This window comes from Mya arenaria, chromosome 5 (assembly GCF_026914265.1).
Source record: "Mya arenaria isolate MELC-2E11 chromosome 5, ASM2691426v1".
Classification (NCBI taxonomy): domain Eukaryota; kingdom Metazoa; phylum Mollusca; class Bivalvia; order Myida; family Myidae; genus Mya; species Mya arenaria.
Window position 1 is genome coordinate 31,201,926 of NC_069126.1, and position 284,428 is coordinate 31,486,353.

The 284,428-nt window shown below is 34.6% G+C and overlaps 14 protein-coding genes and 2 long non-coding RNA genes across 22 annotated transcripts; 9 read left to right on the forward strand and 7 right to left on the reverse strand.

The window, feature by feature from the left end:
- Nucleotides 1-17,478: 17,478 nt before the first annotated feature.
- Nucleotides 17,479-61,917, reverse strand: LOC128234840 (homeobox protein Hox-D4-like). The gene is made up of 5 exons (XM_052949379.1): nt 61,738-61,917; nt 50,888-50,946; nt 49,618-50,389; nt 30,946-30,996; nt 17,479-21,719 (listed from the first exon to the last, which is right to left on the reverse strand). The coding sequence occupies exons 3-5, from the start codon at nt 50,186-50,188 to the stop codon at nt 21,394-21,396; spliced, it is 948 nt and encodes a 315-aa protein (XP_052805339.1). The 5' UTR covers nt 50,189-50,389; nt 50,888-50,946; nt 61,738-61,917; the 3' UTR covers nt 17,479-21,393.
- Nucleotides 61,918-98,981: 37,064 nt separating this feature from the next.
- Nucleotides 98,982-115,205, forward strand: LOC128233797 (dual oxidase 2-like). 3 transcript variants are annotated; one of them, XM_052947652.1, is made up of 13 exons: nt 98,982-99,027; nt 103,397-103,522; nt 104,195-104,340; nt 105,415-105,645; nt 106,288-106,378; nt 106,963-107,012; nt 107,292-107,395; nt 108,762-108,939; nt 109,841-110,070; nt 110,518-110,682; nt 111,182-111,337; nt 112,168-112,299; nt 113,571-115,205. In XM_052947652.1, the coding sequence occupies exons 1-13, from the start codon at nt 99,020-99,022 to the stop codon at nt 113,691-113,693; spliced, it is 1,740 nt and encodes a 579-aa protein (XP_052803612.1). In that variant the 5' UTR covers nt 98,982-99,019; the 3' UTR covers nt 113,694-115,205. The 3 variants fall into 3 exon arrangements, with proteins under 3 accessions (XP_052803612.1, XP_052803610.1, XP_052803611.1); XM_052947650.1 differs by lacking the exon at nt 98,982-99,027 and adding an exon at nt 100,985-101,367; XM_052947651.1 differs by lacking the exon at nt 98,982-99,027 and having other exon boundaries at nt 103,304-103,522.
- A 98-nt stretch (nt 115,206-115,303) lies between these two features.
- Nucleotides 115,304-125,230, reverse strand: LOC128234889 (beta-1,3-galactosyltransferase 1-like). The gene is made up of 3 exons (XM_052949497.1): nt 125,018-125,230; nt 117,354-117,474; nt 115,304-117,177 (listed from the first exon to the last, which is right to left on the reverse strand). Exons 1-3 carry the CDS (start codon nt 125,048-125,050, stop codon nt 116,183-116,185), a joined length of 1,149 nt encoding a protein of 382 aa, XP_052805457.1. The 5' UTR covers nt 125,051-125,230; the 3' UTR covers nt 115,304-116,182.
- Nucleotides 125,231-127,174: 1,944 nt separating this feature from the next.
- Nucleotides 127,175-157,931, reverse strand: LOC128234778 (coatomer subunit alpha-like). Of its 2 annotated transcripts, XM_052949293.1 has the most exons (31): nt 157,773-157,931; nt 155,093-155,206; nt 154,872-154,945; nt 154,207-154,287; nt 153,398-153,474; nt 152,467-152,603; nt 151,200-151,214; nt 148,246-148,434; nt 147,697-147,832; nt 147,103-147,336; nt 146,516-146,582; nt 146,165-146,240; nt 145,129-145,211; nt 144,420-144,559; nt 143,658-143,743; nt 142,690-142,828; nt 141,736-141,898; nt 140,549-140,695; nt 139,673-139,862; nt 139,313-139,408; nt 137,157-137,348; nt 136,521-136,631; nt 135,138-135,316; nt 134,504-134,572; nt 133,962-134,098; nt 133,045-133,231; nt 131,889-131,999; nt 131,116-131,277; nt 130,065-130,177; nt 129,330-129,411; nt 127,175-127,706 (listed from the first exon to the last, which is right to left on the reverse strand). In XM_052949293.1, exons 1-31 carry the CDS (start codon nt 157,810-157,812, stop codon nt 127,647-127,649), a joined length of 3,687 nt encoding a protein of 1,228 aa, XP_052805253.1. In that variant the 5' UTR covers nt 157,813-157,931; the 3' UTR covers nt 127,175-127,646. The 2 variants fall into 2 exon arrangements, with proteins under 2 accessions (XP_052805253.1, XP_052805254.1); XM_052949294.1 differs by lacking the exon at nt 151,200-151,214 and having other exon boundaries at nt 127,176-127,706.
- A 2,228-nt stretch (nt 157,932-160,159) lies between these two features.
- On the forward strand, nt 160,160-171,934 carry LOC128234675 (uncharacterized). 2 transcript variants are annotated; one of them, XM_052949077.1, is made up of 2 exons: nt 160,160-160,223; nt 167,993-171,934. In XM_052949077.1, the coding sequence occupies exon 2, from the start codon at nt 168,020-168,022 to the stop codon at nt 170,561-170,563; it is 2,544 nt and encodes an 847-aa protein (XP_052805037.1). In that variant the 5' UTR covers nt 160,160-160,223; nt 167,993-168,019; the 3' UTR covers nt 170,564-171,934. The 2 variants fall into 2 exon arrangements, with proteins under 2 accessions (XP_052805037.1, XP_052805038.1); XM_052949078.1 differs by having other exon boundaries at nt 160,161-160,211.
- LOC128234680 (uncharacterized) lies at nt 164,111-187,396 on the reverse strand. The gene is made up of 3 exons (XR_008260999.1): nt 187,256-187,396; nt 186,717-186,797; nt 164,111-164,606 (listed from the first exon to the last, which is right to left on the reverse strand). It is a non-coding gene; the product is annotated as an uncharacterized LOC128234680 (long non-coding RNA).
- Nucleotides 174,127-183,334, forward strand: LOC128234676 (uncharacterized). 2 transcript variants are annotated; one of them, XR_008260998.1, is made up of 7 exons: nt 174,127-174,403; nt 177,284-177,843; nt 178,285-178,422; nt 178,593-178,891; nt 179,180-179,600; nt 179,760-181,105; nt 182,894-183,334. XR_008260998.1 is itself a non-coding variant. In XM_052949079.1 (6 exons), the coding sequence occupies exons 1-6, from the start codon at nt 174,334-174,336 to the stop codon at nt 180,479-180,481; spliced, it is 2,193 nt and encodes a 730-aa protein (XP_052805039.1). In that variant the 5' UTR covers nt 174,214-174,333; the 3' UTR covers nt 180,482-183,333. The 2 variants fall into 2 exon arrangements, 1 of the variants encoding a protein (XP_052805039.1); XM_052949079.1 differs by having other exon boundaries at nt 174,214-174,403; nt 177,301-177,843; nt 179,760-183,333.
- LOC128234679 (uncharacterized) lies at nt 184,010-193,224 on the forward strand. The gene is made up of 7 exons (XM_052949082.1): nt 184,010-184,153; nt 187,258-187,770; nt 188,432-188,566; nt 189,550-189,784; nt 191,324-191,433; nt 191,934-192,070; nt 192,317-193,224. The coding sequence occupies exons 1-5, from the start codon at nt 184,066-184,068 to the stop codon at nt 191,367-191,369; spliced, it is 1,017 nt and encodes a 338-aa protein (XP_052805042.1). The 5' UTR covers nt 184,010-184,065; the 3' UTR covers nt 191,370-191,433; nt 191,934-192,070; nt 192,317-193,224.
- A 2,111-nt stretch (nt 193,225-195,335) lies between these two features.
- Nucleotides 195,336-204,750, reverse strand: LOC128234682 (uncharacterized). Its single transcript, XR_008261000.1, has 2 exons — nt 203,798-204,750; nt 195,336-200,558 (listed from the first exon to the last, which is right to left on the reverse strand). It is a non-coding gene; the product is annotated as an uncharacterized LOC128234682 (long non-coding RNA).
- LOC128234678 (uncharacterized) lies at nt 203,496-219,450 on the forward strand. Its single transcript, XM_052949081.1, has 7 exons — nt 203,496-203,623; nt 207,592-208,128; nt 209,498-209,632; nt 210,169-210,401; nt 210,644-210,714; nt 211,973-212,148; nt 212,417-219,450. The coding sequence occupies exons 2-7, from the start codon at nt 207,618-207,620 to the stop codon at nt 212,500-212,502; spliced, it is 1,212 nt and encodes a 403-aa protein (XP_052805041.1). The 5' UTR covers nt 203,496-203,623; nt 207,592-207,617; the 3' UTR covers nt 212,503-219,450.
- Nucleotides 219,451-222,532: 3,082 nt separating this feature from the next.
- Nucleotides 222,533-231,853, reverse strand: LOC128235614 (uncharacterized). Its single transcript, XM_052950421.1, has 4 exons — nt 231,844-231,853; nt 229,572-230,753; nt 223,953-224,801; nt 222,533-223,815 (listed from the first exon to the last, which is right to left on the reverse strand). The coding sequence occupies exons 1-4, from the start codon at nt 231,851-231,853 to the stop codon at nt 222,533-222,535; spliced, it is 3,324 nt and encodes a 1,107-aa protein (XP_052806381.1).
- Nucleotides 231,854-232,073: 220 nt separating this feature from the next.
- On the forward strand, nt 232,074-242,438 carry LOC128234677 (uncharacterized). Its single transcript, XM_052949080.1, has 7 exons — nt 232,074-232,191; nt 236,035-236,550; nt 237,166-237,288; nt 237,631-237,839; nt 238,306-238,385; nt 238,678-238,979; nt 240,397-242,438. Exons 1-7 carry the CDS (start codon nt 232,131-232,133, stop codon nt 240,468-240,470), a joined length of 1,365 nt encoding a protein of 454 aa, XP_052805040.1. The 5' UTR covers nt 232,074-232,130; the 3' UTR covers nt 240,471-242,438.
- Nucleotides 242,439-253,535: 11,097 nt separating this feature from the next.
- LOC128235615 (uncharacterized) lies at nt 253,536-254,810 on the forward strand. Its single transcript, XM_052950422.1, has one exon. The coding sequence runs from the start codon at nt 253,536-253,538 to the stop codon at nt 254,808-254,810; it is 1,275 nt and encodes a 424-aa protein (XP_052806382.1).
- Nucleotides 254,811-257,153: 2,343 nt separating this feature from the next.
- On the reverse strand, nt 257,154-260,179 carry LOC128235616 (agrin-like). Its single transcript, XM_052950423.1, has 4 exons — nt 260,137-260,179; nt 259,474-259,645; nt 258,452-258,826; nt 257,154-257,238 (listed from the first exon to the last, which is right to left on the reverse strand). Exons 1-4 carry the CDS (start codon nt 260,177-260,179, stop codon nt 257,154-257,156), a joined length of 675 nt encoding a protein of 224 aa, XP_052806383.1.
- Nucleotides 260,180-270,279: 10,100 nt separating this feature from the next.
- LOC128235150 (uncharacterized) lies at nt 270,280-275,637 on the forward strand. Of its 2 annotated transcripts, none has more exons than XM_052949890.1 (4): nt 270,280-270,475; nt 272,296-272,922; nt 273,256-273,413; nt 273,656-275,637. In XM_052949890.1, exons 2-4 carry the CDS (start codon nt 272,307-272,309, stop codon nt 274,556-274,558), a joined length of 1,677 nt encoding a protein of 558 aa, XP_052805850.1. In that variant the 5' UTR covers nt 270,280-270,475; nt 272,296-272,306; the 3' UTR covers nt 274,559-275,637. The 2 variants fall into 2 exon arrangements, with proteins under 2 accessions (XP_052805850.1, XP_052805852.1); XM_052949892.1 differs by having other exon boundaries at nt 270,280-270,471.
- A 4,869-nt stretch (nt 275,638-280,506) lies between these two features.
- LOC128236311 (uncharacterized) lies at nt 280,507-283,307 on the forward strand. The gene is made up of 3 exons (XM_052951214.1): nt 280,507-281,283; nt 281,482-281,660; nt 281,922-283,307. Exons 1-3 carry the CDS (start codon nt 280,779-280,781, stop codon nt 282,822-282,824), a joined length of 1,587 nt encoding a protein of 528 aa, XP_052807174.1. The 5' UTR covers nt 280,507-280,778; the 3' UTR covers nt 282,825-283,307.
- The last annotated feature ends 1,121 nt before the right edge of the window (nt 283,308-284,428 follow it).

The window sequence follows — 284,428 nt, forward strand, 5'->3', positions numbered from 1 at the left end:
AGTTACAAAGTCTCATTAGCTAAGTTGAAGAAAGTGATCTCCTTAAGTCAAGCATGATTTAGAAAAATAGTACTCTTGATAATATATTTGTACTTGATGTTAGCAGAGTATTGTAAAAGCCAAAAAAGCAAAACTGTTTTGTGCTTTCATAGATTTTAAGAAGGCATTTGACTGGGTCTGGGTTACAAGTCTCTGGTCAAAATGAGTTCAATATTATGTAAATTAAACGATATTTTAACTCTCTTTTTTGAGAATATGTATCAAGGTATTTAATCTAAGATTCTAATGGTAAATAATAATAATTCTGAATGTGTTAACTGCGGACGAGGCTTAAGTCAAGGTGAACATATATCACCAGTTTTCGTTTTCGTTTTTATTAACCTAAAAGAGCTTTACGAGCAGAAACACTCCCAGTGTGTACATTGATGATGATTACATAGATAAGTATTTATATGTTGTTTGTTTGTGTAATATGTTGATAAAACAGTTCTCTTTGCGAACAATGAAATGGAGTTCACGCCATCCACGGAAAAGTTGTTAACTACAGAAACTTATGGAATCTGGATAATAATGTAGATAGAACGAAGAAGTATTAGATGATGGATCCAGACGAGTTAGAGAAAGTGTAGTGTTTTGTCAAATATTAAAAAAAATATTTGTATATTTGTTTTAAATATCTAGCCGGCGTGCATGTTTGTTGCAAATAAAACAATATTTATAGATGCCAGAAAGCATTTGCTTAATTGCGATATATTTTCACTGAGCATTGCTATTAAAAAACGGATCATATGATTTTGATAAAACTATACTAAACAATATTATATAAGGTACTTTGTAATGAATCGATTAAGAGATTAACCCAAATGTATAGCTAGAACACTGTAATCATAAATTTGATTAATGTGGACTAAGATGCATATGACAAAACAAGGCAAACGGATACAGCTGTAGACGAATCCGTTAAGCTTGAGCAGTAGTGAATTACTCCAAAGAGGTATGATGCGGTCATTCAAAGAAAGCCGTTAAGCTTGAGCAGTAGTGAATTACTCCAAAGAGGTATGATGCGGTCATTCAAAGAAAGCCATCTAATATAGCTCGCCTGCAAGTTGAAGTTTTTATACTATGTCTTCTTATAGACTCATAATGCAAACCATTATTGTACATACCAAAACAAAAACAACAAATATATTATGTCGAATATTCTTCGAGATATCAAAACGATATGAATCGAAAACCTTACGAACAATCCCTTATATATGAGGCATCGACTGACATCGGTTATTGTACTGAAATGAGTCTTACGGACAAGACTCTCATAAATTTTAGACCCTTTTGTTATCGAATCTTGTTGAAAAGGGTCGCTGTCATGGTATTAAAAGAAATGACCGAAACTGTAAATTATGTAACCAAAATGTTTTTGGTGTTGTTAAGCTTCCAAAGAACTAATGTCAAAAGTTAATTAACATAAGTTATCCCCGAAACACATGGGCCATATTTATAAAGCATTTTAGTGAGAAAAGTTTAGATCAAATAAGTGAAAATGGTCTAATTTTTGACAACGTTTATCTTAATATTTCTTCCATTTTTCACCAGATTTATTTTTATAAAATCATAATTTAGACTGTTTTCTTGCATATTATCATACTTGTGTTGTAAAAACATTGATATTTTCCTCTAAATTCAGCTTAGAAAAAGGCAATCTTTTACTAAGGTGAAAATTTAACTGAAGATGATTTATGAATGGTAGTGTCTTCGTTTCGTTATATTATAATAGTCCATATTATTATGTGTTATAGTGGTCTCGTTTCATACGTATGCATGTTGAGCATATAGAAAACTTGAAATATTGAACTGTTTATTGCTAAGCATGTTTCGCCATATCTTTTCCATGGTTCTACCAACTATCGCTCGCAGAGTTAGGCAATAACTTTGGAAACAGCCACTCGAAGTTAGGTAGTTAAACAACTCTTACATCATTTTGGATTACCTGCTGCTGCTAAATGCGCGCAGATATTATAGATAGACGCTGATAGTAAATGTTTTATAACTCGGTATTAAAAACACATGCATGGAAATTTTGATAATATTATTAAAAATATCTGAAAATTACTTGAAAAATATCAAATAAAATTGCAAAGGTTTGAAACATATTTGCAATTTCAAATCGCCTAAATGGTCGGTTGCACATTTATGGTTTAAAATTATAATAATAATTTTTATTTTTATTTACTTATTATCCTTTATATATTATTATCTTTATTATTTTATCATTATCATTATTATTATTATTATTATTATTATTATTATTATTATTATTATTATTATTTTTATTATTATTATTATTATTATTATTATTATTATTATTATTATTATTATTAAATTATTATTATTATTATTATTATTATTATTATTATTATTATTATTATTATTAATATTATTATCACCATCATCATTATTATTATAATTATTATTATTATTATTATTATTATTATTATTATTATTATTATTATTATTATTATTGGTATGACATTATTATTTTTTTTATTTTTATTTTTATTTTTTATTATTATTGTTATTATTATTATTACCTTTTAAACTAGGACAGTTGTTCCTTTGAATTGCGAACGTGCACCAAATATCAAATTTACATTTCGTTAAAGTAAACATACGTAATGCACTTAATTGCAATTGATGTATGGGGCTATAAAAGCATTCACATGGTCATTAAAATGCGCATTTAGAACGAGACAAAATCACAATATTTTTTACACCGTTTCTCAATGAAAGTATCTTAAAGTTACTCGCTCATGTTTTTTGTAAAATGCACTTATTGTGTGACGAAATTAAGTGTGGCAAATCATTAGGAGTGTTAAAACTTACATTAAAAAGCTGCAACTCTTCAGCAAATTTTGTTATTTGCTCAAGTATCGTAGTTTAAAACCACAGTTTTCATTATCATTTAAAACCAAAATACTTTTTTATACTATAATTGTATTTTGTTTCTGCAATTTCGATATAATATATTACAATAATGATAAAACAATCGTTTTCAGACCTTTAAAATACCTTATTAAAAATGCAACAACGACTGTATACGAGCCATCTACACCGGGAAGTATCTTTATTTCGGACATCAACATCAATGTTATTACATTCACACATGTATCATGTGAAAAACATGACCACTAAATGTGTCAAATTGTGTCCATGCACATATAAATACTACCACGTTAAACATTCACTGATAGATGTTAATGAGACAGCCTCAGTCATATTGCGTACAGCATTTTCATTCAATCAAATTTCAATTGAAACTTCAGAATAAAAAACTATCGTTTATTTCAAAAGATTAAAAAATATATACTGATTATATAATATTGTTTTACTCATTTTAAAGGGTGGATGGGTTGGCGACCATTTTTTGTGTCACACTGCCCAATGTGACCTCGAATGATAAAAACATGTGATCAAGCAGCTCTCATTTAGCCGTCTAAGTATGTGTGATCATTGATCATTGAAATATATGTTGATGGACGGAAAAAACACGTCCTATGCCAAAATGAATGAATATACCATTAACTATGCTTGTTCTACGGAAACATGAAATCAATCCCACTTTGTACTAGGTAAATAGAGGAGTTTTAAAGACTAATCAGGGCTCGATACGGTGGTACGCAATGCGAAGAAACGCACCATTCGGCATATTTATGTACGTAGACCGGCAATAAGGATAAACTTTAATTTAAAGGTATGTTTGGTTTACATAACTCTCTTAAAGCGATAGCCAGAATATTCAGCACCTTGTCCAACACCTCGAACACGTGTTCTTTATACTTACATGCATGATGCATTATCAACAATTGTTTTGCTTTTCACGGCAATAATTAATTTGCTTAAACCAACTCGTTACATTTGATATGAATCATTATTGTATCTTATCTATCAAAGGCCAACCCTAAATCAAGAAATGATCATACTTTTCAAAGGAAATTTGATTCATTTTATTAATTTATTATGAATTAACCATATATAATACTACACATACATATACGGAAACTGCCATAAATATTAATGATAAAAATCCTGATCATTTATTTTGCGCATCAACCGTCAACCAACTGTATTTCATTTAATTTCATTGTACTTTGTTACTTCAATGTCGCTCTTTAGATTTCGTGTTTAGGAATTTTCTGAATGTCAACTATTTAATACAGACGACTCTTCCGTGCTTTTAATAACATACATTATAACACCAGTCAGGATTGTGTATTGAGGAAATTGGAAAGTACATGTATGTTTTCGGGGGTAATTGGCACTTATTGGGTGTCAGGCGTACTTCTAAATTGCTTCGCCAATGCCGTTTTTGACACTTAAAACTAAATTTATGACTTCCATCAGTCAGCCTTCGTTCCTTTACACAATATCCATCCGTTTCCGCAACGGTTACAGAGCTTTACCGGTCTTTATTGAACAATAACGGTATTTAACCATCGCCTGATTTAGTGTCTTAATTTGACGTTTGGTACTGTACTGTTTAATTCACGAACAACTGTAGACGCAATCTACCCGTCAATAATCGGTAATTTATGTGTTGTTAGGCATCCGCCATGAAAAAACGGCATCTTCTCTATCTCACTCGTCTAAGATTAAAATTATTTCAGTATCAAGTAAACCACCAGTTACTTGAGAATGCAGCAAAATACAAATGTTTCTGATTTAATCACTGTCGTGTCACTAATAAAACGTCTTCGTCGTTATCGATTGAGATCGCCATTAGCTTCGTCATCTTTGCCTTCCTTTAACTTCTTTTATAACAAATGCATCCGTCTAAGCGAACAAAAATGAAAACCTGGAATAGAATATGGTAACATAGGCATATATTTTAGGTTTGGGTTTCAAGACTGTATTCAGAGAAGTGGGTGGGGCATGAGGACTTAACTTCGATGTTTGTTATTATTTTTAAACAGAAATACATCAATTAAAATTGGAACACTTTAATGATAATAATTTCAAATTATATTGTAAGCATTCGTCTAATATAACATTGGGATAACCGTCTAGATATGGTCAAATAAAATATCATTAGGAATAGATTATCTACATTCGGCCGTCTGTCAATGCCACTAATGTTACGCTTTCTTAAAAAATAATGACCTTTGTATGAATGTAAAAGAAAGTGTTAGTTGTACGAAAGCGTTGATCTGATCATAACCCAACTGCACATCTTTGAAATCTGACGATGACATTACTATAACCAAATGGCCATTTATTTTCCCATTTAAAGAAAATATATCATATACTATGATGTTTCCCATTAAGGAAGATAAGGTCTACTATTTTGTACCACCTGACCTCGAATGATTGTCAATGTGCAAGATATAGTGTGCATCCTTCAGAGATCGTATACCACTAAATTGAACAAAAACAAAACGAGGTTACGTGACACTAGATTTTAGCGAAGTGTGACGTGTCATAAGTCATACCTGATAAGGAATCACGTGACAAGTGATAGAACGCATTAGGTAACTAGTTGTGCCACGCAAAGATAATTCATTTTGGAAATAAGTGTCAAAAGGTGCAATATGCTGTAATGATACCATCTCGACGAGTTTTCCGCTACAGAAATTTAACCCGCCTCAAAATAGATAATTTTTCTATAATAAGGTGTCATCCTTTACAAATGATCTATCTCATGCATTTACAGCAAATTAAGATGGTCACACTAATGCTAATATAACAATATAGTATTGTATGCAGTGTTTTACCATTTATGTCAATATTAACTACAGCGATTATAAAATTAAAGCGACTTTTAAATAGCGAAAAATAGCGTATTATTTAGACGTTCATCAATGTTTCCCAAAATAACAATATATTCATATTTTTCATTTATTGTGTAGCACCAAAAAATAACAAATTGAACGCTATAATCGTCTTAAAACGTTTTAAGACATATCGTCAATTTTATAAATTATGTATCTATAGGTAGATGATAGGTTGACATGATCTTCGAAGATTTTAGTAACTCATTATAATGTTTACGGCATGTCTGTTATATGAAGATATCCATCATGCTCGTCATTAGAAACTCACTTTATTGAAGTATGAACTAAGTAAGAGCAATTACAGGTAATTTATTAACGTTCACATAACTTTTGAGTAATGCGTAAATAACGACTGCGAGTATCAAAAACATATGTTAAGGATGAATATTTACTACATCACATTAATTAATGGGCAGCGGGAGATATAATTTCGCTGATTTAACTTCAAGAAACAGAAATATTTGTAATGCCACATGAGCCAAGAGTGTTGCTAATAGGTAATCAGGCCGTGTTTTCGAAAATTGGGCTAAAATGTGATTTATCTATTACACTCAGTCGCTTCTTGACAGTTTTCATTTTGAAATGCAAATGTTTAAAAGTTTTATGTGACGTACATGACAATCGCTTTTCGAGATTGTATAATTCTATTAGTTAACGGTTTAAATGATGAAACTTGCAATTGCACCATTTTTGGAATCATATTATCATTGCTTGTTGATATCATTGTGTAAGAAAGGTTTTGCCCCCCAACCGTTCTTTGTTTCTACTAACATCTCAAAAAAAATGGTAGGTAGGCGTAACATTGTTGTTCTATTTCTTCTTTGGAGTAGCGGGATACTGTACCAAACCGAACTATGCTCAGGGTATGTCACTAGTGAAGAAAAATTCAAATATAAAGTGGTCAAATTTTAAATTCGTCAATCAAATAATTCACATCTTTAGAAAATTACAAAGAAAATCCACACTACGGCAAAACAAAAAGTGCAGGGTCGGGAGAAAACAAATATGGTCGTTCGGGTATGTGGAATCAAACATTATTTACGCCTTGTCCACATCCCCAAAACACCTCTATGAAGCTCCTTTCTTTTCGGACGCAAAATTCGCAATAATTTGCTCATGTTCATTCGACATTCATATCACTCTCTTAAGGTGCCATGCGCATAGCCGATATAATGTTACGCGATTAGGATAAAGTTGCACAAAAGGTGCTCGACCTTTGACCCGAAACACTGATGACAAGGACAGATATATTGTACGTCTGCGTGCGAAAGACACATCTTTGGGAATTTCTGTGATTTCAAGTTATGTCACTCAAGATGAAGTTTATTCATTCATGCTTCTTAATGGGATAATATGACTCAATTTTCTTTATGTTTATTTGTTAGGATTACGTTACATCTCTGTGTCGCAGAGTGCATGTACTATTTACATTTCTGCTCCAATTTCGACTCTATACGTTACTGTGTTGAGATAGTACTTCTTACCTCCAATTGCATTTGATATTGCTTACCAGTAATTTGTGCAATAAATCTCAGCTTACCATTCTCACCTTTGTCCTCTCCGTGAATTTGACCCCATGGACAAAGCTTTGCATTACATAAATATTGTTGGAATACATTTGGTATTTCAGCTTTACACTAAACTGTAGTATAAGAACCAATAGTTTTATTTAATATGAATTTTTAGACTCCACTAGACGCTAAATGGCGTCATGTCGAGCCCGAAGAAAGAGCCTTTGGCACAGACATAATGCTCTTGCATGCAATTTCAGTACATAATTACATGGAGTAAAGCAATATGTGGAATCTGCGACACTACGCCACATCCTGCAGAACCTTTGCCAGTTTTTTTTTTTTTTTGAAAATCTTATAATTCATGTTAAATATACTATCAGGAATTAAATCCAGACCTTGCCCATCAACAGTACTTATTTTGACATTTAACCTATACTTGTGAATCTGATCTTTGAAATCCTGACATCCTGATCCCGAAATGCTTAGTTTAGAGGCGGCCCGGACAATGTACAGTCCTATCAAAAGTACTCATTTCAACATTGATATCTAAGCGTGACCTTGACTTTTAAGATAAAGACCTGGGACTTTTTGCACGACATGTATTCACATCATAGTGAACCTCCATGGCAAGTGTTTTGAAAATCCAACACTGTACTCATTTTGACATTTGACTTCTAAGCGTGTGCTTTTGACTTTTGATGTACAGATCTGGGTCTTGTGCACGACACGCCACCTTATATTGAACATTCATTGTGTGTTGTCTTGTTGCAAATGTGTCTTTTGTTTGTTGTGTGTTGTCTTGAAGCGCTGTGTCTCTCTTTAGATGTTTCTCGTCTTGTAGAGATGTGTTTGACTTTCGTTCTACTTTGATCGCGATACCATACAGCAGGATCCTGATTACATTTTAAGCTACTGGGCTTGCCCCTGTAGTTCCCTTGTTCTATTAAGTGGTAACAGTCGTGTGTATGCGTGTTGTTGTTTTGTTTGTCCCTGTTGTTTTGTTGTTTTTCACAAACAGGATTTCTTTGGAAATTAAGATACAAAATGCAACGACAAAAAGGCCTGTGAAATCCTTGATAAGTTAATAATACAATGCGGTTAATTTTAAATATAAATGTAAAAATAATAAAGACAGACAAAAAATGAACAAAAACATAAAATTGATTTAGGACTGCATAATAAAAGCAGTCAAAGTATGCTATTTTCTTTCTATCGGTCGATAGAAAACAATTTTAAAATTACCTAATATAGTAAATGTTGTTTAGCTGATACCTAAAAAGTTTCAATTAAACACTTAACATATAATATTTGTAACCGAAGATGACAGATACAAAACTATGTGTTAAATTAACTGAAAGAAGCGATCAGCTAATTTGCAAATAAACGGAAATAATTGTACAAGTCAAATGAAGTTGAACAAAGACCTCGCGAGCTTCGAGTCACCTGACCTTACGGTAGATTGCAATGATTACAGTATTGTATTGTAAAACCTGTCCTGTGAAGAAACAATTTTGATTTATTTCAGTATGTCAGGCTTCTGTGTTTCCTTTTCAACAAATGTATGAATGCTGCAAAAGCAGACACGTTTAATTAGCCGGACGTTTGTGCAGTTTTAACGGACACCACCTGTGGTTAAAATCCTGCCAGCAAACGTGTTGAAACGAGCTTCCGTATTTACGTCATGTGTCTACAATTGCAAAGAGGCAACTGTCACGACACCATCTAAGACGCTTTCAAAAATATAATATTATCCATGAACTTAAGGTAACAGTTTCTCTAAGAAAGTAATCCACGGGCATTTGGAAACTTCTCTAGCGATAGATAAATAGAATACTATACACTAATTTATATAACATTTGTAATATTATGTTGCTACTGTTGGCTTAAGATATCGAATTGATATTTTAAACAATTGACATTGTTTGAAACAGTGAAATATCATCTTAATTTCACTGATATGTTTGTTTATAAATCACCGAAAATCATATAATAAATAATAATTATGGTCATTTATCAGTCTATTTTACATAGTTTATTAAAGCATACAATTGTTGTAAAAATAATTTAATCATACGGAACATAGAACGGATACAAAATCGCAAAACATGCTGCGGTCAAGGTATCTTCAGTGAACTATGATACTTGTGGTCAGAATTTAAAACTGACATGGCCATACCATGCTGTCACATTATGTTTACCCATTTTCACCTATACAAATAAATATCGATACCGAAGGTTTTTATTAATTTTCAATTTTGAGCCCGGCAAATTAAATCAAATAAATTTCATAATTATGAAATAAATCATTCAATGTTGAATTAATCTAAAGCCTTTTGACGATCTACAAAAATGACCTATGTGTCAGATAGCAGTTTGCGTGACCAAACCGGCGTGAGAGAAGACAATTTTGAGGTTAATACATGTCAATTTGAGCTACCGTTAAATTTCGTTAGCCCTATATTTTTCAATTTGTAAAGTGAAGCTGTTTTACAGGGAAATGCCATGAGTGTCATGGTATATTGTATTCCGTGATCAGCAGCAACAAAAAGAACCGAAAATAGCGACACTGTCCACGGCTAGAAATGAATGGTAAAAAGTCACGTTATGTCAAAATGGCATGTAGCGGTTTAGAGCATTTACTTTCATAGTTTCTCCTTTCAAATTCTCTCTTTAATTCAGCTGAATTAATTTTAATATTTAACATTAGTTTCTTTTGCTCACGACTAAAATTATAGCTCGCTTGATCGTTGAAACAATGTACCGCTTGGGTTTAAAAGATTAATCGAATTAAACGTTTAAAATGTACAAAAAATATAGTTTCCATGTAAATGATATTATTCCAATGAGATATTTGAAAAACAGTCTTTCATACCAAATATCTTCTCTGAAATTCCATGTTTCCTAATTGCTTGCGAAATTTCACCGTTAACGTTTCATAAATAAAGTTATTTTACACACAAATGGCTAGAAAGTCATTAATGTGGATCACTATCTTTTATTGCATCCCTACCCAAATCGATGAATTGACAGCTTATCCTAATTTCCGAGAGAGCTGCATGTCTCTCATGGCACGCCAATTCTCGGCAGGTCATAAAATTATAAATATAATTCAATTTTCAACGTACGAGAATTTTTTCCCAATAGATATAATCTTTGACAAGAATTCGCAAATGGTCCGGCGAAAACAGCTGCTTCTGGTAATGATAATGTATTTCCCCGTCTAATGTCTTGTTGCTACGGCTGCAGAGTATTGCAAAGGTTTGTCGGACCAAATTATACAAATGAAAGAACCGCGGCCAGCGGTGTGTATTTTTCCAGCATAACTCCATTTATATTCGGATCTGTATTTGTCATGGTATGAGTTAGTTAGAATTCATAGAAAGAAATATCGTTTGCGATATTTACAACAGTGATTTGTTATACTCATCTTTACTTGGAAAAAGAATGGAAATAATGTTATCGTTTTCGGCAATCGCCATGAATCTTAGTACATATAGCTGCCGTCCATAGTTTCATATTCAAGACGAAGACAATGTGTTGCCAAAGTCATTTTGTTTTTTCAGCTTTTTTCAAGGCATGTACAAGAATTGCTTTTAGCGGAGGGCGTGTTATGAAAACCAAATTCACATTAATACATTTTGCGCTTGCTTTGTAGCAAGATTTGTCCTGAATCTGCAATGTAGTAATTGGATGAGTTGTATCAGCGCCATAGCGACACATTGATGTCCCTGCATTTCATATACTGCTTACAGGCAATATTGCATCATTTTGTAAAAAAATCTAATTAAACTTCATAGAATTATTGAGTAGTTTGCAGTCATAACTCCTCGTCCGTATTCCATCTAAGACAACCTCGGATGTATATAGACGGTTAACAATGTCAGAATTCTTTACATTTTACTACGCTCAAGAAAATCGTGAAGTCATTCAAATTTAGCAGTAAAAACGTAAGGAATTAGTTCTTAGGAATATCAATTATTTATACAATAATAAACTTCACTTTCACGTAAAAACATTACAATTAATTAGCTTTAGTATTACTAATGTTTGAAACTACTGCTGACATACATCCGAGGTTGTTTTGTTTAGAAAATGGCCAAGTGTTCCGATTGCAGTAATTTATTGTGGAAAAAAGCTTAATATAATGAGTCATTTATTTCGATCTATACTATTTCACTAAATGAAAGATGTCAACGAACTTGTTTGACATACGTCGCACATATTTTGCCCACAATCCGTCACTTCTAACATTTATCGAACAAATTATTGCACTGATTTTGATTCATATATTATGTACACTCTACTACTACTCTATTGATAATCTGATAGACATTGTCCCGTTTCACCATCAACTCATTTTGCTACGTTGCATTGTACTTGTCATCAGTTATTTTAATTTTCATAAAAATTCTCGGTTATTCCTGTCCTATGTCGTTATTGTTCATTAATGAATTACGATCGAAGGCCCCATTTTTTGCAAAACATGATATTCCAGACACAGCGGGCGTAAAGACCTGAATGAGCATACATTACAGATATTTTTTGTGTAAACAGATCTTTATAGCACAGACGTCCATTCGAATTTTGATGAAAATAAATACGACAGTCAGTCATATCATACAATAGCTCAAGTCACCGCTGGATGCAAAATATGGGACAACAGAATTAAGAGGTAAGATACTTAGATCAAATGTCATTCTAGCCACATACTTTCCTAATTAATCATGTCCTCCCTTCATTAGTACTCATTTGATGATGCATCTGAAAGAAGTGAACAATTTAAATCATTGAATTACAAAATTACATATATGCAGACTGTGTTAACGCCCTTTACACAGGGTATTTTGTTTTCAGATCAAAACAATTGTAACAAGGTGTGAGAAAGGGATACCTTACTATACCACTTCTTTTTGTGGTTTTCATTTCGTCGCAGGTGTAAAAGGTGTAATGTCAAAATGCAAATGTTCTGTATTCAGGATTCACTAACATAGACACCACAATGAAAAATTAGTTTATATAAAGGATGTGCTGTTTAATAAATGTGATAAGATACTTATACAAATCCTTGTCTAGGTTTTGTTCAACTTGTTAAGAAAGCTTTTCACATTGATACAAAGGACATAGTTTTGGTAAATTTAATACTACAACTATGAGAAGATTATACAACTTTCCATAAAAGCTTTCCTTTCAATTATAGAAAGTTACAAGTGAGATATAATTCATGTATAACAGTTTGAAAATAGTGTTATAACATTTTGGTATCAATCGTAGTTTTGAATTTACGACCGTTTTTTTTAATCAAACGCCAATGTGCATATAGCTTGGACAAAATGTCACTTACTTCAATTTCGAAAAGACGTATCATTAAAAACGATTTTTTGGCGCGCTTCGTTGTAAAAGAGATTTAAGCATAAACTAAAACAGTATTGTTTGTGCCAGTGATATATCGATTTGATTACGCCATTGTGAACATGTGACTTCTGATTTCGATGTAATATAATCTAGTTTCCATTGAATAAACAATTATCCTCCATATGTAGTTTGCTTAATCAATCATCATTTCTTGGAGCGCTTTTTTTCTTGTAATATTCTATATTTGCTAAGTGCTTGGGACCTGTTCAGAGTTCTGTGAATACAAAATCGTTCGCGAATATTCGATGATTAACCGTTTAATACTTGAAGAATACATTAGCGTAGAAAGACGTACTAAGTTGTCTTGGATAACATTAACGAGCTTGCAAATTACAAATGTCAAAAAAGAATCTTATAATTTCGACTTTATGACTCAATAAACAAGTGATTTGCACCCAATCTAGCTATTATTTCCAGACAGTTTAAAAATGTGTCAACATTTAAGTCGGCCATCAAGGTCCATACTTTTTGTTATATCCTGTCTTAAATTTCAGTTCATTGCATGGGGAATGTAATAATGTCATTTGTGATGCATAAGGTGTATTAAGCATTTTGTAATATCTATAAGGGTGTAAACAGATTCCATACTAATCCTTGATTTTTTGTAGTATTGTGTTTCAAGATCACGCCTATATAACATTGTGCGTTTAAATGTTTGATGGTTTTATTTTTCTCCTGTTAAGGAAACATTCAAATGATTTATAACGTACAAGTATTAATCCGCTGGAGGAACGTAGGTCAAACATGATACTTGTCACGTGACATACGCCATTAAAGAACAGTAAATGCGTATGAGAGACACACTTTTTAAATATTATTGTGTATTATCGACATATATCAATCTGACAAATGGACCTCTTTCTCAGTCTGAAATATCCGCCTCCGTTGCGTGCGCACACGGAGCGGGAGGTCGGCGGTTCGAGCCCGATACGTGATTGCTCTGATATAATCGCTTGTTGGCCCAGCAGCTAGTGAAATGAATAAATACAGATTACCTTCGTTCCAGGCACCCGTCATCTTTGATGGAAATCCGGATTGAAGTTCATCAACTAATAGTTAGACAACATGAAGTAACATTATAGTGATAAATAACTGGAAAAGTTAGCGTAGCGAACGAGCCTTTCTTAATCAGTTAAATTTTACTTCAGGTCATCTTACTGTCTTAGAATTCTTCCTTATTGGCTGACACATTGTCAACGCAAAATCTGACGCAGGGAGTATGTATCGTATGAGTGGAAGTAGGCGGACATTTAACCCCCCGCGAAATTTGAAATTCTTGATGATTAAGCCTAGTACTTGATGATAGTCTCTCTGCAATTTCATTGGCTGAAATGTAGGTTGTATTCGTGGCATTGTCATACAGACACAAACACTTCTCTTCTCCATCTAAAACAAATGAACCACATTTATTGTTTAAACTAATTTGCATACGAAGTGCTAAAAGTAGAAAATAGATCAGATAAACTGTGAGAATTTAATGCCCACCACAACAAAAATTGAGTTTGGCTAAAAGATATTCAGACAAAGAATGCACACATGTTTAATTTTATAGTTATTGTTCTTGGACAACGTCCTTTATTTTATCAGTGTATGGAATTTGCAGTAACGGAGTGAAAAAATGTGCAGCCAGACCGTGGATCGACCCCAAAACCTCCTACTAACCGTGAGGTCTCTTCCGATTGGGCCACCAGGCCGCTTACACACTTTATTAGCACCTGTATAACAGGGTGAGAAATCACGTGACTTCAAAGAAGTGACTTCGAGGCGTTGCATCGTTCTACAAAGTTCCGTTACGCTGAAACTTTGGTCAAGGATTACATCATTAAAATGGAATCATATCTAATAATTCACACGTGTAGATGCTGAATATTGCACAGTCTTTTATAAGCTGTTTTATTTTCTGTCAACAAATTAATGTTGAAATAAACGTCACTTACTTTATTGTTTAAATCGGTTGTGACCCGTGGGAACCCATGTGAAAATCCCTTCGAAGTCACGTGATTCCTTACCCCGTCTAAGTAAGCGTACCGTGACAGTGGTCGAGTTATCGTATTTTCTCTGTCGTTTTCCTGTATCAGCATCATTTTCTTTAAATGCCTGCTGTGGACCTGCTTGGCAATTGCTCTGAATGTATCCCAATGAAAAAATGGAAGGAAACAAGGCGTACATACTTTGTATTTAGTATAACAAGGTGAGGAATCAAGTAACTTTAACGGGGTTCTCACATGGGTCACCACGGGTCAAAACCAATGTAAACAAACAAGTAAGTGACGTAATTTTGGAATAACCTTTTTGAGAAAAATATATGAAAATAGTTTAAGCCTATAAATGACTATGCTTTTTTTTGCTTCTACACGTGTGAATGAGATATTTGCTTCTATTTTAACGATGCAGTCCATGGTCAAAATTTCAATTTGACGGAATTTTGCAACACTGTGCTGGCAATGAAAGGGCATGATTGGCAATGGCGCACATATGATTGTATAAACATACAAAGCAAATAAAAATGTATTCTTGTCTTCTTGTTTTGTCTGTGGCCTCAACTAAAATTACATAGATAAAACAATTTCGGTTATACGCCCTCTACCAAGTTTATGCAAATCGTCCTCTTAAGGGTAGAAACTCTTACATATTATTGTAAATAAACTCATTGTGTGAAAAGAGAAGACACAGAGCTAAGGAAGTTGGTATGTACTCCAATGAAATCCCCCCCACAGTGAACTTCCGTTTCGCTGCCCCTCCCCCCCCCCCCAATAGTGAACTTCCATTTCGCTGGCCGTTTAAGGCGGTGACGCCAACATTGATTTATAATTCCTTAAGGCGTAAGTGGTATGTGTTTATTATAAGTTTGGCTACAAGAATCGTTCTTGTAGTTTCCATTGTGTCATGTAGCAGCAACTCCTCATACATCCAACTGATCTATCATTTTGTTACTGCAGTGCCTCCCTATTCCCCCTCACCTGTCCCCTCCATCCAACTCGAGGACATTTCTGCACATCCCATGCTCATCTTCTTCCTTTTATATATCCCTTCCCCATTTAACTTTTATATCCTATCCATAATCCCATTATACACCATCAAAAGAGGCCATGTAATCGACATTTTTACTTGTAACCTTGACCTTTTAGCCTCATATCATCACTCAGAAAAAGAAGGCACTGGTTACAACATCGTATTCTCTGTACTTTCCCTGCCTCGACGCACAGAGTTTCTTCTGAATATACTTATGCCGTAAATAACTTAAATAATAGTATTGTCTTTAACCCGATTGCACAATGCTGACATTTTTGGTACCCAGTGTCAGCTATAGTTTATGTACAAAGTTCGTTGAAATTGTTTCCCTGATGTCAGAATCTTGATATCGTCCCGATGCTGAGGGATACCATATGAAAGTTTATCTTAATTATCTTATTAAAACAAAAAATATGTCGTAGACATGAGATGCATGGTATGTCGATTTAATTTCGAGTATTCTACTAAATGTTATATATGTCATATATACCGATAAATCAAAGTAAATCATCTTGTCTAAACTGCATATATTTTTATATGAATGAGGTAAAGTTCCTTTTTTCTAGATTTTGACCGGTAAATTTCGCCTTTTGTTTGCAATTAAGGGACTCAATTGGTTTTCTTATTTGTACTGAATGACCCGAGGACCGTGGTAAATGTTTAACTGATAAGCTATTTCTTGAAGTTTATTAATTATTATTAATTGAAGTATATTAAATCATTGGCTGATCAGCCTTCCCCTGTAGTTGTCATTGTGCATGATTTTTTTTTCTGAATACTCTTAGGCTCCTTGCTCATAGTAAATGCTTTTACTGATAAGCCTTTTCTGGCAGTTTCTTTGTCCATGGTTCCCTTATATATGTTTTTCATGATTTACTCATTTATACGGAACAATCCGAGGATCATTGCTCATATTAAATCATTGGCTGATCAGCCTTCCCCTGTAGTTGTCATTGTGCAAGATTTATTATTTTTTTCTGAATAATCTTAGGCACCTTGCTCATAGTAAATGCTTTCACTCATAAGCCTTTTCTGGCAGTTTCTTTGTCCATGGTTCCCTTATATACACTGAATAATCCTAGGATCATTGCTCATAGAAAATGTTTGGCTGATAAGCCTACCCCTGTAGTTTCCATTGCATTACAGTCGAAATTCGCTATGCCGGACTCTGTTATCTCGATGTTCTGGTTATGTCGAACATTTTTTATTTCTTTTTCGGTTAAGTTTTACTTTTCTTTTGTATTTCGGTTATATCGAATTGTTTCCCGAACCCCAAACAACTTCGACATAACGAGTTTTGTCTGTGTACTTATTTTTGCAAGCTCATCTATCAAGAAAGCGTTTCGTTTACTAATAGAATCATGTTTGACTCCCTTTTCAGGGTAGAAACTAGCACTGATGTAGATTTTGAAAGGCCATGAGAAGGTACCCCTGGTGGTGAAAAACCTTCATAGGTGAGAGGCGAACAGCTATACCACTAGTCTCCTCTCATCCTTCTATTTTGTCAATTTTAAGCTAGTTAGCAAGGGACTATAATTCATGTGAAATTATGATCCTTAATTATTTTTAGACGAGAGACCGAATGAGCCGCTCCCCGCGAAACACCCTCTGCTTCGTATCACGTGACGTAAGGCTGGGCTTATCAGTTATTGTGTGTAGAGCTAGCCAATACATAAACATGCAACAAAAAACAGAAGTTCATTTTTTATGTTTTATTTACTATTGATTGTTTACCCATATTCGAAACAATAAAATAAAAAATGATGATCATAAAAACAACAAATAATAAAAATACGTTCCACAAAATGCTCGCACGATCAGAATACACATATTATTACTACACATGACGTGAGAACATCAGTTTTTCAAAACAAAACACGTATGTAGTCATAAGCAATGCTTCTCGCTACTATTTGGCAGTTAACATTGCGCCGATTGTTCAGAACGTTGTTAAAGTTAACATCGTTGTTAACGTGAACGTTGTTACCTTTCAAATTGTTAATGCTCTGAAAGTTCCATGGTCAGACTTGTTATCCGCAGTACCGCTTACAAATTTGGAGTTGTGTTAGCTGCAATGGTTTTATTGAATTGTACAATCGTATTATGCAATATATCACCTTTGAAGGTTAACAACTATTTTAATAACAACGTTGTTAACTACAACAAAGTTCTGAACGTCGGCCCAGTGATTTACAGGTGGTTATCAAAATATATATCATAACATTTTACAAAAACATGAATGTATTATTAGGATTTAAGGGGAAGCCATTGGCTCACAAATTTAAATATATGTATAAGGAGTTTCATTCGCAAACACACATTCTAGTTTTAATTTCTAGCAGAATAATTACTCCCTGATACAATGATTATTTCTGCATGTTGCTTGGGATGAACTAAAATGTATACTTGTACCGTATTTGAGCAAACATATTTTAAACTATTTTGGAAAATTTCGTCAGATAAAGATAGTAAAAAACGGTATGAAATGTTATTATTTAAGTCATTGTTTTACAGACATATTTGTAAAATTAAATTTATAATATTTCACCAAAATGACATAATTATTATTTATTATATGTTATCCTTAAAAAAATCATTTATACGTTCATAAGTTTCAATGATGTGATAAGAAAGAATGTTGGAATTAAAAATAAAATTTAATGTCAGTTAAAAGCGATCGATTTTTTTATTTGTGAATTTGAGTATGTTTCCTTTTTTTAAATGATATAAACAATAACAATAAGCAACGAAAATCTAATTTCATACTCATACGAAAAACTATGTAACTATATTTAATTCTTAAGTTTAAGTAGAAAATATGTTTTTAAGTAGCGAGAAATAAAAATGATAATACAAACAATACTTAACAATTATAAAACAAAATTTACCCTGGTACGTAAAACCGATCGAGCTGTAAAATATTGGCGCATATAACCTGGTTTTAACAAACTACAAACATTTGTAGAATAAACAGCACTTTCTGCTATAGTAAAATACAAGCTTTTACTCAAAACCCTCATTTCATGTTCCATAAAAACACATATGTTGTACCATAATAACCTAAATGGATTTTACATATGAACACATTTTCAGTACTAAATTGAACATAAGCACCACATTTGGTTTGAACAATAAAACAATTATATTTCAAAAAGTCTTAAGGCCTAAGAAAAAATGTTTGTTTCATGTTATGTTTTAAAAAATCTGGGTCGGTCGTTTTTTGCCATAAAAAGAAATTGCATGACAAACGGTACCTTCGACTTATACTAGATCCTCTAATTACAAGAAAAAATAACTTTATTATTTGGTTTATAAACTGCAAAACCCATACGACTCTTGTAGATGACCACTTATTTAATAAAAGGATCACTTGACAAAATAAATCGGTCGGCAGTAAAATATATATGGTCGGTCGGGTAACCAAAAGCACAACTATTTTTTAGGCCTTATGTAATCTTTTATATAACAAATACAATCACGAAAATGCACTTCTTTTTCTAAAAACAGATAACATATTTATGTTTTGGTTTTATTTGTTAAATAATTGTATGAGAATGGACGTTAAACACAACATGTATGGGTACGCGTATGTGTGAGCTACATTTTGTACACCACGTCATCCAGATTTGTGCACATGTGGGCTAATTTTTGTGCCTAACGTCATTAGGTAATTTGCACATGTGTCTATTCAAACTCCGCGCAGTGTTACTTCCCTTGCAGTACAGTAATCACTGCCACCACAAGATTTTCATCCAAAATTGGATGAAAACTTTTAATGGCATTTTTTTTAATCATATATATTTATTCTTATATCCTTTCTTAAATAATTACTTTACGCCAGTTGATAGGCATAATATGTTTTATAAAAAAATAACAATTAAAAAAAAACATTCGGAAATGTTCGGTCTTTTTTCAAATTGAAAGTAGGATTTACAAATTACAATATCAACATGGATGTGTTGTTAGCTATTCAGACATGTATCGAACGTTTTGCATTTTTTCCTTTTATGGAATAAAATCGTTTATTTTCTAAACAAATGAAACATGTTGCTGGAATTTCTTTTAAAGGTGTTCCGTCCATTTTGTAAATTGTAATCACGTGCCGTTTCTATCATCACGTGATATTTGTGGTGGCAGTGATTACTGTACTGCAAGGGAAGTAACACTGCGCGGAGTTTGGTGTCTATTTTTGTGCATGACGTCATCCTGGGCACTTGTGGTCTATTTAATGTGTTTTGGGTACAACGTCATCCAGGTATGTGCACATGTGGATACTTTTTTGTGCACTACGTCATCCAGGTTAGTTGACATTGTACAAGTTTAAAATAACAAGGCAAGTGATTTCATGCAAGTATGAAAGAGCCTATAAAAACAAAGTAACAGTGAAACTTCAAAAACGAAACACAACTATAATTTTTACACGTACGTGTAGCTACACATACAAGTACACGTACACGTTGTGTTTTGCAACATCTCCTGTATACTTTCCAATTCAGTTAACTCAACGCAGCAGTGGTAATCCTGGCTACATTTCATTCACAAATGTCCTCAGAGAAAGCTCAGAATAAGGCCAGAAAGTCGATATTTTTAAAACATGTATCAAAATATTTTATTTATATTTTACGATGTTTCAAAATATTATAAGTTTCAGAATGACAATGGCGGTGTGTGCTTATACAGTCGATTGCAATAGGAAGTGCGCATATTCTGTTGTTGTTGTTTGGACAAAACGCGTATATAAATATCCTAAATTTAAACCAAAAACGAGTCATGAAAAATGTTTATTGCCTTAAATAATGATACCAATTATTTAATTTTCAAAGACAACAATATAATATGTTTGTAAGAAGACATTTCGACGGAAACTTTTGAGAGCTCACTTTCGATCGCAACAAAGTATTTAAAGGAAAATTACAATCAAAGCTTACTTTACAATCAAGATGTTTAAGTTTGAGCCTTGCTTGTACTATTTGATCTCAAGAATTTGGTGAATATGGGCTTGTCTAAGTATTTGTATTCATAAAATATAGTTAATGCCTTTACCAGTGTGTGTTTACCACGTGATATATTGTTGCTTAATAAATGCTTCGTCGAAAGTCAATATTTTGCTTGGAATGAAGACTTTAAACAAAGGTAACTTTACCATTTCTTCACCATTCTATATGAAACCTAGCACAGTCTACGCCACTCGCAGAGCCTCGCATTTGTTTTAAGTATTCATTCGATGCAAAATGTTTCCTTCCGACGTAACATTTATGACGTAATTTATCACGTGGTATATAAACACACTGTTTACACCCAAGGTAACATTTGTTGCTGATCAATTTAACGAATTTACTCTTCCCGTTGTTTTATGTAACATTTCAAGCTATAAAATCACTTAATATTTCAAGTATATTTTATATTCATGATACCTACAGACACAAGAATCCCAATTGTTTACACGTAGGTTGACCTTTGCTTTGATACAAACTGGCCTTTCTATCTTGGTATTCATTTCCGGTCCACATCAATCCGCCCACACGACCACAGAACACAGTACTCCATTCGACCAATGACCAACGACCACTTTCACAGAAATATCAATTACAGTTCACAATAATATCAATTACATTAGGATTGCACTTCCATCACATATGTTGTTGCGCATGCGCAGCGGCCGCTGTTGCATGAGCCACTGCGGCCTCTTTTGCACGTTCCTGCGCGGCTTTTTCTAACGCATTACAGATGTTCATGTTTTTGGCTATGTGAGGAAGTTTGTGTTCTTTCTTCCATTTCATTCGGCGATTTTGAAACCAGATTTTTATCTGTCGCTCAGTCAAGTTCAGCGCATGCGCAATTTCTATTCTCCGCCGACGTGTTAAATATTTATTAAAATGAAACTCCTTTTCTAGTTCAAGTGTCTGATGTCTTGTGTATGACGTTCTCGAACGTTTTGATTCTCCATCATTGCTCTCTGAAATAAACAAAAGAAGATATACATTATTACAATAACGCGAAGGAAACTTGCGAACAGAAATCTGATTCCCTTTTTCTGAAAAAGTAACGCTAGCGCGATCGAAGGAGAGGAATATGCACTTTAAAATTAGAGACAAAGATATGTATTTTCTAACCCTAGAGAATAATCAAAATGAATCGATACATTAAACATTCCAAAATAATATCGAGTTACGATGGTAATTTCTGATGTCTTGTAACACCTTATTCATTTAGTATTTTTGAAAGAGTTTTATGCATAGATACAGCGTGTACAAGCCTTATAGGGAATCAAATATTTTACACCAGCTATGTTTGACCTTAAAGCTGTACTTCCACAGTGTGAACGTTTTGACAACTTTTTATTTTTTTTTGTCTTGGAACGATCCAATTTTAACATAAATGCATGGAAACCATGACAAAAAGTCAGAAAGCAGGTTATGACATAAACGATTAAAAACTGATGTTTTATGCATTTTCCTTAAGTCGTAGGTAAGGCATTTAGCCATAAAACATTATTTTTTTCGAACGGAAATATGAAAATCTGCGACCTGATTTTTTGTCAGCAGTCTTATATCACTGATTTGCAGATATTTACGCAAATTTTGCTCATTCCAAAACAAAAAAAAAATGTTGTCAAAACTGTAAATCTTTGAGAGTGCATCTTTAAATGGTTAAATAGTATTAGTTTTTTAAGTCCGATATCAGTTCTAACAAAACGTACAAACTGCTGTTTCTGTATAGATGTATTATATATTTAAATCATTAATTTCACATATTAGTATTCAGTAAGCAATACCACTTCAAATGATACCAATATTAAATGACGTCGCTAGACACCTAAAATTAACATTATGAGCCATTGGCCATATAGATTGATACTATTTTTTAAACATCGGATAAGGTCCAAGTTAAAAATAGTTCCTTTTGACATGGGAAGGCAGGTGTATATTTAAAACATTAAACTCTGTTATCAAAAGGCGTGTGTATATGTAAAACATTGAACTCTGTCATCGGAAGGCGTGTGTGCATATGTAAAACATTGAACTCTGTCATCGAAAGGCGTGTGCATATGTTAAACATTGAACTCTGTCATCGGAAGGCGTGTGTATATGTTAAACACTGAACTCTGTCATCGGAAGGCGTGTGTATATGTAAAACATTGAACTCTGTCATCGGAAGGCGTGTGATTATGTGAAACATTGAACTCTGTTATCGGAAGGCGTGTGTTTATGTAAAACATTGAACTCTGTCATTGGAAGGCGTGTGTATATCTGAAACATTTAACTCTTTCATTGGAAGGCGTGTGTATGTGTGAAACATTGAACTCTGTCATTGGAAGGCGTGTGTATATGTAAAACATTGAACTCTGTCATTGGAAGGCGTGTGTATATGTAAAACATTGAACTCTGTCATTTGAAGGCGTGTGTATATGTGAAACATTGAACTCTGTCATTGGAAGGCGTGTGTATATGTAAAACATTTGACTCTGTCATTGGAAGGCGTGTGTATATGTAAAACATCAAACTCTGTCATTGGAAGGCGTGTGTATATGTGAAACATTGAACTCTGTCATTGGAAGGCGTGTGTATATGTGAAACATCAAACTCTGTCATTGGAGGGCGTGTGTATGAGTAAAACATCAAACTCTGTCATTGGAAAGCAAGTGTATGTGTGAAACATTTAACTCTGTCATTGGAAGGCGTGTGTATATGTGAACCATTTAACTATGTCATTGGAAGGCGTGTGTATATGTGAACCATTGAACTCTGTCATTGGAAGGCGTGTGTATATGTGAAACATTGAACTCTGTCATTGGAAGGCGTGTGTATATGTGAAATATTGAACTCTGTCATTGGAAGGCGTGTGTATATGTAAAACATTTAGCTCTGTCATTGGAAGGCGTGTGTATATGTAAAACATCAAACTCTGTCATTGGAAGGCGTGTGTATATGTAAAACATTGAACTCTGTCATTGGAAGGCGTGTGTATATGTGAAACATCAAACTCTGTCATTGGAAGGCGTGTGTATGTGTGAAACATTGAACTCTGTCATTGGAAGGCGTGTGTATATGTGAACCATTTAACTCTGTCATTGGAAGGCGTGTGTATATGTGAAACATTGAACTCTGTCATTGGAAGGCGTGTGTATATGTGAAATATTGAACTCTGTCATTGGAAGGCGTGTGTATATGTAAAACATTTAGCTCTGTCATTGGAAGGCGTGTGTATATGTAAAACATCAAACTCTGTCATTGGAAGGCGTGTGTATATGTAAGACATTGAACTCTGTCATCGGAAGGCGTGTGTATATGTGAAACATTTAACTCTGTCATCGAAAGGCGTGTGTATATGTAATACATTGAACTGGTCACTCTGTCATTGGAAGGCATGTGTATATGCAAAACATTGAACTCGGAATGCATGAGTATAAAGACAAAACATTGACTTCTGTCATCGGAAGGTATGCGAATATGCCATACAAATTAGTACTGTAATTTTATTATTATTATTGAAATGAGACAGAAAGTGCTCCATTTAGACTGAAAAGCGTTAGTATCGATTTAAAAAAATCAATGACTGTATCCTTGGATTTACAAAAATTATTTACCAGCTGCTGTGTTTTGGTAGTTTTATTCATATACAAGTAAGAGAACCAAACTAATTAAGAGCTTTTTCAAAAAAGCTGAAATCATAAAATTTGTGATCGAGTCTATTTTAAACCTCTCGAAAAAAAAACCCACAGCAAAATATCTAAAATAGCTGAGACATTATGGCATCATCGCTGTGTAATGCAGTTGTTGCGTGATTACGTTTCTTCATGGCAGCTACACTTAACCAGGCTTATCAACTTATTAGCTAAAGACAGGCTACATAGTATTGATGTCAAAGAAGTTAGTATAATTGTGCCGTCTGATGATTCTAAGCAAACCACTATTCTGGATTTATGCGCCACGAAAAACAGCATGGCACTCCCTGAACCCCGCCTGTTCAGAAGTCGTTACGGTCAGCTGAACGGAAGACGCGTATGTTCATCATAATTTTACTTTTACAAAAACACTTTTCTATTTTAATACTGAGGAAATTTTTATCTTTAAATAGAATATACAGGTATTGTTTCCCTGGTATTGAATCATCATGTACGGTTGAAGCCAGGTTTTTAAAAAGGCAGGGTGTTGTAGAAAAGGGAAACAGCGAGGAGAAAAAGGTAGACAAAGGGAAGAAAGGAACGGTATTGGACCGTGAAGAACTTAAATAGTATAAATTAGACAAAAAGTGTTAAAAGGGTTTTAAATTGAAGTAGTTTTTAGTTGTAACGCCCAGATATGGAAAGTATGTATGCATTTATAATCGTATAATAAGCGTTTAAACAAAGGAAAGATTTGGTTATCTAAAGAATTTAATTCTAAAAAGTCAAAATGATACACATGCTGGTCAGGATCCTGCAGCACCCTTCTATCTTGAGCTCAAGCCACATATAATGTTAAAAACATCCACTAGAGAGAGAGTTCTCCTTAATTGATGGTGGTATTGAATGAAAAAAGTGGAAAAAAATAAAAAAAATAAAAAGTTCAACAGCAACCTATGTTTTAATAAAAATGTCGGAAAATAACTCATTGAGCTATTGTTTCTTATTAACATATACCCGACTTTAAATAAAGATTCTTGTATCTTGGATTGTATCTTGTAAAAAACGACAGTTCCTATATTAACAAAAACAAAGGCACATTTATGTTTCATTTTATATGACAATTCAAATAAAAATTTGCACAGACTCGAGTTTGCTTACAATAAAATCTTGGAAACATATCCTGATGGTTATTTCACCTTAAATAATATAATACTACGTATTCATAACAATTTTCATATTATAGAGTACACTCATCCATGATAAATAACATGTCCGTGAATAAAGTATACCATTAGAATACTTTCTTTGTTAAGGTGTTATTGTAAATGAAGACATCTCACTAAATAATTACGGTATAAGCCCTCTGCCACATTACACGTGTATTTGCATTATTTACAATGAAGTGTCAACATGAACATCTTGGCTGCTGGCAACGACATTGGGTATGATGAATTTGTTTTGTCTGTTTACCATTATTTATATTACATTATGTGTCATTACGCAGCAAAAACTTCACGCGGGTAAAACAAAATAATCGCTGACAGTGTGATAGCACTATTTATATTTTGTATATTTTTTTATATAAATTATCTGAATTTTCATGTCATGTTTTGGTAATAATAAATGTAAAATTATCCGTAGAATGAGTTTTTACACTAACACCAACGGCCTATAAACACTGTTTTCTCAATGAAATATTTATATGAAAAGGAAGCGCTTACCATGGTATGTTTTTATCTCGTACATGCTTTTAGAACAATTATAGTTTGAGATTATCATTTTTTAAAGACGAAACCGTACGAAACTAAATGATGATGTTCTTTCCATAATAATCGATAATATTTATTGCAATAAATAATTATACATACGCGCACGAATCATTCGTCTTAAGGTGAAACGGTTTGATACAAGTTTACACCAGTCTAATTAACTACTATCTTAAGAATAATTTGACATTCACAGTGACTTGAATTGTCGCCTTGACGCCCGCTAACTATTAAAACGCAGTAAATGACACAATTGTCTAATGTTGTTTAAGGGGTTATGAGTAATGGTTCAAGCACAGATTATGTGACACAAATGACAAAGCGGGTGCCAGACGGTTAGCTAGTGGCTAGCCCACTGAAATTCCACGTCGATCAAAATAGTGGTCGCGAAAATGTATGACGTCTTTAAGGAATGTAAGTCAATGAAATACATATTTATAATTACATGTATATGCGTTTAGTCATTTAAGATTAATCAAATAATTATACAGAAAATAACCTTCTTTTACCTTTATTGTTATTTTGTAACAAAAACTGTCCTTTTGAGTTCTTCCTTTTTCGAAAAAAATGTAGTATGGTTATAAACGTTCGTTGTGTATCAACTTTAGCCATGACCATAACACCAGAACTGTTCAATAAATTAAAATAAAACTTGGTTCTCGTGTTGCAAAAGACAATGCGCATATGGACAACAAGACCCATACCTCTGGCCTAAATATATTTCGTTATTACCATTTTCGATTAAAACATAGGACGAATGTAAGTATTTACTCTGTGGCACTCTTGTCGATATACTTTCTTTATTTGATAAAAGGTTACTGTGAATATTCAAATATTGCTATTTCATAATTGTCTGAAGGATTTTTTTTTCATTTTAGACTATAGGGAACAAACTGAAAATGATCGGGATCAAGGCTCAATGTAAACTCTTTATTATTGCGACGCCCAAGATAGAAGATACATTACAAGGTAAGTGAGATGTCAATATGATTTCGATGTGACATTCATCTTATAACAAGAGCGATGATGCAATGGCATAACACAAAACTATCAAAGTCAGAGTGTTAATCTTGCTGTGTAAGCGTTATTGCCTCTGGCAACATCAGTACCAAGTTTCTTTTGAATATCATAAAGGTTTTTTGAGTATTGGTCAAGGTAAAAGAGTTTGCACAACATCGCCGTACAATGATTTAGCTCCATGAAAGGTGACTGTACGTTTGTCAAGCCAACGGGCATTATTTAGAACGTAAAAGTATGACCTATGGATGATAACAAATCTTTACTTTCGTTGTAATTCAAACGCTTTCGTGCAATCCTAAGTTGCGTATTAAAAACAATATATATATAAACAGAAAATGAACTAAATGTCTATCGCATGTTCCTACCTCATACTTTTTATAACATTTAACAGGCAACGTTTTGTCCTCGCTTTATTTAAAGATGCTTCACACGCGATTTGTTAAAATGTTTACGATGTTTTCCGATCACATTTCTTGTAACAAGAATGTCAATAAGATAATATTGATTTCCTAGGTAAATACTTTTTTCGGAATCAGAGCTGTATTATTTAAACAAATAATAATAATAATAATAATAAGAAGAAGAAGAAGAAGAATAAGAATAAAAATAAAAATAAAAATAATAATAATAATAATAATAATAATAATAATAATAATAATAATAACAAAATGAATAATAAATAAATAAATAAATAAATAAATAAATAAATAAATAAATAAATAAATAAAAAAAAAAATTCAATAATTAAATCAATAAATAAATCAATAAATAAATCCACCAAGAAAGAAATCAAGAAAGAAACCAAGAAATCAAGAAAAACAAGAAATAATTATTATTTTCTATACTCATTATAACTATTATTTAATATACTATGATGATTATAATAAACTAGCAATAGTATAAACATTTACAATAAAACTGAATAATAAACTAACAGTATTAATTTTATCACTATCAAAATCAATATTAGTATCAACTATTTATGACATGGAAATTCATTAAACGTTTTAAATTGATTACCTTAATAATATCATTATTATCAATATTAATAATATTAAAAATAAAATGATTGTTATTGTTATTATTAGTTTTAGTATCATTACTATTAAAACATAGTACAGCTTGTAGTAGGAATATCAGCAACAGCAGCAACAATAGAGGTAGTAGAAGTAGTAATAGTGGTTTTGGTATTAGTAGTAGTAGTAGTAGTAGTAGAAGTTGTAGTAGTAGTAGTGGTAGTGGTAGTGGTAGTGATAGTGGTGGTGGTGGTGGTGGTGGTGGTGTTGGTGATAGTTGTTGTTGTTGTAGTAGAAGTGGTAGTAATGGTGGTGGTGGTGGTGGTGGTAGTAATAGTGGTAGTGGTGGTGGTGGTGGTGGTGCTGGTAGTAGTAGTAGTAGTGGTGATAGTTGTTGTTGTTGTAGTAGAAGTGGTAGTAATGGTGGTGGTGGTGGTGGTGGTGGTGGTGGTGGTAGTAGTAGCAGCAGTAGTAGTAGTAGTAGTAGTAGTAGTAATAGTAGTAGTAGTAGTAGTAGTAGTATTGATAGTGGTAGTGGTGGTGGTGGTGGTGATAGTTGTTGTTGTTGTAGTAGAAGTGGTAGTAATGGTGGTGGTGGTGGTGGTGGTGGTGGTGGTAGTAGTAGCAGCAGTAGTAGTAGTAGTAGTAGTAGTAGTAATAGTAGTAGTAGTAGTAGTAGTAGTATTGATAGTGGTAGTGGTGGTGGTGGTGGTGGTGGTGGTGGTAGTAGTAGTAGTAGAAGAAGTAGTTTTTTGTTGTTATTTTTGTAGTAATGAAAATGATTTTCAACAATACAGATGTAAGATAAAAGAAGAACATGCAATAACACAGGTTAGAAAAAACAAACTGTTTGCCGTTTTAGCATTAAAATACGGACAAAAATCCAAAGATAAATCCTACTAATGTCACATGCAAAAATATGGCAGCTATTAGTCATGCTGTGTAATGTACATGTCCACTTGTAATTAAATATTCAAACTGTTTTTCATACATATAATGAATAAATAATTGGTTTCCGGTATCACTGTTTTTACGAATAAGTATTTTCATTGTGTTTCTTTCGTGTTTAAGTTTTTATTTCAAATCATTGTTTGTTCCAAATTGGACAAGCTATATATTATATTTCGTTCCCTGCATGGTAGAAGTTAAACAATATAAATGAGTCATTAGAATTTATTTCATCCATTTATCAGTTATCATAAATATTATCAAATTTGTTAATATGTTTATGTATGTGATGCCGGAAGAAGACACCGGAAGTAAGCAAACATAGTCTGTGACAAGCGTAGGAATCTGTTGAAAAACAACAACATTTTTTTTTGTGTGTAACAACGTTTATAATTATTGTGTATATATTTTTAAGCACTTAATAAAATAACTTGAAAGAATTACCTAATATCAATCCATTCTTGAAAATACTTATATATGTTTTAATGATTTAATTTCCTTTATTCTAATGATGTTGTTTTTTGTCACAGACTAGCCATGCCCTGTGCATACATGCAAACATCAAAGAATAAAAGTAGTGGATTGATGCATCTTGCAATATAATTTGTTCTTGTACACTGCTTAACTGGTCTCAAGGGTCAGGCGTCAGGGGAGTCTATTTCGGAATTAGATAGTATATAAATATTGCATGGCTTTCAGTGTGACAGTACATAGTATCAACATGAGGGAAATACAGCAACTAGAGGCGAAGCCGAGGGTAACAGTTTTTACCCGAATGTTGACAATATGTACTGTCACACTGGCAGACATGTAATAATTGTTCCATTATACTGACCACAATTGCATATATAGTCCTTTCGAAATTACACAACTTTCAAGTTTAATCAATTTATTCTGTAACTATTTCTTTAACAATTGATAGAAGTCTAAAAATGTAACAAAGACACTTTTGGTGAAAAATAAATGGTATTGAAAAAGTTAGCGAAAGTTGCAAACACCGGACGTTACGGACTTAAATCACATTTTAATAAAGACTTGGGAAACCAAACTTGTATATTTTAAGACGTGGGTGCTTTGTGACAGTATCGTGTCAACTGGTCAGAACCGTACTGTCAGTGTTTGGCAGTAAGAAATTGCCGATGATAGTTACATGAGAATTTGACATGGGCAGGTCACTTGAAATATAATAAACAAATATGTCAATTTGGATTACTGGTGGCCCCATATTATTTTGGCATCATTCGAAAGGCTTTTATTCATAAGTAAGTAGAAAGCAAAAAATATTTCAAATCATATCACAAAATGATATGAGGTCACAAGGCATCGAAAATTAACAGTTTTAATTAATGGAAAATTCGGAGAACTAACGTAATAATGGGTCGGATTCCTTAAAGCCTCTTTTATCGCAGCCAGCTTTGGAAGCAAGGGAAATAACTTCCGCTATCTCTCACAGAATTGACAATCAATCGCAGCACCGCGGCCATTTTCCTTCGGTTTTACATTTGACTACTCTGCAAGTACTTCGCGTTGTAAATTCAATTTAGCAGTTTAGTCTAAGGACATCTAAGTATCTTAATTATTTATGCAACACTTCACTGGAAATTTAAGGTTAGAAATAAAACTTACACGTTAGAACACTACATTCTATTAATATTATTATGATAAATTTTACGAACTACTTTTACTAATTCACCGGCATACATCAAATGTTCTTCGTATGGTGGAGATTGCCGATGTGCTCCGATTGAATGGACAATATGATCAATGGAAAGTGGATATAGCGGTGTACAACAACTTATTCCAACAAAAAATAAAATTATTTACCCTCGTCATTGTCCATTCCTCGTGTTGTAGTGAACTGTTCAGCTTTTTTGCCTGCATAAAAACAACATAACATAAATTTCTACAGTAACAGAACATGCAAACAGGGGACGCTACCCAGCATACTATATAAAAATAAACTTTACATAAAATTGCTAATATGGCTATCTGGCTGTGAGCAACTGAGTCGAGCTTTCCTTAATGGTGATCGTGTTGGACGAGTAAATTCTCGAAATATACACCAGAGTCGCTATGGCTACAATTGAAACACAAAATAATTGTTCAGCATTCTCTACCCAGCTTTGTTTTACAGTCAGTATAGTTGGCCTACATTATGAGCAAAAAATGTCATGAATTTTATTTTATTCTTTATTTCCAATTGAACATGGTTATTTTGAGACGAACGAAACTGTTTTTACGCTAGGTTATGTTGTATTGTTTTTCAAATAATCGATAATATTTAATACCATTGAGTATCACAAACACGCAATGGCATCATTAGTCTTAATGGACATGGTCTTGGATTTATGAACCCAATATGTTTTTAACAATGTGTTAGAAGTATGATTACGTTGAACTGTGCCCTGAATCTACTTATATATACAGCATTCGGGTTTAAGGGATCATAAAATATACACAAGCAGTTCGAACACTAAGTTCGCGCCCACAGTACAAAAGGGATTTGGTTTCGATATAATTTATATATAAATTATGTGCATTTAGGAAATCCTATGATAAGATGTCTATAAAAAAATACCGAATTTGTTATTCTAAACTATTAAAACAATGAAGGCCTATTTTGAAAGAAATATTTTGAACAATAACTAAACTTTCAAATTGTTTGATATATACTTTATACAGGAGTATCATGGTGAAATGATTTTTTTAAAATTAAATAGAATATGAAAAAAAACATTGTTAAAGTTATAAATAACGTTCTCATGATATGTTTAAGACAAAAATGTCGTTTACAAATCTACAGAAACTTGTGGTTATCTGCGTGATAGGAGCTCGTTTTTTAAAGGTTATTTACAAGTGTTATCTTTTTAACATGGAGTGGATATCATTTATTTTACCACGCCTCACAATACACTCGTTTTGACAAGCCATTTGATAAAATCACACGAGGAACTATTGATCCGCTCTTAATATGATAGGAATATAAATGGACCCGTTTGATGTCCTTAAACTTACGTTAGAAACATATTAATCAGCCAAAACGTTCAAAACAGCTACTCTCTTTGATTGGACTTGAGCATCTGCAGGAGTGTGATTCATCCTACTTCTTTTATACAGAAATAACAGGCCTGTTCTGGACGCGTTTTATTGGAGGTTTGCAATGCACTTTATTCAGTTTTGTTTATGTTCATGCTACCCCTGACCTACAAAATTACCTTTGACCTCATAACTAGAAATATATCTAGTAGCTTTTTAAAGGTTTCAAATATGTTTCTAAGCATGTATCGGAACGAACAAGTGTGAACACAAAACGACAATTAGTATTATTATTATTATTATCATTATTATGATCATCATCATTATTATCATTATTATGATTATCATTATTATTATCATTATTATGATCATTATCATTATTATTATCATTATTATGATCATCATCATTATTATCATTATTATTATTATTATTATTATTATTATTATTATTATTATTATTATTATTATTATATAGACAATAATTGTTTGTTTCAGTGTAGGATAACAATGTATTTCAACGGGTCAGCACCAAATGTTTTAGTTCACGTGCGGCGTATCCACGAGTGAAATATTTACGTTTGGTCTTCACCACGTTAAATGTATTTCAAACAAATATTTTTACGGTACTATAAGTATAAGGTTTCAAAAAAAAAAACACGCCATATTTGTATGCGGATGTGACGTCATTTCGAAAATGAAGCCGTTAACATTGTGCCCCAGTTCTGTGAGCGCTAACGATTGAATATGGAATTTATATAAACAGTGAAAACAACCAATATTTATAAAATGGAATACAATTTTGTTTCACTGATCTTAATCAATTATCTAAAAAAAACATCCGAAAGCATATAATACATATCTATTCATTTTATTTTTACTCATGCCTGTGCTATTCCCAACATATTTTATTGAGTTAAAGTTGTTCTTTTATATTATTAATGCATTTTTAGCGCCAAACTAGACAATGAAAAATATGTATTGAAGCTTTTACATTTAACAATCATAAGTTAAATAATTGCTGAACTAACCTATGCTAACGCTATTATTGCACGGAGGGGTTAATCGATAGAGGTTGCCGTTAGCGTATTAAGTTCAAAAGTCGGCAATATGATGAAACAAAATGATACGAAATCATCAAAAGTACTATAACATATAATACTTTCTTTGCATCAACTTTTTCTGATTTTACTAGTATCCTTTTTCCAACTTTCTGACCTTTTTCGAACCATCTCACGTTAAAGTATCAGCACAAACAAAAGAATCCATTTGAACGTAAACCCATTGTATTCCCTTTCACTGCGAAATCATTACTTTATCTTTAATTGTATAAGTTACATAACGACCTTTGATGTGATATTTGAATCTTCATCTCAAGTTGCATTAAAATCAATACGCATATGTAATTAGAAAAATGCACATACATCATTATTAATGCATCCATTTCCCCATAAAATAATTCAATATCTACAGAACGGTTAAGAAACCATTAAGTTGCATTTACTGCGCATGCGTGCTGATACAAATGCGAACATTAATGATTGTAATGTGTTTGAAGTTTTCTTTAACAATCTATGAGAAATTCATTTCCATAATGTCTGATTATTTATCAGTCTGACTTTTTATTCAAATTTAATACTACATATTTAATATTAACTAATTTCGGAAAGAAAGAGAATCAAGATTTTTATATCGTTCCTGACAGTATATATAGTGCTTAAGGTAATAAAAATGTCAAACTTCACATATACCGGTATATTTCGTATAGCGATATGCGCCATAAAAATGATTTATAGCTGAAATGGCGCCGGAATAGCAAAAAACTATGTTCTCGGATTCTGCCTTACAAAGCTCATTTTTCTTTGCTTTACTTTTTGAGTTCGGTTTATTTGATACGTTATTTATAATCTTCAGCGAAATTAGTTTCAACATGTAGCTATAAATTCAAGAGCTTAGGTGAATAATACTTGATTTAATGAATTTTTTACTCCTACTGCTACGATATAATGTGCTTTTAATTTGGGAAATTACTCATTATGTTTAAAAAATGTTTTTATCAAGTAATTTGTGGATGGTTTTCTCGTAAAACGCTGGAATTTTTCACTAGGGTTCGAGTTGGTTGTGCGAGTATATTATTGTCGGATTTTTCCTACTTTTATCTGCCATACAGAATTCCTATATGGATCTTTAAGAACAAATTAAAGTGAGATATCTTTTGTATTAAAATAGATCCGTTTAAAAAATATACTCGAAAAATAATAATGTAGAAAACCCTTATGTTACCTTGGCTGGTATTGTATTTGTCTTAAATGAATCTAAGAACGATGTAGCTAATCAGATTACTTGTTATTAATAACTGACCAATAGAGTGAATGAAGTCCGTGATGTATGACTCTAAGATTAACTCAAGTTGCAAACTGAATACCACTCCTTGTTGAACATACAAAGGATCATTTGCAGCAAAACAGGAAAACAAATATTTCTCGAAATTACAACAACGTAAAATAATGAAGTAAGATAATTAATAATTAAGATGACATGTGAAATATAAATACAATAATAACAACATACGTGCATACATTTGCACTCGACCGATGGGTCTATAAGTCACCATAATTTATGCGTTTTAAATACAAACAACTATATGATATAGCTCGATAGACTATAAACATAACAAAGATAATACAAGTAATTTCAATTTAAGAGCAATTGAAATAATAAAAAAATATTTCAACAACGAATGTATAGTGCCAATGATAAGCTATCAAACTTGTCGAATTATACGTCCCTTTCAACGCAGTTACACCAGTATGTGTTGATAAACGGTTTATAGCAGCTGTACTTGTCGAACACCTTTGAGTGTTGGTGACCGTTTAAAGTGGTAACCTCAGTGTACGTGGTAAACCGTTTATAGCTGTACTTGTCTAATACCTTTGGGTGTTGGTGACCGTTTCAAAGTGGTAACCCCAGTGCATGTTGATAAACGGTTTATAGCTGTACTAGTCGAACACCTTTGAGTGTTGGTGACCGTTTCAAAGTGGTAACCCCAGTGTACAACGGTTTATTTCATGTACTTGTGGAAAACCTTTGCGTGTTGGTGACCGTTTCAAAGTGGTAACCCCAGTGTACAACGGTTTATTTCATGCACTTGTTGAAAACCTTTGAGTGTTGGTGACGGTTTCACAGTGGTAACCCCAGTGTATGTCGATAAACGGTTTATAGCTGTACTAGTCGAACACCTTTGAGTGTTTGTGACCGTTTCAAAGTGGTAACCCCAGTGTACAACGGTTTATTTCATGTACTTGTTGAAAACCTTTGAGTGTTGGTGACGGTTTCACAGTGGTAACCCCAGAGTACGTTGATAACGGTTTTTAATTGTGCTAGTCGAAAACCTTTAAGTGTTGGTGACCGTTTGAAAGCGGTAACCTCAGTCTCAGTATCTGTTGATAAACGGTTTAGCTTTCTGTGTGAACTGTTAAGTGTTGTTTAGAGTGACATTCGTAGGTATAATTGAAACCAAACTCTGTTTTAATTATAATAAATATGTTGAATGAAACTTTGTATTTTATAGCAATAATCAATTAGGAGCTACACTGTTTTGAACCAACAAGAAATGAAAACAACATATGTGTATTGTTTTTCATACTTGACTTGTCGATAGCATAATGTAATGGAAATCAGTATCCAGACATTGGGACTATTTATAATGGCAAGAGTTCGTTGACACAACAAAGTATATTTATTATAGTCACAGTATCATAGTATATGTTATGTCTTGGATTGAACAAAGTTATCTATTCAGAAAGGTTTAAAATGGTTCTGATTTATTGTGCTAAATTGTAACGTTTCAGAATCGTTGAGATGAGTTTGGTTACTATCGATTCTCGTGGTTTCGAATGATTTAAGTACCGCTTACATGGATCCTTACTCTCTTCAATCAATCAATATATTTCCAATCGATTGTGAAGACATCTTAAAGATTATATCAATCATTCTCGAGCCTGTTTTTAAGGCAGGAACCATAACTTGTGTCCACTTTAAGTATTTTTTAGACAATGAACATGGAGCAGATGAAACCACGACGCCCCAACCTTCTTAACCATCATGATTTCTTACTTAAAGATCATGAACAGATCAAATAGTTCTATCAAACTACAACACTTCTGACAAATCGTTTAGATATAGAAAACAAGTGAATTAACTATACATTTAAGGGATTTGTGCACATATTTTATGTTGGCATAGATCACTTCAACCTTTTTTGGAATTCGATAATTTTACTTTCATAAACAAACAACAGCATACACTCATTTGAACATAATAGTGTAAACCCAAACCTAAAATAAATCAATTTCTGATAGTTTGCCTTCATTTATCAGCAAAATAATCTCAATGTGTCTAATGATTATCAACAAAAGAACTCTAGAAATATTTTTGGTTCGATTTCTGTTCATAACAATTGTGAACGACTTCCTTTAAGACTGAATGCTGCACCAAATTCATTTCAGCAACCCATAGTTTTCTGATGATAATAATGCTGATGATATTCATCATATTTTGGATGTCAGTTGAAAGAGTATAATGTCTAGATATTATTTGTATAAATGACTTAAAAGCATACAAATGATAGTTTTGAAAAGGTTCTTTTTTTAATTCAAATTGGCCCTTTTCAATGAAAACTTTAAGTTTCAGGAAAGGTGTATTTGAAGTTGACAGAGATGGTACACCATATGACTGTACTTCTGACCAATGGAAACGTCTTCCGGTTCACAAAATATACGACAGTCCACCGATGATAGATGAAAGCGTTATACCATTATGCTAAAATGGTATTGAAATATGAAACATATTCGTACAAAGGTATGTAATTGCATTTTTTAACTTTGATGATTCTTTCTCGTAGTCGTGGTGCTCTGTTATTATTGTTGTGTTTTCATCATTGACCAATTATTTGGTTTAATTAATTTTGCACTGGATTGCATGTTAAACATCGCATAGTGAATTGAAAAGGTTTCGATAATTCAATATCTGCAAGTATGTTTAAGTGTCCTTTACAAACAGTTGTATTTATCCCTCGATGTCAATTTACAAACAACAGCCTATTATGATGTCAAATTCTTAATAATCATAATAATAAACGAGAAAGGTTGCCTTCATTATATTTTTATAAATGCATCATTACTAAAGAATGTTCGAGTTACAAATGAGCTCTTATTATTGTTTCGTTTACCTCGGAAAGTCTTTTTCTAAATTCAGAAACAAGATAACTTTGTTAAGTAAAATAGATGATTCCAAAACAGAAAATCGGTGTACGAATGAATTAAGGAAACACGTGGAGGTGAACAATCTGCGCAAGAAAGTTGCCTTGCCATAAACTATCACATCAAACCTTTGGATAAACTGTTTAAGTATATGTGGAATCGGTTACGACCCGTTTTTCCTGTTTGGTAGATGTTCCTAAATGTTTTGGAATAATGTTAAAACGAAAACATAAGCTCTGATTTTTTAAGATAATTATATATTGATTGGAAAAAGGCATATGATACAATAAACGGCTCTATTCTCCATTAATATAGGTTAGATATAAACCATGAATAGGCGGTAAACATCAATGGACATCAACAATTGAAAAATAATCTGTCTTCAAAAATCATTTGAAGATTTCCGTCACCTTATAGATCAAAATTGTCACTTCGTAATGTACTATATGACAGTAGATGATTAAATGCTTTATTTAATGTAATTGATTTTCTCAACCATTTTATTCCCTGGGCGTAAGTCTACATTATTGTCTGGCGTCAACCGATCTTACTTTCGTTCGACATTGTCTTTATTTAAATTTCTTTAATGACATTGTAATTACTTGCAAGCAATAGTTATTTACTCAGATTTAATTTACGGTAGCCTGATTAATATCTTGATTTAACAAAGTAAAAAATTATAGTTGATTGTGATAATCGTGTTAAAAGATTTCTAAACCTTGAACATGAAAACGTTACACAAAATGGACCCAGACAGAAATAGCGTACTGAGCTTGATCCTGTTGTGATTCTAAAACTGGGGACCGAGGCTATATTCAATATAATTATCATCTTTGTCCTTAGACACGGCTCCCTGATTCCAATTAGACTATTGGCCAGTTATTTTTACAATCCAATCAAAACACTCTGATTCTACTGTTAAATTTAAATTAGATCTTAGTTGGTTTTTGACTTCGGCTCCTTTAGTTTGTGTATGCATATTTTGAAACCATATCAAATGCTTTCCACAGTTCAAAGAACACACATATTATTGCTTTACTAGATTTATTAACAGATGTTTCCACCAGAACCATAACTCTTATTAAAAGTATATATAACACAATATTTATGATAGCCATGCTTTCTGAAGAAGAAGCGAAACAAAATAGTCACAAACTAATTTGGAGTCGGTAGTTCATGAAAAGGGCGGGTTTTCAGTCTTTGTGTACATGTTCATTTATATGTAAATTTGTTAACACATGTAGTGCCAATTAAGATTACCAATAACTTTTTTATCATTTTACATTTCTTCAGATTTTGCATCGTTTGGAGTATTTATTTCTTCTTCATGTTGTTGTGTTTTTTTCCTTTTTCTTTGGAAGTCATCGTTACGGAGTATTATGTAAATAAATAATACCAAGGCGCTATAACTCTTTTCAAAAGACAAATTGGTTCATGTAAATCTGTAAATTTTGCTTTTACTTTAGTGAAAACGTTCATCTAGGGTGAGCTAAGTTATATTTACATTTTGAATTCGGAATTAACATTACATTCGCATACACCTTATGTAGTTTGTGTGTTGTCCTTAATCTAGAAATTAGGGCATAGTGTCAAAATATGACACACGAATGCCTGAAAGTGATTTATGCCATCTTAGCGGTTTTGGTTTAACCTACATTTATTACACATATATCACCACTTCAGCAATCACTATAAATGGCTTACATTGAAATAATAAACTTTTAAATGAACGGTTTTTGCAGATGTTGCTTAGAACAGGGTTACCATGGTGACCGGTGAGTTTTTGATGTTTTAATATAGAATTAAGTTTATTAATTTCGTTTCGACAGGCAATCAAGCAGCGCATCTAAGTGTCAGGGTTACATGACCTGTCCCTCGGGGATTCTGCAAGTTTTGGCTCCGTGTGTTAGAAGCAGTGCGCGCTTCTTTATTGGAATAGCTGGACGTTTCTCATAGATATTTTATCAATATTTTCACCATGTTTTTGCTAAAGGACTTTCTTTTCTTTCGGTTAATTTTGACTGTGCTTAGATTTTTCTTTTCGTTATTTACAATATTTAAATGATGCGTTATTAATTATTGAGTTAGACATTCAACCCGGTTGAACCTTATTAGTTTCGCTGACCGGCATTAAGACAGATTTAACCCAGTTGCTGGAGTTGCTGGTACTTTATCGTAATGTGTTTGTGGCATATATGTACTATCCCTTTATTTTGCGCAGCGACCTCAATTGAGTATCTTATTCTTATGATTACGAATGATATAAAATATAACCTGTATACTATGCGATCACACCCATGCCAGTTTATCGTGGTTTAAATATTTTGTTTCTCTTCAATTTTGGTCACTGAGACTTGCAGGCTCCATAATGTTATTATTAGAAATACTAGACATGTGTATAGTTCTATGTTTGTTTAACTGTATGGCTATCTTAATTTGATTGTTATTCTTTTTGTGCCTCTAAAAGGAACGGTTTTATGTTTATTTCAGAACCAGGGTTCCGTACCAAACATACCTGTACTAGGGTATGTTGATATTGTATCAATTTTTTTAAAACAAATAGTCAGATTTTAACATATTCACTTATAAATGACCTTTTTGGGTAAAACTACAGAAGAATCCACACTACGACCAAAAAGTGTAGGGCCGGGGGGAGTTGGTCGGATTAATGGAAACTAAGAAATTATTTGTTAACGCCTAATTGTGTAAACTGAACTTAACCCAGGATTTATTCGATGTATTGTCAATTGTAACTTTAAAATTTAGGAGGGTTCAACTTAAAATCATGTATTAAAAAATGTATATTGTGGTCAGGTTAGTCGTTCGTATAATAATCTTTTTTTGTATCAAAATAATTTTAATACGTCAACATTTTGTTTATTTTTATATACTGGGTTCAGTTCACTGAAATATGTAGTGAAAAAAATGAAAGTATTACGCTTAGATGATTTTAATTTTAGACTTAAATGGAGTTTTTTTTATTGAAACGCCCCCCCCCCCTCCTTCTCCAGTGATTGTTCCAATCATTTTCATCGCATTAACAAAGAAAAAATAGTTTTGTTTGTACAAATACTAGTTTGTTTTACAGCGATTTACTCTCGGATCTGTTTTCTGGGCAGAAACCAGCAATATGTATTTTTAAGAGTCCACGAAGGAGAAGGTTTAGAAGCAGACACATGACCACTGGATCACTCTCACCCTTGCTTTTTTATGTAAAGTAACTTTGTTTCACACAAAAACACACCATTCTTTAATATTTCATACAAATGTAATTACAACACGTATTACTTTTTTTTCAAACAAAATATTGGATTTAAAAAAAAGTGTCTTAAATTGTTTTATAAAGCTTGGCCCTCTTAGAATGCACATTAATTGTTATTACACAAGATATTAAACATTGCTCATATCGGAACATTGCTCATATTCATAACAATAAAAACAGCGCAAAATGTTTTTATAATTATGAATCGCACCTATATCTTCAAATCATTGCTCATATCGAAACATTGCTCATATCCATAACAATTAAAACAACGCAAAATGTGTTTATAATTATGAATTGCACCTGTATCTTCAAAGCAATTGTTAAATCAATGAGCTTAATATATACCTTTATAAGCATCAGACATATCCATTAGGCGTGGATAGAGCACTGCATTATAATAAAGATAAAACGGTTAATACATTCGAAAGTTTAACAGTGCAAACTCACGTGACGTCAATTATGAACATAAAGCTTATATGGCCTATCTGAATGACAAGTTACATCATATGACCCAAAATGCTTTTGAATATTATGTACAGTCGAACCCCGTTGGCTCGAACTCCCAGGGACCGGCTTAAATATGTCGAGTTTAGGAAATTTCGAGCCAAGTGGGAAAGCTTACCTTCAGTTTATAGAAATCGGTCCTTTACATCTATTTCGAGCCAATGAGTAATTCGAGCCAAGCGAGTTCGGGCCAACGGGGTTCGACTGTATAACTTGCATGATTAAGTATATTTTGGTTCCAATAACACGTCATTTCCCTCTCGTTTATTACCATGATTACGGGCAATCCATGTGTGTTAGGAGAATTACTCAATGCGTTCATCGATTTTAGAACAGCTATAATAATCACTCTTGTTCATTGAAAACATCATATTACATTGGATCTTATTTGGTTTTGACTCACAGAACACTTTCACGCAGTGGTAAATATAGCTGTGTAAACAAGAATGCTTTCATTAATACTCGGCGATTAAATATTCTGAAAATGTGTCCGTAAACTAGCGCCCGTTCGGTAACGGATGGATGTTGATATGTATCTAAAAATAGTGTGTTTAAAAGTGTTCAATGTTTTAATTTCTTGCCTCGTCCATGTGCATAATTATAATTTAATGTATTTACTTGTTATTCTCTGCATAACATTTATAATTTTAACGTATAACATATCTATTATACCAACTGTACCCGATTACCTATTTGACATACTGTAACCGATTTCCTATTGTAACCGATAACCTATTGTTTCCGGTTTCCTTTTATTACATACTGTTCGTAATTACCTGTTATACCAACTGTACCCTATTACCTAGTATTACATACTGTAACCGACTACCTTTTATTACATACTGCAACCGATAGCCCGATTACCTATAATTACATATCGATAACCTATTATTACATACTGTACCCAATTACCTATAATTACATATCGATAACCTATAATTACATACTGTACCCAATTACCTATAATTACATATCGATAACCTATTATTACATACTGTACCCAATTACCTATAATTACATATCGATAACCTATTATTACATACTGTATCCAATTACCTATAATTACATATCGATAACCTATTATTACATACTGTACCCAATTACCTATAATTACATATCGATAACCTATTATTACATACTGTACCCAATGACCTATAATTACATATCGATAACCTATTATTACATTCTTGTACCCAATTACCTATTATTACATATCGATTACCTATTATAACATACTGTACCAAATTGCCTATTATTACATATCGATTACCTATTATAACATATACTGAACTCGATTACCCAATTACCTATTAGTACATTCTGTAACTGATTACTCGATTACCTTTTATAACATAATGTATCCGATTACCTTTAATATCATTCTGTACCCGATAACCAATAACTGAACCCGAATACCTATTATTAACATGGTCTCTCTATGTATGTGTTTTTCAATGTGTTTTTACCTGAATATTTAAAAAAAAGAGCTTTGAGTTGAGTTGAGTTGACAGGAATGACTTGCCATTGAAAAACTACATCTCAAGTCCAAATTCTACTTAGAATACAGGAAATCGTCAAAATCGTAATTGTGAATTTTACGTCCATAAATAAAGACCAAATCAGACACAACATATAGGTCACATTACTTACTTTCATTAGCATAATATCAGCATTTCTAAATCGAAGTTAGAACAGATTTCTTTCCGCCAATTTACGATGACAAACACACTCGATTTGACTTTCATTGTTGAAAAAAATGGTTTCGAGTTCTAAACACCTCTCATTTTACAAAGGCCCAGTAAATATCAGTATATCCAATATTCATTTCTGGTAGAAGCATATGAATAACTTAAAAGATAACAATCAAACATAATATTGCATATCTATGATATCATAATTATAATAACATTTAAAATGCACATTAAATATGAAATTTGAATTTATCGACCGTACAATCGGAAGACACTGTATTTTATCCACACGGGGTCTCAAAAAACTCGCTAGCATGTGGCTTTAATAGCGCGAATTGCAAACAGCATGGCGTCATTCGTGCGAGCTCATTACACCTCGGGAAAGCGCCATTAGTGTAAACCCGCATGTCATTAAAACCGTATTTTCTTGTCAATATTATTCCATCTTATGAATGAAAATTTTAAATGTTTTTGTTATGTTTTGTTGTACGCAATGTGTGGATGTTTTCTCTCATTGATTTTTGTCAATGTCTGTCAATTGTATTCAATGCCCAACCATGTAATAAGCTGTACATTTAGAGATAATCTGCAGATGTGTTGACCCTCTTTATTATGTTTTTCTGTTTTGCTTATGAGAATTAAAAATGGGTTTGTTATAGTTTGGTTGTAAAATACAAGTTGATTATTTTTTTCTCATTGATGTTGTTCATGTATCTATCCCCCAATGTAATTGTTGCAAACGCCAGCTTGTGAAGAAAAATACTCAACCGTGAACTATTAAGAGATATTACACATCGGGAGAGCGCTCGAATGCATTAAAATCTTATTTTCCTGTCAATATGAATGAAGATGAAATGTTCTTAATGTGTCTTGCTGTAGAATATTTGTTGATGCTCTTTCTCATTTGTCAATTTATGTCAATTGTTACAAAGTCAGCTTGTGTAGATAAATACACAACCATATACTAAGCTGAATATTAAGAGATATTCTGTAGATTTTTACACCTTGGAAATGCATCCATTAAAATCTTATTTATATTGTCAATAACATTTAAACAAAATATTGAATGAAATTTTAAATGAGGGTGTTTTATTTTGTTAAAAAATATATGTTAATGTTTTTTTTATTCATTTTTGTCATGTTATGTCATAATTTTTAAAGCACCTCAAATGTTTAAATTATACATATGCTGATTACCTTAACCGAGAGAGACATGACAATTGCACACAACATTCAAGTTGTTGCCTGCCTAACTGTGCCGAATATATGCTTATGTTTTTATGTCACCACATGCTTTGTTTCACTTTATGCGTCAACGTTGTTTTAGATGATTTATGTGTGTGATTTGGCACAAATGATGCTTGACATAATGTTCTGCTTTGTGTGAGAAGGTCATGAGTATCCCTTAACACAACACATATGCAAGAAAACAGACAACAACTAGGCCTACATTCACAAACGTATATCAAGTCTGTGTGTGAGACTCTGGCTCGGAAAAAATGTATTCTAAAGTTTCAAAATATCATTGGTATAAATTACTTACAAAAGATGTATGCTTGATTGAGGAGAAAGTTACTTGTAATATACACAGGAATTTAGCATTACTGCTCTTGTAAGATATGTTTAACAGCAAAAATAAAATATACAGCTTTGAGTCTCAAACTCAGACAGCGTTTTTGTGACGTACTGTAAACAATTTTCCTATAATTATCATATAAGTAAATGATCTTTTACATTCATTGATATGCATTTATTGCAGTTTGTTCGGAATAATGTAGTATGGTTTCATGTTTGTGCTTATATTAAGGTTTAAAAGTGATGTTTATACATGTGGCAACTCATACAAATACATGTGGCAAACCCTACAAATACATATGGCCATCCCTACAAATACATATGGCAACCCCTACAAAATACTAGCGGCAACCCTTCAAATACATGTGGCATGTTCTACAAATACATGTGACAACCCAAACAAATGTACAAGTGGAAACCCCTACAATTACATGTTGCAACCCCTATAAATACATGTGGCAACCCCTACAAATACATGTTGCAACCCCTACAAATACTTGTGACAAACCCTACAAATACATGTGGCAACACCTACAAATACATGTGGCAACCCCTACAAATACATGTGGCAACCCCTATAAATACATGTGGCAACCCCTATAAATACATTTGGCAACCCCTACAATTGCCTGTTGCAACCCCTACAAATACTTGTGGCAACCCCTACAAATACATGTGGCAACCCCTACAAATACATGTGGCAACCCCTACAAATAAATGTGGCAACCCCTACAAATACTTGTGGCAACCCATACAAATACATGTTGCAACACCTATATATATACATGTGGCAACCCCTATATACATGTGGCAACCCCTACAAATACATGTGGCAACCCCTACAAATACTTGTGGCAACCCATACAAATACATGTGGCAACCCCTACAAATACATGTGGCAACCCCTACAAATACATGTGGCAACCCCTACAAATACTTGTGGCAACCCATACAAATACATGTGGCAACCCCTACAAATACATGTGGCAACCCCTACAAATACATGTTGCAACCCCTACAAATACTTGTGACAAACCCTACAAATACATGTGGCAACCCCTATATATACATGTGGCAAACCCTACAAATACATGTGGCAACCCCTACAAATACATGTGGCAACCCCTACAAATACATGTGGCAACCCCTATAAATACATTTGGCAACCCCTACAATTGCCTGTTGCAACCCCTACAAATACTTGTGGCAACCCCTACAAATACATGTGGCAACCCCTACAAATACATGTGGCAACCCATACAAATACATGTGGCAACCCCTACAAATACTTGTGGCAACCCATACAAATACATGTTGCAACACCTATATATATACATGTGGCAACCCCTATATACATGTGGCAACCCCTACAAATACATGTGGCAACCCCTACAAATACTTGTGGCAACCCATACAAATACATGTGGCAACCCCTACAAATACATGTGGCAACCCCTACAAATACATGTGGCAACCCATACAAATACATGTGGCAACCCCTACAAATACATGTGGCAACCCCTACAAATACTTGTGGCAACCCATGCAAATACTTGTGGCAACCCATACAAATACATGTTGCAACACCTATATATATACATGTGGCAACCCCTATATATACATGTGGCAACCCCTACAAATACATGTGGCAACCCTTACAAATACATGTGGCAACCCCTACAAATACATTTGGCAACCCCTACAATTGCCTGTTGCAACCCCTACAAATACTTGTGGCAACCCATACAAATACATGTTGCAACACCTATATATATACATGTGGCAACCCCTACAAATACATGTGGCAACCCCTACAAATACATGTGGCAACCCTTACAAATACATGTGGCAACCCCTACAAATACATGTGGCAACCCCTACAAATACTTGTGGCAACCCATACAAATACATGTTGCAACACCTATATATATACATGTGGCAACCCCTATATATACATGTGGCAACCCCTACAAATACATGTGGCAACCCTTACAAATACATGTGGCAACCCCTACAAATACATTTGGCAACCCCTACAATTGCCTGTTGCAACCCCTACAAATACTTGTGGCAACCCATACAAATACATGTTGCAACACCTATATATATACATGTGGCAACCCCTACAAATACATGTGGCAACCCCTACAAATACATGTGGCAACCCTTACAAATACATGTGGCAACCCCTACAAATACATGTGGCAACCCCTACAAATACTTGTGGCAACCCATACAAATACATGTTGCAACACCTATATATACAAGAAGCAACCCCTACAAATACATGTGGCAATCCCTACAAGTACATGTGGCAACTCAAACAAATATACATGTGGCAACCCCTACAAGTAAATGTGGCAACCCCTACAAAAATATATGGCAACCCAAACAAACATAGAAGTGGCAACCCTAACAAATAAATTTGGCATGTCTTTCAAATACATGTGGCAACCCAAACAAATGTACAAGTGGCAACCCCTACTATGACATGTTGCATTCCCTATAAATACATGTGGCAACCCCTAAAAATACATGTGGCAACGCCTACAAATACTTGTGACAACCCCTACAAATACATGTGAAAACCCCTACAAATACATGTGGCAACCCCTACAAATACATGTGGCAACCCCTACAAATACATATGGCAACCCCTACAAATACATGTAGCAACCCCTACAAATACATGTGACAGCCCCTACAAATACATGTTGCAACCCTACAAATACTTGTGGCAACCCATGAAAATTCATGTGGCAACCCTTACAAATACATGTGGCAAACCAAACAAACACATGTGATAATCCCTACAGGTACATGTGGTAAACCCTACAAATACATGTGGCAACCCAAATAAATATACATGTGGCAACCCCTACAAATACATGTGGCAACCAAAACAAATATACAAGTGGCAATTCCTACAATAACATGTGGCAACTCCATCTAATACAAGTGAAAACCCCTACAAGTACATGTTGCAATCCCTACAAATACATGTGGCAACCCTTATAAATACATGTGGCAACCCCTTTGCATACATGTTGCAGCCAAAAACTCTACAAAAACAAGTGGCAAAACTACGAATACATGTGGCAACCTCTTCACATATATGTGGCAACCAAAACCTCTACAAATACATGTGACACCCCTACTAATGCATGTGGCAACCCCTACAAATACATGTAGGAACCCTTTCAATTTTAGGAGGCAACCCAAATTTCTACAAACATACGTGGCAACCGATTCAAAAATACATGTCGCAACCCCTAAAAATACGTGTGGTAACCTCTACAAATACATGTAGCAACCCCTTTACATACATGTGACATGCCAAACCTCTACAAATACCTTTGGTAACCCGTACAAATTAATGAGGCAACCAAAACCTCTACAAATACATGTGGCAACTCATACAAATACATGTGGCAACTCATACAAATACATGTGGCAACTCATACAAATACATGTGGCAACTCATACAAATACATGTGGCAACTCATACAAATACATGTGGCAACTCATACAAATACATGTGGCAACTCATACAAATACATGTGGCAACTCATAAAAATACATGTGGCAACACCTACAAATACATGTGGCCACCCCAACAGATAATTATACTCCTTAGGATATATCACAAAGTAGTGTTATTTAAGCAAAGCATTATTCTTAAAAATATTTGAATATAATAATGAAAATGAAAACTGATTATTCACAATATTTCATGGATACACTAAAATGAAACCAATCCGATATTATATCTATGTTATATGTGTTGTTCAATGTATTTCCATAAAATATATAATGTTTTAACTAAAAGCTTACAAGCGTTTTTATAAAAAATATATTTGGGTATAAATAACTCTGCCAATACAATAATTCACAATCCCTAATAAAAACACTTTCGACACCATTTAAGATGTGCAGATATTCATATTTCAATTCACCTATTGTGGTAATTATCTTTACTATTATTAATATTAATAATAATATTTATCATAATATTAACCATATTATTATTATTATTATTATTATTATTATTATTATTATTATTATTTTTATCATTGATGCCGGCTACCTGTTCTTACAAATTGCAATGAACTGATTGTTTCTACATAAAACTATGTTATCCAAACTTTTAAACCATTGTTTTAAATATATCTGAGATTGAATCATTACTATGAGTATAAATACTGCTATCAAAAATCAGATTAATTTAACTTTTGCTATAAATTCATTTTATTGTTTAAATGGCTCCTGATTGTCATTGATAAAGGAATTCAATTTTTATACTGACATTTAAGGACTTTTTGACATAATAATGTATGGCAGCAGCTCATGTTTTTTGTTGTTGTTTTTTTAAAAATATATTTACGTTAACAGAAATAAATGTTGATATTTTTAAACAGTTTTAAATATTGCATCAATAAATATAGAAAAAACAGAAAAGAAAATATTACAATATTTAATATTTTCTTGGACTTGCATTAAAATGTATGATTAATAATTATTAATTTATTATTTTATTATAACATCACACATTTGTTGTTCTTAGTATAACCATTTAGTTGTTTATGCCGTGAAATAAACCTTGTTTTCTATTTTAAATGAAAGAAAGAATTTAATATAGGTAAATGTTGAAATTTAAAACTGAAATCTAGAGGAATGTTTCTCTGGTATTCCGTTTCCTGACTACATGCAATACATCTAAGGCTTAGCGGATTATTACTTGAAACCATATAATTAAATAGAAATTTGAACCTAAACGAAATTAAAAACAAGCGGCCGTTTAACTGCCCCCGTTGTGCGTATAACATTAATTAACGTGGCAAAGTAATGTTTATATCATGCAAAATTACTATTTTACAGTAATATCGTTTCAACTACACTGACTGTAAACAATCACTGACGTGTAAGACTAAAACTTAAACGAATAAAACGATACTATACACCACGTATTGTTGAAAATGTACATAATTTAACATTTTGCCAAAGGTTACAATATGGCGGACGCCTAATGATCCGTTTATACGCCACTAAAACTAGAGCCAGCCATTCAAATAATTATATTCAGTCTATCATATCAAAGTACAGAAGACGGCGGGGATGCGAGCTAACATTATTTTCACAAAAACTAAAAAATATTTCGCCAACTCACCTTGACTGTATTGCATTCTCCTCATCCACGGATAAATATGAGGTGGAGCATAACTTTGCGAGTCCCCGGGGGAATTTTGTTGCTGTCCATGTGTCTGTGTGTGAGTCGGGGTGGGTGGAGTGTGCTGCTGTGGCGGTGTCCGGCTCTCCTCTAGCCCACTTCCGCTCCCACCACCGCCGCCAGTCGTCCCTCCACCCCGCAATTGGCCGTTGGGATAGAATCCATTTCCGGTGTTTGAATTTGTCCGTACACTGCAGCTAGAACGGTCTGTTGTATGAAGAGGATGCACATTTTGGGAACTATGGGATCCTATGTGTAAATTCTGAGGCGAAGAACACGGACTATTTGGCGGCAAATGGCTCAATCGCGGAGTTCCATAGAAGTCGCCATTTTGTTCATCGAGCCGCTCTTGTTTTGAAACATACGGGTACCTGGCGCCGGCAAAAGCCGGATATACGGCACCGGACGGTGGGTAGTTCACATTCCGGTAGAAATTCCCGTCCGAACAGTTATCCAAGCCAGCAGTTTGACCGTAGCACGTTGAAAGAGAATTCACAAAATAAGAACTCATCTGTTCATTGAGTAATTGCCACTATAAAACTGTCTCGCTGTCAAGGTCTTACAAACTAGAATGAATTATGTTGATGGTTTCGAGTCGCTCGCTTTCATACAGGCAAATATTCCCCTCCACTCACAGAGCGAGAATAGTACCACGTGACTCAACCAGCCAATAGCGCTTTGTTCCGATCTCGTTCCGCCGTAAATTTAGATCCTGAAAATTTAAATATGAAAAAGGTTTACAAAACAAACCAGTCTGATTTTGTCGAATAATTCGTTAGCGGAATTTGCATTTTACATCAGATGAGTATGCTTTCGTTTATGTTTAACTTTACAACGCGTTAAGATAAATGATATTGATATTACAATTTATATTACCCATAACGCTATAGGATAGGGTACTCTGATGATTTTTGTGAACAGTTTATTTTACATTCAGCACTTCATTCTAGATTTGATTTATAAATGTGATAGGTATATTTATGTGTTTTATTGTATGTTTGAATTTTAATATCTATATTTTTAATAAACTCATTATGTTAGGCTAAAACCTGTTATTATTCATACGTATGATTCAAAAGGCTACTATCGTATAGTGATGTAAGTACAGCTATGTTGTACATTACTGATATTTATATTTCAGAATTTGTTGAAAAAGGGAAAGAAAATATGAATTCGGGTAAATCTGCGGCGATAGACTGATGAAACGTACCAAAAACTGTCCTGCTTGACCACTCGAGAGCTTGCTTTTTTTCTTACTGTGACATCTATCTGCAAAGAAATAAAGAAATTCATCATTTTATAAAAAATATGCGATATTTGTGTGATTTTTTAAAGAATAAATTGTTAACATTCGTTTTTAGTGATGTGTTAACCGTTTTCAATATATTTGTTTTGCTATCAGATGTTTTGGATAATGCGTGTTTGTACATTGTAAAAATTATAATATTTTCAAAAACAACAAACGAACAATTTTGATTCACTTTGCAAAATCTTCATGTGCTTTAGATGTATAAATGCTAAAAAAGTATAATAGAATTGTGTTTAGAAGCAGTCATGATATGTTTTATAGTTTATGTTTGTTTTATCCAATTGATTTAAATAGCCTTTTAGATACATTTTCTTTGCATAAAATAGTCTCTAAATTATATAACACAAACGAAACTTCATTTATCGTAGCATAAACATTGAAACAAAATTTACAAACAAAATATAATAGTTTCTTAAAATTCAAATTCAACCAATGACCGCAAAGTACTCCAATATGTTAACGCAAATGTATCACTGTAAAGAAACTAACATATATCAAGGCACAAGCTAAAGGTGACAATCCGTAAATACAATTATTCAAGCTTTCATAATTTACTACTTCAAGCATTAATTATATAGTAGCCTCAAATGACATCGCAAAGCCGAGTCAACGTACTTTCGCCCTGTTTGAAACCGCTTTGGTTTAGCCGCTTAAATAGCAAACCGACCTTAATGTGTTTAAGGTTTATTTTCTATTTAAGACTCCTTTCAGTTTTGTGAAATTCAAACTATGATACGGTAAAATACACTCGTTTTCAATGTTTTATTGTTTTGTTAAGATTATTCTTGTCAAGAGTATTTAATTGTTTAAAAATAATTTAATAAACATTTTCTCCCGACCATTTTACACGAGTTTTATTTTTAAATGGCCGTTCTTCACCCTCATTATTAAAGTGAAACATATATTTCCCGATTATTCTCCACTTTATTTTATTGAACACAAATATTATTCATAATTTATGTACATCATTGGACTACACAGTATTGTAAACAACTTTAAAAAGCAGTAGGATTTTGTTGTTCAAAGCTTGCTATAAAACCCGAAGAATAAAGAATACGAAAATAAATCGAAACAGAGGAGGAGAAAACACTACTTGAAGGCTCATTGAAGCGTACAAGCTTGCGGCAGGAAGAAAGATGCTGACACATATAAACTAAGACGGGGCAAGAGGCGCCTATAAGTCATGTCAGAGCCAACGCAAAGATAAAGCAATGTCAATTAGTGGTTGAAAATTCCACGGATGCTGAAATATTTTTCTGTTTAGCTGTTTGCAACTCTTCCTGTATTTTTGCATCAAATCAGTGAATAAAAGAAGTTATTTTGAGTTTCGAAATAAAGCAATGTCAATTAGTTTTTAAAAACCACGGATGCTGCAATAGTTTTTTTCGGTAGATCTTATTCAAAGGAGAGGGTGTAGGAGGGTGGGGGCTTCGAATCAGAGATTTAAGGACGCTACTTGTGTCTGATGTTCAGACAAGAATGTGTTTAGCTGTTTACATCAAACGCATTGTCATTTTAATTTTTAGGACGTTTGTTCTTTTTCTTACGAAATTTAACATTTGTTTATAAAACAAAGTAATATGCTATGCGCTCACTATGGCTAAAGTATGGGAAATATACTTTGAAGATTATCTTGTGATATAAATTTAATTATACGGAATCTTAAAAAATATTCGTTTACAGACTGTTTCGAATTATTCATTTTATTTCACGAGTTGATATATTTTGTTATGTGTCCTTCAAGCATATTTATGCTCAAATTACTGGACTGTGTTATGACTAAAAACCTGCAAACCAGCTGCAAAACATAAACCGTATGTATTGTGCAGATCCTTTTTGGCAATTAATGATTTATTCAAAACAAAATATGCCCTTCGCATTGCACTTTATTTTAGTATTCAAAGTATCTTTTGCCATACTCATATTTGTTTTGAGAAAAGTTAATAGATTCGCTGTTTTTACAGGGTCTTTTGGATTTGTTATTTAACATGCATTTGTTTCATTAAGTTTTAATCGAGAAAAACACGTAATATGATATGAAGTGCAGTACTTTCACACTTTCACTCAATTTATTGAATTACAATTAAAAATGTTTTATATTAATATTTACTTATTTAAATGCATGATCAATTGTTTATTTATTTATAAATTGTAAATAAAATAAAAAAATATCTCAAGCAATATCTTTTGTACGCTATGTGCAGAACTGCAATTATATATCATTTATTCAAGCAGAAGAGAATAATACAGGGTTGTCCGGTTAGCCCACTTGTTAGCACACAGCTTCTCAGCAAGGCGTACTGGGTAAGATCCCTGGCCTCACTGTATGTTAGTTTGTGATCACCAATTTGGACAAAAGGGTTTTCTCCGGGTACACCAGTTTCACCCACAACGCATCCCACACTCTCGCGAAACATCGTGCAAACAGGAATGACATAGCATAGTTAATATGACTTCCTTCGCAATTTTTGTAAAATATATAAAGTTTGACCTAACTCTAAAACCGTTCAAGATACCACAAACATTGCTTTGAACAAAAATTAAAAATGATAAATGGGTCTTATGCTCGAGTTCACGAGGAATGTCTCAAAATGTAGCAGAAAAAAAAAACCTTTTCAAATATCTTGACGTCAAATTAACGTTTAAATCACTCGCAGATTATGGCCATTGAATACGATATGTGTAGACACCCCTCGAATCACATCATCTCATTTCTTTCATAATTGACATTACATCAGATTTTCATATAATAAACAAAAATCATTTAAGTTTTATGTCAATATCTGCCATTGTTTAATTCCATTTTTGATTCAAGAGAGAATGTATGCAAAAAAGTCAAAGTGCTCAGTTCAAACGAGGTTGAATATTATATGACAACTGATCCGTTCGTCGATTTCCATGTTGACCCTTCTAGCCTCATTAGCTTTCAAGAAAAGGTCAAGATATACGCGAGAGATAAGTTATACCTTAGATATATGTAGAATAGAAATAATTAAGCCCGATCAGCAGGCCTATTGAATGTTTTCGCCAATATTATTTCTTCAATAAGTAAGGAGATAGTGTTGAACCTTGGCTAGATCATAGACATTCTGACAGGCAGATAAGGCGGTTGTTTTTGGGCACGCGAGTAAGTTGGCTCATTAGAAATGAAAATAATCTTTCTGTGTTAATCGCTTTACCACACGTCAAAACGAAATTATATTCGTAGAAAAAATGGAGTAGACCAAGAACATTTCGCTTTCATTTTTTGTGTGTTTTTGTACGCGTAAGATTTACGGGATTTGGTTCAAGAACAGATTATTTCTTTTGTTACCGAACAACAAAATGAAGTCAAACCGAGGATGTTTCGGCTAAATATAGTTTTAACAATTATAAGACGGTTATCTGCTACTGATTTGCAATAATCGATTATCTAGCCCTATGGAGGTAAAACAACGCTTAACATAACATGGCGATAATTTTTCAAGAATATGACCATAAACAAGGGGTTCACCGAAGGACACCACACAACACAATCGAAACATCTCGGCCATTTTCCATCGAAAACAACCTCGGATGTATTTGGACGGCTTACTATGTCAGAATTCTTTACAATAAACTACGCTGAAATTAGATCGCGTAGTAATTTCAATTAAGTAGTTAAACCTAAGGAATTAACTGTAAGGAATCTTAATTATTTATGCAATAATACACTTCAGTGGGAACGAATTTGAACTCAGTTAGATAAATTACACGTTAAAACACTACACTTAATTAATAGTATTATCATTGTTTTTACGAACTACTTCTTCTGATATACCGGCATACATCCGATGTTATTTTCGATGAAAAATGGCCGAGGTCGTCCGATTGCACACAGCAAAATGTACTTACTAGTCCATATTAGCATCTTCACTGTTAACTTCTGGATAATTGGGATAAAGAATATGAAAATTAAAACATTATTCGATTTGAGTTAGGATTGTTTCGAGTTTTGAATATATCTTCTTTAAAATTAAGATACTGCTTTTGCTTACTTCGACCCTGAATGAAGAAGAAGAAGTAAATTGAATATTTATTCACTTACCTTATACACACTGTAATAAATTGTCCATGGTTAACAAAAAAAAAGGATTTCTCAGACACAAAAAATATCCATTATTTAACCATTAGATGTTTACAAAATAATATTATTATATTTATGGTGATATGATAATTGAATAATATGAGTATCCACAAATGAGCCATATGCTTTATAAATAAAAATAAGAATGGCTGAATATAATCACAAATATGTAGTTTACAATCAAGAACAGTATACACAATTGGCGGTTTACACAAAGAATGACAAAAATATTGAAATAAATATAATAAATCGGTTTCTAAATCACAACTGAAAAGCTTTTCCAACTGTTTAATACGGAAAGTTGTCGGCTGTTTTGAACTTTGATCTTCAAATTCTGTAAAACCTTTCTCGACTATATGGCGACATCAAACCATAAAAATATCAAAGTAATAATAGTTATATACCTAGGACCAAAACCAGGCTGACGAATCTTTCGCCAATAAAGAAGAATGTTATGCAAATTGCGTATGTCAATTTGCATTAATACGCCATATATCTTAAGCATCGTATCTGTTTGCAATTACAACTATTTCTCGATGTTTCTGAATTATGGAATTTGAAATGACGAATACTTATTATAATTATTTTTGGTAAATATTGTTATGTAGCTTGCAAAATATTACTGTTATGCTTAATAATAATTGTGTAAGTTTTCTGAAACTTCTTTTAACCTTCGTTTACTAATTCAATGTCAATTTACTTTCAAGTAAAAATTGACTTGTTTTGCTTACTTCAAACGCATGAAACAGCGAGAGTAATAATCTACATACCATACATACACGATATCGAAATAAATCTATATGACTTGTATTTGTAATTAGTATTATAATGCAAATGATTCTGTAAAAAAATTGCTATTACATTGTCCTTATGTTCCTTGGCTTTCTGAATTAATCTTGAATCATATTCATCATAACAAATGTAAATAAGAACTTTACTTTATTTTTGGGAAGTTCTGAATCTGCTTCCTTTGCCAGCATTTACTTTCTGCTTTGCATATCATTGTATTGCAAAGCAATAAATCATATTGTTTATACGTGCAAATATTATTTTGTTGTTATTGAATTATATTTTAATATTAATCACCTGAAATCAAATCAACGACATAAACAGCACTTGTCTTTATTTACGAACGTAGAAGGGAGGGAGTTTACACGTTCCCATTGTTATAAAACAGTCCTATAGAATTTTCCGTGTAACCCTTCGATTAAACGAACGTAACGAGTGAGCCAGAAAATGTCCAGACATACATTTATTTATTGTCTAGATACATTAAATATTTACACACAGAATCAAGTAGACTTATTTCAATGCCGAGAAACAGGGCAGCGACAATGACGAATTGCCAGGCGCCCCATGTGTTTGGCTTACCAGGACCCATAATTGAAAAACTGCCCAAGATCTTATTTGCCCGGTCGCCCTGGTATTTGATCAGGAAAAGTTCACATTTGTCCAAGTGTCTAATTGTTATACTGTAGAATTGCAATTCATTTGTACAGGAAAAGAAAGGGATATTTGTTCCGTCCGGTAATTTATGATGTGTCCACTGTGGTCAAACACCAATATAACAACCATGTCTGCTCCGTGCTCAATGGCTTAATGCCGACCAAACGTTTGTGTCTGATCGCTTACCAGATACGGGCTCGTCTTTTTGTGGCTTCCAATTAACACAGACACGCCTGGACCGCGAGGTCAAGCGAAAATCAAAATGGCTGAGAAGTTCAGAGCAATCTATGGAAGACAGGTACATATATCCGAATTGTGGAATCCGCTTGTCTCCATCAAGTCTTTGGAAGAAAACAATCATAAAAGAGGCTCATGTCTGAAATTTTACCATCATGATCAAATGGCAATTTAACTATTTTGACCACCAAATGTCCAAAATGATGACATTCATTTCGATTCAAAGGTTGTAATATTTCTATGGTTTGATATTAGGTATATACAATCTAGTTTTAAATGAAACAAAAGGGGCTAAGGACGCGTTGGAGACAGTAATTTAATTCTACTTAAAGGCACCGAAACCAAATTGTGGCCAAAGCCAAAGACAAAACAAAATAAGACATTGATCATACAGAAGGCGAATACAAGTTTGCATTTAAAGGGCACATAAATCTATGTCCTTTTTGACGATAGACATTATGTGCAAACATATCGAAGTCCGTTATATAGCTCACTGGTTAACTTTGAATACTGTAAACAAAATGAAATATAGTTTCCAGATTAACATATTTTCCATTCAGTGGGGATACAGATATGGACAATATTTGATACTGTATCGATCCAGCATAGTCCATGAACAAGGAACTGCATAAAAATCCCATTATTTGAAGACCTCCCTTCAATTAGTGGAAACGCAAACTTCAAAACCTTTTTGTATCACACCATTGTCCATTTCAACTACCATCACATAAAATATTAGTTTTAAATTCAACGATTTCATTTGCTAGTCGCCGAATGGAAGCTTGGCTCAGAACTTTAAATGGTCGATCCACTTGGGGCTTTTTACACAGGCTCGAAAAATCTCCTGCAAGTAATAAAGTTTGACAATGACGGAGTGATATTTCGACTAGTTTTGAACGATTTGATTCAATTCTCTATTTTGCTTATGGAGCTGACGAATTGATCGGAACGGCTTCCACTTTGTCTGATGGAAAACAACATAATTTAGGCCACACAAATCCACATAATTCCGACTGTTATTGATCTTCGGAATTTCCATTACAATTTATTTTCGCGTTAAAGGGATTTATCCACGTTTTATATGACCATAGACAAATTTCGTGTAAAATGTGAACGACCTGCTTCTTACAATGATTTAAGGTTACCAAAAATACAAATTATCGCTTTATTGTTAATACTTATTTAAAAAAGTTACAGAAAATGGTTCATATTGCCGATGAGCTTCAATAACGCTCAAATAAATTGAATGACTTTAGACTTGGATTAACAAAATTCTTTTTAAAAGGATATCTGCCCAAGTTAAACAAACTTAATAATCTTAGCCGATTGTCATGTTTTAAGGCTTACATATTTTAGTGACGCAAAACGGAATCAGGTATTGTTGGATCAACTTTTTGACATGACACATTAAAAAAATTAATGCGCCGGGATTACAAAATTGGATGCATGGTAATATGCAGTTTAAAGTAGTCCGAATTCAAAGACCACTTTGTTTAAATACGTCCATAAGATTGCAATGTGAATCTAGTTCTAAGAGCAGGCCAAATAATCTTAAATTGACTTTGGTGAAGAACGGAGGGGAATAGATAGTTATAGATAACTGCACAGAAAATGGAAATGTGCTGACCAAAAAACCCTGCCTTACTTTACATACAGCAAAAAGTCCAAACGTCCTCAGTCATTATCGGGTTACATTTATTTAACTTTACACTAGCGTAAAACTTGTGAGATGGAAATAATATACCCTTGTACATATAGGTGTATCAGTAACTGTTATGAAACTAGCTAATTGTATTAAACTTCATCCATTTAAATTATCTATTGTTATTCGAGGTACATTTATATCGGTTACACTCTGGGGCCACTCAAAATATTATATGGATTCTTTTTTTACTGCCTGTGAACAGAATAGTAAAGAAAACAAAGTCACGCCTGTCGCCCTTACAGCCTTTCAACGTTTTCAGCGCATTATTTAATCCCAGAAGACAGTCTGCCAGTTTTTTGGTTGACTACGAGTGTATCATTCTAACACCTTGGCAAAATATTCCTTTGCTTTTAACGAATTGTCCCCTAGTGCAAGGCAAAGTCACGTGTATGTCTAGTCATTTCAATTATCATACGTTTGACTTAATCGGCATGGTATATACTGACAAAACAGCATTCTTCGAAAGAATACGATAAGTAACGAATTTGCCGGACATTGTCTATTTTTTACAATATATGTATTTTTGAGCATTTACTTTGCGTGCAGTCCGTATAACACAATAAGATTGAGGCCCTGATTTCTTGAAACTTCTTTATTCTAAAAGATTAAAGTAGTTTATTTTGTATAGCATTTTTTTTTACTTTAAACCCATTTCGATTTTTAGTCAGATAACATCAATAAACAGTAAAAAAAAACTTCCACAAAAGTGAATTTTTCACAAATTAAAGAAGAACAAAATCTGAATCGTCTTATAACAGACTTAAGTGATTTCGAGAAATCGGCCAACTGAAATTTACCCGATCTACACTGTATTATAGACATTTTTTACATCATTATTTATGCAAAAGACTGCAGAAACAAGCTCAGTAGCAACAAGTTAAAACATAAACCTGGTTTAATGGCACTGGGTAAACGCCAAAGACATAGAACATAAAATCACAAACAAGAAACATAGAAGAACGGCACACAACTCCACAAACAGCACAGTGCAAACATACTATATTTAAAAAACTAGGTAGGTTTATCAAGAATTGTTATGTACTGCCTTGGAACGGTCAAACCAAAAGCAGCATATCCATATAAGCTTCGAAGCTTTCTTTTCAATAATGAGAATGTTGTGATTATATCATTTTGGAATATATCATGTATCTGCTTTTCACGTATTATTGTCACAGTGAATCCTTTGATTATGCCTAAACTTCGTGTATCTAAAATGTTTTATTACATTAATTATTGTTTTAAACAACACATCAGTAAGGTGATGGCTTTTTGAATGGATAATTACAGAACATCATACCCTTTGTATTGCGATATGTTTGCAGTGTATACGTGTTTCAATAAAAACCTGAGGGAAAACAGACTGAAAAAAAACATGTAACTATAAGTTTGTTTATAGAATGTTTAAAGAAGTATACTTTGTTTTGCGATATATTTGCAGTGTTTACGTTTTTCAATAAAAACCAGAGGGAAAAACAGACTGAAAAAACATGTAACTATAAGTTTGTTTATAGAATGTTTAAAGAACTATACGAAAACATCACGAACGGTTTTGATCGGGAAAAATCAAGAACATTTAAACATTGATTTATGCGTTTGCATTGTTCCACAATCTAAGTCTGTGTCTGAATCCTGAATAAAGCCATCCATGCACTTTACCCTTTCTTTTCAGTTATTTTAAATGGAATAGAATATATTTATTGTGAATCTAGAACTTGTACTTTATACAAATTAAATACCATATTCACCTAAACTTTCAATGGGTCAGAAGGTCCAAACATCTTCTATAATTTAATGCTTCTTGGTACTTGTTGTCATTAAACGAACAATATTACAATAAGGCGATAGCATCCGGAATCGAACTCGGGACTCCGTTGTGAGAAACACCCGTGTGGTACGACTCTCATAGACGTACAAACTAAGGCATGAAAGAATTATCTTCCTCAAAAACCTTTTTGAAAGTAACCAGAATATGCGGTATCTGGTCTGATTGAATGACTTTTTGTTATTGAAATACACGTATGCTCGAGATTATGGACAATCCAACAAAACAAGAGATGCTTGGTACAAAAGTCTCAGCAGTTTCAAATTAATTTCATTTAAGGTAAACTCAAATAAAATATCAATATTTACGTACTACCGTTATATCAATTATTGTATATCAATAGAAAACTATTACAAAAAAATAGTTTGTATTAAGAAAATGGCACAATATGAAATGTTAATTATCTATGGTCATAGAATATTGCATTCTTCCAAAACTGGGCATGCGCAACACCAACAAACGTTTCAACATTAGCACATGAATCTGCCGTTTGTTTAATATCTGCATAAATAAAACAATTCATTTTAATTTATTCGTGTTGAATTGAGCAAAACAATGACAAGATGCTTCTTTATATATTTTATTGTCCAAAGAAAATCTAAATGAACATCTACTGATGTTTCGTTTCGTTTAAAATTGATATTTTACAATAAACGTTGTCTGAAAATTATCTTTATTTCTGTTGACCGGCCACCTTAAGATCTTCAGTACCTGTTTCTGTGTACTCGTCATTCTTTATTTTAAAATTCCTTATTATTGACAATAAGCCATTGGACCAATTATTAAAATAATTGTGTATTTTAATGGCACACTATTTTAAATTTATAAAAAAATACTGCCACGGGGTTTAACTTTTAAAATATGGCATCCTAAAGCTACCCCTGCATCATATTTTTTTATAAATGCTGGTATTCTTTCTTGCATGCTTCTATTACTTATACCTGCATCAATAATGCTAGTTTCAAGCGTTTATATTTTGGATTTTAGGCCACGGAGATTAATGTTATTTTCTGTTCTTGTTATATTTTTAACTGCCTGTGGCATAATAATAAGTAATAAATAACCAAGACCTTGACTTAATATACAACCTTCTGACATTAATCTATGAAACCAGGTTACCTGCCAAAAGAGCACGTTAAAATAATGTTGTGATTTTCAAATCAATTTACTTATACACGAAAAGGATAACCTCATTTAGGAGTTTCATATAACTATTCTTAAAATCACACATAAAAGAACAATGCAGTTTTAAGCTTAATTTGAAGAATACATTCTGATTAAAAAGGAGACCTGAATTAAATAAAAACAATGTCATAAGTAAGATATTCAATCTAAACACTAGCCAAGTATTATGCATAACCTCCTGTCTTACAAACCGACAATATATGAAATCATTTAGAGTATAACACGCAGAGAGTATCGAAGTTCATACTCACGGGAAAGGAATTTTGGAAATAGTGCCGATGTGTCCCCTATAACAATGCCAAATACGTAGATGGGAAGAGGGCCATACGCCGCATATTTGTCATTAATGTCCCGGTCGCGTCATGATCACTTTCCAAAAGAACTTCGCTTTATCCTATTACGCAGACGACATAAATGGTCGTCATATTCAAGTTATGTTCAATTTTATCCCTCTTAAAATACTTCATCCGTTTGGTAATCCCCAGATTTATGCGGTGATGTTTTCTGTTTGAACAATTTCAAAGAAAGACGTCGCTCCATTGCTTAGTCCAAACGGCAATGATGGCTCTAACAAACAGAACGCAAACAAATGTAATTACGGAACATAAATTTCGCTAAGACATAAAACTGTCAGGGAGTGAAGATCATTTTTGTAAATGGGCTTTCAACGCCTTGCAAGATTTATAGAAGAATATAAATAGTTATAGCATGTGAATGTGACCTAGCCCTTTTATTTCGCATGCATAATAGGGCGGCAGGGGTGTATGGACGGAATCTCTCGAAATAAAGTGGAAAGTGGCCGCAAAAATTATTTTTGATAGTTTTGAAAAAATACGTGATTTTAATTATACTAATGAATTTGATAAGCAGTTTGCACAGGAATGAAAAAAAATTATTAGAAATATTTTTCTCAATTCCCCTGTATGCTTTATGAAATAGACTTATAACTTTGGACATACGCCCTCTTTCTCCTGAATATACTCTAAAAGCTGTGTTTGGGGCTTAGTTCAAAAAGTCAAATGTGTTTCGATACATTGCAAATTGCCCATCGAGCACAAAAATCACCAACGGTTCTGAAAAAATCATGATTTGTGAATGTAATGGTGAAACAAAGCTGACAGGCACCTAACGTAAAATTCACATCATAAAATATCTGATCTAGTACCCCTGGTTTCAATAAAACTTTACGTCAACGATGTACAGGCGGACGGTCAGAAGCTAAACAAAGGCTGATTTTGTCCCGTATTTGAGACTGTGAAAAAAACGAGCTAAAACTTGGATGTTTTAAATATCGAATTAACGGTGACCCGTACATACTTTTAGCTACAGAAGCAGTCCTTATCTCTACATATGAACCGAAACACAATGAGTAAACCAGAATACGAAACTGGCCCACATAACCTCAGTCCAAATTAGTTTTCCTCAAAGTATGTTTGTGGAAAAGATAGCTGCATACTTATGTCTATTATGATGATTACGTGGATATTAAACATTTACGTATTTATCAGCACCATAAGTTTCTACTAATTTACGACGGCGGAGCCTGGATAGTCTTAACTCATCGAGTCTTGGCAGGCTACTCAACATGAACGTAGAACGCTATCGCGGAATCACATTTGGATAGAATTTATACCATACGGCTAAATGTGCAATAACGTCGCGGGGATCGAATTATTTGGTCATAAAAACGGAAGCATTCTATATTTTAGGACTAATGTTTACGACACTAATTACACAGTCATAAAGTCAAAAGTGATATGTGAAGATTAAAAGAAGGAGCAAGTTAAGCACTTGCTATTCCACACCTCAACTTAAGATTATTGCCAGAATTGATATTAGTTTCAAAAAATTCCGGTATAACGGCGCGTCTAACACCGTTTAAATGTCTCGCGCTCATAATGAAAACGGTGAGTAGTAGTGGTAAAATTATGAGCAAAACTATTACTTTGTAATGAGATATTTGCAATTTGCGTCATAATTTATGTAGGGATGTTCTTACTCATCTGTAGGGAATAAAGTATGCAAATACCATAATGAAAATGATACATTAACAAATAATAAACATGAATTGCAAAATTAGTTTTATATATGATATGCTTGTCAAGTTCTTTACGATTAAGGAATGTGATGCTGGTAACACCAACTGTTTATATTGAATACTTATTTAATGGTATTTTTATTGACTTTAGTTCAATGGTACTTTTATGGACTTCTTTTTATATTGAATTATTGTTGACTATTGTCCAATGGTATTTGTACTGACTGCTCATTCAACAACGGTATTTCATTTATTACCTATTCAATGATGTAAACTTGATTTCTTATGCAAAGTCATTTTTTACTATTATTTCAATGGTATTTTATTTGTACTTATTAAATGGTGTTTGTATTTAATACTTATTCAATGGTATTTGTATAAACTAATAACTCAGTGTTATTTTTGTTGACTTTTTGTCAAAGGCATTCTAATTGTACTGTATTGTTTTGTATACGGAATGCCTTATTTGGCTTGCTGCCCTACGGTCTTTGTGTATCTACACTAGGATAAAGTTTGTGTTGGTCTTGTCCCTGTTGTCGCAAATGATTTAATTTGGGTTTCTTTCTTCTGTATCTGACCTGTGGCCTTCTTTGCACGGTTCATAGGATCAATATTTAGTAGGCTTGTTCCGCTATTGTCTTGTTTCAGGTATGTCAAACCAGAACTAAAATTGTGAGTTTAGGAATCAGGAATATAAACAAAAACTGTTTACGAAAATATTAAATAAATGAAGAAAAATGTATTAATTTTGTGTCTTTGAATTGCGTCCTCGTAGTCATTTGGTGTATCTCACAGTTATCGGGATTATTTGTTTTGCTACTGGGGTTATCGTTAAAGTCTTATTTATCAATACATTGCTCTTCCTTAAATCACATGGTGACTTCTCATTGTACGGAATTCTTAAGAATGTAAAAAAAGCAACTAAAATGTTGTATTTTTAACCTATTAAGTTTACATTAGCGCAGATCGCATCTATAAATAAGTATTTCCCAACTATAAATCGTACACTTCAGTCAATAAGACTGTCATGGCATGTAGATAGTTGAATAATTAATTTGGGAGACCTATACAGATCCGTAAATATCTGCTATCATGCTGTGTACGACTGGTGAAACTTGAAAAGAAACATACTATGATGCTTAGTAAATCAAACCAGAAAATGATATCGAAACGTAATCATGCAGGTGAAGGTATATCATATTGCAAAGACAAGACAGTTGAGCCATCACATTTATCACATTATGTTGCATTTATTTCAACTACATGTAGTGGTGTTTTCGAGTAGAATAACCAAGACTGTTCCAGATTAAACTCAAATATCATTTGATCAATCAATCAATCAATCAATCAATCGATCAATATAATTCTTTATTTCCATCAGATAGAAGATATGCATGTACAAATCTTAGGATGAGCCACTTTATATAATAAAGGTTCGATATTAGGAAATTCCTTTCATTTCTATTTCTCTCAATATTTTACCGAAACAAATTATTAATATAAATGAAAAATCACATACACTGATATATACTAAGTGACCTTTCCATTGGATGGGGGAAGAGATCGCTAATAGTCCACCGCAATCTATTCAAATACAAAGTTAAAAAAACATATCACGTTTTGTGATGAAAAAAACACAACACAATTAGGTCTTAAATATAACAACCATAAGTGATTCGAGAAGGATGACAACACTTTCTGAAATGCTTCAATGTTGCATGAATAATTGCTGAACAATTTACACACTTCAGAATTAGTGAAAGGGCTATGCGCTAACTCGCGCTCGCAAACAATCAATGTTATTCTTGAGACATGAAAAACTGCATTATTTCGTGAGTAAGAATATTTAAAGTAGTCCAGACGTTTTCTTGCGTACAGGGTGTGTGGATTAGCTTTTGGCGCAAGCCACTCTCTAACTTATGTTTTGACATTGCGCCCATTAAAGCCAGTTATTTATTTATATTTACTTACGAGTGGTTGCTGACGTCTGTAATTTATGTCCTTGCGACACGCGGCGTTATTGTTTAGTGGGACATACTGTTTGTACATTTGCGCTTTCACGAATAATTCACTGGGCTGATTTATGTATTCAGTCTCGTATTCAGATGATGTTAAGAATGAACGGTCTTGTATACGTCCAGGAACTAGTTGGATTTTTTTTGAAAACCAGTTTAATAAAGAATTAATACTATGGAATATATATTTAACCTTTCAATGTTTTAACCAATATTAACCTGTGCAGCATTAATTCATATAACTGAGTTTTAATTGTATTGCATCGAATAATGAAATACTTCAGCAGTTGTAAAACTGCTCTTAAGGTGGCGAGCTTTAGAACAATTGTGGTCTCAAAAGCTAAATGATCATAGCTTTATTTTTATTTGAAAGTAAACGGATTGTGTATATTTTTCTGTTTAGATTGTATATAGTAATTATATATAACAAGACAAAGACTATCAAAGATATTTACGAATGATAACAACAAGATATAACTAGTTAGCCAGTATCTAGACAACTATGTGTTATTGTTGTTGTTGTTTTCTTTTATTATTCAGAGAATATAAATCAATTTTGCAAGCACATTATAATTCAGAGCCTAGAATAATGTAATTCTACTTAGAACACAGTCCACTTTGCCCGTTTTTGGTATAATGTCAAATATAAAGGTACCCCAAGAAACCTAGCTGAACTTAAAAATGTGGTGTCCGTATCATATTAACGAAAATGCCTATCTTTGAAATGACCGTTGTGGCCTTTTCTTCAACTAACCCGATATGTTATGAAGGCAAAACCTTTTCTCTAATTGTGTTGATATTATATCATTTAACTTTTTATGATACAAAACCAAACAGCAACTGGAAAATGTGCATTTGAAAAGAATTGTGTTATCCAAGCATAAACTAATTCTATTTCAAAAGCGTTACTAGCGCATTTAAGCAAAACATAGCATTTTCTGTCACCGTGTGTTAATCAATATAAATAATAGTTATAATTTAAGCTTTTGATACTGTTTTATCATGTAACTAGCATTTCCGAAAATATTTTTTTCGATGTCTTACTTAAAGGATGGGATGATTCAGCATTAATTAAAAACAGTTTCCTACATTGAATGATACGAGGTAACTCCAACTACACTGAAACTATATATCAACTTTGAGTTCAGAGCTTATATAAGCATAAAAATAAAAAGACTGAAATATGCAAACAACTATTACTTGACATACATTATTGTTTATTTTGTATTTGCAGAAAGTGTTATTCCTACATAGTAATGTGTAACTACACACGATATTTGTCTATTTCCATTGGATAATGTTTATTTGCCACGTTTTCTTTGTTTCTATCTCGAGGATGGTTCGCAGAAGTCGATTCTAGGTAAAACTAACTAATTGGTTTCTGCACAAAACTGGAAATTTTGAAGATACAGACAACTGGAACCAACTGTTCGCACATACAACCAACCAGCTAGTCACGTATGTGTTCGATCATTCTTTATCATTGAACGAAGAGAGACATTTCTACCGTTGATAAAGTCAAGTGAAGTATCAAACAGTTTTACTTATTATGCGTATCTCAATGTTTATATTACATTTCGTGTCATTAGGGCTCGCAACACTCACTTTCTATAACGAAATTTATATATAGACCTAGAACCTCTTAACTATATGTTACCTTTTACTTCTGACACTAGTCTAATAAGTAAGCCTTGGTGCAAAACACAGACTGACTGAAATATACTGACTGAAACGTTTTTGAGACATTCGTCGGAATCGATATACGCAAATTTAATGAGCAGAAAATTTAAAACATCATCGATTGTGATTGGCTTTAACCAAACTGGGTTTATATTTGATCGTTGTCTACTAAGCTTATCGCTGTAGTATTCATTGCATTAATGAAATAAAAACGTGTTTTCTTCATTTCTAAGTTCTGCGACATAAAGCATCATCTCAATAAAAACATAGATTAACAAGAAATAAAAACCGTTGTTTAATGTATGATCATATACCTACTTAATAAAACCTGCATGAGTAAAGAGAACGATTAATTTAAGTAATATTATTAAATGCCTATATATTCATTGGCATTTTTAATACATATCTATTTTTCCTGAACATTGTTCTAATGTTTTATATATAAACCAAAGCGGACATGCAAGTCACTTATATGTTTAATTGTTGCTTTACACATTCAAATCATCATACAAATGCATTTACATCATTTTAGGTCAAACAAAGGTATAGACAAAGTGCATTATATCAATATTGACACAGTGATGACGGCATATTAATTTTGTATCAATAAACCTAGCCATAAACTTTGGAATGGATGGTATCTTGCAACGCAAAAACTCAAATTGAAATATGTACCACGGATACTGTTCAAATTATGTTATCGGTCAAAAATAACATCAGTACGCGAAAGTAGGTCAATCCAATAAGGCCAAATCAAACGTGTTTGTTATATACTTATATCAAATACATTCTAACAGGGAATGTATATCAAATACATTCTTACAGGGAATGCCACGAACAAATGTCGCGATCAAAACGTCATTGGAATAAATATACATTAAAATCAACTTGTTGAAAAATACAGATGTTAAATATTTGGGCCAAACCTCATTCGTTGTCGCTGCTGTAAAGCTGTTCCGGCATCAGCCAAAACGTTCTCTTTCCTGCATGATTTGTTTATAAACAATCTTATCATATACCCCATAAACTAATTCAAATGACTTATCCCCACATTAATACCGATGAGCAACATGATTTTATTTCAGTCTCATTTGATAAATGGCGTTTCCATGTTATGCGGGCGAAAGAATAATGCTTCTTACTTCCGGTTTACATTTAATATGCGATTTCTATTGATTTTCATTTGCGCACGACTAGTTATATTGTTTCTAAGGCTGTCGCATTGTTTCCAATTACTTGTTCTTTTGTCAAAGGGTTTGGTGCTAATTACAGATTATACCGCATTCAATGTGTGCATTTTTTACGCAATTTTGTTTTTAATTCCCTTTCCTCAATATTGAACTACTCATTGTCGGCGCTTCTTTGAAATCGCCAATATCCTGAGTCATGACTTACTTTTTGGTTTAAAACACATTTTCGAGAGCATTTGACATATCATTGGCGTTATTCAAGGTTGCGTTTTTTTAAAGCCACCAATATCCTGGGTCATGACTTACTTTTTTGTTTTTTAGCATGTTACCAGGCCTTTTGACACATCATAAGCGTAGGTACCAATTACTAGCTTTGGTTTTAATCATATTTTCAGGGCGCTTGCCTATAGGTAACACTAATGTAATTCGCGTTCGCGCTTTTATTAAATCGCCAATATTCTGAGTCATGACTTTTTTGGTTTTAAGCATGTTATCAGGCCTTTTGACACATCATAAGGGTAGGTACTAATAACTAGCGGTATTTAAGGTCGCGCTTCTTTCAAACCGCCAATAACCTGAATTATGATTTACTTTTTGGTTTAAGCATATTTTCAGGGCGTTCGACAGATCATTAGGGTAGGTATTTATAACTAACGTTATTTAAGGTGTCCGGTCTACAATAATGTGAAGTGCTGATGCCTGTTGACCTATTGTTTTAGTATCATTTGAATGAAGCATATGTTAACGTCATACCGATAAAATAGTGCAAACACTCTGTTTAGACCTTAACAAATTTAAAAAAAATCGGTTATTTCACTTTCGTGGAAATGAAGAATAAAAATATAAACTGCCTTAACTTTATCTGTGATGTATTTTTGGTCATTTAGTTTACATATTGGTATTCAGTAAGCGATACCATTTCAACAGACATTAAAATTACATGTGGTCACCAAACATCAAAACAGAAAGATGCACTCTTACCCCTAAATAAGAATTGCCAGAATTGATACAATTGTTTAAATATACCAAAAACGATGAACAAATGTCAAACACAATGGTTTTTATGAATGATGCCGAGTTTAATCTGAAATAAAGGTGCATTAAACGCGGTATTTCTACCTTATTAGACGATAGTTGATCACACTAAATTATTTAGAACTCACCAATCATTTAATATTTTTTGCGTTTTCAGCTATTAAATACACGGTTACGATCTATTGTCAGTAATCGATATTTTCCATAAATGCATTATTTAGTATGTTGTAAAAGGTTCATCACTCAAAAGTTATGTTTGTTATACATGTGTATGTAATGATTTTGAATAAGAGTGTCAGTTTAACATTAATTTATAAAACGAAAATCTATATCCGTCGAAGTCTTTGACGAGCCGTACCATACGTTTATATCAGAGAAGCACCGTTGTTGCCGGCCATCTTGTCTTTATGGACAGAACAATTTCTTACATCCATCCAAAAATGAATCAGGTCCTCACTAAGATGTGCATATCCTAATAAGCAGCGGTCCTTCAAAGAAGTAACACATATTTTCTGTTTTATTTATTTCCAATAGTCTTTAATTAAATGTACATTTTCAATGTACTCCCCCTCGTGTTAACATTCTGTTCACCACTTTGGTATCTTTTTCAAATGCAAAATAGCTTGCTACAAACACGTGACGATGAAAGAGGACCGAAATTGGTTTTGACTAAAATATACATTTATCATACTTTCACAAATAATTGTAATTGTTCGTTGGACCCGTTGTCTGTAGCGAACTGTACAAGAACAGGACTCGAAAAGAAACCAGGCTGAATAAAAGGCAGAATGAAATATTTCTTTCTTGGAGAAGAAATCAAACTTTAGTTCATCCTACAATTTTGGACAAAGGCAGAACCTTTAATTGACAGAAAAATAGATGGAAACGGCGACAGAATGTATACATCAAGTTCTCTCGTCTGAATTGCTCCCCATGGTAGCCAAAACTTAATCCCCGCTCTCCGACGAAAAACAACCATAATTGTATAACATGATCGTTCGTAAGGTTCCTGGGGCTGTAATTTTCCTTCTGGAGTCTAGGGCATCAGATGAAAGACAGTGTTGGGAAATGAATATTCTGTTGTTTTAATTTCTTTTCTTTGCGAGGATCGTGTTGTATTGATCATCGAAGCTTGGTGGTCTTATAGATGGTCAGAAGACAAAATGAAGTTTTAGTTGAGAACCAAACACAGAAATGAATTAAGCGGGATTTGTTCTTGTTATATTGAATTATATTCGTCGATTTGGAGTGTCATAGATGGTCAGCAGACAAAATGGAACTTTATTGTAAAACCAAACACTCAAATGAACAAATTGCGTTCATACTAAATATTATATTTTAAATTATATTCGCACTTTAAATGCCAAAAGTTTATCTTTATAAACAGACATTTCGAAGAAAAGAAATCATATACACTAACATTACGTCATTTCATTGCAAAAAACAACAAGATTCGAATGAACGTATGCCGATCTGGTATTCATTATACAAACGACCATGAACTAGTTATTTTAGTCAGTCTAGTTGTCACCATTTAAACAACGACGCGGTCAAGCGGAACTATCTTCTAAGTTACTTATCAAACTTCTTTTATGAAATGTAGCTTTCGCACTTTCATTAACTTTCATTGCTGGAACTCTTAACTTTATGAACAGTGGGCCAGGAACTTACAGGAGCTTTCTAACATATACCGTTTTGTACCAAAATGCTTTCTCACACACATATATTCAAACAAAGCAGTTTAGCTTTTGCATTAACATTTAGTACATTTTTGTAAAAAATGTATTTATCTTTCTCAGTCACATATACTTATGAACAGCAGCTTATCCTACTCACTCTCATATGTTTGTACACATGAACCAGCCCTACTCCCTCTAATATGTTTGTATACAGGAACCCACCCTACTCTCTCTCATATGTTTGTATACAGGAACCCACCCTACTTCCTCTCATATGTTTGTATACAGAGGACCTAGCATTGTTTCAATGGTTCATTGGACAAAGGGTTTAGCTTACTCCCTCTCATATGTTTGTTCACAAGAGCCTACCCTTCTTTCTCTCATAATTTGTACACAGGGTCCTAGCATTATAACAATAGTACATTGTACAAAAGGGTTTAGCTTTATCCCTCTCATAAGTTTTTTCATCCAAGCCTAGCCTACTCCATCTCATATATTTGTTCACAAGAGCAAACCCTACTCCCTGTCATATATTTATTCACAAGAGCCTACCATAATACCTCTCCTATGTTTGTTCACAAGAGCAAACCCTACTCCTTGTCATATATTTATTCACAAGAGCCTACCCTGCCACCTCTCATATGTTTGTACACAATAGCCTACACTACTCCCTCACATATGTTTGTTCACAAAAGCCTACCTTACTCCCTCAAATATGTTTGATCACAAGAGCCTTACCTACACCCTCAAGTATGTTTGTTAAAAGAGGCTACCCTAATACCCCTCATATGTTTGTTCGCAAATGCCTACCCTACTCCTTCTCATGTGTTTGCTCACAAGAGCCTACTCTACTCCTTTTTAAACTTGTTTGTTCACAAGAGCCTACCCTTCTCCCTCCTAGTGTGTGTTCACAAATGCTTACCCTACTCCCACTCATGAATATTTGTACACAAGAGCCTTACTTACTCCCTGTCATATGTTTGTTCACATTGTCCTATTATACCCCTTTATATATTTGTTCACAAGAGCCTACCCTACTCCCTCTCCTATGTTTGTTCACAAGAGCCTAACCTACTCCCTCTCATATGTTTGTTCACAAGAGCCTACCCTACTCCCTCTCATATGTTTGTTTTCAATAGCCTACACTGCTCCCTAAAATATGTTTGTTCACAAAAGCCTACACTTCCCCTTCTCAAGTGTTTGTTCACAAGAGCCTACCCTACTTCCTCTCATATCTTTGTTTACAAGAGCCTACTCTACTCCCTAAAATATGTATGTTCACAAGAGCCTACCCTACTCCCTCTCATATGTTTGTTCACAATAGCCTACTCTGCTCCCTAAAATAAGTTTGTTCACAAAAGCCTAAACTAGTCCCTCTCATATGTGTGTTCACAAGAGCCTACCCTACTCCCTAAAATATGTTTGTTCACATAAGCCTACACTACTCCCTAAAATATGTGTGTTCATAAAAGCCTACACTACTCCCTACATATGATTTAAAGCCTACACTTCTCCCTCTCATATGTTTGTTCACAAAAGCCTACACTACTCCCTCTCATATGTATGTTCACAAGAGCATACCCCACTCCCTCTCATATGTATGTTAACAAGAGCCTGCCCTGCTCCCTAAAATATGTTTGTTCACAAAAGCCTACACCACTCCCTCTCATATGTTTCTTCACAAGAGCCTACCCTACTTCCTCTCATATCTTTGTTTACAAGAACCTACCCTACTCCCTCTCATATATATGTTCAAAAGAGCCAACCCTTCTCCCTAAAATATGAATGTTCACAAAAGCTTACACTACTCCCTCTCATGTGTTTGTTCACAAGAGCCTACCCAACTCCCTCTCATATGTTTGTTCACAATAGCCTACTCTGCTCCCTAAAATATGTTTGTTCACAAAAGCCTAAACTACTCCCTCTCATATGTTTGTTCACATGAGCCTACCCTACTCCCTTTCATATGTGTGTTCACAAGAGCCTACCCTGCTCCCTAAAATATGTTTGTTCAAATAAGCCTAAACTACTCCCTCTCATATGTTTGTTCACATGAGCCTACCCTACTCCCTCTCATATGTGTGTTCACAAGAGCCTACCCTGCTCCTTAAAATATGTTTGTTCACATAAGCCTACACTACTCCCTAAAATATGTGTGTTCATAAAAGCCTACAATACTCCCTAAAATATGTTTTAAAGCCTACACTTCTCCCTCTGATATGTTTGTTCACAAAAGCCTACACTACTCCCTCTCATATGTTTGTTCACAAGAGCCTACCCTACTCGCTCTCATATGTATGTTAACAGGAGCCTGTCCTGCTCCCTAAAATATGTTTGTTCACAAAAGCCTACACCACTCCCTCTCATAAGTTTGTTCACAAAAGCCTACCCTACTCCCTCTCATATGTTTGTTCACAAGAGCCTACCCTACTCCATCTCATATGTTTCTTCACAAGTGCCTACCCTACTCCCTCTCATATGTTTGTTTACAAGAGCCAACCCTACTCCCTCTCATTTGTTTGTTCACAAGAGCCTACCCTACTCCCTCTCATATGTTTGTTAACAAGAGCCTATCCTACTCCCTAAAATATGGTTGTTTACAAAAGCTTACACTACTCCCTCTCATATGTTTGTACACAAAAGCCTAAACTACTCCCTCTCATATGTTTCTTCACAAGAGCCTACCCTACTCCTTCTCATATGTCTGTTCACAAAAGCCTACCCTACTCCCTCTCATATGTTTTTTACAAGAGCCTACCCTACTCCCTCTCATATGTTTTTACAAGAGCCTACCCTACTCCCTCTTATATGTTTGTTCACAAGAGCCTACCCTACTCCCTCTTATATGTTTGTTCACAAGAGCCTACCATACTCCCTGTCATATGTTTTTCACAAAAGCCTAATCTACTCCCTCTCATATGTTTGTTCACAAAAGCCTACCCTACTCCCTCTCATTTGTTTGTTCACAAGAGCCTTCCCTACTCCCTCTCATATGTTTGTACACAAGAGCCTACCCTACTCCCTCTCATATGTTTGTTCACAAGAGCCTACCATACTCCCTCTCATATGTTTTTCACAAAAGCCTAATCTACTCCCTCTCATATGTTTGTTCACAAAAGCCTACCCTACTCCCTCTCATTTGTTTGTTCACAAGAGCCTTCCCTACTCCCTCTCATATGTTTGTACACAAGAGCCTAACTTACTCCCTCTCATACATCCTTCCTAAATGTGTGTTCACAAGAACCTTCCCTACTCCATCACATAAGTTCACTGGACACAGGGTATTATAGATCTATTATTTTTAGTATTAGTATTTTGTACAAAGTGGCTTAGCTTTCTCATCCAAACTCGTTTGTACAAAGGGGCTTAACTTTTTTACTAACATAATTGTTGCTGTACAATGTTCTTTTTTACTCACATATTTTTGTACTTATTAGTTTATCTTTTTTACTCATATACTTTAGTGCAAATTAGCTTACCTTTTGTACTCACATACTTTTCTACGAATTAACCTAGCTTTTTACTCACATACTTTTGTACAATTTAGCTTAGCTTTTTTACTCACATACTTTTGTACAATTTAGCTTAGCTTTTTTACTCACATACTTTTGTACACATTAGCTTACCTTTTGTACTCACATACTTTTCTACGAATTAACCTAGCTTTTTACTCACATACTTTTGTACAATTTAGCTTAGCTTTTTTACTCACATACTTTTGTACAATTTAGCTTAGCTTTTTTACTCACATACTTTTGTACGCATTAGCTTACCTTTTGTACTCACATACTTTTCTACGAATTAACCTAGCTTTTTACTCACATACTTTTGTACAATTTAGTTTAGCTTTTTTACTCACATACTTTTGTACAAATTAGCTTAGTTTTTTTACTCACATACTTTTGTACAAATTAGCTTAGCTTTTTTACTCACATATCTTTTACTCAGTGGTTTAGCAATTTACATTATCTTGCTTAAAGGGGATTGTTTTTTTACTCACATACTTCTGTAAAAATTGGCTTAGCTGTTTTACTCCCATATTTTTTTATAAAATGCTTTTTTGTACAAAAGGGCTTAGCTTTTTCAGTCACATATATTTGTGATATGCTTTAGGTTTTTTACTCACATGTTTTTGCTCAAAGGAGTTTAGATGTTTTACTGACATATTTTTTATACAAAAGGGCGCCTTATTTACTCATATATATGTACATATGGTTTGAGCGTTTCCACTGATATACTCTGGGGTTTACCATTTCTACTCACAGTTTTGTACATAGGTGTAGTCACTCACATAGTTTTGTGAGTGTGCCAGGGTGTGTGTGTGTGGGGGGGGGGGGGTGACGTTCTACATAGATTTTAAGATTTATTTACAGAATATCCAGAAGGCCATAGCCCATGTGGACAAATACATATACAATATAGTGTTTTAAGGTCTTTCAGGTACATATAAAGGTACGCTTAAAAACATATTTTCTGAAATCGTTGAATAGCAAAGTGGTTTTTATTACTCGGGCTCATGACGTTTTATAAAAGCTGTTTTTGTTGCGAATGCGTCCCATTAAAATATAACTCATTATATGGCATTTTTGCTTTTTGTCACTGCGGTTATTCCTTTTGTTATCGAATAATATAAAAAGTCCACCTGTACAAAGAATCGAAAAGCAATAAAACGAGGAATAATAACATTATAACATGATGCTGTTTTTTCATGTGGTTGAAATGCAAATCAGCTTTGACACGACGGTTTATGGTAAATTAATATGGATTAATATGCAGAAAAAAATATAACTGGCTATAATTTTAAGAATATTTTATATAAATCAAGAATAAATAATAGTTTCCGCAGACATAACCATAGTCATCAAAATTATGCACGAGCGATTAAGGTTGACGTAACTGTTTTGTAACATGCTGTCACAGACAACGTTCAGTAACAAGCGTGCGTTATAAGGGAATTGAGCTGCCAATCATCCGCATGATAGTTATTGAACGGTAAGGCCCATTCTACATACCACCGTTTCGGTATTGGAGTTATCTATATACGAAAACATTAAAAACACACTCAAACATGGTACAGTATGGTATAAATAATCAATCGGTATGTCATTCATATACACAAAAAGAGAACACTCAAATGATATTAGACGTCATTCAAGTTTCCTCTGATCATTTCAGGGACTGTTTTTGCAAATCTATTCATTTAATGTCGAAGACGCAAAGCAAACGAAAAAGAAACCACTTTCATTATTTAAAAGCTTACTTTCATTAGTGCCATAAATTGTATTCAAAATCAACACATAAACATATATAACAAGTATGAATTTTGAGTGATAAACCTTTAACCACTTACTAAATAATGCATTTATGGATAATATTCATAACTGATAACAAGATTGTAACCGTGTATTTAACAGCTGAAAACCCACACATATTAAATGATTGGTGAATGCTAAATGATTTTCTTTTCTGTGATCAACTTTCGTCTCATAAGATAGAAAAAAATGTTTTTTCTGCACCTTTTTTTTCAAATTAAACTTATTTATCCTTTTTGGAATTGTGGTAAATCTTTTTCTTTTTTTTTTTGGGGGGGGGGGGTAAAGTGCATCTTTAAACGTGCATCAGATACAGCATAGTTGTTTTAATATTTTCTCCCAAAGATTCAGCAAGATTAACCACATTCCCACATAAACAATGGAAGTGACAGTTGTCGCATTGTTTCTTTGGAATTTGCAAATAATTTACTAATTTTCAACATCCGGCATTTACTTGCTCAGACTCTGCACACACCAATTTCAGGCTGAGCTATGAACCAGCGGGTCAAGGGTCGAAAGGGACACTCGTCGAATGAGCCATTCAGCCATTATAATCATTGACCTTTGTAACGTCGGACTTTCTGTGGTTTTTCTATTCCTCCCGATATACACAATATGACCCGTGTCGGTTGTGGGGTGAAATATATCACTTTGGGTCAAATCTCCGACCTTAAGTATTATCTAAATAGCCATTTGGCATAGGCAGGGTCTTGTTTTAGAATGCTTTATGGTATCTTGATGTTTTTGCGCTGACCTCCGTGGTATGGGCGTCCGGCCAAGTAAAGAAGGGGAGAAACGTGTTAAGAATGGGGGTCTTGTTTTCATAATTTATGGCCGAGCCTGGCAATGGAAAGAAAATGTATGTTGCAGTGACAGGCTTCAGTAATTTATGGCCATATACAGCGTCAAAAATTCACAATGAATTATACATATCTTCTTAACACTTAATGCACTCCAAGGACTCTAGATATGAATAATTATTCTTCCGCCAAGTACATTCATGGCCATTTGGAAAAAAAGTCTTACTAATGAAACAATCACCTAATTTGTTCATATCTGTATTCTTGTGTAAAATCAAATTAAAATAACTGTTTTCTGATAAGTTTTTCGATATTGCATGGAGATAATACTGGTCGGACGCGACATTCGCTACATTTACAAATAACCACAAACGGGACAGAACAGAAGATTAATTTTATTTAGGATTACAAATTTATCGTCGTACAAAAAAAATAAACAAACAAAAAACACAAATAACCACGAATTAAAATAAATGTTAGCAAACACGTACAAGAGTAACAGAGAAAATATCTTCTGAAGTTTATAGGTAAAAGTTTAACAATTGAAAAAAAAAGAAAAAAAAAATGTTTTATTCAAGAAATGTTATTTCAAAAATATATTTTGTTAGAAGATATGATTTCAGAAAAAAAAATGCTTTTGTTCACATTCCATATGTCTGTTGAGTATACTGGAACGTTTCTTCAATTAGACTGCCAACGGACAACGCTAACGTTGTGTTGGACGTATATAACACGTGACAGTTTCTTAATCATACCCTGCCGGTCTGTGATTTATTCACGTGTCAAAACGTATATCATGATTCAGACAGCGGTTGCGATGATGTGTAAAGCCCAGATTCACCACAAACTTTAGCAGGTATAAGAGCCTACATAGGTTTTGCAAAACGTAGACCACATTTTGAGTTGAATTAACTCAGTGTGACTATATATAAACTTTCAAGGGCGTTTTTGTTGTCAATAAACTAGTTTTTGGTTTTATATTGGTTTCATGAACTGTATGTTTGTTGTGACAGTTTAAAATAAAATGAAATCAAGTTTTATCGTTTGTTTTAAGAAAACCAAAACTGTTTTTTACAACTATTGAAACCTCCTCCGGAGGCGGTTTCGTCGGTTCGTTCCATCCGAAAACTAGTTCACTTTGAAAAGACAACATGACGGACATTGATCCTACACGTGTGATGAAACATAATTTAGTTAAAACAGGCAAACGAACCATATGAGGTATCATTGTTTTAAAAGAAATTCAGAAATAATAACTACATGCAGAAGCTCCATCATGTTGTTGAAGCTGAACAAAACACCATGCATTTGTGACTCCAAGCAAAACGTTCGAAACATATTTTAAAACCGCCGAAACCATTGAAACCAAAACTGAAACTAGTTTGGTACCAACAAAAACGCCCCCCTGAGGGTAGTCTCAGTTTTACTGATAATTGCAGCCACTTGAAATGTAAATACATTTGATTGGACACACGGTGGGGTCAAGCCATAATGCAGCCATAGGGCGCGGGTGGTTCTTTTTAATCTCTAAAACAACATTTAGTAATACATTTCTATTTCCCATTTGTTGAAAGAGATTTACAGGTTGACATAGATTGTAGTTTTGTACTTGTTGCTGTGTTAAATTGATGCATTTGGCGTTGTTCTGACTTTTCACGTTTGCTCTGCTCGGCAACAAAATGCCAAGCAGGTTTATTTCTAATGCAATTTAAATATTTAATTAAGAATTCTTTCCAATATTTGACTGTGTAATAGCTATAAAATGCGGTTAAACGCAATAAGCTGAAAAATAGCATAACAACCAATGTATCAGTTACCGACTTTGAACGGTCAAGTTTATTGTATTATGTTATGTCTTGGTGTTCCGGATTTGCTAAAGACTTATGGGAGATGTCTGTGATATCTAACAACATGCTTTTGGGTTGTAAAGTACAATATGGCTTCACAAGAAAGCGTTATTTGTCACGTTTTCTAATTTTGATGAAAAATAAGAGCGGTCGCTTATTTTTTTATTATTTTTTTTATTTTCTGAGAAAAAAAAAACGTGCGATAAATCAAGAACAAGACATTAATTTGTAGAGACCTAAATAAGTTGTCTGGAATTTTGGTTAAATTGTTGTTTACAGTTTAGCAAATATAAACCTTGTTTTGTGTTGGTTCAATATGAAAATACTCCCTGACATCATTTTGTGTATAAAACAAGAACAAATAAAGTAATCTCAAGGTTTATTTAACACTATTTTTTTTTTAAATATATGTCAGGCACAATCCATCATCACAAGCATTCTTACAAGTAAACAATAAAGAACACTTGTTAACCTACTTGGTTTAGATATGTCGCAGTTACAAACTTAACTAAAATGTTAACATACTTGGTTTATATATGTCGCAGTTACAAACTTAACTAAAATGTTAAGAAATTTATCTCAAACTATGTTATGATAATTCATCTGAAATATGAGGAACAATGTGTAGTTGTTGTTGTTGTTGATGATGGTGGTGGTGGTGGTGGTACTTTAGCTGCTTCTGTTGATAGTGTTGCTGTCGTTGTGTCTATCCTTTTGTTTGCCACACGACAGAACTCGTACATCATTTTAAAGACGCAATCAAACAAGAGTTATTCTTAGAACAGATATGCAACAAAACTGGGTTCAAAAAATGCACCGCATTACACGAAATACACATCCCTTGGAGATTATCAGACTTTGAGAAATTGTTTTGTAAATTTAGAAGGAAATTTAACTCCCCTTGCTCTAACATAAGAAAGAATCCTGACACTTCCGAAGATAACTTTAATTTATCAAATTACTTTCAGGAAATTTGGCATTCATTTTAAACTTGCTTAGCATGTGGATTGTTCTTCTTGTAGATTTAAATTGTATTTAAAATGACACTTTTCTTTTCATAAAGCACCACAGCGACTAAAACTGTTTATATTTTATGGACAGAAGTGTAGTCTATTATATCATAATAACATACTTAATTAACTTTAATGTACAACCATATATCATCTAAATACTCTTAATATGCACATCTTTTTGAATAGTTTGTTCCAATCAAAAGGCTTTCCACCTTATTTATTTTTGTTAAAACAGTTCCTTTGTCAGTTTAAACAATTCCCCCATTATTTTTACCAAAATAAACGGGCGATATCAATATTAGACGTTATCTTCTAGAGGGAGCGCTGAAATTTTGGACGCGTCTGAGAATGAGCCCCGTCGCCACGAAAACCGAAAATATATACAATAATTGTTATAGTCCCCCATAACATTTTGTGTAAAACATCAGTCCAAATAGCAATTTTTAGTATATCTGTATTTGATGCATATTTATTCTGCAATATTGATAAATAAGTTTCTAATGGCAATGTAAGGGGCGGGGGAGGGAGAGGTAACTGGTTTATGAGTTAGCAAGTCAGCATAATTATTGCGACATGTCATGCTATGACTCGCAAATCGACACAAAACAAGGCGACATAACTCGTCTATCTGGCTTTCTGTCTGTCTGTCCAGCTACAATATGCTCTGCTATACTAATGCATTTATAGCGATATTTTTTTTTAATTGTTCTACTTTTTACAAAAATCATTTACATCCGTGTCCAGTGTATTCTTGATAAACAAAATGGAATATTTACATATTATATTCATATAAAAAGATTCATGAAGTTGAAACATTAAATTCATAGTCCGGATTTACAAAGCGTCCTTCATGAATTGATAAATTGGGAAACAACGCTAAATCTAGAGTCTGAATTATTTCTTGAATGGCGGACAAATTTAATTTCTGTAAAAGCTATATATAATTAAACTTATCCTTTTGTATTGCTTCCTATATTTTGAATACGGAGGCGAGTGAATAAAACAAGGCTTTTGCTTAATATCCACAATGATTCTAGGTACTGTGACTTTTCCGCGACTTCCAAAGAGCATATGATTGATTGGAAAGGGATTTTAGGCGGAGGTTTTGCACAGGGGTGTGATCTTCATCCATTTTTTTTTCTTTTGTTCAAAACATATATTCTTTTTTTTTATTTGCATGCAAAATATTTTTGCACAACAAATCAAGCGACTATTGTTCTCTAATTTTATCTCCAAAAGTAAGGGTTATAATAAAAGTGAGATAGGTTTTAAAGTAAATAGACCTTAACCCTTTATCGAACGTATCAGATTCAACTCTGGTGAATCAAATCAACGTTTGTTCATCATCTTTATTTCAATTTGGCACTTGTAAATGTACATTATGGCAGCGTAATAAAACAGTCCATTGACTTTTCCGTATTATTTGACCCGTAGCTACAAAAAAGTACTTGTAAAATCTGTAAATAAAGTGAGGGCCCTAAATTCCTAGACGGCTTAAAAGATTGCCCAATTGTCACTGTATGACAATTCGCCTTTTTGTTACTTTGGATTTCAGACATCAATTACAATAAATTATCCTTTCAATTTGTGGATGCATTACATAAGAATCTCGTTCCCAAACAACAGGTCATTGCTGTTACGTTTAGTGTGAACAAGAGAATTCAATGGCATTTATTCTTTATTTTAAGCGTAAAATTAAATGGGTTTAAGCATGGAAATCGGAATCAATTCATGACTGTTAAAAGAGATTAATTTTATTCGATGTAAAACAGTATCGTGCATTATATGAAGGATTCGGTTACGCGCGTTCTTGTCCATAAAATGTTCAACACTTCTCTGTTAGAATGAATGAGTTAATTTATAAATAGGTTGTGCTTTTGGAAAGAGATAGAAAATATGCTCGTATATTATTCCGGAAACAAAAAACACACTAGGAAAGTTGATCCTAAAAGTACACAATTTCGAAAAAGATATCTTTGCGGATTTTGTTTTATAGCAAAAAGTTCCAAATTAGAATTGATATACGAGTATTTTTGTGTATAGAGCTTTTTGTTTATTTATTCATTTATTGTCTTCGAATCAAAGAACTTAATGCATAGATTAAAAACAAAAATACGAAGCAACTATAATTAGAAATTTACTTCAATTTGATACATCAAACGGTTTTTGTGAAAACGCCTAATAATTTAATTCCATTTTTCAAAAATTGTTGAGTCCCGATTTTAATAAGCTTAAACGCATTAAATAATATATATTATATTAAACGTATCCATGCATCATCTCTAACGCTTCTTCTGATGAAAACCAAATTGCTCGTATTATAATAGTGTGCCTTTTTGTGTGAGTTGAATCAGGATAATGATATCACAATGTGTAATCAAAACCCAGTGTATGTTATTATACCATATAATCCATACCCTCGTTTGTTAAATCTGATATTAAATTTTATAATGTTTACGTACAACACTTATATACAATATATTATAATATATATACAAGTAATAAATTATGTTAGATGTATGCCTTGTTTAATAATAGTGAAAAAATGCCGTCTGAAGTGTACTATATACCGTATAAGGATTACAAAGGTATAATATATATTATATATACATATTTATATCGACGGCACGCTTTCAGTCAAATGCCGTCTTGTATTTTGTAAATTCATTGCTCATGAGCCATAGTGACGTACGATGTTCGTATAAATATGTGTAAGATAGAATTGACGTATATAATTTAGTTTATACTCATTTAGTTTGGCTCGATTTTCAAGACAGCATAAGCTAATATGAATTACTCCGGATGGCGTTTCCTGGGTAGGCACAAGTACTGTGTCCTTTTTTGAGAGCCCAAGCGAAGGTTCCTGGTGGGATTCGAACCAACCACCAACCACCAAGGGGGGGGGGGGGTCACCTATACCACTAGACCAGAATAACCCCTTATATATAGCATGTGTAATAAAACTATTCGTTTAAGTATCCCGATAGTTTAAGTAAATATTTTACCGAAAATGTTTGCAATATTCGGCGTAATGTTTGCAGCCAGTCAACCGTCGCTTCCTAGGAATAAATTCGTTTGATTTATAATACATAAAATATGACCTATACGTTTTCATGTCCATTTTTTAGTAGTTGGTTGCCTTAAGAAATAAGATTCCTTTTTTAATGTTTTACTTGACTTTATAATTCTTAATAAAATAAAATCAAGACAACTTTTAAATTTCGGACCAACGCCGATTTTAGCATTTCTTCCATTTAATAACAACAATATTCCACAAGCGTGACGCATTTACATGCTTGAGATATTGATTAAGGAATCGGAAACTTTGTAGCAAGATATTTTAAAGACACACGACAATCGGAACGTCATAATGCTTGCGTTAACGGATCGATATTCCTTTCTGAATTTAATAAATGAGGCCAACGATTTGGATGTAAAAGGTTACACTCCATCAGAGAAAAATTGGGAAGGACGTGATAATGAAACTAGCCTGTGAAGGTTTCAAAAATTGTGTAATATAATGGATGCATATGAAATGTGAAACAGAAATAGCAAGATGTTTAGAGACCGAGACATGATTGTGTTTATTATTTGTATAAATTGGTGAATAACTCCATGATATTTAGTTGTAGTTTAGATACATTTATATGTAAATTAACAACAAAAACTGTAAAGTTTACGTGTAATAAAATATGTGTTTTTTCTGTTCTGTTCAGTTCTGTTCTGTTCTGTATAAAAAGGGCATTTTGAGTGCGATGTGTGATGTGCAGGCTTATACATTTTATGCTGCGTAGCTAGGTTACAATCGTTTGAACAAACGTTTTCTTTCAAAAAAAAAAAGCTATACGATTTAAAATTATAAAATTTATTTCTCGTTAACTTACACCAACTACAATACATTTATAAGTATCTTGAATGAAACCTTACGCAAGATATAGGATAATGTTTAAGACCTTTCATCTCGTTCATTCTTTTTGAAATATTAATTTACAATAAGTCTCATGTATGCATCTCCTTAGCATAAATTTTCAACTTCGAATGACAATGCCCTATGTTTGTATGATTTTTTTTCTTCATTTTAACCATTTATTTAAGGAAATACTAATAACAATTACCATCACATCAGCATCACCACCATAATCACATTAACGTTTGGTGACTGAACATTTTTTTGAATGGATTTGGCAACGATTTTGTATTTTAATGTTCTTATGAAAATTGTTCGTTGTTTGATTATTATTACCTGAATTGATAGATAGGTCGCCTAACACTCTTTTCAGTCTAAGTGGTTTCTGCGAATAGTTTTTTTGTCTAATTTGTGTACGTTTAAAAAAAATCCAATCCCTTAAGTCTATATTATGTTTCTCCGTTCATCTTTCCTAAAATAAATTTTGAAAGGGTAATTGTTTTCATATCTTGTTTTGTGTGCGTGCATGCGTGTGTGTGTGCGATTTGATATAAAAAATGCAATAAACGCATTAAATACTTCACAAGATATATTTCGAAAGCACAAAATATTACTAAAACGTATAAGAAATGCCGCTGTCCTTGATTGAAACTGCTCATTGACGTCACTCAGATGGTCGAACGGTCAACAACGTTAACGCCAACATAGCACAGCTTCACGCGATATCTTATTTTTAAGAACCGCTAAATAATTTGAAAATAAATGTGTCGTGGATAATTGATTTTCAGTCGAAAGATGAAATAAAACGGCTACTTACAGGCTACATCCTATCTGTATATTATGAGATGTGAGCGGAAAAAATATTAAAAAATAAATCGGCTGATGTTCAATCGATGAGTTTTATCATCACCAAGTTTAAAGTCTTATCAATAAAATATTTTTTGCGCATATTACATATATTCGTTAAAACTAGACAAAAAGATGAAAATGAATTCAAATAAGCTCTGAAGTTAAAATTAACACAGTCTTTTTTTTACACCCAGTCATTATTTTGGAATTGCATTTATGCCAATATTATAAATTACACAATCGAACGATATATGCGACGCTTTTAGACGGGCACAGTTATTTTAAGTTGCAAATAAAAACTATTGTAAATTCAGTCTTTTGGCCCAAATAACAAAAACTGATTATTATTAAATTATTTTACCTTTTGACACATATGTATAGAAAATGAAATGCATTTTAGGCAAGCATTTTACAACCACAATATATTGGAGATTTTTATTTGTTTTATTTAATAAAAACAGCTTTTGATCAAGTGATTGCATTTCACAAGACTGTGTAATTTACTTAAGATATTTAGTACTGGTGTTCGCAAAGACGTATGTTTGTGAATTGAGAGTATATATGAAATCGAATCTAGAAACACAGTGCATTAAATTATAGCAGATTATAATTTTATTGAGATTGCACTTTTTTAACTTATTATTCAAGATGCGTAAAAATTGTTAAGATGTACTTAATTCAATGTGTGCAAATTTGGCATATATCCCTAGCACAATAGACGAAAATGTTTATATACATGTTTTAAAACATAACAAATTGGAACAATATTTCATGTGTAGTGGGTACTTTAAATGCGATGATTTTCCTGCCACCAGATATCAAAACATACAATATTTCAATATAATGTCAAATGTCCGCTCCAAAAACAAAACGTCTCACGCTTCGCTGATTAATCATCAACTCTTCATTATTGATATTCGCGCGCTCTCATATTTCAGCAAATCGTTTAATCCTTTTTGAAGTTTTCAGTTTTTTATGACCCACTATTATATTCATAACAAACAGGAATTCGGAAAAAGCGATAGAAAAACTATTATCTTACCTTATGTTTGCCGTAAATCTTCGCAGCTATTTGGATCTAGAAAGAAAATCACATGGCAACGGGTTAAAGCTGAAATCCACTTTTCATACGCGGCAAACTGAATCGTCCAATAGCGGCGCTGTAACGGGCAGTAAAAGCCAATACACCGAACGTAAACAGACACGCCTACTGAACTCACTGCACTGACGTCATCGCTGTAGGCGGGGCTTATTTATCTACTTGAGATACGCCTTCCCGAAGTATGTTTCAGCAAAATAGACAGAAATTAGAAAGTTTTAGTTCGTTGTTTTTGTATATTTTAGGTAAATATCTTCAGTTTATACTCAAAATTAATATAAATGCAAAACTATCACTACCGTAAGTTAACAGCTCAATAAAAGTCAGATTTAGTAAACTTTACTTGTATTTTAAACAAAAGTTCATTTATTTATTATATAGTTTCGAATAGTCTATTTGAAATAGTACCAGTTCATTGTTAATTAATTAAGTATAATTGCTATATGGGACTTGAAATGTACAGATTTTGAGTATTTTACGATCCTGCAGTCATTGTATATCCTTTGTGGGTTTTTTTGCTGTTTTATTTGCTATGGAAAGAATACAATATTTATTAGCATAATGAAAACTCAAATAATCAAACAGTGGTGTTTGTTTGATATATTAAACGTTGTGCTTATGGTAAAAAGCTTGCCGTAATGACTTTTTCTTAAAATTAAAATATCCAATAAGGTATGAATATAAGATTGAACTACGAATAGTGACAATGCAAATACAATATTACACATACCTTGTACTGTTGTAATGGCTTTTAGATTGTCAATGTCATTTCCTAAATGTAAGTGTGTAGTACAGTATGAGAGTGCATGATTTTATTTGATGTTTGTTTATTTTCTTAGAAACTGGGGCGTAGCTAGTTCATGTGGTTTCATAATTGTGATTTGGGGGTCTGTGGGCATGCCCCCAAGGAAAATTTTGAAAACCATGGTCAATCTGGTGCATTCTGGGCGTTCTTATGTGCTTGATTTTGTACTGGAAAATGGACAGTTTTAGGATCATGTAGTCAACTACGCATACTGCAACTTTGGCTGATTATTTTATGTTATTTTTGGTCAGAAACATGTGGATTCAGCCGCGTACTCGCGTATAGAAAGCTACGCGCCTGTTTTATTGTTGTGCTTAATTGGATTTGCTAGATTCAGTGAAAGATCACAATATATTTCATCACCAAAAGCTTTAGTTTTTTTTGTTGCTTACGTGGTGAAATACATAACGATCTTAAACTGAAACTAACTATTTTTCTTTCTTATATATATATGCCTCAAAAGAATATAAAATGGAAAACAATGTAGTTATTTGGAAAAGCGCGACAAATTGTACGCGAACGGAACGTCTTTTTAGAAATGACGTCAGTAAAAAAAAGATTTGTGACGTGAGAGCGGGCTAGACTTTTCAAAAGTAAGACGTATTTTATTGATATTTTTACAATTTCAAACACAGTGATATCATTTTTAATTTCACTGATAAATCTCTAAAAATCAGCGGATATCCGCATATAATAAAACTCTTAGATAGAAACGGACACCAAATTCCTTCATCATTTTGAATAATGATTTGGAATACAGTTAAACTATATTTGTGTTAATTTTTTGTTAACATACTTGTTAACAGTACAAACATACGAAATCCTGCAAAACTACAAATCAAGCTATACTTTTAAAGAGTTCTGATTTATATAACCTTTCTTTAAATATGTTACATAAATTTGCCGCATATTCCAATAGACGTAATCTGCGTCAATTGTACTTGTAAGCTATAAAAATGTATGGCAATACAGTGTGTATAATGTTAACACTTCACAGATCAATGACAATTATGTGTGTTTAATGTTAAAACTACACACATGTAAGGCAATGCAGTGTGTTTAATGTTAACAATACACACATGTAAGGCAATGCAGTGTGTTTAATGTTAACAATACACAATTGTATGGCAATGTAGTGTGTTTAATGTTAACAATACACAGATCAATGACAATTATGTGTGTTTAATGTTAACACTACACACATGTAAGGCAATGCAGAGTGTTTAATATTAAAACTACACAAATATATGGCAATACAGTGTGTTTCATGTTAACAATACACACATGTAAGACAATACAGTGTGTTTAATGTTAACAATACACACATGTAAGGCAATGCAGTGTGTTTAATGTTAAAACTACACACATGTAAGGCAATGCAGTGTGTTACATGTTAAAACTACACACATGTAAGGCAATGCAGTGTGTTTTATGTTAACACTTCACAGATCAATGACAATTATGTGTGTTTAATGTTAACACTACACACATGTAAGGCAATGCAATGTGTTTAATGTTAAAACTACACATATGTAAGGCAATGCAGTGTGTTTAATGTTAACAATACACAACTGTATGGCAATGCAGTGTGTTTAATGTTAACAATACACAACTGTATGGCAATGCAGTGTGTTTAATGTTAACAATACACAAATGTATGGCAATGCAGTGTGTGTAATGTTCACTCTACGCATATGTATGGAAATGTAATGTATAGTATCATTATTATGCTTACACAACTGTAGTGTGTATTTTGTAAACACTACACAACTGTATGACAATGAAGTGTGCATTATGCTAACACTACACAGCTGTATGGCAATGCAATGTGTATTTTGTAAACACTACACAACTGTATGACAATAAAGTGTGCATTATGCTAACACTACACAGCTGTTTGGCAATGCAATGTGTATTTTGTAAACACTACACAACTGTATGACAATGAAGTGTGCATTATGCTAACACTACACAGCTGTATGGCAATGCAATGTGTATTTTGTAAACACTACACAACTGTATGACAATGAAGTGTGCATTATGCTAACAATACACAGCTGTATGGCAATGCAATGTGTATTTTGTTAACACTACACAACTGTATGACAATGAAGTGTGCATTATGCTAACACTTCACAGCTGTATGGCAATGCAATGTGCACTATGCTAACACTACACAGCTGTATGGCAATACAATGTGTATTATGTTTACACTACGCACATGTATGACAATGAAGTGTGCATTATGCTAACACTACACAGCTGTATGGCAATGCAATGTGCACGTAGCTAACACTACACAGCTGTATGGCAATGCAGTGTGCACTATGCTAACACTACACACCAGTATGACAATGCAATGTGTATTATGTTAACACTACACGCACGTAGCTAACACTACACAGCTGTATGACAATGCAATGTGTATTATGTTAACACTACACGCACGTAGCTAACACTACACAGCTGTATGACACTGCAATGTGTATCATGTTAGCACTACACGCACGTAGCTAACACTACACAGTTTTATGACAATGCAATGTTTATTATGTTAACACTACACGCACGTAGCTAACACTACAAAGCTGTATGAAAAATGTAATGTTTATTATGTTAGCACTACACGCACGTAGCTAACACTACACAGTTGTATGACAATGCAATGTTTATCATGTTAACACTACACGCACATAGCTAACACTACACAGCTGTATGACAATGCAATGTGTATCATGTTAGCACTACACGCACGTAGCTAACACTACACAGTTTTATGACAATGCAATGTTTATTATGTTAACACTACACGCACGTAGCTAACACTACAAAGCTGTATGAAAAATGTAATGTTTATTATGTTAGCACTACGCGCACGTAGCTAACACTACACAGTTGTATGACAATGCAATGTTTATCATGTTAACACTACACGCACGTAGCTAACACTACACAGCTGTATGACAATGCAATGTGTATTATGGTAACACTGCTCGGCTGTACGGCAATGCAATGTGTACACTACAAAAAATATAGTTATTTAATGTGTATTATGTTTACACTCCACATATGGTTGTCAATGCAATGTATATTATGTTAACACTACAACAAATTATAGCAATTCAATGTGTATAATGTAAACACTTTACAAATGTGTAACTATGCAGTGTGTTATGTTTTAACACTTCACACATATATTGTTACGCAATGTTTTATTTATGTGTACACGACACAAATGTACGACAATGCAATGTTTATTCTGTTATCACTACACAAATGTTTAGAAATACAATTTGTATTACGTTTAAACTGCATAAAATGTGCATTATGTTAACACTTTTATATGTGTAGCAAAGCAGTGTGTATTATGTTAACACTTTTATACGTGTAGCAATGCAGTGTGTATGGTGTTAACACTTTTATATGAGTAGCAATGCAGTGTGTATTATGTTAAAACTTTTGTATGTGTAGCAATGCAGTGTGTGTTATGTTAACACTTTTATATGTGTAGCAATGCAGTGTGTATTATGTTAACACTTTTATATGTGTAACAATGCAGTGTGTGTTATGTTAACACTTTTATATGTGTAGCAATGCAGTGTGTATTATGTTAACACTTTTATATGTGTAACAATGCAGTGTGTGTTATGTTAACACTTTTATATGTGTAGCAATGCAGTGTGTATTATGTTAACACTTTTATATGTGTAGCAATGCAGTGTGTGTTATGTTAACACTTTTATATGTGTAGCAATGCAGTGTGTATTATGTTAACACTTTTATATGTGTAACAATGCAGTGTGTGTTATGTTAACACTTTTATATGTGTAGCAATGCAGTGTGTATTATGTTAACACTTTTATATGTGTAACAATGCATTGTGTATTATGTTAACACTTTTATATGTGTAGCAATGCAGTGTGTATTATGTTAACATTTTTATATGTGTAACAATGCAGTGTGTGTTATGTTAACACTTTTATATGTGAAGCAATGCGATGCGTATTATGTTAACACTTTTATATGTGAAGCAATGCGGTGCGTATTACGTTAACACTTTTATATGTGTAACAATGCAGTGTGTGTTATGTTAACACTTTTATATGTGAAGCAATGCGATGCGTATTATGTTAACACTTTTATATCTGTAGAAATGCAGTGTGTATTATTTTTACACTTTATATGTGTAGCACTGCGGTGTATGTTATGTTTACACTATTATATGTGTAGCAATGCAGTTTGTATTATATAAACACCTTTTGTAGTAATGCAGTGTATACCATTTTACCACTTCATAAATGCATGGCGATACAGTGTGTATTATGTTCACACTACTACAAGCATGTATAGTAATACATTGTGTGAATTTCTCATACCACACAAGTGCAAGATATTTACTATGTAATCTATTACTGGGATCCAGGGATACCAAAAATGACCTTCCATAATATGTTCTGTCCAAAGAAAATTCATAGTTTATATTTTTGCCAAATAACCGTTTAAACAAAATGTCCACAGGACATCAAACAACTCACTATGGGAATTTCGAGAAAAAAAGATACATTATCAATTCCCGATGGTTTCAATAAATCATACTCTCCTGTATGTTATTGGATCATTTTAACCTTTCGAATCATAAGTATCCTCAAAAGTCCAATTCATAATTGTGTATAAAACTGTTAAAATATTTACGTTATTCCCAGAACGAAAAACAGTCCCTGTAAACACGACTAGACACCAACTTTGCAATATTTCATAGCATCAACAAAATTTATGGAATCAAATTATTTCATATTAGGAAAGGGTAACCCCTCTCCACCTGCCCACTGGGGAAGGAGACAATTCTGGGTAATTTTATAGAAATAATATGTTTACTGACCCATCTTCTTATCAGCAGAACGTCACCGTAACTGCGGAACTAATGTCTTTTCTTCTCGCTCACTGAGACCACCGAAGGCCCGTCCGTTCGTCAAGATGGAAGCGTCTCTGACAAATTAATTCAACAAATTGATAATAAACGTGTTTTGGATTTGGATAGCAGAAAATTGAACAGGGGAGGCGAGGTCCTGCAAATTGGTTTCACGTTGTCCTTTTGACATTGGTCATTTATTTCACGTGGAATGATTATGTTAGTGATGTCAGGAGAGATCTCTATGCCATGCCCTGGAGAATATGGTCAATGCCTGCTTCCACTGGACGTAAATTGTTTTAGGGATAAAGGAAGGCTTTGTTCGACAAATAACGAGTCAAACGAACTCCATGAGCAGAAGAGGGAAATGAAAAATGTCTATATACGAATGTAGGTCAAGGGAATATCAAGATGAATGAGTTAATGAGATTGATATCTGCCACATGTGGGCTTATCGTGTAAGGTTCTGACTGTACTGTTGCATGGGTTGTAATTTTATTAAGATCCATATACTTATACTGAGTCAAAGAGAATGCATGACATCAGTGGAATTTTAGGTTAAAATTATACCTTTTTCCCAAATTCAACAATTTCAGTCGCTGTTTTATTTCAATGGCAGAAGGTATTATGTTTAGTGTACTTTCTGCAATTAACATTCGGAAACTTAAGGTTGTTTTTTTAAATGAAAAGACCATTTTAGTCTTCCAAAATGAACACTTAAGTTAAATATAATGTTCTTAAAATTGTTCTTTAAAAAGGACCCAAAAACACGTACTGCTATCACACAGAATATGATAGGTAAAAAGGAAACCAACGACGAAGGCTAATAATCCTGCTTTTCTGTCACCTTGACCATCATCTTTTTTATCTGTTTGGTTACCACTGTATTGTTTCATATCTTTTTCTTCGTCGTTCTCGAGCTCAAAATAAGATTACACTCACTAGCGGTTACAGTGGGGTGGGGCGCACACGACGCGCGCTCAATATCATTTTTTTTTTTGGTAAGTGTACGTTTTATGTTAATATGATACGAACCTGAATATGCATATGTCATATGTTTGATCCCCCCTTACATTTACTGAGTATGGCATATGTTTGATCCCCCCTTACATTTACTGAGTATGGCATATGTTTGATCCCCCCTTACATTTACTGAGTATGTCATATGTTTGATCCCCCCTTACATTTACTGAGTATTATTAGTTTGTAGTAGGTATTAGCTTTCTTCTAATAATCAAAATGTTTTAGATAGCAGTTACTTGCGATGCAGATAGGTGTATGATATTCATGCATTGTGTTCAACTGCATGGTTGAACGAAGGGCTTCGACATCTCCCATTATGAAAAGTTTAAAAGACTGTAGCGTTTTTTTACGAATACCATTCTTATATACAAGCTGTTCAAACTTCTTCGCCCCTGAAACAAACTGACCAAAGCAAATCAAATAAATGTTAGCTTCATAATAAGAAAGTTTACAAACTGAGCGTCAAGATGGTTATACAATTATAAGATTTATACAAACCAATAAAACACTCAAAAAGTATATCTACACGAGAACTCAACAGCAATCCACGGAAAACTTTGTGTAACATTTTCAAATACATGTAGTACAACTTAACTTACTATAGTTTGTCCAAAATGACAATGTTCCGTGTGAACTTTCCCGTATTATATTAATGCCACAGAAAATGCAATGATTATGCTCAAACTTGTATATATGGACAAAAATATTCCACAGCGCGGACAGCCTTTTCAATAGCTGTAGTCTCGTTACAATTATACTCGTCGGCGGCACACATGGTGCTCGAAAGGGACAAGAAAGGTCATCCTGAACATGCTTATATATGTTGTCTCAACACAATAGTTTTCGACCGTGACACACATTTGTTCATCGGAGAACAGGAACAGTCCTCTTGAATATGACAATAGCTGTGGTCACGTCACAAGAATATTCGACGGCGGCACTCATGGTGTTCGACCAGAGTCAGGAACAGTCCTCTTGAATACTTTAATAGCTGTGGTCACGTCACAAGTAAATTCTACGGCGTCACACATGGTGCTCGAGACAGGGTTATCCTTCTTGAAATACGAATTAGGAAATTCCTACAGCGGTTCTGCATCACACCATCAGCTTTAGGCACCTAAACAGGACGCTCTCGTGAGCTCTGCTCCAATAGCATTTCAAGGCACGTCCGTTTTTCAAACATTACCAGATATGCACTGGAATTAATAATAGAAATGCTGTAATTATCAATACTACAATAAACGTTTTATCAGATGGGTTGTACTAATTTTAGGGTAAGCTCCCCGCCTAATATTCTGACGAAGTGGCCTCCCTTTCCCATTAAAGCTGTTTCCTTTGCTATGTCATTGATCTTTAAAATATTATGTAACGGTGGTTAAATTTTACACATTCGGCAGGAAAACTGTTTCATAAAACCATTTACTTGTGTAAGTAAACACTAACCACCTTTTAACCATAAGTAAATGCAAATTATACACTTATACATTAAAATCAAAGCACTCACAGCGTTACAGAGCTTTCGGCCTGCTACAATTTGTGAGTATAGTAATGTGATGCCAAATGGAACAGAACGTGTGTGAAGATTTCTCAGTTTGTCTCAGTAATGTCATCCCAGGGTCATGAGCTTGTTGCATATGCATATTTATAAACCAATGATTTAAATATGTTTATTTTGTCCACCAGTCGCATACATCAACATTCAGAAATAATGGCTACATGCAGAAAGTCCATCATGTTGTAAAAACAACTTGTTGAAACTGTTCACAAAACCATGTATTTGTTACTTCAAATAAAACTTTCGAAACGGGTTTGCAAACCGTCAAAACCCTTGAAACCAAAACTGACACTAATCTGATGCAAACAAAAACGCCCTTATGTACATGTTTTGTATATATTTGACTTATATTGAGTGCGCTAATAAAGCGACAAGTTTCCCCCTAATTTGTATTGGTTGTTTGTTTTAAACATAATAAAAAAACTGTCGGAAAGGAAAGATAGAATACCGATCATAATGCAAATCTTTAGGACAGACATATATTTATAGTTGTAAACATGTTCTTGACAAAACATAATATGCATCAGGAAATAATTATAATGGTCACTATGATACAAGGCATATTACTAGGTATTACATATAAATCAAATATAGACACACAAACAAAGCGAAGAAAATTGTTTCAAAAATACATTAAAAAACAAAATCAAAACGTAAATAGTACTTATCTTTCTTGCTAAGACGATGTTTTGCGATCTTATTAATTCAATAAACTTATACATACTTGTACAAAGGAATCTAATATAACATGGCTCGATCAACTCCTTTCTGATACTGTTATACGCATGACATATTCTCAGTGGCACAAGATTTGTTATTTTAACCAGGCCTTGCATTTATACACTGAAAAGGTCCAGTGGTCCTAGTATTTCATACACGGGAGCCCAGTTAAGAGATACACGCCTTCAGGGTTTACCGACACTTAATTAGAATCGCATAATGCACCAGTCAATTGTAACCACGCCCCCCCCCCCAGGTCCGGGGGTATACCAGGGATAGCCGGGGAAAATGGGCCGTGTTTTTACCTTCCAGGTGGCCCCGCAGTGCCGGGTGAATGCGGTGGTTTTGTGTTCGCAAAAATATAGCGGGAAATGGGCCTTACCTAGGGTCCCTGGGGTGCGGGGGCATTTTGCGGGGATTTTACTATCTGGTCGTCCCCGCCATCTGGTCGGCGTGGATTTTACCCGGGGTTAGCTGGACCGTAAGTCAAAGTCCCCGCTATTCCACGGACCTGGGGGGGGGGGGGGGCGTGGTGCATAACGTTCCAATACAACACACATAAACACACATAAGCATTGAAATTAATTTACAGTCAAAACTCGATACTAGTATTTTGAAGTCGCAGGGACCATGGAAAATACTACGTAAAAACCAACATTCCATATACTATAACAAAAATTCAAAACATGTCTTACTCAACGCAACACATTCGAAAAAAGCTCGACATAACAATAATTTCGAGATAACAGTGTTCGGCATAGCGAATTGTGACTGTATATAAACATGTTGGGGGTTATACCGCCTTAAAACGGTCAGTAAAAAAACACAGGGAGTTCACTGGGAACCACCTTTCTCGTCCATAATGCGCAATGAGATTTGTTATGCTCATGACAGAAACTTACAGAAAAACACATATAGACAGTCATAGCCTCTAGTTTGACACACTCTTGATTGTCATATTCTAGTATCATACTCAATATGATTAGTTTAAATTTATTTATTTTACAACGACCGTGAAACAAGTTATTACAACATTATATTAATCACTCTCGCTGGCACGATGTTACGCGAAAGTGTGTTGTGTTGTGGGGAAAACAGGAGTACCCGGAGAAAACCCGCTTGTCCGGCTTGGTGACCATAAAACCAAACTCACATGCGCCTCGCCCGGGAATATAACCCGGGTCGCCTAGGTGAAAAGCGAGTGATTAATAGCTCGAACATATTCAAGATTGGAAGGGAAAAGGTATTGAATGGAAATGAATATATCAAGATATTAAAAATACCATAAAAAAACCCACACGCATCAAACATATACTCATTATATTATTTCCGAAATATTTAATTAATACACATTTTAAAAGTGACATACATATAGCTTATGATTTTGTTTCTTTATTTGGATTATCGCGTAATACGTGATATAAACTCGATCTGTCGAAGTCGTTGGGACCACGGAAAATGCTTCGATAAAACGAAATTCGATATAACCGATATACATCTATTTCTTTACCGAACACATTCGGAAAAAGTTTGACATAATCAGAATATTGAGATAACAGAGTTCGGCATAGCGAATGTTGACTATATACATACATGTTGGGGATATACCGACTTGTAATGGCCAGTGAAACAGGGATATCACTGGGGTCCGCTTTACCGTTCTTCCATAGAAAGCTCATGACAGAAACATACAGAAAAACACACAAAGACAGACATGGCCTCTAGATTAAAAGTTTCAATTTGAAACACTGTTATATTCGAGTATTCTAAATATGATTAATGGCTCCAACATATTCAAGGTTGGAGGGGGAAATTTATTGAATGGAATTAAATATCATATCAGCGAATAATACACTCGACACACATATACTATTATATAATTTCCGAAATAAATAACCAGCACGTATTTAAAAGTACTCGCTCAAGTTTTTGTAAGATACTTTTTTGTATGACGAAATATAGAGTGACAAATCATTAAGAGTATTAAAACTAAGATACCAAAATGTTGGAACCCTTCAGCAAATGTTGGTATTTCCTCAAATATCGTCTTTGAAGACCACAATTTTCATTTGCGTTTACAATGCCAATAGAAACTTGAGTACAGCTTTGTTGTTAAGTGATTGGTTGATTGACATTATCACGTGATGTTATCAATGAAGTGTTAAGAGGTCAAAATATCTACTACTTAAAACTAAAAAATGTCTCGGTGACCTTGTCGCTTTAGGTGTTAGTTTTTTTAAAAAGATATTGACTTTACCTGCGTGGACTGGCATCCCACTTAGGCCAACATACTTTTTTATACTATTATTGTATTTTTCTGCAATTTATTTATCATAGAGTAAAATAATGATAGGATAATTGTTTTCTGGTGCATGACCGGGAAAACTAATTTTTGGTCCAAAACCATGAGCGAGTACCTTTGAATAAGGCTTAAATATAGCTTATGATTTGGTTCCCTTTTTGGATTATCGTTATAAACGTGATTTTATGGCTCATTCGGAACTCCTCGGCCATGTTTTTCAAAAACAACCTCGGATGTATTTGGACGGTTTACATACTCAAAAAGTGGTACGTTTAAGTCCGCTGCAAGTAGATCGCGTAGTAATTTTATTTAGCAGTTAAACCTTGTGACATTACTCTTGGGATTCTTAATTATGTTTGATATAATACAATTCAATGGCAATCAAAAATTCAATGGCAATCAATTTAAACTTAGATCAATAAATACAACTCTTAAACACTACATTTAATTAATGATATTATTCAAAAGTTACGAACTACTTCAACTGATGTACCTGCATACATCCGAGGTTGTTTTCGATAAAATGGCCGAGGAGCTCCGAATGTTTGTGGCTTTATCAAATCAGCAAAAGCTTCAATTTGTTTTATTAACTGCCTCGTGTGAGATGATACTGATGAGAATGTTCAAAACATGTACAGGTATTTTAGCTCATTTAAAATTCTATAAGATAAATGGCCAGGCATTAGGAAATATATTTGTCAGAATATTTCTCTCCGTCATTACTTAGTTAACCTTTTCCAGCTTCCAATTTACAAGGCTCATTATTGCACGATTGTTTCCTGAACTTTCGTGTGTTATGTTGTTTGCTTAGTGGCTTTTCCACTAGAAACTTCACATGATATATGTATTACCGAATTTCCATTATTTTCACATTCTGCCATTAGGTGCTTGTAACAATGAGCTTGATAACGACAGAACAAAAGAGAATGTGTACTTAAGTTAAGCAGTATCTATTAAGCGAGAAAGGAATGCTACTCTATTCAATTCAGTCTTATTGTCTAGCGATTCGCGGAAGCCTAAGAAGTTTCTTGGTCGACTTTCGTGCCCATTGCATTTTATTCACTAGCCTCATCGAGCTTTCGTCTACACCGCGACTCTCGGTTTACATTACTTGCGCTAAGACGTTTTCAATTAAGATGTCAGACAAGTCGGGAGAGATGTTAATAAATTGGTTAAGACACGATATCAGGTCGACGAAAGAAAGAATGAAAACTTTTTATATCAGAATTTGACTATTCTTTCTTCTTCTTCTTCTTCTTCTTCTTCTTCTTCTTCTTCTTCTTCTTCTTCTTCTTCTTCTTCTTCTTCTTCATACGTAATCATGTGTTCAGTATTATAATAATTCTTGTATATTGACTGTTGAATATGAAACTGATACTGTGAAACCGTGTGTCCAACATATATGCTTTTTGTCAGGAGTAGTTTATGGTATAAGTAACTCTTTGTTTCTCTAAGAAGGCACTATTTAAAATGCATAGAATTATCCAACCAGTCTTTTGCAATGAAATTAATTTCAGCTCTTTATTACACACTATTGATATGCTTCATTGTTTTAAGTTCTGGCAATTTGCGCCGAACCAGACTTTTGTAGTGAAATTATCTTCAACTGTAAATCACATACCGATATGCTTTACTGTTATAAGTTCTCGCAATTCGTGCCGAACTGAAATTATTTTCAAATGTTAATCACACTATTGGTTTGCTTCCATTTAAAGTTCTGGCAATCTGCGGCGATTGTCCGCCGTTATTACAAATATGTTCAAGTAAGTAACACTGGGCTAACATGGACACTGTAATACACACGGATGGTCAGGGGTATTGAAAAAAACATATGATATAGTATGGTTAAAGTATGCAGCATATCTTGGCGGTTCGGTCGACATGGTAGAAGGTGTTTATGTTTTTTGTTGCCACGGTTAATTTTAAGAACATGGGATTAAAAGTAATTGGATGATGGTATATAGTATAATATGTAATGGTACTTGTGGCAAAATGGAACATATCTGGGTAGTTTGGTCTTTGGGTAATGGGTAGAACGGTTATATGTTTATATGTGTGCCACGGTTATTTTTTAGTACATGGAATTAAAGGGAATTGGATGATGATGAATGTTTCATGATACTTGTGGCGAAATTATGTAACATTTCTGGGTATTTTGGTCAAATAAAAAGCCTATATTTGTTGTGATTTTGTTTAAGTACATGGTTTAAAAGGGATGCTGCTGAATGTTTAATGGTACTTATGGCGAAATTATGGAACATATCTGGGTGTTTTGGTGTACTGGGTAAAAAGCTAATATGCTTATATTTGTTGTGAAGGTTATTTTAAGTACATGGAATTAAAGGGAATTGGATGGTGATGAATGTTTAATAATACTTGTCGCGAAATTTCTGGGTATTTTGGTCTTATGGGTAGAAAGCTTATATTTGTTGTGAAGTTTTTTTTTAAATACATGGGTTAAAAGGGACTTAGATGATGATGAATGTTTGATGGTACTTGTGGCGATTTTATGGAAAATGTCTTGGTATTTTGGTCTAAAGGGCAGAAAACGTATATGCTTATATGTGTTGTGAAGGTTATTTTTAAGAACTTGGGATTTAAGGGCATTGAAAGATGGTGCATATTAAATGGGACTTATGACGTAATTATTGAGCATATATCTGGGCAATTTGGTTCTTAATGGTAGAATGCTAAAATATATGCTTATATGTGTTTTTAAATACATGGATTCAAGGAGATTAATATTTTCTGGGTATTTTGGTCGAACGGGTTGAAAGCTTACATGCTTGCATGTGTTGTGAAGGTTATTTGTAAGTACGTGGGTTCAAGGGAATAAGGTAATGGTGAATATGGTGGAATTATTGATCATGATATTAATGTTTATAAATACAAGCAATTGGATGCGGTGTTGGCTTAAATTATTTGATTTTTTTTCAGCCGTTTAGGATTAAAAAAAATGTATGAAATGATACACACAATTTGTACGGGTACTCTTTTAATTGTGCACAGTATTATTCATTGGAAAACGGGCTCTTATGTTTCACACTAAACATCCACAATACAATATTTTCAAGGTTACTAATATATCAAGGCTAATCAATCTATATTGTTTCTCAATATTTCGTCACATCAATTATCATTAAAAAGCATATCGTGGTGATCGTGTGTTAACGTTACGCAGCGTAAAGATGCAAAGCGATTTTTTCTGGTTTATAGCCCATATTAACATTATCTTGATTTGAAATTCTTGAGTGTTATGAAATATGTTTGTTTAAGCCATTTTCACAAAAGGAATGTTAATTATTTTAAAACAAGTTATTTGAAACGTAAACAACATTTTACTTTACCAATGCGGTTCTTTCATAGCCATTTTACAATACGATGAAGATTAGTATTGCTGGGCCTTACAGTACGTTATTGAACATGTGAGCCAAAACCATTTAAGGTCAATACCAGTTTCAGAGTTTAGCAAACTTTGCAGACGGGCAAATCGATTGTAGACATACAATTTGGTGCCGAGTGTTTTTATATTCACTCTCAACACAGCAATAACATTAAAGTGCAAATTTAAAGCTGCACTCTCACAGATTAACCGTTTTTCCAATTATTTTTTTTAATTTTTTGTCTTGGAATTAGCAAATTTTTGCGTAAATATGTGCAAACCAGTGATGAAAGACTGTTGACAAAAGATCAGTTCGCAGATTTCAGATTTTCATATTTCCATTTCAAATTAAATTATTTTTTTAACTAACGGTTTAAGAAAAATGCATAAAACATCAATTTTGAAGAGGGAATATGAAAATCTGCGATCTGATTTTTTGTCATCAATTTTTTATCACTGGTTTTCAATTATTTACGCAAAAAAAACCCCGCTCGTTCCAAGATTTTTTTTTAAAAAGTTGTCAAAACGTTCACACTGTGAGGGTGCAGCTTTTAGAAGCAGATACTAATAATAACGTTCTCGTTGAAACAAGCATCAAATAAGATATGAAACCGAAACAAAATGTTTCAACATTTAAAGTCACTTATGGAGTGCCTGTGTATATAAATTTATATTTCTATAGTGAAAACGAGACACCCCAAGACCCTGAATGTAGCCACAGGTAGAGGATGGTATATAAAAAAACCCTTAGATGAAGATTCCTAACATTTATCATTGACGGTGACCAAATTTTGAACGTATATTGAACAGCTTGAAGTTAAACGTTTACTGAAGAATAAAAACGTAATCTAATATTAAGTGACGTCATCTGCAAATATGTTTCCTTTGGATGCATTGACATTTTCATGAACAAGCGATTGATTAATAAATTAAGCTCTTAACACTGTGTTAAATTTGAATAAGAGACATTTTGGATTTTTTTAAACCAATTAGTCCTGGGGCTGTATTCAAAAACTTCTTAAGTCATTTTATCACTTAAGACAGTTTCTTAATTTTGTCATAGTCAAATTAAAAGAAATGTATAAATGTTAATAACATTAACGTATGTTTTTTTTCAATAAGGTCAATGAAAACAGACGACATCACTTAGGTGTAAAATAGGAAGTGGTTTCAATCATTTATGCACCAGTCGATTGCAACCACGCCCCCCCCCCCCCAGGTCCAGGGGTATACCGTAGCCTGGGAAATGGGCCGTGTTTTAACCTTCCAGGTGGCCCCGCAGTACCGGGTGAATGCGGTGGTTTTGTCTTTGCATCTAAAATAGCGGGGATGGGCATTACCTAAGGTCCCTGGGGTGCGGGGGGAATTTGGCGGGGATTTTACCAGCAGTTCGTCCCTGCAGACTGGAGAATTTACCCGGGCTTGGCTGGACCGAAAGTCAAAATTTCCGCTATTTCCCGGACCTGGGGGGACCGTGGTTACAATTGACTGGTGAATTATACCAATACGTTTGTGTTGATACCTTGCATTTCTGTTTTGTTTTAAAACCTTTCAAACGTTGAAAAAAAAGACTTTAATTACATGGTAATAAAACTATTCAATATATGATACGATAATTTGGTCACCAAATATATCCTTTGTTATTAACCATTTTCTCACTTGACTGACTGTGTTTAGTATTTACCATACACTAAATATTGTTTATAGATGTTATAGATCTGATTCAGAGTAGGACATATCCATTCAGATCAATATTATATATTTACGTTGGCTCGGCAACTCTTTCTAACTGTATAGTCCAGTTTATACTCACATGAGCCAGTCATATGCCTTTTTAGCATTAACTTCTTGAATATCCCTTTCCGTCAACTTAACTTATTAAACGACCCTTTAATAGATTGTTAAGTATTTATGGAACACTAACGTCGTACGCTCTTTGATAATATACCCCCTTTCGTCGTACGCTCTTTGATTATATGACCCATTTTGCCGTACGCTCTTTGATAACATGCCATTTTCGTCGAACGCTCTTTGATATATGCACCCTTTCGTCGCACACTCTGTGATAATATGTACCCTTTCGCAGTCATATTGTTGATAATATGTCCCCTTTCGTAGTCAGCTCGTTTATTATATGTCACCTTTCGTAGTCAGCTCGTTGATATTATGCCCCTTTCGTCGTACGCTCTTTGATTACATGCCCTCTTTTGTAGTAAGCTCTTTGATAATATGCCCTCTTTTGTAGTAAGCTCTTTGATAATATGCCCTCTTTTGCAGTAAGCTCTTTGATAATATAACCAATTTGTTGTTCGCTCTCTTTTAAGGTAAATACTAAGTTTTAAGGCATACCTTTTGTTACTGATAATACGTAGTGTCGACTTGAGAATTCTATTTATGTAAGCCTTTCTGATTTACGTCATATTCTTCGGTATGGTATATATTGGTAATGGGTTAAAAAGGTTACACGTTACATACAGAAAATCGAATATAACAAGATAATGATTTTTATTATGAAGTAAAAAATTGTTTTTTTATCTGATCATGGTCAATTTTCTATTCGTTATAACAGTTTAATAATTTCAAAGAAACTAATATATTGTTATTATATAAACAAACTATACATATATAAAATTATTTTGTTGAATAAAGTAGCTTTCAAGATTGACGTATACACAAATTACAGTATGCTGTATTACTGAACTTTCTTAAGAAACTTTCAATAATAAGTATCACAACATGTATCTTTTTAGCGCTGAGGCCCGTAAAAGGGTAAATCAAACCAGCGACACGACACACATGGTGAAAAGCGAGTCCAGCGCCTCGATTAGTAGCACGGACAGCGCATTGGCTGAAAACCTTACTCAAAAACGACAGACGTAAGTAGCATTGTCATTAAGTTCAGGCGCGTAGTTGCCTTTACGCGAGTACGCGGCTGAATCCACATGATTCAGACAAAAAAATCAAAACAAAAAACAGCCAAAGTTGCAGTATGTGTACTTGATTACATGAAGTGTCCATTTTCCAGAAGGCACCAGATTGCACCATTGTTTTCAAACTTGTCCGAGGGGGGCACACCCCCGAACCTCCCTAGCACAATAATGAATCCACACGAAAAGAGCTACGCCCCTGATATTGATATTCTGAACTGTTGTTTTACTTATTTAATCCGTTTTTAAATTAGTTGTTTTATCTACAGTCAATATAATATATATCAGCGTATGTGCCATGTTTGCAACCTCATGCCGACCAAATATTGACCATCATTTGATAGTTATACATTATGTATTTGAGTTTTGCTTTACTAAATTTACTAAAGCATTAACTCGATAAAGCAACACTAAACAATAATACGTTTGTGTCCCTAAATGACTCAATATAAGTCGGTGCGCAAGCGCAAACCGGTTAAATAACCAGCTTAATAAAACCACTAAATAATACTTAAGCGACCATTTTAGTCCGAAGCTTTCTAAATGATTAAATCAATTTCATCCATTGGCGGAGACATGCGCGTAAACATTAAGTTTCGTATGTTATTGTTTTTCTTCCAGATTTATAGCCATTCGGGAAACCTACACGCCTTTAAAAGCAAAGATGAAGCGCCTCAAACACTTTGTTGAAAACAATAGGCAACACATTTTCTACCTTGTAATATTCTTTGGCATCTGTATCGGACTGTTTGCCGAGCGTTTTTACTGTAAGTACGAAAAGTATACAGTCAAAACTCGTTATGTCGAAGTCGTTTGGACCTCTAGAATGACTTTGAGTGAACGAACATTCGACATAACCGAAATACGAAAGTGTATAACAACCGAAACAAGTTCGATATAACCAGATCATCGAGATAACAGAGTTCGACATAGCGAGTTTTGGCTGTATAACCTTATTTTTATAGTTACTTATCATGAATATTATGATTTTTTTATTATGTCCGAGCTGAACACATGGGTTGGTCTATATTTGAGTAGCTCATGTATTTACAACTGAGCAAAAACCCGCATATTCCATTTGTGAGTCAAGTCTATGTCATTTACATGTGCTTTTGAACAAGCATGTAAATGCGCGATATATTTATGAAGGTGATAAACGGAAGAAAAAGGAAAAAAGAAACAAGTTCGCCTCCAGACTCTCCGGTAGAGACGGAACACTGTTGTTAACGTGCGCATATGAGTGTCGCAAATAATTGGTCAACGTGCGCAAATGAGTGGTCAGTGTGCGCAAATGAGTGGTCAATGTGCAAATAATTGGTCAACGTGCGCAAATGAGTGGTCAGTGTGCGCAAATGAGTGGTCAAGGCGCAAATAATTGTCAACGTGCGCAAATGAGTGGCCAGTGTGCGCAAATGAGTGGTCAAGGTGCAAATAATTGGTCAACGTGCGCAGATGAGTGGTCAGTTTGCGCAAATGAGTGGTCAAGGCGCAAATAATTGGTCAACGTGCGCAAATGAGTGGTCAGTGTGCGCAAATGAGTGGTCAGTGTGCGCAAATAATTGGTCAACGTGCGCAAATGAGTGGTCAGTGTGCGCAAATGAGTGGTCAGGGTGCAAATAATTGGCCAACGTGCGCAAATGAGTGGTCAGTGTGCGCAAATGAGTGGTCAGTGTGCGCAAATGAGTGGTCAACGTGCGCAAATGAGTGATCAACGTGCGCAAATGAGTAACTTCGTCAGCACGAGAAAGAAAGCAAACAAACATGAAATACATACATTAATAAATACTTAAAAAAATTAAAAAAAGTAAACACACATAGATACCTTATCATTTCTCTCGTAGATTACACGGTAGAAAGGGAACACAGTGGACTCCGTGCCCTAATGAGTTACGGCATCAGTACCACCAGAGGGGCCGCTGCAGTCATGTCCTTCTGTTTCTCCTTGCTCCTGTTGACCATGCTGAGAAACACCATCACCTTTCTGAGAGAGACCTTCCTGAACCTCTACGCACCATTTGATTCAGTTGTTTCCTTCCATAAGGTTATTGCATGGACGGCATTGTTTTTCACAGGTTGGTGTTGTGTTTTTCTTTCTGTTTAATTTCTGCGTGTGCCGTTTGTCGTTTACATGTTATTGCCATTTGGACTTGGCGTGTAAAGCTATTTATTTGTTCCCTGTCATAAAAGGGGGCACATTATAGGTTAATGCCATTTTATTTTATTCTTAATGTTAATGCATTATTTATTATTATGTTGAACACATTTTACTTTCATAATCAAAATAGAATAAAAACCTACGATTTGTGTACAAATAAAATATTTTTGACCTTTATATATGGTGTGTTTCATTTATAAACTACTAAGCCACAATTTCCCCAGTTAAAAAAGCGCCAGAATATCACAAATACGTTTTAATCTGTACATAAATCATATGCTTTTGTTTAGTTTTGATCATTAAAGTAAAGTTGATCGGACAAAATGCAAGTTTATATATATACAATCGAATCCCGTTGGCTCGAACTCCCAGGAAGCGGCGAAAATACCTCGAGCCTGGGAAAATTCGAGCCAAGCGGTAATGCTTACATTCAGTTTTAATAAATTGGTCCTTTTCATCAAGTTCGAGCCATCGAGGAATTCGAGTCAAGCGAGTTCGAGCCAACGGGGTTTGACTGTAGTAGCAGATATGTAGATAAATGTGTTTTCTTTCATTTTAGCCATGCATGTAATCGGTTACGGATTCAACTTCTACCATTTGGCGACACAACCTACTAAGTACCTGTGCATATTCGATACCGTTGTGTTTAGGTAGGTAAACATTTTTTAAAGTGACACTATTAATCAAAATCAATACAAACACATAATTTACAACAAACATATAGTTTTGTTATGAACCTTTAACTACTTACTAAATAATGCATTTATGGAAAATATTCATTACTGATAACAAGATTGTAACCGTGTATTTAATAACTGAAACGCAAACATATTAAATGATTGGTGAGTGCTATAAGATTTACTTTGATTTACTATCGTCCCATAAGGTAGAAATACCGTGTTTTCTGCACCTTCCTTTCAAATTAAACTCGGTATTCTTCAAAAGAACCATTGTTCTTGGCATGTATTCATCCTTTTGGTATATTTAAACAATTGTATAAATTGTAATAAAAAAAAGTTTTGGAAGTAAGAGTGCATCTTTAAGTATTTGTTCAATTGTGTAAAATGGTAGCCCGACTAATTAGCCAAATGAGAGCGCATGACAAATTGTTTCTTATGCATATTCATTTAGTTTTGTTTTTATCAAACATATATTAACACACATTTCATGGCCCTCTCAGTTTTGAACAAAATATCCTTAAAAGTTTATTGATTGTTTTATTTTTTTATTTCAGAGCGGACATCCAACCAACATTTAACTTCTGGTTCTTTGGAAATCTAACTGGTATTATGATAAAAAAACAACAACTAGCAGGCATAATTCAGATATAAGTGTTTAAATTCGAATATTGAACATTGAGTTTACTCCAACAAGTTTGATGTATGTCATTCTATGTAATCATATACAGTCGAAACTTATTATTGAGTATTGAGTTAAGTTATACATTTTTTGGTATGTCGGTTATAACGAATTATCGTTATCTCGAAGTATTTCCCGAGGTCCAAACGACTTCGACATAGCGAGTTTTGAATGTACATATTTCTATATATATTTCCATTGTAGGGTTTACCGGACTTCTACTGGTGATTATAATATGCATTGTATACGTGTACGCTACCCAGTTGGTTAGACGTCTAATTTTCAACGCATTTTGGCTTTCGCATAAGGTTTGTTTTATGATTCATAGTCATTTTTTTCATAGTCAAAGTAACTAATTAGTACAATATTCCTTAAAATAATTATACTAATAAATCATTATTGAGTGTTAATGTGTTAATGAAAGTCTTTGCTAGATCAGATATTAAGGCTGACAAAATATTTTGACTTGATTCTTATCCTTAGGCAGCCGTTTGCATTTCGGGCCATCTGATACTAAACTAAAGAGTATATAAGCTAATAGATTAACAACATTAATGGGACAAACTACACAGTAGTCAAAGGCTTAAACATAATCCCAGTTCAATGACAAAGGACCAAAGCCAGAAACATAGAACAACAACACACGCATCCTCAAAAAGCACACAACATAAAAATGTATACAACTACGGTTGTTTATCAAGGATTAGTTGGGTAGCGCCTTGGAACTGGGTGTGTAAGCTTATTTATACTCGCACTCGGGCCTTACCCATTCGGCGAGTGCTCCGTTAAGATTGTTAGTCATTTTAGGTTTTTGGAGCAATGTGCACAGACAGAATGTAACCCTGGTTAGAGCTACCCTGGTTCTTTAACGTGCACCAGTGTATAGCACTGTCACACGGGACCCCCATTTAACGTCCCTCCCGGAAGGCGATTAGTTTTTTTTAGTGATGCGACGGGGGATCGAACCTGCGATCCCTGGATTGATAGTCAAGACCACGGATCCGCCACAACGATCGGCAACATGTAATTTAAGGAGGGCTTAAACTAGTGTGTGTGCACACCCTCATGTACTTATCCCAACATTAACCCCTTTAGGTCACGTGATTCCTCACCCCGAATACCGAATAAAGTTTTAAAAAAACACAACGTAAATGGTAAATCTTATCTTAAAATATGCATTAACTTACAGATGCACTCTTACTCCCAAATATATTTTACCACCATTAATAATATTGTTTTAATAATCCAAAAAGGATGAATAAATGTCGAAAACAATGGTTCTAATGAAGGATACCAAGTTTTGTTTGAAAGAAATGAGAATAGACCGCCGTATTTCTACCTTATGAGTCGATAGTAGACCAAACTTATTCTTTTAGCACTCACCAATCATTTAATATTATTGCGCTTTCTGCTATTCAATACACGGTTACAATATTGTATCAGTAATTAATATTTTCCATAAATGCATTATTTAGTAAGTAGGTTTATCAGTCAAAAATTATATTTTTATACATGTGTATGTAATGATTTTGAATAGCACTGTCACACTTTAAGGAAACTTAAGAATGAAAAAAAGGTAAATTCCCATGTACTTCTATGATTAGGGATCCCAACTCCATAGGCAGAGAATTAACCTAATGATATACATACATGTTTGCATATTCACCCTTGCAGCTGATCGGTGTAATGTATGTGTTGACCATCCTGCACGGCGCGTCCATGATTGTCCAGAAGCCCATGTTCTACGTGTACTTCGTCATCCCCGCCATCTTGTTCACCATTGACAAAATGATTAGTCTGAGCAGGAAGAGGATGGAGATATCCATCGTAAGAGCTGAAAACCTCGCATCGGGTATGTTACTTAGTATTATGGCTTAAGGTAAGCCAACCATCACTCATGTGTTTTTTGCAATTTAGATTTTAAAGCTGCACTCTCACAGAATGAACGTTTATACAACTTGTTTTATTTTGTGTCTTGGAATCAGCCTATTTATGCGAAAATGCATTTAAACCAGTCATGTAAGACTGCTGACAAAAATAGATCGCAGATTTTATTTTAAGTTTTAAAAAAACCCATTAATTTTCGATCGGAAATAGGAAAATCTTCGATCTGATTTTTAGTCAGCAAATTATCATTGGTTTGCAGATATTGATGCAAATATTTGCTCTTTCCAAGACAAAAAATAAAAAAGTTGTAAAAATGGTATATCGGTGAGAGTGCAGCTTTAATATCGAGATTATGTCTTTGTTTCACTAATTTTGATTTACCATTATATTATTAAGTATAATTGCTAGGCGTGTCGGCATTAGTTTAGTATAGATTAAACAAAAACATTATTAAAAAATATGTTTAGAGAAATTTGGAGCAAATGTAGATAAATATTTTTTTAATACTAAGTCTTAAGTATTGGCGTTTAAAACGTTCATTTCGCTTATAGAATTATGTGTATGCAACTGCAATTACTTTTATACGAAAAGTTTTGATAAAGTGATTACATGATATTGAAATATTTACATCTCAGTTTCTTCATACAGGCAAACCCCGTTGGCTCGAACTACCAGGGACCGGTGAAAATGCATCGAGCCTAGAATGATTCGAGCCAAGCGGGAACGCTTATCATCAATAAAAAGAAATTGGCTCTTTGCATTCAGTTCGAGCCAACGAGGTATTCGAGCCAAGCGAGTTCGGGCCAACGGGGTTCGAATGTATATGTTTCTCCCTAATCATTTCTGTATTTTTTTTGTCCCTTCAGACGTCACGTTCATAGAGTTTAAACGCCCCCCAAGGTTTGAGTATAAATCTGGCCAGTGGGTTCGTATTGCCTGTCTGGCTCAGGGCCCGAACGAGTACCATCCATTTACGTTAACGTCAGCCCCGCATGAAGATACGTTATCCCTTTACATCCGAGCGGTTGGACCTTGGACTCACGCTTTTCGGAATATTTTTGATCAAGAGAACTTAAAACAGCAGCCTTTTCCAAAGGTAAAATATTTTATACTTATATCGTATATATTATAAAATGCTATTATTCAATATATTGACGTAATAAATTATTGTTCACAAACATTCAGAGCGCAATGTGTAATGTGTGACAATAATGTGTCAACATCCAAATGTCGTATATATAGGAATTGCATGTGGCTATATGGACCATACATATGTTACGTAGACTATTGACGAAATAAATTACTGTTCACCAAAAAATCAGAGCGTAAAATATTATGTGTAGCAATAATGTGTAAACATTTCATAGTCGTTTATAATGTTGTTTATGTATTGCATATGCCTATATAAACCATTAAGTCTGCGCATGCGTCGAGAGCCAATGCTTCTACAAGTTTGTCTTGTTTCAAATGTGATTTTCGGTCAAACAAAATAACTTGACAAATTGTCATTAAATATATCATAATCTGTTCTTCTTTAATTTAGCTCTATTTGGACGGTCCATACGGTGCTGGGCAGCAAGATTGGTACACGTATGACGTGTCTGTGTTAGTAGGGGCAGGAATTGGCGTCACACCATATGCTTCCATCCTCAAGGACTTTGTGCATATGACGTCGATCAAGAGCACGTACAAAATACGTTGTCAGAAGGTACAGTTGTCAAACCTTTTCTATACTTTATGTTTTATATGCACGTGTCCTTTCCCATTTAAATTATATTTACTAAATTTCACATATAATATACAAGAGTGTGTTAAAATAATGAGTAAAGTGTATCAATTGGAGCAATTTGTCTTTTAAGTTTTTTTTTAACAAATTGCAATTTTAATTTTCCTTGATTAACGCTATTCTGATTTGTTTCTATTGATATACAGTCGAACCTCGTTGGCTCGAGCTCGAAGTGACCGATAGAAATTGAGCCTCGGAAAATTCGAGCCAAGCGGGAATGCTTAATACCTTCAGAATACAGAAATCGGTCCTTTTCGTTTAGTTCGAGCCAACAAGAAAATCGAGCCAAATGAGTTCGAGCCAACGGGATTCGACTGTAATTGCTTTAAAGGCATCCATATATGTAGTCGTTCAGTTATTTGGTTGGAATTCTTTGGAATACGATTAATGATAAAACGGAACGGTCCTTCTCATTTTCCAGCTGTACTTTATATGGGTGACGGGCAGTCAGCGTCACTTTGAATGGCTTCTGGACATCCTGCAGGAGGTTGAATCTATTGACACAAAGGGCATGGTCTCCATTGATATATTTATTACCCAGTTCTTCCAGAACTTCGACCTTAGGACTGCAATGCTGGTAAGACTATTTTATAAATTGAACTAATAACGACCATGGATTGTCTTGTTTTAAGTTCTTAGCCGTTCGTGCTATAATAAGAATAGAATCTTTTGAAAAGCGTATCTCTGTATTTTTATATAAATGAATTACAATCAAATGAAAGCAAATACAGTTATTACTCATAAATACAAAACTCACAAAGAAAAGTGTGCGATTATATGTATAAGTTCGTCTTAGTATCTGAGACAAATCTGAGAGTTATTGTATAAATCTTTGTGGCGGTTGACCATGGAGTAGGCATCGTCTACGTGTTAAAACTTTAACCTTGGCCAAAACTCATGTAACTAAAACCATTGAAGCTATTCACACGAAACTTTGTACGCATGTTATAATTTAGTGAAAATAGTGTGTATGTGTTACAAGGTCAATAACTCTGGCTTAATTAACTGTCAAGGTATGCCCAAGGTCATGCAAACTCTTAAGGCTTGATCATAAAAATAATTCAATGTTTTCACATGAATCTTTTATACATGTTACTATTAGCAATATAAAAACTCACTGTCAAGTTAAATTCGAAATTTGCATAGTCAAAATAAACTTTAAATTAAGCATAGTTGAAAAGCAGCTGTTCAAGATAAGCAATTGAAGCTTTGTCTACATATTACCAATGGCAATATATTGATGTGTACAGGGCCCGTTATTCTGGATTTAATAATTGTTGAGTTATGCCCTTGGTTCGACTAAAAAAAAACTTGTGTACGGGCGTTGAAGTGCGCTCCACGGCTATCCTGTTTCTGAATAAAAGATTACAGACAATGCTATGTCCTATACCCACTGTCGTCTTTCAGTACATTTGTGAGGAACATTTCCAAAAGTTGTCCGGTGGTAAGAGCGTGTTTACCAGCCTTAAAGCCAACACCCACTTCGGCCGACCACACCTTTCCAGCATGTTTAAAACCCTACACAGGGCACACCCGATGGTTCGTATTTTAATTAATATTTTAACGGCACGTTTTGGTAGTTGTTCTGCAGAATTGAGTATAGTCGAACCCCGTTGGCTCGGACTACCAGGGACCGGCAAAAATACCTCGAGACTCGAGGAATTCAAGCCCAGCCGGAATGTCTACCTGTAGTTGAAAGAAATCGGTCCTTTACATCTAGCTCGAGCCAACGAGGAAATCGAGCCAAGCGAGTTCGAGCAAACGGGGTTTGACTGTATATCCTTATGTTTATAGTTAGTTATCATAAATACTATGATATGTGTGTTTATACCCAGCTGAACACATGGGTTGGTCTAAATTTGAGTAGCTCATGTATTTACAAATGAGCAAAAACCGCATCATCCAGCTCGAGTCAAAGAGGAAATCGAGCCAAGCGAGTTCGAGCAAACGCGGTTCAACCTTAATTGCGACGGAGCTGTTTTTGTAGCAATTTTGTCGACCTTTATCATGTAAAAGTAGTAACTTATAATATCATTGTATCTCTCTCGTTTTAAACTGAATTCCAAAGGAGCATGTGTGCCAACATGAATTATGAACACTATATATCTAGTGTAAAAACCAGTAATTGATGTTACTGAACTATTCAGCCTTGCGCACAGTGGCCAGAAATTGGCTCAGTGAGAGTCATATTTGATAAGCATATAGAGAGATGTTTTTTCTACCTTCTGTACCCTGTACGTAGGAGTATATTGTAAATTGTTGAAATCAACCCCCATATAAATGAATTGAGTTTGAGTAGAGACGCCCGACGCAAAAGCGTAAATCTTTGTTTCATTTTATAATTGCTATGACAAGAGCATTGATGACGAATAGCATCTCTTATTTTTTTTTCAAAATAGCCGTATGAAGAACATTTATTTTCTTTACATTTGAGAGTTTATTCGCAAACTTAGACTTACGATGTTAGCGAATATGGGGCCAGGGGTGGTATTCAATATGTAACTTAAGTCAATCTTACAGTCATACACAATTGACTTCATTTACTGTATACGCCCATTGTTTATATCATGCAATCCGATTAGCTTCATCGGTCTTAGATCCAATTAAGACCAATATTATATACCACCCCAGGACTTTCGATATTAAGAATGTACGAAGTATTACAATGTTGCTATTGTATAAGTACATATTATTTTTATTTGTCACCATTGTGCGCTTTATGCCTATTGTGTCTACGACCTCCTGGTTTATTATAAATAAAACTTGAAACTTGAAACTTATAAGTCATTTTTTTGGTATTTTCTTTCCAGGTGCGTAAGATCGGTGTGTTTTCCTGTGGTCCCCCCGGTGTTACCAAGAGCGTGGAGAGGGCATGTGTCGATAGTAGCAGAACCACCAAGGCGCTGTTTGAACACCATTTTGAGAACTTCTAAACATTCAAGAAAATGCATAATAAATAGCATTACAGCAAGGCGCTGTTTGAACACCACTTTGAGAACTTCTGAACATTTCAAGAAAATGCATAATAAATAGCAGGTCCACCAAGGCGCTGTTTGACACCACTTTGACAACTTTTAAACATTCCAGGAAAATGCACTATAAATAGCAGATACAGCAAGGCGCTGTTTGAACACCACTTTCAGAAGTTATCATCATTTAAAAAAATATACCATTAGTAGCAGTCCACTAAGACGCTGTTTGAAATCCGCTATGGGAACTAGCATTCCAAGAAAATGAACTATATGTACCAGGTCGTCCAAGGCTTTTTTTGAACACCACTTCTAAACATTACAAGAAAATGAACTGAACATTATGAACAAACTTTACGATGGAAGTTTGTTGCTGTATTCCTTAATTAATTGTATCTTTCATGTTGGCTCTCCCGTTCGAAGAAATAGTGCCAGTTTCGGACGTTGGTAGGTCCGAGCGAATGGTGATAACAATCAAAGTGTTTTGTAAACCAATTTAAGTGTGCTGTGATTAACTCTCCACAAACAACGTGCTTAAGAGAACTACTTTCATACGATTGCAATACATAGAAGTAGCTGATAGTTTGGCTTGCTTGCCAGTTTAATGTTCTTGGAGAATACTGCTTATGCCTCTTCTTCCGTATTTGTTTTCATATATTACTTATGTAATACATGTAAGTGCTAAACAATCGGACTGGCTCGGCCATTTTCCTTCGAAATAACCACGGATGTATATGGACGGTGTACAATGTCAGAATTCATTACATTTATTTACGCTGTAAAAAAGTGCGTAGTGATTTCAAATCAAAGCCAAGTTTTCAATTACAGAATACACAGGACTCTGTGCTGCTTTGTAAGTTTTCATGTTTTGCGCCTATCTGACACCAAACATAAAGTAAGGCAGACTCAAACTTTGTAGGCGTCGCCGCCATTTTAGCTTTACGAACTACTTTTTCTAATGCACATGCATACATCCGAGGCTCGTCGTATGCAGGAGATTGCCGAGGTGTTCCGATTTAGTGCTAAAATTATCAAATGTAGATATTTTAAGATATCTCGATGACTGCTGTGTGATCTTAGTACTAGGATATATTCCAATTCGCAATAATGACTTAGAATATTGTTTTGTGGTTTTCCTTTTAGCTATGCCTGTATCAGCTATTTCAGTTTGGGCTATTTCATTTTGGTAGTATACAGTTCCCAATGTTATTCAGAATTTAATTTAATTATGTGGCTTGTGCCATACATGTATATAATATCAATCATTTCACTTTGGTATTCGCTAGAACTGAAATACATGTACGTAGATTATCGCCATTTTCACAATAGTTTAAGCAGCTGCGTGCACTGAGTAAAATATAAAACTAAGTCTAATGCACTGGCACCGGATTTTCAAACTCAATCATTTTTTTAAAAAATCAAAAAAAAATCTTAAAATTATAATACCGAAAATGTGAAAAAATATTGAAAAATATTATTTTTATAAATATATGCACTTTGTACTGTATAATATACTATTATTATGTACTAGTATATTATACAGTACAAAGTGCATATTTATAAAAAAAATATTTTTCAATATTTTTTTCACATTTTCGGTATTATAATTTTTAGTTCGGAATTATAAGATTGTTTTTGATTTTAAAAAAAATGATTGAGTTTGAAAATCCGGTGCCAGTGGTCTAATGGTATGAACTTAACAGAAAATAGTTTTGATAATTGCAATTCACAATTTAAGTAATATTAATGTCCTACATAGAAATGTCCATATAACTTGTCTATGATTTTTTGATAGACATGTATGGTGTATAAAAGAAATCTCCTTTTTTTCAAGCGCAGAAGAATATTGAAACGTTAAAAGTAGCCTTCTTTTAGTCTTATGAGGTACTATCCATGCAGATGGAAACAAAATTAATGATATTGGACAGCAACATACCATTTGATCAGTTAAAACATCACCTGGGCCAATGATTAGAATCAATTTTAACAACAAACTCAGAGAAACTTGTTATATACTCATGTATAACATGGACAACAATAAACGGCTCAAAATACAGTGAAAATGGCGAATGTTTTTGCATAGTTAACAATTTGTCTTTGTTATACGAGCTTAATTAGGTTAGGTATATAAGCAATGTGTTTAAATTTGCATTTGTTTAACTTGTTGATTTCCAAAATATATATATATATATATATATATATTTTACAAATAGTGTGAAATAAGTTATAAAAGCATTATATTATTCACTCTCGTTGGCATGCTGTTACGCGAGAGTGTGGTCTTGTATTGTTATTTGCATTGGTTATGAGGAGAAATACATTGATTTCGTTATTTTCTAGGAACAAATTAGCGTTATTTTATGTTTTATTTATGTGTTGGTTTGTTTTATTTACACAATTTACATTAAATGGCAATTCACACGTTTCTAGTTTTATTTGTCATTTTACAGTCTTCAACTATCCGCAAATTTAGTCAAATAATTGTTAGTATTTGTATCACAGTCCACTTCTTTGCTCTGCAGCTGGGAGAATATCACAAACATGTCTGCTTCCGTCATTTGATGAGCTGCAAGGGTCTTTTGAAAAACACAACCTGTCGGTTCTCTTCTGTTAAAATCCATTCGTCCATCGTGTTGATGGAACAGGTTCAACGGTTTTGCAGAAAGACCCGTTATAAACACATCTTCCATGCTAAGGAATGGTGAATTCAAAGTAGATCGGTAAAGGTCCTTGATCACAGATGCGTCAAAAATATACGCAGGTCCTGCGCAATACGTTGGGAAAACATTTCCACTGTACTCCGTTTTAGACACATACCATTTGGAATTAATGTCTCGAATTGCTGGTGCGTTTTTGAAAACATGACAATAGAAACCTTTTCGTCTCTGTTTCGTTGCGTCTAAAGCCCCGACAATGTTTTCAATATTTGCATAAACATCATCGTCAGTTTTCATATAAAATTTCACATTCGGACAATAATCGATCATCCACTGTAACATAGCGATCGATTTGTAGGTCAAATCCTTGTATTGGTCAAGTAATTCGACTTGTATAATATCGCCATATAATTTCGCCTCGTTTGTTACCGCTGAATAAGATCGTGATTCCACATCTAGACCAACAAGAAAAAGCAATTTAGAGTTCGTATCCTTTTCTGTAGATCCCCAAGTGTTTCTTATTGCATTTCGTCTTTTAAAATTATTCACGTTGCTTATGACGATTGTTAGCAAACCCCAAAGTTCACCACCGGGTGTTGTTTCATTCCGTGCGCATGCGCGGTGTGGATTTACTGAAAATGAATAAATTCGTTCATCGCTTGCTGTGGGGTTTGAAGAATTTATACTTTGTGTGTCATGGAGTTTTCGTTGCGTAATTCTTTGAAGTACATTCTCGTTTAACGCACCAATCGTCTTTGAAGATGAAGGACCATTTGCAAAGTGTCGACTCCCTGAAAAATAAATGCCCCTGCATTATAGTATTGTTAAATGTCTTATATTTATATAAGAAATATATTTGAAAACAGCTTTAAGTTGTTGTTTTTCCACATCTATAATTTAAGTGATCTTATCCGGTACGATTACCATGGTACTGATTAATAATTTTCAACAAGTTTTAATAGCGTACCGTATGCGTATCCGGAATACAGCCTTTGACGCGTGACGTCATCCGCAACGGAGAAAAACAGAACGTTGACGCCAGCACACGCACAGAGGACAAAAATAGCAAATCCAACGATTTTCCGCATCTGAAAAAAAAATAAATATATATAATACCATGTATAATAATGAATTAAAAGCATGTAAATAAAATAAATTTGACGTCATCAAGGTCTGTGATAATATGAAATAGAAATCCATTTGTACAGAAAGTAATGTGTTGCCTTTCAGACTAATCACGAATTGCAATTTCTCCCACCCAGAAAATTAGATCCAAATATTCGGACGTGCTGGAAATCCTTTTCTTCCACCTCAAATAAGTAGATCCATTAATTCAACCATGCTAGAAATTCTTATCTTGCCCTAGGGCGAAGATAAAATGCCCGCATGGAACTTCTTTTTATAGTCACCACATTGTAATTACCTCCCTTGTTGAAGACTGTCGTCTGTAGCGCATCATGGAAACCTTGTCTTGTGGCAATATTTAGAACGCTAGTTAATTATTTCTCGCTTCAAATGTCACCAGAAAACAGTTTTCACGCACCATTCAAGAAATAATGCTTTACTCTTCTTGGAACTATTTAGAGACCGATCAGAACATTTACATTCTCTGAATCACTGCGCGAATATCCATGACAACCACGAATTATCGCATATCCGTACGCAATTATTTTCACTAAGCACAAAAGAGTTCCAGCAAAAAATACAATTTTACTTAATTTTGTTTAACTGAGGTGGGAGAAAAAGCATCTACCATAGCCGCTCGTGTAAGATAGGTTCATCCCGACCCTCGCGCAGGGTGTTTTGCGGAAACTAGGTAAACCTCGTTTCCCCAAAACACCCTACGCTCGGGTCGGAATAAACCTATCTTACACTCTCGGCCATGGAAGATACTTATAATCTTGCCTACGGGCAACGATAAAGAGTACCGGTATGTGGAAATAGAGAAAAAATAGTTTTGCTATATTTTGTTTAACTGAGGTGGGAGAAAAAGCATCTATAATGGCCGCTAGTGTAAGATTCTAAGTATCTTCCATGGCCGAGAGTATAAGATAGGCTCATCCCAACCGGAGCGTATGATGTTTTGCGGAAACGAGGTTTACCGAGAAACTTGTGAAATACTGCATTCTCATGGGACAAAATATAATGCTGATCACCAACGGTGTTTCATGGTTATCAGTTTAATTTTAATCCTCTTTAATTTATTCAAAAAATCCAAAAATAAATAAAATATATTTAACACAAATAGCACAAACTAATACTCGGTTCTGCAGCCAGACTAAATGGCAACGGATGAATAAAATTGATATCGTTTCCGTGGAAACATTAGATAACACAGATAAGACATGTTGTGGAAACATTGATCATTATCAGTAGCTAAACTGCATTCGATGATTGATTCGGCATAACCTGTACGTTTGAAATTAGCGTCTGAGTTTTGGGAAGATTTTATTGCAAGCATTTTATTTCATATTTCAAATAAGCATGATTCTGCAAAACAATTATCTTCTAAAAAAATCCCTTTTATAAGTTGCATGGCACTTATTTTCGATTGTCTGATTATTTTATAGTCTAAGAAAATAAAAAAAAATTTGAAGTGTGTATATAGTCTTTTTTTAATTGTTCAATATTTAAACATTCCCCGCAATTGTCTTTGATTTTATGTAACGATATGATTCGAATCAGAAATGTTTTAATTTTAATCACGTCTTATCTGTTGAAAGGTCCTTTCTGTCGAAAAGAGTTGGGGAATTACGGGATAATGGTTTGATCAGTGTAAGATCGTTACATATTTCACCCAGTGAGCACCAAAATATATAGTTCGCGAGTGGCTTATCCACGAGTGATATATCAACTTAAGGTGTTCATGAGGTGAAATATATTGCTATCTAACACTGAAACAAACTATTTTTTTTAAATTGAAGTTAAAGTCATTTAATCACACTTTTTTAGAAAAACGCGCCAATTGGTATTTGCATGTAACGTTATTTCGAAAATGACGTCCTTAAAATTGTGTCCAAGCCATTAGCACGCTGACGTTTCATTTGGAAATGAGAGCGGGCTAAAATGATAAAACAGGGAATAGACTCAATTTGATAATTTCACTGTTTCAAACAATCTGTATAAACTACCGTAAAGCATATAATAAATATTTTTAACATCCACTCATTTTATGACAGGAATTAAAATAAGATTATTTCTCGCGGATTTGTGGAATGAAGTTATGCATCATAATAAAAAAAGTCAACGATTGGCAACGACAGAGATATGTGACAATATATTTTCCTATATTTACCAGCTAATTTCATACGAAAATAAAACTAATTTATTTCGGAATGCATTATTTTGACAAATGGAATTGTTTTGGCATGAAAGGCGCTTTCTTGGCGTTTATTTTTCGATGGAATTACCGATACGCCATGTTTTCTTACAAGCTTCGGTGTTGAAAGCGTTCTTGCGTGCAAATGAATGTCTGCGAGAGTGATTATAATCCGCGTTCGGGATTAAATCGTTTTCTGGAAGGGCGGTTTTTCCTGATGAAGTTTGAAGATTTTAGTGTTCTACCGGGAGTCGACTGTATCATTAGCTCATAAGTATCTTTGTAAATGTAAATGGGTTTTTTTAAACCAGTTAAATTAAGTGTATGTTTTTAGTCAAATTGGTTGTTGTTTTAGAGTTTATAAAGGTGTGCCCGCGCCTATTGGCTTATAGAATGGTTCGTCCCCGCCTAGTGCCCCATCAGGGATTCGCTCATTATATAGCATCAACTTTTCCCCCGGTAATGCATCTGAAAACTCTTTTATTATAACTTATTTTCTCTTTGATACCGAACTTGCATAAAAAATAAGTAGAAAAATATATTCTGGTTAAAGTGGGGTGCGAACCCAACACGGTACATTCAATGATAACTGAAAACAAAACCTCACAATCAAAAGGGATCATGTAAAAAACATCAAGTATAAACTTAACCTTTAAGCCTTTTGATGAATCGCGTTACTTTCGCTATTCAAAATCGTGGACTTCAAAGAGAATATTTGAGCATATTTAAACATTTGTTGAAGGGCTCCAGCCGTCAAGGTCATAGTTTTAACACCCCTTATGATTTGCAACGCTTTATTTCGTTATACAAAAAGTGCTTGTTATAAAAACATTTTAAGAGTATGCACATGAGCTATGAATAACTAACATTTAGACTAGTCCTACTAAAACTAATTTAGCCAAAAAGCAGCCTAAGCCTAGATAAAAAGGCATGTCTTTGTGCGATTTCGGTATTGGCAGACTGGTTAAAGTGAAGATAGAATGACAAGAATGGCTTCTGTTCCAAAAAAAAAGGAACGTAAATAAACATATAATCAAAGACTCAAAACGTTTCTCTGAATAATAAATTGTGGTTCAGATCATTCATAAAACAGCTTCACATATTTTGTTCATAATCAATTTAAAGTTTTATTTTGAATTGAAGGGTTGTTCTCTACGGTTGAAATTATCCATATAAACAACAAACATATGAACAAGTATTTTGTTGAACAAACTCACAGTATTCGCTTTCATCAACAGTTACTGTTGTTTATGCTCCATGAACTGACCCGAACATTGCTTACAAAGAGAGGCTATAAGCCAGCACATAAATAACACAAATATTCCGAGAAACGCTACATAAATACCCAATAACCTCGCAAAACAAGACCAGGCTCATTGTTGATTAATGTATATTTTATTTCTGTCTATCAAAATACCGGGGATTAGCCGCAGGTTTTATGGCTCTGAGATTCAAGAAAAGTTTGGAAAAATTGAAGTATCTCAAGATTAATTTGGAAATTCTTGAACTTGAAACTTCTTTTTCAAAAAAAATATGCAAAGTCTTACATGCAATGCAGGATACATAAGCAGCTCAAATAAATAACAATGGAAAACGGCTTACTATAGAATTTATAATGTTTAGTATAGTTTAAAACCATTTAGTACCATTATTTGAAAAAAGATTCGGTGAACGTTTTAAGTCAGATGTATTTTGAAATCTCATAATTCTAACACTTATGAAAAACATATAAAAATACTTCAAATGGTATAAATATGACTGTAACCAACATCACATGATAAGCAGGAACTCGTAGTGGCTATCAGAGACCAAATATACATTATCCAGGGCTCCAGCCAGGTTTTGAAAAGGGCAGGGTGCTAGGTCAGGAAGGGAAATTTTGATGCGCATTGAATGAGCCTTAATGGGGTACTTGCAAGGACCAATGTTCAATTCATATTGTTTATGTGTTTTAACTACTTTTAATACTATTAGTTTGTTATGAAAACCTTACCTGTTATCTTTACTGAAGTGTCAAAATTATGTGTATTTATTATTATTATTATACTTATTTTTTGCAAACTGACTTGACAACATGTCCAATAAATATCCAATTTAGTTCGTAATCATTAAAGAAGGCTCTGTCAAACAAAGGGGCAAAGCAGGGGGGGGGGGGGGCATAGTGAAAGGTAGCAGGGTGCCGGAAGAGAGCAGCAGCCCCCCCCCCTCCGCTATTTATGCAAAGCTGGAGAACTGATTATCTATCGATGCGTTACTTTGTTACATACAATATTATATTTCGTGGCTTATGTGTAAAACACTTATACAAAAAAAACATCAGTACAACGTAAGTTTTCACTTTACTTGCAAACATTACATATGTGGCTGCAGATTTCTACCTTCACATAACCACTTAGCTTTCATGGAAATACTTGCGAAATTAATGGAGGATATGTCACAAAAAAATTACCAAATGAAAACCAGATACGCGAAATTAATCCCGTTAGTGTTCCTTTACTGCCAAAACATGTCGAGTTAATTAAGTGATTGCATGAAATCTTTCGCTAAAAATACCCACAGCATGATGAAGTTATCAACAAATAAATGATATATTTATTTATTTATGATAAATCCATTAAAGTGCTACTCTTATTCAAAATCAATACATACACATGTATAACAAACATAAATTTTGACTGATAAACCTTTAGCTACTTACTAAATGGTACATTTATAGAAAATATTTATTACTGATAACAAGATTTAATAGCTGAAAACGCAAAAATGATAAATGATTGGTGAGAGCTAAAAGATTTACTGTGATCTACTATGGTCGCATGAGGTAGAAATTCTGTGCTTTGTGCACCTTTCTTTCAAATTAAAATAGGTATCCTTCATTAGAACCACTGTTTTCGACATTTGTTCATCCTTTTGGGAATAATAAAACAATAGCATTAATTATGGTAAGTCTTATGTGGGAGTAAGAGTGCATCTTTAAGCTGTTCAATTAAAATTGAGAAAAATCTCTTGTTATCTTCTTACTAATTGCATAGTGGCAGTTAATAGCAAGCAAGATTTCGTCTTAAGATATTTGTTTAGTTTTCATGAAATATTCGAGTTTCCACTTGCTAGATAGTTATGTGACATATCCGCAATTATTAACACGAACTATTTCATGAAAGCTAAGTGGATATAGTTTATGCCAAATTTCTGCCACCAAAGCAACATCACCAAGTTAGTTCATACCAATGCTTCAAATAACTCAAGTTTATATGCATGAAGTTAAAATTGCCATTTTGAATTAAAGCTGCACTCTCACAGATTTATCGTTTTTACAACTTTATTTTTGTCTTGGAATGAGGAAGTTTCTGCGTAAATATCTGCAAACCAATGATAAAAGACTGCTGACAAATGATCAGATCGCAGATTTCATATAGTCGTTCCAAAATTAATGTTTTATGGCTTAAAACGTTAGGAAAAATGCATAAAACGTTATTTTTTAAACTTCAATATAAAAATCTGCGATCTAATTCTTTGTCAGCAATCTTATATCACTGGTTTACATGCATTTTCACATAAATTGGCTCGTTCCAAGACAAAAAAATAAAAAAAAGTTGTCAAAACGTTCACACGCAGCTTCAAATAAATAATCATAGTTCCTATATTTCGTCTTTCTTGTACATCAGCGTGATGATGCTATAGGTAACATAGATTTATTATCATCAAACCTCTGAATGATGAATGAGAATGATATTTCGTGTATAATGAAAGTATTATTCCGTCTGTACTTGCTTTCTTTCGGCAGATCAGCCCGCCTGGATTTCGTCAGAGATAACGAAAGGTTAACGATTATTTACGGTGGCTAATTAGGGCCAATTATCCTGGAGATACTCAATTAGGAATACCGGATCTTGATAAACTATCAGAGTGCTTGAAGTATCTACATAATGGAAGGGGCGGCAGAAAGTTGGAAGCACTATTTTATACTGAGTGGGCTCTTAAAATATAATGAAAAGAAATGTATTCTTTTAAAGCTGCACTCTCACAGATTGACAGTTTTGACTTTGATTTTATTATTTTTTCTTAGAATCGGATGATTTTAGCCTTCAACTTAGTCATATAAGATAACCGGCGATAGAATATTTTTTTTATTTTTTTTGTCTTGGATCTAGCCAATCTATGCGAAAATGTATGGAAACCAGCCATATAAGACTACTGACAAAAATAGATCGCAGATTTTTATATTTAAGTTCAAATATTGATGTTTTATGCATTTTTCTTAAACCGTTAGTAACGCTTTTAGCCAGAAGTTATTAATTTTCGAACGGATATGAAAATTTGCGATCTGATATTTTGTCAGCTGTCTTATAACACTGGTTTCTAGATATTTACGCAAAAATTGGCTCATTCCAAGATACAAAAATAGTTGTCAAAACGTTCAATCTGTGAGGGTGCAGCTTTAACATCCATATTGTTGGTCCGTGATATAATGTTATCAACAAGGCCGAATGTTTTATTTGTTTTGATTCTGTATGAATTAATAACAGATGTCAAGTAGGAGACCCGGATCCTGATAATGCATCGAGTGCTTTTTGTGTTTACATAATAATAGGGGCGAAAGAACTTTGAAAGATTAATTTTTATACCTGGTTTGTATTTGTTAATAAATGAAAAAAAATCATGATATTTCGCTTTAACATCCGTAAGTTTGGTCCGTAAGATTGTTATCTTTTTCAATTTACTAGTCCTAAGTATAAAGTTCGATCTATTGGGTTATAACATAACCAATTGTCAATAAGATATTCCGGATGTTGATTTTTTATCAAGGTGCTTGAAAGTATCGTTATAAAGAACAGAGTGAAAACACTTTTTATTTATTGAGTACGTTTTTTGGTGAATATAATGCGAAAAAACGAGTTCTTTGTTCGAACATCCGCAAAGTTGGTCCGTACTATCATATCATTATCAATTTATGACTCATTCGATTCATTCGGTATTTTAAATAAATAGAAAACGTTTTTAGCTCGGTATCTTTTTATAAATTTATTGTAAAAAATATGTGTGTACTTTTGTTGGACCTTCCTTAAACTGTACGTCCATAATGTACTTCAATCTCGTTTTCTATTCCTTAAGAGCAAATACAATTGCTGTGGTCATGTTCACGAATCGTTATTCATGTACCTGTAAACATAATCACTTAAAAAAACTAATACGTATTCTTAGTATCTAATAAGTTTATTCCATAGTGAAAGAATTTAACAAGAAAAAGAACTAGAACGGATGAAAATGTTTCAAAAATAACGAAACAAAGAAATAAAACAACCACTACCTACCATATTAAAATCCAAACGCTTAGTAATTTGCATAGCAGAAACATTCTAGGCAAAAAGAAAAAACATCCGAGATAGTTAACCATCAAGCTACACAAGTCTTAAAATATCTTCAACAGCTCGTAAAAACGTGGAATTTAAATCTCACATCGTATAATCAGGCAGTTTTTCGTGCTTCATACAACAGTGGGAGAAGCAAGAAACATCTGTTTGATATTTGGGCTGCAGACAGGTCGGAAATTGATACTGTACTGAAGGCGAAAACGATAAAATAATGATTCAGTAGCCTTTGTATAGATAGAATATAGATAGTCTGGACTCCGTACACAAAAACAAGTGGAATAATAGTTTATATCATACAATAAATAAACAAAAATATTGAATTTTTTTTGGAGGGGGATGATTTTTTTTACCTTTTTTTACGTTGATCGGGTGTGTGTGATTTTTTTGACGATAAAAAACGATTCAGTAGCCTTTGTACAGCTAGTCTGGACTCCGCACACACAAACAAGCGGAATGAGAGTTAATATCATTCAATAAATCGATTTTTTTTTTATTTTTTAAATTGGGGGGGGGGGGGGGGGGTGACGATAAAATAATGATTCAGTAGCCTTTTCTTCAGTCTGGACTTCGCACACAAAAACAAGCGGAATAATAGTTGTCTTAAATCTGGAATTTCAAAATATAGATTTATAAAACGAAAAGTAAATCGAGTTGTTTGTGTGTGTAGTGGGGGGAGGATGTACTTTAAACGATACTATAATAATTCAGAAGTATGAACTCTGTAAACACGAACAAAAACGAAATAAATATGTTTTGATATCTGAAATATTAATTGTTAGTAGCCAGGATGTCTTGATTATGCACACAAAAACCAGAAGTATGTTTATAATCTAAAATGCTGCTTGCCATTTTCTTTTAGAAAGTCTTGGGGTGTTACAGTAGAACGGAAGTGTTCTCCTTAGGCTTTGTCCAGTTATTTTTTCAATCTGGCTTTTTAAAGGCTGAACAAAAAATTAAAGGTCATTTTTGGAAACGGTTAATTATTATGCTTAGTACATTTCAAAACGCAACTATTTATAATGCAATCAGCATAATGAAAGAAGCCATACAAAAATTATAAATAGTCAATGTTAAATATTTTATAGACATATATATTCTTGCTTCATATTAAGTTTTAGCATAAATTGAACCAGAGTTCGATTAAGTTTATAAGTCAAGTATTTCAGGGGTCATTAAATAAAATAACTTGATTATACGTCCATTGATTTTATTGAATATAAACATAATTTTATTAAAAAAATATTCTCTTCTTTTGATTTGACTATGGAAACTTGAGAAAGTTAAGCAAAGACATAAAATGTTTTATGAATACCAAACCGGTTTTTGAATTTTGCTCCAAGAATGGTTCAAACTATTAAAGTTCCATAACCACAAAATCAAGGTTACGTACAGTTTCTTTTTATGATAGAAGTTTTGATAATCCCATAAAATAAGCAAAATCGCATGGATTCAAGGTTGCCATATGTGTGTGCATTGAATTAATCCAGAAACAAAGTTGAAAACTAAGTCGAGGAAGTGAAAATATCTTTTAGCCAACCTGGACCTACAGATTTAAATTACATTTATGGCCCAAATCCTTCAATAAAACAGGTCCCTCCTTATGCATGCTTGAAGTCTCCATTTGGTAAACACGAGTTGCACCAATTTAAAAATCCTTTGATCAGTCGAGTTATGGAGCCGGTCAGGAACAAATGCCTTATTTGACCTTTAAATGCCTTATCTGTCCTTCAAATGCCTTACCTGACCTTCAAATGCCTTACCTGACCTTTAAATGCCTGATCTGTCCTTCAAATGCCTTACCTGACCTTCAAATGCCTTATCTGACCTTCAAATGCCTTACCTGACCTTTAAATGCCTGATATGTCCTTCAAATGCCTTACCTGACCTTTAAATGCCTGATATGTCCTTCAAATGCCTTACCTGACCTTCAAATGCCTTATCTGACCTTCAGTCACTCCATGTGACCTTGACCTTTAAGATATGGAACAGGAGATTGGTTATTAACAACCATTTATCTTCATTGGTAAAAACTGCTTTACGAAGAAACTAATTCAAAAGTCCCAATACTTTAGGTGAACTGTAAGTCACCAAGATATATAAACGCATTTATTGAGTTTTTATATTTATTTTCAATAAATAATATGAATTAATGTTATAAATAATTCTGTTTTCAATCTGGAAATATTTACTGAATTTTGCTTAATTTCTGTTTTAACCCTCTCAATCATAAATAATCAGTATGTATTTGTTCTAAAAAAGTAATACATGCTACAGTTTCCATATGAAATGTACACTAAACAAAGAGCTATGTATTGCCTATATCTAGCTTAACTGAAAACATTATGGAGATATTTTTCACATAAATTTCTTATAAGTTCAATCAAATGATTTACAAATAACAATAAGCGCTAGGCTGATAAGCACTAGGCTTTACGGCATAAAACATATCACACTCACAAATATGCACAAATAGTTTGTAAATATTAATTGTCCAAAACATCCATCAACATTTATAATTATTATCCCACTGTTGAAGAGTTAGTTATTCTAGAAATCCATTGCACACTGTTTATCGGAACTGAATCTGGCTTATTCTCAATCCAATACAATCCTTTCCGATTTCTGTCACCTGGAATGAGAAAATAAAATAATGATCAGTTATGAAATTATCAATCATAATGAATGGATACAGTATTAAAAATATGCTTTCTGGTGGTTTATAGAGATATTTCAGTGAAAATAAAATAGCTTATTCGAACAGTGAGATATTTTCACAGTTTTTGAAGGTAAGCCTGTTCTCACATTTAACAAACAGGGCTGGGAGACAAAATCAATTAAGTCCATTCAGAATGATACAATGTTCTCATACAATTTGACAGGCTTTTCTGAAACAAGAGCTGGCGGGCAACATGCACGAATAATGTTTTGTCTTAGAAAAGAATAAAATAATGATGTAAAATGTTCCTGTGAAAGGCAATGAAAAAAAATCAAATAAAAAAACAACACGAAATCCGGCAAAACAATGAAACCACGTTTTTTTAAATGATGGACAGAAGAACTTAGTCATCATTGTGACATTCAGTTTGAACGATTTTACCAATTTTTAGTAACAGTGACCTGGACCTAAACTCTTCTTGCATACCAATTTTGGTCACAATATGTCTACCCTAACTCAAGTTATTCAGAACCAAATCATTATCTGTTCTTAGTAACAGTGACCTTAACCCTAGGGGCCCCAAACTAAATCCTATAAAAGCTCTCTTAAAACTCTTCCTGTATATCAAGTTTTGTTGCAATATGTCAACCCCAACTAAAAATACTCAGTACCAATCATTTTTCTAATTTTAGTAAAAGTGACCTTGACCTTGACCCTAGGGGTCCCAAACACAATCCCATGAAAGGTCTCCATAAACTCTTTTTATATATTTAGTCTGGTCACTATACGTAAAACCTAACTAATTTTTATGATGACATAGGTGAATTTGATGCCGCCTTCCCACAGGCCCACCTGAATAACGACATATGTCATTCTTAAAACCAGGTTTCTCTCTGATTTACCTGACACAATGTGCCCTAAAACTTTAACCTACCCTAAGTTCCTTTTAAAGACAATCAGGGACAATAATTTAATGGAGTTATGTAACCTCATTGTATGATGGTCCTGAACAAGTGTGTGAAGTATTAAGTGAATTGAATGAAGGGTATTGGAGTTACAAGTGAAAATGCCAACTTGCCTTTAAAACTTTAACCCGATGCCGACACAGGGGTGATTAGTATAGTTTTCTTATTTTTAGATTAGTGGAGCTAACAAGAGGCCTATTAGGGCCTATGCGCTTCTGGTCCAGAACATGTTTACAAAGACAAGGGAGTGAAAAAGAAGAAAAAAATCTACAGTGACTAAATAGAGGTTGTCTCCCTTAGACTGTAATATTTTACTTGGCAACAAGCAATTGAGGCACATATATGGGTGCTGGTTTAAAAAATGAACAGAGAAAAATGGCAAATCCTGCCAAATGAATGAAATTATATGAATGTTTTACTGCATTTATATATATATATATATATATATAATATACAGCATAAGAGCTGGTCTTGTTGTTATTCAAGAAATATATTATTTTTGTATATTCCTTTATTTAAAAGATGACTAATATTTTGCCTAAAAAATTGCTTTTAAAGCGGGAAAATGGACACTTTAACTCTTATAACAAAGGACAGCCTCCAAAGGCCCGTAAAATCACTGACTACATACCTTGGTAACTCTGCAGGTCTCGCCCTTGAACTCCGGCAGGTAACAGGCTCCGCTGAGAGGACACTTCACCACTGGCTTGCCCCTGAAAAACCGAACATGATAATTTCTTGATATATTTACTTATAAGCCCATGGGTGTATTGGACTGGGTTTTTTATATGATAATAAGAAGAATTCTAGGAGCGATTTAGTACCAAAAAGAAGTTTTCAACAAGAAGTACTACATTTATTAAATACTCTTCATGTACATTTGGCATAGTCAGTGTGTGTATACCACATTATAAATGCTACGTTGAAAGGCAATATTTTGCTTCGAATGATGACTTGAAACAAAGATAACTTCACTATTTCTTCACTATTTTAACTGAAAAAAAGCGCAGTCTAAGTGGATTTCAGAGCCCTGCCTTCAGTATTTTACCCCAGTTTGAGAGTTTAGTTTCTTAAAACACTTCAACAAACTTTTTCACAATACGGCCGTCTGACGGAGCACTGTCAAAACATTGATTTGGAAACAGGTTTGTTGAAGTGTTTGATGAAGAAACTTATCACCTTATCAAACTTCGGTAATAAAACGAAGGCGGGTTTTTTTAACGCGGCATAGACTGCCCTTTGTTTTATTTAAAATGGTGTGGTAAAAGAAAAGTTATCTTTCATTTAAGTCTTTATTTTAAGCAAAATATTGCTTTCAGACGTATCGTGGTTTACACACACTGATAATCCTTACACCAAAACTTACTTGTATATAGGTGTATATGAAGCTGCACAGATGTCAAAGGGATTATGCTGGTCATATTTTATTTCATGCTCATCCGTTGGGTTCTTCTCACATGCAGCTAGAATCTTCCTGGCCTGCGAGGAGAGACAAATTTCATTTTAAAATTAGTGAACTTTACACAAGTTAAAACGATTGACTGTTTTTGTTCCTTTTTTTAAAAAAAACATAGCAAATATAGTCAAAACATGTGTTTATGATTGAGCATGGTTAACTGCACATAGTCTAAAATAAACAAATATGGCAAGAAAACACAAACAATTGTCTGTGGGTTTTTTTTGCAGTTTATTTAGGCCAGATTTACGAGACTTGCTACACATGTATGTATTGTTAGTCATAAGACTAGTACAAAGTTTCATGCAAATTGTTTGAATTTATGACTAAGGTTAAGGTTTTGGCCACTGGTGACAATGACAAGATGGTATCACAATAACTTTATTTTTTCTATGAAAAACGAGATGCCCTTAAAACAATCACTGATCCAACATACTCAATAGAAATCTCATTTCTGAATACACATTTCAACATCTGGCGTACACATTTTTTTTATCTGGTGTTGAGGCTCGGTTCCAGTTTGACCATTGATAATCGGTTCCACTCATGTAATTATTGATAGTACATCCGGTTTATGACAATACCTTAATTGTATTTTTATTCTTGTACAATTACTCGTAATCCTTAACTATGCTTTTGGTATGCGTATGTTTTAATTTATTTAGTGTTGCTGTTGCTTTCAGCCATATTGTTAACAATAACAACTGACAACTTCAGAACGGGCCTGGTTCCGAATGTATATATGAACTCAGAGGAGAAAATTGGCGGACATTAACTGAATGCAAATAATGAGAGGAAAGAAGAAAAACAACTCGCAGGTTGAATCGATGATTGGTTATGACCAAATACAAACGATTCTGACCGATTTCAGGCCCAACCAATCGATTTGCGATCATTAAAACATCCCTATTTTCAGCAATATTTTTTTTATGAAAATTCTCGTTAAAAAGAATGTTCTTACTGTAGTGGCAATTTCTGGTTTAGGTCCCAGCTCCAGTAATCGTCTAGCGAATGATGCAGCCGTCTTGCAATTTTTAAGCTTGAAGAACAGCGTCATGGCTGTCCTCAGTGTGAGAATCAAGTGAACTGGCTGCAACTTGCAGTGGGTGAAATATGCTGCCATCTGAAAAACAGGTGTACACACGTTTAATGTTTGTGAAAGATCTACTTGTATTAATATCATACACAGGGTTCTCAAAAAGTTTGTCCCAAATAGTAAAGTAACCAACCAGGTACTATTTATTCTACTTGAAGTTCACTTAATTACTTAATTTTCCAAATTTGATGCATACAGATGTTGTCATCAACAACATGCAAGTTGCATTAATAGAAATAAGCAAAAGCCTGCAAACCCTGTACTGGAAAAATGCTTCCTGGGCTTGCCTTGATTTTGGATTTTATTTCATAGTAGGGTTTGTTATTTTGTTTTATCACATGCACCAGAGTTAAAATTCAGGCTGGTTCATCACATCCTTACTTTGATGACGGATGTTTAATCCTCAGAGAATTACAAAGCTCAGCAAGTTTTGAAATATGGAAAATATTCAGTTAATACAATTGCATATAATATACCGGAATATCCTTTTTTCAATATTTGTTTAATCAGGTAGATATTAAGTGAGTTGATTTGCTATGCTGAAATGAGGTAATATTAAAATCGTCAAAAAGAGTGAAAGTGGTGTCACACATATTATCTGGGTTACTGTGTCAGTGTCCACAATACGCTAATCCTACCTCACATAGCCTTTTTTGTTCCTGCAGTGAGGCCTTGGGCAGCTCTTTTCTGCTCATTTCCATAGACAGACCCACAATGTATTCTCGGCATATCTCAACTAGCTGCTGCGCCTGAATGATTTATTAAAGTTAAAAACCTTACTAAAGTAGATCTTCAATAAGGCATTTTTGTTAACTATATTCATTGCTTAGCAAAATAGACAAACTTTACAACAGATCATTAATATACATGTAGGTGATTTTAACTACAGGCAATGAACATTATAAAGGGTAAGTGGAAGGCAGTTATAAATACTTCCATTCATCTTTACAGGTAACTATCAAATTAACAAACTTAAAGGCCTAGTTTAATCCTTCTATAAGAGACCCCCCCCCCCCCCAAAAAAAAAAAAAAATGTGTATTGTACACAACCTCTGTGTATTGATCTTAATCTAATTGCCTAATTGTCTTATCAGATCTCTGATCTGAATATCCTGCTGTGCAGTTTTGGAGGTTTTATTATAGAATGGACCCTAAATGGCCTTGAGCCAATAAACAAATACACAGCAAATTGGCCCCTACTGTGACATCAGTGCAATTACCAGGAGATGCACAGCAGTGGATTGTCATGCAAAACATTCCATAAACTAGGCCTTTAAATACGATTCGAGCTTAAAATTGAAGAGATGGTGCAATACATAAACATGTATAACAAACAATAATTTTGACTGATAAACATTTAACTCCTTGCTAAATAATGCGTTTATGGAAAATATTAATTACTGATAACAAGATTGTAACTGGTTATTTAATAGAGAGCGCAAAAATATTAAATGATTGGTGAATGCTAAAATAATTACTGCGGTCTACTATAGTCTCATAAGGTAGAAATACCGTGTTTTTGCACCTTTCTTTCAAATTAAACTCGGTATCCTTCATAAGTCTCATTATTTTTAACATTTTATCAATTCATTTTGATATTTTAAAACAATTGCATTAATTGTGGAAATTCTTATTTGGGAGTAAGAGTGCATCTTTAAGATAATCAAAAATTTATAATTTAATTACATTTATACAACTGGTCCTTCTTGCAGTACTCGGCCTGTTTTTAAAGCTGTTTTAAACCCTATCAAAACTCATTCCTTCACACAATTCAAACATAAACTGAAATTGTACCTCTGCAATCTCCTGTTTTGTATCTACCACAAGCAAGGGAACACTGAGAAGGATGTATCTGAACTTGTCCGCAGCATCGCCAAACTTTCCCGCAGTGGTGAGGTTATATGCTACTTGTAACTGTTGGACTAAGGTGTTTAACTTCAGGCCGACTGCTGGCACACCACTGCGACCACCTGCCTCTTTCCTGTGAACAGAATGACGCCAATTGAAATAATTATGAGTATATATCACAGACTTTTCAGCATTGGTGAGGCTATATGCTTCATGTAACTGATGGACTTGAGACCAACTCTTGGTACACTACAGTGACCTCCTGCATCTTTTAAAGACCAGAATGTGATATTTCAGAACAATTAGGAAAATGCATATGAATATGAATCATCAAACTTCAGCAATAGTATAGCTATAAATATGCAGCTGGTGTTCAGTTTGAGGCCAAACAATGAAATATCTATGAGTATATATAATAAGACTTTTCAAAATTGGTGCGGTTTTAAAATACTTGTAACTGTTTAACTAAGGTTTTCAACATCAGGCCTACTGCTGGAACACAGCCAAAACCACCTACTTATTTTGTAGGAACAGAAATATTGAATAAAACACTATACTTCAGAAAGACTTAGCCCGTCCCTTGCAGCAGATATGTAAGGCAATGATACATACATTTACATGTCAAAAATACCTAAAACTGCAGGTAATAAGATTTGTTTACAATTTTTTTCATTTGCTTAGGGAACATGTAGTCAGATCAAGTTCCATTTTTATTTTGTGTCTGTGAAACCAGAGTACTAGGCAGGTCTAACTGAGACTACATCTAAAACTCCCATCTCTTGACTACATTTGCAATATAAGGGTGGCTACATTTGCCACATATCCTTTAAATATCATACAATATATCAGCCTCATCAACTTACCAGTTTCTGTGGGGGTAGCCGAACAGTGGCGGTAGTGAGGGCATACCCTGATAGCAAGTCCTACTACGGCTAAATGTCTGCAGGAACAGTTGCTTGTATTCTTCAAAGTTGACAACACCAACTTGGTCATGTAGCAGCTGAAAACAAGATGGGAATGTGCTACATTTCAAACAAAACCAAACCTAACATACAAACATGTGCATATTTTTTCATGAATTATTCCATTTTCCTGTGTTCCTATCGTAATCAACATTAAAAGCCCAAAGCTCCATAAATTAACTGATAATAATACAACACCTTTAACATGATAGAATTAAGCCATAAATCATGTACCTGCTTAGAGTGATTTCTATCAGCTACATTGTAATAAAAGTTTATAGCTTATAGAATTATGCTCGATTTCATTTCCTGGGTGAAATGCCCCTAGAAAGTTTCTCATGTCGGGCTCGAATCAAAGACCCCAGGTAATTTATTAATTGAGTGTAAAAAAGTCCATTAACACGGATAATCTCTGTATGTTAGTGTCTTCATACAGTACCTACCCTCATAGCCGTCTCGAATGATCCAGCCAGCACATGGTCCACTGGTAATTGGGAATTGTTACACCACACCTTCAACACAAATTATCATCAATATGAAATTTAACCCTTGCCTTCGTGTAAACATTCATTCCAGATAGCACTATTTAGTTTATATTATATAGCTCAGGATGATCACAATTAATATAAGTTTGACAACAAAATATCTGTTTAAGTACATTTGACATTAACACAAATTCCTGATCTTCACTGAATAAATCAATGAGAACAATGCATAGTTAATTATCGAAATGTATACATGTATTCTTAAAGCGGGAAAAACTTGAAAGACAGGATATTGGAGTTTTTCTATAGACAAATATACAAGCGCCTCAGGATATAATTTCAGAGACATTGTAACAGATGTGTTCTGTTCATAGAACACATTATGATGGAAACTCATTGACTTGTCATATTTACTTGTGACAAAGAGATTTTTAAATGGCGCTATAAAACACCCTCATATCCCCTCCTACATAAAAGGTTTTCCCTGGATTAATAATTATTGGTCTCCAAAACGTCAGAGACAAAATCCCGAAAACCCACGGAAGATTCCCACCACTGATCAATTGCCAAATTCAAATGCTATATTGCATACCTGTGCTTGACTGGTGCCTTTAGTGGGCGGTACAAAGAATCCCTCCCCTCCGCCAGTGGGCGTGGCTGGAAGGTCAAGGTCGGCGGGCAGTTCAAGATCTTCATCATCGACATCCCAGCCCCCTCCCTCCGTACCATCCTCCCCACCAACGCCTGCTTCCTCTCCACCAAACTCGTCATCTGTAAATAAGCAAATATAGCATTATTTAGGGGGGTGTCAAAAGTAAGGGGGGGGGGGGGGGGTCAAACAAATGGCAGAAGCCAACCAATTTATGATCTGTGAGTGGGATAAGGGTTTAAAATACAGGTTCTAGTTAATCCTTTATGATCATTCATTTCAACAAAAGTATAAACAAGTATAATGAATATTAATTCCAAGGACATAAAATTCAATGTTGCGCAAATCTTATCTGAATAATGAATACAGCATTTTTCAAAGTTGGTCAATTTCATACCTACACTTATATAACAATTATAACTCAAATATTATTCAATAATACACATGTTACTATAAATAGTAACATTTTACTATAGAAATTCGTTCCCGCAATAATGATTATCGTCTCTGCCCGTGAGATTATCAAGGCACGTCAGGGCGATTATGGCATAATTGCCTGACGAAGACGAGAATGTGCACACTGACGTCATTTTCACGAAACTAAAAATGGATGCCGTATACTTGGTAGGCAAACAATCAAACATAAGTAAAAGCTTTAAAGGGATTAAAATGGAACTATCGGTGCAATAATAGTGAAATTAGTTTTACCAATAATGACACCTTCTGTGTTTCAGTAACGAGTACTACCCGAAACCGTACCGGATGTTGACATCGGTAAAGGTCATGAAGCAGTGAGACAAGGAAATGTTTTGTTGAAACGGTTTGTTTTACTTTATTTGCTGAGAAATGTTAAATATCCAGCGAAATGATGGTCATTCAAGCCAAGATTCTTATGAAACTGCTCTTAGGCTTGATCGACCCTAGCTGTGCATCACAATCAGCTGATGTAAAATAGGAAATTTTTGAAGAATGGAAAAATTGCAGGTACACATATGAAAAGGTTTGCTATTTTGATTTCCAATCACTCATTATTTTTTATGCAGCTAATGCCATTCAAAACTATTTTGTTTTATCTCATTTTTAAGACATTCAGACTACATGCTAATTATATGACATATCCTTCATTATTCCACAAAATCATGTTTTTAAAACCATTTGAAATCATTGACAGATGACAAAACATATGTATTATACAGGATAATACATGGTTGACCACGGCTTTTTGTTGATAATTGCCCCAGTGAAAATATATTCCTTCCACTGGGCAATTATCAACCAAAAGCCATGGTCAACCATGTATTATTCTATAAATAATCAGCCACCTACCATCGTCCAATTTGATATCATCGTCTCCCCAGCCCTCTCCAGCTCCCTCAATCTCGATATCGTCTGCGGCAGCCATCTTGTTTTGTTGGCCTCCACGTGCAGCCATTGCTCCTGAAGAACAGAACAATTTATCTTTTCATATTAGAAGAGAATGGAGAGAAGCATACATTTTTCTTAGAATACATAGCTGTCCTTAACATTAGGCCAATATAAATTAATTGTTAGATTTTCATCCATTTGTTTTCTAAATGGGTGCAGGGTTGACATTTTTTTTTAGATGACTGTTTCAGCTTTGAATATGTCTTCATGCTCTTTTTTATTGCATAAGGGAACATATACTTGTCTTTCCAGACGACCCACAATTGTAACTTTTCTCCTTTTTTACATGTAGGTATGAATAAACGCCGTTCCCGGACAGTACCAGACTGATATGCAAATACAGACCCTAGATCAACTTTTTTATTTGAGTCAAGAAAATTTAAGGGGCGGCTGAAAAAAAAGGGGGCAGGTGGGGATAAAAATCTAGCAATTAATTAAAAGTCGCTCAGAACTACTGACTACAAAAAGAGCAGAGGCTTTAAAAACCTTTTAAAGAGTTTTGTATTTTAAGGACACTTTTTATGTCAAACAACAAACCTTCAAAGAATCCCTTGGACATTGTAAGCAATGGCCAGTTGGCTTCTTGCTGTGTTATAGGGGGTGGGGGATTCAGCAGGGTAGCACCGGGATACAGGTCAGGCACCCTTTCCTCCTCTCCAAACGACTCTTTCAAAGTGGATGCCTCCTCCTCTAGTCCATTAGTGGCCGCAGTCAGGTAGGCTAGTGATTCTGAAGAGTGGCACAATGTAATAATTTGATTATATGGAGGATAATTGTTTGGTTTGGTAATATATTTTACCGAGTGACCAAAATATATATTTCACAAGAGGCATAACCACGAGTAAAAAAAAACTAGAGCTGTCACAGGAGTGACAAATACCCCCAAATGCCGCCTGGACACAGGGATGGCAAACCATTCCTTTGAAAAGAGGCCATAACTCCAAGGTTACTGCAAACTGCATCTTCCTTTATCATGCGTATATTGTTTTATTTAAATCTGTTGAGTAATTTAGAAGTTACACTGCTGACAAGAAAAACTAGCTGATGCTCTAGCTGATCTCTTCTGGAATAAGACATCTAGAGCATTCACAAGCTTTTCTTCCAACACGATCATCATCAAATTTTACAAGTACATATTTGGGCTTGAATGCATCCTTATCCACCTGGGAATAAATCCCGGGACTGTTCCTGTAGCCGAATTAACAAGTCCATCTGACAGGTCAATATTTGTAGTAAGCACTACTGTGGCAAATATGCCATACTTAAGTTCTGCTGGTATTCCACTGGCATCTGGTTCAAATGAAGCATGCTGGATTTGTTTTGTTTGTTCATCTTTCCAAGTGTCAATTACTTTTAAGGTAAATATTTGCTCATTTAGTTTTTGAAGGATCTATCGAACTTGACCTGTATCTTCTGATGTTACACCTATGTACCAAAAAATGTTCAAATCTGTCAAGTCTTTCATGAGTTATCGTCCGGAAACCATTTTTCTATTTTTAGTAACTGTGACCTTGACCCCACCAGCCCCAATATCGAACTTGATCTGTATCTTCTGATGTTGCACCTGTGTACCAAAAATTGTTCAAATCCGTTTAGCCTTTCATGAGTTATCGTCCGGAAACCGTTTTTCTTTTTTTAGTAACAGCGACCTTGACCCTGGCCCCACCAGCCCCAATATCAAACTTGACCTGTATTTTCTGATATTACACCTGTGTACCAAAAATTTTTCAAATCTGTCAAGCCTTTCATGAGTTATCGTCCGGAAACAGTTTTTCTATTTTTAGTAACAGTGACCTTGACCTTGGCCCCACCAGCCCCAATATCGAACTTGACCTGTATCTTCTGATGTTACACCTGTGTACCAAAAATTTTTCAAATCTGTCTAGCCTTTCATGAGTTATCATCCGGAAACCATGAAAACCGACAGACCGACCGACCGACAGACAGACCGACCGACAAGCTCACTCCTATATACCCCCTCAAACTTCGTTTGTGGGGGTATAATAACTTTTGGTGTTCTAAGGTGAAATATATTGCTATCTTACAGTGAAACAAACAATTTTCTTTTTATTACATGCCTAAACTTGGAGTTAAGTCATTTAATTACACTTTTTAAGGAAAATCCGCCAATTTGTATAAAGTAACGTCATTTCAGAAATGACATCATTGAAATTGTGTCTCAGCCCTGTGCGCGCAAATGCTTGATATGGAACCGGCTAAAATTTCAAAACAGTGAAAAATATCAATGTGATATTTTGACTGTTTCAAACAGTGAAATAATACTTTTATTTCACTGAAAAATTTCTAAAATTCACCAGAAAGCATATTTTAAACAAATTTATTAAAGTTTGATTGTACAACCAGCTGAAAGCTGATATATATCACTCTCAAGACTGATTCATGGGTTGAAACAAGAACGGGTGTCATTTCAAGCCTATGAGGAAAGAACCCACAACTTCATTGATGAGAGGCAAAATCTATAACATTAGACCTCCCCTACCTTCAGCATGATGGTTACAACATGAAATCGAAGTGTCTACAGCATTTAGATTTTTTATGCCAACAAGCAGTACAAATAATGGTAGATCTGGTTAATTAATCTGATAGATGAACGGGTATGTGTTCAATGCTTACTTTACTAATCAATGAATTTTTTGTCAAATAAAAGAAAGCTGATCTTCAGCTCATCTTACTTTGTCCACAGTTGGATAGGATTTTCACTCGCTCCTGAACATCACCCAAGAATAGAGCATTCTGGAAATGTCCGCTTGTATCCTTACGGATCTCAGCTGAAAAATAAAGAACCATTCTATTATTATAGCATAACAGATAGGATAACATTTGGGAAGGCTTTTTCTCTCCCCTATATGTCACAGACTGCATAAATTGCAATGTGAGCAGTCGGGCATCGAATCAAAGGCACTACCATGTCCCTAGAAACAAAAGCGATACAATTACATGATATAACCAAAATCATACATGTAGGATGGCCATCAAAAAGATTTTAAGACCATCTTAATAACTTTCATATAAATGCTGATAACATCACGTACCAATCTTTGTCATCTTCCTCAGCTTCTCCAGATTTCCAGTGATCAGGTAGAGGAAGGACAGCTTGTCAAAGTTCTTGGTCCTCTGGTACGCCATTTCCACTATCTGATGGTTTCCCTGGAGCAGGGCTGCTTCTCCTAGCTTCTCCCAACATGCTGGGTCATCCAGGGCCCTAGCTGCTTCCAGGGCAATCTGAAACATTTGATAAACCATTATATCTCTGCAGGACCTCTCCAGGAAACATGGTAATAACAGAGTGTCTTTGTCACATTATTGTTGTCTGGTATGCCATTTCAACAATCTTGTGGCATCCCTAGAGCAGCAGCATCACCTAGCTCCTCCCAACTAACTGGGACATCTAGGATCCTAGCCAGTTTTAGGGAAATCTGGTTCGAAAATGGATACATCAAATGTGGTAATAAATTAATTATGCTGGAATTCATTCTATTATGCTTTAAGGTAAATTTGCCATATTTTTTCTCTAATTACTGTTTTGATACAATTCACACACTTCAGGCTTGTTACTGTTCGCTTCAAAACAAACAAATATACATTGTAACTCGGTCAAAACCCCTTTGAATAACATTGCTCATCAAAGGTTAGTCACTATGGATTTTTTGTTTACCTCTGGCCACAATTTGTAGTTTGTTTTCTGACCAACCCACAAAAATATTCCCAATCCAGAAGTTTTCCGTGTAACGGTGATAAAAAAGGTTTATTTTTTTACAGAATGAAGGGTAGGGATGAAAATAATATACATAGTATAATATGGTAAGTGAAAATCTTATCTCCCTACCTTCACCAAAAAATGTGGAAAGCAAAAAGCCTAAATATTTACAGATAGTGGCATCAATAATCATTTTCATTTATATCCTTACCTCAAGATTTCCACACTCCAGAGCAAGACCAAATCTTGTTTTCTCATCCTTGACAAAGTGCAGAGCCACCTCAGGGTAGCCCTTCTTCTGTAGATAGGAGATGATGGACTGGCCCACCAGCTTGGCATGTCGCACCATGTGTAGAACCTGCAGAAAGGGAGGAAACATTAGAGATTTGTCTAAAAAAATCCGGAACTGGGGCCATATTTATAAAGCATCTTAAGTTATTTCCTAACTTGATTTCTTAAAATTGTCAGTGATATTCAAAGAAATGTGCCAGCATTTTCAACATAAAAGAATGTGTTTTTCAATAAGGTTAATGAAAACAATGTATTTAAGAAATTCTTACATTTTTATATCATATGACCAAAGAGGCAATTAAATTAGGAAAGTGACTTAGGAAAGAAAATGACTTTAGAAGTTTTATAAATACCGCCCCAGGATCAGAAGATCAGGTTCCATATTCATTATTATCCTTATCCATAGACTGGTATCAGTCATTGGAAACCATAAATGTTTTTTTAAAAATATTATATTAATTTATATCTACAAAAGAATAACAATTCAAGACTTCTTGTCAAAAGGGCCGGTCAGTCTTATTAATATGGTCCAATTCAGATTTCATTCCTTTGCTAAATATCAATACTATTAAATTCAATTCAATTGTTTTCTTCCAATAATCGACATGTTCATTATATAATGACAAGATTCAAGCTAAATAGATAATCATTTCAGTCACAAGATGTTTTATTTAAAAAGACTGCATCAACTTCTTAGTCAGCCCCCAATACGTAACTGTGATATGCTTTTGTGAAATTTGGCTAGGAAAATTTCGTAATCATGAATAATTAATCATTTAATGTGGAGTTTCACAAATAATTCAGGAATTTGCACAGACAATCATACAAATATTTTCCGTGGCAAAAGTTATCTGGCAAATAAATTTTTGTCCGCACTACTTATTTCAGCATAGCCTCTTAGACCACTCGCCTGCAAAGACAACTGACAATACTGAGTACTTGAAGAGTATTTAAATGTAACATGCAATTTCATTGGAAGAAGAGTTTTTCCCCTACCTTATGCATATTCATATAAACAAGTTTTTGTCAGTTAATTTTCCCACGGTATGTATAAAGTGTAATGGAAGAAAGAACCATGGTTGCCGTCGATACATTATTCATCCATACCTCATCATATTTCCTGTTGACCAGGGCCAGTTTGAACTTGAATTCTGTTGGGTCAATGGCCATCACTCTGGGTCGTCCTTCTCGGTCCAAACAGAACACACTGTTGCCCTTGATACGGGTGATGTAGATGGGCAGGTCCAGGGTACGGATAATACCATGGTCACTGCAAATAAACATTTTAACCTCAAAAGTCATCAATTATCTACAAATTAGCGCATAAATCTAGAGGGTCAAGGGCCATAACCCTCAAGTGTCCCTCTCTGTCCAAACAAAACACAGTATTTCCTTTACAACAGGTCATGTAGAGCTTAAGATCTAGGGTATGGATCATAATTTGATCACTGTAAAAATGGGTAAAAAATGAGACTTAAATACATGAAGGCAACTAAAGAAATACACTTAATGAATAAATGGATGTGAACTAATAAATAGTAAATTTCTCCCTGCATATAGCAACTATCAATTTGACTGCTGATTCCATTTAAAATTTAGTTTTGAAAAGATTCCAGGAGTACCAGTACATTTGCACTGAGAATCTGCTACAAGTAAAAAAAATGCAAGTCTAAAGATAGAAAATATAGCCAGCAGGTGCCAATTTTGAAAACCTCTTAAGTCCCTCATGACAGGATAAAGCTAAGCTTTTTTGTTTTGGTATAATTTGTGTAATATTTTAATTCTGAAGAGTTTTGGGACCTTAAAAAGGAGAGTATTTTTATGACAATTACGATAAAAACTCAAAATAGTGTAAATACTTTAGTAAAATCATGAATAAGAATTTTTTTGGCTTAATTAAAAGAAGCTACTTCAAAGTGTAACACATAAGAACTTTTGAAAAATTGGGGCCAAATTCTGAACCTCATTCTAAGTTTTTGTCAGTGAGCTGTAATTTGAAATCTTTTAAGAAAACTTTATGCATTCATCTCTATGTACTTTACACTATTATAAGAAACTCACCCATTAGTGAGGGCGTATTTGATGTGGTTGCTGGTGGTGTATACAAACACCCCGCTTTCCTCCCACGCGCCGCTCTTCACCTTGATGTTCTCGTGTATGGTGCACAGGCTTTCCAGCTTACGGTTGCAGATTGTGATCACTGGAATATAGAATATCAGAGTGATTACTGGTGGCACATATAAACTCCTCACTCCCTTCACACAAACCACCCTTGAACAAAAAGCCATCATGTATGGTAAGTTTTAAAGCTTACGGTTGCAAATTGAGATGACAGGAATATAAAATCTTTCATATAAGAATATATAATTGGTTACTGGACTTTTTGACATGGTAACTGAAATATTAGACATGGTGACTGAAAATTTCCATGTTGCTACTAAAATATTTGATGTGGTTTATTAGTAATTATGTAACTAATGCTGGTACAAAATACTGAACGGAGTAAAAGCTGAGGAACTGGTTATTTTCTCATTCCTTCAAATCTGGATGGGATGTGAAAGGGACTAGACACGAGATAGTCCAAAGATCAGTAAATACAGTAATTCCTCAATTCATGTCTAGACTATTTAATACGAACTAGTATGTGTCTGATACTAATAGTTTCCCCTCTCATGATGAGTACAGCTACACATACTGACATAATTTTTATATTTACTGGAATTCACGGAGTAGACAAACTCAGTTAATTTCAAATTAGAAAAATAAGCAAAATTGCCAGTCCTTGTACCCAATGATATCAAATTTATGCAAGTTCTTGACAATTTTCTCTTTTTTGCTTGCAATGGTATCACCTGGTGTCTAGTTCCTTAAAAAGCAAAATCATCATTAGTTTATACTAATTTATTTGAGATCGATTTTCGAGAGGCCTTGCCTGGTGCGACTCGAACCCACAACCGGTGGACTTTGAACCAGTAAACCACCTTTATCTTCAAAATTAACTTGGAGAAAAGTTTAAACGCCAAACCTACCATGTTTACTGATGAGGGCTACATGTGACATATCAGCTGACCAGATGACGAACTTCACCTTTGACATCTTCACAGAGGCAAGCGACCTGGAAAATGAACATTTTGTTTCATGTAATTGACATGAAGTTACATATATCTGGAATATGTCCACCCTTGGTATTAACATGTTTGTTTGACTAAAGAATGCGCTTTTAAACAGTAAAGTATTAATCAAATGTGTGAATTTTGATGGGTGGTAAGCCAATATTATTTTCTTATCAATTGAAATGAATAAGTAGAATGCAGATAAAGAAAATGTAAAATATTTACCAATACAAATATAACTCAAGTGTTTTTGGCCTTCAAAGAGTGCAAAATAGGTATATTTTATGTATGTCTGATTTTAAATGAATTAAAGAGCAAATATAAAAACCTAAATAACTGTACGTATGTTTTTTTTCGTAATTTTATTTGTCATATTAGTAACCTACAAGAAAATACATTTAAATGATAACCAAAATTGAACAGTAATCGAAATTAGTTGTTTGGATGAACAAGCTGAAATTTATATACTACTGCTTGGCATTACATTTTTAAACAAGCCCTGCTTTATAAAACCCAGGATTTGAGCAAACCCAGAAAGCATTTTGCCAGAGCAGAGCTTGCGGGCTTGTGCTAATTTTGACCACTGTTTAATGGGGTCACCTTACATCAAAATCTAACACTAAGGTTAATGGAGCTATCAGAGAACTACTTTATTCATGTGTCAGATTCCGTATGTACCTTTTCTGTTGAACATCAAACAGTGTAACACTGTCACTGTCCTTCAGTAGAAGACACCCTGTGCCGGCGTAGAAGATGTCCTCGCAGTTTGGCGTCTGAACCTTCTTGGTTATCTCATTCTTCAAATTCTTGATTACAATCTGAAATGGAATGATTTAAAATAAATATTCATTATACATATTTTCTGGTTACTTAAAATTTACTTTTTATTACAATAAATAGAAATTCTTTTTTTTTTTTACGGTCATAACAGTCACTGTCAATAACATCATTTGAATTTTTACAAAAAATGTGATTGAATTGGATAAGTTTAACCAAAAGAGTGACGATTGTTATTTATAAAATACTGCAATCATAGCTGACACTGTTTTGTCCATTTCATGAGCCAAAAAGATAAAATTTTAGACCTAACAAGCACAAATTCTTTAAATTTCTATTAATTCTTAAGCCTGGCAATGTCGGAAAATAGTGCATTTATCTTAAATCCTATTTTAAATAAAGATTCTCGTATTTTTTATCTTCTTGATTCTTATATAATGCAAAAGTCACATTTTTAACAAGGCCAACACATATTTAACCAGTTTGATCAAGAATAGCAGGCTTTGGCAAATTTTCATCATTGAAAATGTTGCTGATAAATATTTAAAAGTGATATTTCAGAAGACATTATTTATGTTATACAGCATTTGAAACTAAACTTATATCTTACCGAGTGAGTTCTGTCCAGCACAGCAAACCTGTTCCTGGCAACCCAAACAGCTGATAAGCCCGAGGACCTTTTACTGTCTGGGGCTGAAAAAAAAACATGATTTCACCAACTCAAGTTGCTTGAAATTTTGCATGTCATTTACGCATGATTTCAGGATATATTTCATTTCCAAAAGTTTTGTATACATGTCTTAAAGACGCTATGCATTCATGTCCTACTAGTGCATGAATTTACTGTAGCTTTTATCCTCACTAATATACTAGCTAATAATATTAGCCGCAAGTAGAACAATATTGTAGAATTCCTATAATTGCTTTCTATCCCAACACTTCTGCCATAGTCACATGCCACAAGTCTCATAACAGGTGATCAAAATAAACCAATCAACATAAAATCAGCCTACATCCGTTCTCAGTAATTATTTAATTGTCTAGGGCTTTTACTACACTTTATTTGGTTCCACGGTTATCAAAATTCAAAGCAAGGAAACCAGAAATTATGTTAATTGAAGGCCAATACACATTAAGAACAAAAGGGCTAAAGAATGAAAGCCAATGCTGGTCTGGGATTTTTTGTCAATCAAAAAAGGGCCATAACTCATCATTTATTTAAGCCACAGTAAACGGCCTTGCTACACATGTGAGTATTGTCTCAAGCATAAGTTTCAAGTTTCTTTTGAATACCTTGAATGTTTCTGAGTAAATGCCAAGGTAAAAGTTTTTGTAGTATGACAACGCCACGGCAATGACGACACCTAGGTAATGACAATACCTAAACTTTTTTAAATACACAAACAGTCATAGTCAAGTAACTGTGAATAGGACAGTGGACTGAACAATTCACTGTTATCTTACTTTACCATTTAGCTATTGCCAAGGTCAAAGTTCTTACACTACGACAACACTGTCAACCACTAACACGACACCAAGGCAATGACAATAACTCAAAGTTATTTTCTTTAATAAATAGACTTAAATAGGTTATGAAAATATAAATCAGACGGTGGCCTGAACAATGCACTATAATCTTAACTTACCATCAGGGTTTTTGGCATCACTGTCCTTTGGGATGGAATACAGGTCATAGGTACTGTTCTCAACATTGCTGGCTCTCTAGAAAATGAACAGAAAATGCTTTAGATATGCAATTTAAAAACAAGCTTATCTTCTCTACTGACTGTGACAAAAGTCTTCTTGAGTAACTGTGCCAATGCCTATTGTAAACATTTGAATATTTATACTATAAACAGTTGTAACTGTTTAAACAGACCAAAGGTTTCTATGTTCTGAGGATTTTTGTATTACTTAATAAGTGTTAAGTTGAACTTGTTTACAAAGTTACTTTATGAATTTTTGCACCTGGTGATATTCTGGTATTAATTACTTACAATAACCATGAGGACAGCATTCTCTGCTGGGTTGTATGACATGCAAAATACAGGTGACCTGGAGCCACTGAAAAACATGATCAGTTCCAATTAGATAGTCAACAATCGTAAACTTTTCCATTTGTAACTCATTATTTCGAATATCTCGCACTTACATAAGTAATTCTCAATATTAAACTGAGAGTGAACAGAATGCATGGTTGTGATTATTTCCTACTTACTATCATCTAAACTAAACTAATGAGTTTTAATCAGGCAAGCAGGATTGAGCTAGATTTCTTTCTTTCTGTATAGCAGGAGCTTTTAATAAATTATCTCTCCCTCTATTTAATAGCCAAATTACTTGTAACTTTTTTTATAAACCAAAACAGAGTTTATTATGATAATTTGAAAACTAGTGTCTCAAAAAGTCTCAAAACTCTTTCAAAGGAGAAAATTACACTATTTATACTAAAACAAAAATAATGATGTAAACTTTATCCTGCTATAAGTGTTCATCAATGTTTGAAAAGTTGGGGCCAGGGATGTCAATAATCGGTAATTGAAATTGACTTCAATTTAACTCATACAAAGACAAGAGGCCTTACCCTCTCAGCTGCATACAAGGCACGTCCTTGTTGGTCGTGAAATCCAACTTCCGCAGGAGTTTCTCCTTAACATAATACAGGATGTTTCCTTGCACAGCATAAGCAGGGCGTTCTCGTTCCAGCTTGAATATGATCATGCCGCTGTCATGCCCTGCAGCAAACACATTCAGAGTCGGGTGGGCATTCATCACCCAGAAACGGTCATGTTCACGTCTGAATGTCTGAACTCCAGTCCTATAAGATACACATTGATGTTTTGAACAAAGAGCAACAGTTCATACTATCATAACTGAATTCCAGTGTATGCAATTCCTGTGTAACCAAGGATAGCATTGAATGAATGAAGTAAAAAAAAAATTGTATTTAGTACAGAGCAAAACATTCATCAATGTTATATTTTTATCCTTTTTTGTCTTTAAATTCATTTTTAAACAAAACGGTGTAAAATCTCATGTTTAGAAAACAATATGACAAGAACCTCGTAAAAAATGTAAGTGGTTATAAATTTTGTGAAACAATAGATGTTTTGTTGCCTGCTTAACAAGGCTTGGAGATTTAATGCAAAGAATAAATTAAGTAACAAGATAAACCCACCTTTTGCTCATGTCCCAGACTCTGATACTCTTGTCCTCAGAGTTACTCAAGATCAGCTCCTGTCTTGGGTGGAACAGACAACAGGAAACGTTGTTGTAATGGCCTCGACAGGTGTCCACCTCCCAGGCCTTGGATTCTACAGAGAGAATGATGGTGTTGAAATGTGCAGCGCATAATTATAACACTGGTTACACAATATCAGCTCCTGTATTGAATGGAACAGGCAACAAGCCTTTGATTCTGGTAAAAAATGATAGGAACAACTGAATATACATGACAATGATAATATTCAGTATGATTGCAAAACACTTACAGTAACAGTTTTTAAATGGGAAGATTTGTTTGCATATACAGTCGAAAACAAAATCGGTCCATCACATCCGGTTTGAAACAACGAGGAAATCGAGCCAAGAGATATCGAGCCTACAGGTTTTGACCGTAGCACTTAAAAATGCCTAGATAATCTGTCTGACACAAATGTCAGAATACAACAGGTAACAGACTCACCAGAATGTATAATTATTTAATTTACAAGAATTGCCAACCTACCATTCATTCTCCACAGCTTGACCTGTCTATCATCTGCCCCCGACACAATCAAGGGCAGCGATGGGTGGAAAGCGCACCAATTAACTCCCCTATCATGGCCTTCAAGGACGTGTTTTACGACTGCATCCGACATGCCGAACAGATCGGGCTGGCCGGAGTTACGAAGACGGTCCTCCAAAGAATTCGATCCTGAAAATAGGTTTATTTTCATTTATTTCTAGCCCTATCAAATGTACCATGAGTACAGTATATCAAGACATATGCTTCAAAGCCACATGTTGTTATAAACATGTTTTAATATTGCAGGCCAGTAAGGCATCCATCCGATTGACATCTGGAAAAAAATTCATTGAAGACACACAATACGTTCTGATAAAATTACAATGAAGTCAGATTTTTAAGATGAAAAATGAGTTAAACTTAACCTTTAAATCAAAAGCCACAGCCAAAAGTCTTTAAAATGTGAGGAGTAAATTTAATGGTGAAGTAAGAGTAATTATGATAGAAATGGAACAAGTCTTAGAGAACCATGCAATGAAATTTTAGTTACATGCAAAAAAAAGCATGATAACACTGACCAACACAACCATGTGTTTAGTGTAAGTAAGTTATACTGGAACAGAACAATGGGCTGATTGTTAAGAACTTCGTTAAAGTTAACAACATGCTTAAGGATATTGTTGTTAACCTTTAAAGCTTCACTCTCTCAGATTGAACGTTTTGACAACTTTTTTTTTTTTGTCTTGGAACGAGCCAGTTTTTGTGAAAATGTATGGAAACCAGTTAAGTAACACTGCTGACAAAAAATTAGATCGCAGATTTGTATGTGTAAGTTCAATAATTGATAATTTATGCATTTTTCTTAAACCTTTATTACTGGTTTAAGCCATAAAACCTTAATTTTCAAACAGAAATATGAAAATCTGCGATCCGATCTTTTGTCAGCAATCTTTTATCATTGGTTTGCAGATATTTACGCAAAAATTTGTTCTTTCAAAGACAAAAAATAAAAAAAGTTGTAGAAACGGTATATCTGTGAGAGTGCAGCTTTAAAAGTGAAATATTTGATGATATGCTCATGATATTTAAATATAAACAAGTACAGTTGAAACAGTTGTCTCAAATATTGTACAAAATACTGCAAATCGTGAGTGAATTCATTAAACTTCCAGAGCAGTAACGATTATAAAGTTAACAACGATGATATAAACGATGTTGTTAACTTCAACAAAGTTCAGAACAATTGTCCCATTTTCTAATAGTGATTAAGACTTCACAATTTGGTTGAATAAAATACATTTTCTCCGAAGCAACAGGCATACAACCTTCCCTGCAGCTTAACTCCTTTTCCATTTGATATAACTTTAATACATAAAACCGATTTTTGATGCAACAGAAAAACGTATCACGTGCATTACATAATTGGTTATCCATTCTTTTAAAAAGAACACACACGTTTTTTTTTCTAAAGAAAGTGATTATTCAGATCTAATCTAACATGCCAGGAAAATTTACTTCAATAGAAAAATAATCACAATATGTTTTTGTATTTAATACACATGTACGTACTCATGACATCAAAATGTTGACAAGAATGGTTCCAAGTTTGATAATAGTTTACTATTTTTTGTATTTTTGGTGAGGAATACACCGAGTCATGAGACGATTGGTCTTTGATAATAAATGTATGGAAGCAATATTTTTCTGTTGCTAAATCCAAGAATGTTTTCAGGATATTTACAATGTGAAAGTGAAAGTGCTTATATTATCATATGTATGCAGCAGTGTTGTCTACAGATCTAGCAAATACTTAATTGTACATGTATACATCTCAACTTAAAAAGAAGCGCCTATCAAAGCAAATGAATAACACATTACGTTTCATAGATACATGTAGGCCACAATTATTAAACAGTTTGTTTGGTGTTTCCTGACTGACTTACAAAAATACTGCTATAAGATTTGTATATATAGCCATAAAAAAAATTAAGGGGTTAAGAACTGAAATAGCCGTCACAGACTGCCATATCCCCCGCTGAACAAAGAGCTGTATCAACTTTGCATGACGATATTAAAGAATAACAATGAACATTAACAAAGGGCAATATCTAAATTAAACTGCAGCCAGAGTTATGGTTCCTGTGCTCTGCACTTCTCATCAATGAGATCTATCTGTATATGAAGTTTGAAGTCAGTACCTCAAAGACTTATCAAGTTGTGCTCCGGACTAGATTGCCCAGATGCACACATCCACCATTACTGTATCCCCTTCCCCTTTTGGTGGGCTGATAAAAAATAAACAAACCTACCCCTGGGCTATGACGCCTATAAATGTTGGTAGTGAAACACAAACAAACTATTTATTAATTGGAATAAGATTGGATGCAAACTGAACAGTAGGCTCAAGAAGATGTGAGTGAAAATGGAGAAGACATATAATAAATGCACTTGCAAAGAATCAAGACTTCATTTAATACTGTAACTCTCAACTTTGACTACGGTACCAACAGAATATAAATCAAAACCTGTCTAGTAAAGAAGTTCTTATCATTCACCATTCATCACAATTCGCACAAACCTGGGGCGGCCACGGGCTAATCTTTGTTTTCTGATATGTTTATAAATTTTGACTTGTGGGTTATAATTCAGTGTTTCTTCTAGGATAACAAAGGGCATGGCATTTTTTTTAAAAAGTAACACTATTGCATAATCATTCAGTATATATATATATCCAATACTGGTTTGGAAAAAAAGTCGTAACTGTAATGTTAAAAACCACTTCCAAAACTAGCTCCTAACCCAACCCATAACCAAGAACTTTTCCTTCTGTACAGGTTAACAAATTTACTAAGAACCATACATATACATGGATGTACAGCTCTATATTAATATCTGGCAACATCCATCACAGACCAAACTCAATCATGCGTATACACGGGGACTTGATTACTCACTCTGCTGTTGTTGTTCTGAAAGTGGACAACACCAATAAATTTCTTTTCGCCACACAAGGTTAACAGCTTAGACAAAATGTTTTTCATCATTTTTCCTAATAAAGTCACTCAAATGGTATAGGCTTAAAGGACATGCAAGACATGTTTTAAAATTGAATAAATCTTTTTTCATACTAGACAGATTTCTCTTGATATAATGTAAAAAGCATACCATTGAGGGCACAAAAACATTATTTATTTTTTATTACAAATACAGTGCATAGCTTGAAAGTTATTAAGCCAGAGGCATGAACTTTGTAGTACATGTGTGGACTGTCCTTTGCAACATGTGTACCAAGTTTCAGGTGCATATCTTAAACAGCTTTTGAATAATGGCCAAGGTTAAAGCTATTTGCATGATGCTGTCAACACCAAGGCCATCACAATAGCCCAACTATTTTCTTTGAAAGACCGACAAGCTAAAAATAAATTATGTAATAATTACAGAGAGTCAAGACAGATATATATGAAGTTACATGTACATGCATCTTGATATTGGTTTATAGCAAATTGTAGACAGCCACAGGGCACCCATAATAGTTACAGAGCAGGGCCAGTATTCATAAGACATTATAAGTCATTCCTGCCAGTATTTATAAGACAATATAAGTCATTTCTGAACTTAAGTTGATTAACATTTGATTATGTTGATGTCATTAATCACGTTGTTAGCTTCAAAAATATATTCTGAACACTCGGGCCAAATGTCTTACTCCATGTATACATAGATTAGTGCTACTCTCACTGATGACAGAAAATTAGCAATCAACCAAAAAGTTCAACAAAATAAAAATCATTTAAGATAAGATACAGGGGTTCTTACAGCTGATAATTGTCAATCCGTAAAAATTAGTCAGGTCAGTTCAAGTATGAGGCGTTCATGCCCAAAGCATAGTGAAGGGGCTATGACCCAGTTTAAAATTGTTCCAAAGTCATTAATATTCATTTTAAAGTACTTCCTACTGTTTTTGATGCAAATTTCTGAGCAAAAAAACAACAATCTTAACAACTGTGCAATAGTCTGAAGATAAAAGTTTACAATCCTGACGTAGAACCCCTGGAGTAAGCGAAATAGAAGTTTGTTGTAAGAGAGCAAGAAACGGTGATATTACAAGAGACATTGAAACAGAGCTATAAGTAATCTGAAAAGTAAGGCAATTGCAACAAGAAATGTTCAAAGTTGGAAGGTTAAGATTAATGCCAAATTAACTCATTCCCAAATGCCCACCTGGGGAGACATTTTTCTTGCGAAGTCCCGAGATGTCCCAAACTCGTACCGTCTGATCGAGGGAGGCGGAGACAATCAGATCCTCGGACAGGTGAAACTGAGCACACATTACAAAGTGGCTGTGGCCAGCTAACACACTGAAACACACAAGACATTTATGTAACACAATCTTATAGCCAAAAACAAAATATGAGGGTGTTTTTAGTCCCTTGATTTTGTTTCATGAGTTTACATTGGAGTTCTCTCCCTTTGGGCAGTGATGGTTCAATGCTTTGAAATGAATAAAGTGTTTCACTAAGAGTTTTGTTTGCATTTAACGAAAAAGCATGATTTACAAACAAATAAGGCTATTAAACTAGCAGGTGAAACTCTGAAGTGAGGATAATGCAAAGTCGGCAATTTTTAGAACATGTTGGTAAACTTATACTCTAAAATCAATTTTCTTTAAATAGATCTAAGGTACAAAATATACATATAATTTCACTATTGATGATGTTTGAAGTCATTGTGTTCTTGTTAATTTTTAATAAAGAAGAGGCATTTTGCCTTTCATGACAAAATGTTTAAAATGCTATGGAATTAGGTACACAACATAGTTGAGCTTTTCCCTTTAAAAGTGAGAATATGTTGTTTTTTTGTTCTGGTTCAAATGTGTTTTTTTTTCATTCAAAACTTTTAAAGTCAATATATGTGTTTTTTTCATGCAGCACTCAGAATGTGTGTGTGCTTTTTGTTTCCAATGTCAAAGAGTGTGTGTTTTTGTGGCTTAAAAGCAAACAAATGTGTCTTTCAAAATGTGTGCATCTTATGCCTTCAAAAATTCAAAGTGTCAAATGGTTTGAGCGTGATTTTGTTCAAGATTCAAAACTTGTTTTCTTCTTCAAAAGTCAAAATGTGTCCACTTTTTAGTTTTCAAAAATCAAAATCATACCAGATGCAATTACGCGACTGCCAGTTCCAGATTCGAATGGTCTGGTCATCAGAGGCACTCAAGATCCATGGATACTCCTATAAATTAATTAAATTATTAGTACAAGGGGCATACATTTCTAGAAAAACAACAACAACATGTGACAGAAACTATTTTTTATCTGCACTCTCAAAGATTGAATGTTTTGACAACTTTTTTTTTGTTGTCTTGGAACGAGCCAATTTTTGCGAAAATCCATGGAAACCGGTTATATAAGACTGCTGGCAAAAAATAAGATCGCAGATTTTTATATTTTAGTTCAAAATTCATGTTTTATGAATTTTTCTAAACCGTTGGCCATAAAACATTAATTTTCGAACGGAAATATGAAAATCTATGATCGGATTTTTTGTCAGCAACCTTATATCATTGGTTTACAGACAGTTACGCAAAAATTTGCTCTTTCCAAGACAAAAAATAAAAAAGTTGTAAAAACTGTAAATCTGTGAGAGTGCAGCTTTAAAGCATCAAAATCAATATTTATCTCAACAAGTAATAGTCACATAAAACAGTAATACTTTAATATGAAAGTTAACATTCAGGTTTAATTTATAATTTTAGAACTACAATGGGGTGTTTCATGTTAATTCATGGAAAAGGGAAAAATAAATTCCAAACATGTAGCTATTCAGAACAAGATCACAACTTGTAAAAATGTGCATCTGACAAAATAAACAAGACAACAGACTTCCAATGGTCAATGGTAGGTCACAAAATAACGACTTTCAATCTGCACCTTACTTTACTTGCAATGTAAAATCTTGACCTACATGATGAAAAGTGGTTGTTCGGATGTAATCTTGATGCCCTAGCAGGGTGAACAGACATCGCCGCTGTTTGTAGTTCCACACCTGGGGGGACAAATAAATGTATAGATTTACATTTATAATATAGTATTGGTACACAATAACCAAAAATTTCAAAGACATATTGCATTGTTCTGAATGTAGATGCCAAACATTCAAACCATTGTTGAAAACATGACTGACCAATCAGTCAATTCAGTTAATCTTTATTACATGTTGTCATTTGTAAAATCTACAAGATATTAAACACATATCAAAAATACTATTTGTTACAAAAAATATATATATTCCTTTAACTTCATTTCTTTAAATTTGATTTATTTTACAACGAATTTTTTTTATATATACACAGGCTCAAGTCAATATAGAAACACAATGTTGAGCGAGAGTGTGTTCTTGTGATATTGGGTCGACTGGAGAACCCAGAGAAAACATACTTGTCTAGCTTGGTGACCACAAAACAAACTCACATGTGCCCTGGGCCGAAATCAAATCCGGGTTGCTTTAGTGAAAAGTAAGTGCACTTACTGTGCTAACTGGACAACTTTCTGCTGCATTCAGTGTGTACAACAATGAATAGAGCAATGTACTGAAAATAAGCTCTTTTTCAACTATTTAACTAATAGTACCTTAATCTTGTAGTCATCACCTCCAGATACAAACAACGGCTGCTGAGAATGGAAGCAAATCCCTCTGACTGGTCCTGAAACAAACAAATCACGCAGACTTCAATAGTAAATCTTTACCTGTTTACTTATGAACATGTACAGGTTTGATACTTCGTCTGTAAAGATCATATAATATGGGGTTTTATTCAGAGATAGCTATCAAAAGCTGAAATCAAACTTACCATCATGTTCATCAAACTTGTCGATTAGTGTACACATGCGATAGTCCCAGAGCTGAATGACACCGTTGAACAAGCTGGTTAACACCCATGGTCGCTTTGGGTGGAAAGACAACCCTGAAAATTAAAATAATAAATATCAGTATTACCTACCATAATATCCGGGTTTTCCCAGTTATACCTGCCATCCCAGGTTTTTTCCAACCCTGGTTTAGAGTCAGATTTATCTGACCTCTTTTTTTGTATCTTGTTGGCTGTAACGTCAGATATCTTTCAAGTTAGCGCGCCTTCAGATCCCAAGCAAACCTTGTACCCTTCGGGCTGTGCATGAAAAGTTTCATATTTATTCTAAGGCTATTCAGATACATTATACAGACTTTTGTGTTTGGCAAAAAACAATTTAAATTTCATTGGAACTACCTATGTTAATAAGTTTGAAATAATGTGATTATTGTTTTCATAGATTGATGTTAAGATGTAAGTTAATAATATTTTGTTTATTTTCAGACTTTCTTATACTGATAATTTTGTTTTATGTTTCATTTCACAGTGTTCTACAATTACCTGATAACTATGGAGTTTTAAAGCCAACAAAATACAATATCAATAAATGTAAGTTATCAATCTCAACAATGTTAAGATTCAAAAACTTCAGCAACACCTTAAAAAAAAAAAACACCCAAAAAACAACCTGTTATTTCATCCCTGCAAATTTGGTCATAATCAATTTGTAGGGCAGCCGTATAGATACCCACTGTAAAGTCATCAATTTTATGACACAAGAGACAAGTGACATAAGCAGACAGGGTCACACGATCCCACCCAGATCTTGAATCAGAATGCTCTATGCTATATAGCAATGACCTGAATCATATTGAATTGATGCTGCCTAGTCTAAAATAATAGACGTGTTATAAGGGATTCTTCCAATCAGGGGTGTTTTAGAAATATTGAAATTGTTTTAAGTGAAGTATATTATGGTTGAAATTGATCATAAAGAATTATATTCATATTTTACCATGTAAGTGAAATGTTATTTTGCACTAAACAAGCATTTAATGCATTAAAACAAGTTGTTTACCTTTCCAATAAAACGAAAGTTGACTGACACAGACAACAATTATGCGAAGGGGAACAACTCGATACAATCGTAATAACTCGGCCTCCTCCGACAAAGCTTCGAGATAGACCTCGTTATACAATCGTAACAACTCGGCCATGGCCGAAATGTTCCGAGCGATTTAAAACTGTGCCCTAAAGCCTTGCAGGTGCCCTTCATGTATATATCGTTATGTTTTGACAGAATGAAATGAGGAAAAGCCGTCAAACTCATTATTATAAGTTGGATATTTAATTGTTGTGTACGGAACTATTATAAAATAACATTATCTGGTAATTTTTCTTTTTTTTATGATATTTTATAGACGCTATATGCTTTAACCCGGAATCCTGATTGGAACAACTACCCACTTTTGATACTAAACAATTTGTACGTGAAGGATTTGCCATATCAAAAATCTAAAAAAAAATCAGTCAACGTACAATTATTAAATTTGGACTAGATGCTGCCTAGTCCACCTAAATGGCCGTCAACCAGTCTTTTGACAATTTTTAGACTATGGCAGACTGGTGACGTCCACCATCCCAGCAAAAAGTAGCAAACGGGCCTTGCGCAGAGGATCCTCGCGGCCACAATTTTTAAATTATCTTTGTTATAAATTCAAATTTCTACGAAAATATAATTGCCTACTATCAAACACACATTTATTTATGTCATAATGCCAAAAAAAAACATGTTCAGATACCATAATGCACTTACATGCATCGATTGTATCCATTAATCTGTAAATCTAGGACAAATCTGACAGGTTGTGTACATGTATGAAACGGGGTAGAGGATTTCGAATATTTTGGTCGTTAATAGGCTCGGTTAAATAACACTATTAAAATGTAACCATTTCAATGCGCTGAACGCTAACGTGTTTGATGGGTCAAGTTGGGAGAAGTTGATGATGATGATGTTCGTGATGATGATGATGATGATGATGATTAGGTATCACCATTTTTGAACACTGTTGCGTTGCTCTGCACAATACATAGAAAAGGGAGGATAACTGTGACTGCGCACAGGGTTAACCATCATTGAAGGATGGGTACAAATTTATTCGATAAAAATCAACATGTATAAAAATGGTGGACTGCTACGCCCATTTCGTGACCCAGAGTATATTTATGTGAAAATAACGACTCTAACGACAAATCCAACCCAGTTAAAATCACTGTTAGGTACATTTGTAACAATTATATCATTATTAATCAACATCGATGCATAATATTACTATATATTGTTTCGTCCAGTGTTAAATAGTAGAGAGTTGTAGCGTTACAGGGATACACATGAAATGTTAAAATAATAAAAAAGTATCCCTGATCACTCATTATTGTAGCTAAGATGCTGCCTTGCTCTTAGAGTTAGACAACGTTTTATTAAACTTCTTTTTATGCACTCAAGGATGATTTGCAAGGCGACACAGACACAATAAGGTGTTAATGTTTTTCGATCAGTCGCACTCATCACCTGGAAATTTCTTCTTAACTGAAAACTTAACAAGACTAAATTTGACAGCAACTAAGAGTCCAAAACAAACAGTGAATTGAGCACATTCAAGGGTTCATCACTTACCTTTAACTCGGGCTGACTTAGTTTCAAACTTTGTCAGCATTGCTGCATCAGTCTTGCAACAAATAAAACGTTAAATTATCTGTATTTGATAGAAAACTGTCAACTTCCAACGTGTCAGAGTCGCCGGAGTTTTGATGTGATGGCACTTCCGGTTATGGATTTTTTTTAACCCAAAGAAATATTTTTCGTGCGGTTACAGTCTAGGAGCAGGCAACATTTTTGGATTTAGTACCACCGCGTCGTTTTATTACGTTCTGTATAATATTGATCGATGACACTAGTTAGCATAGAAAGGTTTGAGTTATCGCATTAAAGTAACATCGTAAGAATTATCTAGCAAAACGAAATGTTTGAAACACATTGGAATGCATATTAGTCAATATCAACGGGTAAATGTCAACTGTCAGAGATCAAGATTTGTGAATCACCATAACAACTGTTTCGATCGAAGAAGTTTATCCTACTTGAAGTCCAACTTGTAGACCACACTTTTTGAATGTAGAACCATCGTTGAAACAGGAGTTCGGCGACCTCCCTATTATCTCACCCATCTGGCCAAGAGCCTTTGATAGAGCTGGGCCGGTATTCATAAAACACCGTCGCATGAAGCAAGGACGAGAGGTCACAGCAAGAAGCTGATGAAGCGACAAAGTCGGCTAAATGCGCGAAAATACTCATTCAGCTTGAGGGTGGTGGATGACTGGAACAGTCTTCCTGAGTGTGTAGTTAGCTCAAATAACATCAATGACTTTAAGAACAAGTTAGATAGGTACTGGCATTGTAGACAGTACGAGACAAGACCCACGCATGCAGTGAATTTGAAAAGAATAGAGCGGGAGTTACAGGCGGCATAGCCTTTTTCCTGTAGAAGAGGTATCAAGGTATCTTAAGTCGAAAAATTTCATTGTCAGTTTAAAGAAAAGTGCATGCCTTTTTACAAAAAAGTTTTTATACTACCTAATCAAGGAGAATAGAGCGTTTTAGATGATTTTAATTTTTTTATATCATATAACCAGTGAAATTATTAACATAGGAAAATGACTCAAGTAAGGAAATATAATTAACTTATTTAAAATGTTTTAAGATTACCGAACTAGAAATCTTTTCGATTGTTGGCCTTTTTAAGCCCTTTTTATGTGTATAATACCTACATGTAATAATAAGATCATTATGCTAGAGCTCAATTTAGGCGTTAGAACTACAGGAGGTTGAGTGACCTCATCCATAAACGTGAATTCGTTAAAATATACAAAAGATAACGAGCATTGTGAGAATCTATCTAAAGCGCACATGCGAATTTTCTTGAAGAAACTGCTCAAGATACTTTAGCAATTGAACAATTTCATCATGAGAATTGAGAAATATATTGTCAGGCATAAATCAACATCATCTTAAGATATTCAAAGCATTTAAGAGAGTACATGTATATACAACCTGGGACAATAACAAATCCTACTCCATGATACAAAGTTCAAATTTGACACGTTTGTGTAATGAATGAATTTTAGTTAGCATCAACTGCATACCACTTCCATTTTAAAAAGGGTTTGACTAAAAACAGAGCATGCACCATTTTTACGTTGAAAACCAATGTAGCCGGATATAAAAAGCTAATGCGGCGGTGCCTGAGGAACTAAACACGTTTTTTTGCCGTTTTTTTGAATGCTCGTACTAAAATGGTCTAACGTTGAACAATAACTTACCATATCGGCGAGTTGAAAACATATTGTGACATATAATGTTTCCAAAACAGATATCAAACACTCATCATTATTCAAAAAATATTCATGGACATTTTGGCACCTTAAAATGACCTAAGTGGACTGGTGCTTAAACTACAGTCCTTCTTAATAAATTCCTAAAATATGAATAGCTTTGCTTTTACATATTTCCCTTTATCACCTATATCACCAAGCCCTTTGTTTCCATCTCACTATACCCCAACCCCGTCTTATCTTATACTAGCTCTCCCCTCTTTCCTTACCTTTATCTTAGCTGCCACCACTGTATCCTCCTCGAGTTCCTTTATCTTCATCTTACCATATATTATATTACATTGTTAACACCGTGAGCAACTTTACGTACAAGTAATTAAGTGTCGTATTATTAGTTCCGTTAATAAGCACTCTGTGTAATGCGGGCTTTTATGGGCATAATAAATTAGCTTTGAATGTGATAAACCTCAACCAAAGCGTTTTATGCCTCTTTTCAATATTGTCAGAGAAGATACAAGAGTATTTCTGACCGTGCATATGTTAATATTAAATCTGCTTTATTATTGACACAATGATAAATATTATAACGGAGAGCTAATTAGTACTTTAAATTGTGACATGTAGGATAAAAAATAAATTTGTCTGCTTAATTTCCTACAAAACTGTTGTCTGCTGCGTTTACCTTCCTGCTCACGTGTTGACGTAAAGAACAAACACTAATTTGGTACGTTTTAAGGTAATACTGATTTAAATCAATTTTATTTACAAAAGACAATGTAATCATTTTCAACCGTTTCGTTTAATTTCCAATACATACATGGACTTGTCAGAATATGAGTTGTGTAGTAATGTAAATAATTCGGACGTGCATTCCATTCGGATATATGCACATGTAGACTAGTAATGTTGGGATCTGCATCATACTTTCAAGTCTGTTGGTAAAATAACTTTCATAAAGTCATTTTAATCTCTTCACTTATTTAGGAATAAAAAAGTATCTATCCATGAACATTATTGGTCTCATGTAACAGATTAATCATATTTAAGTATTCATAAATATATCATACCTGTAATACCTGTAATACCTGTAATCTTCAGGCCGTAAATTTAGCTTTCGCTATCGTGGCCCCTCTGGTAAATGTCTTCTTTAGTGGTTTCTCGACTGAGTGTGGTTATGTTAACATAAAAACTTTTTTCTATTCCAATGTTCAATGTTAAGCATTGATTTAAACTGGTATATGGACTTGGCAGAAACAGTCTCTTCACTAAGGGACTCATGAATCATGTCAAAATGGCCATACTAGTAGTCAGGGCTCTCGCGAGGGGGCGACTTGGGCGAAGTGGTCGCCTAAAATTCCCAGACTTCGCCCATTTGTATCATCAAAGCGACATTGACTTCGCCGAAAAAAATAGCACATTGTAAATCTGTCAATCAGCAGTCTTTGGCCACTGTCACATTAGTCAAAACACCGCAATTAGCCATTCATAAAATTAGGTAATCTCCTAATCCGATAATTGGGCCGTGTCATCCAATTACCCAAACATCGCCAGTAGGCGGAGCTATTGATGGTCAACCAATCAGAATGTACATTGAGAAGTCCCTGATCAAATGAAATAAGTTTGTTTTAATCAGATTGAAAAGGCGACATAATTATGAAAAATCTTGTTAAGCATTAAAGAAGTTAAAAAGTAATTGATATATGTATTGAACAAACAATGCCAGACATTTTAAACATTGTTGCTTTTGAAGCAGACGGTCATAACCATCTCGGGCCATCGGCAAGGTGGCGCTAAGAAAATCAATAACATGACGTATCAACAAATATTTGATTGGTTTTAGTGAAATGTTCATGATGAAATGAAATGATAAAAAATGATTTGTAAACACAAAAATATCTTCTTTTTTTGCTTTATGTGGTGTTTACTTACAGTATTTTTCTCCTGTTGATGACTTTAAAATCGGCGAGATCGCCATTTTGTCAGAACATTTTTCCGAGTTATATTTTTCAACCTCCCATTACGTATTGGTTAAAATTTCATCAAGAACAGTGATTTAAATGTCATTTGGTTCTTAAATGTCAGCATATTGAAAATTATTTAGCCAGAGACAAGCATATAACAGCATAGCTGAATGTGACATTCGTACCCATCCCGAACGTACCAAAATAAGATTCGTCCCCTACTATATTGACAGTTTATTTATAAGGTCATTTTGATTGTTTCAAATCCTTAGCTGTCTTGGTGTTTGATTCATTTTAGATGCTGTTTGGAGATAAACTATGTGACATTGACAAATACACTTTTGCTGAGCCAAAAATGATACATTATTTGTAAACATTTTATATAGTTATAGCAATTAATTTGAATGTGAATGTAAACTTAGGTGTGTGGTATGGCATAGTTTTTGTATCAGGTGTTACAAAGAGTATCACTTCTCCCTAAAGTCTCCCCACTTCTCCCTAAATTGACTGAAGGGAGAAGTCACTTCTCCCAAAAATTTCAGCCTAGTGAGAGCCCTGGTAGTATGGCCATTTTGACATGATACATGAACATTATTGGTCTCATGTTAATCTGTTACTTTATGAAAGTTATTTTACCAACAGACTTGAAAGTATGATGCATATCCCAACAGCTACACCTGGCTTACTTTAACCCTTAAGCACATGTACATGAGTTTGGCCTACATTGCCCATTTGCGCATGTATATGCATTTGGCCACCTCTAACAACTACTGGCCAACTTTTTGTAAACAATATCCCGGATGTTTATAAAAGTAAAGCTAAGCATTTTGGGTATTGAATTTCCCTTGGAAATATCGTCTCATAAAATTAGAAGGTCATTATATATGCTGCCAATCACAGGTTTGATATTCCATTGTGACGTAAGACCACGAGGGCGATAATGGAAAATCCCACAAATTCATTCATGCGTTAATCATTAAATATATAACGTAAGATCACTTTAGAATTAAAAAAAATATAGATAATAATTATTTTAAGATTAAATTTTTATTTAAACAATTGAAATACCGTAAATGACTGGGTATTAGACGCACTTTTTTCCCTCAGATTTTGATGCAAAAAAATGCCTGCGTATAATACCCAGTAACAATTTTTTGAACTTTTTTTCTGAGGTCAATTTCTAGCCGAGAGTTTGTTTAGATTTATGGAGAAAGGGATGTTACTCGCGTCATATTGATCAAGTATATACGGGTTAAAACGGCACTTGAAGATCGGGATACGGTATATCGTAAGACGTTTATAATTTCAACAAAAATATTTTTCGATTAAAGTTAAGATAATTCACCTAAGAGTTCGTACACTCTAAATATTTGGACACCCATAATTATTTCCCAAATACATCAATCATAACTTTCATAGTTACCAAGTTTCACAGATGAAGATCATTGATTTTTATCTTTACAATGCCTGGCTAGATTACCTAACCGTATACACCACTGTGACAATTTAATTAGTTACTACCCATCCTAAACGATTTATTGCCTGTTGAAAAGGAAGTGTGATATATTTATTTGAGGATTAAACAAACAACAAGGGCAATCAAGGGATTAAGAAAACATCGACATGGCATGTTTGTAAAACGATCTGCCAATAAGCTTTCAAACTTGTACCACACTTATAGACTATATAGAGCAATAATCGTACATTAATCCTGCATAGCAATGTCCATGCTCTCCACGAGATCCTCGTGGGTATAACTGTAAGTTATGTGACGTCACACAGTGTGACTCTTTGATCTGAAGCCGATAGAATGTGTTTATTCAGTTCAGTGCATGTATAAAATGGTGTTTTAATTAACTTCATGAAGGATTTACACTTATAGTCGTAATAAATAAGTTTATGACCATTGATTACTACGGATAAATTAATAAGTGGTAAAAACCAAACATGAAGAAAAAAGGCAGGTTAAACATACATGTAAATAAAATGTAAAAATGATAATTTTCTATGTATTCGGAGAGCGAAAAAAATAATTAATTTATGGTGTCCGAACTCTTGTGAATTACGGTATTCAATATTATTTTGAATAATAAATTGAATTAAACAATAATCAAACTTACATATAAAAAACAAAGTTGGGCACTGTCAAAATATTTTTTGAATAACATAACTTTTCATTCTCGACAGTATGGTTGTTTGGTTTTAAAGATAACCATCGCCATTTTCACGAATTTTTTTTTTTTTGTCACTGTCAACAAACATGGTGGCTGAAAATGCCGGACGATTTTGACATTTTTTCTATGCGTCTTTTAACCAAAAACATAGATTAAAAGTTTTTTTCTCGGATTTTTCACAGTTTTTTTTCCCTGCGTCTAATGCCACCTATCGTCTTATACCCAGTCATTTACGGTAATACGTAGCTGAGAAAACAATGAGTAAATTCACTGTGAAGCTGATACATGTCCTGCATGGTTTTGGCCATAAAATAGGTCCCGGGTAAACAAATTGTCTTCTGCAAATATGCAAGCGTCTGGATGATCAGGCTGCATTATTCATAACGGAAATATCAGTCATGGCTTTCTTTTTGTAAACAATTTTATGAGGGAGTCATAAAGTAAAACAAACACACGGGACTCAATCAATCTGCTGGATGACACAGGATATTCCTGCTGTATTTCTGTGTATTTTACACAAGAACATCAATGGTCTGCTTTTTAATCTGGATGGGTCTTTTTTATGAAAGGGGTAATAAAATGTAGATCGATGCAAGCATTTTTTATCCTTTGAATAAAATTGATTGAATGAAATTTTGTCATTTCAAAGTAATGGTACAAGTCCATCATGGAAATGCCTTGACAAATGATATAAAATAATTTAATATTTCATCATTGACACCATTTATTGGATAATTTAATTATCTGTAAAAATATATTCACATAAAAATGATTTAGCCACAATTATTGGGAGTAATATTGATATAGAGGTCATACTGCTGTGTAAATTTGCACTTTTCCAATACCCCTAAAATGCCTATACAGATAAGGACTGCTTATCAGTAAGTTGGCTATTGACTGGGAGATGTAAACAGGCCTCTTGTCTATGTGCTGTAGGGTTAAGTAGTTGCCTGTGGCCTCAGTTGGGTAAAATCAGTCTTGACCCTGAAAATAAACAAAAATACAATATTTTATGGGCTAGTTATCACATACTGGGGCACAATACAACTACATTAATGAGCCGCATCGCGCGATTTTGGGCCTTCGGACATAATTGTTACAAATGAAATAATCATTAATAAAAAATGCCAAAAATAATGATTTTTTTCTATGTAAATCAATTTCTTCCTGACTTCTTTCTATTTAAGGTTTGTCATTGGTGCATCGTTTTCTCGATAATTTATGACCATTGGTTTACTCATGTTTCCATAGCAACCATGGATTTCGTCCCGACATATTTTGACTGGATTGATAGTCTGTGTTTAAAACAGCAAAATGTATTAAAACTACAAAAATGATTCATTATTTTTATTTTAATTTATGTTCCTTAAAGATTCTGTGATAAGAAAATAATTTAAATTATAAGATAGTTGTAATATTGATACAATAATTGCACGTCATTTGAATAATGCACTTTCATTACAACGTCATTTGAATGACGTCAAATTTAGTATTTAAAATGCGCAATACATGATCTCACATGTATACACACAACTTACGCAATTTAAGTGATATCATCATGAAAATTTCAGAATATCTTTCTGAAATTACATGGCATTCAAATACCTTAAAACATTGTTATATGTCCGAAGGCCCAAAATCGCGCGACGCGGCTCATTTGTATTAATTATGATTTGTTGACGATATTTCAACATATTATAAAAGATAAAATTCCACTAAGGTTATATAATTGACAACAGAAGAGACTTTCCAAAACACAAATTGTCATGAAAAGATCAACATCCAATTCAGACATGAATTTACTAGCTGATATATTAATCCTAAGCATATTAATCCATTCTGTACAAAGAATTATCTCTGTCGGCTAAATTTCGCCAAGTTGCCATTACACACAATATTTGGATTAATTCTGCTGCCATGAGCATCTGAAATGAACCCGATGATACGCGGACGAAACGGTCTCAAAGAAAATGGTTAATTTACTATCACTTTCGGTTTTATTTTTAAATCACTAAATTGAAATATCGAAGCATCCGGCTCTTTTTTTACACTATTAAGTTCTGTATAACACGATATTGTAAGCCCGCATGTCTGGCCATGATCTTTTTGGGGAAATCTTTTGTTTACTTGATCAAAACAACATAATTTCACTAAAATGTACAGTAAGTTTTGGAACCTGCATTGCAGGACCTTAATTTTTTTTTTTTTCTATTTCCCAAATAGTAATATTAGATTTGCCTTTGATCATTAATTTATTACAAATAAATATATCATTACTTTTAGAAATTGATAGTCATGTTTCCTTTTTGCATTTATCAAAAAATAAATTATTCATTGAAATTCATGTGAAGTCATTTTCTCCATTGTGGAGATGTTTCTTTACGTTCAGTTTCATTCGCGTGGTTTCAATTGCCATTAGTGCCTGTTGTAAAATGTCTCTAAAAAAATCTTATTTTTATTTATTTACTCTGGGTTTTTTTACCCCCCCTCGGGAGACCAGGGGACGGATCAAAATTTTGGATTTATTCACCCGCCGGGGGATATTGCATGTATGTATACAGTTAAACTGAGGTGGTTCGAAGAGGCGGTCATTCGAGAACTGGCGGTCATTTGAGGTCAAAGCATTAACCTGACTATTATTCCTTCAATTTTCATATAAAATATACTGACGCTGGATCGATGCCTAAATTGCTTGAGGAGTTGAGCCATATTTTTGGTCCCAATAACACAAGTCATGCGCAAAACCTTATGATGACCTGTAATAATTTCACTCATTTTCCTGAAAGCATGTTCCAAAATAAACAATTGCCAATTTTGCCATTTATCACCATTTACATGGGTGAAAGTTTTCAGTATTGATACTGAATTCAGTATTTTGGAAAATATTTATCCTATATAATGTATTGTAAAAATGGCATTTCCCTATGTAAACACCCTATTTTCAGTATTTTGAAAAATTCAAACTTTCACCCATGCATTTAAGCATGACCACTATTACTTGATAAGAGCATTTGAGAAGATAATTGTGAGAAGTTAATGAAAATAAACATAATTATGAATAAGGCTCTTCCATTAGGATCCAACATAGGAATCTCTAAAAAGAATTCCTTCTTATGATCCAACAGTTCCGCGAGAAGACAAAATGCGCCAATTATGCATCCTTGATTTTGCGAAACTTTAATCTGACAAATGTCATAATATGCACTGTCATATTCCAATGTTGTTTGTTTAGAAAATGGCTGTTTTGTAAAAAATTAACTTTGCTGTTTATTCATTTTTAGCTCGACTATTCAAAGAATACGGAGATATGTATTCCCAGCTATCTAACCTACTAAATTAATAAAGTTAGATAACACTTATTTGAAATTAATGCAAATAATAGGCCTTTATTATTTGACTTAGAAATTCTAGTTAAGGTTTTGCGTGCAAGCACACATAGGTTAATATCTCAGCAACTACTTGAGGTATTGCATTGAGACTTGATACAAATGAATGGTACTCAACCATCCAACCTACTTAGTTAACCAAGTTCGATAACTCTAGTTTGCATTTAATGCAAATAATTGCCCTTTATTATTCAACTTAGAAATTCTGGTGAAGGTCTTGCATGTTAGCACACATAGGATAATATCTCAGCAACTACTTGATGTATTGCATTGAGACTTTATACAATGGTATTCAACCACCAAACCTAATTGAATAACCAAGTTAGATAACTGTATTTTGCAAATGATGGCCCTTTATTATTAGACTTAGAAATTCTGGTAAAAATTTTGCATGTAACCACATTTATGTTAATATCTCATCATGTATTGCATTGAAATCTGATCTAACAGTGATCCATGCATGTTTCGCCAAAACTTTTCAATCCTTACACTGAAAAGCCGCGGAATAGTCGAGCAGCTGTCTCTGTGACAGCTCTTGTTTGGTTTTTCTTTTACATGTTCTCTCTTTTGTAAAAATCAACTCTGCTATTTATTCATTTTTTTGGTTTTTCTTTTACATGTTCTCATTAAGTAAAAGACAGCCTTTGAACATTTAAGTGATTTCCACAATGCAATACAGGTATATGGGTATGATGACTTTAAACTTCCAATATATTGTAAGACATTTCATAACAGACTAAAATGAAAACTTGGGTTCTTCAAAACATCAGATGATCACTCAGTGTCCTCGAGCAATTGCAGTTTTACTGTATATATCTAAACATGGCCCTGCATCTCATATATTTATTTAACATACTAATATATAGCTAAGTATAAGCAAGTAAGGGAGTTTTGTCATTGATTGGCGTTTCAGGGAAATTCCAATTTTGTATTTCATATGTTGGAAGTTATAACAATTAAACATGTATCATTATATCATTTCAGAACCAGGTCCAACATACAACAGCCATCATGGGGAAACCAAGAGTTATAAAGAAAAAGAAGATCCAGGATAGGGTCAACAAGGCCGGGCACAGTATGAACCCGGACAGGAAAAGTGATGGAAATACAAACATGAGGGACAAGGCGACTATAAATCGCATTAAGATGTACAAGAACTTCAAAGCCAAGCGGGACAAAGTTGGGAAAATATTAACGCCAGCGCCTTTCCAGTCATGGTTACCCACTGGAACCGTTGCAAGGGTCGAGCCAAACAGAAAATGGTTCGGGAATACTAGGGTTATTACCCAGAACGCTTTGCAGACTTTCCAGGAAGAAATGACAAAGGTGAAGAAAGATCCCTACAAGTTTGTCATGCGACAGACAAAGCTTCCAATATCACTGCTGAATGAGAAAGGTAAACAAGCGAGAGTCCATGTGTTAGATACTGAATCGTTTGAATCGACCTTCGGCAAAAAGAAGACCAGGAAAAGGCCAAATTTGAAAGTTGCTGATATGGATGCACTGGTTGAAAAGGCAAAAGAAGCTGGTGATACTTATAAAGCAGAGACTGATAGGGATCTTGATAGAGGGGTACCAGATTTCAAGGATGAAACACTAGAATTTGTGTTTAAAGCTGGGCAGTCGAAGAGAATCTGGAATGAACTTCATAAAGTGATAGATTCTTCAGATATTCTGATCAATGTCCTTGATGCTAGAGATCCTAATGGCACAAGATGTTACCAGGTGGAAGAGTTTCTGAAAAAGGAAAAGCCACATAAGCACATAATCTTTGTTCTGAATAAAGTCGATCTTGTACCAGTTTGGGTAACCCAAAAGTGGGTGGCTATTCTGTCTGCAATACACCCAACTCTGGCTTTCCATGCAAGCATCATGAACCCATTCGGTAAAGGTTCTTTGATTAATCTGTTGAGACAGTTCTCAAAACTGCACTCAGACAAGCGTCAGATCAGCGTTGGTTTTGTTGGTTATCCAAATGTTGGAAAGAGCTCAGTTATTAACACACTGAGAGCTAAGAAGGTCTGCAAAGTTGCCCCCCTTGCTGGGGAAACCAAGGTATGGCAGTATGTCACACTGATGAAAAGAATCTACCTTGTGGATTGTCCAGGTGTTGTTTATCCAACTGGTTCCACACCTACTGACTGTGTCCTAAAAGGCGTGGTAAGGGTTGAAAACATCAGAACCCCTGAGGACTACATTGAAGCAATGTTGAACAGAGCAAAGAAAGAGTATATCCAAAGAACATACAGCATCTATGAATGGACAGACCATGAGGATTTCCTGACACAGTTTGCTAAACGGTCTGGCAGGTTGCTTAAAGGAGGGGAAGCTGATATAAGCACAGCAGCGAAAATGATTCTGAATGACTGGCAGAGGGGCACCATTCCATATTTTGTAAGACCACCAGGATCAGAAAACACAGAAGAGGGAAACAAGGAAAAGACTGACAATGAGAAGGCTAATACTGTGGCTGAGAGTACTAAAAGTGCTGAAACAACTGCTGAAAACGAGGCTGTGAAAACTGATTTGAAAAAGAAAACTAAAACTGTTCCTGTGGTTATTCAAGATTTCCAAAGAATCAGAGTTGAACCCAACTTTACTGGAGATGATGTTAGACGATTTGAATTTAAAGATTCTCAGCCTGATGAATCTGAAGAAGAACTTGAATCAGATGATGATAATGAGGATGAGGAAGAGGATGATGAAGATGAGCAAGGAGAGGGTAATCCTGATTCAGATGAGAATAATGATGATAATGAAGAGGTTGATGAAGATGTTGATGAGAGTAGTAAAGTTGGACGAAGTAAGAAAGATGTGGCTAAATCTAAAGTTGGTCAACTCAAGGGCAAAAAGAGCAAGAAAGTGACAGGGTCAAAGTTAGAAAAGAAGAGTAAGAATGTGAAAGCCAGTAAAGAGAAGGAAAGAGATGAAAATGAAGTTGTATTGAAAATGAAACTAAAGGAGATGAAAGGAAAATTTGAAAAGATGGGAAAACAAGGACAGACAAAGAGAAATACAAAAACGAAACAAGAGAAAGGTACTGCTAAGGCAAAACAAGATGGTAAAGTTCCAGAAGTTAACTCAGACATTGTTGCATCTACATCAGTTGCAAATGATGTTGAAATAGTTGATGCACCAGTAAATAAAATTGATGCAAACAAATTCAAGGCTGAAGCCTCATCTCTGATTAAAAGATTTCCTCAGACAAACTTTCTGAAGAATATGCAGGCAAAGACAAAAGACATGGACAAATACAAAAAGCATAGTAAGCAAGGAATGACAGTATTTTCTGTGCAAGAGAATGAAAATGTTGCTTGTGTTGAATTGAATGCAGAAAACACCAACAGAAAGAGAGACATGGAAAAAGAGGTCCAAAGAGGTGGAACAGGCAGAGGAGACAGAAAACGTAGATTGAATGATGATAGAGGAGCTACTGCTGAGCCAAAGTTGTCCAGCAAGAAGAGGAGACAGATGGAGAGAGATATGAAGAAGAAAAAGATTGGGGATCATTTCTACGCCTCTGCTAATGTCAAGAACAGAAGCAATAGAAGATGAAAAAAATGATTGTGAATGTGACTTTATTAATGAATTGTTATAACTTCAGTGTGTACATGTAGGTACTGAACATGTCGATGTATTTGAAGGGCATTTTGGTAGAAATATGTATACAAGTTTAAAAGGATTTTTCTTCGCTGTGATGTTTTACAATTTAATTGAAGGTGTCTCCTCTACATGCCCATTGTTAGCAAACAACAATAACATATTGTATTTTCTCTTTTATAAATCATATCTTTCTGGTTGTAATGAGATATGTTTTGAAACAAATATTTATAATGAAAATGTAAGACTAGGCTAATTTGAATTTACAGATTAAAATCTTAATTTAATTCTGCAAGTTTTAAAGTATTTAGGTGAATTAGCTGATTTTATGATGTATTGTATGAAATCACCTTGATGAGAGGTGGTTCTATTGTGTAATAGCTATATTTTTATGCCCCCACAAAGTGGCGGCATATAGGGTTGCCCTTTATCGTACGTACGTACGTCTGTCCGTACGTACGTACGTACGTACGTACGTACGTACGTCCCGAAGATTGTTTCCGATCTAATTCTTGAAAACCGTTTGTCCAATCCTCACCAAACTTTAAACACATGTTTGTGACCATAATATCTTGATCAAGTTCGATAGTCATGGAAATCGCTTTAGTCATTTAGGAGTTACGGCCCTTTTTTGCCAAAAATACTTCAAAAATATATGTTTCCAATCTAATTCTTGAAAAGTATGTGTCCAATCCTCACCAAACTTTACATACATGATTGTGACCATAGTATCTTGATCAAGTTCGATAGCCATGGAAATCGCTTTTGTCATTTAGGAGTTACGGCCCTTTATTTGCAAAAAAAGACTTGAAAAATACGTCCCGAAGATTGTTTCCGATCTAATTCTTGAAAACTGTTTGTCCAATCCTCACCAAACTTTTAACACATGTTTGTGACCATAATATCTTGATCAAGTTCGATAGCCATGGAAATCGCTTTAATCATTTAGGAGTTAGGGCCCTCAGATTATCCTGAATAATCATTATGGCTTATTTTCTGTGACAAAAAATCGAAGTGGGGGCATCCGTGTCCTATGGACACATTTCTAGTTCAATTAACACTGATTGACATATTATTATGGATTTTTCATCGATTGCTATTGGCCATAAAGTTATGTATGTTTCAACCTCAAACTTGTTTTAATGTAATAGGCTTTTAAAATGTGTTCAAAGAATTCTAATTATTCTTAGACACTGAAATCTTCTCAAAAAGTATACTTGAAAGAATATGAAACTATTAAATGAAATGTAACTGTTTGATTACATAGTGCTCATTTATTGTTGAATGTTATTGAATGTAAATATATAATTAAAGTGGTATAAGTCATGTTTGTTTTCATATGTATGGTTATAATTATAAATGTATACATAAACAACAATCATTAGGGCAGTCATCTTAAAGGGACTGTTCACCAGATTGGTACCAAAAAAAGTTTTTTTCTCTAACGATTCTCAGGACAATTATATCAAAAATGTGTTATGCTTTGATATCATAATTGTAAAAAAAGTACTAACATGTTTTAAAAAAATGGTTCGAACTTGTGTCGCCAAAATTGCAGTCCATCGTCGTATCCACTGAGCTACGACGGCTTACATAATTAAGCTATACACCTAACTCGGTAATATCACGTGATAACACCGACTAGCCAATCACGCATAAGGAATGAATTCTACTAGGTAGACATACCCAGTAATCTTTTTTAATGGAAAAATACGAAATTACTGCTATACTAAAATAAATTGTAAACTATGTGGTACTTCAGTAAGTAAGTTTCAATGCATTGTACACATTAATACCAAGTTTATGACAGTTTTCAACAATTTTTTTTTTTTCTTGCAAATTGATCATCTGGTGCACAGTTGCTTAGATTAGGCTTCATATTTTATGCAATATTACTAACGTAATAGAAACAGGGGCAATTTTCACTAGCGGATTCGGGGGGGGTGGGGGCAAAAAGGCCCACGTTTACAAAAGAAATAAAAATATGCCCAAATTTCACCATTTCGGACTAGAAATTGTTAAAAAAATTCTTGGGAGACCCCTCAACCCCCTTGCCAAACAAACCTGTAAACCAAATGAATTTACCCTAAGTTACGCACCCTCGAACGTCGAATCCTTGAGCCGCCCCTGAATTTTATAAAACTTCTCCGCAGGTTATTTTTCGGATAAGTTTGCACATGCAAGTAATTTAATTAGTCAATTTTCATTGACCAATCAGGGAACATTTTCACGAATTTGAACCTTACCCAAAAATAATTATATAATTGGCTTCTGATAAACGTAGTACATGTATGTCGTCAATCTTTTGCTTGATACATGTAACTCGAGAGACAATATTCTTTACAAAATCTCCATACAACTTGGTTAGAACGTGCGCCGCTATGAAATATACCGGTAGGTCAAGTTTGAGTATGTTATCACATCAGGTCAAAAAGCAGGTCGGTTTGTCAAACAGCTCGCCGTATCTCTTAAATCAATTGAGTGCTTTTCAAATTAATGAAACTGTCGATGTGTATAGAGACCATTTTGATCCAAAGCGCCATAATGTCAATATTGTCACAATACTTTTGAAGCGTTGCCGCCGTTGAGTTAAGGTTTTGTGTATGCTCCATCGATACGTCCAACACCTTAACTTTGGAATGATATTTGGCAACTATTGCTAACAGACACATGGTGAACGTCACAAGGACTATTTTATATACAAGTGGCTTAGCAAAATACAGGTCAATACAGATCCAGTTAAAAGGCTTAATGCTTAAGACTTAATGCACCATTCAATTGTAACCACGGCCCCCAGGTCCGGGGAATAGCGGAGACTTTGACTTTCGGTACAGCCAAGCACGGTTAAAATCACCGCCCTGCGGGGACGAACTGATGGTAAAATGCCCCATAACAGGCACTGAGCGAGAGACGCATAACATATTCTCAACACAGACCACACATGCATCAACATACCTTGATCAATAAACGTTTGGATCACAGCCTTGACATATTTAGGGGTGACAGCCCACTGGCACCGGATTTTCAAACTCAAAACATTTTTTTTAAATAAAAAAAATTCTTATAATTCCTCACTAAAAATTATAATACCGAATATGTGAATATATATATATATATATATATATATAAATATATATATATTTTTTTAAATATGCACTTTGTACTGTATATTATTCTAACATGTTAGTATATTATACAGTACAAAGTGCATATTTAAAAAACAAAACAATATTTTTTCACATATTCGGTATTATAATTTTTAGTGAGGAATTATAAGATTTTTTTTATTTTTAAAAAAAATGTTTGAGTTTGAAAATCCGGTTTCTCCGGTTAGTGGTTAGTATTCAGTGGTTGGCGCACTTCTAACCTTGTGGTCGCCAAGCCGCCCAAGTGGGATTCCTCCAGGTACTCCGGTTTCCCACACATTACCTGGCCACAATCACGCGTAAACATCGTTCCAATGAGAGTGATTAATATGACATTGTATTAGCTTGTATCACAATCGTTGTAAAACTACGTTTTTATCTAGTTGGAATGCCGAATTGTCATTACCTATACATGTTTTTATCCCGCCATAACAAAGAGTTCAAATATATTTCGTGTATCTATAAGTGCTGTACCTATAAGCACTCAAAGAATGCCACGTGTCGATCTTTTCAATGCCGGCCTTCAAAGAGCCTGGACTCAGACCTGGTTTTGGATAATTTTTACGTATTTAAAACGTGATGGAGAAGAAAGTGCATTTAGCCATTTGCATTTGGATTATTTTGACGTCGGGTGTGTTAAAAATTCAAGGTAGGATTAAATTTTATAAACCATTTTACTAATTTCTAAGTAATTAATAAAAAAATGGCGATTTATTTTGGGATTCCAATTTTTATGAGTTGTTCTGGTGTAACATTTCGTTTTCGTCGCCGTTAAATATTGACCATTGGCGTCATTTTTCAATGGATGACAAATCAATTTTAACGTTGAAAACTTAACTCAGGGGCGGATCCAGGATTTGACTTGCGCCCCTACCTCATAACCGAGAATTATTTGGGTAAGAGTGTTCCCCCCCCCCACCCTCCCCCGCCCATGAAGAAAATACTAACAATTTCTAGTCCGGAATGGTGCATTGCTGGTGTATTTTTGGCCGGCGGCCTCGCTCCCTTTCTTAAAGATCGCCAAAATGAACTCTCACATATATGTAGAAGTGAAGTGCAATTCAGTCCTCACTGGTTCCTTTCCCTGCTTATATAAATGGTCTTAAACCGATATCTTCACATTGGTATTACACTTACAAAATAGCAAGTGGTGTCTCTGAAACCGGGATGCGGTCTGAAAATCCCAGGTCCTTAAGATTATCATGCATCTAAAAATCCGGAACTCCTCGACCATTTTTATAGAAAACTATCTCGATGTATCCCGGTACATCTGTTAAAGTAGTCCGTAAACTTTTGAATTTAATCATGAGGTTTTCATCAACTTTTTTTATCAAGATTTAACGTTTAAATGTCGTTAGGGTCAACTTTCAACGTGAAAAATGACCAATGAGGGTTTAATTTTAAGGGGTCACACTGGCATATATTAATAGATTGTAATGGTAACCCAAACATAGGCACATATAACTAAGCTTATTCGATGGGAAACCATGTGAAATTTTATACTCTGACAATATAATTGCTTGTATTTTTAGCTCACCAGAGCACGAAGTGCTCAAGGTGAGCTATTGTGATCGGTCTTTGTCCGTCGTCCGTCCGTCCGTCTGTCAACAATTGCTTCAAAAACATCTCTTCTGAAACTACCTGGGCAAATTCAATGAAACTTTACAGGAAGCTTCCTTGGGTGTCCCTCTATAAAAATACAACAAGGGGTCACGATTGATTTATAACAACAACAACAACAACAAAATGGCCGACGTCCTGTTTTGCTTTGAAAAGCATCTCCTCTGAAACTACCAGTCAAAATTCAATGAAACTTTACAGGAAGCTTTCTTGTGTGACCCTCTACAAAATACAACAAGGGTTCACAATTTATCGAGAACAACAACAACAACAACAACAAAATGGCTGACTTTCTGTTTTGCTTTAAAAAGCATCTCCTCTAAAACTACCACTCCAAATTCAATGAAACTTTACAGAAAGCTTCCTTGGGTAACCCTCTACAAAAATACAACAACGGTCACGATTGATCAACAACAATAACAACAGCAATAACAACAAAATGGCTGACTTCCTGTTTTGCTTTAAAAAGCATCTCTTCTGAAACTACCACTCCAAATTCAATGAAACTTTACAGGAAGCTTCCTTGGGTGACCCTCTACAAAAATACAACAAGGGGTCACGATTGATCAACAACAACCACAACAACAGCAACAAAATGGCTGACTTCCTGTTTTGCTTTAAAAAGCATCTCCTCTGAAACTACCAGTCAAAATTCAATGAAACTTTACAAATAGCTTCCTTGGGTGACCCTCTACAAAAATACAACAAGGGGTCACGATTGATCAACAACAACAACAACAGCAACAAAATGGCCAACTTCCTGTTTTGCTTTAAAAAGCATCTCCTCTGAAACTACCAGTCGAAATTCAATGAAACTTTACAAGCAGCTTCCTTGGGTGACCCTCTGCAAAAATACAACAAGGGTCACGATTGATCAACAATAATAACAACAGCAACAACAACAAAATGGCTGACTTCCTGTTTTGCTTTAAAAAAACATCTCCTCTGAAACTACCAGGCCAAATTCAATGGATATTTACAGGAAGCTTCATTGCATGGCCCTCTACAAAAATACAACAAGGCATTGAGATTGATAAACAACAACAACAACAACAACAACAACAACAACAAAATGGCCGACTTACTGTTTTGCTTTAAAAAACTCTCTGAAACTACCAGGCCAAATTCAATGAAACTTTACACTTCATTGCATGGTCATTTACAAATAGAAAACATGGCATCGTCGTCAGTAAAAATGTTTAAATTGCAACATTTTTATTAATGCTTTATAGTTGTAGCCCTTTGCTTAGGTGAGCGTTTTAGGGCCATCATGGCCCTCTTGTTATCGGACAAGTTTCTTCCGAGCAGAGTCCCTTAAAGCGAAATTCTAGATAAAATACATGTGAAACAGCGGGTAAACGGGCTGGATAAAAACTACTATTAACGTTGTGCAATTAATGTATTAAAGGGACTCGCTCATGGTTTGCAAAATACATTTTTTAATAAAACAAAATATAGTGCGGCAACTCATTATATTATCATTAGGATGGTTAACATTAGGATATTGACAGCTGGAACACATCAGAAAATGTTGATACTTGCTCAAATATCGTCTTTGATGACCACGATTTTTAATAGCGTTACTTACGGCTTTCAGCGATCCGTTGTTGCGTGATTGGTTGATTGACATGAGTTCGTGATGTTATCAATGTAGTGTTAAAATGTCAAAATATCCATATCTGCTGTGTAAGACTTTGTGGCCTAGTGGTTTAGGCGTCTGCTATCTTTTTTTCTTGACTTTACCGGCGTGGGTTCGCACCCCACTAAAACCAAATTAGTGTTGTAGATTACAATAATGATAAATTAAGTGTTTTTAGAAACATTACCGAGAAAACTACTCTGTTCCAAAAACATGAGCGAGTCCCTATAACTCAAGTAAATTGTTTAATTAAAATAATAAATTCAGTAGGTTACTTCTTTTGACAGCAAGGAGCATTTCCAACAGAAATAGGGCAACCGACCTTGAACCCGCCAACTATGTCGTTCTGTGGTTCAACACAAAGTTGTCTACAGAATACTTATCGACACAGAGGGACTGGATTATTTCCTTCATTGATGATATTGCGGATGGAAGCCACGTCGACATCTTCTTTTTCAACGTTTTAACTACTCAGCTCGTTCTGAGCTACACTAAACAAGCTTGGATCGACTCACATAAAGATGACTTACTGCAACTGAATTTAGATACAATAAATGCAAGGAAGTTGGTATCCTCTCCGGCTATTGAAAAAACCATAGATCAATGGTACTCAAAAGTGTACGATAATGGTCTTCCAAAGATTGCCATTTTTCTTGTTTCGTCTGAGGCTTTACTTCAAGTCGAGCTGGATAATCTCTTGGTCAAGACTTTTGTAGTAACGACTAAAGATGAAAAGCTAATTGATGATGGATGGACGTCCCTTGCTACCGACATGGACCACTTTCTGGACATGGACAATAAGAAAGAGTTGTACCAGTTGTTAACAATAGGTAAATACATGTTTCTTTGCATTTGTTTAAAGATGCACGCTTACTACCAAATAAGATTCACAACAATTAGTACAAAAGTTTCAATATATCAAAACTTTAGAAGAATTAATGTCGAAAACAATGGTTCTTGTGAAGGATACTTTTTTAATCTGAAAGGAAGGTGCAGAAAACACGGTATATCTACCTTATGAGACGATAGTAGATCACAGTAAATCTATAAACACTCAACAATCATTACATATCTTTCGTTTTCAGCTATTAAATACACGGCTACAATCTTGTTATCAGTAATTAATATTTTCTATAAATGCATTATTTATTAAGTACTCAATGGTTCAACACTAAAATTGTATGCTATACATGTGTACATGTATTGGTTTTGATTAAGATTGTCACTTTAATAATCACGATTTAGAAAGTTACACAATACTTACTTTATAGATACACACATGCGATGCGAAACCGACCAGTATTATAACGACAATATGTGCAAATATTGCTCTGATCTGAACTGTAAACGCACGGAAGATGGCAGGATTTTGTGCGAAACCAATAGTGATGCCACAAGAGATTGCATTTGTAAGTAATTCAATTCAACATACTAACCATTTCTTATTATAATGAAATTTACGCGATAAAAGCAAGCAATACGTACCAATCCATATACTTCCATGTTTATCTTTGATTGTGCATGAAAGCTCTAGTTTGAGAAAATGACTTGAATTGATTCGTGTTTTTGATTAAAATAGATTGGAGACCAGACGTTGGAAGTAAAGAAGATTCATCTAAAACAACAATTGAATCATATAGTACTGGAGACTTAACTATGCTCGGAACCACTGTTGGAGTGGAAGTAATTACAAAACCACACGTTCTTAAAAACATTATTATGGCTGGAACAATTGTTCAAACGACGACTCAAATTTATACGCGGGATCTACACTTTGCTTTTATCGTCTTGTTATCCATAGGAACCGCTGTTGTATTTGCCTTATTTATGGCAACAATATATAACAGACTTTTGCAGAGCAGGACTATTCCACCTGTGGTATGTTTCTTCTTACGTTATAATAACTATAAACAATATAATGCTAAAATTGAATATTTCCAACCTGTTTTGCTTTTAAATGAAGAATATTTATTATAGTTTTAAGAACTGGTTTTGGTTTTAAAATGCTTTCAATATACATGTAATGATATACTGATTCAATTAAGCTTGATTATGATCATAATAATTACACTGATGGTCGTTTCCTGGTTGAGAGGCAGAACACATAATCCACGCTCAATCTCTAATCTTTATTAAACAATCTACTTATCCAATGTTTTATGACAGGCACATGTTGCGAGGTCCTTGTGGAGTTCAATAGGGACTCTAGGAAGTAAGAATTCAGCTATCAACCAGCCAACACCAGCCACAAGAATGCGCCCTCAACCTTCTGCTCCTCCGGAAGACCAATTATCAATTGACCGAAGAAGCATTACTTCCTCACTAGTCACCAGACAATATTCGCCATCTGAATATTCTGATGGTGGGAATAATTGTGCTCTTCCTCATAGACCAGGTTCAGGTGTTGCCCACAACGATAAGGAGGGGCGCAAAAACTCGGATCAAGAAAATGAAGACAATGAAGACACTGACAGTGAGAATGGAACTTCTGAGGATGAGCAGGAAAGACGTCGTTTATTAGAAAACGAGAGGTCTGACGAAATAGGTGAAGACGAAGATTCTTCACTCGATGATTTAAAGCATAAAGGTAAGTTAAACATAGTATCATTATCCAAAACCTTAACACGTTAAATACAAAGTAATTATATACCCAACTCAGTACCCTTTATTACTTGTAGTCAAGTGCGATGTCACCCTTGTAAGACATGTATTTAAATAGATAATTGAATTACTGTATTTTATTCAGAAAACGACGTATGGACTGACAAGCCGTTCCGTGACATTCACAACAGTCTATGTGTGCAACATAAAGGTTTAGAAACAGAAACGGGAGACAATGGACAAAACACAGAAGAATCGACGGAGGATACTTCTGTTAAACGTGTTCACATGCAAAAAAGAGTGAATGAAGAAAAACCAAAAGAATCGACGGAGGGGACCTCTGTGAAACGTGTACACATGCGAAAAAGAGTGAATGAAGAAAAACCAGAAAAATCGACGGAGGGGACTTCTGTTAAACGTGTACACATGCGAAAAAGAGTAAATGAAGAAAAACCAAAAGAATCGACGGAGGAGACTTCTGTTAAACGTGTACACATGCCAAAAAGAGTGAATGAAGAAAACACAGAAGAATCGACAGAGGAGCCTTCTGTTAAACGTGTACACATGCATAAAGGAGTACATGAACAAAATACAGAAGAATCGACGGAGGAGAATGATGTTGAAAGATTGGCCATGCTGAAAGAAGTCCATGAACAAAACACAGAAGAATCGTCAGAGGAGACTGATGTTAAAAGTTTGGATATGCTGAATGAAGTCAATGAACAAAACACAGAAGAATCGTCAGAGGAGACAGCTGTTAAAAGTTTAGACATGCATGAAGAAGTCAATGAACGAAACACAGAAGACTCGCCAGAGGAGACTGTGGTTAAATGTTTAGATAAGCTTCCAGTACAAGCAACTTGTTAGTTGGTTACGTATTTTGAAAGTGTCTTTACTACCATGAGGGTATGTTTTAACTTTTAAGTGATTTAGAAAATTTAGAACACATTGTAGTTAATATAGTAATGTAGAATATTTTGGTTCACAGTAGTTATTAATGTCAGATGTTTTGGCACCAGTGAGCCTGACTAACATATGTAATAGACAGGCACATATTCACTAATGTCTGGAGTCTGAGTTTGTGACACACACTTAGAAAAGCAAATTTTAATTTTTTAACTAGAAAATGAAGTCTTTTGAAACATTTTAAAACCTAGTTTTCTGAGCCTGGGTTCCAACCTCAGACGTAAGATGTAAGTGAATATAGGCCAATTGATTAGTCGCCGAAGCAATTGTTAGCCTCAACTGATCAGTCGCCGAAGCAATTGTTGTCGAGATCATTTTGTGCAAGTTTGTATATCAACTATTTAATTTAACTATGTGCTTTCATTTATTTAAAACAATCCGTGATCCTGCGTTTGGTCAACTGGGTGCTTGAATGAGACTTGGCGAGGTCAACTGATTGCTTGAATGACAACTGGCGAGGTCAACTGATTGCTTGAATGACAACTGGCGAGGTCAACTGATTGCTTGAATGACAACTGGCTACTGGTCAGTTCAAGATTAATATTTTGATACTACGAATCTCTCATCCATAACCTGTTAAGAATCTCTTGAAATTGTTTTGCCGCCTTATTTTAAATATTGTATTTTGTACCACATTGGATATATTGCATATAATCTTTGTTTTCGTTACTTCTTAAATTTGCATATATACACGGAAACAGGTCATGAGGGATCATACTGTTCAACAACAACAGCAGCAATAATAACATTCTTAACGATAATAAGTTTTATTGCGTTGAGGCAAACCTGCATATCATACATTAAACACTAGTCATAGAGCATACAGAACTTGTTAAAAAAACAAGAAAAGGAAAGCATACCAAATACACATATACTATTAGTGATGAAAATAATAGTGAATGTAAACAAAAATGTGAATTAAATATTAACGATGCACTCTTACTACCAAATGAGATTTACCACAATTAATACTATTGTTTAAATATTCAATATAAATGTCGTAAACAATGGTTCTTATGAAGGATACTTAGTTTAATTTGGAAGAACGGTGCATAAAACACGGTATTTCCACCTAATGAGACTATTATAGTAGACCACAGTAAATCTTTTAGCATTCACCTATCATTTAATATTTTTGCGCTTTCTACAAGCACAGTTACAATCTTGCTATCAGTAGTTAATATTTTCCATAAATGCATTATGCATTATTTAGTAAGTTGTTAATGGTTTATCAGTCAAAATTGATTTTTGTTATACATGTGTATGTATTGATTTTGAGTAAGAGTGTCACTTTAATGAATAGTGTGATTTGATAACACAAGAGGTCATTCGGAACTCCTCGGCCATTTTATCGAAAACAACGTCGGATGTATTTGGACGGTTTACATACTTAAAAAGTGGTACGTTTAAGTCCGCTGCAAATATATCGCGTAGTAATTTTATTTAGAAGTTAAACTTTATGACTTAACTCTTGGGAATCTTAATTATGTTTGGAATAAAACACTTCACTTGCAATCCATTTAAACCAAGATCAATGCATACAACTCTTAAACACTACATTTAATTAATGATATTATTCAAAAAATTACGAACTACTTCAACTGATGTACCGGCATACGTCCGAGGTTGTTTTCGATAAAATGGCCGAGGAGTTCCGAATGACAAGTGGTGTTCAAGCAATAGGGTACTTTGAAGTTTGAGTGTATCCACACCCTACAATAAACAGCTAGCGTGCAGATAATTGACAATGATAATTCAATATAGGCATACCTGCACACATTCAACGACTTTCTTGACAACATGGTACAAAACAGTTACTGCACATACTTCCTTAGAAATTGAGTTCATACACTATCTCCGTTTTACACTTGACTATAAGTACAATACTTTTGTTTTGGTAACAGTAACTACTACCTTTAAAGCTGCACTCTCACAGATATACCATTTTTTACAACTTTTTTATTTTTGGTCTTGAAAATAGCAAATTTTTGCGTAAATACTTGCAAACCAATGATATAAGATTGCTGACAAAAAATCAGATCGAAGATTTTCATATTTCAGTTCGAAAATTAATGTTTAATGGCTTAAACCGTTACTAACGGTTTAGGAAAATGCATAAAACATCAATTTTTGAACTTAAATATAAAAATCTGCGATCTAATTTTTTGTCAGCAGTCTTATATAACTGGTTTCCATTGGTTTTCGCAAAAAATGGCTCGTTCCAAGACAAAAAATAAAAAGGTTGTCAAAACGTTCAATCTGTGAGAGTGCAGCTTTAACATGAAACATAAACTACATTATTGTTGTCTTCAGGATTGCTTTTGCACTTATTCAAGAGACACACCAGAGTTGCCAAAAACAAAGAATTATTTTGTGAACAATGTTTTACAATGTGCAGGTTTTTGCTAGCATCATATAACGTGTGATTTTTACAATGAAATTGTGTGTGTATATAACAGGTATTCCAAAATCTTTTTTTCTTCATCCGCTTTTTAATTCAGATGTTGGATAATGTTCTTTCTTTTACCCTTTCTTGATTTATTTAGAACTGTTATAAAATAAAATGTATTTTATTAAGTTGTTGTTGTTTTATTTTCAATGCATAGTGCGTACAATATTCATTATCTGTAAAATGTAATGAAACATATTTTCACTTTTCTAAAGCAAGGATAGTAGTAAAATTGAACCGGATGTCTGATCGTCAATGACACGCATTTCACTTCGCAGAATAAACACGTCATATAATAGTAACCATGTCGTCTGAAACAAAACAAGTACAGTTTGGAAGTGTGTTTTTTTTATATCGTTTCGTCATATGAAGCGACGAAATGCCGTCTATGTACATGGGAGCTCAGTCACAAAGATTGGATACGTTATTTGTGAAAAGGGACATGGTGAGGAAACACTTTCCTTATTCACTTCCACAAGCACCAGGCTTACGAACGGACTACACATTATATGATATAATTTTATTGGTGAGGTATCAGGTATTAAATTTGTTCCCGCAAAAATGTATCCGACCTGCATGTCCCTGGACCCCGTCCATGCCAAACTTCCAAGAGTGATAACCACCTAACTAGCATTGTTTTATTGTTGAAACTAATTGACGTGAAGTGAGGAAGTTACGTTCATCGTTGATTTTGTGGAATTCGCTAATTGATCTGTATTTGCAATTTGCTTGTCGGACATATTTTATTATTCCTTAGTTTCGTTTTATCTTGACACGGTTAGTGACTGAAGACATGCACTATCCTACATTAATTTAATACGTTAATTAAGTTAATTCAGGGTACTCACCTCTGATTGCCATGCATATGGTAGTGATAAGAGATGCAGTAATCTACTTAAACAGACGTGTCTGCTTCAAAATATCGTGCACAAATTTAAACCAATCAAAAACAGACTAGATGAAACTGCGCAATTAGTCGTACCAGTATATAAACGGGTAGCTTACGCTATACCTTCCTTTTTTGGAATACTTAAGAATGCATCAGTCACACACCATAGGATCTGCCCTATGGTTTATTCTTGTGCATTCGTGTGTGCTTTTTAGTAAAACATGTTTGGCTTCAAGTAAGTTTTCACTTTTGTTTAGTTGGCTTAATATTCATATAGTTTTGTTTTATTGTTGGAGTTGAGTTTAATTTTATTTTTTTATTAAAAACACACCTTTCTGTTGAATGCATTGCTTACATTTCTGAACACTAAAGCACAGCTTTTTAGTCATTGGTTACAAGCACTATTTCGTTGTTCTTAAATGATCTTGTATAGGTCTGGGTTTCTTTCGATTGTCTTGTCTGTACGGTTTTTATCTTTACACACTTTTCAATTACATGTAGGTTTTTACGGTAATATATATATATATATGAGTTAATTGGAGCTCTTAGTTGCGTGAAAACTATAAACTTAAATAATTAACTTCCATTAAAGTTATTTGTTCATACTGTTCAGATTTTTAAATCTAACTATTGCAGAATATGTTTGGTATGTGACAATGCACAAATGTTTATTAAAAAAACTACCCAGTAAACACGTAAGTCATCATGGGAAACCACTACTTGGTAGCTTGGTAAAACCTAAATCTATTTTAAATATAAATCGTGCAGTACATATGCTATAATAAAAAAGTACAAACATGTATATGTGCCAAATGTTGAATAAGCAAGTAATTAAATTCTATTTAAGATATTTTGATACTGTTCATTTTTTTTTAAATCTAACTATTACTGAATATGTTGGTATGTGACCATGAACAATTGTTTATTCCAAACTAACCAGTGAGCATACACGGACCAAACACGTACGCCAATAGGGGGAAACCACTACTAGCTATATTTATCGATTCATAATGCGCGTTTACAACTTTAAAATAGGTTATGCTCTTTGTTTATATCGTTATATAAATGATAACTTAATTTTCACAATAATAATTTTCAATGAAAGACTGGTATCAATTTTAAATATTCCATTAATTAATGTTGGATTTGTAAACTATCAAGCTTGCATGATCATATTGTAAAGAACAGTAGCTTGCGTTTCAATAGGAGACAGAACACAGTGATACACGTACAAAACGACTGCGACTTTCTCATTGACTACCTTTGCAAAACCGATTGCCGGGCCATCTGGATAATAAATGTTCTGTTTTGATCTGTTCTGTTCTATGTTCATGTGATTTTCTAAAACCTTTAACATGGAATTAGTACGGTGCGAAGGCGGTTACCCAAAACATTTATCAATTAAAATATTTAATTTTGATATGCTGTGGTCGAATACCGTTGTGCATCTTTCGTTCGATCAGTGTTTTTTTTGGCTTTGAACTCTAAATGTATCTAAATAGGATTTTGACAATTACATTTCAGACTACTGGGCTATGATAATAGAGTAGTACAAACACTGCATGCATACATGTATGCATTTTCTAAAGGAAAAGAAACGCAATATTGATAATTGGTATCTCAGTTGAAACGATTTCTTCGTACGTTGTAGAAAGTGTTTATATTAGGTGGCGAAGATGTTTTCCCGGGTGATGTTCAGTTCATTTTTTTTGTGTGTATTAGTATATTTGGCATTTAATATTTACCCATTTAATTACAGCGGTTATATAAAGACATAATGCATTTTTTATTATTGACAACTACTCATTGCTTTATAACAACTATATGCCACATAGTAACATATACTGAATACAATGCTCATTACTCATGCTCATTACTCGATAGCTGATAGCATGTATACATTCGTATATAAATAGCTGATATGGATATTCCATTGGTTTTCCAGATTTCGTTATTTTTATAAACAGATAATTCATGAGTAATTATAGGTCATTCATATCGTTGAATACTTGAATGGTTTAAACCTGATATGATTAATTGTCATGTTTTTGGAAATGATTTTCTGAATTTAAAAAAATGACAAGGAAAATATTTTGTTCGAGTATTTATGCGTTTGATCTAAACGCACCAATTTGTAGATGCGTGCACGAAAAAAATGAAACATATCGATATACATGTATCGGAAGGGAAAACACGAAATGGATCTCATTCCATGTACTACAAACCCATATCGTCTCAGTTTTAGATCACACATTCTTGAGAAATGATTAATTTGCATACATTTGGAAAGTTTATTTTAGAGATCTTTCTTTGTATGATTTTTATAATTGTGTATGGCTTCATCTTTAGCTGTGCTTTTTGTTCTCTTTCTAATATTTCAATTGTATTGGGTGCTTAAGTGTTTTATCTCTATCAGCCAATCAGCGATTCTTTTTTGTGTGGGTTTACCAATGATGTGACATGTAAACAAACAATTATTTCTATAAGTTAATGCGCTTATTTAGTCGCCTTTCAACTTACAATTGAAAACATTCACAACAACCCCTTACTGACGTTTACAAGATGCATTGACTGGAATCTAGAATGAAAATATGGATAATAAGGTATATTTATCATACAAAATTAAATTCACCATCACAAACATAGCAAATAGGTCAAGAATTGCATAAAAACAACAACAAGCAAATCTAAAATATTAAACTCGTGTAGAATCAGAAAATAACATAGACCTTAAAAGGCTAAGAAATATTTTCATATCTTTTCTGTAAAGAAATGGTTTAGAAATTAACGTCACTCACTTGTTTGTTTACATCGGTTGTGATCCGTGATGAACCATGTGAGAACCCCTTTATGTCACGTGATTCCTCGAACTGGGTATTCTTTATGCAATTAAATTAAATTCAATATTCATGTATTACATCATTCATTGTATATGTCCGTCTTTTATTACACAACATCTGATTGGATGTATCCTTCTTAGACCAAAGTCAACATTAAATACCAGCCCTGATCAATAAGCTCGAATCTATTCGGATTAATAATAACCAAGACGTTGCATTATTCATTACCTTCATCCTTTTGAAACACTTTTCACAAATTTGCAAAAAATCGTTACAATAATGATTGATAAATTAAAACAACCATTTCTTCGTTTATTAACACATTTGGAATCACTTTTGTTATATTTTTGTATATTTCTTTAATTTTATGCAAACATCCCTGTATATATTTTTTTAAATGTACCAGCTTACAGGACTACTAATCATTGATATTTCTAGATATTTTGCATATACGAGTATTAACGTTTTTACACATGTTATAAAGGTATTTAACTTACAGATGCAGAAAGCGCACATCAGGCACACTACTGTATCCAGTGGCCGGCCATAGCAGAGAGTCAATTTGCCCACGAACGTGATTGGCTCATTCGTTTTGCCGAGTGGTTACCAGATGGAAGCAAAATATATATCTTTAGGGTTAATTCGTTGAACCTGGAGAAATTGTTTATAGAAAAGAGATCTGATAACATGGATGATATCAGAGATATCCTGCTGTCTTTAAAACCTGCTGGGATTGGTCGCGAGGTTTCTGCGGAACAGCTGAATGCAAATCTTTTAGAATGCTTTCCAAAAGCTAATTCTAGACGCTATACACCAGACATGGCCGAAATATTTATGATAATTGGACAAACAAATTTGGATATAACGAATGGTTTTCGGGACACGGAGATTAAAATGTATGCAATTATATTTGGGGAAGTCGTAAATAAAGATTGGCTACCGTTTGTTACAGATGTCAATCATGTCATATCTGCATCAAATGAGGCACTTCTTTATGATAGCCTTATCAAAGGTACGTATGATGTAATCATGTCAGTTTACCTTGGATGTGACGGTTCAATTTCATGTACAATTAGATACATAACCTGAGTGTTTAACTCGTTTATAACGCATTTGCATGGTGGTATCATCGTTATGTTGTCATTTTGCATAGATACGTTTGTACAATTAAATTTGTTTACAATACTTAACTCAACTCAACTCAAATGAATATTCTTCTATTATATCACAGTTTGCATTTAAGTAATACATGAAATCTCGCGATATTTAAACTAATGTACTTAAGTTTTCACCTCATGCACGCAATTATCATAATTCATATTACCATCACTCAATATCTATCTGAACTCATTTTGTCATAGAACAGCATGGCTTGATTCAAAATTATAAATGCTCTATTCTTTTGTAAAAGAGCATTATCATATGTATAATGTTGATACACATATTTACTCTTTATTTGTTTTCATTTTATATATTGTGTTAAATGCGTTTAGATTGAGAACTGACTTAAGTGATCCTGAATACTCTCATGCTCATGGCCTTTTAAACTGTACTGAATACTACCACTGAAACGGACTGGTGCGTTATTTATAAAAGGTTATATAGTTCTCTTCCCATTCGCGCTAAAAAAATTAGCATTACCTGGAAATTAAAAAGAGTACCATTTCTTGCAGATACAAACAAAAGATGTCGCAAATATGAATACTACCAAACCTCAATTCCAAAGGGGTGCACGTCTTGCACCAATGTTTGTAATGACGGGCCGCGATACTACTGCACCTACAAAGGCTTTGAAGAGGAGTGCGAATGTAAGTACAACCGATACTACTCATTAGACATATATTATTTAGATATGTATACAAACATTTGTGTGTAATTCAATAACCTATAATCAACAATACGTGTTATACTAACAACTCCTCATCACGGACTTATTTTACGAAAATATATGTGCTCATTTTATATCAATTTTATTAATGTTATATGTTAGAAGAACAGAAATACAGTGATCCTAACATCATACTAGTAGAGAAATTATCCTATCAACCCCTTATTAGAGAAAGGCAAGGGTTTTAAATAATATAGTAAGACAATGGTAAAACTCCTAACGTACTCTTGTTAGCGAAATACTAAGATCCTGCCAACATCTTCTCCTACAGAGGCAAATATACTAACATCATCTTGTCAGAAAAAGACAAAGATCCTTCCATCATCATGTTAGAGAATGACAACTATTCTAACATCATCTTGTCAAAGAATTGCTAAGATCCTTCCATGATCTTGTTAGAGACAGACAAATATTCTAACATCATCTTGTCAGAGAAAGGCAAAGATCCTTCCATGATCTTGTTAGTGACAGACAAATATTCTAACATCATCTTGTCAGAGAAAGGCAAAGATCCTTCCATGATCTTGTTAGAGACAGACAAATATTCTAACATCATCTTGTTAGAGAAAGGCAAAGATCCTTCCATGATCTTGTTAGAGACAGACAAATATTCTAACATCATCTTGTCAGAGAAAGGCAAAGATCATTTCATCATCATGTTAGAGAATGACAACTATTCTAACATCATCTTGTCAAAGAATTGCTAAGATCCTTCCATTATCTTGTCAGAGAAAGACAAAACTCCTGCCGTCATCTTGTTGGAGAAAGGCAAAGATCCTTCCATCATCTTGTCAGAGAAAGACAAATATCCCAATATGATCTTGTCAAAGAAAGGCAAACATTCTAACACCATCAAATGTCAAACAGACACACATAATCATAATAATCATATTCCCTCTTTAGATCTCCTTGACCTCTGGCGAAGACAGGCAATCACGACAAGTACAACATCAACTACGCAGTCTTCAAACATTAATCAAGAAAATGGCAGTTCCGGGGGTTCTGATTCCAAGTCAAAAACTGTCATTATAATGATAATAGTCATTATAATTTCGGCGATAGCGGCGATTGCATCGATTGCGGCTTTTATTGCAGCTTCCGTGAAGAACGGCAGTACTATACGCCAATGGATAAAAAAGTATGTGCAAATGAAGAGTAATGTACTTTCAATTTATTACATTTAAGTTTATCATTCAATAGTTTTCCTCTTTTTAGCCCACCTTTAAGCTTTAAGAATCGGTGATTGTCCGTCGTCCGTCGTCCATCCACACTTAGTTTGTTAACACTCTAGGGGTCACATTTTTGCTACAATCATCACGTCCCAGAAACAACTCGGACGTGTTCGAAGATGGGTCAACGACTAGGTTCCAGCACCCAAATATGGAAAAAAAAACCTTGTTAACACTCTAAAGGTGACACTTTCAGCACAAATATCCTGATGGGGGGGGGGGGTCAAAAACTAAGTCACAAAGCTCATATATGAAAAAAAACCTTGTTAATACTCAAGAGGTAACATTTTCAGCCAATTATCCTGCAAATTTGTCAGAAAGGTTGTTTTGATGATTTCTAGCTCAAGTTCGAATATTGGTCATCTGGGGTCAAAAACTAGGTCACAGAGCCCAATTATGGAAATACCTTGTTAACACTCTAGGTGTAACATTTTCAGCCCAAATACCCCGGAAATTTGTCAGAAAAATTGTTTTCATGATTTCTATCTCAAGTTTGAATATGGGTCGTCTGGGGTTCAAAACTAGGTCACAGAGCCCAAATATTTAAATACCTTGTTAACACTCTAGATGTAACATTTTCAGCCCAAATATCCTGGAAATTTGTCAGAAAAATTGTTTTTATGATTTCTAGCTCAAGTTTGAATATGGGTCGTCTGGCGTTAAAAACTAGGTCACAGAGCCCAAATATTTAAATACCTTGTTAACACTCTCGATGTAACATTTTTAACCCAAATATCCTGGAAATTTGTCAAAAAGGTTGATTTCATGATTTTTAACTCAAGTTCGTTTATGGGTCATCTGGGGTCAAAAACTAGGTCACAGAGCCCAAATATGAAAAAAAAACTTGTTAACACTCTCGATGTAACATTTTTAACCCAAATATCCAGGAAATTTGTCAGAAAGGTTGTTTTGATAATTTCTAGCTCAAGTTCGAATATGAGTCATCTAGGGTTAACTAGGTAACAAAGCACAAATATGGAAATACCTTCTCAGCACTCTCGATGTAACCTTTTTCGGCCCAAAAATTCTGGAAATTTGTCAGAAAGGTTATTTTGATGATTACTAGCTCAAGTTCGATTATGGGTCAATTTCTAGCTTCAGTTCGAATATGGGTCATCTAGGGTTAAAAACTAGGTCACAGAGCCCAATTATGAAAATGCCTTGTTAACACTCTAGAGGTAACATTTTCATACATCAGAGAAGCCAAATCCCTGTTATTGCCCTTTAATTATCAACAAGTCTATAGCACAAAGTTTTACTGAGGTGAGCGACATAGGGCCTTCCTGGCCCTCTTGTTTATATATTACCAGTACACAGACAAGGGCTATTTATTCCTAAATTTGGTTAAACTCAGTGTCCCATCTACTACAAAGGACCTGAGCAATAACTGACGTTTCTTTTCACACTAATTATGTGACTCAAACTCTTCTTTATGTGACTTTTTTCAGTTACATAACCGTGGACAAAATGGATCCGCTGCATCAATGGAATTAGGCGAAGAAACGGTACCTTTAAATGAAACAGACGAAGGGAATACTTTATCGAACAACAACACTAAGTATGAGGATATAAAATAGAGTTATACAATGTTAATTGTTACCTTATACTGATCGTTTTGTTTAAATGTTTGTGTTAAGCCCTATACTCGCTGTTTAGATTTATTATATAAAATACTCTAAAAGTCCTACCATCCTTCCGCATTTAAGGCGTTCCGCTCTATCAACAGGCTCATTGAACCAAGTACGATTAGTCTGTTCCTATTACATATGAGTCTCAAGATATGACAGAATGGATTTCTGCAATGAAAAATACCTTTCTGATTAGGCCGTACCAAATTGAGTCCTTGTTTAACGTCATGATCCAATTTGAAAATCTACCTACCGGGCAGGAAAGACAACACATAATAATAGTTAGTACAAGATTAATGAAGAAATTTTGCGTAATTAAATAAGCCACTTGAGCTTGAAACGCTTAAGAACTTTGGGCGAGATAACGCTAAACATAGAATTAAATTGACGAGACCTAATTAATTTACTGTGATATTTTTCTTTATTTAAGAAATGGAACAGAAGCACCAGTGTCTCAGAATTCAGCTTATCCATCAGTTTCGACTTGCATCAACGTCACTGCCGATGATGGTTTATTGAGGGACAAAGATGGAAACATCGCCGTACTTTTAGATAACATTCATAAAGGTAATATTTATTACTGGCTTAAGATATAATTATTTTTTTTTATCGTTTTGATACTAATGTAATAAACAGTCTTGATTTTAATATGTTTATTTCATGGAACATATTCTCCCGACTTTATTTTACTTTATTCTCCACAGGATCTTTTGCCCCCAAAAAAAGGAACCAGTAACCCCATTTCACTTCAATTCCTGTGTTTGTGTAGTTTTTATATGGTTTAATACGAGTACGATACAATGTATTTTATAGTGGCAGCAATGGAGGCCTCCGAACGAGTCGAGAATGTCAATCCTGTTGACAGCAGGGAGCCAGCAGGAACCCAAGCTTCAGATTGATAATTGTGTGGAGAATTGTTAGTTTCAAGATTTCTTACAAACATATTAAGAATTTCAGTTCAATATTATGTCAGTGTAACAAATTAAAATGAATTGAAAGACAAGTTTAAAATGATATATACAACTTATCATTGTAATTAGTTAAATTATTGCACAGACGTATCATTTCAAAAAAGCAATAGTACGATACAACCGTTGATAACATGGGGCAAACAATTTCTTGTTTTGTCATACACATCAAAATGAATACCATTTATTTGTTCAATCATCATTTGTTTTGTCTTCCAATTAAGTTAAAGATATTGTTCCGATACGATACACCACCAACATTTAAACGAGTTTATTAGCAGATTAAAAACCAACTCACAATGTCATGCAGTTTACACGTGAAATATATATTTCAATATTCACTGAGCCATACGATTACTCTTAAAAGTCTTACAATGTCACTAATATTGTTATAAAAATGTAGCAAATACAATGTCTTTTGTTATAAAAAAGTAACAAATACAATGTCATTTGTTATAAAAGCATGTAAATACAATATAATTTGTAATACATAACATGCAAATACAATGCCACTAATATTGCTATTAAAATGTAGCAAATACAATGGCATTTGTTATAAAAAAAGTAACAAATACAATGTCATTTGTTATAAAAAGCATGTAAATACAATGTAATTTGTAATACATAACATGCAAATACAATGTCACTAATATTGCTATTAAAATGTAGCAAATACAATGTCATTTGTTATAAAAAAGTAACAAATACAATGTCATTTTTTATAAAAAGCATGTAAATACAATGTAATTTGTAATACATAACATGCAAATACAATGTCACTAATATTGCTATTAAAATGTAGCAAATACAATGTCATTTGTTATAAAAAAAGTAACAACTACAATGTCATTTGTTATAAAAAAGCATGTAAATACAATGTAATTTGTAATACATAACATGCAAATACAATGTCACTAATATTGTTATAAAAATGTAGCAAATACAATGTCATTTGTTATAAAAAAAGTAACAAATACAATGTCATTTGTTATAAAAAGCATGTAAATACAATGTAATTTGTAATACATAACATGCAAATACAATGTCACTAATATTGCTATTAAAATGTAGCAAATACAATGTCATTTGTTATAAAAAAGTAACAAATACAATGTCATTGTTATAAAAAAGCATGTAAATACATGTCATTTTTAATAACAAAAACAGGCAAATACAATGCCATTTGTTAAAAAAAGCATGCAAATACAATGTCATTTGTAATACATAACATGCGAATACAATGTCATTTGTTATGAAAAGAGTGCCAATACAATGTCATTTGTAATACTTAACATGTAAATGCAATGTCATTTGTTATAAAAAGTAGCATATACAATGTCATTTGTTATAAAAAGTAGCAAATACAATGTCATTTGTTATAAAAAAGCATGTTAATACAATGTCATTTGTCACAAAAAATCATTTAAATGCAATGGTCCTATGTTTATAAAATGTAGCAAATACAATGTCATTTGTTTAAAAAGTAGCAAATACAATGTCATGTGTTATAAAAAGCATGCAAATACAATGTCATTTGTTATATAAAGCATGCAAAAATAATGTCATTTGTTATAAAAAGTAGCAAATACAATGTCATTTGTAATTTAAAAGTTGCAAATACAATGTCATTTGTTATGAAGTTGCAAATACAATGTCATTTGTTATAAAAATGCATGAAAATACAATGTAATTTGTAATACATAACATGCAAATACAATGTCACTAATATTGTTATAAAAATGTAGCAAATACAATGTCATTTGTTATAAAAAAAAAGTAACAAATACAATGTCATTTGTTATAAAAAGCATGTAAATACAATGTAATTTGTAATACATAACATGCAAATACAATGTCACTAATATTGCTATTAAAATGTAGCAAATACAATGTCATTTGTTATAAAAAAGTAACAAATACAATGTCATTGTTATAAAAAAGCATGTAAATACAATGTCATTTTTAATAACAAAAACATGCAAATACAATGCCATTTGTTAAAAAAAGCATGCAAATACAATGTCATTTGTAATACATAACATGCGAATACAATGTCATTTGTTATGAAAAGAGTGCCAATGCAATGTCATTTGTAATACTTAACATGTAAATGCAATGTCATTTGTTATAAAAAGTAGCAAATACAATGTCATTTGTTATAAAAAAGCATGTTAATACAATGTCATTTGTCACAAAAAATCATTTAAATGCAATGGTCCTATGTTTATAAAATGTAGCAAATACAATGCCATTTGTTTAAAAGGTAGCAAATACAATGTCATGTGTTATAAAAAGCATGCAAATACAATGTCATTTGTTATATAAAGCATGCAAAAATAATGTCATTTGTTATAAAAAGTAGCAAATACAATGTCATTTGTAATTTAAAAGTTGCAAATACAATGCCATTTGTTATGAAGTTGCAAATACAATGTCATTTGTTATAAAAATGCATGAAAATACAATTGCATTTATTACATTTGTTACAAAAAGTAGCAAATACAATGTCATTTGTGATAAAAAGCTGCAAATACAATGCCATATGTTATAAAAAAAAGCATTAAAATACAATGGCAATTGTAACTGAAAAGTAGCAAATACAGTGTCATTTGTTATCAAAAGCATGTTTAACATAATGCCATGTGTTACAAAAAAGTAGCAAATACAATGTCATTTGTTATAAAAAAAGCGTGTAAATACAATGTCATTTGTAATAAATAACATGCAAATACAATGTCATTTGTTAACAAAAGCATGCAAATACAATGTCATTTGTAATACATAACATGCGAATACAATGTCATTTGTTATGAAAAGTGTGCAAATACAATGTCATTTGAAATACATAACATGCGAATACAATGTCATTTGGTATGAAGAAATGGAGAAAATATTATGTCAAGCATGCAAATGCAATGTCATTTGGTATGAAGAAATGGAGAAAATATTATGTCAAGCATGCAAATGCAATGTCATTTGGTATGAAGAAATGGAGAAAATATTATGTCAAGGATGCAAATGCAATGTCATTTGTAGCAAAAAGCTTTACAAAAAACAAAACTGATAAAAATATCTTATAAAATAGTTTTTGCCCAAAAAAGTTTATGTGACACTTCGAATTGCTCTGCATGTATGGACTAAAATGTGTGTTTATGTCATTTACTCGAGGTTCATTTTTTAATAGATATTGCTGCATACATTTAAATCAGTGATTTTTGTCTTAAACATCAGTAGGTATTTCCTATGCATCTTTTAGGTTGACATCTCTTTCTTTTTTGAAAATGTAATGATTCGTCCATGTGGTATTGTGTATAATATGTACGAGCGACTTTCGAGATTTGTTTACATGCGTTGAATAATTTTGAACTTTACTTAAACATATTGTAACACTTTGACAATCAATCTCATACGCATCTCCCCCCCACCCCGCCTGACAAGCAGAATTTGTCAGAGCGCGAGTATAGCTGGAATTCAGTTATATAAACTGTTTTTAAATGTTTTTTCTTCTCTTTGTTTTTGTTGTTGTTATTTTCTTCTCTTTTTTTTGGATATTTTTTTATCGAATTGTTATTATTTTAGGTACATTAAGGTTCGAATACAAAAAAAAAACATTTAAAATTGCAGATACTTAAGTCTTTTAATTGCGATATAATTACTGTTCTGTAAGGGAAGTAACACTCCGTGGAGTTTTATGCGTGGCAGTGATTACTGTAATGCAAGGGAAGTAACACTTTGTGGAGTTTGTTTGACAATATGCAACATAATGTTTTTTCAAACTTTTAAATACAACGATTGTTTTTTGTTTCTCTACAAAACCATCACTAATGCTCTCGTTGTTTTGGTTGTGGTTTCACGATCTGATTGTGGATATTGATTTTACTCATATGTGTATGTACATATAACCATTATACATTTGTTTTTTGCATATGCAGCAATTTAATTTATGGCAACATTTTATTTTCCATTCCCTCGTCTGTTTTTTTTCCTATCTAAAACTGGTCTAAGATCAAGTCATGCAAATACATAGAAAAATAACGAAATATGGCATAAAAAAAATCTCTGTAAGGTTCATTTACCTAAATGTAAATCGATGATTACATTGGGAGCATCTCGGCCATTTTCAATCGAAAACAACCTCGGATGTATGCCGGTAAAGCAGTAGAAGTATTTCGTAAATAATAGTATTTATTAATTGCAGTGTTCAAACGTACTTTGTATTACTAACTTCAAATGGATTGCCAGTGAAGTGTATTGTTGCATAAATATTTAGATTTCCATGAGTAAAGTCATTGGGTTCTTCTGCCAAATTGAAATTACTACGCGATTTACTTGCAGCGTAGTTAAATGTAAAGACTTTTGCCATTTTTAACAGTCACTATACATCCGAGGTTGTTTTCGATGGTAAATGGCCGAGGAGTACCGATTGTGTTGATGCCTGATGACCTGATGACCCCATATATTTATGGTATCATTTGAAAGGTAGTTTGTTTACTGATTACTTATATGTTAAATAAATGACCGAACATACATTATACATAAAGTTATTACAGTTTGTATATGTGCTCTTTATTTCAACTAAGATTGGACCCCAACTTCACATTTTGCAATTTTGGAAGGCTAAAACAACTTGTTTGTTAAATTATTTTCGGTAAAATAATACATAAATACATTTCCTTTTTTCTGCGCACAAAACACTTTCAAATTATACCAAAATAATGTGAGGTCACATATTTTTGGTCGGATATATTAAAGAAAAAATTAAACATTATTTATTGAGACGGACTCCACTCAAAGAATTAGTTATTAAGCAAATAGTGTTTGGCATTTTACGCAAGGTGTCCGAGTTCAAGTACTAGTACTAGAACATTGAAAGTCGTATTGTAAATTGTTTGTAAATGTATGTTAATATCCACAGTTTGTGATATATTTATGTGTCTGGTTGAAATAAATTGTGTGGTTATTGTGTCAGTCTTTTAAGTAAACCCTTCAGCATAATGAATGTTTATAGTATGCTCCAAGAAAATTGACTTTTATTTACTGGTTTATAACGATTTATCAGTGAAAAACAAAGGACATTTGATATAGTTCACTGCTATGAATTTTTAGCTCGCCCATACGTTCAAATCAAAAGTGAGGGTGCACAATTACAAAGATGACGCTATGTGAGCAACATTTGTGCGCGCTTGTGGGGCTAGACACCAAATGATACACTTGCAGAAAAAATGGCAAAAACTTACATAAAATCAACATTGTTGTGTACAAGGCATCGGATATTACTTACTGATGCATCACACCCCAGCATCTTTGGCAGTTTTTGTGGATGTTTTCAATTCGAAATTTACTCGGGTTTCTTCCACGTAAATCCCTATAAGTATAACATGTATGATTAAGCTGGAAAACCATTATGCGCTATTTTTGAACAGGTGAAGCTACAAACTCGACACTCACAATATCAAATTCCTATTAATAGTAACAAATGTCGCCTGCCGATTGACCACCAAAAATATGGTTTGAGAGGCGGAACACATAATCCATGCTCAAACTCTAAAATGATTATTCAACAATCTACTTATCTATTTTTCGGACAATGAAGACCCTGACTGTGAGAATGGAACTTCTGAATATGAGCCTTTATTAGAAGGCCAGAGGTTAATCGACATGAGTGTAGACGGAGATTCTTCAATTGATGACTTAAAGCATAAAAGAGATAAGTTAAACATGATATCATTGTCCAAAATCCATTGAATACAGAGTGATTATTCAAATATAACAGACTCGATACTTTTTATTACTTGAAGTCATGTACGAAGTCACCCTTGTGCAAGACATGTGTTTAATAGATAATTGGAATTACTGTTTTATATTCAGAAAAAGACGTATGGACTGACAAGCCTTTCCGTGACATTCACAACAGTCTGTGTGTGCAGAAAAAAGGCGAAGGAACGGAAACAGGAGTTCATGAGCAAATCACAGAAGGATCGTCGGATGAGACTGATGTTAAACGTTTAGGCATGCAACAAGGAGTAAATGAAGAAATCAAAGATGGATCGTCGGATGAGACTGATGTTAAACGTTTAGACATGCAACAAGGAGTAAATGAACAAAAAAACTGAAGAATCGTCGATGGAGACTGTCGTTGAATGTTTAGATAAGCTTCCAGTAGAAGCAACTAGTTAGTTGGTTATGTATTTTAAAAGTGTCTTAACCAAGGGAATGTTTTAAGTGATGAAGAAATGTTAGGACACATTGTAGTTATTAATGCCTGATATTTTGGTTCACTGTAGTAATTTATGTCCAATATTTGGGCACCAGTGAGCCTGACTTACATATGTTATAAAAAGGCACATATTGACTATTGTCTGGAGTCTGAGTTTTAATTTTGTTAATTACAGGAGAAAATGAAAAAATGCTGTGTCTCTTAAAAATAATCTGTTCTATCAGACACACGTCTTTTGTCAAAATTGAAAGTTACATCATAAGAATTTTAAAACAAATAAAAAAATTAGTTTTCTGAGCCTGGGTTTCAAAGTCAGACGTAAGATGTAAGTGAATATGGGCCAAGCCTAAATTGATCAGTCACCGAAGCAATTGTTAGCCTCAACTGGTCAGTCGCCGAAGCAATTGTTGTCGAGATCATTTTGTGCAAGTTCGTATATCAAATTATTTTATGTAACCATGTGCTTTCATTTATTTAAAACAATCCGTGATCCTGCGTTTGGTCAACTGGTTGCTTGAATGACAACTGGCGAGGTCAACGGATTGCTTGAATGACAACTGGCTACTGGTCAGTTATATCAAGACTTATAGTTTGATACTACGAATCTCTCATCCATAATCTGTTTAGAATATCTTGAAATTGTTTTTGCCATCTTATCTTAAATATTGTACTTTGTACAACAATGGATATATATATAAACTTTTTTGTTACTTCATTAATTTTCATATATATAAGGAAACAGGGCGTGAGAGATCATATTGTTCAACAACAACAGCAGCAATAAAAACATCCCTAACGATAACAACTTTTATTTTGTTGAGGCAAACCTGCATATCACACATTAACCACTGGTCATAGAGCATACAGAACTTGTGAAAAAAAACAGGAAAAGGAAAGCATATCAATTATACATATACTACTAGTGATGAAAATAATAGTGAATGTAAACAAACATGGGAATTAAATATTAAAGATGCACTCTTACTACCAAATGAGATTTACCACAATTAATACTATTGTTTAAATATTCAAAAGAAGGATGAATAAATGTCGTGAACAATGGTTCTTATGAAGGATACCTAGTTTAATTTGAAAAAAACGGTGCATAAAACATGGTGTTTCCACCTTATGAGACTATTATAGTAGACCACAGTAAATCTTTTAGCATTCACTAATCATTTATTATTTTTGCGCTTTCTACAAACACGGTTACAATCTTGCTATCAGTAGTTAATATTTTCCATAAATGCATTATTTAGTAAGTTGTTAAAGGTTTATCAGTCAAAATTGATCTTTGTTATACATGTGTATGTATTGATTTTTAGTAAGAGTGTCACTTTAATGAATAGTGTGATTTGATTACACAAGAGGTCATTTAGAACTCCTCGGCCATTTTATCGAAAACAACGTCGGATGTATTTGGACGGTTTACATACTCAAAAAGTGGTACGTTTAAGTCCGCTGCAAATAGATCGCGTAGTAATTTTATTTATAAGTTAAACTTTATGACTTAACTCTTGGGAATCTTAATTATGTGTGCAATAAAACACTTCACTTACAATCAATTTAAACCGAGATCAATGAATACAACTTTTAAACACAACATTTAATTAATGATACTATTAAAAAAAATACGAACTACTTCAACTGATGTACCGGCATACGTCCGAGGTTGTTTTCGATAAAATGGCCGATGAGTTCCAAATGACAAGTGGTGTTCAAGCAATAGGGTACTTTGAAGTTTGAGTGTATCCACACCCTAGAATAATTAGCTAGCGTGCAGATACTTGATAAAGATCAATATACGCATACCTGCACACATTGAATGGCTTTCTTGACATGGTACAAAACAGTTACTGGACATACTACCCTAGAAAATGAGGTCATATACTATCTCCGTTTTACACTTGACTATAAGTACAATACTTTTGTTTTGGTAACAGTAATTATTACCTTTAAAGCTGCACTCTCACAGATATACCATTTTTACAACTTTTTTTTTTTGGTCTTGAAAATAGCAAATTTTTGCGTAAATACTTGCAAACCAGTGATATAAGATTGCTGACAAAAAATCAGATCGTAGATTTTCATATTTCCGTTCGAAAATTAATGTTTTTTGGCTTAAACCGTTACTAACGGTTTAAGAAAATGCATAAAACATCAATTTTTGAACTTAGATATAAAAATCTGCGATCTAATATTTTGTCAGCAGTCTTATATAACTGGTTTATCACATGCTACACCTTGTTTCCGGTTTAATATAACCATCACGTATTTTTTTATATTACACATGTGTAATATAACATTGCTCTTCATCTATTGGTCAGAAAATATATCGCTCCGCATTTATATAACTGGTTTCCATGGATTTTCGCAAAAAAATGGCTCGTTCCAAGACAAAAAATTAAAAGGTTGTCAAAACGTTCAATCTGAGAGAGTGCAGCTTTAACATGAAACATAAACTACATTATTGTTGTCTTCAGGATTGCTTTTGCACTTATTCAAGAGACACACCAGAGTTGCCAAAAACAAAGAAATATTTTGTGAACAATGTTTTACAATGTGCAGTTTTTTGCTAGCATCATATAACGTGTGATTTTTACAATGAAATTGTGTGTGTATATAACAGGTATTCCAAAATGTTTTTTCTTCATTTAAGGAATGAATTGCGGGGTTGATGTCATTATCGGGGTATGAACGCAATTGGGTTGGTCAATGTGTGTGGAGTCCGAAGGACTCCACGCGTACTTTGACCAACCCAATTGCGTTCATATCCCCGATAAGGACATCAACCCCGCAATTCATTCCTTATATTTACACCACTAGTTCATTATTTCATTTAACAATTGTTAAAAAAATCTTCATTTCATTTAAGAAAACCTTTAAGTAATCCGTTCTTACCCATTCTGTAAATAGAACGACCCGACTATAACCGGAAACATTTTTTTCAAATGACGTCACAATAACGCGGGAAAAGATCAACCTCTTGAAATCACTTTAAAACGTAAAATTGAAACACTTCTGGTACCATTATATTTAAAATATAATAAGATAACACTTTTAAAAATGTTGATCTATATTTTACGGGACCTGCAGACACAATACAACCAATAACAGGATCAATAGCTTTCATGTATATTGTTATGCAATGAATTACGATCCGAACATACCCGAAGATGTTGCGTTCATCGATTGATGAACGCAATTGCCGAAAGGCAGTTCATTTAAGGAATGGAAGTTGAGGTGTAAATATTCGTTGTTTAGTTCTGATGTTGAATATGTTCTATTTTTTACTTTTATCTATCAATTTACATCTGTTGTTAAATAAACTCTCTATTTCTAGGCTGTTGTTCTATCAAAGTTGTTTTTATTTCGTATTATGTTTATGATATTCATTATCTTTACAATGTCAAATACTAGTAGATTTAAAAGGAAAATTTACAATGAAAATGCCATAAATCATAAGAGGTGTTCCAAATATAATGATTATTGGTGTTTAGCAAAAAAGAGACCGGTCAGCTACTTTTTAACGCATTATTATGTACTGCAATCTACTAGGAAATTGCTTTTGCAAATTTTCGAATACCATGGTGCAATCTGGTACATTATGGGCGTTCTGGGGTGCTTTATTTAGTACTGGAAAATGGACAATTTCAAGATCATGTCGTCAGGTACGCATATTGCACAGCAACTTTGGCTGAATGTACTGGGTATTTTTGTAAGAATCGTGCGGATTCAGCCGCGTACTCGCGCACAGGCAGCTGCGCGCCTGACTATGTAGTCTAAAACACAACTAAGAACATTTTGGAAGTTTCTTTTATTGTTCGTCAATGAAATGAAGAAATGCCGCCCCTGTTCATGTGAGCTCAGATTTTGATTAAAGTCATATATGATTGAATACATAGAGAAGGCATTCGGAACACCTCGACCATTTTTCATAAAAATCCCATCTCGGATGTATATGGACGGTTGATAATGTCAGAATTATTTACATGTAACTACGCTGCAAGTAGGTCGCGTAGTAATCTCAATTTAGCAGTTAAACTTAATGACTTTACTCTCGGGAATCTTAATTAATTATGCAATAATACACTTCATTGGCAATCAGTTTAAAACTAATTCTACTGTTATACCGGCAAACATCTGAGGTTGTTTTGAATTGAAAATGGCCTAGGAGTTGAGATTGATAGGGAAGAAACACCTTATGCATTCAGTTCAACAATCAGCAAGCAACTAGTCTGACGTAAAGCAAACAACGGACCACACGTTGGGTGGTATTGCTCTGAGCTGCTGCATTGATACGGTGCCAGGTATTAAAGCTTTCAAGAGTGATAACGGCACCAAACTAGGGTTTTCCATAGTTGAAACTTAATAGCGTGAAGTGAGGAATGCAATGATCATCGTTGATTCTATGGAAGATGCTAATACATGTATCAGTAATTTGCCTGTCGAACATATTCTATTATTTTAGTTTTTTATCTTTGCACGGTCAGTGAAGACACAAAATGTCCTACATGAATTTAATACATAAATAAAAAGCATTTTGAGGGAATCCTTATATTCACCTTTAAAAAATGTCATGGTAGTTATTTAGGATGCAGAGATCTTTTTAATCCGACAGGTTTTTTGCACGCATCTCTTTAATTAATGGTTCTTGTTAATCATGGGCGAGTAATTCATTATCAACTACATACATGTACGTTTCAGTTTCATTGCATGTTGGCAAAATTTCGAATTCTTTATCGTGCAAAACTTTAAACCAATCAGAAATATACCATGACGCACTTATATCGTACTATAAAGAGACGGGTAACTTCCGCCTTGCCTTCCTTTTTTCGAACAATTTAGAATACAGCTGTCACGAAAAATGAGCTCTGTACTGCGTGTTGGACTGGTGCTAACTAGTGTATACATTTATTGTTGGACATTATCCAGGTACTCTGATAAAAATAATTTCAAATGGTAGCTTAACGATTAAAGACTGCTGATCTTGTATAGGTTTGGTTCCCCCCATTTTCTTGATTTGTCTGAAAATACGTAATGTTTTTCTTAAGGCATACTCGATAGTGGGTTTAAGTAATTTAGAAGTTATAAATGATCAATATTTACCTGAAAATAATATATCCAAATAATTTATTTCAATAACGGTATAACTTTTTGTTCAAATTGTAATCTACCTGATGATAGTTTAGTATGTGAGAGAGAAAACAATACTTAACATTCCCCTTGGCACTTACCAAATAACCCTATATATAAACGTTTTTAATGGGAAACCACTTTAGAAACCGGTAAAACCCAATTAATATTTATGTATTTATCGCTACGTACATGTAATGCGGATGGTTTCCCAGTCATTGCTATTTTCATAAACAGATAATATGACCCCATTTGGGTAATTATAGGGTAGTTGAACGTTTCCTCCCAGGTTTACGTCAGTTTTTATGTATCGTTGTACATTTAAATTGTTTTTACCTTCTAATTCAAATTTTATTGGAAATATATTTCTTAATTCCGAAAGAGGAATACTTCATTTGCGTATTTATGCATTTAAACTACACGCATTAAAATCCATTGTGTCACGAAGTTTAATGTAAACATTTCGAATTACGTGTATTGGGAAACCATGAGATGTCAAAATAGAATTGATCTCATTTCAAGAAAAACGTTTCATGTACGTTTAAAGCATATCGTTTATTAGCCTGGGTTACCTGCCCTTACCATTTCATTATCGGTACTCTTGTTGTGCAGAGTACGCTGGGAACCAGACAAATTGTTTATATGCTTACCGTTGTCTAGACAAGTCTGTTCGAGATAATTCTATTTCTGTTATTAGTATTTGGCTTCATTTTTAGTAATATGCAGGGCGCTTTTGTTCTATCTTTTAAACTTAAATCGTATTTGGTGATTAAATCTCTATCAGCCAATCAGCGAGCGTCTGCCAATGATGTGTCAGCATATGCGGTCAAGTGATGTAGAAAAAAACAATTATCTCTCTAAGTAAACACGCTTATTTAGTCGTTTATAATACAAAACTAAACTTAGCAAAAATATGACCTTTTACTGTTGACCCCCCCCCCCGGAATTTTATAGCTTAGAGATTGTGTTAGGCAACCATTCAATATAAAACACAGAAAGGATAGTTATAGAGTAAGATATAATAAAACTTATATCAACAAAATATCAATTCATTGTTAAAATCTTTTAATATATATATAGTGGCAAAATGTCCATTTAGTCCATAGGGCGTTTTAAAATGTCGTAGATTTTAACAATTATCTGCACCCCTCATATTTTTTAGCTTACCTTCGCCATAGGCTGAGGGTGAGCTTTAATGATTGATGAATGTCTGCCGTCCGTCGTCTGTCGTCTGTCCATACTTAGTTTGTTAACACTCTAGTGGTCACATTATTGCCTCAATTATCACGAAACTTGGTCAGGATGTTTGTTCCAGTAATACTCGGACGACTTCGAATATAGGTAATCTGGGTTGAAGAACTAGGTCACATGACCCAAAAATAGATAAATATTGTTAACACTCTAGAGGCAACTTTTTCAGTCCAAATAACTGAATATTTGTCAGAAAGGTTGTTTCGATGATATCTAGCCCACGTTCGAATATGGGTCATCTGGGGTCAAAAACTAGGTCACAGAGCCCAAATATGGAAAAACCTTGTTAACACTCTAGAGGTAACATTTTCAGCCCAAATATCGTGAAAATTTGTCAGAAAGGTTGTTTCAATGATTTCTAGCTCCAGTTTGAATATGGACGTCTGGGGTCAAAAACTAGTTCACAGAGCCCAACTATGGAAAATTCTTGTAAACACTTTTGAGGTATCATTTTCAGCCCAAATATCATAGAAATTTGTCAGAAATATTGTTTTGTTGATTTCTAGCTCAAGTTCGAATATGGGTCACAGAGCCCAAATCTAGAAAATCCTTGTTAACAATCTAGAGGTAACATTTTCAGCCCAAATATCCTGGAAATTTGTCAGAAAAGGAAGGTTGTTTCAATGAAGTCCGAATATGGGTCATCTGGGGTCAAAAACTAGGTCACAGAGCCCTTTGTTTTTTTTTAAACAAATACATATTTGCTACGTTTTACACGCCTGTTTTAAAAAAACTGGACATATAATTGGTCAGAATGTGTATGAACGTGTTTGATAACTAGCAAAATTGCTGTAGTTTCCCGAGAGTTATTGCGCTTTACGCATATTTATTACACTTTAGTTATATAAATTACCTTAAATTTCTCTTGTCCTATCAATAACCTTTTAAGCATTTGTCCAATCATCACAAAATTTGGTGGGATGTCAATGAACATAATTCATCAGAGAAGCCAAATCCCTGTTATTGCCCTTTAATTATCCACTAGTCTATAGCACAAAGTTTTATACAGGTGAGCGATATAGGGTCATCTTGGCCCTCTTGTTATTATTTACGAAAATATCTTTTTACGAAGTCTTTTTTAGACACAACTCTATTTTTCTGAAAATGAAAGAAAACAAGGAGTAAGAAAACTATAGCACTAATGCGACGATATGTATCGGTATCAGTACTTATATGTAAGATCTAAAAAAACTTATTTGCCCTTAGACCACTGGAGTAGCATTCAATATTCAACTTAAGTCAATTTTAGGATCAGACCTCAATGGGTTCATTCACTAGGTCCGCTATTTATTACACGAGATTGGCTATACCATTCTTAAATACATATAAGACCAATATTGAATACCAGTGATGCTGGATTGGCACTTTTGCTTCAGGTAAGACAGGAAGACTGCAAAATGTATAATCTATATATTGTAAATTATGCTTATCAACGAATAATGGCATAATACACAATAATGCTATTCTGTCAACGGCGATGCAAATCATATAAAGTAATACGACATAAACGGTTCAATATTTTTTTTAAAATGGCCTGCAACATAAAAACTATAATTGCAAACAATTCTTATAGCGAATAATGGCAGTGTACCTCTTGCTACGCTTTACCAACCGCAAACAATGAAGGTGAATAGGAAGTGTTAGATAATTATGAGATGATATTTTATATGTACAAACTACCGTAAAATAATAAACTATCTACGCTGTGGCTATCCTAATCTAATGCACCAGTCAATTGTAACCACGCCCCCACAGGTCCGGGGAATAGCGGGGACTTTGACTTCCGGGCCAGCGAAGCCCGGGTAAAATCCCCGTCCTGCGGGGACGAACTGCCGGTAAAATCACCGCGAAATGTCCCCGCACCCCAGGAACCCTAAGTAAGGCCCATTCCCCGCTATTTTTTGCGCGACGACAAAACCACCGCATTCACTCGGCACCGCCTGGAAGGTAAAAACACGGCCCATTTCCCCGGCCATCTCCGGTATACCCCCGGACCTGGGGGGGGGGGGGGGGGGGGCGTGTTTACAATTGACTTGTGCAGAATGCATCGTTGAATGCCTTACAAGCTTAATTTAAGATGGAACAAATGTTAATATAAGACTCAGTAATGTATTAAATGTTTATTTCGATAATTACAATAAACGTTATTTCATTAAATGACACATGACACAAGCATTGCTTAACCTGCTTGTTTCTGCTTGGATTAAACAACATTTACAACGAATACGTTGTGTTGTTCCTTTTTATTCTTTTGTAGTATTCCTTAAAATATTTGGAAATAATTGTAACAGTTATGTTGGACAAAATGTTGAAATCATTTCTACGTTTAATAACACATTTCGAATAGCTTTTGTTCAATTGTAGTACAAAATAAACACGTTAGTTTTAAGCAAAATCCCTGTATTAAAAAAGGACCAAGTTATAGGACAAATATCTCGCCAGTGATTTTTGCTTGATATATACTATATATTAACTTTCTTACGCATGTTATAAGGGTATAAAACTTACTTTTATAGTTGCAGAAGGCGCACCTGTAGAAGGAATGATACAAAAGCGAGCACATTACTGCATCCAGTGGCCGGCTTTAGCAGAGAGTCCATTTGCCCATCAGCGTGATTGGCTCATTCGTTTTGCCGAATGGTTATCAGATGGAAGCATTATAGCTATTTTCAGGGTTAACTCTTTTAACCAAGAGAAATTGGTTATAGAAAAGACATCTAATAATATGGATAATATCAGAGAAATCCTGCTTTCTATAAAACCTGTTGGGATTGGTCGTGAGATTTCAGCGGAGCAACTGAATGCAAATCTCTTAGAATGTTTTCCAAAAGCTAATGCTCATCGCCATACACCAGACATGGCCGAAATATTTATGATGATTGGACAAACTAATTTGGATATAACGTATGGTTTTCGAAACATGGAGATTAAGGGGTATGTAATTACGTTTGGGGAAGCAGAAGATATAGTGGATTGGCTTCCCTTTGTTACAGATGGCAACCATATCATATCGGCATCAAATTTAACATTGCTACATGGCATTCTTGTCAAAGGTTCGTATGATGTAATCGTGTTAAATTCAAATTATCTATGTTTCCAGTGATATTACTGGTCAATAATCTAAATTAATTGCAATAGCATACTCATCATGAGTATTAAACGTGTTCATAACGCATTTGAATGGTGTTACCATCGTATTATAGACATTTTGAATACATATGATGTTATACAATTTCATTTAAAAGTTTCCAATATATGTTAGGGTTATTTATTTTGCTCGCGATGTATAGTTAACGTACTTCACAATTAAAATAGTGCCTGCAATTATCATAGTCAATATACTAATTATTAAATGTTCATACCTGTGACATATTTGCTTGTTATTATATATATGATATGTCTTGACCATACAATACACTTTTTGGCCGAATCCGTAAATGAGAGTATGACAACTGGAGTCGTACCAGGCCCTAATATTTCAGTCTCTATCTCAACACATAGTCCCATAGAACAACATAGCATAATTCATAATGTTAGAAAAGTTTAATCCTTGCAAAATGTACATAAATCTCATGTCTTATGTTGATAAACACATTTTTTCAATATGTTTTTATAAAGTAACGCGAAAGCAAAAAAAGAAACAATTGAGTAAAAACTCAAAAATAAAAATTTGTTCTAAACTACAATTTTGGCTCTAGAGTTATTTTTCTTTGGAATTATGATCCATTTATTATCAACCTTATTAATCTATAAGGTAGTGCACTGAACCTTTTCGTTTCATCCCTCGACTTGTAAAAATGTAAAACTATATACGATTTTAAATCAGTTTATCTTGTTATGTGGTAAAATGCGTTGATATTGAGATTGTGGAATGACTAATATGATCCTGGATACGTGCAGCCTCATGGCCTCTGAAAAAGTACTACCATGGTAACGGACTTGATTGTGTCGAGCTGTCTTCACAATCGAGTTATAATAGGGTTATTATTACTGCGTTTTGCTCAGGGAGGTTGTAGTCGAGTCGAGTGGATTTCTGCAGATTCGGATTTCACGAGGCGCAAGCCGAGTGAAATCACAATCTGCAAAAATCCACGAGAGTCGAATACGACATTCCGGATCAAAACGCAGTAATAATAATTCTTTTATTATATACATTACAGGTTTGATCACTTAAAAACCAGATGTTTTCATAATAAATGTCATTTTAACGACGCACTATTTTGTTTTATGACGTCATTTTAACATCGCGCAACGATACTTGTTATGACGTGACGGCACATGAGTGTAATACAGCCGTATTGCACTGGAATGGAATACGGACTACCGTATTTTGCGATATGCATTGCGTGTGGATTTTTGATGGGTATATAATAAAATAAATTATTATCACCTATATTTAAAAAGATTGTCATTTCATTGCAGATTCAAATAAAATATGCAGAATATATGAATATTTTCAAACCGGCATACCACAGGGATGTAGGGTTTGTACGGATGTGTGTAATGATAGGCCATCTATCTACTGCATCCGGAAAGCCATTGCAGAAGAGTGCAAATGTAAGTAATGGGGAATAATGGTTTGTTTCAGTGTTGGCTTGTAGAGAGTACAAAAAAGTGGCACAGAACGAGCAAAATGTTTACATTTTGTGTTTATGATCTCAACTTTAAACAAAAAAGTTATGTATTGTATTTTTTACAAGGATACATATAAAATGAAAATTAATTATACAATATTATACAATATCGTTGAGTTTGTGTCCAAGCCCATTGCGCTGACGTTTGATTTGGAACTGAAAGCAGGCTGAACCTTTACAACAGTAAAACAGAATCAAAGAGATCCTTTCACTATTTGAAACACCATGTTTACTGGTATATCTCTCTTATACCACCGGAAAGCATAGAATAACCCCCGATACTACTCACTGGACGTATATTATTCTGATGTTTATAAAAAACACACGTATGCATTTAAACAACCTGTTATTCACAAATTTATGTTATATAAAAATAATATTATCATTTACTCATTTAACAACAGCATTTTAACTTGTTTACGGTAAATACAACTCTTCACGAATATTTACGTATTTCAGACCTTACGGACCTTTGGCAAATAATTGTAAGTACGACTACATTGCCAAGTCCAATATCAACTGGAACTACGCCGAATACGTCAACAAACACACATCATGAAATTGACAGTTCGAGGGGCTCTGATTCCGGGTTACGACCTTCAGCAACAGCTGGCATAAGTGTCGGCATTACGGTTATCATTATTGCAGCTATCGTAATCGCCGTCACGATGGTACGCCGAAGGAACACACGAGTATGTGCGAATGGAGAGCAATGTTCCTTCCATTTATTTCATTTTCAGTTCATCTGTTCAGTTTTCCTCGTTAATCCACTTGTTTCTTCGATTTATATAAGAAGTCCACAGATAAAGGTCGTAGTTGAATATTTTTCTTGATTTATTTTTTCATATACATTTACTTTAAAAGCGTTATACGAAAAATATGGTATCGTAGAAAGGACTATTCTTTAAATACTTAACTGATTTTTTTTCTTCAGTTACAAAGCGAAGAAACGGAATCTTTAAATCAAACAGACAAAGAGGAATCTTTATCGAACAACAACGTTGGGTATGGGGATATACAATACTATTGTAAAATTAATACCAACGTTAAGTGCAACTTAATACTGTTACTTTTGTTTAAATGTTTGTGCTGAGCCCGATCATTTGGCTTTTAAAATTTAAATTGTATATTCTAAAAAAATATCATGTCGGAGAGGCTACCATCCTTTTGTGTATCAGGCGTTTCTCACTTTCAAAAGGCCCACTAAACCTCAACGATAAGTTTATGCATATTGCTTAGTCTAGCGATATGATAAAATGGACTTTTGCAATGAAGATTGCTTTTCTAATAAGGCTATACCAAATTGATATTTTGTTGAGCAAACAAAAAGCAAAAACAAACAGAGTGAATAAAAAGATACAAAAATCTTGGCCGTTATTTTATTTTTTATTTTTTTTAACTTGAGTCGTTTTCCTAACATTTTCTCAGTCAATTTGATGTAATATTATATATTAAAAACACAAGAAAATAAAGTCATTGAGATATTTTTAAGAGTTTATATCATATGGCTAGTTTAATACTTAACTAAGGAAAATGACCTACCAGCCAGACCTTAATTTCTCGACACATCTTAGATCCCTTATACCATGCTAAAGCAATGCCCATTTTTAGTTCGGCTTGTTCTTTGTTATATTTACATTCATAATAGATTTTGGACTTGAAAGAGAAATGTCTTTATAATAATCATGATATACTATTTTAGTCAATTCAAGACTAAGTAAGGAATCTGATTTGATAAAATAAGTTACTTAAGCTTGTGTTACCTTAAAGCTGCACTCTCACAGATTGAACGTTTTGACAACTTTTTAATTTTTTGTCTTGGAACGAGCCATTTTTTTGCGAAAATCCACGGAAACCAGTTATATAAGACCGCTGACAAAAAATAAGATCGCAGATTTTTATATTTAAGTTCAAAAATTGATGTTTTATGCATTTTTCTTAAACCGTTTAAGCCATAAAACATTAATTTTCGAATTGAAATATCAAAAGCTGCGATCTGATTTTTTGTCATCATTCTTATATTATTGGTTTGCGGATATTTACGCAAAAAAATTGCTCTTTCCAAGACAAAAAAATAAAAAAAAGTTGTAAAAATGGCAAATCTGTGAGAGTGCAGCTTTAAGAACGTTCGCGAAACTGCGGCCAGTTGACGCTAAACATGAATAAATTTGACATGATCTGATTAATCTACTAAGTACCTTAAACTATTTACTGATATTTTGTCCTTTGTTCTATTAGTATTACGATACTTTCTTTGTTTCAGAAACGGGACACAAGGACCTATATCACATAATTCAGATAATCGACCAACATCAGGTTCTACTCCACCAACATCTGGTTCTACTCAACCACCTTCGACGTCTACTTGCATCAATGTCGATTCCAATGGTGAATTAATGATTGACGCTAATGGAAAATGTATAAATTACATGCAGAAAGGTAATACTTAATATTGTTTCGTAATATGTTAAACGTCTATAGATATATCCTTATCACAGTATTCGACAGTCCAGATATTTTTAATACATGAAACATGTTCTACCAGCTCGTTTTTGTTATCTTACTTATGTTCAAATCCCAGCTCGTTCTTGTTCAAACAACATTTTGCAAAACTCGGAATCAGTTAGTAAGACCAGTTAGTTTCGATTCCTGTTTTTGATTAGTGTCTATTTCTTTTAATACGAAAACGATACATTTTCTTTAATAGTTGCAGCAATGCATGCTTCCGAACGAGTCGAGGATGTTCATCCTGATGACCGAAGGGTGCCAGCAGGAACTCAAGCTACAGATTAACACATAATTGAAGAATTATGTCTACCCCCAATGAATGGGGAAGACATATTATTTTTGCCCGTCAGTCAGTCAGTCAGTCCGTCAGTCCATTAGTCCGTCAGTTAGTCAGACCGTACGCCTCCGCTCAATAACTTAAGGTGAATAAACGGTTTCAACTTAATAACATTACAACGCTTGCACCAAAGATCTTCATTATTGATTTGCTACTTAGTCATGACTAGTAGATGACCCCTATTGATTTCGAGATCTGTAGGTAAATGGTCAAGGTCGCAGTGACCTATAGGTGAAAACAGTTCCAGTAATAACTAAAAAACACTTGAACCCAGGATATTCATACATTGTATGCGAGTCGGTCATGATTATTAGATTAACCCCATTGAATTTGGGATCAGTAGGTCAAATTTTAAGGTCAAGGTTGCAGTGATCTTGTGGTGAAAAACAACAGTTTACGTTGAATAACTAAAGAAAGCTTGCTCCTAGGAACTTCATACTTGGTATCATAGTTGATCATGACAAGTTGATGACCCCTATTTTGAGATTAGTAGGTCAAAGGTTAATGTCGCGGTGACCTTCAGGTGAAAGTACGCTTTCCGCTGAATCACTAAAGAATACTTGCACTTAGGAACTTCATACGTAGTATGCCAGTTCGTCATGATTTGTTGATAAGCCATGTTAATTTAAGGATCAGTATGCCAATGGTCAAGGTTGCAGTAACCTAGACGGGGAAAACAGTTTAATTAATGACCTAAACATACTTGTACCCAGGAACTTCATATTTAGAATGCCAGTTAGTTGTGAAGAGAAGATGCCTCCTTTTTTATTTTAGGATTAGTAGGTCAAAGGACAAGCGCGGTGACCTTGAATTGAAAAAAAAAGGTTTCCGCTGAATAATTGAAGAATGCTTGCTCCTAGGACCTTCATACTTGGTGTACCAGTTGGTCATAATTAGTTGATGACTCGATGTTTGAATCAGTAGGTTAAAGGTCAAGTGCGCGGTATAGGTCGCGGTGACCTTGAGATGACAAAAAAGGTTTCCCGTTGAATAACTAAAGAACGTTTGCATCAATAAACCTAATACTTGAAATGCCAGTTAATCATGACAAGTAGATGACCACTTTTGATTTAGGGATCAGTAGGTCAAAGGTCAAGGTCGCAGTGACGTTGATGTGAAAATACGGTTTCCCGTTGAATTACTAAAGAACGCTTGCACCAAGGAATTTAATACTTGGTATGCCAGTTGTTCATGTCTAGTTGATGAACCCTATTAATTTTGGGATTAGTAGGTCAAAGATTAAGGGCGCAGTGATCTGCAGGGGAGCACAGTTCCAATAATTACTAAAATAACTTGCACCCAGGATATGCATACATAGTATGCCAGTTGGTCATGGCTAGTAGATGCACCCCATTGAATTCCGGGCCAGTAGGTCAAAAGTATATGTTACCTTGATGTTAAGTAACGGTTTCACCTAAATTACTATGAAACGATTGGGCCCAGGACTTTCATACTTAGTATGGTAGTTGGTCATGATTAGTAAATTACCCCTATTGATTTTATGTCAATAGGTCAAGATCAAGGTAGCGATTACATTGAGGTGCAAAAACAGTTTGCGATGACTAATTAAAGAATGCTTGCTACTAGGAACTTCATACTAAGATTGCTAGTTAATCATGATTAGTTGATGAGCAGATTCTGGAATCAGTAGGTCAAAGGTCAAGGCCTAAATGACCTTAAGATAAAAAGAAAGCTTGCACCAAGGACTTTAATACTTGGCATGACAGTCGATCATGACTAGTTGATGAACCATATTGATTTTGGGATCAGTAGGTTGAAGGTCAAGATCGCGGTGACTTTGATGGGAATTAACGGTTTCAGTTTAAGCGCTTTCACCCAGGATCTTCATTCTTGATATGCCATTTGGTTATGACTAGTAGATGACCCCATATTGACTTTTAAATCAGTAGGCAATTGTTAAGGTTGCAATCCTAGTGGGGAAGAAATATTAGAAAACACTTTCATATAGAAACTTTATACTTGGTAAGCAAGTTGATCGTGACGAGTAAATTACCCCTATTGATGTTGAGATTAATAAGTCAAAGGTCAAGGTCGCGGTGACATTAAGGCGAAAAAAAAAACGGTTTCCGCTGAGTAACTGAAAACGCACTTGCACCTAGGAGTTTCACACTTGATAATCTAGTATGTCACGACAAGTAGATAACTAAAATTAGCATAAGGAGCAGTAGGTCAAAGGTCAATGTCGCGGTGACCTTGAGGTACTAAAGAATGACTAAAGAATGCTTGCACCTAGGAATTTGGTATTCCAGATGGTCATGACTAATTGATGACCCCTATTTGTTTTGGGATCAGCTGGTCAAAGGTCAAGGTCGCGGTTAATGTTGCAGTGACCGTGCCGAGGTGTAAAAAACGGTTTCCACTAAATAACTTAATAATTCTTGCACTCATGTATTGAATACTAGGTATGCCAGTTGGTCGTGACAGGTAGATGGCCACTATTGATTTTTAGTCCAGTAGGTTAAAGGTCTCTGTGACCTTGATGTAAAATAAAGATTTCCGCTGAATAACTATAAAGCGATTGGGTCATGGGCGTTCATACTTAGTTTGTAGTTGGTATTGATTGGTAGATGACCCCAATTGATTTTTTATGTCAGTAGATCAAGGTCACAATGACCTTCAGGTGAAAAAAAACATTTTTGTTGGCCCATACGTTGCACTTCTTTCCGCTCAATAACTGGAAAAAAGGAACTTCATCCTTGGACCAAGATACTTCATACTTGGTATGCAGGTCATGACCAGTAAAGATCACTATGTTTGTTTGTCTCCAGTCAAGAAGTACACTTTTCATGTCCATCATTGATTATTTCTCACCTACGACCAGACAATGGGGGAGATAAACGCTTTTTCAAAACAGCGATCTCTTGTTATTGTCTCAGTTTTAACATTTTGTTGATGTGTAATGATTTAATTCTTAATTTTGGATAGATATTCGGAGCTAGCATTAACTTTTTAAATATTTCAAAATTAATGAAAATAGTTTTCACAAAATGTTATACAAGAAATGAATACAATCTTTGTTCAAAATGACAAAATGTTTAGTCAGGAGAAAGTGGGAACATGAGAAAAAAGCGTGTGCAGATTCGATGTCATTCGTTATGAATGACGTCACTGATTTACAAATACAAGACTGAGGAACATATCGTATGAGATATATTTTGAGTGCTGTACACGTGCGGTGAATTGTTTTGAATTTTGCTTATACACATTTTAAAAATAATACTTAAACATATTATATTATGGGTTTTTTCCAATCTTTTTATATAAAACAAATATTTTTACTGCAAATCTTTCAAAACTGCTCTAAAAATTGATCAGAAGCAAATAAGTTTGAAAATCCCTCACACATAACAACAACAAAACACATTGGAAATAGCACAAGGATAAAATATTACGCCCATCAGTATCCATTTACAATTGATTCCAACATTTGATTGTTTATATTGATTTTACTCATACATTTATGTAAATATCACATTCATCTGCTTTTTGGTTGTGTGTTTAACGAGTTGATTGTTTATATTGATTTTATTCATATATTTATGCAAATTTCACATTTATCTGTTTTTACAATTTGATTATATTGATTATACTCATATTTTTTGTTGTTCTAAATATCGCTTTAATCTTTGTTGTTGTTTGTTTACGATTTGATTGTGTTATATTGATTATACTCATAGTTGTATGTGAATATCGATTTGATCTTTGTTTTCGTTGTGTTTACAATTTGATTATTTATATTGATTACTAAAATAGACTTGATATCTCTTTGATCTTTGTTGCGGTTGTGGTTTAACGATTGCTTAATATAATAATTATGCCTCCCTTCGATGAAGAGGGGTATATTGCTTTGCACAAGTCGGTCGGTCGGTCGGTCGGTCGGTCGGTCAATCGGTAGACCAAAGCTTGTCCGTGTGATAACCCAACAGTTTCTAGACGTGTGATCTACAAACTTGACATGAAAGTTGCGTTTGACCAGTTTGACCCCTATTGATTTTAGGGCTTATCAGGTCAAAGGTCAAAGTCACAGTGACTTTTAATGGTAAAATAATTTTAAAGCTTATCCGAGTGATAACTCAACAATGCCTAGACCTATGATCATCAAACTTGATATGGAAGTTCGACCTGACCAGTAGATGACCATTATTATTTTTGGGGGTCATCGGGCCAAAGGTCAAGGTCACCGTGACCTTGAATGGTAAAAGGTTTTCCGAGTGATAACTCAACAATGCCTGCACCCATGGCCCTCATACTTGACTTGGAGGTTGGGCCTGACCAGTAGATGGCCCCTATAGTTTTTGGGGGTCATCGCACCAAAGGTCAAGGTCACAGTGATCTTGAATACTAAGGTTGTCCGAGTGATAACTCGACAATGCCTGCACCCATGGCCCTCAAACTTGACTTGGAGGTTGGGCCTGACCAGTAGATGACGTCTATTGTTTTTGGTGGTCATCGGGCCAAAGGTCAAGGTCACAGTGACATTGAATTATTTAAGGTTGTCCGAGTGATAACTCAACAATGCCTGCACCCATGGCCCTCAAACTTGACTTGGAGGTTGGGCCTGACCAGTAGATGACCTCTATTGATTTTAGGGGTCAACGGTCAAGGTCACAGTGATCTTGAAAGCAAACTCGACAATTCCTGGACCTATGTTCATCAAACTTGACATGAAGGTTGGGCCTGACCAGTAGATGACCCCTCTTGACTTTGGGGGTCATCGGGCCAAGGTCAAGGTCACAGTAACCTTTAACACAAAAAAGTTAACAAATCTTCACCCAGTGATATCTCAACAATGCCAGAACCTATGATCATCAATCTTGACTTGGAGGCTGGGCCTGGGCAGTAGATGACCCTTATTGATTTTAGGAGTCATCCGGTCAAAGGTCAAGTTCACAGTTACCTTGCGAAAATGTTTCGAGTGATAACACGACAATGCCTGCACCCAAGGCCCTCAAACTTGACTTGGAGTTGCGTCTGACCTGTAGATGACGCCTTATGATTTTAGGGATCATCGAGTCATAACACACTCTATCCTCACACTTTGAATGGTCATAATCTTAAAATTGCCTCAACGGCATCCAATGTCAGTGACAAATCAGCTGTCTTTTCGGTCCACGCATATTTTATTCAAATGTCCATATAATCTTGACAACATGGCGCTCAGAGGGGGGGGGGGGGGGATTAATATTGACAAACATCTCTTGTTACACTTTTTTTGCATTTGCAGCAATTTGGTAATATGGTTATAGTTTATTTTATTTCCTCGTTTGTTTTTTCATATTAAATACCGGTGTAGGTTCAAATCATGCAAATAAAAAAGTATATGTTTTTACAAGTTTTTTTTGCATCCTTTCATTGAATATGTTTATCAAAACCTTCGGTCTAGATTACAATGGAAACATATTCTACAGCCAAAATTATACTTGAGATCAATTCATTGCCTTTTAACAATTACTCAAGTATATTTTTTGCTCTAGAATAGGATCTCTTTGAAATATTGTCAAAATACAATGTAGTTCAATACCACATTCTATGAGAAAAAAACGTTTACAAAAAGTATGAAAACATGAAAGATTTTGAATAATACTATGTTCTAATGTGATAAAATGAGTTGAGATTGAGATTTGACTTGAGTATTTTCGTGATATTGGGGCCTGCTCTTTATTTCAACGTAGAACCGACTTAAACGACACATTTTGCATTTTTGGAAAGCTATAGCAACTTGTTTGTTCATTTTTCCCCCGGTAAAATAAGCTTTTATCTTTTCTGCACACAAACAAATTCAGATCAAATCAAAATAATGTGAGGTATTTGTGGGTCTGATATCTTAAAGACAAGTTATTTTGTTATTGAGACAGCCTGATATTTTCACTGTTGTTATTCACTGATAAGACTCCATATTTAATCGAAAAGCCTGAAAGAAATGAAAAATTCGCATTGATCTTTGTTATGGTTGTGGTATTACGATTGCTACATATGACCATACTCGTTTTTGTTTGCAATCGCAGCAATTTTACACATGGCAACATTTTGTTTTCCGTTTCTTCGTCTGTGCTTTCATATTTAAAACAGGTCTTACTTCAATCATGCAAATACATAAAAAAATGGCATTAAGGAATCCGACTCAAAAATAAACTAGTTCCATGAAAGATCCACATTCAATACACAACTTTAGATAATCTAATGGTAATACATTATCTACTTCATTCATTTTATTGGTCATTAATAACAAGTAATCCGATTAGCTACATCGTTCTTAGATATTGTTAAGACTAATATTGAATACCAGCCCAGATGTCCCCATATTATTCTGGCATCATTCGAATGGTTCTAACTTATTGATTACTAATATGTAAATTAAATGACCGAATGTACATCATACATAAAATTATTTCAGTTTTTATATATTCTCTTTATTTCAACATAGATTGGACCCAAACGTCACATTTTGCAATTTTGGAAGGCTTAAACAACTTGTTTGTTAAATTATTTTCGGTAAAGTAATACATTTTCTTTTTATCTGTACACAAAAATCTTTCAAATTTAATATACCATAACAATGTGAGATCACATATTTGTGGGTCGGATACCTTAAAGAGAAGTAAAAGAATTAGCCTATAAGCAGAAAGTATTTGCATTATATGTAAGGTGTCCGAGTTGAAGTATAAGAACATTAAACCGTGTCGTATTGTAACACATACATATCATCATAGTCTTGTTGAATGTTGTTTGTATATTTCATGAAATATGTTTATATTTATTGACAATGTACTATGTACACGTCGGAATAAATAGATCTGTCTGTCTGTCCATAAATTGTTTGTAAACGTATGTTATAAACCACAGCTTGTGATGTATTTATGTGTCTGATTGAAATGAATGTGGAGACTGTGTCTGTGTTTTAACTAAACCCTTCTGCATAATGAATGTTTATAGTATGCTCCAAGATAATTGACTATTATTTACTGGTTTATAACGATTTATCAGTGAAAAACAAAGGACATTTGATATAGTTTACTGCTTTGAAATTTTAGCTCGCCCTTACGTTCAAATCAAAAGTGAGGGCGCAATTTCAACGATGACGTTATGTTAGCAACATTTGTGCGCGCTTGTCTTAATAGGGCTAGACACCAGATGATACACTTGCAGAAAAAAAGAGAAAATTGTCAAAAACCTACATAAAATCGAGATTCTTGTGTACAACGCATCGGATATTACTTAATGATTCATCACACCTCTTACGAAACATGCATATTTGGTGTTTTTTTTTATGGATTTTTCAATTCGAAACTTACTAGGGTTGTCTACAACGTAAATCCCTATAAGTTTAAAAATAGCGTCGGTATATTTATCATTCTGTACTTTTATAATCAGGTATGATTTTGATCAGGTATGAATTAACTGGGAAACCATTATGCGATATTTTTCAATCGGGGAACGCAGATGAGACAGCAGCATGATTGTTGTGTTTATTGTTTTAATCATGTAAAATGATGCATTATCGGCCTCCTACTGGCTCGCATGGATAATTCTAGGCTCGTTTTGAGGAAATACTGTTATGACGATCTTTAGACCGTCTGGCCCCAATATCACGAAAACACTCAAGTCAAATCTCAATCTCAGTCTCAACTCTTTTTATCAAATTTCAACATCATATGATTCAAAATTGTAAATGTTTTACTCTTTTTAAAATCGCATTCTCTCATTCATTACCTTGATTAAAAAAAATGCTCATTATTTTATAGAAAAAAAATTGAGAGCAAAAAATGTACTTGAGTCAAATTTATTATTTTTGAGTTTTACTCAAGTACAATTTGTGCTATTAAAAATATTTTTTTAGAATATTGAACAAATATGTTAATCAACATAATGCATGTGAGCATGTGCTTTAAAACATAGTAAAACATTAGTAAGTTTTAATAATGTCAAACTGTAATGTGGGAAAATGAGTTAAGATCGAGCTTGATATTTGACTTAAGTTTTTTCGTGATATTGGGGCCTGGTGTTTAGTCAGTTGATTTTTTTTATCATTTTCAGGCTTAAAATAAAATGAAAAAATGCTTGTTCCAGTGTAAGATCTTAATATATTTTATCTCGTGAACACTTAAAGTTAAATTGACTTCATGTCCGTTATTTGTACTTTTAAAAGTCGTTTTGCTGATCATTGAGTGAAAATTTCATTATAAAAAATATAGGTTGGTAATGTAATTATAGTTAATATGAGCATAAGGCCTGAAGCAAAATACGTCTGGTTTGGGGTACCCGACCCTACCTACGAATTAGGCGCCAAACGTACCGCTTTTTTGAGTCCATTGGTTAAAAAATAGAATTGAAAATATATTAAACAGCTTAATACTGATATCTGATGATATACTGATTACTTTTACGCCATAACCCAATGATGACAATAAAGTTCTTACATAAAGCTTCATATATTTATATATAAATTACAGATAAGCCTACCTACCTTACCTGTTTTTGAACAAGATGTTAGGCTAACCGCACCCTTTGTTTTAGGCCTAGGGTAGTACTGCTTAACGTATCCATCCTGGTCATTATAAAGGCCACATCTACAAAAATACTTTGTAATAAATCCACACAGATAAACTACCGACACGAACTAACTCATGTTTAAATAATTCTACTTAAGTTCAAGGTGAAATGATTCATATCCGATTTTACAAATAATTGACGCAACCCCACATAGGAGCGTGGCTGTAATTTCCTGGAAAACGAAAGGAAAAGTATGGAAATTGGATTTCGAAAATCTCCGTGTACGTGGATAACAAAATGAATATGGGATTCGTGTGGAAGGTTACTTTTAAAAGGTAACTTGTATGTGTTATATATTCAAGTCATTGGGCTGTATACCGAAAACGAAACTTGGTCGAATTGACATTAGTAATACTTGTAAATATAAGGTTGCTATGAGCTGTAAACAATGGCTGGATTATTGAAAAAAACGCAGTCAGCACAATTGCCTGAGCTCCTTAATATGACGAATACATGGTTCGTTTGTTAACGAATTAACAGACAAAGAAGATATCAAGGTGAGAAATCACGTGTCAAAAATTTCAACGTTGCATCGTTCTACAAACTTCCGTCAAGTTGAAATTTTTGCGAAGGATTGCATCATTAAAATACAAGCAAATCTAAAATATTTGACACGTTTAGTAGCAGATTTTTGCATAATCTTTTATAGGGTAAGAACTATTTTCATATATTTTCTGTCAAAAACAGTTATTTAGTAGTTAACGTCACTTCCGTGTTTGTTTTCAACGGTTGTAGCCCGTGATGACCCATGTGAGAACCCCTTTAGGTCACGTGATTACTCACCCTGGATACGTGCCGAGATATGTGCCGCTGTTAACGACGTGACTGTCTCGTGTGCTAGAAGATATCTAGCGGTGGCAGTAAGAACATATATTGTGTGCACATACGCATATGCTTTAATGGAAAGGTTGGCAAACAAGGTATTTCAAGCACATGGCAAGAACGTCAAACGTTTCTTTATCGGAAATCAAGGTGAGGTAAGTGGTAGTCTGGTGACGGCCCAAGTGAGGTGGAATTCCTCACCTGAAGCGGTGAAGTTTACATTTGGCTATATTTTCGAGGAGGCGAAAACCATTGACTGGTTCATCATAACCTTTGGTCACCCTAACACAGTCCAAGGCAAGCTCTGGAGGTTGTTCGGTTGAGAGAATGTTGATAGTGTGTCTCAGAATTGTGCATGTTCAGTGTTACAATAATTTGAAAATGTTTAAAGAGATATTCAAACCAGTGGATCGGCGATAATGTAATAAGTTTTCATCTGAAGACATTTCTTGTTCATACCAGTGAACAAACTCCGAATGATCTATGGAATGAGGTGCACTTGATCAAGTGCATTTACAGCTTTATTTTAACGCTGTACCGTTTTCTAAAGGCGGGTATTTGTCCCCACGTTCGACGTATTTGCGGTTAAGTTGAAGATACACAAACAATACAGTTGCAAACAGACGACGGCTTGGAAAGCAGCTTGGTGTTCAGATTCACAAATGCTTGGTCGCGTCTGAATGGCTTGGGAGGCTTACTGTACCGACTCCCACAGGCTGGGTCGCGTCTGAACGGCTTGGGAGGTTTACTGTACCGACTCCCACAGGCTGGGTCGCGTCTGAATGGTTTGGGAGGCTTACTGTACCGACTCCCACAGGCTGGGTCGCGTCTGAATGGCTTGGGAGGCTTACTGTACCGACTCCCACAGGCTGGGTCGCGTCTGAATGGCTTGGGAGGCTTACTGTACCGACTCCCACAGGCTGGGTCGCGTCTGAACGGCTTGGGAGGCTTACTGTACCGACTCCCACAGGCTGGGTCGCGTCTGAACGGCTTGGGAGGCTTACTGTACCGACTCCCACAGGCTGGGTCGCGTCTGAACGGCTTGAGAGGCTTACTGTACCGACTGCCACAGGCTGGGTCGCGTCTGAACGGCTTGGGAGGCTTACTGTACCGACTCCCACAGGCTGGGTCGCGTCTGAACGGCTTGGGAGGTTTACTGTACCGACTCCCACAGGCTGGGTCGCGTCTGAATGGTTTGGGAGGCTTACTGTACCGACTCCTACAGGCTGGGTCGCGTCTGAATGGCTTGGGAGGCTTACTGTACCGACTCCCACAGGCTGGGTCGCGTCTGAACGGCTTGGGAGGCTTACTGTACCGACTCCCACAGGCTGGGTCGCGTCTGAACGGCTTGGGAGGCTTACTGTACCGACTCCCACAGGCTGGGTCGCGTCTGAACGGCTTGAGAGGCTTACTGTACCGACTGCCACAGGCTGGGTCGCGTCTGAACGGCTTGGGAGGCTTACTGTACCGACTCCCACAGGCTGGGTCGCGTCTGAACGGCTTGGGAGGCTTACTGTACCGACTCCCACAAGCTGGGTCGCGTCTGAACGGCTTGGGAGGCTTACTGTACCGACTCCCACAAGCTGGGTCGCGTCTGAACGGCTTGGGAGGCTTACTGTACCGACTTCCACAGGCTGGGTCGCGTCTGAACGGCTTGGGAGGCTTACTGTACCGACTTCCACAGGCTGGGTCGCGTCTGAATGGCTTGGGAGGCTTACTGTACCGACTTCCACAGGCTGGGTCGCGTCTGAATGGCTTGGTCGCGTCTGAATGGCTTGGGAGGCTTACTGTACCGACTCCCACAGGCTGGGTCGCGTCTGAATGGCTTGGGAGGCTTACTGTACCGACCTCCACAGGCTGGGTCGCGTCTGAATGGCTTGGGAGGCTTACTGTACCAATTCCCACAGGCTGGGTCGCGTCTGAATGGCTTGGGAGGGTTACTGTACCGACTCCAACAAGCTGTGTCGTGTCTGAATGGCTTGGGAGGCACTGTACCGATTCCCACAGGCTGGGTCGCGTCTAAACGGTTTGGGAGGCTTACTGTACCGACTCCCACAAGCTGGGTCGCGTCTGAACGGCTTGAGAGGCTTACTATACCGACTCCCACAGGCTGGGTCGCGTCTGAATGGCTTGGGAGGCTTACTGTACCGACTCCAACAAGCTGGGTCTCGTCTGAATGGCTTGGGAGGCTTACTGTACCGACTCCCACAGGCTGGGTCGAGTCTGAATGGCTTGGGAGGCTTACTGTACCGACTCCCACAAGCTGGGTCTCGTCTGAACGGCTTGAGAGGCTTACTATACCGATTCCCACAGGCTGGGTCGCGTCTGAACGGCTTGGGAGGCTTACTGTACCGATTCCCACAGGCTGGGTCGCGTCTGAATGGCTTGGGAGGCTTACTGTACCGACTCCCACAAGCTGGGTCTCGTCTGGACGGCTTGGGAGGTTTACTGTACCGATCCCCACAAGCTGGGTCGAGTCTGAACGGCTTGGGAGGCTTACTGTACCGACTCCCACAAGCTGGGTCTCGTCTGGACGGCTTGGGAGGCTTACTGTACCGATCCCCACAGGCTGGGTCGAGTCTGAACGGTTTGGGAGGCTTACTATACCGACTCCCACAAGCTGGGTCGCGTCTGAACGGCTTGGGAGGCTTACTGTACCGACTGCCACAGGCTGGGTCGCGTCTGAACGGCTTGGGAGGCTTACTGTACCGACTTCCACAGGCTGGGTCGCGTCTGAATGGCTTGGTCGCGTCTGAATAGCTTGGGAGGCTTACTGTACCGACTCCCACAGTCTTGGTCGCGTCTGAACGGCTTGGGAGGCTTACTGTACCGACTCCCACAGGCTGGGCCGCGTCTGAACGGTTTGAAAAAGCTAATTGTACCGACAAAATTGACGTTAATTGGCATCTCAACGGTTTGGAAAACTTATTGTACCGACTTCCATAGGTTCGGTCGCATCTGACGTGCTTGGATACCACGGGAATACACTGGCTTGGGGAGCTTCCTTTTCGTTATCAGCACGAAAACGTTCCTGGTAAACTAAATGATTTACAAACGGTGAGTTTAGTTGTTCTGTCAAATTAATCATTTTCTTTGTATAATCTGATAAAAAGTAGATGCACAAAATGTAATGCATACTTTTTTTAGTATAATAGTTATTTTCTTTGTAAAATATTTGTTGTGAATCGATTCAGTAATTTACTGTTAATTATTTTAATACTAAAGACGTTTTGTGTATTTTTTTTATTCCAAGTCATAAATGTTTTTGATGTAATTGTTATTGGCCATTATGATATATTTATGATGATGTCGATTTTATATTGAAAATATGCTCGTATATTTTTTTAATGTTATTTTGTCTAAAAATGAAACCATTATAAATTGTGCATACAGAAAGATCTGCCTCTGGTTTAAATGTTGAGTTTACAATTTGGTCTGATCCTCAAATGTTAATACATTTCATTTGTTTGTGATAATTAGAATGACAGTGTCGTGTCAAGTAAGTTTTCTTCTTCTTCATGTATAAGTGGCACTGACTGGTGTCCCATAAAGATGCACTATTACTCCCAAATGAAATTTACCATAGTTAATTCAATTGTTTAAATTTACCAAAAAGGATTAATAAATGTCGAAAACAATGGTTCTTATGAAGGATACTGTGTATAATTGTAAAAAAATGTGCAGAAAAAAACGGATTTTTTACCTTATGAGACGATAGAAGATCACAGTAAATCTTATAGCATTCACCAATCATTTAATATTTTTGCGTTTTCAGCTATTAAATACACATTATAAACTTGTTATCAGTAATTAATATTTCCCATGAATGCATTATTAAGTAAGTAGTTGAAGGTATATCACTCAAAATTAACGTTTGTTATACATGTGTATGTATTGATTTTAAATAAGAGTGTCACTTTAAATATTTCTAATAGTTTCCTAACGTATGTTCATTTCCTAAAAAGTTAATTGTCAATTTAAAGGAAAATTATAGATGTTTTCATCAATAACGAACATGTTTTCAATAAAGTTAAGTCCATGAACAAAAAGTATATAAAGTAAAGTGAAAAATATGCACTAAGGTAAAAGTGATGTAAAGTGAATTTAATTCACTCCTTATCATATTTTAATATGTCATTACGAAGATAACGTGGTTTAAACAGTGTCTATCTACCCGATACCCGTTATATAGAAGACGATCATAAAAGATATAAGTTATTAATAAATCAATATGAATTATTTATTTGTCTCAGTGTTTCTGATTTTATCATGGATTAATGTAGTAGCATGTGGTAAGTGCACATAAATTATGCTTATAATCCTCTTGCAATCTCAGAGGGAACTGGTTCAACAGGTATTGGAATCCCACGATGACATCTCCCTGTCCTTGTTTGATTAGCACACAATCGTAGCTAGCAAAAACACATATATAGTTTGTTAAGTCTTAACGATATTAAATATTCGTGTTTGAAAATGTTGACATACACTTGTTGTTTTGTTTTATTGAATTATTTCAAACAAAAGCAAATTAGGGATTCCTTGGATACTTATAATTAGCAGAGTTGGGATTCCTTTGGTAAAACCGATATGATGTAATGATCATATAAATTTGTAGAACAAAAACTGCAACATTAAACCTTAATGAATTAAATTTTGGCGGAGCGATCGAGTGAGGCAAGCGAAGCGAGTGAGCATTTCGTATTCATTTAGAATTTTACTAAATATGTTATAAACGTCCTAGGTTGTATGGAAGAGGGAACTCTGAAATAGTGATGTAGTATTTTAACGATTAAGCGTGGTACTAATTAAAGGCCGATACATGAAGGTTATATTATAAATTGATATTGTTAACACGACAAGATTTTAAAATTATAAGAATACAACCTACATTTTCAGCCAATGAAATTGCAGATAGACAATCATTAGTACTAGACTTAATCATTAAGAATTTTAAGAATTTGTTTAAAGATCCGCCTTCTGTGAGGTGAGGGCGCATAATTTTAACGATGACGTTATGTGAGCAACATTTGTGCGCGCTTGTCGGAATGGGGCTAGTAGACACCAGAGGATTCAATTGCTGAAAATGTATGACATCGCTTACGATACTTATGTGAAACAGAAACAAGCTCAGTAGCAAATTAGTTTAAACACAAATCCGGTTTAATGGCACTGGGTAAACGCCAAAGACATAGAACACAAAAAAAAAAAAAAAAAACACAAACAAGAAACATGGCAGAACAGCACAAAACTCCATAAACAGCACAGTGAATACATACTATATATATATAAAAACTAGGTATGTTTATCAAGGATTGTTAGGTACCGCCTTGGAACGGTCAGTAAAATGTAAATTAATACGACACATGCATCTTTGGCAGTTTTTGCGCATTTTTCAAATTCGAAATTTACTTGGGTTGTCTACCAATGGGAAACCTGGTGCGCTATTTTCAATCGGGGAACACAGATGAGACAGCAACATGATTAATGCGTTTATTAATTTAATCATGTAAATTGATGCATTATCGGCCTCGTACTAGCTCGCATTGACCATTCTAGGCTTGTTTTGAGGAAATACTGTATTTGCCGATTTTAGACCATCTGATGTTAAGTCAGTTTTTTTTCCTTTTCAGGCTTATGAAAAAAAAAAACGAATCAAATGTTTGTTCCAGTGTAAAATCTCATTATTTTACCTCATGACACCAAAAGTTAAATTGACTTCAAATCTTTAATCTGCACTTTTATTGGTCGTCTTTGCTGACCCTTAAGAGAAAATTTAATTGTCATTAAAATATAATGATTGTGTTATTATAATAAATGTTAGCCTACGGCTTAAAAAGAAATACATCTGGTTTGGGGTTACCAACCCTACCTACGAATTAGGCGCCAAACTTACTGTTTTTTGAGTCCGTTGGAAAAAAAATAGAATTAAAAATATATTAAAAATATATATGCATGTTTTAATGTTGTTAAAAAGCTTTATACTGATAAATACTGATATATTGATTACTTTTACGCGATAAAGCAATGATGACAATAAAGTTCTTACATAAAGCTTCATATATGTATATATAAATTACAGATAAGCCTACCTACCTTACCTGTTTTTGAACAAGATGTTACGCTAACCACACCCTTTGTTTGAGGCCTAGGGTAGTACTGCTAAACGTTTCCATTCCGGTCATTATAAAGGCCACATCTACAAAAATACTTTGTAATAAATCCACACAGATAAACTACCGACACGAACTAACTCATGTTTAAATAATTCTACTTAAGTTCAAGGTGAAATGATTAATATCCGATTTTACAAATAATTGACGCAACCCCACATAGGAGCGTGGCTGTAATTTCCTGGAAAACGAAAGGAAAAGTATGGAAATTGGATTTCGAAAATCTCCGTGTACGTGGATAACAAAATGAATATGGGATTCGTGTGGAAGGTTACTTTTAAAAGGTAACTTGTATGTGTTATATATTCAAGGCATTGAGCTGTATACCGAAAACGAAACTTGGTCGAATTGACATTAGTAATACTTGTAAATATAAGGTTGCTATGAGCTGTAAACAATGGCTGGATTATTGAAAAAAAACCGCAGTCAGCACAATTGCCTGAGCTTCTTAATATGACGAATACATGGTTCGTTTGTTAACGAATTAACAGACAAAGAAGATATCAAGGTGAGAAATCACGTGTCAAAAATTTCAACGTTGCATCGTTCTACAAACTTCCGTCAAGTTGAAATTTTTGCGAAGGATTGCATCATTAAAATACAAGCAAATCTAAAATATTTGACACGTTTAGTAGCAGATTTTTGCATAATCTTTTATAGGGTAAGAACTATTTTCATTTATTTTCTGTCAAAAACAGTTATTTAGTAGTTAACGTCACTTCCGTGTTTGTTTTCAACGGTTGTAGCCCGTGATGACCCATGTGAGAACCCCTTTAGGTCACGTGATTACTCACCCTGGATACGTGCCGAGATATGTGCCGCTGTTAACGACGTGACTGTCTCGTGTGCTAGAAGATATCTAGCGGTGGCAGTAAGAACATATATTGTGTGCACATACGCATATGCTTTAATGGAAAGGTTGGCAAACAAGGTATTTCAAGCACATGGCAAGAACGTCAAACGTTTCTTTATCGGAAATCAAGGTGAGGGAAGTGGTAGTCTGGTGACGGCCCAAGTGAGGTGGAATTCCTCACCTGAAGCGGTGAAGTTTACATTTGGCTATATATTCGAGGAGGCGAAAACCATTGACTGGTTCATCATAACCTTTGGTCACCCTAACACAGTCCAAGGCAAGCTCTGGAGGTTGTTCGGTTGAGAGAATGTTGATAGTGTGTCTCAGAATTGTGCATGTTAAGTGTTACAATAATTTGAAAATGTTTAAAGAGATATTCAAACCAGTGGATCGGCGATAATGTAATAAGTTTTCATCTGAAGACATTTCTTGTTCATACCAGTGAACAAACTCCGAATGATCTATGGAATGAGGTGCACTTGATCAAGTGCATTTACAGCTTTATTTTAACGCTGTGCCGTTTTCTAATGGCGGGTATTTGTCCCCACGTTCGACGTATTTGCGGTTAAGTTGAAGATACACAAACAATACAGTTGCAAACAGACGACGGCTTGGAAAGCAGCTTGGTGTTCAGATTCACAAATGCTTGGTCGCGTCTGAATGGCTTGGGAGGCTGGGTCGCGTCTGAACGGTTTGGGAGGCTTACTGTACCGACTCCCACAGGCTGGGTCGCGTCTGAAAGGCTTGGGAGGCTTACTGTACCGACTCCCACAGGCTGGGTCGCGTCTGAATGGCTTGGGAGGCTTACTGTACCGACTCCCACAGTCTGGGTCGCGTCTGAATGGCTTGGGAGGCTTACTGTACCGACTCCCACAGGCTGGGTCGCGTCTGAACGGCTTGGGAGGCTTACTGTACCGACTCCCACAGGCTGGGTCGCGTCTGAACGGCTTGGGAGGCTTACTGTACCGACTCCCACAGGCTGGGTCGCGTCTGAACGGCTTGGGAGGCTTACTGTACCGACTCCCACAGGCTGGGTCGCGTCTGAACGGCTTGGGAGGCTTACTGTACCGACTCCCACAGGCTGGGTCGCGTCTGAACGGCTTGGGAGGCTTACTGTACCGACTCCCACAGGCTGGGTCGCGTCTGAACGGCTTGGGAGGCTTACTGTACCGACTTCCACAGGCTGGGTCGCGTCTGAATAGCTTGGGAGGCTTACTGTACCGACTCCCACAGGCTTGGTCGCGTCTGAACGGCTTGGGAGGCTTACTGTACCGACTCCCACAGGCTTGGTCGCGTCTGAACGGCTTGGGAGGCTTACTGTACCGACTCCCACAGGCTTGGTCGCGTCTGAACGGCTTGGGAGGCTTACTGTACCGACTCCCACAGGCTTGGTCGCGTCTGAATGGCTTGGGAGGCTGGGTCGCGTCTGGACGGCTTGGGAGGCTTACTGTACCGACTTCCACAGGCTGGGTCGCGTCTGAATAGCTTGGGAGGCTTACTGTACCGACTCCCACAGGCTTGGTCGCGTCTGAACGGCTTGGGAGGCTTACTGTACCGACTCCCACAGGCTTGGTCGCGTCTGAACGGCTTGGGAGGCTTACTGTACCGACTTCCACAGGCTTGGTCGCGTCTGAACGGCTTGGGAGGCTTACTGTACCGACTCCCACAGGCTTGGTCGCGTCTGAACGGCTTGGGAGGCTTACTGTACCGACTCCCACAAGCTGGGTCTCGTCTGAACGGCTTGGGAGGCTTACTGTACCGACTCCCACAGGCTGGGCCGCGTCTGAACGGTTTGAAAAAGCTAATTGTACCGACAAAATTGACGTTAATTGGCATCTCAACGGTTTGGAAAACTTATTGTACCGACTTCCATAGGTTCGGTCGCATCTGACGTGCTTGGATACCACGGGAATACACTGGCTTGGGGAGCTTCCTTTTCGTTATCAGCACGAAAACGTTCCTGGTAAACTAAATGATTTACAAACGGTGAGTTTAGTTGTTCTGTCAAATTAATCATTTTCTTTGTATAATCTGATAAAAAGTAGATGCACAAAATGTAATGCATACTTTTTTTAGTATAATAGTTATTTTCTTTGTAAAATATTTGTTGTGAATCGATTCAGTAATTTACTGTTAATTATTTTAATACTAAAGACGTTTTGTGTATTTTTTTTATTCCAAGTCATAAATGTTTTTGATGTAATTGTTATTGGCCATTATGATATATTTATGATGATGTCGATTTTATATTGAAAATATGCTCGTATATTTTTTTAATGTTATTTTGTCTAAAAATGAAACCATTATAAATTGTGCATACAGAAAGATCTGCCTCTGGTTTAAATGTTGAGTTTACAATTTGGTCTGATCCTCAAATGTTAATACATTTCATTTGTTTGTGATAATTAGAATGACAGTGTCGTGTCAAGTAAGTTTTCTTCTTCTTCATGTATAAGTGGCACTGACTGGTGTCCCATAAAGATGCACTATTACTCCCAAATGAAATTTACCATAGTTAATTCAATTGTTTAAATTTACCAAAAAGGATTAATAAATGTCGAAAACAATGGTTCTTATGAAGGATACTGTGTATAATTGTAAAAAAATGTGCAGAAAAAAACGGATTTTTTACCTTATGAGACGATAGAAGATCACAGTAAATCTTATAGCATTCACCAATCATTTAATATTTTTGCGTTTTCAGCTATTAAATACACATTATAAACTTGTTATCAGTAATTAATATTTCCCATGAATGCATTATTAAGTAAGTAGTTGAAGGTATATCACTCAAAATTAACGTTTGTTATACATGTGTATGTATTGATTTTAAATAAGAGTGTCACTTTAAATATTTCTAATAGTTTCCTAACGTATGTTCATTTCCTAAAAAGTTAATTGTCAATTTAAAGGAAAATTATAGATGTTTTCATCAATAACGAACATGTTTTCAATAAAGTTAAGTCCATGAACAAAAAGTATATAAAGTAAAGTGAAAAATATGCACTAAGGTAAAAGTGATGTAAAGTGAATTTAATTCACTCCTTATCATATTTTAATATGTCATTACGAAGATAACGTGGTTTAAACAGTGTCTATCTACCCGATACCCGTTATATAGAAGACGATCATAAAAGATATAAGTTATTAATAAATCAATATGAATTATTTATTTGTCTCAGTGTTTCTGATTTTATCATGGATTAATGTAGTAGCATGTGGTAAGTGCACATAAATTATGCTTATAATCCTCTTGCAATCTCAGAGGGAACTGGTTCAACAGGTATTGGAATCCCACGATGACATCTCCCTGTCCTTGTTTGATTAGCACACAATCGTAGCTAGCAAAAACACATATATAGTTTGTTAAGTCTTAACGATATTAAATATTCGTGTTTGAAAATGTTGACATACACTTGTTGTTTTGTTTTATTGAATTATTTCAAACAAAAGCAAATTAGGGATTCCTTGGATACTTATAATTAGCAGAGTTGGGATTCCTTTGGTAAAACCGATATGATGTAATGATCATATAAATTTGTAGAACAAAAACTGCAACATTAAACCTTAATGAATTAAATTTTGGCGGAGCGATCGAGTGAGGCAAGCGAAGCGAGTGAGCATTTCGTATTCATTTAGAATTTTACTAAATATGTTATAAACGTCCTAGGTTGTATGGAAGAGGGAACTCTGAAATAGTGATGTAGTATTTTAACGATTAAGCGTGGTACTAATTAAAGGCCGATACATGAAGGTTATATTATAAATTGATATTGTTAACACGACAAGATTTTAAAATTATAAGAATACAACCTACATTTTCAGCCAATGAAATTGCAGATAGACAATCATTAGTACTAGACTTAATCATTAAGAATTTTAAGAATTTGTTTAAAGATCCGCCTTCTGCCACTCATCCGATTAACACTCCCTGTGTCCGAATTTGGCGTTTACAATGTATCTGCGAACTATAACAAAATAAACTCATTTTTACCAAAAATATTTAAATGTTACGTTTATGAAAATTTAATGATAAAATGAAAATGGTTGTTAACTGAATGATTCGTCAATACAAATAAGTATGTATCTTTCCTATGCCGAACTCTATAAAAAATGCGATTTTTCAATAAATTCACTAGTATCTTAAATCGGCCTCAGTGAATTGTTGGCGTTTACAAAGTAAAATATAAATATTATTGCATACCGGACAAGAGTTCAACCATTTAAACACTTCTGGAAAAATCGATCCTTCACGCAACATGCGCGTCATGATGTTACACCCCTGACTATATATCTTAAAACCTTGATAGACAGATTAGGAATTCCTGCACATAGTTATACATGACACCTGAGATACTGTCTAGATACCTTCTTGAAACCGATGATACTAGATATCTTCTTGATATTTCATTTACTGTCTAGATACCGTTTTGAAACCTAAGACAACGTCTTAAAACCTTATTGACACATAAGATACTGTCTAGATAGCTTTTTGATATCTAATATGCTGTATTGGTACCTTCTTGACACCAAAGATATTGTCTAGATACCTTCCCGATACCTTAGACATTGCTTAGATACCTTCTTGATACCAAAGATATTGTCTAGATACCTTCCTGATACCTAAGACATTGCTTAAATATATTTTTGATACCTAAGATACTCCCTAGATACCTTCTTTATACCAAAGATATTGTCTAAATACCTTCCTGATACCTAAGTCATTGCTTAGATACATTTTTGATACCTAAGATACTCCCTAGATATCTTCTTGATACCAAAGATATTGTCTAGATACCCTCCTGATACCTAAAACATTGCTTCGATATCTTTTTGATACCTAAGATACCTAGATACCTTATTGATACCAAAGATACTGTCTTGACACCTTCCTGATACCTAAGACATTGCTTTGATTATTTTTTGATACCTAAGATACTCCCTAGATACCTTCTTGATACCAAAGATACTGTCTTGACACCTTCTTTAAAACTCAAATACTGCCTAGATACCTTTTGGACACCTAAGATAATGTCAAGACACCTTCTTGACATAAAGATACTATCAAGATACCTTCTTGAGACCTAAGATATTGCCTAGATACCTTTTTGAAACTCATGTGCTGTTATGTACCTTTTTGACATTAAGATACTATCAATATACCTTTTTGACACCTAAGGTACTGTCGATATACCTTTATGACACCTAAGATACTGTCTAGATACATTCGTGATTCCTATGATACTGTCTAGATACATTCTTGACACCTATGATACTGTCTTGATACCTTCTTGACACCTAAGATACCGTCTAGATACCTTCGTGATACCTAAGATACTGTCTAGATACATTCTTGACACCTAAGATACTGTCTTGATACCTTCTTGATTCCTAAGACACTGTCTAGATACCTTCTTGATTCATAAGATACTGTCTTGACACCTTCGTGATTCCTAAGATAATGTCTTGATACCTTCTTAATTCCTAAGATACTGTCTAGATACCTTTTTGATTCCTAAGATACTGTCTTGACACCTTCTTGACTCCTAAGATACTGTCTAGATACCACATTGATTACTATGATACTGTCTTGACACCTTCTTGATTCCTAAGATACCTTCGTGATACCTAAGATACTGTCTAGATACCTTCTTGATTCCTAAGATAATGTCTGGACACCTTCGTGATTCATAAGATAATGTCATGATACCTTCTTGATTCTTGAGATACTGTGTAGATACCTTTTTGATTCCTAAGATACTGTCTTGACACATTCTGGATTCCTAAGATACTGTCTAGATACCATATTGATTACTAAGATACTGTATTGACACCTTCTTGATTCCTAAGATACCTTCGTGATACCTAAGATACTGTCTAGATACATTCTTGACACCTAAGATACTGTCTTGACACTTTCTTGATTCCTAAGATACTATCTATACCTTCTTGATTCATAAGATACTGTCTAGATATCTTCTTGACACCTATGATAATGTCTAGATACCTTCTTGACACCTAAGATACTGTCTAGATACCATCTTGATACCTCAGATATTTTCCTATCTTTTCTCGTATTACGGAACAAAGTTACATATTGAAACAAACAGTTTAAGTAGTGCTACCTACATTTCTTTGGGAAATGCATATCGTTCCTTATTTATTTTGAGCAGTATAAATTCTATTAGTCTCTATAAAACGCAATAAGTTCTGATAAAGTATTGTTAATGCCGAAATGAAGTATGATTTCATGGTAATATTTATTCAAAAGTCAGTCATGCTTTTTACAATAATATGAATTAAGTAGTATACCTATACTTTCAGAAAAATATATAATGGTGTTTAGCTTATATATATGTAATAATGTTCTTTGTTGTGATTAGCCAACAGCCTAGTCATAAATACGTATTATTAATTATCATGTGTGGAATTATTGAACCACATACCATACGTGTAGGTGCTGAGTGTTCTTATTGTACCAAACGACCTTGCCATCACATGTTTTTCATAGGGTCATAAATTGTAAACAATATGGAATTCTCTCTGCATTTTTACGACTCCTTTGTCACTGAAAGAACTTTTATGTTGTGCATTTTCTGTACCCTTCAAGTATTTGTCATAAACGCCCATTTCCCCCAGATAATGGCTCAATAATGGCATAATAATATCCCAAGAGAAGAACGCGTTTGTCGGTTTTGTCTAGATAATATTAACATTTTTGTTTTAGACTGTGAATACCATGCATTCTTTATATGTTGTAAATATAATGATATACGAACGCAATATTTATTTAATTGGTATTCTAATGGTACTGAATTAGAAGATTTTTTATAGGTTATTAAACACAAATCAATTTACGAAAACTAGCTTATTATGTATACCATCTCCTTCTAAACATTAATGGTTAAGGGGAAGTAATCATGATTTTTATTTACACTTTGCTTGTATCGATTAATTACCCTGACACAACTCATCCCTTTCTTGTATGTTAATTACTCAATAAACTGTTGACTTGACTTGTTAAAAAATTGTATTCAATAATGTCGTATGTATTCACATTTCAGGATATGACAACCAACCACCGGTCCTTTGCATTAATTGGCTCCAGAGTTTTGCAGAGCAAAAAACGTTTATTGAAGCGAGAGATTTTTTGGGAACTTTTATTGACGACATTGATGAAGGCAGTATTGTAAAAATAGATGTCGTGTACGAAAAAGGCAATTATAGAAACTTAACTATTACAAAGGATCCTACAGATGCCAAATGGGAAGAAAACTTGCTTAGCATTAGCAACGTGGGAACTGGAAATAAAATATCCGCTGAAAGGTTGAACTCCAATTTCAAACAATGCTTTCATAAATTATCCCGCATAATGCCAACACGAGCCAAGATTAACGTCATCTTGACTGACCCAAACGTTGAGATTGTCGGTGCATTTCGAGACGAGAATGTTAAAACGTATGTAGTATTAACTGGAGAAGAAAGAAAAGACAAAGAACCCTGGCCAGCTTTTGCTACAGACGAGGAACATGTTTTTTACCTTAATGAATCGAACAGATTACGTGAGCTTCTGAACAAAGGTAACATTTTCAGTGTAAGAAAATCGTATACGTCTATAAAAAGTTTCTACGTCATCTTACATAATCATTTATTTTAATATCCATAATTAAATAATTATCAATTAATTGAGCCTCACACAATGACTCTATAATCATATTATGTTGCTTAACATTGTTTGGGCCTTATTTGTGCCATGATTAAGGGGCAAACGTGAGATTGAGCGCTCGAATACCAGTTAAATCACAATTGAGTTATTGCTTTTTTAATGACCGTGTCAACGCGGTTACATCAACATTTATATTGTCATTTGTGTTGTCTTGTGCCGTTGTCTCTCTGATGTTGCGTTTGTTCGGCCTTGCTTAAGGCCTTTAATCAATATATTGATTCAAGTGTAGTGTATTTGACAGTTTTCTTTTTATTAAAAATATGTAACTGACAAAACAGTTATGTTTTGAAACCGTTTTGATATGTTACCTCTTTAAAAAAAAATCCATACTCCATACATTTAAGTATATTATACACAATTGTTGTAAAGTTACGTAGGTCTGCTTTTATTTGTTGACATACGTTTAAGAAGCAATGGAATCTTGAACCACTGCTGTTTCAACTTTAGCATTTTTTAACTTTTTCTACAGATGCGCAATTACTATGTGGGATTCACGAGTACATGGAAATGCATTGCACGCCTTGTAGTGACGTTTGTCACACGGATGGCCATGAACCATTGTGTGCCACACAGTACAAATTTGTGTGCAAATGTAAGTAATAGGGATATTTCAGATATTGTTTTGATGTCCATGTGAATTGACAATGTCTAAGATATGGAATCAGACGAAAACATTTATGTGAACAATCAGGTTTAGGAAATCAACATAAAATTTCTCAATACATAGACGGCTCATAAAGGCTATGGTGCATTAAGTGTCCTTCAATTTGCGTTGAACATGCAATAAGATTGAAATAAGAGAAAAAACAACAATAAGGCGAAAGTAACCTACAATAGTATTTTTAAGTCCCGAAGCAGGTTTATATCATTTAAACTTACACCAACAAAAAGAAAGTTATATGCATAATTGATATTTATAAAACTTTTGATTCAGATTATCTCCAGCATCTATACGAGGTTGCCAAAACCGAGGCAACAGCCAACCACGATGCGACGCGTGGGACAACACCAGCAAGACAAAATGTTATTAACGATGCAAAGCAACCAAGATATGATAAAGTTGAACTGACCGCTGTAATATTGCCGATAGTAATTGGTATCGTTGCTGTTATTGCTGTTGTTGCAGGAGTTTATTGGAGAAAGGTGTGTGAATGCCGACGAAATATTGAGTAATTCAGTTATTCACGTTGACAAATTTTGCGATAAATCCCCTGAAACCTGATTTAAGGATAAAATACTAAGTTCTTAATGTATGCATAAGATGTAGCAGTAATATAAAAAAAAATACATTGTTGTTTTTCATCTGTTTTTTTTTTAAATCTTTATTCAATCAAAACTATTTTCTTTCACATTGTTCTTACTTACTGAAATACAGTCGAACCCCGTTGGCTCGAACTCCCAGGGACCGGCGAAAATACCTCGAGCCTCAGAAATTTCGAGCCAAGCGATATTGCTTACATTCAGTTTAAATAAATCGGTCTTTTACATCAGGTTCGAGCCATCGAGGAATTCGAGCCAAGCGAGTTCGAGCCAACGGGGTTAGCCTGTATGTAAACGACTATGTAAATATGTAATTGACTTATTAGTGATAGTGTTTTTATATTAACAGTGCAGAAACGCAACTCATCGTGGAGATGCTCAACACGACAGGCCACCTTCTGTCGTGTCATCAACTTCTCGAAATCAAAGGTTGTTTTTTAAGGATTTTCTGATTATTAAAAGTATATGTCGACAGCTATTATATCTCACCAGTAATTGGCGCTGCTCTAAGATTATTTTTTTTTGATTTTTTAATAAAGTAAGTTTTTTTTTGCGTATCGTTTTTAGTACAGGTACACTTAATTCATTAGGTAAAATAAATGTTTGGAAATTTGCGTGGTAGTCACTGTATGAACGGGTCAACCCATTGACACGAGGAGCCATTTAGTAACGATGTCTCTACAAAATAATTGATCGGTATTATTTTATTACTACCTATCAGCTACTTGTCGGTGGCCACTACCGATGAAACTCCGTCCCGTGTAGGAGATTCAACTCCGTCCATTGTTTTGCCGCCAACTCCGCCATATAGGTCTCCTACCACTTCTAAGAAAACTCCACCCAGACGACCACCACCACCGTCCGATAGATCTTCAATTTCGTCCAATATTACTTCCCCAAATCCGCCTCAGAGACCTACATCTTCGACTTTTGGGTCTACAACTGGAATTCCAGTGGTTCAAGATGATGATGCCACTAACGAGGAAGAAAACATCATGCTTCCACTAAAGCATGTCCTAAAAGGTAAGTTGTCTTGTAGACTACGATCGCATATTGTCATACATATTTGGCCGATTGTACAGAATATTCCTAAAGTTAACAACTTAAATAACGACATATTTCATGATTAGCTCATATATATTTAAATAAAACAAGCACAGCTGAAATACTTGTCTCCCACCCTAGATAAGTAGGTCCAAGTATTTCGCCATGCTGGAAATCCTTATTGCCCTAGGACATTATGATAAGGTATCCGTATGGAACTGCTTTTGCATTGTCATCACGCACCCCCCCCCCCCCCCCCCCCCCCCCTTGTTGAAGACCGTCGTCTGTAGCTCCATGAAAACCTTGTCTTGTGCCAATATTTAAAATCATTTCTCGTTTGAAATGGCACCAAAAATGTTTTCACTCTGCATTTAAGAAATAAAGCTGCACACTCTATTTAAAGACCTCTTTGACTGTTTACATATTTTGAATCACTGCGCGCATATGTGTATGACAACCACAAAATTTCACGCGAATTATTTTCAAAACGAACGAAATAGTTCCAGCGAATAAAATAAGATTTTTTTAACTGAGGTTGGAGAAAAGTTATCTACAATGGCCGCTCGTGTAAGATAAATGTTCATTTCAACCCTCGCGCAGGGTGTTCTGCGGCAACTCGGTAAACCTTTTTTGTGCAAAACACCCTACGCTCGGGTATGGACGAACCTATTTTACACGAGCGGCAATGGAAGATTCTTAAAATCTCTTATCTTGTTTAATATACTGCTGATCACAAATGTATCCATGCACATTCCGGGGCCATTAAGATTTGAAAGTTAAAAAGGATGACGTTAACATTGACGAGGAATACTTGTTTATTTTCGCATATAACGTTCAAATGACGTCAAACTTGCATATGACGTCACAAATATTTCATATGACGTTTTGGCGGTTTTTCAATATTATCTGAGCTATAGTGTTGGAGGTTATTACAATTGCATTACACATATGTTAACTGAGCATTTTACTGCGCCGGTTGCGCGTTACCATGGTTTTAAAAGGGGCCATATAGAGAAAAGGGCAATACAAACATATTCGGCAATAACATGAAACGATAGAAAATACTTAGCGGGTTAAAACGGTATATATATTGTTACACTTGACCACTCAATGTTGTTATGAGTACGCCAGTCCTGCTTATTTTGGATTATCCCTCGTATGTTTTTGTCGGTTCCAGTTTTACTATCGAAAATTGTTGTCTATTTATTCGAACTAAAATATGACCTCTATTTCACGTAGGATATGCCAGACGAAAACTGTTTTCGGTGGAACGATCCCTTGCGTCGAACACGAAAATAAGCGTTTGTTTCTTTACATTTGTGGAAGTTACATGTTCTATTTAAATTTCCCCAAACCTCTTCCCAGCTGTACATTAAGCAGTCATCTTTATTTACAGAGGCAGATGTATGGGGAGCCAGAGATTATCAGCCCGTATCTGATACACACGCAGGTGTGACACCAGTGCAGTAATATAGTTATTGCTTTGGAGACAAGTTTGACCATGAAACTGTGAGAGAAGATAATATCTTGAGATGATGACAAAGTTGGATGTTGTGGTCGAGAGGTATCAAAAGAAGTTAACTGTTCTATCACAATAAAAAAAAGTAACCGAAACACTATCAACTTACATAATGTGAAAAAGTGTCATAAGATAAGTACTGTTAAGGAATTAGTACGAACTATTGAGGGAATTTAACATTGAGACTTAATAATCATCAAACTAAAAGCAGACCTTGAAAATTCCAAAACATACAATGATACATTTCGAGGGCAAAGAGAAAGTACACATAAGCACTTTCAAATAAACCTTTTCCGGATGTTCGATACAAGATACAAGACATTTTAATCAAATAACAGTAGCTCTATGATCTATTGGCGGGTTAATGAGAAATTGTATTGTTAATCAAAATTAGAACCCAGTTATTTTTATATAATATAATGATAATATTATATTATATTGTTGTATAAATGTATGTTTAATTTTACTCCTAAAATGTATTTTTAACAGGGTCCGTGTTAAATTACGTTTTTAGTCAAAAATTAAACCGGTATTTTTTCATTTTAATGTACAATTTATACAAAAAAGCAATGATTAAAAAAACTAACAATATAACTTGTTAATACAATGTATAACAATTATTTACAAATTTTATGTCCATAATGACTGCATCAAATAATTTTGAAATGTAAGAATTCGCTTTCCTAAGTCTGAGTTTAAAACTCACCTCAAGACGTTGGAGAATATGGGCCCTGTTTTATTAACTACAATACAAAACAATAGTTATTTATTTTTTATAATACACAAGGCCACCGGCCCAAAATACAAATCTATAATGTTCAAAGAGTGATGTATATTTTTTGTAATGCATGCACTATAAATACACTTACATATATCATGCTCTGTAAGTTTTTAAACAGGAACAATAATATATATAATTATATATATTTAATTTCGTTTAAGTAAGTCTCTCTTAATTCAAATGATAATTTTCAAGTACTTCGACAATGTATGTATACAATGAGTTCGTTCATCTGTCAACAACTGTACACATTTTGTTTCACTGTTAACAATTCTGTCCATGTTAAGAAGATAAATAGTCTGTAATTCCTCGTATAGTGGGCAATCTGTAAGAAAATGAATCTCATTTCAACAACATGTACGTTTCTCTTAAGGCAAAATGTGCACAATCTGAAGTCTCCTTCAATATTTAAATGTCACCCTTATTCAATATTTAATGCATGACTTGAACATCTTAAGTTTGATAATATTCTATTATACTGAAACCCTGTAAAGTGGACGACTGCCAATATTATTCTGAATAGAAATCATGAGAAATACAAATCTAATATGTCAATGACTGGATCATAATTTGAGGCGTTTTAGATTGTCAGTTTATAAATTTTGCCTGTATGTGATATGGATGGCGTTGATAATGGCTGAATCTGTATTTTGACATCCTGTTTTTACATGCGATGTTTTGTCTCACGATAATGTCTATTTTTGCATCATTACTTTCTTGCCCATAGTCTTCAAAAATGGTTTGTTGCAGTCTGTTTTACATTTTTTTACAAAAAAAGAGTGTTCAATATAAAAATAGGTCACTTAGAATACTTGTATCGTTCTATTGCGTGTATGTAAAATAGTTTATAAGTTTAACATTAGCATTTGAAGTCGTAATATTAAATTTAATTTACCAAAAATCAACAACACTATACATCCGTGTAAAACAATTCCTGAATTATAACTAGATCCAATTTAGTTTGTTAAGTAAAAATAGGGATACGCACAAAGGCGGCTCTAGATTTTTAAAATACGTCCCTCCCTATGAACCGATACAAATATGTTTAAAGTGTTAGCAGGGGGGTTGGAAGGTTGGGGTACTCCACAAAGAATCGTCCATTTGGGCGTATTTTATTAATTAATCTGTTTTATTGAAACAAAAAGTAAACTTGGACGAATTTAGGGGGGGGGGGGGGGGCGGGCGGATGTGCCATCTCTGTATAGTTTTTTTTAAACGAGTATATTATGAACTTTAAATGTATATTAATAAAGCCACTTTAATGAAACTCACTGACGATTACTCTCAATACCTAGTCCAAAGTTATATCTAAAAATTTACATTTTATGTCTATGATACTTTTTCAATAATCTGTGCGTACTTGCGAACACATATATGTGCTATTTCATATCTTGCCTATAATTGTTTGCTGATTCTTTTTCTAATGTGTGTGTGTAACTTTTGCGTATCCTCTTTGTTTTGTGTAATTCGTCCGAAGGCTTATAATCTTAAGCGTGTTCATATGCGTTAATACTTCTGATTAATGCGCCAGTGTACTTAAAAAAAACAATATGTCGTTTCCACAACAGTTCCCGCGCAATTCAAGTTCTGGCACTGTTTCTTCCAACAATATGAATTATTGTGAATTATTTCACGATTGATCTGGTTTTGTACATATGCTTGTAGAGCTTGTAGATGCCAATAGCAACAATATTTATATTTTAACATACCTTACAGTAAACATATTGCATACATGTAATCATAGACGTTCGCTTTGAAAAAAGGAAAGTTGGTGTGACACCCGCGCGATGTCTAGCATTGTTCCTGGTAAAAGTGTAAATAATCATGTTTGGTAAGGCTTTGTACATAGTGTTTGTAGTGTTGATTTTAAGTTATAAGTAAATAATATGTAAGTTCCACAATATCTTGTAATGCTCATATTGCATACATATTCGCATTTAAATAGAGTATTGGGCAAAGCATTATTTGTAGCACCAATTCTGTAACAGGGGAGTGTATTTTTTTCTAACTGCACAATTATGAAAGTTGAGGATAGTGTACGCATTTAGTAGTTTCTCGTGCGTTCATTGTCATTAATTCTAGCCAAAAGTATTGTGATATTTGTATTAGTATTGTGCAACAGAAAGATTGGTACTATGTGATACTGCTCGTGCCTTTATCAAAAAAGGGCATTATGCTTTTCCTTGACACCATATTTTCAAATATGGGCATTTGCATTTAAGAATCAGTCACACATTCAATATTTAGCCGTCCTTGATAAGACCAACCAGGACTAAAATTTGTCAAATATCTGATTAAAATTCTATATTTTCTAGCTGGCAATTCAAACCTTATATAACATTTTATTTAATAGTAATCTTTTTAGTCTTTTTTTCGTGTCGTTGCGCTGTCTGATCTACAAGGGAGCTATAAGCGGCGATGTGGGACTGCTGCATTATAGCGACATATTTGCCCAGATATAAGAGTCAATATCGTAAAAAAATGTTGAGTTTATCTGTCCATGACTTGTTTGCTTAAATACTCAAAGATCATTACAATCTTACAGTTATATTTATGTATTCTTGTTTTGTAAAAATATAGTTTCCTTTTACTGAGATTGTATTGTATTTTTATGACTTTGAGATTTTAATTTTTATATTTTGTTGTGTTCCCTTTAGTGATGAATTTCATTTTTGGCATAATCGCTTATAGACATAAGAAAAAAACACACGAATGTTTGTAATCACAGAAATTTGTTTTTGAATTAAACCTTTTAAAGGAGATTAGAAAAGTGTTCGATACATTATAATAGTTTTATTATTTAGTTCAGAAAATAGGTTCTTATGAAAACGCATTATTAGATAAAATTATAATATGTATTAAATTGACATGGATGTATGCATGTATTCAATGTTATGACTACTTGATTATTGTTACATAAGTCTCATTTGTACTTTTTTGATGGTAAAAGCTGTTAAAAGTGCATTTTATATTATTGTATACGACAAATCTTCATTATTACGTTCCTTGTTTCGGCTGTGATACAATGATTATGTATGTTCATATTTTACACTAGTGTTGTACGAGATGCAGTCAAAAAGTTCCCGGACTGCCTTTGTAATGTTGTCAGTTTTTAGATTAGAAAAAAATAAAATTGCATCGAAATAAAGCATTAACTTTATCCTATAGGACTGTACATATACTCCTGCTTAATCACACAATACAATCATTTTTTACATAACTAATACACATAACTCACATCGTACAAATCACTTCGTACGGAAATGTAGTACTGTAAACGTTTACCAATGAAATTACGTCATTGTAGGTGCTTGTATACGAGTCAATGTTTTGTAAAGTATTGCCCTTTAAATTCAATACATTTTCTACCCACTTATTAAAAATGCCTGCGTACCATCCATTTTCCATTTAGCTGCTTACCGCCGACTTGACGGAAAATTTCATTCCTTCTTAAGATTAAAATCTGCGACCTAGTAAATCGGCCTTTAATCTCGGAAATACACAAAAGTCCATAGCCTATGCTTTGTAAACCCTTTATATTATCATGGTTCATTTGATTACATTATTACCCCCGATAACGAAGCTAAAAAATGGCATAACTTTTCACATAGTTTACCGAATTGGGCGAAATAAAAAGTGATGAGTTTATCAAAGAATTTGGTTTAACAGTACCTAACGTCATGTGTACTAAAACCACAAAGTTAAAATCACCTGAACCCCCTATCATAGGCGCAAGTCTCGTCATAGTCAGACGTCAAAATTGTGCAATATATAATGTACATCAATATATAACCAGTCCGGGAACTTTTCTTATATTGCATCTCGTATAAATATGAACTGCCGGCAGTTCGTACTACGTTGCCATTTAATTAATATATATGTAACTCGTTACGGGAAAGTCATAAGACTCCAAAGGCTTGCTTTATCAGCTTCTCTCAACTTGTTTCATAATTGCTTGAATTAAATGGCAACTCATGTAAGATCCTATATATGCATAGCTGTGTATTAGAACTGTAAAAATAGTTTTTTATACCATGGAGAATCAAGCCGTAGAATTCACGAATATAAGAGAGCATGTGCTCTCTATTTCGAGGAAAAAAACATTTTAAAAAATGCATTTCAAACAATATTCAGTATTGAGGCAGTACAATTTACAAATTTACAAACCGACCGTCATAAAATGTTTTCGACCTTTAGGATCTAACGACACAATTCACAGCAACAAAAAAGATAGCGATTTAAAGTTTTAATAACGCGCATTCCGTGCACAGCATATTTGTTAAGATACTTAAAGAAATGCCTTGAAATACGCCTTTTTATTTTCGAATTTGACCGCAACCTGCTCCATTACATTCGTCAATACTTCGGTTAGATTCTACACCGTGTATATGTTTGCTGATTTTCCTGAAAAAACAACAACACAAAGCCCCATCAGAGGCCGTATTCAAAAAAGCTTACGTTGTGTATATTCATCTCAATATTACAGTAAGATAGTGTTATTGTGATGTAACTAATTGAGTTATTAATGCTTCGTCAAAAACCAATATTTTGCACCGAATGAAGCATAGATAACTTCACTAGTTCTTATCCATGTCAAATGAAACATTGCATAGTCTACGCCGCTTACAGAGCCCCACCTTTGGTCTTTTACCAGAGTTTGAATGAGAGCATAATATATCAAAACACTTTGACAAACCTTTTCACAAAACGCTGCCTGATGGAGCACTGCCAAAACAATATTTTGGAAACAGGTTTGTCGAAGTGTTTGTGAAAAGTAATCACCTAATCAAACTCCGGTTAGAAAACAAAAACAGGGCTCTTTAAGCGGCATAGACTGCCCTTTGCTTCATTTGTGTATCTTTGTTTTTAGTCTTCATTCGAAGAAAAATATTGCCTTCCGACGTTGCATTTCACTGTAATACAATGGATAAATTAAAGAAGATATGTTTGGAAAGAAGGGGATCTGTTATCTTGGGTGGTATTCAGTCAACCTATGGTCATACATATTGAATCCAGTCACTGTATAGGTTCGTTATTTATATCAAGCAATCCGATTAGCTACATCATTCTTAGAACCAATAAAGACCAGTATTGAAGACCAGCCATTGTCAGCGAGTGATCTTACCATTTTAGAATCCCTTATTCTTGTTTGTCATAAGTTATATTTAAAAACTAGTTTGACATGAAATATAACTCTTGGCTTTTTAAGATGTTCAAGTTTTTTTTTCTGACATTCGTTAACTTATCAATGTGCCGAATGTTCATTGGCGCGTTTTTTTCCCCTAATATTCATATATTTTGAAATCTATATGCGAATGTATTGTTACCTTTTGACATAAACTGTATGCAATAAATCATGGTTATGGTAAAAATAAAAAATAATTATGTGTTCATAGTTAATGTTTTTATAATGGAACTCATCACCAATATGGTATCATGGTTAGTGTGTTATCATAGAACTCATCACCAATAAGGTATCATGGTTAGTGTATACCATAGAACTCATCACCAATAAGGTATCATGGTTAGTGTATACCATAGAACTCATCACCAATAAGGTATCATGGTTAGTGTATACCATAGAACTCATCACCAATAAGGTATCATGGTTAGTGTATACCATAGAACTCATCACCAATAAGGTATCATGGTTCGTGTATACCATAGAACTCATCACCAATAAGGTATCATGGTTAGTGTATACCATAGAACTCATCACCAATAAGGTATCATGGTTAGTGTATACCATAGAACTCATCACCAATAAGGTATCATGGTTAGTGTATACCATAGAACTCATCACCAATAAGGTATCATGGTTAGTGTATACCATAGAACTCATCACCAATATGGTATCATGGTTAGTGTATACCATAGAACTCATCACCAATAAGGTATCATGGTTAGTGTATACCATAGAACTCATCACCAATAAGGTATCATGGTTAGTGTATACCATAGAACTCATCACCAATAAGGTATCATGGTTAGTGTATACCATAGAACTCATCACCAATAAGGTATCATGGTTAGTGTATACCATAGAACTCATCACCAATAAGGTATCGTGGTTAGTGTATACCATAGAACTCATCACCAATAAGGTATCATGGTTAGTGTATACCATAGAACTCATCACCAATAAGGTATCGTGGTTAGTGTATTATCATTGAACTCATCACCAGTACGGTATCATGGATAGTGTATAACATAGAACTCATTACCAATATGGCATCGTGGTTAGTGTATTATCATTGAACTCATCACCAGTACGGTATCATGGATAGTGTATAACATAGAACTCATCACCAATAAGGTATCGTGGTTAGTGTATTATCATTGAACTCATCACCAGTACGGTATCATGGATAGTGTATAACATAGAACTCATCACCAATATGGCATCATGGTTAGTGTATTATCATTGAACTCATCACCAGTACGGTATCATGGATAGTGTATAACATAGAACTCATCACCAATAAGGTATCGTGGTTAGTGTATTATCATTGAACTCATCACCAGTACGGTATCATGGATAGTGTATAACATAGAACTCATCACCAATAAGGTATCATGGTTAGTGTATTATCATTGAACTCATCACCAGTACGGTATCATGGATAGTGTATAACATAGAACTCATTACCAATATGGCATCATGGTTAGTGTATTATCATTGAACTCATCACCAGTACGGTATCATGGATAGTGTATAACATAGAACTCATCACCAATAAGGTATCATGGTTAGTGTATTATCATTGAACTCATCACCAGTACGGTATCATGGATAGTGTATAACATAGAACTAATCACCAATAAGGTATCATGGTTAGTGTATTATCATTGAACTCATCACCAGTACGGTATCATGGATAGTGTATACCATAGAACTCATCACCAATAAGGTATCATGGTTAGTGTATACCATAGAACTCATCACCAATAAGGTATCATGGTTAGTGTATAACATAGAACTCATCACCAATATGGCATCATGGTTAGTGTATTATCATTGAACTCATCACCAGTACGGTATCATGGATAGTGTATAACATAGAACTCATCACCAATAAGGTATCATGGTTAGTGTATTATCATTGAACTCATCACCAGTACGGTATCATGGATAGTGTGTAACATAGAACTCATCACCAATAAGGTATCATGGTTAGTGTATACCATAGAACTCATCACCAATAAGGTATCATGGTTAGTGTATAACATAGAACTCATCACCAATATGGCATCATGGTTAGTGTATTATCATTGAACTCATCACCAGTACGGTATCATGGTTAGTGTATAACATAGAACTCATCACCAATGCGGTATCATGGTTAGTGTGTAATCATGGAACTCATCACCAATACGGTATCATGGTTAGTGTGAAATGATGGAAATCTCACCAATACGTATCATGGTTAGTGTGTTATCATGGAACTCATCACCAATACGGTCTCATGGTTAGTGTGTTGTCATGGAACTCATCACAAATACAGTATCATGTTTAGTGTGTAATCATGGAACACATCACCAATACGGTATCATGGTTAGTGTTTTATCATGGAACTTATCACCAATACGGTATCATGGTTAGTGTGTTAGTATGGAACACATCACCAATATGGTATCATTTATAGTGTGTAATCATGGAAATCACCACCAACACGGTATCATGGTTAGTGTGTTATAATATGGTTAGTGTGTTATAATGGAACTCATCACCAATACGGTATCATGGTTAGCGTATTATCATCGAAACATCACCAATATGGTATCATGGATAGTGTATTATCGTGGAACTCATCAACAATATTGTATCATGGTAAGTGTATTATGATGGAACTCATCACCAATATGGTATCATGGTAAGTGTATTATAATGGAACTCATCACCAATACGGTATCAAGGTTAGTGTGTTATCATGAAACTCATCAACAATACGGTATCATGGTTAGTGTATTATCATTGAACTCATCACCAATACGGTATCATTGTTAGTATGTTATCATGAAATTCATCGCCAATACGGTATCTTGGCTAGTATGTTATCATGGAACTCATCACCAATACGGTATCATGGTTAGTGTGTTATCAAGGATCTTATCAACAATACGGTAGCATGGTTAGTGTTTTATCATGGAAGTCATCACCAATACGGTATCATGGTTTATGTAATATTATGGAACTCATCACAAATACGGTATCATGGTTACTTTATTATCTTGGAACTCATCACCAATACGGTAGCATGGTTACTTAATTATCATGGAACTCATCTCCAATACGGTATCATGGTTAGTGTGTTATCATAGAATTCATTACCAATATCGTATCATGGTTAGTGTATTATCATGGAACTCATCACCAATACGGTATCATGGTTAATGTATTTGTATGGAACTCATCACCAATATGGTATCATTGTTAGTGTGTTATCATGGAACTTATTACAAATATAATATCATGGTTAGTGTTTTATTAGGAACTCATCACCAATACGGTATCATGGTTAGTTTTTTTTTATCATGGAACTCATCACAAATACGGTATCATGGTTAGTGTATTTGTATGGAACTCATCACAAATACGGTATCATGGTTAGTGTATTTGTATGGAACTCATCACCCGTATGGTATCATGGTTAATGTATCAGTATGGAATTCATCACCAATATGGTATCTTTGAGAATCTTGATGCACTCACACTGTAATGAAATGACCTGGGACTATTTGAAACCTTTTCTTGGCCTTAACGTTTCACTTTATAATATAATTTAGAGTACATTCTGGTAAACATATTGTAAAAACCTAATTTTATTTTCATCTCACTATTTGTTTAGATTCGGTAGTACAGAGTGTTTATATCCTCATAAAATACATCAGTACGATTTAATACTGACATACAGCTCACGTAAGTCTAAACGTAGTATCTAATATAATCTTATTCAATCAATAATCATCAAAATATGATCTCTGGAAATTATCTGTTTTATTTGGTCATCATTTTCTTTTTGTCCAATGAGAACGCCGTATTTTTCAAATTTGCCAATACTTTTTGTTCAGTAAATCAGCATTCAGCCGTTATTCATTTTGATCAGGTAAAGCGGTAAATATATACTGTGGCTGGCCCACGTAGAGGATATTTTACACAATAGTATCAGTATGTGTATACCACGCGATAAATTGCGTCATAAATGCTACGTCTGAAGGCAATATTTTGCTATGAATGAAGACTTTAAACAAAGATAACTTCACTACTTCTTCACCATTTTACACAGCCCCGCCTTTTATATTCTTCCAGAGTTTAATTGAGTGTTTAGTTTCTTAAAACACTTCAATAAACCTTTTCGCAGAACCGCCGCCTGATAGCATTGTCGAAACATTATTTTGGACACAGGTTTGTCGAAGTGTTTGAAGAAACTAATCACCTAATCAAACTCGGGCAATAAAACGAAGGTGGGGCTCTTTAATCTGAATAGTGTGCCATTTGTTTCATTTAAAATGGTGTAGTAAAAGAAAAGTTACCGTTGTTTTAATTTTTCCTTTTAAGCAAAATATTGCCTTCCGACATAGTATATATGTCGAAATTTAACACGTGGTATACACACACTATATATAGACCACTAAAATGGTAAAGGTTATTAATATGTTCTTACAGAAAATGAATGGTTATGAGACTACATTGCATCCAACCATTTAATCATGTAAGTACATACTAAAAACATTTCACCAATACTTTATGGTCTGTTTCTTGTACATGAACTGATAGAATGGCGACCACTTAGAAGTATAAAATACAATGTATCAAGTATGTCTTAAGAGGTGTCCAACTTCACGTCCGGAAAAAAACACTTTCATACAAAATTGCATGCTTTCTGCTAGTGTTATTAGCTACAGTTCTGAAATAATCCAACATAAAATACTTTTAAAAATATTGAAATACTTGTCTTAGTACTATAGCTAGATAATAAATAGATAACTATAGCAATTGAAAATAATAAAATAAAAAGACGAAACGGCCTCCCAGTTATAGTATGGCTTCTTAGGCATTTGAGTTTTTATTCGGAACTCCTCGGCCATTTTCCATCGAAAACAACCTCGTATGTATGCCAGTAGAAGAAGTTCGTAAATTCTTAAATATATTAATAATAACGCGATCTACTTGCATTGTAGTTAAACTGTAAAGATTTCTGACTTTGTAAACCGTATATATACATCCGTTTTTTTTATGGGAAATGGTTGAGGAGTTCCGAATGATGAGTTTTAGCGGTGTAACAAACACAACTTATTACTACATCGAAATTTTTCTACATTTCAAAATGATCAAGATGAATTTAACACACTTTTAAATTTGTCGACGCTATTTTGCTTTTAGGTCTAGGTCAGGCTAAGTTCAGGTTTACAAATTTGTGTTTAAATAAGAATCTGTCAGTTCGGTTCCAGTATACAGCCGAAACCAGTTGGCTCGAACTCGCCTCGCTCGAATTCTTCATTGGCTCAAACTAGATGAAAGGACCAATTTCTTTAGAATACAGAAGGTAAACATTCCCGCTTGGCTCGAAGTTTCCGAGGCTCGAGATATTTCACTGGTCACTGGGAGCTCGAGCGAACGGAGTTAGACTTTATTTATCTACTTTTTTATGAACAAACACGAAACTTTACTGGCGGATTCTCATTTAAAGCTGCCTTCTCACAGACTGAAAGTTTTGACATTGTATATATGTTTGTTTTGTTTTAGAAGCAGGTGAATCTGGCATTGATGCCTTCAAATCAGTCATATAAAATAACTCACAATAGAACAGATCACAAAAGTTTGTAAAACTGCGAAAAACTCGGTTTTATTAAAGCGTTTGTAACGCTTTAAGCTATAAACCAGATATTAAATACTGCGATCTGATCTTTTAACAACAGTCTTATTTCACTGTTTTTCAGACATTTACTCGAAATTTGTCTCATTCCAAGACAAAAAAATAAATAAAAAAAGTTGTTAAAACGACCAATCTTTGAGTGTGCAGCTTTAAACATAACTTTTTAAATCTAATCCTAAGGTCATAAAATTTTTAATAGCGTGAATAATGCTTGTCAGCAAAATAAAGCATATTCTATGATGTGTTTAAATAGTCTTAAACGGTTTCAATTATTCCAAACAATCAAGCTCTTTATTTAAAGCTGCACTCTCACAGATTTACCGTTTAGACTTCATTTTATTTTTTTGTTTTGGAATGAGCAAATTTTTGCGTAATTATCTGCACACCGGTGATATAAGACTGCTGACAAAAGATCAGGTCGCAGATTTTCATATTCCTGTTCGAAAATAAATATTGTATGGCTAAAAGCGTTACTAACGGTTTAAGAAAAACGCATTAACCATCAATTTTTGAACTTAAATATGAAAGGCTGTCTTATAGCACTAATTTGCATATATTTACGCAAACATTTGCTCATTCCAAGACAATTTTTTTTTTGCCAAAACGATAAATCTGTGAGAGTGCAGCTTTAACATGAAAATGCTTCGTCTGATGTTTGACCCTTATGAACCTGAGAGTCCATTTAAACGATGAGTAAACATTTATCGGTGAGAACGATAACACGCGTTTTAATGAGAGGTATATGGAAAACGAAAGTACATACTTGTGTGATTTGTGGATTTCGTAATTTTCCGCGTAGGTTGATAAACAGTGTGATTAAATTTGTGTGCAAGTTTACTTATAACATAAAGGCGTGTTATCAACTGATTCATATTCAAAATGTGGAAGTAAGACTTGAAAAACTGGCAAAAACTACAACGGATTGTATGAGCTTCGCTCGCGTACTTTTAAACATTGGGTTCCTATAAGTGTAAAAAAGTCAGCACGTATGATTTTATACTGATAAAAAGATTGCTTGGTATTTACAATCTTGATACGTGTGAATATCAATGAGGAATACGTAGTTGTATTTGTTCATTCTACGTACTTGCAAATCAGAGGATACTATGAACTCACTTTAAATAGTGGCAGGATTATTGAAAATACCGCTGACTGCACAATCTAATGAACTATTTATATACCAAGTCAAGTCAAATCAATATTTGTTTATTGTCGGATTTCATGTAACATTTAAACATAAAAGCTATGCAAAGATTTTTACCGACATATCCATTTAACAAATAAAAACTGGATTTATCTAAAATAGTAAAGGATACAATGCTAACAAGGATTGCTTGGTAACTAATTGACTGACAAAGATGTTACGTGCCGATGTTAATGACGTTATATATCGTTCGTCTTTACGACTTTCACGTGTGCTAGATGATATCGGAATCAGCAAGAACATTGTGTACATGCGCAGAGAGACATATGCTTTAATGGAAAAGTTGAACAACGAAGTGTCAGAAGCACGTGGCTGGAACTTCAAACATTTCTATGTCGGAAGTCAACGGGAAGGAAGCGTTATCCCGGGGACGGCCTCGGACGTGGATATCCTTTCCTGTAACAGAGACGTTTCAGTTTGGAGGGATTGGGCAGACTGGGAGAACGGGCGGGACAATAGGCGCATTCTACAGCCATCTTACCTCCCGCCTCAGCACTGCGTCGTACAGCTTATTCGCGATGACAAGCCACTTCCTATCAGGAATGTTGATAATACGCCCCAGGGTGTCGCTAGGTACTGTCACGTAGATGACCGAGGGCGAATTCTATTACTTAACACCTACCTTGATCACGAATTCGCAAGAATTTATGAAAATGTTGGTTTGATGCTTCGAAAAACTGGACCTTCCAAAGGATGGTGTCGAGAGCTAGATTTTGTTCCATGGAACAAATGCCGTTCTGTACCAGACACGTGTATGACATGGATTGACAGACGTCGGCCTGGCCACTGGCCTACCCTGGCTATGCTCGAGGAGGCGAAAACCATTGACTGGTTCATCATACCCGCTGGCCACCCTGATAGCCCAACGCAAGGTCTAGAGTGGAGGTTCGCTCCCAACCTCATTGAGAGAATGTTGTTTTTAAGTCTCAGAAATGTGCATGTTAAATGTTACGTTGTTTTGAAAATGATTAAAGAGACGATATTCAAACCATTGGTTGGCGACAATCTAACAAGTTTTCATCTGAAGACCGTTCTTTTTCGTACCGTCGAACAGACTCCGGATGATCTTTGGAATGAAGAAAACTTGATCAAGTGCATTCACAGCTGTATCATAACGCTCTACCGCTTTCTTAAGGCGGGTGTTTGTCCACACTTTATTCTCACGGGTTTGGACGTATTTGCGGGGAAGTTGAGAAAACACGAACAAATCAGATTGGCCAATGTCGTGCGAACAGCGCTAGGCGACGGTTTGGAAAACTTGATTTACCGACTCCCAGAGGTTGGGGCGCGTCTTTCTCGCTTGAATAACACGGGAAGATACTTACATGGAGAGTTCCCTTCTCGTTATCAGCGGCATAAATCCATTTGTGATAAACTTGATAATCAACGAGTGAAGTGTATCAGGTGGAAGAACCAAATGACAGAATAATATGCAACTTCAATGAAAACACGCCATCTACTTTAACATTATTTCAGTATATAATTAAATAGTATAACCTATATCGAGAAACAGCAAACAAACTAGCGCACACAATATTTAGTATTTTAGTTATTATCTCTGTAACATTTGTTTTGCATCGGGTATCTGTTGTTCTTTTTTTGGTAATGGCCTTTTTGATTTTTTTATATAAGTTATACAATATTTACTTAAAGGCTGTAAAATATTGGCATTTGTTATGGAAAGAAGGCCAGGGTATCCTTGGTTGTTGTAGGGGTGTATTATCCAGACAAGTTGCTTTTTACATTATGTCACCATGTAAACTCAGAATTGTCTAAGTTTCTTGACTCTTAAGTTTCAGCTGTCAACTGATTTGAACACTGTTTAAAGATGATAAATAAGGCAGAAAGGGGCATTATATTTAGACACTGGAAATTAGTTTGTCGATTGTGAATGGTTTAAAAGGCTAAATAACTTTAACAACTTGTGAAATCATTATAAACATATATAAATATATTGTTATTTTGTTCGAAAATAAAACCGTTTTAAAGTGCGTTTGCTTTTTTAGTATTTCACTAGATATTTGGCAATTTGGTCTGATTCTCGATTGTTAATATATTTTGTTTTATGAACCCCCTTGTGTCATCTATGTTGTTTTTACTGATGAGTAATTGTTCTTGTCGTCCAGTTGCTACTCTTCATACCGATTTATTGCGTACAGAATTACAACCGAGCGTTATATGATGAAGCTTGACCCTTTAACTGGGACAGGTTCAAATTTTCTTATCAATATTCGGTTTTTAGCTCGACTATTCGAAATATTCGGAGAGCTATACTACTCACCCTAGCGTCGGCGTCCGCGTCACACATTAATTAACGTCTCACATGTAAGAACCTTCAAGTCATTGTCTCAGCAAATACATCATGTATTGCATTGAAACTTAACATATGTGTTTCCAACCTACTTGTTTAATGAAGGGAGATAACACTGTTATGAATATAACGCAAATTATGGGCCTTTATTACATATAGGTTTTCTCAGGATTCAAGGAATTCGCGAACATATGTGACAAACCGATTATTTGCTTCAAAGCGCGGCTATTTCGGTTAATTAATACAAGGAATGTTTCCTACATAAACAAATTAATATATTTAAAAAGGCATCAAATCTGTTCTGAACCTTACAACGCATTCCACCGCTGAAAATTGACCATCTCGCATAAATAGCGCTCTATTATCGGCTATCCCCTCGTGACGTCATCAAAGGGCAAATAATTTAAAACACGGTATAATTGAAAGGGTGTATTGCATCGAAACTTTAGGTACGTGTTCCCAACTATCAAACCTTTTTCATTAATGAAAACAGATAACATTTACTTGAAAATAATGCAAATTATGGGCCTTTATTATTCGACTTAGAAATTCTGGCAAAGGTTTTAGCACACATCAGTTAATATATCAGCAAATGCTTGAAGTATTGCATTGATACTGTATACAACGGTACTGAACCGTCCGACTTATTTAAATTATCAAGTTATGTCACTCTATTTAACATATAATACTAATAATGGCCCTTTATTATTTGACTTAGAAAATCTAGTTAAGGATTTGCATGTAACCACATATTAGACAATAACTCGCCAAATACATCATGTATTGCATTGAAACTTGATACAAGAGATCCCGACCATGCAACATTCTTAAGTAATCAAATAAGATAACTCAATCTTGCATATAATTCAAATTTTGCCTCCCTTGTTCAACTGAGTAATTTTGGTTAAGGTTTTGCATGTAAGCACATACAAGTCAATAACTCTGCAACTACTTCATATAGTACATTGTAACTTTACACAATCAAATGTGATAACTCTATCTTGCATATAATTCAAATTTTGACCCTTTATTTTTTTTATTGATGTAAGTTTTGCAAATAATCTAATTGTACACATTTTCGTACACCAGAGCGATGAAATTATGCGTTAGATTTATCATTATCAAACCTCTGATGAATGAGAATGAGTTTTTAATGATCGATATACGTTTCGCTAACATTTTGCAAGCCTTAAACCTATTAGCCGCGAAAAAGTCGAGCGCGCTTCCTCTGAAACAGCTCTTGTTAATTATAAAATTGATTTCAAATATGAGAACACAAGACAATTACTCGAGAGTAACATTAGCCTTCGGTCATCTGGAGAAAAAAAAGATTGTTCTGTTCTGTTCAGTTCTAACATTCAAAACATTTAACAACTATTATGTCCCATATGAATTATTCATATATTTCATCTTCGTACAACGCATGCAAGCAAAACTAGACATACGAGTGGGCGTTCAACTTTAGCGTCCGAGAATTGTGCAGTGTGAGAGCTCCGACTGTATGGACAAATCTGTCTTTGCGCATGCGGCCTTGGATAGCTCGCACCTGTGAAAAACAACAACAACAGAATAGAACAACAAAACTGGTTTAAATACTATTAATGGAGCTGATATAACAATAGCAAAATATTGACCAGTTTTATAATGCACATGCTTTATAGGTTATTTATTCTAAATCACGGTAGCTATTATGTTTAGGCGAAAGCTCTAGTTTTTCAGCTTTGTAGTAGGGTAATCCAGAAGAAAATTTTGCAAATAATATACACTTATTTACTTATTAGCTGGGGAATATGCTGTCATATTGACCAAAAAAGCATTATTGACCGAGGCGATAGTCGATTAGGATTTTTTTGTCCGGCGGCGGCGTCCACAGCGCACAGTGGTCAGAAATTAGTTCGAGGAGAGCAATATTTGATAAGCATATAGAGAGCTGAATTTTCTACCTTCTGTACCCTAAGCGTAGGAGGAGTCTTAATACACATGTTCAGAGGCGCCGACGCTGCCCCCCCCCCCCCCACCAAATATTTCGGCTGATTATGACCAATGGAGAAAAAAAGTTATGAAAATATAATTTAGCTACGACCTGGTAATATTTTTGCCGAGACGGACCTACACTACCTCGACAAAGGAAAATGTCACGGAGATTCGAACAAGAAACCGCCCTAGCAGAGTTTCCAGCTACCGAAAAGGAACACTTCCGCCAGATCTACAAAGAGGCACTCGATCTTGCCATGTCAGCCATCAAGGACCGCTTCGACAAACAAGGCTATGTACAAGACATACATACACCTAGGAGACATGCTGCTGAAGAGTTTGAGGGGGATGCATCGTTCCGTGACGACATGGAATACATTGTAAATATCTATGGTTGCGACTTTAACAATTTTTTTTTTACTTACTGATTCGGGTAGAGTTGTCCATCAGTGCCACAGACAATAGCTAGGCCGTGACAGGAAATTGCAGCTAGATTAGAACACACGTTTACTTACTGATTCGGGTATAGTTGTCCATCAGTGCCACAGACAATAGCTAGGCCGTGACAGGAAATTGCAGCTAGATTAGAACACACGTTTACTTACTGATTCGGGTAGAGTTGTCCATCAGTGCCACAAACAATAGCTAGGTCGTGACAGGAAATTGCAGCTAGATTAGAACACACGTTTACTTACTGATTCGGGTAGAGTTGTCCACCAGTGCCACAAACAATAGCTAGGCCGTGACAGGAAATTGCAGCTAGTTAAGAACACAGGTTTACTTACTGATTCGGGTAGAGTTGTCCATCAGTGCCACAAACAATAGCTAGGCCGTGACAGGAAATTGCAGCTAGATTAGAACAGAATACGTTCTGGACAATAGCAGACATCGGGTCCGCAGTGACGGGAGCGGCGGTAGAAGTTCCGGTTGCCTGTGTCTGTGTGGAGACGGTGGTCGCGCTGGTGGCTGTGTTAACACCGCTTGAAAGTGTGGCAGTTATCTTTTGGTTAGTTGACGAGGCGGCTGTGTTTGCGTTTACCGTTGTTGTGGCTACCTTTGTGCTGGTAGGATGAGTGGTTGTCGAACAAGGGCCATGTTGAGACACTGTGACTGGAATTTCATCTTCCCTCGTTTCGCATGCAATTTGCATGAAAAGACAGCTGTTGAAGTACAGGATATTGATTAAAAATCTGAATTTTTCGTTTTATTTTGATATGTGCTTAAATTATTTACGTGTTGCTACATTTAATCAAAAAGAACGCGCATGTGCAAAATACGAGTTACATTTTCCGAAGCTTGAATAAAATTTACATTTATTCCATGAGATTTATGCAATCATTAATGACTGCATAAGTCTCATGAAATAAATGTAAATTTAACAAATAACGGACTACAAAGCAATCTCGTTTTAATGAAAACTTTAGCAAATAATGTCAGTAAACATTTTATTGAACAAACAACATTATATAAATAATAAATACAGTGCGAGCTTTTTACGTCTGTAAGAGGACACTTTTGAAGAAAAAACGAGTAACAGTGTCTGATTTATACGACGATAAGTGTATTGCATATATTAGTGAGCAAATAAACGCATTAATAAATAAAATAACACAGATTTATAAATAGATAAATAGAAATATTTTTCAGAAAGATGAACATTAGATTATTATCATGGCCTTTTTAAATACAATATATCGGCTAGTGGGATTACTCAAAATTCTCGTGCACGGTCCGCTTACAACCGTAAGAAAAAAACTTTTTCAAAAGCTCTGCTGGGGACATGGTCGTATAGATTGAAATAACTCACTGGTTGGCATATGTGACCCCATCTGTCCCGCAAACCTGTTCATTTTGGGAAACGTGATTCTCACAATTCAGTTTGGTGATGTCATGACATAGTTTGTGGTCGAATGGCACCACCAGCGTCTCAATGTAGTTGTTTACATCTGGGTCAGGCTCATGGTTGTGTGCGCCGCAGGCTGTAGGTTAATAATGAACTGTTACATTGTATAAAGAAAATAATTGTTTGCTGGTATTATTTTGCAATTTGATATGTGTCTTTTTATACAAACACGTATTTTGATTTGGAAAGAGACCTAATGATATTGCATATAGAATCATATAGAACATTCACCATCTTCCTCTTGAACTGTTCCTGTATAACCTATTTCTAACACTGCGCCTGATCCACCTATCTCTCAAACTGCTACTGATCAACTTATCTCTCAAACTGACCCTGTTATATCAAACCTCTCAATATGCGCCCGTTCCTCCTATCTCTCAAACTACTCTTGTTATATCTAGTAACCTCTCAAACTGCTCCTGTTCCACCTACCTCTCAAACTGCTCCTGTTCCACTTATTTCTCAAACTGCTCCTGTTCAATCTACCTCTCAAACTGCTCCTGTTCCACCTACCTCTCAAACTGCTCTTGTTCCACCTACCTTTCAAACTGCTCCTGTTCCACCTACCTCTCAAACTGCTCCTGTTCCACCTATTTCTCATACTGCTCATGTTCCACCTACCTCTCAAACTGCTCCTGTTCCACCTACCTCTCAAACTGCTCCTGTTCCATCAAACTGCTCCTGTTCCACCTACCTCTCAAACTGCTCCTGTTCCACCTATTTCTCAAACTGCTCCTGTTCAATCTACCTCTCGAACTGCTCTTTTTCTACCTATTTCTCAAACTGCTCCTGTTCCACCTACCTCTCAAACTGCTCCTGTTCCACCTACCTCTCAAACTGCTCCTGTTCCACCTATTTCTCAAACTGCTCCTGTTCCACCTACCTCTCAAACTGCTCCTGTTCCACCTACCTCTCAAACTGCTCCTGTTCCACCTACCTCTCAAACTGCTCCTGTTCCACCTATTCACCAAACTGCTCCTGTTCCACCTATTTCCCATACTGCTCCTGTTCCACCTACCTCTCAAACTGCTCCTGTTCAACCTACCTCTAAAAACTGCTCCTGTTCCACCTATTTCTCAAACTGCTCCTGTTCCACCTACCTCTCAAACTGCTCCTGTTCCACCTACCTCTCAAACTGCTCCTGTTCCACCTATTTCTCATACTGCTCCTGTTCCACCTACCTCTCAAACTGCTCCTGTTCCACCTATTTCTCAAACTGCTCCTGTTCCACCAAACTGCTCCTGTTCCACCTATTTCTCAAACTGCTCCTGTTCCACCTATTTCTCAAACTGCTCCTGTCCCACCTATTTCCCATACTGCTCCTGTTCCACCTACCTCTCAAACTGCTCCTGTTCCAACTACCTCTCAAACTGCTCCTGTTCCACCTATTTCTTAAACTGCTCCTGTTCCACATATTTCTCAAACTGCTCCTGTTCCACCTACCTCTCAAACTGCTCCTGTTCCACCTATTTCTCAAACTGCTCCTGTTCCACCTATTTCTCAAACTGCTCCTGTTCCACCTATTTCCCAAACTGCTCCTGTTCCACCTATTTCTCATACTGCTCCTGTCCACCTACCTCTCAAACTGCTCCTTTTCCAACTACCCCTCAAACTGCTCCTGTTCCACCTATATCTCAAACTGCCCCTGTTCCACCTATTTCTCAAACTGCTCCTGTTACACCTATTTCCCAAACTGCTCCTGTTTCACCTATTTCTCATACTGCTCCTGTTCCACCTACCTCTCAAACTGCTCCTGTTCCACCTACCTCTCAAAGTGCTCTTGTTCCACCTACCTCTCAAACTGCTCCTGTACCACCTACTCTCAAACTGCTCCTGTTCCACCTACCTCTCAAACTACTCCTGTTCCACCTACCTCTCAAACTGCTCCTGTTCCACCTACCTCTCAAACTGCTCCTGGTCCGCCTACCTTTCAAACTGCTCCTGTTCCACCTACCTTTCAATACTGCTCCTGTTCCACCTACCTCTCAAACTGCTCCTGTTCCACCTACCTCTCAAACTGCTCCTGTTCCACCTACCTCTCAAACTGCTCCTGTTCCACCTACCTCTCAAACTGCTCCTGTTCCACCTACCTCTCAAACTGCTCCTGGTCCGCCTACCTTTCAAACTGCTCCTGTTCCACCTACCTTTCAATACTGCTCCTGTTCCACCTACCTCTCAAACTTCTCCTGTTCCACCTACCTCTCAAACTGCTCCTGTTCCACCTATTTCCAATACTGCTCCTGTTCAGCCTACCTTTCAAACTGCTCCTGTTCCGCCTACCTCTCAAACTGCTCCTGTTCCACATATTTCCAATACTGCTCCTGTTCCACCTACCTCTCAAACTGCTCCTGTTCCGCCTACCTCTCAAACTGCTCCTGTTCCACCTACCTCTCAAACTGCTCCTGTTCCACCTACCTCTCAAACTGCTCCTGTTCTCTCTACCTTGCTACCTCTTAAACTGCTCCTGTTCAACCTATCATAAAAATCTATCAAAATTCTTTTGTTGAGTTTCCAATAATAATTAAGAGAAAGCCACCCTACCTGATTCTAGCACAAACAATATGGCACAAAGTCGGAGTGTCCCCATTTTGCTTTCAGAATGTATGTCAACCAACGAGTCGTGTTTCTTATAGCAAGATAAGGTTTAATCTTATGGCAGGGTCGAAGGTCGCTCATGTGTATCTTAAATTAATTTGGCTTTGTGCATGCATTTAGTTTTACATTCATAAGTGTTTTTTCAATTAATGCTGTACTTTTATTTCTACTTTCGTTTCCTTAGGTTAGTTTTTCATTTCTCTCCATGGCGGTTATGCTTTCGGTTTGATATTAATTTCCCTGTGTATTACATGTATTTGTTGTAATGGTTCTGGGGCCCGTTCCAGAAAAGATCTTAGTCGGTCATAGATGTCTATCGAAATTTTCCTATCGTCATACTTGCAATTTTTATATTAAATTTATTTATGTAAACTGAAATTTAGTAAGTATTAAAAGATAAAAAAGTATTGAGAAAATGAAAACTAAACAAAAATGCTTTCGGCCATCGACAACATTCCAACGTTTTTAGGTTTTTTGAAGTTATACAATTTATACAGTAATGAAACACAAATATTGAGCTGAGCTAAATTCTTTTATAAGGGACTTAAGATATTTCGGGAAATTTAGGGCCTGTTTTAGGGATGTTTCCAGAGCCGATAGGTCTGCGTTTTCTTCGAAGAAGTGAAATAGCCGCATACCGATACCACACATGTAATAGATACAGTACGAGTTTTTCTTCAAAAGTGTCCTCTTACAGACGTAATAAATGTACGTGAAGTTAGGCCGCTAGGCCGCTGTAGTGCTCGATCAACTTTTTTGAAAAATAAATAAAAGAAAAAAAACGCTTTACAGTGATAATTTGTGCATAAAACAGTTAATATGTCATTGTTTTAGAAGAAAATGCATGTATACATGCTTTGAAATAGGAAACCATTTTAGGCCGCTAGGCCGCTAGGCCGCTAGGCCGCCAGGCCGCCTGGCCGCTAACTTCACGCCGCTAGGCCGCTAGGCCGCTGAAGTGCTCGATCGACTTTTTTGAAAAAAAGTTGAAAAACGCTTCAGAGTGATAATTTGTGCATATAAACAGTAAATATATCATTGATTCAGAAGATCAGGCATGTTTAATGCTTTGAAATAGCTGACTGCTCAATCGACTTTTTGGAAAAAAATATGTTGATTATCGCTAATAGCTTCAAAGTGTTAATTTGTGCATTCAAACTGTTAATATGTCATTGTTTTAGAAGAAAATGCATGTATACATGCTTTGAAATAGGAAACCATTTTAGGCCGCTAGGCCGCTAGGCCGCCAGGCCGCTAACTTCACGCCGCTAGGCCGCTGAAGTGCTCGATCGACCTTTTTGGGGGAAAAAATGAAAAACGCTTCAGAGTGATAATTTGTGCATAAAAACAGTAAATACATCATTGTTTTAGAAGAACAGGCATGTTTAATGCTTTGAAATAGCTGACTGCTTTATCGACGCTCTTAAAAGAAGACTGTTGATAATCGCTAATAGCTTCAAAGTGTTAATTTGTGCATAAAAACAGTTAATATGTCATTGTTTTAGAAGAAAATGCATGTATACATGCTTTGAAATAGGATACCATTTTAGGCCGCTAGGCCGCTAGGCTGCCAGGCAGGTAACTTCACGCCGCTAGGCCGCTAGGCCGCTGAAGTGCTCGATCGACTTTTTTGAAAAAAAGTTGAAAAACGCTTCAGAGTGATAATTTGTGCATAAAACAGTTAATTTAAAATTGTTTTAGAATAAAAGGTAAAGAAAAATATTCTGAATAGATAACAATTTAAGGCCGCTATGTAACTATATGAATAAAAAACCTTGATTTATCATTGTTTAAAAAAAAAACGCATTCAAAATTGCTTGGAAATAGAAAATATAACTAGGCCGCCAGGCCGCTAGGCCGCTTGGCCGCCAACTTCACGCCGCTAGGCCGCTAGGCCGCCAGGCCGCCAGGCCGCTAACTTCACGCCGCTAGGCCGCTAACTTCACGCCGCTAGGCCGCTAGGCCGCTAGGTCGCTAACTTCACGTACATACGTAATAAGCCGTTTCGCTAGGACGAACACCAATAATAACAAACCAATAATAAATAAATTAATTAATACAGATTTATAAATAGATAAATAGAAATATTTTTCCGAAAGATAAACATTAGATTATTAACATGGCCTTTTTAAATACAATGTATCGGCTAGTGGGATTACTCGAAATTCTCGTGCACGATCCGTTTACAACCATAAGAAGACACATTTTCAAAGCTCTGTTGCGTGTATAGTCGTATAAAACAATGAAAGGGACTTTTGTGTTGACAACAGCAGCCAATTTGTTAAAAAAACTGGTTATGATTCTTTGGTTTGGTTAATGTTAGCCGAAATGCTTATTGATTGGTCAATATTTATCTTATAATGACAATTTTGACCAATCAAATTGCGTATTTGTGCAAACTAACTGAGATATGAGCTTTGAATAATTTATTCAGTTTAATACAATTGGCAGAAGGCGGACAATAATCCAAGACTGTTATTCATTCATAGGGATTGAGAACCGGCGCCCAAGCATAATCTATCAACGCAAATGACTCGACAAACCCTTTTGATAAATGGTTTATATTTAGTGTATGTATGATATAATGATTTGCATATTTCCGTTCGAAAATTAATGTTTTATGGCTTAATCCGTTACTAATGGTTTAAGAAAAACGCATATAACATAATTTTTTTAACTTAAATATGAAATTCTGCGATCTAATATTATGTCAGCTGTCTTATATCACTGGTTTCCATGGATTTTCGCAAAAACTGGCTCGTTCCAAGACAAAAAAAACAAAAAGTTGTCAAAACGTTCAATCTGTGAGAGTGCAGGTTTAAGGCGCACAAACTAGATTTATGCATTTTTTTTTATTTTGATGCAGTTTTAAGTTTTATTCATTTAACTTTAATGAAAAACAAAAATGTATTGTTTGTAATTAACAGCTACGTAGCCACCAATTCAACAGTTAGAAAAGCTAATATATTTCTATCTGAACGTAAATCGTTTGTGTTTTTTTCTGTTTTTATCATTAAAGTAAAATGAGTAAAACTTTATAATGCATTAAAATTATAGAAACAAATAATTGTATCAACCTATAGTGTGCGCCTTTAAACTTCATAATAACGAAATACAAATAAAAACGCTTCGTTATGCAGTATATGAATCATACGCTATTGCATTTCAGTATTTATATATAGATAAGCCGAAGGCTTAGCGTAAAAATCTTGTATCTTCATTTTAAAATCAAAGCAGTTACGTCAATCTTCCGCTCAGCCATCGTTATATGTAAACGGACATAAATAACAAGTTTATTTACGGACGAAGCACGAGTTCACGAAAGAAAAGCACTTATAGATAAGTTTGATTTCCGTTTCGACGGTTAAAGGTTTATATTAATGACACAGGGGCGTAGTTAGCTCTCCATTTATGTGGATCCATAATTGTTCTAGGGGTGTTCGGGGGCATGCCCCCTTGGAAAATTTTGAAAACCATAGTGCAATCTGGTGCATTCTGGGCGTTCTGAGTTGCTTTAATTGAACTGGAAAAAGGACAATTTAAGGATGATGTAGGCAAGTACGCATACTGCAACTTTGACTGATTTTTTTTGGTCAAAATAAAGTGGATTCAGCCGCGTACTCGCGTATTGGCAGCTACGCGCCTGAATGAACAATGTGAAAGGGTAAACTGCTGGTGTATAGTAAACTATGATAGCCTTAAGTGGACACTCTAATGTCCATACCATATTTTCACAGTTGTGTTATCTTTTATGTATTGCGAAAGACTTTAATATAACACAAACCAGATGCGGGTCCAGTATTCGACGTAAGAGGGGGCGTAACTTAGGGGGCGTACCCTACCTCAGAAACGAAATTTATTTGGTTTCAAGTGTTGGCATGGGGAGGGGGGGATGAAGAAAATATTAACAATTTCTAGTCCGAAATGGAAAATTTAGGGCGTTTTTGTATTATTTTCTTCTCCTATATTAAAATAAAAGTAAACTTGGACGATTTTTTTGGGAGGGGGCAGGTGCGCCGGGTGCGCCCCCATCCCCTGAAACCGCTAGTGCAAACAATTACACTTAACGTAATCCATCCATCATTAATACAAATAGTTGGTACAGGTTAAGATTCATTTCAAAATATTACGTATAAGTTTTAAGTTATCACCGACAGCTTCTTCATGTAAACATCATTTTTTCTTACAATCATCGTAATTATTATCTCCCTTTAATAAATCATATCATAATAGTAGCGTCACTATGGTATAATCCATGAAAAATTGTCAACCAATATAGCTATAATATCCATTTTAATATGTAAAAAGCGCCCATACCAGTCAATTGTAACCACGCCCCACCCCCACCCCAGGCCCGGGGAATAGCGGTGACTTTGACTTTTGGTCCAGCCAAGCCCGGGTAAAACCCCCGCCCTGCGGGGTTAAACTGCTGGTAAGATCCCCGCCAAATGCCCCCGCGCCCCAGGGACTCTAGGTAAGGACCATTCCCCGCTAATTTTGGCGCGAAGAGAAAAACACTGCATTCACCCGGCACTGCGGGGCCACCTGAAAGGTAAAAACAAGGCCCATCCCCCCGCTATCCCCGGTAAACCCCGGAATGGGGGGCCGTGTTTACAATTGACTGGTGCATCATCATGCGTTTCAGATAAAATGTTAAACAAAAAACACAAACCCGAACCTGACAAAATATTCTATGTCGACATGTACGCATAGCATTTACACTTATGTCATTATGCATTGTGCCAATAAATTTCGTACTTAACGTACATGTACATTGTACTTATTTGTATCAACATTGTATAAACGACCAAGTAACCTCGTTTACCTGAAAAAAGTTAGATAAACACGCTGTTACTTGTTTTGTATTCTATTATTATTATTATTATTATTATTATTTTTATTATTATTATGATTATTATCATTATTATTATTATTATTATTATTATTATTATTATTATTATTATTATTATTAAACAATCTGTACTAAAAACCCTTTGCTAAAGAGAAACTGCACTGCGACTTATACTTATTTTATTATATATGCTATTTTTTGTACCAATGCTTGAGAAAAGTTACTATTAAGGTGACTGAAAGGCCCGATTTGCCGGGTGTTATCATCATTTATATTTGTATTATGAACAGCATTTGTGTTATAGTCACTATAATAAACAACTAACTTACTAACACACAACTAAAACAATTAAATGCTTCAGAACACCATTTGATATATCCCCGTAGTTTATCCAACTGGAAATACTGTGCAAAAGTACTATTTTTGAAAAATGATCTTACTATATTCCCTGAAAAGACAAATAAATACGATTTTTTTCAAGTTTCTGTAAAACCAGATCACGAACACGAGCCTGTTAATACGAATGAAGTATAAATTAACCGCATAAGACTATCCCTCAACAGGCGGGTAGATAGGGCCAATTTGGAATTACGCAGATCGAAATTTGTTCATTGACGGACATCATATCAAGACCTTCACCCCCCATCCCACTTCGGTTTTTATTTCAAATTCGGGGGTTTTGGTATGACAAAAACATCGACCTGTCAAATTTTCATTACGCAACTGCGTATCTACGTACCGTCTGCTACACGCCTGTTCAATATTATTAAGTATTGTTTTATTTCTCATCTTACCTTGTCGTTATATTTATGTGTGCGCTAAGTCTTGATATATCGTACGATCTGTCGATATAAAGAAATCAATGTTCAGCACATTATGTTAATAGTCGACTGGCTCCTATATGTTTCCATACAATGATAGGAAAATGCAATTTTTACGAAAGTTTATTCAAGCTATACAATTCTATACGTAATTTCTCATAATATTGGATATACATATCTAAAAATCACTTCCCAAAAGATTTTATCCGGGTGTTTATTAGCTAAAGATATATCGCAATGCATGGAAACCCACTCAAAATGCCCACCTATGTACATGTCTATATCATGTTTGTCATTGATTTTTATGTTAACAATCACAATTGCTTACTGATTTTTGTACGCGTGAACACTTTGGGACAACATTTTATACAGTACATGGAAATGTTATGAGTTCCTTAAAAACGATTTAACTATTAAGTTTGCTTTTGTAGACGTGAACTTTTTGTTAATATAGCAACTTTCTCTTAATATAGCTATTTCCACAATGTTAGTACTGAAACAGACGACCTATCTATAAATTTGTCTGGCCATTGTCAGTATCATGATTTATAAATGCATAAAGCGTTGTTGAGAATGCTTTGATTTTTCTGGAACGGTCTTTGCGTATCTTCTATGTATTTTGATTGCCATCGTCGAAGTACGTGTGTTACAGCCTAATTACCCCCGTTTCAATGTCAGCCATGCGCATATTACAAGAAGCGCTATTTTGAAATATAGAAAGAAAACACCAGACAGCACCAGTTGATCAATATTGCAGCAATTGGAGCATCTCGGTCATTTTCGTAAGAAAAAAACCTCGGATGTATATGGACGGTTTACAATGTCAGAACTATTTACATTTTAATACGCTTCAAATAGATCGCGTAGTAATTAATTTACAGGACGCACCGACTCTGTGCTGTTCTGTTATTTTTCAGGCAAAAAAGCCGCCTGTGTGACATTAAACATAAAGTACAGGCGGACACCAACTTTGAAGGCGTCCGCGCCATTTTAATTTTCCGAACTACTTTTTTACGAATGCACCGGCATACATCTGAAGCTCCTTGTATGGCGGAGACGGCCTTTGTGTTCCGACTGATATTAAGCCGGCAAAAAGCGCTCTTAAAATACGATTAGCAGCCACAAAAGTAATCTTAAAATGTATATATATAGTGCTCTACACTGGTTCACGTTAAAGAACCAGTGTAACCCTAATAAGGGTTACATTGTATCTGTGCAATATGCTCCAAAAACGTAAAATGACCAGCAATCTTTTCGGGGCACTCGCCGACGAATGGGCAAGGCCCGGGTGCGAGCTAGTATCAATACGGTTACACACCAACACCAGCATGTCGTTATGTTTTGCTTCTTCCATATTGCATGTTGGTTTGAATTACAAGATATATGAAATGCTTCAAATTTAGTATTTCTTATTTAACTTTGAGGTTCAATATTAAGCAAGCATTTTACATTTATCCCTTTCAAGGCTTAAGTGTTAAAAACGAGTCCTTTTATTGATGGATCTGTATTAAAGTTGTACATTTTCTGAAACTTCTTATTTACTGTGAGAGGAATGCAATTTATTTGGAGAAAATTTGTTGAAAAATAAGTTAGTTATAAGCTTTTCAAAAACCGACTAACTATCCGAGTGCCTTAACGTGTCAACACTTAACAAGTAAATAATAAAATATATTGGTTGTTTTTTTTCGTAGAAATTTTAGGTTGATTATTAGGTTTTTGTGATTAATTACCATATTTAAATTATTTTGGTCTTGAAAATATATTTTTATTTTCTTTTTTTCGTGGGTGAGGGTGGGGGTGCTGGCGTGGCAAGTTGGGTGGGTCCTGTCAACGTAACTGCCGCATGTGAAATGTAACACTGCATCCTTGTCATGCTCATTGTACACTATGAACAGAAATTCATTTTTTTTGCATTCGCAATTCAAAAGGATCGACTCTCTGATAAGCTCTATTTTGAGTGTTAGCCATTGGTATTGTTAAAACGGATCGATTGATAAAACCACACGTAAACACTATTTTCTGAAAATGATGTACAGGTTTATAATACGCTATGCTTTAAATGAATAACCAAAAGCACACAATTTTCTAAAAATGACAAACAAATATAAGTATTTAAAGCGCTAAGCTCACGATAAAAAAAAAACGCGCAGCAGTATTCACGAATAGGATGGAGAAAATTCGCTCGATTTCGATAAAAATATAAGATGCATTTTAAATATTCATTTATTTTATCTAAAAAATAATAATGTGTATTATTTAAAGGTATCTTTGTAAAGATATGTTAAGAATATATTTTTAAAACCCCATTTTTCACTTCGAATTTGAAGGAACCTGCTCCACTACATTCGACAATACTACGGCCCGTTTCACCATGTTGAAGTTTTTTTTTTATTTTGAAACCAAAACTGAAAATTTTAAAAAATTAAAACAACAAGGAATATAATGTTAAATAAGCTATGAATAGTTATTTTTTAATATGCATCTATGCCCTGCTTTCCAACAAAGGAGGAAATTATTCTATCTAAGAGTGGTACTAAACGTTGTTGTTCGTTTGGCCTGAATAGTCTGTCAAACTCTTTTGGCTAAATTGCACGCTCTTAATTAACAACTGGAAATAGCGTAATTACGAAACATGTAGGTAAGATATTTCCATATTTTGTATGTGGAGTCCGAAGGACTCCACGCGTACGTTGACCAGCCCAATTGCGTTCATATCCCCGATAATGACATCAAGCCGCAATTCATTACTTATATTTACACCAATATTTCATTATTTCATTCAATAATTGTTAAAAAATACTTCATTTCTTTTTAGGAAACCTTTCAGTAACTCTTTACTACCAATTCTGTAAATAAAACGACCCGACTGTAATCGGAAGCATTTTTTCAAATGACGTCACAATAACGCGGGAAAAGATCAACCACTTGAAATCACTTTTAAGCGTAAAATTCAAACACTTAAGGCAACTATTCATTTAAAATTTAAAAAATAATACTTTCTAAAATGTTGATTTATATTTTACGGGACCTGTTAACACAATACAAACAATAACGGTATCAATATTTTTCATGTATATTCTTATGCAATGAATTGCGATCCGAACATATCCGAAGATGTTGTGTTCATCGATTGATGAACGCAATTGCCGAAAGGCAGTTCATTTAAGGAATGTAAGTTGAGGTGTAAATATAAGGGGATAGAAGAACGTCTTTTGAAAAAAAGAATACTGTGTTTAAAGCTGCACACTCACAGATGTAACGTTTTGACAACTTATTTCGTCTTGAAACGAGTCAATTTATGCGAAAATATATGGAAACCAGTCATATTAGACTGCTGACAAAAACTTAGATCGCAGATTTTTATATTTAAGTCCAAAATTGATGTTTTATGGATTTTTCTTAAACCGTTAGTAACGGTTTTAGCCATAAAACAGTAATTTTTGAACGGAAAAATGAAAATCTACGATCTGATCTTTTGTCAGCAGACTTTCATCCCTGGTTTACAGATATTGACGTAGAAATTTGCTCATTCCAAAACAAAAAATAAAAAGGGTGTAAAAACGGTAAATATGTGAGAGTGCAGCTTAAATGGTCACAGGTCGCAGCTACCCAGACTTCTTTCGTCCAAACGGGTGTTAAGCAAACTATTATTTTCTGTACGTTTTCCTTATTATGATAAAGCTGAATTATGATTTCATTTTACAAGAAAATGGGAATACACGTTAAATTCTGACAATTGGCAATACAAAAAGTTATAAATCATGAAAACTTCATTTGTAAGAAAATACGACGACGACGATGATGATGATGATGATGATGATGATGATGATCGATTAAATCGACACATGTTTTTGTTATGCCCATTGCATAATTTATAGGAAAATGGTATTGTTTGGTTTAATTTCATTATTTGATCGTACATCTGTAATGGTGATTCGCGATCGTCGATTTTCTGAAAATGGTAAGGGAGACAAATATTTAAAAATAGAATATAAAAACCGCACACATTTTTCTATTTTTGGAATTGAGGGGGAATTAATAATTTTCATGATATAAATTACTACTACATCGTTGATTTGGTAATGTTTTAAAAGTGAGCATGGATTCAAAACAATAATTGTATGTAGGTTTATAAATTTAAAAACAAACAGTATATTCCACATATTGGCATAACAAACATTCTAGATTAAGAAATGAATTATAGGGGCTTAATTTGTTAGTGAATACGTTGTAACAAGAGAAAATATTATGATCATGGTGGTGGTGGTGGTGGTAGTGGTGGTGGCGGCGGCGGCGACGACGACGATGACGATGACGACGGTAATGATGATGATGATGATGATGATGATGATGATGACGATGACGACGACGACGGCGGCGGCGGCGGTGGTGATGGTGATGATGATGATGATGATGATGATGATTAGGTTGATAAACATTGTTCAGCTTTGTTTTCAGAAAGACAAACAATGAACATGGAACGAAAGCTTGTCTTAACCAAGGAAGCATTTCCTAGGTATGCTTACACGTCAAAAAACGCCGAACAACTTGACAAAAAAGGAACATGTTTAAGATCCACTTACCATTCAGCTACTGACCCACCATTGGACTTCGGTGAGATCAGTATTGCAATTAAAAGTTTCCATTTGAATTCACTTTCGGCAGATGAATTACGATACAAGAAAACTTTAAAAAAAGAAGGCAGGTCGGAAACAGCACATAACGGAGACGAAACAACCGAAGAAAAACGAAAAGGATGTATAAATCCACAAATTACAATTACAACGTACGATGACGTTCAACATGGCAGCATCAGTCCATTTAAAGACATTACCGGCGACATTCTCATCATAGTAGAAGACAATCCGAAGGAAACAGACAAAGCATTAAACCCCGTCAGAAGAAACTTAGACAAGAGTTTAATCGTCAAGAGTTGCTCTCGTGAACAAATTGCAAAGACAATTTGTACCTCATTGGAAATATTTGTTTTGCGAGTTCTGAAAAGTCGAATAACTGCATTAAAGAATCTTTATGATCAGCTTAAGCCGATCGAAGATGTTGACACACCATCTACCACAAGATCAGGTTTAATTATGTTAATGATATTTTCTGGTAGGCTCTAAATAGCAATTTTCGAATAAAAAGATGTATGCACTTGTAATGAAATTATATTGTAACTACTATTATTATTATTTTTATTATTATTATTATTATTATTATTATTATTTTATTATTATTATTATTATTATTATTATTATAATTATTATTATTATTATTATTATTATTATTATTATTATTATTATCATTATTATTATTATTATTATTATTATTATTATTATTATTATTATCATACTGTCGTTATATCAGTTTCTGAATCATGGCAAATTATCATGCAAAAACATTATTTCTAAATTTCAGGAAAGAAATTTCGAGAAATAGAATATTTTTCTGATAGACAGCAGATCGAAATGATCAAGGACACACTTCATGAAGCCCATGCTTTGTACAGAAGAAGTGGAATTTCTCAAGACGAGAGTTCTTTTGGAGAAGCTGATGTACCCATTCTCAGTGACAAGGTGAATATTGTTTTACTCATAGCTGTTTCTATTAATTTTATGTCCACATCTTTTCTTGCAATTATACACAACCGTCTTAATCCGCGCTTAAAGTTTACCATTAAACATAACACGTAAAGCAAGAAAATAAATAAACCTACATTTGACCGTAACATTTATGTTATGTATATGTGTTCGATGAGTTATATAACTTTCAAAATATCTATTGTTAAATGCTTTATCATTATTCACTACTTCACTAGCTTGCAAAATCTCTTTACATCATCGACGACAGAATTTACGGATGCGGTTTCAGAAACTCAACACTTGAGATATTCGTAAACGTGTCGCAAGGTATTATGAGTGACAAGGCATACCAGCAATTGTGCCTGAAGATCGGAGCTACTGCGAAGGAGTATGATGTTTTCGAAACTGAAATAAAGGTTGGACGATATGAACAGGTCAACTATTCTTCCTGTCAAGTAGGCACTAGAATCAAGAGCGACATGGGGCAGTTTGCGACACTTGGTGGTTTTGCAAGAAAGGAAGGAACATTGCATGTCCTACTCGCTAGACACTTTGCCGACCCTGAACAAGTTCGATCAATATATTACATTGACGGGGAAGAGGGGAGTACATTTCTTGCACGCGTGTTGTCTGGTTCACACCGTGGTATATATGATATATCTGTTGGAAAGGTTTCGCCAAATATCTCAAATACAATGTTTCGGAATAGCGACGGTCATCCAATGAACAGCTCGTTAATGGACATGTCAACGGTCAATCGCAGAGATTTATGTGAACGGCATGTTCATTTCTGGGCAGATGAACAACAACCGAGAGTTGGAAAAATTGTAATCCCCGACTTCGATGAAAGGTCGTCAAACACTCGATATGTTCTTATAAAAGAACTACTGGAGTTCAGTGAAGAACACAATGAGTTAAGACCTCGTAGATTATGCAAAATGGGCCATAGTGGAGCTATCTTCTGTTCTGATGACATCGACGGGCAGTGTGTACATGTATGTACAATGCTCATGGGATCCTTAAATAGTCGAGACATGGCGAACAATCCAAATGTGCAGGGCGAGTATACATCGTTTCCGCTAAACCAAGGAATTACACAACTTAATGAAGAGCATGGCGGAGATTTTAACATCTGCTAAAATAAAGTGAGTTCAAGACATGAGGCAAACGATCTCAAGATTACAAGCAAATACCTAGTAGGGAATAACAATAAGTTCATTGACACGACTGTGTCTGAGGACAGCGTTTATCTATTTGACAATTGTGTAGAAAGAAATACATGTTGACATATGTTTTGTAGCGTTTGGTCTCGTTGCGTGGCCGTTGGTCCTTTTATTGTTTGATTTAACCAAAAGTTTTATTTGGTGTACCTTTTTGCTTTAATTAACGATCAGTGTTGAAAAAAACCTTTTTGTTTTAATTGTTAATCAGTGTTGTAAATATATACCTTTTCATTTAATTGTTGATCAGTGTTGTAAATATATACTTTTTGATTTAGTTATTGATCAGTGTTGTAAATACATACCTTTTGATTTAATTGTTGATCAGTGTTGTAAATATATACCTTTTGATTTAATTATTGATCAGTGTTGTAAATATTTACCTTTTGATTTAATTGTTGATCAGTGTTGTAAATATATACCTTTTGATTTAATTGTTGATCAGTGTTGTAAATATATACCTTTTGATTTAATTGTTGATAAGTGTTGTAAATATATACCTTTTGATTTAATTGTTGATCAGTGTTGTCAATAAATACCTTTTGATTTAATTGTTGATCAGTGTTGAACAATACCTTATTGTTATAATTGTTGATCAGTGATAAACAATATCTTTTGTTTTAATTGTTGATCAATGTTGAAAACATAAATGTGTTAAATGGACATGACGAAATACAAAACAGCTTGAAAAAAGTTTTGAATGCAATGTTTGCGTACAGTTTGATATCATATATTCAAGGAAAATAATAGAAACAACATTTGACTTTAATTTTAAAGCAATATGATAAAATTGATTCTGTAATAACATAGGGTCTTATGCGAAAAATGCTCTCTGTGAAACGTTAAAGATATTCAAACTTAACATTTTGTAATTTGAAGTGAAACTTTACCAGGAGCATCTTTTTTGTAGTATTGATTTGATGGATTATCTTAAATTATTCAACATGTGTACCTGTGAATATGCCTTTTGTGTGTATATTGATTATATCATTTTAATAAAAGCCATTATGAAAAACGTGAAGGTTAGATGGTGCTTTCTCACCGGTAAAGAATGTGACAGTCGATTTAGCGCCTTGTTGATCACATGAAAGCGCTTCCCGAACTATCAGTCTCAACGAGGTTCTTTAGAACAGTGATGAACTTTATGATTTAACACAAGGAACTCTTTATCAGGGATCCACACTGATCTCCATGAGGAGCAAAGAAGTTGTCTGTCACCACATATGAAAATATTTGGCGCCCCAATTAAGCGCGAGGGTCATAACGTCACTCATTTTAAGAATAAAAAATCATACGCCATTGTCTCCAGGTGTTTATTTCTCAATACAGCGATCCGGTCAACAAGTAAACACAAGAAAGCTCTTCAGTCGTTTGAAGGGAATGTTCTACTTCATGAGTTCATTCCCTTCTAACTGTATACTGCTATACATGATATTTAAATATCGTTATCAGTTGAGTAAATTATGGCATCAACTTTCCACCTAAGTAAAAACGTCATTAATCTGGAACAAATTTGATGAAATAAGAAGTGGTGTTGGGAGCAAAGTTCAAAATTGTAAGGACATTTCAATGTTTTTGGTATTTTTTCTTTTGTTTCAAATAAGATCATTTAACAACTAAACGCTTATATAGGACATCGCTGTAGCTTTTGATAAATAACTCGCTGCAATAGAGGCAGTGTGCATGATTGTATTTCATGATACTATATGATGAACTATAAGTGACAAATCCATACAAATCTTTTAACTAATATGAACTCTCTTAGGCTTATCTCATCTGTACTATCATATAGTTTCATTGTCTAATATTTTGTGTTGTTAACATACTTTATATAAAGTGTAAGCTCGAAGAACCCTTTAACCCACTACAGTACTTTATATATTAAGAGAGGTTGCGAAACAGAACTCACATGTGTAGCTGTTCGTGTAGCAAAGCGTACTTGTGAACGTTGCAGTTGAGTTTGAAAGTGTTTGCGAACCTTCACTTTTATAGTTTTTACTCGTACATGTATTACGTTCCTCGTGATAACGTACATTTCTTGTGGTATGCAGCATCTGCAGCAGGGAGATCTAGAACTGGCAATATTCTGTTAAGCACTTCATGGGACCATGAATCATTTCGGTCGATGCATTTCTGTTTCATAGTGTTTTTATTTTTATTTTCGATGGTTCGTAACGGATAAACATATGCACCACTTTTCTAACTATTAAGCTTGCTATCCTTGCCACAACAATACCTCATGTTCTGAAAATTAAATGTGAAAATTGAACTTGTGACGTAATTGTTATTTTTACTATTGTTAGCATTATCACATTGTTTTTGGTGTAAATAAAATCACGCGTACAGTCTGTGTGGACTATCTGATCAAGAACAACAAGGATGTTCAAGACGATACGTATTGATAGTTTTGCAATTTGTTCACGGCGATATGCTTCACTGACTTGCCTAACAATGTAATAAGTGTTGTTGTTTATGATAATGTCTGGCCGTAAATCTTGTATGTACGTATTTATACTGAGAAAACATTATCATAAACTTCAAAACGTTTTTCCCCCTTTCTATCTATATCGTATGGTTTATAGTTCTAGGTTTGTTAAGGCTCTGGTCTGGCATAAGTGCGGTTGACTGCCAGGACTTAATCACTGGACCAGCCACAACTTTGCAGAGTACTGTTGTCATGAACACTATAGTATATTTCCCACATACACTTATTGACTGTATGTCCATTTCTGTTTGCTTTTGTAAATGTAACTATTTGTTACTATTAATTCTTTATCATTGTCAAACGTCCCTTCTAAAATAGAGGAATAAAATATTTTTACCTTCATTTCACATGCATGCAAATCTTAAAGGCCATTTATCCACAGCCGTTCGTGACCCTTGAGTTAGAGTATATGGTTTTGGGTTTAGTCACATAATGTTGTACCATTGTCTTGCTTGTATTGCTAATGTATGTGCTTCTGATTGATTTATTGATGTTTCCTTCGCCCTTTTTCAAGAACACATGCTCTCAAAATATAACTGATACATTTCGAATAATAAAGGAATCGAATAGAAATGCTTTGGTCCATAAAACATAAATCATACACAATTCACTGTTTATTTGACGGACGGACGAACGGACGGACGGACATTCAAATGGATAATCATTCAGACAGCAAATACTAAACCCTTCTCCATCCCTTTATTTGAAAAGGGAGACATATCTAGCAAATCAATTATTCTTTGTAGTCAGTTATTAAAGTTAAGTAACATGGGTAGGAAATACAAGTTAAAATGACAGGAGTTTACGACATTGACTGTATGTAACTATGGGCATTCAATATAAAACCGCTAGAACGCAATTCATGAATGTTTTATGAGTTAAACACGCAATATCGTCATTAACAGCACTTAACTAAAATAGAAAAAACAGACATTGTTCGATAATTTAAAGTGTTGGTTATATCTCTCCTCTCGAACTTTGAACTACCATTTTAAAGATAGAAAGAATCAGTTATATATCACGGCGTTGATATGAAAAATACTAGTAATAGTAAGCTATTTGTTAGTTAGGTTGTCCGGTTAGCGCAGTGGTTAGCGCACTCGCTTCTCACCTAGGCGACCCGGGTTCGATTCCCGGCCTGGGCGCATGTGAGTTTGGTTTGTGGTCACCAAGCCGGACAAGTGGGTTTCTTCCGGGTTCTCCGGTTTCCCCCACAATACAAGACCACACTCTCGCGTAAAATCGTGCCAACGAGAGTGATTGATATAATGTTGTAATAACTTGTTTCACAATCGTTGTAAAATAAATATGTTTATACTAAAATGTCAAAATAACCTTAACCAAACGGTAATCTTTATATTTGCCTTTGATATTTTTGGCTTAAAGACCAATAACTTGATAAAAAAGATTATACAATATGACCAAGAAAATAGTTTTGTTAGGGGGTTCAAATATCGAAGCTAGTTCAAAGGTTGTTTTTTAAATGTTCATTACATGTAAGAGTTATTAAAATAAATATGTTGGTAAAGACCACGTGTACATAAGCTTGTAGGTTTAATTATTCCCTAAATAGCACGTTAACATCTAATATAAAGTGTTTTAAAACTGAAATCGCAATTTGAATTAACTATGATTGCCCTAACGTATTTGAATACAATTATGCAAGTTGAAAACAAACATTGTTGTTCGGTTAGAGTACTTGTGCCTTTCAAAGCCGGACAAGTGTGTGTGTTTCAGGAAACTCCAGAACACCCCCTCCCTTTCATTAAAACAAACAAACAAAGAGCAAACCCTCGTACACATCGTGCCAACGAGAGTTAAATCACGTTAAGTCGATATATTGTTCTTAAAAATCGTTAACAAAAACTAACGAACATTTATACGTCAAATCGGTCATTGGCCGATTAAAATGTTGTTTTTTTACATTAAAAAAGGAGCTAACTGTCGAAAAACAAAGACACACACGTTAATGAAATAAGCTACCCAAATATGATATAACTTTCACAGACCCACAATCATCATATCGCAAAAATGTTATTCGCATTTGTATTCAAGTTTTCGTGAGTAACATTCATAACAGAACATCGATTGAATCGACTGTATTCGACCATTGTTTTCAGTAAGTCTCACAAACGTAAATAAATATTTGTCATGCTCATTGTATGATGAAACTAAAAGGACATTCTTTTGTCGAGAAGAACTTGGAGCTTAGTTTTAATTTCAGTATGTCATTGTTTGGAACCCATGAAAAAACCATTGTTCTAATTATGAAATGAAATATAAATGTTAATTATTTAATGAGAAAACGCGCACAAAGTTCTAAAATGAGAAAGGAATGTTCACATATAGTTATAGTTATAGTTATATATAAGTTAAAATTGTTCATTTTTTTGTCCCCCTCTACATCTATAAAGTATATCGATGGAATTGAACGCTGGTTTTTGTTGGCGTGAAAATTTTGTGAACTCTTCTATTTACATTACACGATCTGACTTATCTGGATTTTAATTACATTGTTGTTAAATATCTTTATGTTAAGATTTACATTATATCGAAACATTTACGTGAAACAATTATGATATTTCGTCTTGTCAATTTAGAAATAAATTTATAAATTGTTTAAAACAATAATTTTCTCAAAGTTTGTATATAATTATTAGGATAAAAACCAAAGGAATATATATATTCAATACATTTCAGGAGTAAAGTAAGAGAAAAAAATATAAATTCATATTGGCATTCAAGATGAAGTAATAGGTTATGAAGGACTGAATTTGTAAAGGAATACACTTCATCATTCATCACCACAAGAGATAAAATGATAATGATTTTAAAAGTGATAGTAATGGTGGTAAAGGTAGAGCTGTGATTATGATGATGATGATGATGCTACTAATGTTGCTGCTGATGTTGCTGCCGCTGCCGTCGCTGCCGTCGCTGCTGCTGCTGCCGCTGACGATGATGATGCTGGCGGTGGTTGCGGTGGTGGTGATGATGATGATGATGATGATGATGCTGTTGCTACTGCTGTTGCTGACGCTGCTGCTGCTTCCGCTGCCGCTGATGATGCTGACGGTGGTTGCGGTGATGATGATGATGATGATGATGATGATGATGATGATGATGATGATGATGATGATGATGCTTCTGCTATTGCTGACGCTCTTGCTGACGCTTCTGCTTCTGCTGCTGCAGCTTCTACTGCTGCTGCTGCTGCTGCTGCTGCTGATGATGATGATGGTGGTGGTGATGATGATGATGATGATGATGATGATGCTAATAATGCTGTTGCTGTTGTTGCTGCCGCTGCTGCTGATGATGATGATGAAGATGATGATGATGATGATGATGATGATGATGATGATGATGATGATGATGATGACTGAAATTGGTAAAATTTTAATTTATTCCATATTCTCTGTCTATGTTTTCAGATAGGCCAGCAATGTACACTGACCAAAAGTACGTCTTTACCAAAAACACTTTTCCTCGGTATACTTACTCGTCAAAATACGCCGAACAACTGGACACAAAAGGAACATGTTTAAGATCCTTTTACCATTCGGTCACTGATCCACCATTGGACTTCGGTGAGATCAGTATTGCAATAAAAGTTGGCATTTGAAAACACTTTCGGCGGATGAATTACAAAACATGAACACTTTTAAAAGAGAAGGCAGGTCGGAAACAACACAGAACGCAACTGAAACAGCCGAAGCAAAACGAAAAGGATGTATTAATCCACGAATTACAATTACAACGTACGATGACATTCAACATGGCAGCATTAACAGATTTAAAGACATTACCGGGGACATTCTTATCATAGTAGAAGACAATCCGAAGGAAGCAGACAAAGCATTAAGATCCGTTAGAAGAAAATTAGACAAGAGTATAATTGTCAAGAGTTGCTCTCGTGAACAAATTGCCGTGACCATTTGTACCACATTGGAATTATTTGTTTTGCGAGTTCTGAAAAGTCGAATAACAGCACTTAAGACGCTCTATAGTCAGTTTAAGCCTGGTAAACTTCAAATAAACCAAGCTCAGACAAAAACTAGGTTGACAACAAGTGGAGAAAATCGAGTAAAAGTTGATTCAATCGTTCGCCCTAAAAGACAAATCGAAGATGATGGCACACCATCTGCCACAAGATCAGGTTTATTGATGTTCATGATGTTAACTGTTTATGCTCTAAATTGCTATTTACGAAAAAAACATGTATGTTCTTTCAATGAAATTTTACTGTAAATTATTATCATTATCATTATTATTATTATTATTTATTATTATTATTTCTATTTTTTCTTTAATTATTATTGTTTTCATTAGCATAAACATTATTTCTAAACTTTAGGAAAGAAATTTCAAAAAACGCTATGCACCGATTCGGAAAGTTGGAGTATTTCGGATAGACAGCGGATCGAAATGATCAAGGACACACTTCATGAGGCCCATGCTTTGTACAGAAGAAGCGGAATTTCGCAAGACGAGAGTCCTTTTGTAGAAGCTGAAGTACCCATTCTCAGCGACGAGGTGAATACTGTTTTACTCATAGCTGTTTCTGTAAATTTTATGTCCACATCTTATCTTGCAAATTTACACGACCGTCTTATTCCGTGCTCATATTTAACTATTAAACACAACACGTGAACCAGGAAATAAGTAAGTTGAAATCCGAAAAAAGCAGTCCCTGCTAACCTAGCTTTGACCGTTGTGTTTATATTATGTATATGTGTTCGATAAGATTTATTACTTTCAAAATATCTGCAATGAAATGCTGTTTCTCTTTACTAGCTCGCAAAATCTCTTTATATCATCGACGACAGAATTTACGGATGCGGATTCAGAAACTCAACGCTAGAGGTATTCGTTAACGTGTCGCGATTTGTTTTGAGTGACAAGGAATTAGAACAAATGGGTCTAAAGATTGGAGCTGCTGCGAAGGAATTTGATGTTTACGAAACTGAAATAAAAATAGGACTATATAAACAGGTCAACTATTCTTCCTCTCAAGTTGGCTCTAGAATCAAAAACGACATGGGGCAGTTTACGACACTTGGTGGTTTTGCAAGAAAGGAAGGAACATTGCATGTTTTACTCGCTAGACACTTTGCCGACCCTGAATACGTTCGATCAATACATTACGTTGACGAGGAAGGGAGTACATTACTTGCACGCGTGTTATCTGTGTCACAGCGTGGTTTCTATGATATTTCTGTTGCAGAGGTTTTGCCAAATATATTTCCAAATACGATGTTTCGGGATAGCGACGGTCATCCAATGAATAGCTCGTTAATGGACATGTCAACGGTCAACCGCAGAGGTCTATGTGAACGGCATGTTCATTTCTGGGCAGATGAACAAAAACCGAGGGTTGGAAAAATTGTAATCCCCGACTTCGATGAAAGGTCGTCAAAAACTCGATACGTTCTCATCAAAGAAGTACTGGAGTTCAGTGAAGAACACAATGAGCTGAGACCTCGTAGATTATGCGAAAAGGGTCATAGTGGAGCTATCTTCTGTTCTGATGACATCGATGGACAATGTGTACATGTATGTACTATGCTCATGGGATCCATTAATTACAAAGAAATGGCAAACAACCCGAATGTGCAGGGCGAGTATACATCGTTCCCGCTTAACCAAGGACTAAAACAACTAAATGAAGAACATGGCGGAGATTTTCAAATCTGCTAAAAAGAGTGAGTAGAAGACATTAAGCAAACGGTCTCAAAGAAAATACCAATGAGTTTATTGACACGTCCGTGTCTAAGGACATCGTTTATCTATGTGACAATTGTGCAGAAAGAGATAAATTTTGAAATAGTTTTGCGGCGTTTGGTTTCGTTGCGTGTCCGTCGGTCTTTTTTGTTTTAATTGACGATCAGTGTTGAAAAATACACTTTGTTTTAATTGTTGAACAGTGTTGAAAAACATAAACTTTGTATGTATATGTATTCATTAAATTGACATTTGTATTGATACTGAATGCTATGAATGAGGAAATTAAAACAGCTTGAAAAAGGGGTCTAAATGCAATGTTTGTGTAAATTTTGATATCATATATGAAAGAGAAATAATAAAAAAAATTGTTTGATACTCAAATAACATAGCGTCTTAAAAAGCTGCTCTTTGTGAAACCTTAAAGCTATTCAAACTTCAATCTATGCAACTTAAGTGAAACATTACCAGTAACATTTTTGTATTATTGATGAATGGATGTTCTTGAAATATTAAACATGTATACCAGTAAATATGCCTTTCGTTAGTATATTAATTATATCATTTCAATAAATGCCAATTTGCAAAAACGATTCAACGATTTCATGCTGCTTCCTCACAGGTAAAGGGTGTGAGAGTCGTTCCAGCACATTGCTGACACATTATGACGGTTATGAAAACGGTTAGACAGGAATCCGCATTGATTTCTTTTAAGGAGCAGAGAAGGTTTCGGTCTGGCACCCAAATTCAGCGCGAGGAACATGACGTCACTTATTTTAAGAATAGAAAATCATACGACATATAATTTCCTCTAGCCATCGAACAGGTCGCTCTAAGAATGTACAATGCCCACACTTCAAGATGACGTAGTGCACAAAAAGAAGTCCAGATGTACTTTCGCTGCTACACGAATATATTACTTTCCTCGTGGTATCGTGGAGCATGTCGTTCTAAACGCATACAATGTCCACATACATGGATGACAAGCATATATTACTTTCCTTGTGAGATCGTACATGTCGTCATTAGCGTGTACAATGCGCACATAACTGGATGACGTAGTGCACAAAAAGAAGTCATAACGTACAAGAACCAATGCAAGTAGTGTTTCACAAGCAATTTATTCCTGGACCGTTGAGTAATATTAAAGGGTAATTTGATTTACAATTGTGTAACAGGATTAGTATTTGACTTAGATAGGGAACCGATTGCCCTCCGTTGGTCGGCAAATGAATCCTAAAACAAGTAATTTTAACCTTAAATTGATACTTAACAACCAAAATGCTGAAAAATTAAGTAATCTTTAATTAAGAATTGAAATGCATTAACGATGTTATTATGTGGCATTTCAATACCTTAGTGAAATAAGACCTTTGAAGGGGATTGAAGGTTGTGCCCAGAGTTATGAATTCCTGGATCCGCCATTGAACATAATTCTATTTTACATATATGTCGCTATGAAATATCGGAACGGTTTAAGCGCATTATACTTAGAACAGAAGGTTTTCTATGTCTTTTAGACTAGATCATTGCAAGGAAAATCGGATTGCCAGAAACAGTTTCTTTATTATTACAAACTC

Excerpts from the sequence above, each read along its gene's own strand:
- LOC128234678 (XM_052949081.1), top strand. The coding sequence starts at position 207,618 with ATGATACAAAAGCGAGCACATTACTGCATCCAGTGGCCGGCTTTAGCA. Across the intron at positions 209,633-210,168 it reads CATTGCAGAAGAGTGCAAAT|ACCTTACGGACCTTTGGCAA; the intron begins GTAAGTAATGGG and ends TACGTATTTCAG. Across the intron at positions 212,149-212,416 it reads TATAAATTACATGCAGAAAG|TTGCAGCAATGCATGCTTCC; the intron begins GTAATACTTAAT and ends TTTCTTTAATAG.
- LOC128235616 (XM_052950423.1), bottom strand. The coding sequence starts at position 260,179 with ATGAGCAGTATGAGAAATAGGTGGAACAGGAGCAGTTTGAGAG. Across the intron at positions 259,646-260,136 it reads GAACAGGAGCAGTTTGAGAG|CCTGCGGCGCACACAACCAT; the intron begins GTAGGTGGAACA and ends ATTAACCTACAG. Across the intron at positions 258,827-259,473 it reads GGGGTCACATATGCCAACCA|CTGTCTTTTCATGCAAATTG; the intron begins GTGAGTTATTTC and ends GTACTTCAACAG.
- LOC128234840 (XM_052949379.1), bottom strand. The coding sequence starts at position 50,188 with ATGAGTTCTTATTTTGTGAATTCTCTTTCAACGTGCTACGGTCAAACT. Across the intron at positions 30,997-49,617 it reads GAGAATGCAATACAGTCAAG|GCAAAAAAGCTGAACAGTTC; the intron begins GTGAGTTGGCGA and ends GTTTTTATGCAG. Across the intron at positions 21,720-30,945 it reads AGGAATGGACAATGACGAGG|AGAGCAATGATGGAGAATCA; the intron begins GTAAATAATTTT and ends TGTTTATTTCAG.
- LOC128234889 (XM_052949497.1), bottom strand. The coding sequence starts at position 125,050 with ATGCAAATTACTAAGCGTTTGGATTTTAATATG. Across the intron at positions 117,475-125,017 it reads AGCGTTTGGATTTTAATATG|ATGCGGAAAATCGTTGGATT; the intron begins GTAGGTAGTGGT and ends TTTTTTTTTCAG. Across the intron at positions 117,178-117,353 it reads GTATTCCGGATACGCATACG|GGAGTCGACACTTTGCAAAT; the intron begins GTACGCTATTAA and ends TTTATTTTTCAG.
- LOC128233797 (XM_052947650.1), top strand. The coding sequence starts at position 101,252 with ATGAAACCGAAACAAAATGTTTCAACATTTAAAGTCACTTATGGAGTG. Across the intron at positions 103,523-104,194 it reads CTTACTCAAAAACGACAGAC|ATTTATAGCCATTCGGGAAA; the intron begins GTAAGTAGCATT and ends TTTTTCTTCCAG. Across the intron at positions 104,341-105,414 it reads GTTTGCCGAGCGTTTTTACT|ATTACACGGTAGAAAGGGAA; the intron begins GTAAGTACGAAA and ends TTTCTCTCGTAG.
- LOC128236311 (XM_052951214.1), top strand. The coding sequence starts at position 280,779 with ATGAACACTTTTAAAAGAGAAGGCAGGTCGGAAACAACACAGAACGCA. Across the intron at positions 281,284-281,481 it reads ACCATCTGCCACAAGATCAG|GAAAGAAATTTCAAAAAACG; the intron begins GTTTATTGATGT and ends TCTAAACTTTAG. Across the intron at positions 281,661-281,921 it reads TACCCATTCTCAGCGACGAG|CTCGCAAAATCTCTTTATAT; the intron begins GTGAATACTGTT and ends TCTCTTTACTAG.
- LOC128235150 (XM_052949890.1), top strand. The coding sequence starts at position 272,307 with ATGAACATGGAACGAAAGCTTGTCTTAACCAAGGAAGCATTTCCTAGG. Across the intron at positions 272,923-273,255 it reads ACCATCTACCACAAGATCAG|GAAAGAAATTTCGAGAAATA; the intron begins GTTTAATTATGT and ends TCTAAATTTCAG. Across the intron at positions 273,414-273,655 it reads TACCCATTCTCAGTGACAAG|CTTGCAAAATCTCTTTACAT; the intron begins GTGAATATTGTT and ends CTACTTCACTAG.
- LOC128234676 (XM_052949079.1), top strand. The coding sequence starts at position 174,334 with ATGGAGAAGAAAGTGCATTTAGCCATTTGCATTTGGATTATTTTGACG. Across the intron at positions 174,404-177,300 it reads GGGTGTGTTAAAAATTCAAG|CAAGGAGCATTTCCAACAGA; the intron begins GTAGGATTAAAT and ends TTCTTTTGACAG. Across the intron at positions 178,892-179,179 it reads GCAGGACTATTCCACCTGTG|GCACATGTTGCGAGGTCCTT; the intron begins GTATGTTTCTTC and ends GTTTTATGACAG.
- LOC128235614 (XM_052950421.1), bottom strand. Across the intron at positions 224,802-229,571 it reads TGCTTTCCAAGCCGTCGTCT|ACGCGGCCCAGCCTGTGGGA; the intron begins GTTTGCAACTGT and ends CAAACCGTTCAG. Across the intron at positions 223,816-223,952 it reads GTTTAGACGCGACCCAGCCT|ACGCGACCCAGCCTGTGGAG; the intron begins GTGGGAATCGGT and ends CAAGCCATTCAG.
- LOC128235615 (XM_052950422.1), top strand. The coding sequence starts at position 253,536 with ATGTTACGTGCCGATGTTAATGACGTTATATATCGTTCGTCTTTACGA.
- LOC128234778 (XM_052949293.1), bottom strand. The coding sequence starts at position 157,812 with ATGCTGACAAAGTTTGAAACTAAGTCAGCCCGAGTTAAAG. Across the intron at positions 133,232-133,961 it reads GGCTACCCCCACAGAAACTG|GAAAGAGGCAGGTGGTCGCA; the intron begins GTAAGTTGATGA and ends TTCTGTTCACAG. Across the intron at positions 129,412-130,064 it reads TCATATACACCTATATACAA|GGGCAAGCCAGTGGTGAAGT; the intron begins GTAAGTTTTGGT and ends TCGGTTTTTCAG.
- LOC128234675 (XM_052949077.1), top strand. The coding sequence starts at position 168,020 with ATGGGGAAACCAAGAGTTATAAAGAAAAAGAAGATCCAGGATAGGGTC.
- LOC128234677 (XM_052949080.1), top strand. The coding sequence starts at position 232,131 with ATGAATTATTTATTTGTCTCAGTGTTTCTGATTTTATCATGGATTAAT. Across the intron at positions 236,551-237,165 it reads ACGTGAGCTTCTGAACAAAG|ATGCGCAATTACTATGTGGG; the intron begins GTAACATTTTCA and ends CTTTTTCTACAG. Across the intron at positions 237,289-237,630 it reads GTACAAATTTGTGTGCAAAT|ATTATCTCCAGCATCTATAC; the intron begins GTAAGTAATAGG and ends CTTTTGATTCAG.
- LOC128234679 (XM_052949082.1), top strand. The coding sequence starts at position 184,066 with ATGCATCAGTCACACACCATAGGATCTGCCCTATGGTTTATTCTTGTG. Across the intron at positions 187,771-188,431 it reads TTATGATAGCCTTATCAAAG|ATACAAACAAAAGATGTCGC; the intron begins GTACGTATGATG and ends CATTTCTTGCAG. Across the intron at positions 189,785-191,323 it reads ATACGCCAATGGATAAAAAA|TTACATAACCGTGGACAAAA; the intron begins GTATGTGCAAAT and ends GACTTTTTTCAG.